The 288,358-nt window shown below is 43.5% G+C and overlaps 1 protein-coding gene across 1 annotated transcript; it reads left to right on the top strand.

Moving 5' to 3' along the window:
• Positions 1-94,016: 94,016 nt before the first annotated feature.
• luzp2 (leucine zipper protein 2) lies at positions 94,017-249,805 on the top strand (the record flags this gene model as incomplete). The annotated part of the gene is made up of 12 exons (XM_084437049.1): positions 94,017-94,078; positions 179,092-179,209; positions 182,078-182,148; positions 188,058-188,139; positions 199,525-199,587; positions 205,323-205,385; positions 209,539-209,601; positions 223,986-224,060; positions 225,910-226,080; positions 233,877-233,978; positions 249,085-249,159; positions 249,800-249,805. The coding sequence occupies 12 exons, from the start codon at positions 94,017-94,019 to the stop codon at positions 249,803-249,805; spliced, it is 951 nt and encodes a 316-aa protein (XP_084293175.1).
• Positions 249,806-288,358: the final 38,553 nt, after the last annotated feature.

Below are 288,358 nucleotides of genomic sequence, written 5' to 3'. Positions count from 1 at the left end.
TCGTTCGACTAAGCTACTCTCGCACACAGCCCGAGAGACGGTTGATGTCGTTAGGACCGTTGAGCGAACTTCGTTTGAAATTGAGCGCTCGCTCTGCTATATTTCAAATTTGAATGCTCGTACGTCATTGGTTTCCCCCGTTGCGCTGCATCGGTATGGGTCGTCTGCCTCATTTGCATATGGGAGCAAGATTCCCCGACTTTTCTCGGCAAGTTCAAAGGCGTCTGCCTCCACACAGCCTGAGTCTATGTCGGCGGCGGCCTCATTTGCATACAATGACAGGGCTCCGCTACTTCAGCCGTCTGCCTCATTTGCATATGAGAGCGATGCTCCTTTTCCTTGCGTTGTGAGCGATACAAGGGCTACCGCTGCACAGGTTAAGTCGGTGGCCTCTTCGTGTGCATACACTAACGCGGCCCCACTGTCTGCAGAGATGCTTGTTGGTTTTCACAACAGCTCTCGGGCTACTTGCGGGCTTACGTCTCCGGGCTCTGGAGGACGTTTACACTGTACTGACATTGGTGTTGCCCCCACTTCGAGTAAGTCGGTGTGTGATGTCAGTGTCTGCGGTTCGCCTCCCTTTCATATGCGGCCCCCCTTGGACTGCTGCAGCCCCCACGGGTGGGGAGGTGCCAGCGGTGGCGGTCGAGGCCGTTCTAGGATACGATCGCTTTCTGGCGAACGTCCCGCGCACGGCGGTGGGCCCTCTCTCGCTATGCAGAGTGGCGTGGATGCGGTTGCCATGCCTCCCTCGCTGGCTGTTTCGCATCCTGACATCGGGGTATGCGATTCAGTTTATCGCCCACCCTCCGTCCTTCACCGGGGTGGTGGAGACTGTGGTCTCGGGTCCGCGGCAGGAGAGCGCTCTCCAGTCGGAGATAGCGGAGCTCCTATCCAAGGAGGCGATAGCGGTGGTTCCACCGAGCCGCTCGGGGGCGGGATTTTACTCTCGTTACTTCCTCGTTCCGAAGCAGACAGGGGGGACGCGTCCCATCCTCGACCTGCGCCTTCTGAACAAATGCGTAGCCAAACGGCATTTTCGTATGCTCACAGTGAGGCACCTGTTGGACTCCGTTCTCCAGGGAGACTTCTTCACAAGCATAGATCTGAAGGACGCATACTTTCATGTTCCCATCAGAGAGGGTCACAGAAAGTTTCTGCGTTTTGCCGTCCAGGGTGTGGCTTACGAGTACACCAGGCTCCCGTTCGGTTATGCGCTGGCTCCTCTGGTGTTTTCCAAGTGCCTGGAAACGGCGATTCTACCGCTGAGGCGCGAGGGCATCAGAGTGCTCGCCTACCTGGACGACCTTCTGATCCTCGCCTCGTCAGCCGCTCAGGCCAGGTCGCACACCTCCCAGCTTGTGACTCATCTCACAGGCTTGGGTTTCGCCATCAACTGGGAAAAGAGCACGCCGCGCCCGTCTCAGTCTGTCATTTATCTGGGTCTCAGCTTGGACTCTGTCTCGATGCGCGCGTCCCTGGCGGCGCCGAGGCGCGATGCTCTGGCCCGGGCACTCTCTATCTGCCTGCCAGGGAGGGTGGTCACGGCTCTGACGGTGATGCGTTTGCTGGGCTTAATGTCATCGGCCCACGCGGTGGTTCCACTGGGCCTCCTGCACATGCGTGGCTTACAACGTTGGTTCGCACGTCTTCATCTGAATGTCAGCAGGGACAAATTCAAGATGGTGACTTTGCCCGGGTCCCTGGCTACGGACCTGGTTTGCTGGAGGAACCCGCGCATCATCGCGCGTGGTGTCCCTCTAGGCAGGGTGTCGTTCCGCGTACCGATTTTCACGGACGCTTCCCTCTCCGGCTGGGGAGGGACGTGCCTGTCCCAAGCCGTGGGGGGCCGTTGGCCTCCTGGCGAGAACAGGCACATCAATCTCCTGGAGCTGGAGACTGTGTTGCTGGTTCTTCGGCACTTTGCACCTGCGCTGAGGGGGCTCCCTGTGCTAGTGCGCTCGGACAACCGTGCCACGGTAGCCTACATCAACCGTCAGGGTGGTGTCCGCTCAGTGGCTCTTCATCGCGCGGCGGTGAGGTTGTGGCTGTGGGCGAGCTCCAATTTGAGCTCCCTCCAGGCTCAGCACATTCCGGGCCACTTGAATGTCGGCGCCGACCTCATGTCGAGAGGCGGGCCGCGCCACGACGAGTGGAGGCTGCATCCTCAGATTGTGTCACATCTTTGGGCGCGCTTCGGTCGTGCGAAGGTGGACCTGTTCGCCACAAGGGAGAATGCTCACTGTCCTCTTTGGTTCTCTCTGAGTCGGACGGACAGCCCCCCGCTGGGAGTGGACGCCTTTGCGCACACCCCTTGGCCGGAGGGCCTGCTCTATGCCTTCCCCCCAGTGGCGATCATTCCTATGCTGTTGACCAGAATACGGTCCGAACGTCGGACAGTGATCCTGGTTGCGCCAGACCGTCCCAGTGCGCGATGGTTCGCGGAACTGATGGCTCTGGTTCAGGTTCGCCCTTGGCTCATTCCGTACGGGCGGGATGCCCTGTCCCAGGCGGGCGGCACGATACAGGCCCCCCCGGTTCTGGGTCAGCGCTTGGTGGCCTGGTTACTGAACGGCGCAGATTAGCTCGGAGGGGTCTCTCCGCGGCTGTGATCAGCACTATTCAGAGCGCGCGTGCTGGCTCTACTTCTAAGCTGTACGCTGGGAAGTGGGAGTCTTTCGTGCGTTGGTGTGATGGGGAAGATGTAGACCCGGAGACCTGCTCAGTTGAGGCAGTGCTCTCCTACCTGCAACATCTGTTGGACCTGGGGCTTGCTGCCTCCACCATTAGGGTGTATGCGGCTGCTATTTCGGCATGCCATGAGGGGTTTGCTAGGACTACGGTCTTTGCTCACCCTCTGGTCAGGCGTTTTTTGACGGGTGTGGTCCGGCTTAGGCCACCTGTCAGAGCCTTGGCCCCCCAGTGGGATCTGTCTCTGGTTTTGGACGCACTGTGCAAGGTGCCGTTCGAGCCTTTGGAGCAGGTTGATCTCAGATGGATGTCTATCAAAACGGCATTGCTCCTCGCATTATCCTCGGGTAAGTGAGTGAGTGATCTGTGTGCGCTGTCGACGCAGCCGGGCTGCCTCACCATCACTGGGGACGGCAGTAAGGCCGTTCTGAGGCCCAACCCGGTTTTCCTGCCCAAGGTGGTTAGGCACTCTTATAGTGCTAGGCCTCTGGAGCTGCGCGCCTTTTCTCCTCCTCCGCACTGCTCGGTGGAGGGCGCCCGGTTGCATCTCTTGTGCCCGGTCCGTGCGCTCTGTTTACATTGGGCGCACGGCCTCGTTCAGGACCACGCCTCAGCTGCTCGTATGCTACGGTGCGGGCAAGCTGGGCTCCCCCCTTTCCAAGCAGCGCCTCTCTCGCTGGCTTTGTGAGGGCATCTCTGCTGCGTATACCGCGGCGGGTCGCCCTTTGCCTGGCCGGGTGCGCGCGCACTCCACTAGAGGTGTTGCCGCTTCGGTTGCGCTCTTTCAAGGGGTGTGTGTGGAGGATATCTGTGCGGCGGCGTCCTGGGCGTCGCCGTCGCCTTTTATCCGCTTCTATCTACTGGATGTGCCATCTAGCTCCCTGGCGGACTCTGTCCTGAGTTTCGGTGCTAGGGCCACGCCCTGAGGTGGCGTGGCTGTGTTGGTCGGTACTCCCGGCCAGTTTTACTTGCATGTTTATGCGGCTTGACCATTGTTCCGCCCCCTGTCCGGGGTGCGCGGCCTTTGGTTTTGAGCTCCTGGTGGACACCAGGGGACCCTTGCGTTCCGTTTGCGGTTCTTTGCCTCGTCCGCCCGTCTTATTGCCTGACCGGCCCTCCGTTGGGGTTCGGGTGGAGGGAGTTGCGCTTCACTACTGTGTGGTGCTTGTGTACTCCCTTGCCTCCAGTGGGTTGATGTTTTTATGTCGGCCTGGCCCGCGTACATTGTGGGCATCGCTGGAGCTCCGCCTGTTACCAACAGGAGCGCTAGCGCCACCCTATGGGGCGTAGCTCCACGATGTAGAACGAAGGTTACGTATTGTAACCCCAGTTCTACGAGTGGAGCGGAGCCCCATAGGGTTTTTTCCGGGCCCTGCCTCTAGCTTTCTAGCTCGTCTGACTTAGTGTGGGAGAGCAGATTGCTGGGGTTTAGCCACCTTTATAGTAGGTGGGGGGTCTGTGATTGGTTAGGACGATAAGAGTACATGTTTCTCTTCAGATTGGTTGTTGGCATGCCAACATGGGTTACCAATAGGAGCGCTAGCGCCCCCCTATGGGGCTCCGCTCCACTCGTAGAACTGGGGTTACAATACGTAACCTTCGTTTGCACTGTTGGAATCTTGGGACATTGTTTGCACTGTTGGACTTCTGGGACATTGCCCCTGCTGGTGGGAGTTGGATTGTGTTTCAGTTGTTTGCCGTGTGTGGGTCAGAATATATGTATGAAAAGTGTGCCATTGTGTTTATGTGTTATTCTTTATAAGCTTGCTGAGGGTTCATGTGAAGTATACATGCATCCTGTGTAATAGCCTGGGACTCAGACAAACTATAAATATTGCCAGGGTTCCCCTGCCCTGGCTGGCGCCCAACCAATCACGTTTGAGGAACAGACCGTTACATAAAAATTGGCGCCCATCGTGGGGCCCTTGGTACAGGCACCAGTGAGTAAAAACCCACAAACAAAAAACTTGAAAAAATATATATATTAAAAAAAATAAAAAATAAGACAACACACTGGACTAGATAATGCCACCCATGGTAGCACAAGCTGGGATCTATTGGAGCTCCTAGAGGAGGCACCCCTTGGCGTAGGGGGCCCAATACTTGTACCTCAGACCACCTCCTACAGTTTGTTGGATATGGACCTCACCGGATTTGGACTGGAGGGGGACCGCACGGAATATATCCCTGTAGCCCCGCTGATCCCAGGGCTAACTGGGGTAGGCCAACAGGCCCCTGATCCTGACTCCATGGGAGGACCTCAGCCTGCTACTGCATCCCCTGGTGTAGTCTGGCCCGCCCCCGATCCTGACTCCAGTGGAAGAACACCACCACAAGACACACTAGTGGTGTTAATCAATGAGAGGTTTAATGCCCTGTCAGTCAAGTAGTCTCAACTGCAGGAACGTCTAGACCGCTCACTGGATTCTGTCACTCAGCAGATCGTGCAGGCTCAGGAGGAGGGACAGTTGAAATTAATGGAAGCCCTCGAACAGCAGATGGAGTTCAGTAGGAGTCAATTTACTTCCACTCTGAATTGGAGACTGCAGCAACATCAGCAGCAGATGGTAGGGGATCTGGGTGCTGCCATTTTCCCGTTGTCCAAGACCTTGCGGACCCTGGAGGAAGAGATAAGCAGGTGTACGGAACAGCTGACCTCACTAACGGTTGACATAACATCTATACGACAACACTCTGTACAGGATGCCCCTGCAGGAGCGGCCACTCTGCAGCCTATACCTGACGCGGCCGAGGCTTCAGACCGACAGCGGGAAAGGCTGCAGTCCACCATGCATCCGGGTGTTCCCGGTCCCGAAGTGGCCTCCCCTGCTGGTTCTCCCATCTCTCCCAATCAGGCAGTCCCTGTCCCTGCTGACCCCTACTCCAGTCGGAAAGGGAAAAGTCCACTCAAATTACAATTCCCCACCTTTGGTAGAATTGATGACCCCCGTGACCCGCTCCTGTATCTGGAGAAGAGCGGGGGAGAGCTGTGAATGCGCATTGGAAATCCACAGGAACGTGCAAACTGTTCGTGAACGCGGCGGGGTCTGAGAAAAGCACAACTGCGCATGTCAAAAGAGGTCGATTCGGCAAGATGGCGCTGATCAAAATGTTTCAGGAAGTAAATCGCTTCCTGGCCCCTTGGCTAGACTGCAACGTGAACAACCACCATTCACGTGACACAGGTAACAGACGTCAGGGGTCAGCTAGCTAGCTAACTGTACCAGTTAGCTAACAACTATGTGAACTCAAACTCCTTGTTCTCTGTCTGGTTGTAATTTTAATTATTACGAACAAAGCCTATCTATCTATAGTAGGCCTATCTATCTCTGTAACTGTCGTCGGGTCTGTATCTGTTAACTCATATGGGACAAGTAGAGGTTTAATACAGTAGGCTAACTAGCTAGCTAGCAGAGTGTTCTCATATGGAACATGGCATTAGGACGAGTAAGCTAGCTAACGGGGCTGACTAGAGATGTGTTTGAAATGGTTCACTCACTCCCTATTCCCTAAGTAGTGTTACCCATATAGTGAACTACATAGGGAATAATTGCTTCGGATATTCATGGAATGTACACACCAGTTAGCTAGCAACTACGTGGACACAGGCTGATCTACTATACGGAATTGGACCGAGGAGTGTTCTCATATGGAATAAGGCTAACACAGTTGTTTCAAGACCAGCAGTAACGTTTGTGGATAATTTTTGTCCTTCGCTTGGCTATTCTTGTTGGGGTGAATTGACCAGCTGTTTCAAATCGCCGGACGAGATGCCCGCTTCTATGACTGGATCTACACAGCAAACAAGCATAACAGTGCGTCATGAAGACCGACGACTTGCTACATTAGGCTACCTCCTGGAATACCCCACTTAAAGGTCTTTCATATTGAAATTCTCTTGATGGTCTGGCGAGTTGCGAGACGTGTTAAGGGAGTGCATCAGTCGTGATCCTTGACAGTAGGCTACCAGCCTGTGCTCAGCACAAAGTTGGATGAATGGATGGACTTATTGGAATCCTGGAAAATGTTGATTGCGCTCTAAAATCATGAATTAAAATCATGTAAAAATGCAGCAACAGAAGTAGTCTAGGTGAGATGGTGGTTTAAATGAATGGCAACATGTAGCCTAGAGGAAAGCATCAATTGAGACTGGTGATAATGCTGATAATCTACAGTAGGGCCTACCTCTGGCTGAGTTCATGGTTACAACCATTCATCTCTTACACATGGGCCATCGGCCCCGACCAACGTTCCAGACCAGATTTCTCCTCAGATTGTCGGGAGGGGTGAATCAGGGATAAATCGGCCAAAAATCCTGTAGTCTGAGCCCAGCTTAAGGAAAGAACTGCAGCAGGCTACCGAAACAGCAAAAGCCGATATCCTGAAGCTGGGGGGTCAGGTAACTTTGTTGGAGGCAACGGCCCATTCTGACTCCATCACGCGCCTTGAGAACGAGGTCTTAGTAATGAAGAAACAGATGGACGACCTGAAAGCACGAAACGAGGACCTTGAGGCCCGCTCACGGCGCTGCAACATACGAGTCGTTGGCATTAAGGAGGGTCGGGAAGTTGGCGAATGCCCAGTGTAGTTTATGTCGAGGCTGTTAAAACAGACACTCGGTTTGGAGGAGGCTCCGGTGTTTGACCGGGCACATCGCTCACTGCGGAAGAGACAGAAGGATGGTCTCCCACCCCGGGCTTGGGTAACTAGATGTCACTACTTTACATTACATTACAGTCATTTAGCAGACGCTTTTATCCAAAGCGACTAACAATAATTGCATTTAATGTAGGAAGAGCCAATGTACTACTACTTGCCAGAACTCAGAAGTGCATCTTCTCTCTAAAGCAAGTGACTAAGAGCATAATCTAGTGCTGAAGGCAAAGTGCAAGAATAGCAATCTAAAGTACAGTGCAATATAATACAATAAAATACAATAAGTGCTTAGGCGGGAGGATTGTTGTACAGTAGTACTTCTTGAAGAGACTACTTCCAGCAATGGGAGACAATCCTGGAGAAAGCGAGGACTCTTTGGCAGATAACGACGGCTGAGGGTGACAAGATCCGCATTCTACCGGACTACACACAAGCAGTGATGCAGCAGCGTGCGGCTTTCTACGAGGTGAGGGGTCTCCTACGCGGTTGTGAGGGAGTGCAGTCTGGCCTGTGGTACCCAGCTGAGCTTCGGATTACTGTGAACGGTACCCGCAAAAGCTTCAGGGACCCAGTTGCAGCGAAGGAATAAATGCTGGCAAACATATTGAAGTGAGTTAAATGGACCGTGTGTGACCAGTGATGCCAACTTAGCGACTTTCCAGACCCCCCTGGCGACTTATTTCATGAAAAGCGACTAGCGACAAATCTAGCTACTTTTTCTGGTCATTTGGGGAATTATTGTGTTGACAAGGAAGCGAGTGCAGCTCACGAGTCACGAAGAGAGAGAACTTTTTTTTGCTGCCATCGCGTCCTGTCGTCCTCTCTCCCTCGCTCGCTCACACACACCACACGCGCTGGGATCCCTCCCGCAACTACCAATCGTATTGTCAGAAACGGCTAGTTTACCTAGATAATCGTATTACATGTTTGTAAATAAACTACGTTATAATTAAGGAAATTGTAGGCTATATTATTTTTCCGTTATTCTTTAGGTTTACAGACCTACGTTGTTTAAAAGAAAAAAGCTAATGTTATACAGCAACAAAAAACAAGTTTGTAAATAAGTAAATAGTTTGATTGTTTTTTCCATGCCCATCACGGCTGATGCAGGCTACTAGGGTTGCACTGTAAAAAAAAAAAAAGAGAAAAAAGCTATAGTTATATGGCAAAAAAAATTAAATAAAGTTTGTAAATATGTAAATAGTTCGTTTGTATTTTTACATAATTACTTCTAGCGACTTCTGGGACAGCCAATAGCTACTTCCCTTACTGAAGAGTCGGCAACACTGCCCAGGCAGTGATGCCAACTTCCCTACTAACACAGTACGTAAAACTGACGGGACACATTGGTGTAATTGTGGTAATTTTGCGACGTCACCACCAGCGGACCTAGCTGACACCTAGCTGACACTTGCCTTTTCAGTCGCAAAATAACCAAAATAGCCGTCCTCAAGTACACTGTAAGGGAACGTAGCCGCCACTGCTGCTTTAATCCGTAACTACGATGTAATTAAATAACGTGACAATGTGGTTACATCACAGTCCCAATCGGACTTTATTGGAAATGTACATTTAGCGTCACAGTGGGTCAGAATGTTTGTATTAGGCTACTTACGTTTTAAAATAAAATTTGAAGTCTTACAGTACAGCAGCAATGGCGTAGGCTACATTGATACGTGGACCAACAATCTTCAACAAACTTCAACAGTACTACAACAATCCTCCCACCTAAGCACTTATATTATATTGCACTGTACTTTAGATTGTGATTCTTGCACTTTGCCTTCAGCACTAGATTATGCTCTTATAAGACTATAGTCACTTGTTTTAGAAAGAAGATGCACTGAGTTCTGGCAAGTATTGGCTTTTTCCTACGTTAAATGCAATTATTGTTAGTCGCTTTGGATAAGAGCGTCTGCTAAATTACTGTAATATAATGTAATGTAATAGCATCGCGATCAAACCTGGTCTTAATACAAAACGTAAAAAAACAACTGTGGGAGCGGAACTGCACATGCGCATATGCGCTTCAGTTTCACATTTGCTAGCTCGGGCTGTCATGTGACGTCAATTAAATTACACATCCTGCTTTGTTCGGTTGATTCACTATAGTTGAAGCACACTTGGCGTCCAAACAGAATTCTCTATGGACACCCATGGTGAAAATCACGTGTGGAGACGACACCCTTGTCATGAGCCACTGGACTTTATTTTTTACATTTTCTTAGTCACAGGTCGTTACAGCATGTCTACGTACGAGATTACAATAGACAAGACATATCACAATTCTTTATGTAAACAGGTACAAAGGTAGAGATTACAATATTACATGCAAGCTTCATTTACAATGTTGGCCATCTAATTTGTAAATCCGATTAGTAAACATTTGCAGACCATTTGCCCCATCAGTAAACAATAGACACCTCATTTGTAAATCTGATTCATAAACATTTGCCTATCAATAAACAATAGACACGAGGGAGTGAGGGCTTTCCCGTTTAAGACCCCATGTAGATTCTACAGATTGTCTCACTACTAGGGAGTGTTTACTAAGACACATTTCATCAATACATTAAAAGAAAAATAACTGTAAAACAGGTTAACCTCGCTGTTCTCTCAAAGGACAGGCATGAATGTAATCACACAAAAAGTCTCCCAGATAGACCCAGAATAAATCCTCCTGAACTACATGAATCACAATGCCAGCTTGTCTAGGAGCTCACAGCAAGACATTTCTCTGCTTGTTGCACTTGTAGTATGTGAGAAATACATTCATCACATTCATCAGGCACAGTCAGAGGGTGAATGAAGGAGCTCAGGCTTGTCCGGAGGCCTTCAGCACCTGAAACAGAGACAATCAAGGTTAGTCTGACGAAAGAGACAACTTATTCAGAAGTGTGTGTGTGTGTGTGTGTGTGTGTACCTGTTTTGGTGGAGCTCCATCCCTGAGCTACTGACTAGTTCTTCAACTGGTGTCTCATGGGCTTGGCTCCGGGGGCCAGATCCCAAATCTGTAATCATGATCACAGGGAAACATTCATCAGCCATCAGTCACATTTGTTTTCACTCAGCCCAGTTCATGATCTAGAGGTGGTTGCATTTACATGACACTGTGTGTTACATCTTACATAGCCTCCCAGTAGTGTGTGTGTGATTTACCTGAGCATGAGGGCGGCAGTGCCTCAGATGAAGAGAGCGTCCACTCTTGGGCTTGTTCTGGGTCCGTCTGGAGAGCAGATTTTGGTTCCTGATTGTGGGCATCTGTTATCTACTGTCTCTTGTTGGGCCAATGTGCAAATGTTAGGATTTACAGTGTCTTGTCAAAAACTGTGTAGGAGTCCCAAAAACACAGTGTAGCGTGGCCGATCAATCTTGATTGCTCTTTTTGTCAGCTGTGATTTTGGTATGAATTTCCTGTCTGCGTCCCTCTTCTGAAACCGGAAGGCATGAATCACGAAGGAAGTGCATGGGTGATTGAAGAGAGGGGCAGGGTTTGTGTAGACAAGGCAAAGAGCTTTGCCATCTGCAGAGATTTCAACAACTTCCACACACTGTCCATCCTCTGTGATGTATGCACAGTCCTTCTTCTGGCTTGACACTTTCACTTTGTGTGGTTTGACATGCGTGTTGAAATTCCTTTCCTGCAGTCTTTTAGCCACCTGTTTGATGGGCCTGTTCCCAGACCGCACCAGCCGCTTGACGCCATGAAGGTAGTTTTCAAACTGGAATGCACTGCAGTTGTCCAGACCGCCATTTTTTTTTGCCTCAGCAGTTATGTGAACCAAAGTGTGCACATTGTACACCATGAAGTCATCGCCATAGTGGAACCTAGCTTCCAGAACAAAGTACTTCAGCAGCTCGTGGGCATAGGTACTGTGAACTTTCAGGAGCTTTGGACACGCCAGAATGCCCATAGCGACACTGAACACCATAAAGTGCTTGTATAGTTCATCTTCCAGAAGACCTTTCAGCACAAGTTTTCCTGTGTAGAGCATGAACTGCCGGAATTCTGTTGCTTTCCATCTCTCCACTTGATCAATCGATCGAGGCGACCTTGCAAAGTCTGATGGGATGCTGTCCTTGAGATTACTCAGCATTCTGTCGCTGAGTAATGCACATTGCAGGGCAGACATTCTGACACCTCGCTTTCCTTTTCTGGTCCAGGTGAGGAGCAGTTTCTTCATAACCCCAAGGCAACAATGGTGCATGTAGTCAATGGGGAAAGCTGCAACCATGTCAATTGGCAAACCGGACAGTGGGGTGTCACCATGATGGTGTTCTTCTTGTGTTTTGTTTCTGAAGGAGTGATCGTCCCTCAAAACCAGGTAATCTACTTCTGGGTATGTAACTCGACCAGTATAAGCACCCTTTTGCTCACACTTGTCACATCCATGATAGCCAGTGCAGTATTTTGTGTTCCTCACAAGAGCACGGGCAGGAGCATCACAGACAATGCATCGGATTCTAACCTGGATCATCTTGCCCCTGAACAGAAGGCCATTACTCATCACAGCATTCAGGTCAGCAACCACCTCCTCCAAAAAATCCAAGTTTTGGGGTTTGCTGTCCCCAGCAGTGAGAACTAGAGGGAAGATCTTGACAGGATGAAGCTGGACAGCGCAGAGAACAGGCCACATACTATTGCCTGAGCTTTTGAACAGTGGTAGGCCATCCACATTAATGGACAATTCAACCTCTGTGATGTTTTCAAAATCTCCATGTGGGTATTGCTCAAGTGTAACTGCTTTTCCAGGGAAAGATGGATGTATTCCATCCCCGACCTCTTCTCAACAATAATGTCCCTGGGAGTTTGCATTACTGTACGGCTGGTGGAAGGCAGTTCTTGGTGGCCATGTTGTTGCAAGATCTTGAGTAACGCATCCAAGGCATTATGCTTGATGAGGTACTCATTTGTCCAGTCCCGCAAGTCCTCACGCAGAGAGGCCGGATGATCAGAGTCGGTATCATCATGGCAATGTTCGGAGTCATCTTTGTGGTGATGATCCGAGAAATCCTCTCGCCGATGATCCCAGTCATCCTCTCCGCTGTCTGCAAGGGCATCGTCATCGAAGTCTCGGACATCAACTCTCGCCATCTCATCATCATCTCTGCTGCCTGTAAGGGCATCTTCATCCAAGCCTGGGACATCAACTATCGCCATCTCACCATGATTATTATGGCGCTCAGGAATATCCATCTCCTTACAGCTTTCTGCTGTGCCATCTGAGGATTGACTGTCACTGTGTTCAGCATTGTGGAGGGGGCGTTGAAACTCCCTAAGTCCCTTAAGCCTTTTGTGTCCAGCCCTCCAGTGCCTTTGATACTCATTCCTTCTCTTTCTCCTTTCGTCCAAGTCCATCCTATAAAAAAAAAACAAAAAAAAAAAAACAAGAGCTCTTTTATAAATAGTCTCAACATGACTGACAGACAACAGATTGTGATTCGAAATCACAGAAACCCGACTACTGGAACTGCGGTGTGTATCTAGCACGTACACAGAGCCCCAACACAAAGCCATGATGGCGGCGTACACAGAACAGCATCATTTGACCAGCCTTATTTGGGCGGGCTAACTTGACAATATGTAACAACTATCACCGCCGACCAACTGCATAATATTCTATAGTCACTCGCCTTGTAAATAAACTATTGCTGGTCGGATAGCTAGAGCGAACAATAACAGCGTCGCATAGCAGTGACGCACTACAACGGCGACTCACTGCTATGCGACGCTGTTATTGTTTGTTGGCTCTAGCTAGGCTATCGCCATCGACCAACTGCATAATATTCTAAAGTCAGAGGGACACAACGAACAAGCGGGAAAGTGTATTCAATCACGACCAACTGCATAATATTCTATAGTCACTCGCCTTGTTAATAAACTATTGCTGGTCGGATAGCTAGAGCGAACAATAACAGCGTCGCATAGCAGTGATGCACTACAACGGCGACTCACTGCTATGCGACGCTGTTATTGTTAGCCATCTTAGCTCATGCGGTTGGTTGCTGACGATAACTTGGCGTATAAACAGCACACTTTTACCAGCAAAATTTGCCCAGACTTGCCAATGTTGAGGATTCAAAGCCATTGCAATCATAGCTATCAAAAACAGCTATATCACTTACTTCAGTGGGCTACAATCGTTGAAAACCTCTATTATGTGGTTCTGGCTGTATGTTCACACTGTACTGACCTGAAGACGGTAGACAACGGTAGTGTTCTTTTTCTTCTTCTTGTTTTCTCTATGGCAGAAGGCGAAGCGCTGTTTCAGTGTATGTGCCAAAAGATCTTCTTTGTATTCCTCTTCTTTGCAAAACAACAGCCTCCGCTTCACTCGTAGAACTGGGGAACAATACGTAACCTTCCCTTCTTGTAGCAGTACCGGACATCCGTCTGTATCGGTCTGGTGGGATCCTATTGGCTAATGTTAGGCTGTACGTTTTTCATTGGCCACGTTTTCACAAACGACTGACCAATGGCGCGGCGACAGAGATTTCGGTGGAGCATTTAAACCCCACAGTAAAGCGAAGCGAACACCACAACGAACAAGAGCCAAGAGCAAGACCAAGAACCAAGAACAAAGAACAGTACAAAATACATTAAAAGCCAAAGGTAAGATTGTTTTACATTTGTGCATAGTTTTCTGGTTACAACGGCACAACTTTTCAGACCGTTCGCTTATCTTTGCCAAAGTTTGTTGCCAACACAATGCTTTGGCTTTAAGCCCGACCGGGCCGCCGACAGGCCGAAAATAGCAACGCCATGTTCAAGCCTGTTTGCTGAATTTGAACGGAGCCATGTTGTAAATGCAATGTTTCCCGCGTTGCTTTCTCGTGTCAGGCTAATGCCGTTGCGAATCCTAGATATTAAATACAGTGAATAACTGCAACGAGATGTATTTGCGTCCTGTACCGCCTAAGATGGCTTGTGCTTCATGTTGCCCGCACCGGTGGTCGCCATTTTGTAGTTACTGTTGAATAGTATAGTTGAATTGGTCGTTGTTTTAAATCCAGTGGTCGCCATTTTGTAGCCATCTGCGTAAAGTTACTGTTGAATTGCATAGCTGAATTGGTCATTGTTTTAAATCCAGTTTAACTATTCATGTCTTCCTCTCTGCTTTCCAATAGTGTATTTGCGTCCTGTACCGCCTAAGATGGCTTGTGCTTCATGTTGCCCGCACCGGTGGTCGCCATTTTGTAGTTACTGTTGAATAGTATAGTTGAATTGGTCGTTGTTTTAAATCCAGTGGTCGCCATTTTGTAGCCATCTGCGTAAAGTTACTGTTGAATTGCATAGCTGAATTGGTCATTGTTTTAAATCCAGTTTAACTATTCATGTCTTCCTCTCTGCTTTCCAATAGTGTATTTGCGTCCTGTACCGCCTAAGATGGCTTGTGCTTCATGTTGCCCGCACCGGTGGTCGCCATTTTGTAGTTACTGTTGAATAGTATAGTTGAATTGGTCCTTGTTTTAAATCCAGTGGTCGCCATTTTGTAGCCATTTGCGTAAAGTTACTGTTGAATTGCATAGCTGAATTGGTCATTGTTTTAAATCCAGTTTAACTATTCATGTCTTCCCCTCTGCTTTCCAATAGTGTCCTTATGCTTATGTGTTTAACCTAAGTTCGTTTTTTTGTTTATTGTGCAGAATGTACTGCGTTGTCGAGTTTCTGGAGGAGGGTTCTGTGGCGGCTGTCCCAGTGTCGTGGCTCCGGGAAGAGGTAAGCGACCAATGTGGTTTCTGATAAGAGTGCTGTTTTCCGATTGTACAGGGGAGCAGGTACTAACAGTTATCACTCACAGGGCAACTTGTGTTACTGGACGGAACACAAAAGCAGCCAACGCATTAAGGGGAGACACCCCAGGTGAATAGGAAAAAAAAAATTCTTAATAGGTATCACCATCAAACTCCCCCAGTTTGTTAGGTACATTAAGGAGCATCTTTTTTGTATTACAAGTTTTCTGTAATCTTATGGATAAATATGCAAATTAGGCATTATATGCGCTAAATATGTGCTAATTTGCATAATTTTGGGAAATCATTTTTTTTATCAAGTTCAAGCCAGATTCAAAATTCTTGTTTCATTTTGTTCACACATCCCTATTCAAACTTTGTCCAAGGGGGATTTTTGATATCTCTTTTCTTCACTTCAGAAATCAGAAAATACTGTCAACAGTCATAAAAAGACCAATTTTCGCCATGTTTTAGGGATAAACTGTTATATAAATCAGGCTATGAATGAAATTTAAAAAATCCCCCTTGGACAAACTCTCAGAATATGGATTGGAACAAAACTGGAAAGTTAGGTGTATGTAGGTGCTACTCAAGTGGTGGTTTTGATGTCCCTAAGATGAGAAATAACTCATTTTGAGAAAACGGGCTTTGAAAATTTGTATTGTAAAAAACCATACATTTGCATTGTAAACCAATATTTACAAACACAATATCCAATCACATCATTAGTAACAACATTACACAACATCTGAAAACACATAGAAACTGAAAACTGAATAACACAGCATGTTGTGGATTCAGAATAGTCCAGGAGTAGACATTTTGTATAGAGAAGTAAAACCTGTTTAGTTGGAAGCCCGCTCACCATGTCAAGGTACAGCCCACGAGTGGGATGTTAGTAAGACGAGACTAGAGACGAGACAATGTAAGTAGGGAAGAGAACATTCCCTTTTAGAAAGCTTGTATTATTTTGTTAAACAGATCATGGACAAAGATAGACACATTTGACGAGGACATGCAAGAGAAAACAGATTATCTAACTTTTTGTGTTTTTTTAAGCGTTTTACATGGAGAAAACATGAATGAATGAATGAACATGAAGAGTAAGCTGATTCATAAATACACAGGACAAGATGTGGTAAACAATGCAGGGTAAACACCAATAGAAGCTAAATATAGATTACCAAACAAACAAGTGATATAACCATCGTCAAAAGCAACACCATAGGAGACATAAAGCTACGCCGTCATAGGTCTACAGAGTCACTCCTCAGATGGCACCACACTAGCTATCCACAAAACTGTTCTAGGCAGCTAGTTTGTAGAACCCACTCAGCTGGAGTTCGCAAAACTGTTCTAAGCAGCTGGTCTGTAGAACCCACTCAGCTGCAGTCCCCAAAACTGTCCTAAAACCACAATATGTTCCTGGTGCGCATAGGGTTGTCATCAGTGAAGCAGACTACCCCATATTGCCGCCTTCATGTTGTCCACTGAACGCTGGTTATTTAGAATTATTGTAATAATTCTCAATAACTAATAATTTTGTAACATTTTGTATTTATTGGCAGTCAGCTTACCTACCTCTGGGTCCACATCTGCATATGCCTGCCTAATCTGCTCTCTGCTTCTGTGCAAGGACTCCAGACCTCTCTCTATTTCAGCAACTGAAATTAAAACAGTTTATTTGGTCAGTTTATGGATGCATGTAGAAATGCCACAGGTAGAGAGAGGGAGACTACTGTGCATATGTATAGGCTTCTGATATTGGCTAGAGAGAGAGAGAGAGAGAGAGAGAGGGAACACGTTTCAATAGCCTACCTGTCACCCTCTTGTCATGTTTCTGATACGTTTTCAGATGAAGCCCTGGGATCCCTAACACTTCACTAATCTTTTGGAGAGCTGCATACCCCAACCCTAACTCGTGCGCTAAGAGGACCATCCTCACATTGACATCAAATGCAACATCATTCCTAGTTGTATCATGAAGCCGAGTCGATGTGTAGACACTTTTGCGATAGCCATTTCTCACAAAGACTGCACTCTAAGAGCAAAGTACTACAGAACCCACTATTCTGAGGATCTATGTTAATTTTAAGACCAGTCCACAATTAGGACAAATCAACCCAGTTATCAGCTCATTCAAACGCGCCGCATCTATCTGCTGCTCACTGGACATGCTGACGCTAGCCTCATCTCCCTGCTGCTCACTGGACATGCTAGCACCGGCTAATGACAACTTGCGCGAATAGGCACTTTATATCTCATAAATGTAAACCTTTCCATTTAGTTTCTCTTAATTCACTTTCTCTTAGTTTTCTGTTCAACCTTGCGGGCAAACACTGTTGTCATTGTTGCTTATTATGTTTAGAACGCTTTACAGACGGAATTGTTTGGATTAGATATAAGGAAGTGGAAACGTGTCACATGACGCGCTGAACCAATCACGTTCTCAGAAATCAACAACAGCCAATGAGATTTCACGGTTAGCATCAAACCCGCCTTTGTATTTCCACGATTGGTTGCTAATACAAATGAAACTAACAGGTTTGGTTGCGATAATAGTGTGCTAGAGAGCTAGAGCTTTCTAAAGATACCCCGGATGACGGGATCCAGACGAAAGAAACGCTGCGAGAAGTTCCGAAAAAAGGCTAACTTTTGGTGATTTTAGGAAGAATCTACAGACGCAAACAGACTAAATGAAGTAAAATAAACATCTAAATGCGTATTTTTGATGTTTTATTTCCACTAGTATGAAAGAAGACATGTTATGGAAGCAAACTAGCACAAAATCTCACATTTGACCAGGGCGTTGAAAAACAATGTTTTCACCTACCGTGTCTCCCCTTAAGAACAACGTGGAACCAAATCCTGCCTGGAGACTCCACAAAGTTCGCGTGTTTAAGGACTCCAATACTCGTAAGCTGTGTTCATGTACACTGTTAATCATTATTAATTATTCAGAGGAAATAAGATGGTTGAAATGTATTGATTATGGTACTTTCTACACAGCGCTTTATGAAATAGCCAGGGCCATGACGAAGGTGTTTGAGCGGCAGTCGTCAATGGAAGACCAACAAGACACAAGGAAGAGACATCGCAACACACGCTATGACTCCAGTGACGAAGGTAATCTAGTTAAGTTAATTCAACAGTCCCTAAAGAGAACTACAACCTAAAGAGTGACTAATCAGAGCTAATGTACTCCTCTAGATGTTCCAGTGACCAGGAAGCGGGTCTGCAGGGGGTCTGACTCCAGTGGCGAAGGTAATATAGTGAAGTTCATTCAACGGTCCCAAAAGAGTACTACTTGAGTTGACTAATCTGAGCTAATCTGATTTTATTTACTCCACTAGATGTTCCAGTGCCCAGGCAGCCGGTCGGCAGAACTCAGGCCAGACCAGCTATGCCAGGTGCCAGAGCCGGAAGGCCTGTCCTGCCAGTTATCAATGCAGGTATACATGCATGCATGTTTATGTTGGTGAAATGGCTATGCATATTTGCACACTGACAGTTAACTCAGGGTTTTCTGAAGACTCATGTACTCAGTTCACTAATTCGCTCATCTCACTACTTGGCAGTAGATGTTCATCGCCCGGGTCCTGTGAGCCCAAGCCCTTCAGCCCTTCAGACGTCCAGGCACGAGCAGCGTGCCTCAGCGATCAGCACCCCGACCAGACCAGGTCAGGGTCTGACATGTCTCATGTCGAGTTCATTCTTCCCCTTATGCCAGAATCACTACGCCGCCAGCACCATAGTTTCCTGCTCATCCCTTTATCCTCTGGTTTTCAGGTAGTTCTCTGATGCCATCGCCTCTGACACCAACAGCTCGAGCAGTGTTGCCCTCCAGTTCTGTGATGTCAACGCCTGTGAGGCCAACGGCTCCATCAGTGTTGCCATCAAGCTCTGGAGATGCTGGTATGCAGAATTTTGTGAACTACTTCATGCTGCATGTAGGGATATACTTTGAGTTGAATATCCATTATGGGACCGTACAATTACTTATAGCCACATCTGTGTTTAATATCCAGACTTCCAGAGGATGATCTGTCAGCAGCTCTCCAGCGTCATGCAGAGTCTGAGGGAGATGGCACAGTCGATCCAGAGGCTGGAGCAGAGACTGTCCGGCGAGTCTGCAGACAGCCATCGGGGAGCAGTACTGGACGACCTGCACCCTGCTCAAACGGAGGAGGAGCTGCTGGTCTTGGAGGAGCAGCTGAAGGACAAGGAATATCAAAGGAAGATGGTGAGTAACTTCAGGGCAGAACTTTGTTCCTTATTTTTGCAGGGACGTGTTAAGGAAATGTTTAAGTAAATGATTGTCTTTATGTTTTGCAGACACGATATCTGAGTTCAATTGGCGGCAAAGATCTGCCAGATGTGGTCCGGCGGGTGCTGTCAGCCGTAGCGATACACAGAGTGTGGTGTGTGTACAGCGTCCATGGGAAGAGGGGGAAGAAGCCTCTGAAAGAGATGACCCTCTACAATGTCATATTACGTAAGGGATTGTTCATATTTTCGCAAAATAATACATTGTCTTTGCTTCATGCCATGTGCATTGACACCATTCCATTTTTGGTTAAAAGGTGCAGTTATGGCCTGTAAGCCAAGTACCACTGTGACAGAGGTGTCTGCCCAGCTGCAGGAGACGCTGAAACATGCCCCTGCTCGATGCAAAAAGGTATGTGATGTCAGGCAGTTAATTTTCTCGTATCCAGTGACATGGCACGCTTCCAATGAACGTATGCGACTTGCTTTTACAGCCATTTAATTATGTCCTTAGGCATCTGCTCCAGCCCAGCTGACCTCCCCAGCCCAGCCCCTGACTGCAGCTCCAGCCCTGACCACAGTGGAGTATTCAGATGAGGATGACCTCTTCAGCCCAGACCCTCGATTCAGATGTGGGTGACCCCCAGCCCGTCTCCCTAAACCTGCCTTTCCAGCCTGCCAGGATGGATGCCTTTTTTGTAAAAAGTTTTTGTAAATTTTAACTCTTTTTTTTTGAGGGATACAACGGTCTGTTCCCGGTCTGCCTGCCACAGAATGCGCACTTTGTTTAATTTTTGTTTTTAGAACTTTTGCAGATAATGGGTTGCTAGCCAGAGCTTGTACATACTTTTTTTTGCTTTTCTGGCTATGCGTAATGTGACAGACCGTAAACCTTATCCTTGTAAATATGTATACTTTTAATTTGTAATGTACTTTGTGAAATAAAATGTTCTAAACTGTTAATGGTGTTCAGTCTTATATTGGTTTGTAGCATAATGCTTGCTGCTATATCCCCATATAGCATTAATTCGTTTTTGTACTGGTAAATGCTAAATATAGCCAGTGGTTCTGCAAATGCTAAATATAGCCAGTGGTCAGGGTTTAGTAAGTAAGTGACCATAGTTTTTGTACTGGTAAATGCTAAATATAGCCAGTGGTACGGCAAATGCTAAATATAGCCAGTGGTACTGCAAATGCTAATATAGCCAGTGGTCAGGGTTTAGTAAGTAAGTGACCATATTTGCACCGTGCGAAAAAGACGTGCAGACCAAGTCATATAAATACCTGTAAATCTAGTGTCAGCCAGGTGAGTTTATGACGGAGGTTCCTGCCCACGTTTTTTGCACGCGGCCGCACCGTATTTGCACCGTGCGAAACAGACGTGCAGACCAAGTCATATAAATACCTGTTAATCTAGTGTCAGCCAGGTGAGTTTATGACGGAGGTTCCTGCCCACGTGATCACGTGCGTTCTTTGCACGCGGCCGCAACTTCGGAATGACGTGTCGTTCTTACGTAGCGTCTACTAAACGGCAGATCTCGCGTTTCCGTAAATGGCCGCGTAATTTCCGCACGCGGCGCACACGAATCGTCACCTATAGCGGCCGTATGTCGAACGTTTGCGCAACCTGCGTGTGTTAGTAGGGTTACCGACTTTGTCGCTAGATTTAGCGACTTTCCAGACCCCCCTGGCGACTTATTTCATGAAAAGCGACTAGCGACAAATCTAGCTACTTTTTTGGTCATTTGGGGAATTATTGTGTTGACAAGGAAGCGAGCTCAGCTCGAGTCACGACGAGAGAACTTTTTTTGCTGCCTTCACGTCCTCTCTCCCTCGCTCGCCCACACACACACCACACGCGCTGGGATCCCTCCCGCAACAACCAATCGTATTGTCAGAAACGGCTAGTTTACCTAGATAATCGTATTACATGTTTGTAATAATTATTTTTATAATGTTATTATAATTAAGGAAATTGTAGGCTATATTATTTTTCCGTTATTCTTTAGGTTTACAGACCAACGTTGTTTAAAAGAAAAAAGCTTATGTTATACAGCAAGAAAAAAACAAGTTTGTCAATAAGTATATAGTTTGATTGTTTTTTCCATGCCCATCATTATCACATGGCTGATGTAGGCTACTAGGGTTGCACTGTAGAAAAAAGAAGAAAAAGAGAAAAAAGCTACTGTTATACAGCAAAAAATAAAATAAATAAAGTTTGTAAATATGTAAATAGTTTGTTTGTATTTTCACCCCCCACCACCGCCATCTAGCTACTTCTAGCGACTTCTGGGACAGCCAATAGCTACTTCCCTTACTGAAGAGTTGGCAACACTGTGTGTGACCAGAATAACTTATTCACTGGCCTCCACTTGACCAGCACAATATGTTGGTGCCCGGGGCTATTTCTTTGCACACCCCGTGTGTATATTTATTGACTGAGTTAGCAGGGAGTGGGATGTAGGCTATAGGGACAAAGAACGTTCCGTCTTTTTGGATATATGTTTTAGACAAAGAGTGGAGAGGAGAATATTGGTGGAGGGATGTTAAATGTTTATATTATATGGCAGTTTTTGATGAGGTTCAGACTCATCGGTAAGGCATTTTGTGGTAGTTTACTGTATGTTAGATGCCACTACGCTGTTAGGTAGTCAAGCAGCTTCTCAGTTGGGGAGAGGTATGCAAGATGGGGGGATAGGGGGAGACTGGCTTAGGGGTTTTGGGTTGAATATGTGTGTACTTGACTTATGTTATGCACCAGTTTTTGTTGATTCTTTTGGCAATTTCATTTCTATCTTTAGGCTCAGGCGCTACAGAAATAAATATGGCACATAATGTCTCATGGCAGATATAGTTAACAGGCCAAAAACTGTCTTTACCAGTTGGAACGTGACGGGGGCCAACCAACCACTAAAACTAAATAAGGTTTTCCTACACCTTAAGAAACTGAAATCTGAGGTGGTATATTTACAGGAGACACATTTGAGAAACTGTGACCACTCTAGTCTTAAAAGGGGGGGGGTTTCAGCAAATCTTTCATTCGAACTTCAATGCGAAAGGTCGAGGCACAGCCATACTCATACATAGAAATGTTCGTTTTACCAAATCTAAAGTAATCTCTGACAAAAATGGTCGATATGTGGTGGTACAAGGGAGGTTGTTTAATATACCAGTTATTTTGGCAAACATCTATGCGCCAAACTGGGATAATGTGGAGTTTTTTAGGGAACTCTTTGGGCTGCTCCCAGAATTGAATGACCATCAGCTAATAATGGGCGGCGACTTTAACTGTGTGTTACACCCCACTCTGGACCGCTCAAGGCCCACCAACAGAACCATGTCTAATTCGGCACAATATATTGACTAATTTATCCAAACTTATGGGATAGTAGATCCCTGGAGGTTTAAAAATCCAAATTCTAGGTTATAGACATTTTTTTCGCCCCGACACTAGTCCTACTCCAGGATTGACCTCTTCCTGTTAGATAGGAGGCTGCTACCTCTGGTTAACTCCTGTGATTTTGGAGAAATTGTAATTTCAGACCATAGTGCGGTGGTATTGTATCTTCCAAACGCACATGGAGGATGGACCCTCTCATGTTATCTAATGAGCAGTTTGTTTTGTTTCTATCTGGACAAATAGATTACTTTTTGGAAACTAATGATACAGCAGATACCAGTAAAAGTAATTTATGGGAAACCATGAAGGCCTATCTTAAAGGGCAGGTAATTTCATACACAGCAGCCATGAACAGGAGGAGGGCACGACGTTTAGAGGAGCTATCTGTTTTGATTGGGGAAATAGAGTACATACAGTACGCACGTTTCCATTCAGTTTTGTTTTGCAAATATTGGGAGTCAGCAGGTCGAGATGTTTTTGTTGTGTATTGCTTACAATGTTTTCTTGATGACTCCATTTATATTTTATACATTTAGAAGAATCCACAGTTTAGAAACCATGTCGGTGTGAGAAATGTCAATAATACAATAAAACAATATTGGGTCTTGTTAATAAAATGTATACATCATACAGTACTCCCTATTCTCTCACTGATGTCACAAAGAAGAATGGATACCAAAACTGTCTACGACATTTATAACATGAGGAAAAGTTTACAAATAATTAGCAAACATTATTAGACATTTGTTTATAATGAAAAGTCTTCACTTTAGATTAGGGCACACAATAGCATCTGCAAATGATTTATAGATTGTTAATGGATGTCTAACAAATCATTTGTTAAACCTGATAAGAGAAGTCTAGGATTTTTTTGTATATTTATAGAAGTTGTATTGTTCATAACAGGTTGAGAAAATTCTACAAATAGTTTATAAACATTAACAAACATTTGTAAATAATGAATAGTGTTCACTTTAGATTAGGGCACACAATAGCGTCTGCAAATGATTTATAGATTTGTACTAAATGTCTAGCAAATAATTTGTTAAACATGATAAGAGAAGTCTAGTAAGTGCTTTGTGTCTTCATAAAAGCCAGATCATTCATAACAGGTGAGTAAAAATTCCACAATTAATTTTTAAACATTAACTGACATTTCTAAATAATGAATAGTCTTCACTTTAGATTAGGGCCCACAATAACAACTGACAATGATCTATAGATATTTTAAGAATGTTTTATAAAGCATGTTAAACATGAAAAAACAAATGAAGGTATCGGGAGTTGTTTTTTTACACATCTACAAATGTTACTACACATTAGATAACATCTTTGAATATTTCACTAATAATTTACAAATAAGGTTGATCTTGTGTAAAAATGATCTACTGATCATATGAACGATGAAGAAGTACATTTTCAAATTATGTACTAATGAGTTATAAATTATTGGATAATCATTAACAATTGTATATTCATGGCTTGTTCATGATGATCAAATTATCTACTTATAGCTTACAAATGATTTATAACTTAAGTGACAAACTATTTAATAATCATTTTCAAATACATACAAATGCTTAATTCGTGATTAGTTTACTATCTACTAATGGTTTGTTCATGATGAATAAATTATCTACTAATAGCTTACAAATGTTGTGTAACTTAAATTACAAACTATTTATTAATCATTTACAAACATACAAATGCTTAATTCATGATTAGTTTACTATCTACTATTAGCTTATACATGTGTTATAACACATCGTTATTATAAAGTGTTACCGAATTTGGTATCGCACATCTCTTTTTTTCTTACTCTATATCGGAGATCTATGATCTCCTACTGTCGGTGGCCTCACCCTCCCTGGATCATCTGAAAGCAAAATGAGAAGAGGATTTTGGTGAGGGGATTTCAGATGAGACTTGGAATTTGTCAGTAGCTCGAATACACAGAACCTCCATATGTGTAAAGCACAATGTGATCCAATTTAAAATACTACATAGACTACACCTGTCCAGGCACAGGCTGGCCCAGTTCTACCCAGAATATGACCCTACCTGCCAAAGGTGTAACCTCGATCCAGCAACTGTGTTTCGTTAATTTTGGTCCTGCCCAAAGTTAAGACCTTTGAAACATTTTCACATACATGCAATATGACCATTGACCCAGAGCCTAGTTTGGCTTTATTTGGAGTGGCTTCAACAGATCTCAATCTCTCTCAATCTCTGGCGTTCTCGTCATTGTTGGCAAGACGTCTTATCTTGTGTAATTGGAAATCCATGTGTCCTCCTCTACATAGCCGTTGGGTTGATGAGGTAATGGCTCACTTGAAGCTGGAAGAGCTGAGATACACCACTCAGGGTTCGACTAAGAGATTATATAAGGTGTGGCAACCCTTCATGGACTACTACAATAATGCCTATGCACCATCGAATGTACCTTAATGTATGTTTGTGACTATTGCTATCTTTGAAGAAAAACTACTGCTGTCTGCATTTTATTTTATTGTTTAGTGATATTGCCCGTCTGTCTATTGCCGTTGCTTGTCAATTCTCTTATTCCAGTTATGTATATACCCGTCTGTCTATTGCCGTTGCCTGTCAATTCTCTTATTCCAGTTATGTATATAACCCATGTTGAGTTTAGCCAGTCTCCCGGGGTGGGGGGGTGGGGAGGGATATGTGTGATATGTGTGATTGTGGATATTGTTATGCTATACAAAAACCAATAAAAAGAGTTTGATAATAATACAAGGTCAGGAGAGCTTCTTTACAAAGGGGTGTGGAGACTTACTATACAATGGCTCCATCTTATGGATAAGAGCTGTTATGGCAGTTGAGCAGACTGCCCTGTTAAGCCATTTATTTGCACTATTGTATATCTTCTAATTGATATCTATTGTAAATCTAGTCTGGATTGTGTTATTTATTGTCTTCTGATGCTGTAACAGGGCAATTTCCCCCCGGGGATCAAAAAGTACTACTACAGTACTGCTACTACTACTAGGTTACTACTACTTTTAATGCTTTCAAATATGGAACTGATAAGCAGTCATTTTTCATATGGACGCGTCACATACAAACATTTGTGCCTGGGAGACGGAACTATTTAAAAACGATTTAGTCCAATGAGGTTGAGTGATGTGGAACACATAAACTGCATGCGCCTGGCGCACGTGTGGCATTCAGTCATCCACAATTTTAGGGGATCCCTTTAGTTTGTGTGCACTAAAATTAGAAATAGAGGTAAAGTGCACACACACGTTACGCTGATATGCAGATTGGTCCATAAATTGACGTGCAGAGGGTGCAGATAATGAATGTTTTTTTCACACGTACACACAGACATACACCAGTCCACTTCCAGCTTTAGGCCTGGACCTGGGCCCAGTCCCCCTTCCCCTCACCCTAACCCGGGTCCGTATCCTTTTCCTACCCCCACCCTACCCCTGACCCCTGCCTCTACCTGGACCCAGGCACACTCACACACACACAGACATACACCAGTTCTGGGCTCAGATCCCCTCACCCTAACCCGGGTCCGTATCCTTTTCCTACCCCCTCCCTACCCCAAACCCTGCCTCTATCTGGGCCCAGGCACATTTACGCACAAACAGACATACACCAGTCTTTGCCATGTCTCTCTATGATGTTTTTAGCCTCTCTTTGAAACTCTGAAAATGTAATTTAATGTAATTTATTGCTTTATAAATGTTCTTAGCCGGTAGACAAACATACTCCTGGAGCTTTCTCGATCGCCTTGTTGAGAGGGGTCAGGGAAGAATTTTTACAGCTCACTTTTCTGGCCCCCAGGTGATACTGTTTTTTTGCTTCCCTCTGGAATAAGTAGGGGTGGGTCGTATGCCCACCTCCCTTGTTCTCTGTAAAGCACATTGTGTTGCCTCTGGATATGAAATGTGCTATACAAATAAAGCTTTGATTGATTTGATTGATGTTTTTTAATTATAATATTGTCTTAAAGCAGCCGTTCACAGCTGCTATTGGGCCTAGAGGGATATTAATACCTGTCAACATTGGGATTTGAAAATAAGTGACATTTTCTGGCGCCCCACCCCGGGACACCCACTCACGCCTACTGCTGTCTACTCCCTTACATTAGACCAGGGAACACACAGGGAATCGCAAAATCACCACAGGCAAACACTTGCTTTAAAGTGCCATAGGGCTGCAACTATTTAGACAATGAATCCTAGCTCACTCCTGACAGTAGGCTACATTGTCTCACTCCGACCTAATCCTATCCAGGTAGCCAAAATGGTTTGGCCCGATAATGGTCCAAATCTGGCAGACCGGAAGAACTAACTCAGCCCAGATCTGGCAAGAATGACACCCCAGAAGTACACTGGCCCGTATCCGGTAGCCAAAACTGAACCAGCATTGCTGGTAATACTCTTGACAGGTTTCCTCATCCATGATATTGCCGTGTTAAATATCTAACTATTGCATTACCACTGCATTTGTCCAACAAAACCACAGTCCCTGCACATAAACTATGGAGCTTGAAATATGCCACCTGAATTAATTTTTGATTACATGAATTCATTAATTATTTGCTCAATTTAGCAAATTTGAATTGATTATTTACATTTTAAATTGATTAATTGGGCTACATTTTACTCAATGTACAATAAATACATTTAATTTAAAATGCAAAATGTGCCAATTCTCGGCTGCAATCGGCCCAAGCCAAATCTGCCAGCCATTATCCGGCTGAGTTTATGTGAGCCGTTGCCAGAACACAGCCAAGTGCGCTGACACTTTTGCCCGATTCGGCTGGCTACTTGGGAATAATCTTTGTGACATTTGAAATATCACATTTCCTTTCCCTTCTCACAGGAAAGTGTACAGCTGTCTACATTTGTCTACAGCTATACAATTTTGAGTGAAGTGAGTGCTCTATGGCATTGAGGCATCATATTGCCTTCTAGTGAAGAATATATAATCGTGAAGGAAAAATAGGTTTATCACAGAGAGAGGTGTAGATGGTATTGCCTATGAACAATTTAAACCAGTTTCACTGTTGCCCTGTCTCCAAACATGAAGATTAACCAAAGCTTACCACAGCACTATCAAGCAGGGGGTGATAAAAGCAATTAATGTAAAACAAATGCAAAGACAGCTTTATCATCAGATACTGTAAATACACAAAGCTTTAGCTAGCTAACTAATGCATAGATTTCTTTTGATTTATGAAAATAGCAACATAACTAAGTATCTAGCACTAAACGTCACATACTGTAGCAAGCCCCAGGTTCAGAAGGAGGGGTCTTCTTGAGGGGAGGGGGGCTGGAAAATGTGGGGATCTAGGGGGAGGGGCTGCACCTGTAGGTTTAGAGGGGTTGAGCTAAGGTGACCAGGCGTCCCTGCACAGCATTTCTGCCTCTTTTCACGCGTCACGCAAATTGAGACCATGTCCCACATAATGCCGCATTATGACTGGTTGTCACCCGCTAGGACCCCCACCCCCCCCCCAGCCAATGAGAAGAAAATGCAGGCAGCGGGCCCACGTGGGCTCTGTGTTTACGCTGCGCTCACACGTATGCGTTTCAGGCTTCAACTTTGACGCTTCTCATTCACTTTGAATGGAGCGGCATCATGCGTTGCCGAACGGAATTGTGGTTGCGTTGTGGTTCAGTTGCGTTGCGTTGCTTGCGTTGAGAGTTGAGGAAAGTTCATCTTTTGAAGCGTTACCGCAGCCTTCAGCCAATGGGTTTCATTCATGAGCCGCTGACGTCACAGGTTGTTCATGCCTCTCATCCGCCGCCATTACTCAACTGTTGTAACTATGTCACTTATTAAAATGTTAACAGTTTTTCAGGCGAGAAAGTAACTATGTAGATTCTCGAAATGTAATCAGTTTATCAAAATACCCCCCTCTTGAGAGATCACTGGCTGGTGCTAGCTACATGACAGGCTATACTGCTTAAAAAGTCATTTTGGACAATGTGATTGTTGTTGCGAGCGTCATGCCCGCCCACCGTCAAGCGTTGAAGCAAAGCCTAGTAGCATACGTGTGAGCGCAGCGTTACTGCATTTAAGCGCTAGGGCCTGCCCCATAGCAACAGGTGACACTCGTTAGCTAATGACACTCGTTTGAAAAATGGAGGTACCTAACAAAAAGATGTCGCTATAGGAAAGAATGGGAAACTGAATATACATAGGTTAAAGCTGTTCAGGGGGATGCGGAGAGTTCACTGTCAACTTTGCACAAGTTCATTCTCTATCGGACACGGAGGAGAATTTGATATAAAACGGCATAGACATTCCGAGTCCCACAAAAAACGTCTTGCACAAAAAGAGATGTTGAAATCTCTCAATGCATTTCTCCGACCAAAAGAAGATGGACAAAGATGGACAAACCGACCATTTTTCTGTTATCACAAAGATGTAGGAAAATGGATTTAAGGCATTAAGTCAACTCGTATGGGGCACCACTCTGTTATGTACAGAGAAACAGATAACCCTTATCAATAGTCTAATTTATTCATCAATCTCATTCTGTAGGCAGAGTCCTTGACTCAATCAAGTGACCTAAGATAATGTGATGGTGCTCGGACGTGGTCAAAAGTTAATAATGTTTATTGAAATTATACTAATCAACTAGAAAATACATTTCCTGGAGAAAATGTGAGGTGGGCTAGTTGCTGAAGGTATAAATATTAGTTTACAGTCAATGTCATTCTGAATATGTATTTCAATATAAGGAAGGTAGGATGGTAGGATGGAAGTTAGTAACCTAAGGAAGGAAGGTAGGAATACAAATGCTACCACAGTAGTTGTTGGTATGGAAGTTGAGGTGAATGCTACTACTGTTGTTATAAAAAGGATGTCTGTTGAGAGGATTACCCTACATTAACAGATCATCACTGCAGTGGTGTAAGGGTTAACAGTAGTATTAGGGTTAACAGTAACCTTTCTGTTAGAGTTAAGGTATAGGCTATAACAACTACTGCCAGTACTATTATAACTACTGTACATATAACTACTATACATTCAGTTGCTATTACTATTATAGCTACAAATATAACTTAGCACTACCAATAATAATAAATATAATGAAATATTAATAAACTACTATAAACTATACTATAAATAGCCTACCACAGTTAGTACTACTGGTGCTAAAGTAAAGGATTATAAAATTCAAGTAGTGTTACAGTACAAACAGGGTTAGAATTCAAGTAGAGTAATGAGGGTGCTGATGAAAGTTAACTTAAGAACTATGACGCCTATAACAGGATATTGAATTCGATGACAAGCCACCAACATCTTTTTAGCAGTCACAGCTAGCTCAAGAATATGTGAACTGTCACCATAGCAACCACAGCGCAGCTCTACAGCACCAAAGCACAGTACACACAGAATTCGCTAATTAACTTTTATTTTCAAACACTTTTTAGGTCTTGGTCTGAAAAGGGTATCACTCTTTTGGAGCATTGTTATATGGATATAATTTTTATGTCCTTCCACCAATTGAAATAAAATAACCACCTGACAATATTTTTTTTTAATACGTACAATTAAAGGAGTAGTAAAGGGAAAATGCATGTTTAGCCCTGTTTTAAGGTTACTTATGATCATATACAATGGTTCAGATCAAAACATTGACAAAACTAGCATTTTCGAGAAAGTTGATAATTGCTCTACCACCGTTTTGGTCATACAATGGATGAGGCATCTTAAAAAATCATTCAAAAACATGTTAAACTCTAGATTTCAAAGACAAGAAGCTCACCGAGGGTGTAATTGGTGTCCGTTGGTGTTCTGACATCAAATTCACCGCAAAGTATGAATCCTGTAGGGTTTTAATGATCATTTTATGAAACCCATTGACTTGTATTGAAGCGACCGTTGTAGATGTGTAGATCAATCCACAGAGGGGATTCAGGAAGCGGAACTACTTACGGTAGCTATTGTTTATGTTGCTAGGCTACCTAGTTTGCGGACGTTTACACACGTATGTGCTGCGACTAAATAGTTCTATGCTAAATATTTAAAAAAGCCTTTCCAGATGAACTAGAATCTTACTTTATGGCAAATTATATGTCAGAACACCAACTAACACCTAGGTGAGTTTCTTGTCTTTGAAATCGAGAGTTTAACATGTTTTTGAATGATTTTTCAAGATGCCCATCCACATCCATTGTATGACCAAAACGGTGATAGAGCAATTATCAACTTTCTCGAAAATGCTAGCTTTGTCAACGTTTTGATCTGAACCATTGTATGATCATAAGGCATAGGCATTTTGTAAGGGTAAATCTTCAAGGTAAATGGAATTTACCAAAGATATCACTTATTGAAGTCCTCTTTCATAACAGCCAACCTATGGTTAAAACCATATCAAAGGTTTATGATGCCCTGCTACCTTCTCTGCAGATCTGGGGACAAGAAAGGTCTGGACTCAGGTGGGAGAGGGATTTAGATACAGAGATAGACCCAGAACTGTGGGGGGACTTATGTAACAGCAGTGCTGCATGCACATTAAATTCAAGATATAGATTGATTATGTTAAATTTTTTGCACCTCATTCCTTCCTCCCATCCTTCCTTCCTTTCTTTCTTTCCTTCCATCCTTCCTTCCATCCTTCCTTCCATCCATCCTTCCTTCCTTCCATCCTTCCATCATTCCTTCCATCCTTCCTTCCATCCTTCCTTCCATCCCTTCCATCCTTCCTTCTTTCTTTCCTTCCTTCCTTCCTTCCATCCTTTCCTTCCTTTCCTCTCTTCCTTCCATCCTTCCTTCCCTTCCTTCTTTCTTTCTTTCTTCCTTATATTCAAAGAAATATTCAGAATGACTCTTTTTCAGGCTGCAAACTCATATTAATATATGTTCTCCTCTTTCAGCTATTGAACTCAATAAAACTATGAGTTATGATGAGTAGTCTAATCTATTTTTGAGTGTACTAGCAGTACTTATAACAAACACCTACTGCAACACCTCCACAGCTACTGCTCCGCCCGGGGTGGGCTATAGACACATGGTCTCCAATGAGGGGTGCATTGGGATGGCCTGGCAATCACTGACCTGCCCCCCACAACCTCTGACCTGAGGGGGCGGAGTCTCGCCACCACGCCACTATCCACGCCACCGTCCCCACATCTCAGACCCTGAGTTGGCTAAAGACACAGTTTTCACGGTTGGGTGCATGTGGGTGGTCCGGGGAGCAGTACGCTGTCCTAGACCGGCTCTGACCCGAGGCGGCGGAGTCTCGTCACAACGCCACTATCCAAGCCACTGTCCCCACATCTCAGCCCCTGAGTGAGCTATAGACACACGGTCTTCACTGTTGGGTGCATGGAGATTGCCCGGATGTCAGTGCACTGCCCCCGACCTGCTCTGACCGGAGGGGGCGGAGTCTCGCCATCACGCCACTTTCCATGCCACGGACCTCACAACACAGCCTCTGAGGTGGCTAGAGACACACAGTCTTCACTGGTGAAGGCGGGTAGGTGGCGCGGAGAGGGGTACACTGTCCTCGACCAGCTTTGACCTGAGGGGGCGGAGTCTCACCACCATGCCACTGTCCACGCCACAGACCCCACAACTCAGCCCCTGAGTGGGCTAGAGACGCACGGTCTTCACCGGTGGGTGCATGGAGATTGCCTGGTCCGTAGTAGTTCTAGCAGTAGCTGTTACATACAGCTGCAGCAGCTAGCCCACCTCACATTTTCTCCAGGAAATGTACTTTCTAGTTTTTATAAGATATGGCAACCTTTTATTACTTACATAGAGAATCTCCATTCACATATGATTGATTGATCATCCGAGCGGCTCCTCTGTTCTCACCACACTAGTATTGAGAGAATTTTAATGTTAGACTAACCTAGACTAAGACTAACCTCTCTCAATTCAGTTGCTTTGTTTTTGTCTGTCTTTATTTTTTACTTTTCTCTATTTACTGTCTTTACTTTTCTCTATTTACTGTCTTTACTTTTCTCTATTTACTGTCTTAACTTAAATAGCTTAAAATGGTACTGTAATTTTATGTCTTTACCAACAATACAGATACAAATAAAATCACAGATGCAGTATGACCAGTCTCAACTGCCCCAGACGGTCCTATTTGTCTGGTAGAACTGTCTGAAAGCTTGGACTAGATTCTTTAATTCATCAGCCTTTGAAAACCACTCCAACTGCAAAAATCCCATATACCTGATGATGGCAGCAAAGGTTAGCTAATGGCACTGTTCTGTCAGGCTGGAAAAAAGACAGCTTGATCAAGACAGGTGTCTGAAGTTAACAACATGGGATGCTGTTAAACCTGCTGTCACGTGACCTTATTAGTGGGACAAAAACACAGCACTAGGCTACAACAGGTGACACGTGACATTACTGTATTTTCTCCTTTTACCTTTACTTCTATATAGGTTATGAGTTTGAATCTTTTAAAGTAGAAACAATGGCATGCTTTATAGTTTACATTGATTGATACGTATCACCTTATTCACTGGCTGCTCTTAAGAAGACCTAATTAAGTTGTTCATATCGCCTTATATTTCATATCTCATCTCATATATTTTCTATTGCCTCTTCTAGCGCAGTTAGAATCAAGGAGACATCCAGCCCCAAATTAACTTTTGCACTCCTGGGGGCCGTATTCATCAAGAATCACTAGGACGACGACTCTATAACAAGTGACCAACTTTTACTAAAGGATGGGGAGAACTAGCTAAGAGAAGAGCAGGATTGAATGTGATTACAATCAGCATTAAAAAAAAATCCCTGATCCTTAATGGCACTAGGGTCAGGGTTCCTACAGGTTTCTTCAAGTTAAATTCAAGTCTTTTAAAGACCACGTATATCAAAATGTAATACCCATTTCGTGGCCTATTTCAGAGCCCAACTGGCAAAGAAATATGAAATCCCAGAATTTTAGAATGTTTATTTATTCAAACAGACACTATAGCAGTCCACTGAACTCTTGTGTGTGTCTCTCTGTGTGTGTAAAGGGTGTCACCTCATTGCAGCGTAGGCCTGGGGAGACTGGCAGGCCTGGGTCCTGTACTACGAAACAGGATTACGGGGTTAGCGTGATAATTTTAGGTTCAAACCTGGTTTATCCGTACTACGAAGGTGGTTCACTTTTCACCGTGCTATATCGCCATGGTAACTTATGCTGCTGAGCTAACCTGCTCCGGGGCAGGTTAAGTTCCAGATTATGGATCAAAACGTATGAAGCACTGTCCGCTGATCGATCAATTCACTTGGAAAAAGGCATATGGATGTTAAGATTCTATATGGAACTTCAGTGTGCGAATTAAAAAATAATCTGCAGTGCGCGAACAGTGAGAGGTTCGAGAACACTTTTTACAAACCGACAAAACCCTCTTTGGATTTCCCTGATATCATATGAAAAATTGCAGAATGACAGCTGCTTGAGCCATATTTTGCCTTGTGCATTTACAGTCATAGACTGTAGGCTATGAACTGGCTTGCATTTTATTAGCCTACCTGCAGTTTCGTGTAGGCTGTGGGTGATGCGGAGAACCAAGTAAAATCACTCATTTTCAAGTCTTTAATGTTGATTTATTAGACTAGCCTCCCGTTTCTAGGAACAAAGAGAAGGCTACATTTTAATTGAATTGTGATGGCACCAATGCCTGATGCCAACGACAATCAATGACGTTATAGGCCTACTGAAATAGGCTACTTTTTCCCTGTAGGCTTATAGACTACTTCTCCACCTCGAGCTTCACTTTTTCCATTTTAATAGCCTGTTTTATATCTAGTTCATCTTGTATAGAGACTTTACATTGTCTACTCCAACCTGAAATTATTAAAAACTATAGCCTACATTTGCTTTATTTCGGCGTCCCCTACCAGTCTAGGGGTTGCAGCTGAAAGATATATTGATAAAGGCTACAATTGCTTTACACGCCATAAGAATAGGCATAGCCCAATGATCTAGTCTAGGCTACTGTTCATGTGGGGGATAATGATAAAACGTAGGCAGTATTTTTCCAGATTTCCTTCCTGCCTTTGGCAGTAGCAACTGTGTTGCGCCTATAGTTCATATTTCTATATTATTCCTCCTCTTGTGTAAAATGCGGTGGACGGAACTTATGTGTAATGTTTGCCTTATCCATGGCCGAATACCCATAGTAAGGTATGCAATTGGTCATTTCAAGCAAATACCTCCCCTTTTACCGTGAACGTGCTCATAGCTAGATTGGACCAGCTGGGTAGACTTAACGAGTTGATAGCCACCGTCGTAGTGATTGCGGTTGTCTGGTTTACTCAAGCGAGCTAGCGAAAAGTTATCCTGGACATGTTGAACAAGCTTCGTAGTACGGGGCCCTGGTTTCTACAGAATCTATTACTGATGCTTCTCTAACCAGCTAGGAGGAGCTGCTGCTGTAGTAGGAGCTGCTGTAATGATAGTAGGCTAGGTGCACTAGCAGCTAAACATTAGCTGAATCCCAATCTGAGTGTGCAAACCACCCTTGCGGCACCTTGCGGCCTGAGGCCTGAGCACTTAATTGACGTCAGCTGGAAGGGCCAGAGGGTGCAAGGGCGCTGAATTGCATAGAACGAAATGGGACAGCACTTCCAGCGGGGAACATGACTGACGTCAGATTTAAAGATGCAGGGACTCGGTTTTGTTCTGTATCTCCTTCAGCATCTGCGACGGAGGCAGCGTTTGAGGAGGCGCAGAAGGGCAATTCCATGTAAATGTCAACCTCATCATGAAAAAATAAAGTTATACTATACATAACAAAATCACTTTAAAATATATCATCAAGGTCTATATTTTGGTGTACTGAATTCATCTGATCAGATCATTTAAGAAATTGCATATTTCCACCCATTACAACAGGTATCAGAGTAATTAAAAAATAACATTTTCAGTTAACCTTATTGTATGAGTTGTTGAAAGGGCATAAGGGCCTATTTTTTCCACTCACACGGGTTCCACAGCCTCTCATGTGGAGATATGTAAGGGGCTTGTAATGCAATATGTATAATATTGGGTCATTTGAGTTCATCCCTTTACCGGTTGAGCCATGTCAAGATGAATCGCTTTTACAGGACAGCCAATGTCACGTCCGTAACGTTTTTCAGCAAAAGTTGTTATAAAAAATACATTTTACATGCAATATAGCCCAAACTTTCTATGCAAAGCTAACTTTCACTGATGTCATATATGATCATCATATAGTTGTTCTAATCTCTTTCTAAATGTTTATCAGAAAAACAAATGTTTGAATGCTGTAAAATAATCTAAAATAATTGACAGTGTAGGAAGGCGGAACTTTATTTATATGTGGTTTCCTGCGGCATCTATTTGGCACGTGCACTTCCTGCTTCGGCTATCGGGAGCTTGCACCGATGCAGGCTTGCTATTTAAGGGGTTGACAGCCCACTGGCACTCTAAGCGCACTCCGCGCTAATTGGTTTGGGACGGCCCTTAACATGGCGAAGCTCGGCGTGAACGCGCAAACGGAGGGGGAGTGGATAGGGCGAGGGCTTAGGGGGGGGGTTGAGATTGGGCCTCGATTTACAGGTATGACTTGGTCTGCACGTCTTTTTCGCACGGTGCAAATATGGTCACTTACTTACTAAACCCTGACCACTGGCTATATTTAGCATTTGCAGTACCACTGGCTATATTTAGCATTTGCCAGTACAAAAACGAATTAATGCTATATGGGGATATAGCAGCAAGCATTATGATACAAACCAATGTAAGACTGAACACCATTAACAGTTTAGAACATTTTATTACACAAAGTACATTACAAATTAAAAGTATACATATTTACAAGGATGAGGTTTACGGTCTGTCACATTACGCATAGCCCGAAAAGCAAAACAAAGTATGTACAAGCTCTGGCTAGCAACCCATTATCTGACAATTGCAAAAGTTCTAAAAACAAAAATGAAACAAAGTGCGCATTCTGTGGCAGGCAGACCGGGAACAGACCGTTGTATCCCACAAAAAAAAGGTTAAAATTTACAAAAACTATTTACAAAAAAGGCATCCATCCTGGCAGGCTGGAAAGGCAGGTTTAGGGAGACGGGCTGGGGGTCACCCACATCTGAATCGAGGGTCTGGGCAGAAGAGGTCATCCTCATCTGAATACTCCACTGTGGTCAGGGCTGGAGCTGCCGTCAGGGGCTGGGCTGGGGAGGTCAGCTGGGCTGGAGCAGATGCCTAAGGACATAATGAAATGGCTGTAAAAGCAAGTCGTACGTTCATTGGAAGCGTGCCATGTCACTGGATACGAGAAAATTAACTGCCTGACATCACATACCTTTTTGCATCGAGCAGGGGCATGTTTCAGCATCTCCTGCAGCTGGGCAGACACCTCCGTCACAGTGGTGCTTGGCTTACAGGCCATAACTGCACCTTTTAACCAAAAAGGGAATGGTTTCAATGCACATGGCATGAAGCAAAGACAATGTATTATTTTGCGAAAATATGAACAATCCCTTACGTAATATGACATTGTAGAGGGTCATATTCTTCAGAGGCTTCTTCCCCCTCTTCCCATGGACGCTGTAGACACACCACACTCTGTGTATGGCAATGGCTGACAGCACCCGCCGGACCACATCTGGCAGATCTTTGCCGCCAATGGAACTCAGATATCGTGTCTGCCAAACATAAAGACAACTATTTACTTTTACATTTCCTTAACACTTCCCTGCAAAAATAAGGAACAAAGTTCTGCCCTGAAGTTACTCACCATCTTCCTTTGATGATCCTTGTCCTTCAGCTGCTCCTCCAAGACCAGCAGCTCCTCCTCCGTTTTAGCAGGGTGCAGGTCATCCAGTACTGCTCCCCGATAGCTGTCTGCAGACTCGCCGGACAGTCTCTGCTCCAGCCTCATCATTGTCTGTGCCATCTCCCTCAGACTCTGCATGACACTGGAGAACTGCTGACACATCATCCTCTGGAAGTCTGGATATTAAACACAGATGTGACTATAAGTAATTGTACGGTCCCATAATGGATATTCAACTCAAAGTATATCCCTACATGCAGCATGAAGTAGTTCACAAAATTCAGCATACCAGCATCTGCAGAGCTTGATGGCAACACTGCTGGAGCTGTTGGTCTCACAGGCGATGGCATCAGAGAACTACCTGAAAACCAGAGGATAAAGGGATGAGCAGGAAACTATGGTGCTGGCGGCGTAGTGATTCTTGCATAAGGGGAAGAATCAACTCGACATGAGACATGTCAGACCCTGACCTGGTCTGGCCGGGGTGCTAATCGCTGATGCATGCTGCTCGTGCCTGGACGTCTGAAGGGCTGAAGGGCCTGGGCTCACAGCGCCTTGGCTCAAAGGACCCGGGCGATGAAAATCTACTGCCGAGTAGTGAGATGTGAGATGAGCGAATTAGTGAACTGAGTACATGAGTCTTCAGAAAGTCCTGAGTTAACTGTCAGTGTGCAAATATGCATAGACATTTCACCAACACAAACATGCATGGATACCTGCATTGATAACTGGCAGAGCAGGCCTTCCGGCTCTGGCACCTGGCATAGCTGGTCTGGTCTGAGTTCTGCCGACCGGCTGCCTGGGCACTGGAACATATAGTAGAGGTAAATTAGCTCAGATTAGTCAACTCAAGTAGTACTCTTTTGGGACTGTTGAATGCACTTTATTATATTACCTTTGTCACTGGAGTCATAGCGCGTGTTGCGCTGTCTCTTCCTTGTGTCTTGGGAGTTAATCCATTGATGACTGCTGCTCAAACACCTTCGCCAAGGCACTGGCTACTTCATAATGCTCTGTGTGTTCCTCAGCAGAGACAGAGGTTGTCATGGCTCCTCTTGATGTGCTTGTGGAGGTAGATCTGGGAGGTATAGGAGAATGGGCACTCAGAGCAGGAGAACACCCAAGTCTTGCACAACTCTAACATCACAGCTAGGAGAGCGAATGAGAGAGACCATTAAAAAGGATTATCTCACCTGTAGTACAAGTTCAAATATAGAGTGATTATACGTCATTGTAAATGAGAGCTTACTCTCAATTGATTCACAAGGTTAAATAAAGATTGAATGAATATGTAGCTAGTGGGGGGTTACAACCACACAACTGTGGAGAGAGAATGAGACACTTGGTTCCCTCCTCTACTGGTGTTCATGGCCATGGCCACACACCTGGAATACTCCAACCCTGATTTAAAGGCATAAAAGTGGGGAACACATTCTTGAGACGGTTCCTAAAACTGGAGGGAAAAAAAACGGGAAAATGATCTTCCCTCTCCTCATCACTCACTTCTGCATGGGGCTGAGCTCTACCCTGTCAGCAGTGGCAATACATGGGATAGCGGCTCAGCACACAGGAGAACTGCACAGAGAGGAAGGAGGAGAGAGAAAACCAACAACAAAAAAGGCAAGAAGGGTTAATAACTGAGCGAATCTTGCAAGTTTGCACTACAGGGAAGCAATTGCTCAATTTCCCTGATATTGTGGCGTCAGTGATGCGTCTTATGAATCTCACATGTCTACCGCTAACATTAACTCAATATCAATATTCCCATTTGTTTATCCCGTCTATGGAAACGTATGTGCATTTGTACTTACGTGTGCCTGCCTATAGTGATGATCAGGTGTTTCTCCACCTAAGGGCTGGCCAGACAGAACCATCAGAGACCATTGGGCTGAGCTGAGGAGAGAGCGACATGTTAGAGTGTATGTGTGCATATGTATATGGTGCTCTTCTGTTAATACTCATGAGGGCATTCAACTGAACAAGACTCACAGAGCCTATGGTGCTGTCCCAGGACTGCCCCTGGCCACGCCTGTCCCCGTCTTAGCGCCTCTTCCTGTCCCGCTCACCTGCTTCTTGCTCAGTTCAAACAAGAACTGGGAGGTTGGCAACTGAGAGCATGGGAGGGGAGAGAGGGAGAGAGTGGGTGGGTGACCCTCTCGTTGGCTGACATGCACACTCCACAGGACCACGTGATTTCTGACACGTTTAGAGGAACAGGGCAACATGTCTACCACCCTTCACACTCAGTAATTAAATAGATTTTGCAAGACACTATATTAGTAGTCCACATCATGAGTACCTATTATGCAAAATTTGGATTTGTATGTGAGTGAAAACGTAGTACACAATACTTTACCCGTTTGACAGCATGAGCAACCATTTCAACAGTTAAGAGTAACATGAAATCACATCCCAAAACCACCAAGATGGCTGCTGTAACCAAAAAAGCCAAGATGGCTGCTATAACAAATCCTGCTAGCTAGCCTAGCTCCGTTGTTGGGGCTTCTAGTATTCTGTTAACGTTAACTTCGGAAAAATGAATGCCTAAAAACAAACACATACTAACGGTGTCGTGGGTTAATGCGAAATCAATGAGTAAGCTAATTATCGCATTTTATTCCAAGCGATGAAACAGTACGAACGTGCAGGAGCTCGCGCGAGCCTGCTAGACTTGAGAAGACTCCACCATTGCCCGTAATTAGGAAACAATGGCCCACGACAACACTTCATAAAAGTTATAGTGTACACAACTGAAATATTCTCACGTTGCCAAGCCAACATTATAATTTAAGCTACAATTACACAAAAGCGAAAGTTATAACAATAATTGCGACAGAGTAATTTTACGTAGGCTACTGAGCTAGCCATGATGTACAGAAAAAGGCTAATCACGTTAGCTGGCTAGCTAGTTAGCTAACATTGGAAAGAGAGCATCTCCATATAGATAATCATTACAAAAGGGTAGCTTACACATAACGTTGGTGTTTTATCTGGGACGATACCAAAATACATAGCTAGCTATGTATACATTGAAATTGAGATACTTACAGGATCTGTGTTGTCGCGGGGACAAAGACAGCGTGTTGGTCTTTCTCAATCGTTTCTGTTTCGAATGGAAGTATAGCCCGTGGTCGTTTTCTTCTTCGCTGGGTTTAGTGGCGGATCGCAAACAACTTTAATGTGCATACAGCCACCTACTGTACCAGAGTGTGTAACTTGTTTGTCTAGTTCTTCAATTGTGTCACCTAAGAAAGTAGCCCAATGCCTTGCATTCTTTGTTTTACGTTCACTGATCAGCGTTCATTGCTCACATTTAGGTTGCAAAATTAGGACTTTATTCATAGGCATATTTTTTATCATTATTTTTATTAGGCCTAGACTGCAAATCTTTAGTGTTTATATTAACTGTAAATGAGAAATGACACACAAAACAGACATGCAGGATTTCTCCTCATTATAACAATTCTGTAACTGTATGACTTCAAAATTTATTTTAAAACCTAAGTAATTTACAAATGTTCTGACCCACTGTGACACATTTCCAATAAAGTCAGATTGGGACTGTGATGTAACCACATTGTCACGTTATTTTATTACATCGTAGTTACGGATTTAAGCAGCAGTGGCTGAAAAGGCAAGTGTCAGCTAGGTCCGCTGCTGGTACCGTCGCAAAGTTACCACAATACCACCAATGTGTCCCGTCAGTTTTACGTACTGTGTTAGTAGGGGTAGCCTACTACAAATGTCAATATTTCCACAAGCGGCAGCATCGGTATTGAATTGTGTAGGCTAGCCTGTAGCTTATAGCGTAAAACATTGCAAATGAATAGGCACGAGCAAGCAATCTGCTATGTTGTGAATCTCATCCCATAAATCCTTACATGTAGATGTATCGGCCTATTGATGTATTGTTGTTTCGATGTTTATTGTAGGCTAAATGAGATCTTGTTCTTAGCTTTCGAGAATAAATAAAGCTTGAATGAATGAATATGCGAATGGCGCATGCCAAGAGTGTTTCATTCACTTTGATCATGCTCTGGTGCGTGCGCGAGTAGGACAATATTGCGCAATAGATTGCCTTCAAACTACGCACGAAAATTTGAAAGGAGACCTGTCAAAACCCAGACTCAGGGGATTCCTCTACGTCATTTTTAAAGGGAATCCGAGGAAAGTTACATAAGGTAATCAATAATATATAATTTAGGTAGGCCAAATGAACATTACTGTATGTTGGCCCACATGATTGATTGGAGTGAGGATGAAAAATGAATGAATGGGAATGAATGAATGACGGCTCTTAAGAATGATAGCTAGCTGGCTAGCTAGCTACTCAGATTTTTGATATAAGGACAGATAGATATGGGGGGATCAGAAGAAGACGACGACATTGGGTAGCCAGAGCTAATTCAGTAAAACATAGCCAACCTATGTATGAAAAGAAAACAGTAATCATTAATAAAAAAAATAATGAGATCAGCTCATAATAACAAAGTTTGAATTTTATTTCAGCAATGGCTAAAACAGCTGCTGAACGCCAAAAGGTGTTCAGAGAGAAGAAAAAGAATGATGATGTTTTCAAAGCAAAAGAAAGGGAAAGGAAGAGAGCAGAGAGAAAACATAAGAAGCAAACTCAAATAATGGAAGAGGCAGAGAGAGTCCGGGCGTTGGCAAGGGACAGACAAAGAAAGAGGCGTATGCTTCAAAAAAAGAGTCCAACAAATCCTTCAGTCACAGCATTCAAAACAAGGCAGTCTTTTGGCAAAGCAGTGAAACGTACATTGAACGCTCTGCCGAAGAGCCCTTCCAAAAAGAAGGCTGTCATAGAAAAGATTGCTCTATCCATGTGCTTATTGACAACAACAAAAAGCAACAACAAACACACTGAGCTCCCAGGTTCAACTAAACAGAGAGTGAATGAGTTTTATGTCAGGGATGATGTGTCACGACAGGCCCCAGGGATGAAGGATGCTGTGACAATTAGAGATGCAGGAGTGAAGAAAAGGGTCCAGAAACGGCATCTGACAATGTCCCTTTTGGAGGCCTACCGCTGTTTCAGGGAGGACAATCCCACAATGGTGATTGGAAAATCCAAGTTTGCAGAGCTACGTCCACCTCATGTCTTTCTGTGTTCAGAGACACCACGAAATGTGTGCCTGTGCCGTTATCATGAAAATGTAAACCTGCTCCTGGAAAGTGTACACCATTATATTCCAAGGAAAGTGTTCAAGAGTTCAAGAGAATTTGTTAAATCTTTAGTCTGCAGCACAGAAGACCCACAGTGCATGCTAAATGCCTATGTAGAGTGCAGGGATGCACTTCTGTTTCACACACACATTCTTGACCACATCCCAGAGGAGGAAAAGCAGCTGAAGACTACCTGGTACACCTGGGAGACAATCGGGGGAGTACAAGTCAAGGTCCAGAAGAGTGGAGTACTGGGGGATGTCTTCAGCCTTCTGTCAACAAAGGCACCACACTTCCTGAGGCACTGCTTCATCAAGAGAAACCAAAGTGCGTCATTTGAAGAGAAAAAGGCAGAGGCTCACGTTGATGGAGAATCTGTGGTCCTGCAGGTGGACTTTGCAGAGAATTACACCGCAACATACCAGGACGAGATCCAGTCAGCCCACTGGCATCACAAGCAGATCACCATCTTCACATCGGTTGCATGGTCAGACACTGACCCACTGTCCTACGTTGTGGTAAGTGACAGCCTGGACCACGACAAAAGGGCCGTGGCAACATTTTTGGGGAAGGTTGTACTTGACATAAAAGAAAAACATAACATGAAGCAACTGCATATTTTCAGTGATGGGGCTGCATCGCAGTTCAAGAACAAGTACATGTGGGCATTTTTGTCCAGTACATTCCAGGATATGTTTCCTGACATCCACATCGAGTGGCACTTTTTTGCTACCAGCCACGGAAAGGGAGCAGTTGATGGTGTGGGGGACACAGTTAAAAGAGCTGTCAGCACAGCTGTGCTCAGCCGACAGGATGGTGCAATGGTGAACAATGCTGCAGATTTTGCCAAGATCGCCGCACAGAGATGCCCAAACATCACTATAGTTGAAGTGACACCAGAGAATATCCAAAGCTTCATTAAAGAGCAACAGCTAGAAGCCAAGTGGGAAGATGTCCCACCCCTTCATGGAACACAAGGAGTCCATCATATCAAGATCGTTTCATGGGGCAAAGTTGAACACCAAATGTACTCTACTGCACAAAACTCACTGGTGCACACATTTGTCTCTTCCTCTGAGCAGGCCCGCACACCTGGCTCCTCTCAACAGATCAGCTGCACACCTGCCATCAAGACAGGGGACTGTCTACTGATTAAGTTCATAACAAACAAATCCCATAGAAGATTTGTGGGATTGGTCACACAGAAAGAAAAAGAGTCAATTGAGATGCAATTCCTGCGAATGAATGATGCCTCTGGCCTGGTATACATCCTACCTGCAAAAGAGGACAAAGCATGGGTCAATTTAGAGCAAGTTCTGAACCCTCTTCAGCCTTGTGTGGACAACCGAGGGAGATACCATTTCTCCGAGCCTGTTTTGGCTGAGTGAATGCCACAAGTGACTGGATGTCATAAGTGATTTAACACATCACAACATGTGAGGTTGTTGTTGTTGCACTTCTATCTTCTAATGAATGGATATATTTATATGTTTTAATACCAATAACATTTTAAGAATGATTGACTCACATTGTAAGTGTTGTTGCAGTTTTATCTTGTCATGAAATCATATATTTACATTTTTTATACCAAAAACATTTTAAGAAGTTTGATTGCATAGTTGTAGTGGTGGAAGGTAGCAGAGTGATGGGGTGGGTGGGGGCATGGCAGAGTGATGGGACATAGGCTGACTCATACTGTGAATTGTGTTAACATTGTTACTGTTTCTCAATCTATAAAATATTTTACCTAGCCTACAGTATATCACATTTGCACATTTGTAGATGTTGCTGCTGTTTGTACTTTTACTTGAAATAAATACATACAATCAATATATTCTTTGGACCTTACTGTATATTGTGATTGGCCTAATTAAAAGGCCAGTCAGTAGTCTATGAACTTTAATTATTATGTTACTTATTCTAACAAAAAATGCATTTAGACACAATCCCCTCAATAGCATACTATTTTGGCGGCCATCTTGAAAATCTTCAGAGCCATTTAAAATGGTTTTCTTCATGTCAAAACTGACATTTAGAGTCACTTTAGGTGTCAATAAAAGTGCTGTGATAGTTTGATTGTTGATTTCCCAAAGTGTTTCTATGTGCATTTAAGATGCGTCACATCCATAACGGCATAACGTCACATCCATAACGCTGTTTATTCGCCATACAATTCTAAATAAATTATTAAATATTTAAAATCCTGCTATTTTCATGTTCAGCCAAGACTCCTTCATCATGTGGATATCAACATTTCTGCATTAGACTTAAAAGTTCACAGTTTTAAAAAAAAGTATAGTGTCCAGAAAACGACCGTCTTTTTTTGTCACATCCATAACGCATGCCTTTTTGTCATTTTTTTTAGACTTAAAAATATTTTTGAATTTTTATTTTTTTACCATCTGTTCTCCCCATTGTGTGGTCTGAGAATATGCATTACAAATGTAAATGTTCTAAAAACTTTAGTTTTACTGAGACATTTTGGTTGTCATTTTGAGTGCGGATGTCACATCCATAACGCTGGAATTGCCCAGAAGGATCCACATCAATTATGAGGAGGAAAGTCATGGCCAACTGGCAAACATTGCTTGTGTTGGCCAGTTACTGGCCATGGTGACTGGAATACAGGTAATTAACAACTACACATTGAGCTACTGTCCTAGTTAACCCAACATCATATCTAGGGAAAAAAAGGTGATGCAGACACTGTCACAATTCAGTGTAAATGTGAAAAGTGCTTTATAAAGTTTGTTTGTTTGATTGATAGATAATAGGCCACAACCCCTTGAATGCATGTGTGTGATATGCAGCATCTGAAATCCCTGTCCACTCACTCACTCACTCACTCACTCACTCACTCACTCACTCACTCACTCACTCACTCACTCACTCACTCACTCACTCACTCACTCACTTACATATTACTCTCTTGCACCCCCAGGCCCACCCACGCGGCCCATACACCAGGCTAAACAGGCTCACTCACTTACATATTACACTCACTCACTTACATATTACTCTCTTGCACCCCCAGGCCCACCCACGCGGCCCATACACCAGGCTAAACAGGCTGGCGCCTGCCCTGAGGGTCTACCTGGACCCTGAGAGAGACATGAGGCCTGACTTCAGGTTGTCTCGACAGGCCTTCAATGGTGTACTGGGCCTCCTGTACCAGGAGATGGACCATGGCTGGGGACACAACCTGGAAGTGCTGGTGTTCATCTTCTGGCTGGCCCATGCAGCGTCCTACCGGGTGACAGCGCGGGCCTTTGACATCCCCAAGAGCACCATCCACAGGGTGGTGCACAGGATCACCAAGAGGGTCCGAAAGGCCAGGTCCAAGATCATCTGCTTCCCCCCCCCCAGACACCCTTGACACAGTGGGTCAGGGATTCGGCCGGCTGGCCCGCCATGGGGCCTTCAACAGGGCAGTAGGGGTCATCGATGGATGCCACATTCGCATCAAGCCCCCAAAGCGGAACAAGGTAGACTACTTTAATTAAAAGCAGTTCTACTCCATCCAGCTCCAGGCCATCTGCGAAAGCAGCGGGAGGTTCCTGGATGTGTTCGTGGGCTATCCAGGGTCGGTGCATGACACACGCATCCTGCACAACAGCCCGGTGTACACCCACTCCCTGTACCCCCCACCTGGCTACTTCCTGCTGGGAGATGGAGGCTACCCTTGCCTGGAGCAGCCCATCTCCATTTTGACGCCGTACAGGCATCCTGTGCAAGGCAGGGTGCAGGAAAGGTTCAACGTGGCACACTCAAGAGGACGCCACATCATCGAGAGGAGCTATGGGATGATGAAGGCTCGTTGGCGCTCCATCTTTTTTAAGGCGCTGGAGGTGAGGGTGGGCTTCTGCTCTGATGTTGTCCTGGCCTGCACAGTCCTCCACAACATCTGCCTCAGCCATGGGGACATCATGGAGCTGCCTGAGGATGATCTGGAACAACCTGGTCCCCCTGCGCCACTTGTCCAGGAGCCGACCCAGGAGAGGAGTGGGGCCCACATCAGGGAGAGGCTGTGCGCCCAGGGGCCTCATTTATCAAAGAGCGTGTAAATTCTGGTGTAAAAGAGGGCGTACGACGAAAACGCGGAAAATGCGAAATGTAGCGTACGACGAGAATATTTACACGCTTTTCGGATCTATCAAAAATGTCGTACGCCACGAAATCCGAGACCGGCGGAGAACAGAGCGTACGCGCACGCGCCCCGTGTTCCGCCCTCTCCACGCCCAAATTCAACCATATATGGTCAAAACTATGACAGCTCACAACGGGGATACCCCGGAAGGAACCAACATAATATAGCGTGGAGCATAGGAAAGACAAAGACGTTTATGGAAAAACGCGGAAAGAAGAGAAACATTTCGGAGACGGAGGTGCATGTGCTTGTTGGTGAGGTCCACGCGAGGAAAGAAAATCATCTTCGGAAGGTAAGCTATTTGTACGAGCCTACATTTGTCTGATCGCTCCTACAGTTTAGGTAGCCTACTGTACGTTTCGTGTGAGGAAAGCAAACATTCCACACATTCTGTGGTAGGCTATGATTGATTCAGGACCAAAAACAGGGAACGATAACACAGATGACCACTTCATAATGTTAGACCACATTATTAAGACTCTCATCTAAATCACCCGGTAAATCACACTTAAGCATTTATTTGGCTGCCAACAGAAAAACATATCAATTGAATATGGCTACACAATAAAATGTTTAATGCATAATCAAGTTAACAGACAAAGTCAAAGAAAATGACTGAAATTGTTTCTCCAGACTCTGACGTGGGGTGGGACTCAGAGGAGGGGGAGTCTGCAGTGGTCCTTGACCTGACGGTCGTGCCCCCGCCGGTTGCAGCCTCTACATCCAGTGCCACGACCTCCAGTGCCTCCACCTCCAGCGCACCGGCCTCCAGTGCCATCTCCAGCGCCTCCGTCTCCACCGCCCACGCCACCATCTCCGGCTGCCAGCGTCCCTGCCTCAAGGGTCCCTGAGGGCTGGGCTTCCTATCAGACGCTGTGCTGGAGGCTCATGACCCTAGAGGCCCAGAGGGAAATGGCAGAAGGGATTGGGGCAGTTGTGGGGCAGTTGTTCAGCAGTTGGTGGAGGTCACCACACTACACCACCAGAGCCAACAGGACATCCTCACTGCACTTCATTCCCTCACACATGCTGTCACGGACCTCACACTGTCACTCACTACCACACTCACGGACCTCACACAGTCACTCACTACCACACTCAAGGACCTCACAAAGTCACTCACTACCACACTCACGGACCTCACACATTCACTCACAAACGCACTCACACACCTCACACAGTCACCCACCAACAGACAATAAAATGGTAGAAATGTGAACCTTACTTGTTTGTGTCTTCATAGCTGGCGCATGACCTCAGTGTGGGCCCTTTGGCCCCGCTGGTAAACCTCATGACGGGGAGGGGGCTGAGGGCTTGGGTCCTCATTTTGTGGTGGGGTCTTGACTGGTTCTCATTCTTATCAGCTTTGAATATACATCTTGGCAAACATAACAGAATGATGTACAAGGAGGGGACAGATACCTAGTGAAAGTACTATTGGTTGCTAGTAAAAAGACAATAATGAGGGCTTGGTATAAGGTGGAACCCCCAACCAAGGAGCAGTGGTGATTGTTGTGGAGGAGATTTATGAGATGTATTTATGCATTGAGGATGCAGGAAGGAAAGTTTGAAGGGAGATGGGAAAAATGGATGGATTATAGAAGGAAGTGTGATGATACCACTAATATTAAAATTGTCATATTTGAGTAAGAAAAAAAAGCTGCATGGATGGAAGTACCCATAAGCTGTTATTGTAAGTTTTTATGTTTTATTGTATTGTCGTTGTATGGATGGAAAATGCTAATAAAGATTAAAGTAAATAAGACAAAGAATATGTATCTTGGCTATGCACACACCAACAAGCCAGCCGTCACGCGCAGCGCCTGCCTCCAGTCTAGCCCCTACCCTGCTGTGCGCCAGGATGAATGAGTCATGCGTGGAGCCAGGCCACCGTGCCACTACACTTGTGATGAGCATGTCACATATGATTTGGGTATTTATAGTGTGCACATTTTAGCGATTCACATAGACGTATTCATTCACTGATGGTGCCCTTATGTGGGTGCAGTCGCCATCGCCGTCACCTCTTTGGAGTTCCATCTCGGCCAGTAGGCCGAGTAGCGCCGGATTCATTTAGGCTCGCATTACGCACAGGAGGACTGTCATTTGTATGCTTACCAAACAGCAAACAGGTCCACATGATCACATATTACTGACAATCTAATTGGTCAATTATTGCCGTTTGATGGAGTGCCTGCATTAGGTGTGCGACATATAGCGCGGAAAGGTTTGGGACAGCGCATAGGTTCAGTTTGGGGAACAAATCCATATCGGACCATGAATGAGCCGGTTAGAGGACACGTCTAATCTTGCATTGCGATATATGTTTGTGCTGAATTGGGCTATTAGCCTACATGATTGTGCGTTCATGAACTGTCGCTCTTATTCTCTCCATCAAACATAGTAATTCACCGACGCACCACCTGCGTCGCCAGTTCCCCCTGTGTTCAAAAAGGGCGTAGAACACCGTGTAAATCGGTACGACAACTTGAGAGGTGTCGTACAAAAGCGCGGAGAAAGGCGACTAAATTTCCGCCCTTTCGGCTTGATAAATCGCAATGTGGGGGGGGCAAATGGCGTACGCCTGAAATCGCGAAAAAGACCGTGTAAAAGAAGGCGTACCTCAATGATAAATGAGGCCCCAGGTGTCCGCACCCCAGAACCTGCAGGACCTGTTAGCCCACCATGACTACTGCAGGAGTTGTCATTATTTTGTTGGTGGGCTTTTTTTTCCCTTCAGTTTTCATATTCCCACAAGATGGATGATTTTCAGTTGAGGCATGATGGGACTGATTTTATGATTTTCAGTAAGATGCATAATGGGACTGATTTTTTCCACCACACGGTCCATCCCTTGTCGTGGGGTGGTGGCTTGCGTGCCTCAGTGACCCTGAGAGCTGTGCCAGGGTCACCCATGCTGTCCAGATCAAAGGGTAGAGGCCAGACCAATTGGACCACCTCACCCCAGAGGTTAAATGGGTGCATAGGGCCAACAATCCTATCCACTAAACAGGTACTTATGTAACTCTTGCTGATCAAACTGATAATTCCAGTAAGTGTGGGGGAATTGCACTTGTTTCACCTGGCATCGGCATCCCAGGTCTCCCACAACTACAGTACATCTGTTACACTTACATCATCCATTTCTTCCCTTTCTGTTCTGTGTAAATAAAGCCATGTTTAACCACATCACTGCCTACGACTCTTGTGTGTGCGTTGTCAAGGCAGTCATGATCACATAGGTCATTTGTCACAAGTCAAAGCCAAACTTGGGAGTATTCAGGCTTTACTTGTAAACGGTGAATTGTAAGTCTTGACTGTAAAAAAGGGAAACATGATATGACTAAACAAACCCACCACTGTTTTTGCAAAGGAACTCTTCATCCATTTCATGTTCACATCCATGTAGATGCTCCTAATTTCTTCATTGCTGCACATGTACAGTGACATATCAAATCAGAATCAATACAGAATGAAAACATTTCCATGGCACTCCCACATCCCCCCTCTGAGCAATCATTTGCAAGGATCATGCAAGAGGTGGCAATACCATAAAACTGCACTGACACAGATGTGGTGCAACATGTTTTTATTAACAAATCAAGTCTCCCTGGGTACAAAAGGTAAAAATATGAATGAGTAATAAAGGAAATAAAATAAAACGTGGCACAATACTATGGCAAAGGAAATGAAGGAATACTTGGGGGGCTATTTATTCCCTGCCCACTTGTCAAGGATGTTGAGGAGGCGGTCGAACCGCCTCCCATCCTCCGCTTCCGTCTCCCTCAGCTGCCTCTCCTGCTCCGCGTGCCTCCAGTCCAGCTCTGCCTGCCTCTCTGCCTGCCTCCCATCTAGCTCCACCTGCCTCCTCTCCTGTTGCTGCATCCACTCCCTGAGGAGGTCAGGTGGGTCTAGATGGTTGGCCTTTCTCTCTCTCTCTCCCTCTTCCTACCCCCAGGCTGTTGGGTGGATGGACCTGTGGAAGAGGAGGAGGGGCCAGAGGTAGAGGGGGGTGAGGGGCCGGAGGAGGGCCCAGAGGGGCTGGAGGGGGTGGGAGGGTCAGGTGGGCCGGAGGAGAGGCTGGAGGACTCTGGGGCAGAGGACCAGTGAACACCATCATCTGAGTCGCCCGACTCCACCGCACTGGAGATGGTGTTCACCGGTGTGATGGAGTCCCTCTGCCCCAGAGCCTCGTGCATGGCCTCAAAGTATGGCCAGGTGGCGGCTGTTAGTCTCCCCTGGGTTCCACTCCCTGTCCGGGGGTTCAGGAGCTCCTGTGTGGCAAAGATCAGATACAATGATATGAGATGTCTTTCATTTCTGGTCAGAGGGTGAAATTAAGTTTGTGACAGCGGTACACTTGCAGAAAGTGATGATGAGGATGCACACATAATATACAATAGTATACTGACAATCATGCTGAGGGACACCCAAGACACCACAGTGCTACAGGAATAGCCTTGCCACAACCACTACTGTGAAATTAATCCCCATAGATAGGGCTACATGATCCCTTGACCCATTAATATCAGTGGGTAACATGTATTTCTTCACCCTGTATATCTTCTTCAGGTTTTCCCATTTTTTCTTGGCTTGGGCATTTGCTATTATGCCATCAAGCCCAATCTGTCTTAAGACCACCCTGTTGGAGAACACGGACACACACAATGAAGCCTGTGGGTGACCATATGAGTCAATTTACACAATTTAGGATGTACAGAATAACATCAATACTCTTGATTGCTGGCCGTTCCATCCATTGGTTTCAATAGGCTAATTGATACTCTTTACGGTATGTTAATACTCCGTTGGGCATGTAACTGGTACTCAGATAGGCATGTAACTGGGTTCAATGTTACACCCAGTCTGCACTGATATGATCACATGAATGTACAGTCCTGTTTCTTTACCTTAACTATACATGACACAGGGCTGATTCTATTAGAATGAAGTTGACTGTGCTATTCCTTAACGTTCACACAACAATGGCTGGCTGTATGATAGCTGACTGAGTAGCACGGCTGTGGCCAACGTTAGCTACTGTACTTACTGGTAACCGTCAAGCGCCGAGCCTCTTAAGCCGGTGAAGAGGAGGTCGTGCTCCATCCTCGCGGCTATGAACCGGAGCGTCTGCTCGTCCGTCCCTGTTCATGTATGGAGGGTAATTAGTGCCAAAATTAAATGCAATGCACACATCGAAAAACAATTAATAATTCTGCTGGATGGGATATGTTTGCAGGAAATGTCATCAGTTAGTTGTTTAGTTTAGGGTACATTACTTACAGATGTATCGGATCCTGCGCGCAGTCATGTTGTCTGCATCAGATGTGTCACATGAGACGCGGTGGACTGTGGGTATTTTCTGCTCCTAAGTCCGCGAAATTGCGGACTTTCGGTAAGTGCGGTTAAAGTGCGCAAAATGGCGGCCGTGGCGCACATGTGGACCTAGCAGTTCCGTTAGGGACTACCCTGAGCCCTTGTGGACTGAACGCGCATGTAGGGCCACAAGGCCGCGAGTGCTCTGCACTTTCGCCTAAGTACGCGATTTGGGATTCAGCTGTTAACTGGCTAGTTGATGAAGCAGGTGCAAACACGGAGGTGATGGCAGGAGTTTGTTCCTTGCTTCTGACTTGGGTCATGTGTTTAGCTGATTTAGCATGCGATTCTAAAGCCTTGACTCCCATTGTTCCTAGAATCGATTTCTTGCACACGGTGCAGTAGGCCTAGGCTTCAAAAATGTTATCTTCCACCAGTTTCAACCAAGTAGCGAACAAACTTTTCTCCAGCCACGTTTTATTAAAGGTGGGGTAAGTAGTTTGACGTCAACAAGGCCTCCGATTGGTCATCTTTTTCAAAAGAACCCGCCCCTCCCTCCTGTCAATCATGATGTAGTCCCTCCCTCCAAACATGACTGGTAGGTGTGGCGAGATAGAGACCCTGATTGGTCAATACATTCGGGCGCCGTGCATTCTTTGAATCCAAAATAGAGGCAGCGGTAAACACAGAGATCCAAGTTTATTCTGAGCATTTCTGTTAGATAGCTGAAAGGATATTATGCCAATTTTACCAAATACAATAGGACTCCACTTATCCGAACCCAACGGGACCGAAGGTCGTTCGTATCTCTGAAATGTCCGGATGACTGAAACTTATGTTAAAATGCACCAAATTCAATAAGTGGTATACTTGTTCCATATAGACTCATAATAGACGGATAAATAACCTTAATTACTTGTGAAAATGCATCAAAATTGCAATCAAATAGCCAACTAAACTCATATAGCCTAGCCTATAATAGACCTACAGTAGGCCTAGCCTATAATAAAATAACCGAATTTCCAATTGAGTGCTACTTTATTCTCAAATGAGGCGTACGCTGCATCGATAGGCTACTGTATTCGTAGAACAAAATGGTATAGCCTAAAAACAACCACACATTAGAACAATTAGAGCAAATTATAATCAATAAATAAATAAATGAAATGACAGACAAGTTGTCATGTCTTAGGCTATTGTAGCCTAAAAGAAAGTCTCTAAAACAACCGATGTAGGCTAACGTGGCCTAGGCTGTAGGCTATTATTTAACAAATACAGTAGGTTATGTAGGCTAATCTACATGCTCACAACACGTCTGTGTTCCTGAAGTCCATTAACTGGGAACGAAAAATGACTCGATGCTCCTCTGCTTCAGGTTGCTGACGCGCTTTCTGGCTACCAAGGAATGCAGCTCTCGCGCAGCAGACTCGTTTGCGTTTTATGCTCGACATTAGAGTAACAAAGAAATAAAACGTGACAGTAGGCTACAGCCTACATGCAAGATGTAGGTCTACATATAGTTGTTTTTATTCACAGTAGTATACAGTACTGTAATGAAAATCCCACCAGTAACCAGATAGCAGGCTAAAAAAAATAATATATTTTTTAAGCCTGTCCGGTAGACCGGGATGTTCAGATCTCTGAAGTTCGGATGAGTGGGGTCCTACTGTAAAGCCAAAAGCAAACTACCTATCCCACCTTTAAACTTACACTCCCCCATACTAATTCCCAATGTAACATGAATAAACTAGACAACTTTATTTTCGCCTGGCGTCTTTCTTTTTGTTTCGGCGTCTCCGTCCTGGGCTTTTGGCGAAATTTGAGGTGGTCTGTTGGCACGTGTTCCAACTCATTGACGTGTTCTGAGAATTTTTCCCCGGGGCTGCGTTGCGTTCACGATTATTGGTTCTGGTTGATTTATTTGGTCAAATCATCGAGGTTGACCGGTGAAACTCGTTACAAGAAATGCGATACGGACAACAAGTTACCCACAGCACAACTTTTTAAGACCCATCAAATCAAAATTCAATTTTTAAGGTATTATATCCAAATTCATAAATTAAAGACTTTTAAGACTTTTTAAGGCACTGCGGGAACCCTGTAGGATGTCTGCTACTCAGTGAGCGACATGACTTACTTCTATAGGAGGAGGGGTAGATGGCCGTGACTTTGACATCTTCATCACCTTCCTTACCATGGTACTGGTGAACTACGCCCTGAGGGATCCCTTCAACCAAACTACAGGTCCCCCAGCCAGTTCAAAGTGAGTGGGAATCTACGCATGTGCACACACACACATGTAAGCAGTAACACAAGAGGGTGTCCTAGATCATGAGTATCAGAGTGGCTCGGCTGTTGGCATAGGCACGACAGATGGAGAGGAAAAAAAACATTGATGGGTCAAAAATACAGTATATCAAAATCACATTTTGTCCATTAATGTGTGGAATTCTGCCTTAAGATGTAATACTGAAAAGCAGAGGTCAAGTTTATTGAATTATGTGTATCAACGTATTCATTCAGATCGGTGTTGATTTGCTGCACAAAAGGATCCGTAAAAGAAAGAAAGAGAGAGATTTAGGAGCCAATAAAATGACTTGATGTGAGTGCCGTTGATATTTTGTCCTCTTCCACTGTTAATGACTTGTCCCCAAGATAAGCTGCTGCCTAGACCTTAAACATGATGGTGTCTTCCACCCTGGGTGTGAGGAGGAGGCAGGTGTCTGGCCAGTCCCCCACCCCCGGCAGGGTGTAGCGTGTTGCGTCCAGCTCCTCCAGCTCCAGGCCCTGGGCCTGCTCCCAGCTGGGCATGTGCAGCGTAGAAGTGGACCAGTCACAGGTCTGTCTGTGGAGGCCGAACCAAGAGGACTGCAGAGAAAGAGGGGGACACTCACACAGATTCATTTAAATGACATCCTTTCAAATGAGTCACCATGGGAGCGTAATGTGCATGTCCTGTATGTGGAGTGTGGGTGGGGTGTGTGTGTGCATGTCCTGTGGGTGGGGTGTGTGTGTGTGTGTGTGCATGTCCTGTATGTGGAGTGTGTGTGTGTGTTGTGGCACCCCGAGAGCTCAGCCCCGCCCCTTCAGACCTCTAGGACAGGTAATTGACGGTCGCTATGTCAGATCACCAGCCGCCGGGGACACTGATTCGGTGAGTGTGCTCCCCTATCCCCATTTTGCCACAGTTCGTAATATGTTGTACCGTATGGTAAAGAAGAATGATCAGGAGATACAACAGTTGGTAGTCCCAAGGCCTTTTGTCAACAAGATTTTGTTCATGGCACACTCACACCTCTAGGGGCACACATGGGGATGGACAAGACTAGGGAAAGAATAGAGGCACAATTTTATTGGCCAGGGGTTAAATGCATGGGCGATTTTATAGGGGGGGCAGCTGATTGGCCAGCCCAACTCTGCTCAAATTCTTTAAAATAAATAAATGAATAAATAAAAACTTTTTTTTTTTTTTACTAATTAACACAATTATTAAATACATAATTGTGGTTTGTACCAGTTTGTGTTAGGTCATCATTCATTTTAAAAGTGTATTCATTACTTAAACTAGGCTACCTTTAAAAATATATATATTCATAATCCACCAATGGCACAGCTCGTCCGTCGACCTCAACTATTTCCGGTTTGATCTGTTACCGCAAAAAAAAAGGAGATCTGACTGTACTGCTCAGTGCTCAACAAGCTACAACTAGACAACCTGCTCACAATGGCGAAAAGAGCTATAAAACCAACTGACCACTTCTTCATGAAAAAAAAAAAAAAAACTGGCAATGCTAATGAAGAAGGTACCACTCAAAATGACACCGCAGCAGGTGCAATCGCATGCAGAAGTGCTCCAGAGGCTATTGAAGCCAGCACTAGCAACATCACCATCGGCGAGGAAGCTAGCACCAGCAGGCAGTTGCAGTTTGAGGTTGTGATGTTGGGTATGGCCTAGTGCTCGGTCATAAAGTCATATTGACATGCTTGTGGTGTCTAGATGAAGTTTGATGCATTGTGCATATTGAATAGTCATACAAATTTCTTATTAGCATACTGTTCACAACTGGCATTCTTTGTAAATAGACAGGACGGGACGGCAGAACTGTTTTTTTTTCTCACGTCAAAATGTTGCCCCCCCTACTCTCAGAGGGTAAAATCGCCTATAGTTAAACAGGAGGTGGCAGACTACTGTGCTCGTTGTGAGGAGTGCCAACGCACGGCCCCAAGGCCAAATGTCAAACACCCTCTCATCCCTCTACCCATCATTGATGTACCATTTGAGAGAATAGTGATGGACATAGTAGGGCCCCTGCCTAAGTCCTCTAGAAGGCACCGGTACATTGTAGTGATAATGGACTATGCCACCCGCTACCCCTCCCACTGCGCGCTGCCACCTCCAAGGCGGTAGCCAAGGAAATCTTTCTGTTGTTCAGCCGGGTGGGGATAGCACGAGAGGTCCTCAAAGATCAGTGGTCTTGCTTAATGTCCACTGTCCTGAAGGAAGTGATGAGTCTCTTGCAGGTGAAGCAGCTCCACACATCGGTTTACCACCCCCAGACAGATGGACTCGTGGAGCGGTTCAAGAAGACCCTGAAACAGCTGCTGAAGAAGACCATGGAACAGGATGGGAAGAACTGGGACCAGCTCCTGCCCTATGTCCTGTTTGCGGTCAGGGAGGTTCCTCAAGCCTCCACTGGGTTTCCCCCTTCGAACTCCTCTACGGGCGCCGACCTCGCGGCCTCCTGGACCTCGCCAAGGAGACGTGGGAGAGCCAACCCTCGCCCCACCGCACCGTCATCGACTACGTGGAGAAGATGCGGCACTGTATGGCACAGGTATGGCCCCTAGTGCGTGAACATCTGGAACAAGCCCAGCAGGCCCAAGCCAGTCTACAACTGGGGAGCACACATTCGCACCTTCCAGCCGGGTGAGCTTGTTCTGGTGCTTGTCCCCAGCCCCCAAGTTTTTGGCCAAATGGCAAGGCCCCTACGAGGTCGAGGCCCAGGTTGGTGATGTCAATTATAAGGTATGGCAACCAGGTCGACGTAAGCCCAGCCAGTTGTACCACGTTAACCTCCTGAAAAAGTGGCAGGCACCCCCATGCCCCCAGGTCTCGGCCCCCAGGCACTGACAGCCCGCACGCCCTACCCAGAGGTCCCCATGGGGGAGCAGCTGAGCCCCAGTCAGAGACAGGACCTCAAGGACGCCGTACACCAGCACCTGGACGTCTTCTCAGACCAACCCGGCCGGACCACGGTCATTCAACACGACATCCTGACAAAACCAGGGATGATGGTCCATCTCAAACCCTACCGGATCCTGGAGGCATGGAGGCAAGCAGTGAAGGAGGAAGTGAGTAAAATGCTGGAAATGGGGGTGATAGAACCTTCCGAAAGTGCGTGGTCCAGTCCCATAGTGCTAGTCCCCAAACCTGATGGCTCTATACGCTTTTGTAATGACTTCAGGAAGCTTAATGATGTCTCTCAGTTTGATGCCTACCCCATGCCTAGAGTGGATGAGCTGATCGAGCGCCTGGGACCGGCTCGCTACATCTCCACATTGGACCTCACCAAGGGGTATTGGCAGGTACCCCTTGCCCCTAGCGCCCGGCCTAAAACCGCCTTTGTCACCCCAGACGGCCTGTTTCAGTACCGAGTCCTACCCTTTGGAGTTCATGGAGCGCCTGCTACCTTCCAGCATCTCATGGACCAGGTCCTCCGACCCCACCAGGTATACGCTGCTGCCTATCTTGATGATGATTCACAGTAACACCTGGGAAGAACACCTGGCACTACTACGGGCGGTCCTGGGTGCACTCCGTGCGGCTGGCCTCACCGCAAACCCTAAGAAATGCCACCTGCGCCTTGAGGAGGCGTCGTATTTGGGTTACCAGATTGGAAGAGGCAGCATCCGGCCCCAAGACCAGGTCAAGTCCAAGCCATCAAAACCTGACCCCAACCAAAAAACAGGTGGTCCTACCTTGGTCTGGTGGGGTATTATCAGAGATTGATCCCCAGATACGCCACCCTTGCAGGACCGCTGCACGACCTCACCCGGAAGAAGGAACCAGACCCAGTTCGCTGGACCCCCGAAGCCGAGGAGGCCTTCCAGCAGCTACGTCAGGTATTATGCACCGAGCCTGTCCTAGTAACCCCCGATTTCAGTCTCCCCTTTGTAGTGCACACCGATGCCTCAGAGACCGGACTGGGTATCGTACTGTCACAGCAGAGGGATGGTGAGGAGCACCCAGTCACCTACATCAGCCGGAGGTTCCTTCCCCACGAGAGATCCTACTCAACTGTGGTGAAAGAGGCCCTGGCAATTAAGTGGGCCCTTGGCTACCTCCGGTATTACCTGCTGGGCCGTCACTTCACGCTGGTCACAGACCACGCCCCAGTGACCTGGATGGCGAAGGCCAAGGACTCCAACGCCAGTGTGACGCGGTGGTTCCTGAGCCTACAGGACTACAGGTTCACAGTGGAGCACCGACCGGGGAAGGCCCATGCCAATGCGGACGCACTGTCGAGGCGGGACGCCTGCCTCTGGGCGATCCATGGCGACCCGGGCCTACTCCTGGGGGGGAGGGTGTGTGGCACCCCGAGAGCTCAGCCCCGCCCCTTCAGACCTCTAGGAGAGGTAATTGATGGTCGTTATGTCAGACCACCAGCCGCCGGGGACACCAGGTGCGGCTTATCAGCAAACGAGCTGGGGAGCCTTCAAAAGAGAGGACCCAGGACCTTGGAGTCGGCTTTTGGTAGAGAGGTGTGTACGGACAGGTAACGTTGTATCGTTGTAAAGCTCAAGACTAATCGGTCTCTCTTTCTTTTGTGACCCAGAGGCTCCCGGACGGCTGTGCCACTAACCCATACCGCGTCCAGGAAGGAACCCCAGTGATATTGTTTTCCCCTTAAAGCCATTGAGGCAGTTTCTGTTAACCTTTTTGTGAATAAACACCCTTGGAAGGGCTGTTAACCCGGCTGTTTTGTCTGGACATTCACTGCTTTCAGGGTAGCCACCAGGGTGTTCTCTCCGGGTGCCACAGTGTGTGTGTGCGCTCATTCTCCACCTCGGTCAGTGTGAGCCAGCTCTCGTCCAGCGTATTTCCGTGCTGGCGGGAGGCCTCCAGGGCTTTGTGAAGCAGGGCGCTGGCAAGCGTCTTGTGGCCAGCCAGCAGATTCATGTAGGCTCTGAGATGCAGCACTCTGGGCAGGTACATCTTGTTGGTGGAGAACCTCATGTTGAAGTCACTGAAGTGCTACAGGAGACAGAGCGATCATTAAACGCCATGTTCAGACTGGATGCGAGAGTGTTGTGAAGCGTCAATACTCACGCAAGCAGGAGCCTGGCTGTTCACACCAGAAGTGCATTTCGCCACACTGGTAACCAAGCAACCCAAGTTGCTCCTCTGCACTTTAATCACACGTGTCTCGCGAAAAAACAGACCAGACAAAAAAATAAACCAGACACAAAACACAACGAGACGCGGACGGTGAGAACAGTCATGTTGGTCAACATGGGCCCTGGTGAGAACAGTCACGCTGGTTAACATGGGCGCTGGTGTGAACAGTCACGTTGGTTAACATGGGCGCTAGTGAACAGTCACGTTGGTTAACATAGGCCCTGGTGAGAACAGTCACATTTAACATGGGCCCTGGAGAGAACAGTCACATTTAACATGGGCCCTGGTGAGAACAGTCAAGCTGGTTAACATGGACGCCGAAAGGAAACGGGCTGCGCTTCGCTGCGCTTCTGTGTCCAGGCAGAACCGGCCGTAATAATGATCCCATTAGCAGCTGCATGCTAGAACCAGGGGATCAATTAGGCTTCATTCCATGAAATGAGAATTGAATCTCAAATGTCAATTGCATAGTGCAGGTTAGGGGAAAGACTTCAAATGGTTTTGCATACAAGATTAATGAGAAGCGGCTTTTTTGCATCAAATGTTTTTTGATTAACTGCACTGTTAAGTTTAACTGTCCGTCTGTCTGTGTGTGAGAGCGTCACCTTCTGTGTTTTCTGGTAGATGGCAGTGATGCGCTTGTTGCGCTCCACCAGGGCCTTCCTGAACAGCAGCACATTGCACTCCAGGAACATGACCATGCCGTTGATGGAGTGGACGGACGACTGGACCTGGGGGCTCATGCCACACGCCCTGGTATAGAAGAAACACGCCTTCTCCCACTCGCTCAGTCGCGTGTACCTGGACACACACGTGTGGAATGGCTAGTGCCATAGAAGCAGATCTCAAGCATTCTTCATGCAGATGGGTATTGATGGTTGATGCTACGTGTATGTTCAAATAAACCATTCACCAAAGAGCTAGAGCGGAGTACAGAACCATCATCAGACTCTTGTCTGCAAGCAGGTTGGGGTTGGACTGGGATTCCTCCACAAAGGTCAAGCACTCTTCAAATGGCCTGAGGGCGAACCCTGAAACACACCCACCTAATGGGACTGAGGGCGAACCCTGAAACACACCCACCCAATGGGACTGAGGGCGAACCCTGAAACACACCCACCTAATGGGACTGAGGGCGAACCCTGAAACACACCCACCTAATGGGACTGAGGGCGAACCCTGAAACACACCCACCCAATGGGACTGAGGGCGAACCCTGAAACACACCCACCCAATGGGACTGAGGGCGAACCCTGAAACACAAATTTGTATTATATCAAACTCCATTCTATTCTGTTCTATTTTACTCTTCTGATCTCTTCTATTCTACTCTATTCTGTATTCTACTGTATTCTATTTCATTCAGCTCTTCATTGGTATTCTACTCTTGATATTCTATTCTACTGACTCCTACTGTGTGTACTTGCCGGCGTAGAGGAGGAAATGGAAGCACGCTGCGTAGAACCAGCCTCTGGCTGTGCTGATGCGGGTCCTGTTGCTCAGGAACTCCAGACTGAGGATGAGCTGGACACAGTCCTTGTACCTGGCCATGCAATATAATGCTCATTACACACACTTAGAGTATATTTCTTAGCTACTTATCTAACAACTCCATAGCCTACTTTCCAAATGTCACGAAATAACCCAACTCCAAAACTATTCTGTTAGAGTTTTTAATGTGTGTATTTACCACGTTGAGTGATCACAATTTTTAATTAAACATTTTCGTTTTCCAAGCAGAAATACTCTGAACTATTTTTTTTAGAACCAGGCGTAGGGATCACATTTCAAAAGGTCCGCTCTGTAACTTCCGTCAATAACTTCCGTCAATAGTATCGACTGGAGTCACTAGACTAACCTAACTTCAGAGATAATCATGGCAGATTTTGTAAGAGCGGAATCCTCAGAGGATGATGATGATTACTTCTGGACAAACCAAGATACAGAACCTTATCTTTTTGAACCAGAATATACAGAGGAGGGACTACAAGTTTTGGATGCCGAGCGGGCAAGAAGAGAGGGCGAAGCAGAACAGCCTGGTGCCGAGGGGAGAGGCAGAACAAACATGAGCTGTGTTCGGAATTGCTCCCTCGTTCCCTATTCCCTATATAGGGTTCACCATGTAGTGAACTACCTAGGGAACGGAGAAAATGTAGGGTACATGCACTGTTCCCTGCAAATCAAGGTGAATTATGGGTAATAAATAGTGGACTATATAGGGAACGAAAATTCTGTGGAGAATTCGGACACTACAAACAAAATGGCTGACGCCCTATATAGTGCATATAGTGAATAGGGAGCGATTCCGAACACAGCTATGGACTGGTGGTGTAAATGTGGATCATGCCAACCTATGCCGACAGAAATTGAGTGTCTTTGCTGCACTGAAAAGGACTCGGTGCTGCCATCGATGATGGGAAGGCTCGATCTATCGGACGAAGAGGACAGTGCATAAAGAGACTGTCTCACAACGAATGAAGATTTCGCAGCTCTAATAAATCCTGCAGTTGTTGAAACCATGTTCCATGTGCCCAAAGTAAACTGGAAAAAACGCCCCACGCCGAGTGGACCTCAAGGACAGTTGTCTATCGAGTAAGTGACTTCTATAATCATCATGTCACATAGGCTACATTGCTATACTGTTGGTCTATCATCGTGCGTTCGCCGCTCACGCCCTCTCGCATCTGTTTCATGAAAGACCCTCTGGTCCGTTTAGTATGAACAAAATATGTATACTATCATCGGAAGTCACAACAGGGCTAGATTAAACCATAACAGAACACTTACCGCAGCCGTTGAACTTCTCTGTGCGATGCCGATGGATGGGATGGCTGTATCCGTTAGAAACACTGTCATGGTTCGGTTTCTATCCATTTTTTGGTATTGGTCATCTTGTGCAAAATGATCTATGCAAATACGCTGCTTGTTGATGATCTCCATCGGTGTGTTGGGATCCATGTTCAAAGCAAGTAGCCATAGTTTCGCCCGCTCCGGATCCTTTGCAAACCTATAAAACGTCCCGTGATACCCTGGCCTCGACTGCCTGTTATTACAGCTCTTGACAACACAATAAACCATGTTTATAAAGTTATGGATGGTGTATCTACATACGAGCTAGTCTACTGTAGCATCTAACTATGTGTGAGCTGATGATATCCACTTCACTCGTTGGAACGCAGGTTTGTTTACCTCGATACCTAGCTAGTCACAATGCTACGCGTTTGGAGTGATGCATGTAATCCCTACGCCTGGTTCTAAAAAAAATTGTTCAGTGTATTTCTGCTTAGAAAACGAAAATGTTTAATTCAAAATTGTGATCACTCAACGTGGTAAATACACACATTAAAAACTCTAAACAGAATAGCTTTGGAGTTGTACTGGGGGGTTATTTCGTGACATTTGGAAAGTAGGCTAATCGGTCTAACCTGGTACCAGTGAATGCCGCTAAGCTAGGCTAATCGGTCCAGGTCTCGCCACTCCATATTGCACGCACAGAATTGAAAATGCTTCACACTGCTTGTCTAACCCCAGGGAAGATGGAAAACAAGCGTATTTCCCAAAATGTTGGCCATGTCCTTTAAATCCCCTGACGTGTGTATCTGATCTATGCATGTCATCCAGGGCTGCTCTATAGTGTGAATGTGACGATTTTAAATCTAGAGAGTCATGGGTATTTGTGTGGTGCAGCAGTTTCAAGTCACCTCTGTGTGAGAAGAAGGGGTGTGTGAAGGACATTGATGACCCACATGTCCAGTCCCGGACGGTTGGTCAGCTTGTTCATTTTCAGTGCACGGAAACCTTCAACACACAAATCCAAAGTGAACCGCCCCCATTGCTCTCTTTCTCTCGTCTACATGTGTCTTTTCCACTCTTTCCCTCACACAAATATACTGTATATACCCCCCCCCCCCACACACACACACACATCCCCCTCCCCTCACCAAACTGGATGGACTGGAGCAGGGCTCCGGAGCTCAGTTTGACGGTGGTCAGCGTGCGTAGGAAGTGGCTGAGGAGAGACAGGCCCTCTGGGCAGCTTGGCAGCTCGCTGCACATTCCACACAGCAGACGCTCATAGCGCTGACCCTCGCGCTCCAGGCCCTGGACCTGACAGAACAGGAAGTAGTCGATGGAGGAGGAGATGATCTGGAACCACAGGGGACGAGGAGAGGAGTGGGCGGTCTGGCCCGTGGGAGAGACCGCCACCACGGGGCCCTCGTTGACTTCCAATAGGGGCCGTGTCCGAATGTGCATACTGCCTACTACTGTATATAGTAGGCGAAATGTAGTAGGCCGTGTCCGAATGTGCATACTGCATCTGGCATACTGTATAGTAGGTACTACATTTTGCCGAGATTTAGTGCAAAAAAGTAGTAAGGTCGATAGCATACTGTTCCGGAAGTAATGCCTCAAATGACGTCAACCGTTCACCTTCCGCTTCAGCGATTTATTTCGTAAAAAAATGGCGGATCATCTAGCGGAGCTTTTAAATGTAAGTATTAGTTAAATTTGTCCATAAAAAAAATCTTTTTTTCTATAAATCTCTTAGTTATAATGATTCAGAGCTAGCAAGCATTTTTGTGTTCATACGTGAGGTCAAATTTTGATTTCGAAGCGATTTGCCGATCTCGTTGCTAGCTAGTACCATTCATTGACCCAACGTTAGCTAACGTTATCTATCTAAACGTTAGCTAGCTGGCTAACCCCCAGCATCTTGCAACTCTAATTTTAACTAATGTTACTGACTAGCCAATTTAAACTACTTGTCGAGCAATTCAATTCATTCTGTGATTTAAACAAGTTCATATTAACATTAGTATTCATCCAAAATAATTTCGGGTGTAACGTTATTACAAGGAGCGACGATGACACCAGGCACCTCATCCTGTGGCGGACAGCCAACGAGAAACTGTAACTGCATTGTTTGGGAGTAATCTGATGTATTATGTAGCATACTTTTACATTAACTTGATTATTGATTTTACAGGACCTACATTGAAGAGAGTGGCCTGCGGGGGAAGGTAGAGGCGGGCTACTTGGAAAAAAAGGGAGAATCTGGTGGCAAAATATAAGGTGATTTTGTCTTACAACATTGTGGCATTCATTCCTCTTAGGTGATGGATTAACATTTCGTTGTTCAACTGTTTAGCTCTGTTCCATGTCAGGCTGCATGTTAGCAAATATATATATATGGATTCAGAGTTTATATGACACTAGAAAACTTCCTTTCATAGGATCTGAAGAGCCCCAGAATGGGGGTCAGCTCAGAGAGTTGGGAGACGACAGCCGCATCTTGGAAGTGGTACGGCTTGTTGGACGAGGCAATGGGGGCCAGCCACGTTATTGCCCCAGTGATCCTCATCTCCTCGTCCGCCCCGTACTCTTCATCGGCTGTGGCCTCCCCTCCCTCTGCGCTGACCCCACCCGCAGACGCAGACAGAGCGAGGACAGGGAGAGGAGAGAAGAGGCGATCTAGGAGTGGGGAGTTGGAGGAGATGTGGAGGAAGATGGAAAGTAACAGGCTGGAAGAGAAGGAGAATGAGAGAGATTGAGGAGAGAAAAAGAGAGAAGGAGAAGGAGGCAGCTTACAGGGAGGAGCTGAGGGAAATTAAGATGGGTTGTGTTGTGTTCATTCTCTAATATCTTGAGCACAGCATGAGACACCTTCTATCACATGGTGTATTTTTAAATGATGGTAGTCTATTTGTTTAATGATTCCAACTACAGTATAAGAGGATACCCCTATTAACCCTTTTAACCCTGAAAATACAGTGACAACATTTCGAATATTAATTGGATGTTCCATATAATACTAAAAAAGCGCAGTTTCTCAGCTTTCAGCAAGTGTTGGAGTGAGGATTTTTTTAGATTTGTTAGATATTTTTTAAATATTATTAAATATTTGTTAGATATTTTTAAAATGTTGCCGGTGACGTGGTCGTATTAAAAGGGTTAAATCCCAGTGGGAGCATGAAAACAGCGGATATTCTGCGGATATTCTTCTTCTTTTCCTTTTTCAAACAGCCCTTGATGTTTCCCACTAGCCTCGCGTTACCAGGCTGTCCTCAGGGGAGCCTGGTCTCTATTCGCCTGGTTTCCAGTCTAGAGCCGCTGCATCCCGTCACACAAATGCCAATTCGAGCAGCCTAGTCTCGCCAGTCGTTATGAATTAGAATAAAATATTCTACTCCAGAAGGTCTTGCCGCATCACATGGTAGGTTTATGGGTAGAGCTGTTTTTGGACAGGGGGATCACTATCTGCTTAGACTGGAAACCACAACTGAATAGGTCCCAGGCTATTTCTCACTGGATGCCCTGTTGCTTTCTCTCTGTCCACTTTCCTTTTGACCATCTTTCTCCCTTAACATCCCTTTATTTCTACAATCTCTCTCTCCTGCCCCCCATCACTTAACCCCATTTGGTCATTTCAGATGAAGTATGCGGCCTCTGAGGGGCTCCGTCCATCTAAACCAGGGGTCTCAAACTCAAATTGTCTTGGGGCAATTTACTACTACTACTACTGGTATCGTCAATTCATAGGAGGGCCACTTCAATGTCATCTTCAACTACTACTAACTATAAGAAAGTGCAATATTTCGGAAAATGTAATTTTTCATTTCTATAACTAGACTCACAAGTCAGTCTCTAAATGCTGCAAGACTATTCCATAACTAACATTTTAATCATACAAATTAAAACCGGTTTCTATACATTTTAATATATTTTAACAGTTAACAGTTAAACAAATCTTTTTTCCTTACCTTTATTTTATCTTGAATAGCCTACATTTGTACTTTATTCTGTTTTAGCTGCAAGATGCATCACTACTGTAAGCCTGCCCTGGACCTGTACTTGCATTTATTAAAGTTCGAGTTTCTTTCCATTTCTTACGAGACACTTGAATACATTTGTAGGCTACTGCTCTATTTCTTGCCAGACACTTAACTTAAAAGACTGAGACGTTCTCTCAGTAGCCCTCTCAGCTGTGTGGCTCGTTTTTTCCTCTCGTCTCCCTATGACACTGTTCTCCATGTTTAGTAATTAATAGCTCTTGACATTATAGGCTATTCCTTTAGAACAGCAACTTTTTTCGTGCATATCAGGCAGGTAGCATTTCAATTGCACTTCACAAAAAATACCCATCAGTGTCCATCTTTCTTGAAACTGTCTGTTCTTAACCATGAAAACAGCCTCTTGGTGGCGAGCTGCATTCCCTTCATAGTTCATAGTCGTGTGTGGATTGATTGCACCTGTGACTGTATGCAGCGTTCACCTCACGCGCTGCGCACAATAACAGAATTCCGCCTCACGTTTGAGCGACTTGAATTTCGCATTGTAGGCCTGCCTGCCGGCGCCGTGTACAATATATTATTTTCCGGGCCAGATTACATTATATTTCTGACATCATGTTCCGGGCCCGATGGAGGGGTGGGGCGGGCCAGAAATGGCCCGCAGGCCGGGAGTTTGAGACCCCTGATCTAAAGCAAGTAGAGGTTAAGTTAGCTCTAAAAACCCACCTTGTCATCCTCAGCGCTTCGCCTGGCGCAGTTCCTTTCCATGGTGATGGCCAGGGAGGCGTGGAGTGTGTTCCTGGGGCCTCCTCTCATACAGCTGATCTGACACATGTAGGACAGGCAGCACATCTGCTCCCTCAGGAAGGCCCGCTTCTTCTCTCTTCGGACCAGGAATTCAGTTACATTCAAAGGATTTTACTTTTATGGTTCGTCTAGAATCATAAAAATAATCATTCTGGCGCCATATATTGCCGTTGTAGAGGTTGTCAGTATTTGAGTGGAACAAACCCTGGGTTTTGGAAGGTCTTGGACCTGTAGTGGACACTTTTCATCTTCTCCAACAGAAGCTTCAGGGACGCGGCCAGGCGGTTCTTGGGAAGCCGCCTGTTGAGGAGCTTCAGAGCGCTCACAAACATGAGCTCCGCTTCTCTGATCTGGCCTGTGTTATAAAGCACCTACACACACGCACGCACGCACACACACACACACACACAACCCCCCCACCACACACACACAAAACCTCACACTCATAATCCCCCACACACACAAACAGGCTGTCATGTTTGTTCCCATATCACTGTACTAAATGACAGGACTGTTCCAAAATGAAAATGAAAATCCCTGGATTGAATTCCTACAGTACCTGTCCTTTGAGCCTGAAAACACAGGCTTTCTCAAAAGTGTTGATCCTCACTCTGACTTTAGGGTCTGCAGTCTCAAAGGCCAGCTTGCCCATTTTCAGATTATCCAGAATGATTTTGGCCTCATTCAAATAGGAGAGTGCCTTTGAAAGAGAGCCGGTATACCCTTTTTCAAAGTGAGTAAGCAACTCAGGATAGAGAAGAGAGCACACATACATACTATACATGCACACACACACACACACGCGTGCACACACACACCTTGAGGTTGTTTGAGAGGTAGGCTGAGGCTGCTGCCGTCTCCAACAGGTAGTAGAATGTTTTAGGCACGTCGCCCACGCCCATCCAGTGGCGCACCATGGGGCCCAGCACACACTCCACCAACAGGGCACAGCGGCACTTCCTGCCCCGCTCCCTCACAGCCTCGTATTCATCCATCAGGGCGTCCAGCTTCTCCAGGAAGTCATTCGCTTCACTGACACACACAGAACCAAAACCAGACACACATACAGTTGCAATCAAAATTGCATTGCATATTCGGCTTATTGGCAAAATTCTAAATTTGTCAGCTGTTTGCAATAAACAAAGTAGACAAGAACAGTTGAAATAGTTCAATGAAACTAAGGGTGTGTTCACACCTATACATTTGATCCATTTTGGAATCGGACTATCGGACCAAAAAAGTTTGCTCCACTTCGTTTGGAGAGGTGTGAACGCGTATTCGAACCATGGTCCGCCTTAAAAGCAAGGACTCAGTCCGCTTCGAAAGGGACAATGCTTCGGTTTGCTTTTGGTGTGAACGCGCATCGGACTATCCGTAGGACCAAAACAAAGAGCACGTCTCCTGTGTAATAGGTACACGGAGAAGGTCTCGTCGGCATCCATCAGGGCCCGTATTCTGCGTCGGTACCAAATCCTACGACTCCTTTGCATTGAAAAAAGCAGCGCGCCTTCATTGTTTACACGCGTCCAGATTCGGTCATGCTCATATTGGGTCACCGTTGTTATTTGGCCAGAGCACCAAATAATCACAAGTAGCACCAGTATGGCAAATGCAATGTGCTGTTAAGGCTCGATTGTAACAGTGATTGCTCTAATTACATGCGGTTAATGATAGATTTCCCTCGTTATTTTTCTAGCCAATAGATGAGCAACCTGTACGACCGCTTGACATTTGTTTACATGTGTTGGTTCGATTACACAAATGACCGTGTGAACGCGAACCAGACCAAAAAAAGTACAACAATGTTGCAACTTCACTCATTTGGTCTGGTCCTTGGTTCGGACTTTCTGGTGTGATCGCAACCTAATAACTGTTAACCTTCAACAAACAATATCCAATTAATTGAAAAGAACGTCCCGCACTGGACTGTGCTTTGCTCGCTTCATTGTTTTGTCTTCCCGGCATCCCAATTAGCCTTCACTACATGGTGGGGTGCCCTCATGTGCAGTCAAACCCTAAATCGTGATTACATTTCACGCAACTCCCGTTGATATCGTTCATTCCACAAAAAAAAAATCCATTCCATTAACAAGCAATTAATCGAGGAACCAAATCTTACTAGAGTAAATTCTTATTGGCAATTAATTGATGGTCGATGAACTATTAACATCCCTAATATAAACCCTTGTAATATTAGTTTAATTTAACTACTTAAGCAGTTCTTGTGTAATTTGTTTATTGCAAACAGCTGAGAAATTGTATATTCTGCCAATAAACCTATATATTCTACCAATAAACCTAATGTGCAATGGGGGTTGAATAATTTTGATTGCAACTGTACTGTACGTATACAGTATAAACCACAAAACATGTAAAGGAAACACCGCCCCCACACACACACACACACACATCCACCTACACACATAATGCACACACTAACACACACATAAAACCTTTGGTACCTGTTGGGTAGCATGGGCTGCACCTGGTTCAGCGGTGTGACATCTGAGAACGAGAGGAGGTTCAGTCTAGTCAATTCACACTCAAGTCATCTTGCTCAGTTACAGTAGAACTCTGCTCTGTCAATATCACCTACATTTTACATGGGAACACACTGTGTTGTGTTTGAAACAGAAAATTGAGGTGAGGGATCAAATTAAAATTGCGAATGACTTTCACTACTGAAGTTTAAATCACTCAACCGCTAAGTAAGGAACTTCACACTTCACACAGAATGGTGTACATGCAAACATGATGACACGGGAATTACTGTGAAACAAAAACAGGCATTAGAGAAACCAGGGATGCTTCTCACCCCCATGGAGCCCCTGGGCGCTCTGCCCCAAGAAAAGGGCCTCAGCCGAGTCCTGCGTGTTGAGCGTGTCTGCTTGGATCTCGATGACGGTGTTGCCTATCGCCGCCTTGTGGCCGAAGATGAATTCATCGATGCCACACTCCCTGCAGTGGTGGGCCTGCTTAAGGAGGTAGTCGGCACACTTCCGGTGGATCTCCCGCTTCTGCTCCTTCAGCCACAGCTCGTAGGCCGTCTCCTTGACCAGCGACGTGCAGAAACGCATCAACTGGCAGCGCCACGCGCCCTCCACTGACGCCAGGCCCGCAAACCCTGAACGTGTGTGCGTGTGGAGGGTAGGGTGAGGTACACAGGGAGATGGTCGTAAGGTTTGGACAGTGTGAGAGTGGATGAGGTGGGGTAGAAAATGGAGAAGGCAATTTTGGAAAAAGACACACAATAAAGAAAGAAAGAATATTGTGTGGCTTTACCCCAGGTAGTCAAGGGAACTGTTTTACTTCAACAAGGGCCCAACTCTTCGCTGAGCGAGTCATGTAATGGATTTTAACTGATCTAGTCAAAAAAGGATTTACCAAGATTCGCTCAAACAGGTTAAGTCTGGTTTATTGAGAAAACATACGAGCGCAAGGACTTCCGGACAAGCACATGAGTGGTTGATCCAAAGAAGTGCCGCCTCCTGATCTTGCGCTGCCTTATATTCAAGCAAAACACAGGTACGGCGCTTCCAGGATGTGATTGGCTAACCCATTGGACGTCATATTAAATGGCAGGCGTGGCCGAGAATACAGACATGTGACATGAGAAAAGGCGGCAAGATCTTGGAGACAAAGGGACAAAGGATGGTTATTCTGGAGTAGACATTTCTAGGTGCGTGGACCTCCTGGAGGCCATCCCGTCTATGTGAATGGTTGAGGGAGGTGGTGAATTACAAAAGGAGAGAGAGAGGACAAAGGTTTAAGGTGTTTGGAATAGAAAGGTCTTGAGGCCAGTTGTAAATTCTATGACAGTCACCAGAGCCTCCCACCCACGCACCTTGGCGGAGGCCGTCCTGGCCGTCCTGGGGGCAGTGGCATCTGAGCGGCCCCCCGCTCTCCCGCTCCTGGGTGGGCTGCTGGGTGAACTGCCTGGAGCCGCACTCAAAGGTGCCCGACTTGAAGAGGGAGGTCAGGGACAGGTTGAGCTTCTGCTCTGTGGCCTCGGGCAGGATGTAGTTCAGCATCTGCGTGGTGAAGGTGGGTCCGATGATGGCGGCGCACTTGACCACCATCTGCTCAGTGGGCTGGAGGCGGTCCAGGTGGGCCAAGGCCATGCCTGAATAAAAGTCGACTTTGTTCAACCTGTACAGTCATACACTTACATCGTCTGGCATGGCAGTGGCATTCAGTAGTGGTATATCCCTAGGCTCTAAATTACTTTAAATATACAATTACACACAACTGTATGGTTTGGCATAATGTGGATAGCTAGCTAGCATGATGTACAACTGTAAAAGTCTGTGCTTTGCCCTCAGTAGTGAGAAGTCAGACTGTGTTTGGGGATGTTCAGTCACGGGGGCTCCTGCTCTATGGGCTCAATCTCGGTCGAACAAGGACACTTTCATTCCTTTGCTGTATCACAATGGCACATGTTGTTGTACAAACCTTGTTACTAAACAGTACATTGCAGTGTGCATGTGTGTGTAATTTTTCAGCGTTAAGTGGAATGTACCTTTTAATGTCAGTGGGATGGGGATTTCATGGAACTTGACGGCTTTCCCCACATGGCAGACCAGGGTGCTCTCAACAAAACCAGACGGGTCTAGAGGAGTGATCTTCTGACTTTTCAAAACGGTTGACTTGTGTGGTCCTTTGACATGACACAGGATCAAGTTTTAAACGTGTGTGTGTGTATGTGTGTGTGTGCATACTGTATTGACACAGAACCGTTACACCATGACCATAATATGATTCAAAACAGGCGTATAGTGTGTATTAAAGGAGTAGTAAAGGGAAAATGCATGTTTAGCCCTGTTTTAAGGTTACTTATGATCATATACAATGGTTCAGATCAAAACGTTGACAAAGCTAGCATTTTCGAGAAAGTTGATAATTGCTCTACTACCGTTTTGGTCATACAATGGATGTGGATGGGCATCTTGAAAAATCTTTCAAAAACATGTAAAACTCTCGATTTCAAAGACAAGAAGCTCACCGAGGGTGTAATTGGTGTCCGTTGGTGTTCTGACATCAAATTCGCCTCAAAGTATGAATCCTGTAGGGTTTTATTGATCATTTTATGAAATCCATTGACTTGTATTGACGCGACCATTGTAGATGTGTAGATCAATCCGCAGAGGTGATTCAGGAAGCGGAACTACTTACGGTAGCTATTGTTTTTGTAAGCTAGGCTAGCTAGTTTGCTCACTGCTCACGCTACTCTTTAGCTCACAGACAAGGAAGCCCTAGGCTACAGTTCAGAAAACGCTTATCAAAATGGTTGATCTAGAAGAGTATGAATTTGATCGCGAGGAATTAGACTTTGACGGCAGCGCTTATCGTTTCGAGCCTGAATATAGTGAGGAGGAACTACAGCAAATGGAAGAGATGGAGGCTCGCCGAACCGCAGAGCCAGAGACGGTCGATGAAGCTGTCGCTATACCACGAACCACGGGTGTTGGATGGTGTGCTTGCAAACATTGCCAACAGATGCCCACCGAAGAGGAAAGACCCTTTTGGGAGATTTCTTCGAGAATAGCCTAGGCTTATAACATTTGTCCTCAAAATGCAAAGCGCACACACAGTGATTTAAGACCCGAAGAATATCCACGGGTATGTTTACGTCCAAGTAAAGAGATTCTAGCCACAACTTCAATCTTGCGGGATCGTTGTAGGGAAGTCTATGACAAGTTACAGATTAACAGATTTTGCCACAATTGGCAACGGCACAATAGCGTGTCATTGTTGAGATCCCAAACAAATGCTTCGCACGAGCCTGTCTTGTTGTTGCGGCTAGCTTTTAAAGGAAGGAAGCTGAGCCGGAATCCACGGACGTCGCCTACCGCGAGATCAAGGCATTGCACAAGGCGAATTATATGCCAGAACGGCAACTAACACCTAGGTGAGTTTCTTGTCTTTGAAATCGACAGTTTAACATGTTTTTGAATGATTTTTCAAGATGCCCATCCACATCCATTGTATGACCAAAACGGTGGTAGAGCAATTATCAACTTTCTCGAAAATGCTAGTTTTGTCAACGTTTTCATTGTATATGATCATAAGTAACCTTAAAACAGGGCTAAACATGCATTTTCCCTTTACTACTCCTTTAATAGCGTGTGCATCAATACATTTTTGGACTCTTGAATCAAAACGATGGGTCTTAATGGGCCACAAAGCCTGTCTGTCACAAGTGATATGGTCCATCCATCCAGCCAATAAGATCTTTACCCGTTCTTCCATCCCTGAGGTGGTCTTCCTGCCAGTCGTGGCTGTGTTTGGAGGGGCCGACCACCGCTGAGGGCTCGGGGAACAGGATGTCAATGTCTTTATACGCACGCTCCTCCTCCTGCTCCTCCTCCTGCTCCTCAATCACCAGCATCTGACCCAGATACAGGCTCTTCAACAGCTCTTCACAGTAGTATGGAACCCCATGGCTTCTGTCCACCAGGAAACTACAACCACACACACACACACATATACAGTAAGGTACATAAATATTTGGACAATTTTCATCATTTTGCCTCTGTACACCACCACAATGGATTTGAAACAAAACATTCAATATGTGCTTTAAGTACAGACTTTCAGCTTTAATTTGAGGGTGTTCAAATCAGGTGAACGGTGTGGGAATTAGGTATAATACAGGTGCATTCCAAGCAATTATAATATTGTGAAAAAGTTCATTATTTTCCACAATGTAATTCAAAAAGTAAAATGTTCATGTATTCTAGATCCATTACACAAAGTGACATATTTCAAGCCTTTTTTGTTTTTATCTTTATGATTGTACAGTACAGTATGTTCAATATGTTCATATATACACTCAATACTTGGTCGGGACTCCTTTTGCACAAATTACTGCTTTGTGCAATGTGGAGCGTGGCATTGAGGCAATCAGCCTTGAAATATTTCACTACATGTGTAATTAATCTATAATATATGAATATAATATGAATTAAATTACAGAAAATAATTAACTTTCCACAATATTCAAATTTTCTGAGATGCACCTGTACATTTTATATGTGGCACCTCCCTTTTTAAGGGACCAAAAGTAATTGGACAAACTAATCACAATATAATCATAAATCAAATAGTCATTTTTACTATTTGGTTGCAAATCCTTTGCAGTCAATGAGAGCCTGAAGTCAATGAGAGCCTGTAGTCAGGAACCCATAGACATCACCAGACGCCGGGTCTCGTCCCTGGTGATGCTCTGCCAGGCCTCTACTGCAACTGTCTTCACTTCCTGCTTGTTCTTTGGGCGGTTTCCCTTCAGTTTTGTCTTTAGCAAGTGAAATCCATGCTCAACTGGATTCAGGTCAGGTGATTGACTTGGCCATTGCAGAACATTCCACTTCTTTGCCTTAATAAACTCTTTGGTTGCTTTCGCAGTCTGCGCCGGGTCATTGTCCATCTGCACTGTGAAGCGTCGTCCAATGAGTTCTGAAGCATTTGGCTGAATATGAGCAGATAATATTGCCCAAAACACTTCAGAATTCATCCTGCTGCTTTTGTCAGCATTCACATAATCAATAAAAACAAGGGAACCAGTTCCATTGGCAGCCATATTGTACATGCCCACGCCAGAACACTACCACCATCATGCTTCACTGATGAGGTGGTGCTTTGGATCATGAGCAGTTCCTTCCTTCTCCATACTCTTCTCTTCCCATCATTCTGATGATAAGTTCATCTTTGTCTCCTCTGTCCATAGGACGTTGTTCCAGAATTGTACAGACGGTTTAAGATGTGTTTTGGCAAGCTCTAATCTGGTCCTCCTGTTTTTGAGGCTCAACAATGGTTTCCATCTTGTGTAGAACCCACTGTATTTTCTCTGATGAAGTCTTCTCTTGATTGTTGACGTTGACACAGATATTCCTTCCTCCTCCTGGGGAGTGTTTTTGATCTGGCCAACTGTTGTGAAGGGGTCTTTCTTCACCAGGGAAATCATTCTTCTGTCCTCCACCACAGTTGTTTTCTGTGGTTTTCTGGGTCTTTTGGTGTTGCTGAGCTCACCAGTGTGTTCTTTCTTTATAAGAATGTACCAAACATGATTTGGCCTTTGACAACTAATGTTTTTGCTGTCGCTCTGATAGGTTTGTTTTGATTTTTCAGCCTAATGATGGCTTGCTTCACAGTGACAGCTCTGGATTTCATATTGAGAGTTGACAGTTTAACAGATTACAAATGCAAAATGCACACTTGAAATGAACTCTGCTCCTTGTAAATGAAATAACAAGGGAATAACACACACTTGGCCATGGAACAGCTGAGAAGCCAATTGTCCATTTACTTTTGGTCCCTTAAAAAACGGGGGACCCTATATAAAATTGTTTGTAATCCTCACACCGTTCACCTTATTTGGATGTAAATACCATCAAATTAAAGCTGAAAGTCTGCACTTAAAGCACATTTTGTTTCATTTTAAATCCATTATGGTGGTGTACAGAGCCAAAATGATGAAACTGTGTCAATATCTAAATATTTATGGACCTAATATTATATATACAGTTTACTGCATATGACAATGTTATGTGTGTGTGTGTGTGTGTGTGTGTGTGTGTGTGTGTGTGTGTGTACATACAGCTCCACCTCGCTGGGGATCCTCAGCACGCCCAGGATCTGGCAGGCCAGCTGGGCGATGACAGGGGGCTCTAGCCCCGGCAGTTTGAGGTAGAGGGTCCGGGGGTCACTGCTGATGCGGGTGAGCTCAGGGAAGGGTCCGCTATGGCTGGTGTGGGGGACCACGGCCATGAGCACCAACACCGGGGCCCGATCACACGCCTCCAAGAGGAAGGTCCAGGAAGCCTGGTCTATATAGTGGGCCTGGTCGATGATGTACACACACGGCTCCTTATCTGCAAACTGACACGCCAGCAGATACACACACACCCACACATATGGAAACAGATACACACACACCCACACATATGGAAACAGATACACACACACACCCACACATATGGAAACAGACACAGGCAAACACAAACACACTTTATACAACGGTTAGTTCTGGTTCTTGATTCTGATTGGCTGGAAGCCGTGTTAAAATACTTTGTAACACACACCTGGGACCGCATATCATTCCATTTTCAGTATTAATGCGCCTCCCATTTGATCCAATGCATTGTAGTTGTTGTTGTTGCTTGGCAACCCTTTTGTTAGGGGAACTATTTTGCTCGGCGGAATTGAGGGAATGATGCTTCGTTTTGAATAAATCTTAATATTTTACATTGCTGTGTGTTTATTTTACACTAATAGATGTAGTAACCGTTGTATAAAAGCAATAAACCACTCGAGGCCGTGTGTTATAGTGATTTTATAACAGCTAGGGGGGTTTTAGGCACTCCGCTTGGCGTCGTGCCTAACAACGCCCCCTAGCTGTTATAAAATCACTATAACACACGGCCTTGAGTGGTTTATTGCTTAAACACACAATGGGTGCTGGATGCACAGACACATACTGTCTACAATGCTTGACCACACCTAATAGAGACATATTATGGATTATAGCCTACATACATGGAATAATCACATCACAGTTTTCTATACCTTGCAAAACAACTGCAAAAAGAAATTCCTCATCTCCTTGTTCTTTCTTTGACTGTCCATGAGTGACACCACTTTAGAAACCGGAAACTACAAATGTTGGAATTAAAAGAAATTATATCATTCATCTCAGGGAAAAAAAAAAAAATCTTAAAGAAGAAAACAACTGAGCATATCCATAAGCTTCATCAACCTTGACCATCAGGATGTCGTTGAGAAGACAGAGGTTTGGTCTCATGTCTGAGTCTGTGATCTGCGAGAGTATCTCTCTCTCTCTCTCCGCGTAGCCCTTGCACTTCTGCACCGACAGCAACAGGGCCAGCAGGGTCTGCAGCGTGTAGTGGGACTGCTTAATGTCGGTCTTGGCCAGCTCAAATGAGATCACTCTGAAAAGATAACAGTCACGCTACTGTATTGGTCAGTCCTGTTGTCGAGACCGAATCAGTTCAACAAACAACTTAAGCTCGGAAATAAAAGTGCATAATCCTAATTAGTACCACACAACTTGACACGACACAATGTACAACTTACTAGAGAGGTTGATTGATTGATTGATTGATTTATTGGGTAAAAGTACAAAGAAACAGTACATCCTAGAGGATAGCATGATAAAAGCATACTTAGACACTTGTTTCCAACATGGTCCTCGTTGGTGGACATAACAAAACAAAACAAAAAACATACATAAGAACATACATAAAACAGTCACTATTTATTTATACAGGTACTGACCTCACTCCCTCCTTTGCTGCTCGGTAAACAAACTCCGCCAGCAGACGACTCTTGCCGTAGCCGATGGCCGCCTCGCAGATGAGCACGTTAGTGTAGTCCCTGTGGCCGGCAGCCCTGGCGTCCAGGAAGCCCCTCATGACGTACGAGTACGACTCCATCTCCTTCTCTCGACCTGAAGGAAGAAGAACAATGCAACATTGCATTTATACACATTATCATACTGTATTATACATGACAAAAAACACTATTTGCCGATAAGCTACAGTACGTTAAATTGACACTAAGGATTAGGAGAGAGATGTTTGCGTGAGTTTGTAATGAAATAGACTGAACGTGACATTCTGGTTGAGATGTACAATTTCAATTGCATAGACTCACCTAAAAGAGGATATCCCTCCTCTCTTTCCACAGACATGGGTGATTTCCCAATGGTTCTGTACAGGAAATGTCCAATTCTGAATTTCACATCTTGATTCGGGAGAAGATTTAGAATTCATCCAACTTGCTCAATTGACTGATCTAGCAAAACTCCCATTGATCTTACATCTGGTGCCTCCGCCCCATGAACTGGTAGATGGCCCCAGGGCGCTGGACGCCTTTCATAGCCTTCTTGGGCAGTTCATTGAAGTACAAGGAGGGGAGTTTGGAGTAGTAGCAGGTCTCACTGTCACAAGATACCAGCCCTGGGTAGTGCATCATCAACCTCGCGGCCAGGTTGACCTTCCTGCCTATCACTGTGGAGGCAGGACACACAGATGAGACCAACCAATGAGATTGATGAATACTAATATACAGACAATGTTCCATCCAACACAATCAACACTTTTAACACACCTTTAACACAAACCTAAGCAAAAAGATGTTAGATGAAGTCAGTACTAGTGATGAAGTAGGTAGTAGGTGAGGGGTACCTGTGTACTCGTGTCTGACAGGGTGGCCCACAACCCCGCAGAACACCGGGCCCGTAGTCACTCCAACTGAGACGGTCCTGAAAACACCAACGGATCACCAAATTAGCACCAAAGTAGGATCTACGCTACAATTTGCCCAAAGGAAATTGACTGAAGAACGCTACACCGTTGGCTACAATAGATACACCCAGCATTCCGGTAGTGGGGAACAACACATTTTAATTAATGGAGTTTCTGTACTTTTGGCGACCTCAGACATTAACTGTGTTTGCTTTTTTTGTAATTGAATAAACTTTTCTGCATGTTTGTTGTGTCCCTGTTGACATATTTAATGGTTATCGCCATCAACCAACTGCATAATATTCAAAAGTCACTTGCCTTGTTGCATAGCAGTGAGTCTGTTGGTCGTCAAGACAACCCGTCCTCACAAAGCAATTTATTAGGTATGTTAGTCAACCAAGGTTAAAGTGTGGGTTAGATAGCAACAGCAACTCACTATTTTGTTATATATATATAGGGCTGCCAATCGATTAAACATTTTTATCGAGTTAATCACAATAATAATCTGTGATTAATCATGATTAATCACAATCACACAAATACTAGTAGTGTCTTGTATTTTGGAGGGGAGATGAAACAAATAGCCTACATGTGTGGTGTTAGAATAAAGAAACGCATGACAAAGTGGTTAGTAGCCTGGCATTCAGATTCAGGGGCTGGAGCCAGGCTGAGTGGAGGACTTGCTTCGGTGGAAGGACATGTCATCACTGCAATATGCACACAGTAGTTTTGTCGTGTTATCTCAGCAAGTGTTCATGTGAGTGTTTACATGGCTCAATCACTGCTTGTGAAATGCAGATAACTTAACTGCGTTTCACATGCCTTTCAGTCATTGAGCCAGGTAAACACTCACATTTAGAAAAACGGGAGGAGGTTTGGGTCATATTTGGTAGTATGATTCATTTGCATTAATTATCTTGAACGCATTAAAGTTTCCAGATTAATCACAAGCGTTAACGCGTTAACATTGACAGCCCTAATATATATATATATATATATATATATATATAATCTTTCCATTCACACACACTTATGTTACTGATAGTTAGCCTAATGTTACCAATAGCAGTGACGCACTGCTAAGCGACATTGTTATTGTTAGCTTTAGTTAGCCGGCTAACGTTAGCAATATTTTCTTTACAAGGCGAGTGACTTTGAATATTATGAAGTGATTTTGAATATTATGAAGTTAGTTGATGCCGATAACCGTTAAATATTTCGACAGGGACACAGCAAACATGCAGAAAAGTTCATTCAATTACAAAAAAAGCAAACAGTTTATGTCTGAGGTGGCCAAATGTACAGAAACTCCATTCATTAAAATGCATTGTCACCCACTTCTGGAACAGCCGTGTGAATCTATATGATAAGTGAACCTGTGTGTGGGGGAAGTAGTGCATAGCATATAACACATGGTTGTACATGAATGATTGGTCGCTTTACCTCAGAGAGCGTATTTCCCACAGGCAGAGCTCATGGATGTCATAGGCGGCCTGGAGGGCATGGGCACTTTCATCCTCCCGTTTGTCCCCGGGAAGCCCAAACAGACAGAGAAATGTGCAACCCTGGAAAGAGTACCACCAACACCACCAGTCACTCACCCTGGAAAGAGTACCACCAACACCACCAGTCACTTAACCCTGGAAAGAGTACCACTAACACCACCAGTCACTTAACCCTGGAAAGAGTACCACCAACACCACCAGTCACTTAACCCTGGAAAGAGTACCACCAACACCACCAGTCACTTAACCCTGGAAAGAGTACCACCAACACCACCAGTCACTCACCCTGGAAAGAGTACCACCAACACCACCAGTCACTCACCCTGGAAAGAGTACCACCAACACCACCAGTCACTTAACCCTGGAAAGAGTACCACCAACACAACCAGTCACTTAAAGGAGTAGTAAAGGGAAAATGCATGTTTAGCCCTGTTTTAAGGTTACTTATGATCATATACAATGGTTCAGATCAAAACGTTGACAAAACTAGCACTTTTGAGAAAGTCTGATTATTGCTCTACCACCGTTTTGGTCACACAATGGCTGTGGGTGGGCACCTTGAAAAATCATTCAAAAAACATGTTAAACTCTCAATTTCAAAGACAAGAAACTCACTGAGGTGTTAGTTGGCGTTCTGACATATAATTCGCCATAAAGTAAGATTCTAGTTCATCTGGAAAGGCTTTTAAAAATATTTTGCATAGAACTATTTAGTCGCAGCACATACGTGTAAACTTCCACAAACTAGGTAGCCTAGCAACATAAACAATAACAATATCTACCGCAAGTAGTTCCGCTTCCTGAATCCCCTCTGCGGATTGATCTACACATCTACAACGGTCGCTTCAATACAAGTCAATGGATTTCATAAAATGATCAATAAAACCCTACAGGATTCATACTTTGCAGCGAATTTGATGTCAGAACACCAACGGACACCAATTACCCCCTCGGTGAGCTTCTTGTCTTTGAAATAGAGAGTTTAACATGTTTTTGAATGATTTTTCAAGGTGCCCATCCACATCCATTGTGTGACCAAAACGGTGGTAGAGCAATTATCAGACTTTCTCAAAAGTGCTAGTTTTGTCAACGTTTTGATCTGAACCATTGTTTATGATTATAAGTAACCTTAAAACAGGGCTAAACATGCATTTTCCCTTTACTACTCCTTTAACCCTGGGAAGAGTACCACCAACACCACCAGTCACTTAACCCTGGAAAGAGTACCACCAACACCACCAGTCACTTAACCCTGGGAAGAGTACCACCAACACCACCAGTCACTTACTCTGACAAGAACGTAACTTAACACCTACAAGTGTGATCTGAAGGAGTTTGACTTCCAGGAGGATTTGTCAGGTATGGGGTGATAAATGTCAAAAAGCGATGTTTCCCAGATGAAACAACATAGCAGCAGCTCTCACCTTGTCAAACATGAAGACCTTGTTGACTCTGCCGTGGTGTCTGGCCATGTGTTGTCCGATGCCGATGGCGGCGTGGTGAATGGCGCTGCACTGCTCCGGGTCGCTCTCCCCTCCCTTGAACTGCAGGTTGACAAACACTATGGTGGCTGGCCGCATCTCGGAGAGGTACTCTAGAGGCTGGTCGTCATCAATCTGAGGAAATACATAGGCTACAAATAAGATTGATTGATACAGGCTAAATTAGGTTATAAGTCAGTTATTACATAGTGCACTACATTAAGGATACGATGTGGTTCTCAATTGAGTCATTTGGACCTATTATGAAAAACAGGATTCAAATTCCAACTTTGCTTGCAAGAAAAAAAAAGACTTACTTTTTGCAAAACTGTTTTCATTATGTATTTTCTCAGGCATTTCTCCAACTCAGAATTTGGCATCAGTCTGGAAGCCTTTCTAACCCAATCTGTTGACCACACAATCCAGTCAGTAACTAATCCAATGCTACATTATGGCACATATAGTAACTAAGTTCAAGGTTGATACCCTTTCTCTTTGCAGTACCTTTCACGTTTTCATGCTCCACAGACGTTCCTACTGAATCAATGTACTTTTCAATAGAAAAGCTTGGTTCTCGCTTGATGTATCTCACCTGCAATTGAGTTACATTCATGCTCACGCATTGTGACCTTCCATCCATCAACTCGCATGAAACCGAACGAATTTCAACTCACAGGACCTTATTTCAACTGAAAAGAAGACTTACCTTGACAGCCCTCTCGTTCTCTATGTGGTCGACCACTATATTGTCCCTGTCACACAGTTCCCAGGCATTAGGTGACAAAATGATGGTGCTGGCCAATGCCAATCCCTCTGCCAGTCTCACCTCATCAACGGCTCGACCAATCACAACAAAAAACTGGCTGACCTCATCTCCAACAATTGCTTTTGATAGCTTTCCAGCTGATATTCCTAAACAAAGCAATGGTGGTGAATAGAACAGAATAGTAAATGGTAAATGGACTTCACTTATATAGCGCTTTTCCACCTTAGCGGCACTCAAAGCGCTTTACAATGACCTCTCATTCACCCATTCACACACCAATGGCGGTAGCTGCCATGCAAGGTGCTAACCTGCTCATTGGGAACAATTTGGGGTTCGGTGTCTTGCTCAAGGACACTTCGACATGTGGACAGTCGGAGCTGGGATTCGAACCACTGACCCTTCGATCATTGAACGACCCGCTCTACCAACTGAGCTACAGCCGCCCCCATAGTATTGCATTACGAAACATAGGGCACTATCTGAATGTAGTGTGGGACATGGCTGACAAGAGAAAACTCTGGGCCGGTGGTATAAGCACCTATTTTGACTCGTAGCTGGCAGCCCATTGAAGTCTCCCGGACACCACACTGATCCTGGATGTTGAGGCTGCATTTGACCGCCACGGAGATGACATCACTGAGCTGCGTCCGCTCAACCATCCAAAGGGCCAAAACGGCATCCCCTAAAATGAAGCACCCTTCTTATTAGACTATGGACTGGGGCTGGGTTTTATAGAAATTCTGAATTCAAGGGAAACTTGTACCACCTGCATAATTCAGGACGTCTCCACCAGAAGCGAGAATATCTATAACACAGACATAGCATGTTACTTGCTAGACAGATTTAAACATAATCATGGTCCACTTGAGTAATTTCTTATCCTTACTCCAGTAGGAATCAAGGCCTACCTGTGTGGGCCATGAAATGACAACTTACGACTGACTATGTCTCCAATGTAGCTGTTGAGTGTGCGTGTGAACTCGTCGGCTCCATAGCCTTTCTTACTGCTACTGCATATTTCCGTGAGATTAGTGAATCCTAGAATATTTGAGGAAACACAATGAATGGCAGATAGCCAAGCCTACCTACGGCGAATAACGTTAGCTGCGAACTATAGTTGGCTAGCTCACCTGACACGTCCGCGAAGAGAAGTACCCCGTTGAAGGGCTCCGTGTATGGTATTTCTTTGAGGGTGCTGTACACGACTAGATCAGGGACATGGGCAGCTATACTGCTGATTTTATGCGCACCTTTGTACTCTCTTTTAATGTTACCCATTGCATAGCCTTCTACTTTACGAACATCATGTTTTGTCCGTTGCGTTGTATGAATCGTCTCGGGCTTCAGCAGCATAAACGTTCCAGAACCTGCATTTTTCAAACTTAATAAAAATTGTATTTAATGTTCCCATGCTTTTCAAACATGAGCTAGCCTTGTGATTATTAGCCTGGGCCCACCTAACCCACTAAAAAGGTTTGTTCTCAACGGAGTGTAACGAGTTGACAGTTCTGTCTGATATCAGGCTAATACGGGCAACAACTATTTCGAACTTATTTCCAGCACCATGGACAGAGCTATTTCACCAGGCCAGGTCAAGCCTGGCTTAGGGGCGCAGTGTTGCCAACTCTTCAGTAAGGGAAGTAGCTATTGGCTGTCCCAGAAGTATGGAGGACCCAGGCCCCCAGGATTAGAAATCTAAAGTGAAGCCCTATTCAACCTTCACTCCCTGCCAGCAGGAGCTTTGGCCGCTGCTACTGCATCTCGGATAACCCGCAGAGTTCGTGGCTGCTATTTCACATTCGCCCTTGATCAATCCCAATACCAATCCATGATAATAATGAATCAATCGTTCAGATCGGCAGTGCTGCATGGATTTTAGAACATCATTGATAGCTTTATTAGCATAACCATAGCCTACATTTATCTCTCTAACATTAGGCTATCCATCTTACACCAGTCGGCCATTCGATATAGAAGCTAGAAGCGGTCAACGCCAACGTTGACTGAAAACACCCAAACTTAACCATGTAGGCTAATTATTGTTGATTGTAGAATGGCAGTGTATCGTTTCATCTTTATGCCTGTATGTATGTGAATAAATTCCTGTTATTCTAAAAAATATCCTGTTTCTGTCCATTTCTGGAAAAGGCTAATAATTGCTGTCAAATGATCACTCCAGTTTATCACCGTATCCCACTACCATTTCAACTATGCACAGGATGTTGTGTTGTGGTCATTTTCATTAACAATTGATTACCCTAATCAGTTTGTTGTATGCATTAAGCCCTTTTTGAGCGGTGTGCGTTGACTACTCTCCTTTTTTTGTGGTCATTTTCATTAACACATTTGATTAAACAGTCAATGGTATTAAAAGACTTTTAGCCGGGACCCCGTTGTTGTTAGAATTACTAGGCTACCTTTATTTGTGGGACTTGAACTTGTGTCTGCGTTGCTGGCTTGCCATCATGTTAATAAAGCTAACAATGCTTTATGCTTTATCATCATTATGTTAAAGGAGTAGTAAAGGGAAAATGCATGTTTAGCCCTGTTTTAAGGTTACTTACAGTATAATCATATACAATGGTTCAGATCAAACTGATGACAAAACTAGCACTTCTGAGAAAGTCTGATAATTGCTCTACCACCGTTTTGGTCATACAATGGATGTGGGTGGGCACCGTGAAAAATCATTCAAAAAACATGTTAAACTCTCAATTTCAAAGACATGTATGTTTAATCAATATCTATATGTTTAATCAATCTGTTCCATAAGCGCACCATATCACCTTTCCCATCCCATATCCCCATTGATGGCCACATTTGGAGTCAGTTTGAACACCTCAAAAAACAGATTCAGATATGCAATATTATTTAGACAGCATCTATAGCTGCTGCTCCACTGTAAACGGAGTTTGGGTTTGCAATACATTGGCATAGATCCACCAATACACTGTAAATATAGCATGTTCTTCTCAATCAATCAATCAATCAATCAATCAATCAATCAATCAATCAATCAATCAATCAATCAATCAAACTTCATGTTTATAGCATATTTTTACACAGAGGCCACACTGCGGAGCACAATGCGCTTCACAAAAACGCGGGTGGAGTAATTTAGGCAAGGCAAGTTTATTTATATAGCACATTTCAGCCACAGGGCAATTCAAGGTGCTTTACATGAGACATTAAAAGCATTAAAACAAAAAGCAAGACATTATAGACATTTAAAACAAAAGGCAGGACAAATTAAAAGCATTAAAACAAAAAGCAAGTCATTATAGACATTTAAAACAAAAAGCAGGACAAATAGAATACAGGAATAAAAGTTACAGTGCAGTATACAGATAAACATAACTCCTCTTCGAAAGCAGTGGCAAAAAGAAAAGTCTTCAGGCTTGTTTTAAAAGAACCAAGAGTTGCAGCAGACCTGCAGTTTTCTGGAAGTTTGTTCCAGATATGTGGGGCATAAAAACTGAACGCTGCTTCTCCATGTTTTGTTTTAACTCTGGGGACAGAAAGCAGACCTGTGCCAGACGACCTGAGGGGTCTGGATGGTTCATAGCATATGAGCAGATCAGAAATATATTTTGGCCCTAGACCATTCAGTGCTTTATAAACCAACAGCAGTATTTTAAAGTCAATTCTTTGATAGACAGGAAGCCAGTGTAAAGACCTTAGAACTGGTGTGATATGCTCTACTTTCTTAGTCTTAGTGAGGACTCGAGCAGCAGCGTTCTGAATCAGCTGCAGCTGTCTGATTGATTTTTTAGAGAGACCTGTATACATGCCGTTACAGTAGTCGAGTCTACTGAAGATAAACACATGGACAAGTTTTTCCAAATCCTTCTGGGACATAAATCCTTTGATCCTTGATATATTCTTCAGGTGATAGTAGGCTGACTTTGTTATTGACTTAATGTGGCTGTTGAAATTCAGGTCTGAGTCCATGACTACACCAAGATTTCTGGCTTCGTTTGTGGTTTTTAGCATTACTGATTGAAGTTGAGCACTGACTTTTAATCGTTCTTCTTTGGCTCCAAAGACAATTACTTCAGTTTTATTTTTGTTTAGTTGGAGAAAGTTCTGGCACATCCAGTCATTGATTTGTTGAATGCACTTACTCAGCGCTTGTATGGGATTATAGTCTCCTGGTGATATAGTGAATGTGTGTGTCATCTGCATAGCTATGGTAACATATTTGGTTGTTTTCCATAATTTGAGTTAGTGGGAGCATGTAAATATTGAACAGAAGAGGCCCCAGGATGGAGCCTTGGGGAACTCCACAGGTCATTTTTGTCAGCTCAGATTTGTAATTGCCTATAGACAAAAAATAGTCCCTGTCCTTTAAGTAGGATTCAAACCAATCTAACACTGTACCAGAAATTCCCAGCCAATTTTCCAGTCGGCCTAGTAGTATGTTGTGGTCTACCGTGTCGAACGCAGCGCTGAGATCCAGTAATACTAAGACTGAGATTTTGCCATTATCTGTGTTTAAATGGATGTCATTAAATACCTTAATTAGAGCAGTCTCGGTGCTGTGGTGTGGTCGAAATCCTGACTGGAAGACATCAAAGCCATTACTTAGTACCAGGAAGTAATTCAGTTGTTGGAAAACAACCTTTTCAATTATTTTGCTTAAAAATGGGAGGTTTGATATGGGCCTATAATTGTTCATTTGTGAGCTGTCTAGATTATTCTTTTTTAAGAGTGGCTTGATGACTGCAGTTTTCAGGGTTTGTGGGAACACACCTGAAAGAAGAGATGTGTTTACAATTTGTAATAAATCAGAGGCCATGCAGTTGGATACAGTTTTGAAGAAGTCTGTAGGTAGAACATCAAGGCAACAGGTGGAGGATTTCAGATATTGTATAGTGTCCCCCAGGGTTTTATGGTTGATCGGATTAAATTGTGTCATGGTATTGATTTTAAGTGGACACTGTGACGACACATGTCCTGTACCTGGAATGGAGGCACTAACTGCTTGTCTAATTTTCGGAATTTTGTCAGTGAAGAATGAGGCAAATTCATTGCAGGCCCTGGTGGATAGAAGTTCAGAGGCTACTGACACAGGAGGGTTTGTCAGCCTATCAACAGTGGCAAACAAAGCACGCGCATTGTTATGGTTTTTGGTGATGATGTCAGAAAAGAAGGTCTGCCGTGCATTTCTCAGCTCCATATTATAAATGCGAAGTCTCTCTTTATAGATGTCATAATGAACATGGAGATTTGTTTTTCGCCACCTGCGTTCAGATTTTCGACACTCTCTCTTTTCTATTCTGACCAGCATGGCGTTTCTCCATGGAGATCTTCTCTTACCAGAGACCACTTTCACCTTAGTGGGCGCAACAGCGTCAATAATGTTTGTAATTTTAACATTGAAATTATCTACAAGCTCGTTGACTGAGGCCATATAGAGGGCAGGTGTGGACGAGAAAGCCTGAGTAAATATCTCACTGGTGTTTTCAGTGATGTGCCGTTTTGAGATAACCTCTGATTGAGAATTTGTGTGCATGGAGATAGTAGGCTTACTCTCAACGAAAACACAGGAATGATCAGAGAGCGCAATATCAGACACCTGAACCTTAGAAATATTCAGACCTTTGGTGATGATCAAGTCCAGAGTGTGCCCCTTGTGTGTGGGCTCCGTCACATGCTGAGTCAGTCCATAGTTGTCAAGGACACAACCTAGCTCTTTAGTCCCTCTGCCCTGAGGGTTGTCAACATGGATGTTAAAATCACCAACAATAACCACACAGTCAAAGTCAATGCAGACAGTAGACAACAGTTCAGCAAAGTCATCAAAGAAGTTTGGACAGTATTTGGGTGGCCTGTAGATGTGTAGAAATATGGTTCGAGAAGAGGAATTCAACTGAAGAGCCACATATTCAAAGGAACCAAAATTTCCATAACACATCTGCTTACATTGGAGGGAGTCATTAAACAAGATGGCTACTCCACCTCCTTTCTTATGCACTCTAGCCTCACTCATAAAGCTGAGTTGGGAGGAGTTGACTCAATAAGTACAGCTGCACTGTTACCTTGGTCTAGCCAAGTTTCAGTTAAAAACATAAAATCAAGATTGTGGTTGGTGATAAAATCATTGATTAAAAATGTCTTTCCTGCTAAAGATCTGACATTTAATAAAGCTAAGTTTAGTGTGCTGAGGGTATTATCTGCACATTTATCTGTGATAGTTTGTGGCTGACGAAAAAAATAAGCACAAAAAGCCACAAAAAATAAGCTTGCATTTTGCTGTCAGACCGCCAGCAATTTACAGCCCCCTTTCTATTGACATTTACCTGGATTGATAGGCCGCTTTGTCTGTGGATCTATTCCAGATTCTATTATCTATCTAAATCTATTATTCTAAATAGGTGACGGGCAAGAGATGGCCATGGGTGAATCGTCTGTTTGTAAACAATAGCCCTATTCACTATCTATCTATTTCTAGATAATGTTACGCCCCCTGGAGGGCGTGGTGTACCAGTGGAGGTGGAGTGGGCACAAAGTGGAGGAGGAGACCAGTATAAAGGATAACAAAAATGTGTATTTATTTAACAAAGCCAAAATAGACCACAGGGAGCAGAGGGAACTAAGAGCAGTGTCAAACAAAAAGAAAACATCCCTACCTAAACCTACCTAGCTTACCTACCTGACCAAACAAAAATACTTCCCTTTAACTTCCCTACCTAATAGCCAGCTGAGTGAAGACCAGCATGACTATAAAAGGACAAGGGGTTGACACACACTCCTAAACTGGTGTACTAAACAGGGGTTAGCACCTACGGGCTGAGAAGTGTAAACCCCGGGGTGGCTAGCCTGTTCCCCCCACTCACCTGGGCCATTAACTGAAACTTTGGCTATGCTACAAACATTGTGATAAAACAAAAACAGCTATACAGTGTATAGAGACAACTAAGACATACAATAAACAAAACTAGTGTGGCTACAACTGAGGACAACAAAGAGGCAACATAACTAAGATTAACAAAACATGTAACACAAAATCAACTGAACATACAAACCAGTAGCACACACAGCAAAATGGCACAAAGGAAAATGAATGAGTATGAGTAGGGTATATATAGTGGGTTGATTGGACGGCCGCAGCTGCAGGGAGTTTATGACTCATGACCAGGAAACCAGGCCATGCCCACAGCACCTGGGTGACTGAAAGGGGAGTGGGAGACAGCAGGGGGAGACAAAACGGACACACACAAGCTACAGCCAGACCACTGGCTGTAACAATAATATTGCATTATAGAACTATTCTATTCTATAACTCTACATGCCCAGGTAGTCCACAAGAATAGGGCTAAAAATAAGCCTGTAGAAGTATTTTCAGTTTCACGTTTAGGTTATAGGCATACGCATATTTCTATATTACTCAAAAGAAAGAAAGAAAGAAAGAAAGATGAGACAAAGTGGCTCAGGAATGATTATGCCAGCAGTGGGAGGAATGGAAGAGGGAATGCCTTCTCTCTTCTGACTCGTCCAGATTTGACCCAGGTCACAAAGTCCTGTGGGAGCTGGTCCTGTAGGTAGGAGCTTACGTCACTGGTGTAGGTCCCATCTCCAGTCTGTCTCCAGTGTGTCTCCAGTCCCGTGTCCAGTCCCGTCTCCAGTCCCGTGTCCAGTCCCGTCTCCAGTCCCGTCTCCAGTCTGTCTCCAGTCTGTCTCCAGGCCCGTCTCCAGTCTGTCTCCAGTCCCGTCTCCAGTCTGTCTCCAGGCCCATCTCCAGTCTGTCTCCAGTCTGTCTCCAGTCCCGTCTCCAGTCTGTCTCCAGTCCCGTCTCCAGTCCCGTCTCCAGGCCCGTGTCCAGTCCCGTCTCCAGTCTGTCTCCAGTCTGTCTCCAGTCCCGTCTCCAGGCCCGTCTCCAGTCTGTCTCCAGGCCCGTCTCCAGTCCCGTCTCCAGGCCCGTGTCCAGTCCCGTGTCCAGTCCCGTCTCCAGTCCTGTCTCCAGTCCTGTCTCCAGTCCTGTCTCCAGTCCCGTCTCCAGTCTGTCTCCAGTCTGTCTCCAGTCCCGTCAGAGGCAGCGCTGGAGAGAGACAGATAGATATAGTGAACGGAAGAAGGTAGAACAATTCACGTGTTGTGGTTCTACTGTTGATCTCCACACGAAGCCAACAGAAAGAGAGGACAAATAGACAAACATATTCTGTCAGGAAAGTCTGCATAAGAACATCAACTTGAAAGTGCGAGTTATATTTATGAAAGATTGAGTGGTGAGATGACCCGTGCCAAAAGACCCTGTATTAGTGGTGTAACTAATTTTCATGTTGCACTTCTTGAAACACTCACGCACTCCACTTGGAGTTTATTGGTTTGTTCATTTACTTATTTGTTAGCAGGATTATGCAAAAACTACCAGACCGGTTTTCATGAAACTCAGTGGAGGGGTGTAGCATGGGCCAACTAACTGTAGAACCCATTCAATTTTAGAGCAGATCCAAATCTAATTAAGCACAGCTTAAAACTCACCACTTTGTCGCAGACGATCTATAATTTATGTCCTTGTCTTGTGTCTTAAATGTAGTTTCATTTTGTGTCTCTGCAGTCCTTTGTTTTTGTTTGTCTCTTTTCGTACCCGGGCTGCGCCCCGGGCTGATGTAACAGTTGGTTGGGGGGCGCATTATAAATAAAAATAACATAACATAATTTAAACAAAACGTTGAGCCAAGCCAGCTCCCTGTGTGGGGGCATTACAGACCCGGGGTTTGGACTGGGGTATATGGGGGAGAGCCAAGAGTTCACCACTCCCTACCGGCTGAGCCCTGAGGGGAGCGGCACAGAGTTTCCCAAACTTTCCCATTTCCCATTCATTTTTTGGACTTAGGCCCAGGAGCGAAAAATTCCCTTCACTGGCATAAAGCTCTCCACCTAACGAGCAGCAATACCAAACGCCCTGCTTGCACACACATGCACACGCACAGAGCTACCAAATGCATTCATGGGATGATGTCTGTGCTCTCAAAGCACCATTTCTAGTATTATTTCTGTAAATATTTCTGTAAATATTAGAACGTGACAGGGCTGGAGAGTCCCGCCGGCAAGTTCTCTTACCTGATACAAGGCCTGGCTATGTTCGTCTAGGCCCTAGGGTGTATGATGATTGTAATAACCCCGCCATTATCTGTCACTCGGTCCCAGTGACCTACATAAATAACCCCCTACACAGAGTCGCAGACAGCCCTTGTGTTCTCCTCCTCTCGAAGGCCTCGGCTGGCCAGCGTCGTCTTGGTTAAGCTCAGTTGGGTTAAAAACACAGCTGTGCCAGACTCGTAGAAATCCCTGGGCAGAAAGCAGCCCACAGTCTGAGTGTCCATGGTGGGAGGTGACCCTCAATGCTCACTCTGCTAGCAACTTCATGGCCGACTCCCATTTCCAACCACCATGGCTGACCTGGCACTTCCTCGTTCAGGTCACATGCCCTTCCATGTCTGGAGCCGTTGTAGATCGCTGAGGTACATCCTAACTGGCAAACGCGGCCCTGGTTTGTTTTGCTGAAGGTTTCTCTTTGGGAGACAGAATGAGATGCTGCCCTTTATATAGTGGGCACTTGCATGCCTCCTAATTGGCTACGTACAACATTCTCAGGTTGCATTACCGGGGCAACATGGCTAGGCTACACCACAGGGAGTGAAGGACCCTTAACTCCGGTAGCATTCTCTGTGCTGCATTTGGACACGAGAATAATAATAACGCTCCTTCCATGAGTTCAATTCGGAGGTTCTACCAGGCTCTCTGCGCCGGCAGTTTGACTCTGGGAACGAAGCTACATACATATATCATAACATGTATACACATTTCAGTAGGAAACCGGTGGCCTGTCCGCTCCGAGTAGGAAATGAGTCCTTACCCCAAGTGAAGGAGTTCAAGTATCTGGGGGTCTTGTTCACGAGTGAGGGAACCATGGAGAGGGAGTTTGGCCGGAGAATTGGAGCAGCTGGTGCGGTTCTGCAGTCGCTTTACCGCACTGTTGTGACAAAAAGAGAGCTGAGCCAAAAGGCAAAGCTCTCGATCTACCGGTCTATCTTCGTCCCCACCCTCACCTATGGTCATGAAGGATGGGTCATGACCGAAAGAACGAGATCACGGATACAAGCGGCTGAAATGAGTTTTCTCCGGAGGGTGGCTGGGGTCTCCCTGAGAGATCAGGTGAGAAGTTCAGTCATCCGGGAGAGACTCGGAGTAGAGCCGCTGCTCCTTTGCGTCGAAAGGAGCCAGTTGAGGTGGTTCGGGCATCTAGTGAGGATGCCTCCTGGGCGCCTCCCTAGGGAGGTGTTCCAGGCGTGTCCGGCTGGGAGGAGGCCGCGGGGTAGACCCAGGACTATGTGGCGGGACTACATCTCCGCACTGGCCTGTGAGCGGCTAAAGATTCTGGTGGTTGATGCTGCTAGGGAAAGGGATGTCTGGGGCCCCCTGCTGGAGCTGCTGCCTCCGTGACCCGACCCCGGATAAGCGGATGAAGATGGATGGATGGTATACACATTTCATGTCATTAACCTTACCCTTATTATGAAGTTTGAGAACAGTACCTCTTGCACATTGTGTAAACAGTCTAATTTGGCCATTTGATCATAGTTATTCGTTATTGTCTCACATGCAACAGGCTGGCCCCCTGCTGCGGAACTACTGATGCTACATGATTGAAAGTGATTATGCTGGCCCGTCGAGGATACCCGGTAACCAAGACAACCCTGGTCTACACACTCAGTACAGCCGGTCACTGACAGTTCCCATGCATGCTCTTCTAATTAGACCATATACATGTTTGGAGCTCATTCAAAATGAGGCGAGGACTGCTAACGAGGGACCGACTCCAGACTCTATTAAATGTGTGATGAAAATAATTCATCATGCCTATCTGTGTGACCTCTACCTTCGCATAGACTGTTTAATATTCTGCCTGTATTTCACAGCCTGGAGTCTTTGAACATACTCAAAACCTTCTACATCATGTTGAGGAGTAGCAGTCTGTAAATCTTTTATTAGGTCAAACTGAAATTGCAAAATGACAATGGAATGGAAAAAGTGAGTGTGTGAACCAGAGGGGTAGGTGGATTACTCGGTATTTTCTACCAATAGATTCACATTGAGTATTATGTTTAGGCTATATTATATGGAATTGGTTTAAGGAAATTGTGTTAAAATGCCAGCAACCACAATGCATTTGTCCCTTTGCATATGCTACGTTTATAATGTCTTAGTATCATATTTTAATGATATGATATTTTCATCCCGCATCATCTTTTAGACTCATTTGGAAAACAGCATATTGTCAGGAGACGAGGCATTGTCCTCATAAATTCATTTTACCTGTTGGGTTTAAGTACACAGTTGCCATGATGAAATACAGCTGTATCACAGTGCAATGGACTCAGTTTGCGCTGTGACCCCACTGTCCACACGCTCCAACAATTTGTTCTCTTCTCCGGAGTCCAGATAATAATAGATCCTGATTGATATGATTGGGGAGGTGCGTTACCGATGGGATTCGTCACGGGGTAACGGGGAGGAACGCCTGTCACCAGTGGCTGAATTGGTCGCTGACATCACAGAGCCATCTCTAAACCCCTTTCCCGTCTCGCTCTGATTTAGCATATCCCGCTCCTACCCATTAATACGTCTGTCTGTGTCCCTGTGTGTTATTTAAACCTAGATATCCTTCTGTTACAGAGCCACCGTATTGCCTCTGCATGCATCCCTATGCGCTCAAGTGTGCTACCGACCCAGCCAGCCAGCGAGCAAGCGAGCTAGAGAGAGAAGGGGACAGCGAATGAGAGAGAAAGGGGGGAAAGAAAGCAATTTAGAGGAGAGCGAGACGGAGTGCAAATTCAAGACAAAGCTATGAAATTCATCCAGGCTATTTACCTCCTGCTTCTCTGTCCAGCGTTGAGCCTCAACAAAAGGTAAGTCGTAAATCGGGGCTTTTATTCACCTTCAGTGGTTTTGAAAGGGACGGAGAAGGATGCTTCTTACAATGGCTTATCTGATGATAATGATCCTGAGCTCCGGTCAGCCCTGCCAAATAGGTTGAGCCTTTTAGGCATGAGATGTCTTTGGTAAAGAAAGGCATATTAACTCCTGTACTGCCTTTCCTTTGAATAGAAAGTGTGGTAGGCCTAATTCACTGCTCGAAACGCCCGAATTGTGGAAACATTTGGCTTGGGAGTTTGCAGCAGGTCCGGCTTGCGGGAAGCGAGCAAGTTATCGGTTAAAGGAACTCGTCTGCCTGTGTTGCCATGTCTCCAGTGGTGTGCGTGTGTGTGTGGGTGTGTGTGTGTGTTTGTGTGTGTGTGTGTGTGTGTGTGTGTGTGTGTGTGTGCAGAATAATGCATACGGAGAGTATCAGAAGAGAAGAGAGGAATTGAGAGGAGGGGACATGTAGAATGACTGAGTTTTTAATGGTTAATTAAACCTTTGATAAAATATTGCTCCTATAGTCTAATAGTGCCCGACACCGCTGTCATATTATGAGTGCTTGTGAGAGAAAATGCAGGGTGGTGCCTGCAGCCTACTGTAGATACCACATGAAAGAGAGAGAGAGAGAGAGAGAGAGAGAGAGAGAGAGAGAGACGCATTATGAAACTTGCTCTCTTCCTCTCAATGATGGCAACAATTCTAGCTTATTTGGCCTTGTGGACTGTCTGCTTGGTTTTGTGGGCACCTCTACGAAACAGTTCAATATGAATAAATAAATTCAGTCGCAGGAAAACTGAGGCAACATGAGCAAACAATTGATGATACAGATAACACATGTTTAATTTGATCTGCCTGGTTGTTGTGGTTGTTTATAGCCTACATACATTCATCTTATCTATTTATTTATTTATTTATTTTTTACATAGATTCATCCTTTCAAAGTTACCAGGCAGGGTTAATGACTTCATTTATTTTTAGGTGTGATTGTTGATTTATCAAAATTTGATGATACTACATTTGTGATAAAGGCTGGATGTATTGCTTATGATTTATCTATGGTTAGTCATACATTTGTCCCACAAATCCCTTGTAAAATAATTTAAATCGACTATCCACTTTATGAGCAAAATGTCATGTTGGAGGTGCAAAAGCCCATACCCAACCAACGACTTAACAAATGACCATATAAACAGTGACCTAAATTGCAGCTTTACACATGTTTTCCTATCTACTAATCATCCATTATCACTGCCTGAGAGAGTTGACATTCGATCCTCTGTGTCTGGAATGTTGCTTCAGGACGGGAGGTGTTCAGTTGAGTTGTGCGGGAGAGAGCATGCTGATCACACACATGCTTCCTCTGCTTTAACTCACATTCCCTATGAACAATCCCCGGGTAATAGTGACTGTAGATAATTGATTTGAAAATCAAAATCGCTTTAGTCACACTGTCTGCCTGACAATCAGACAATTATATAATGCGGATGCTGGTGAGAATTTGCTGGCATTTGTTTTAGATTCAACATCAGGTACATTTGGTACGGGCACAATGGCAGGGTCTGCCATAAGGTGCAACAGACATCAACTCCAATTAAGTTCTCTTGTATCAGGTTTCTTACATTTTCCTTCATGACACACTCTTTGATGTCTCTAGTAAATGGTGGATCCAGTGGGGTTTCCAGAACATCAAATATTTAGGGGCTGGACTGCAATTAAAGACCAAAGAGTTCCTTGGATGAAACACATCATGCTGCCAGATAGTTGCATTGCTCAATATCTTCACATCTGATTGTAAATACTAACATATTGCAAAGAAGTTTAAAAAGCACGCACATTCAAAAGTGATGAGGACAAGAGTACAAGGAGAATGGAAGACAATCCACACACTAGATATGCTCCCGTGAACAGTAATTCACACCTCAGGGTGACGTTTCGGGCACAAGCGAGGCAAACATTTCTTTTACATATAGAGGTCATCACCTGAGAGGTGACCCTGGTTGAATGGTGACCGTGGTGATGGAATCTGCTTTGTCTTTCATGTTGTATATGTTCAGGTGGTGAAAGGAATGTGCTTTATGACCCTGTTGATTAACAACACAGGCTGTAATAACCCGATAATATGCTTTTATCCATCTAGGTCATCTTCCTGAAATGTAATGGAGAATTGAATAGTAGTGTGTAATGAGAACATACTTGCCTTGTGGCTATGTATGATAAAAATTTAAAAACATAACATAAAAATTAAATGGAAGGAATCAAAATCTCCAAAACCATTAAGAAGATAAACTGTCTTTCTTATTTCCCAAGATGTGTGCCATTGATGGACCTCCTTAATCCTCTACAAGACTCCATGTTGGCCTTCTAGCTTTCAGTGAACTCTAGTGGACAAGCCCCATTAATCTCTTAATTTCTAGAAATTATGCATATTCTCATTGGAAAACAATACATGGTGGTTTATGGCTCATTAGATATTTATTGCCATCAGCGCTTGTTGTTTCTAACCAGGAGCACATCATTCTAATCGTAAAATCCCCCTGGCCTGCAAGTACAGTACCTTAATGACAGAAATTGCTCTATTCCACCAGTCCATACTGTACTCCAGTCTGTCACAATTCTTACTTCCCTGAAAACATGCTACAGATAATCACCTGGATCAATACTTCAATGCAAGAACCTACTGTATTAACTCAATGAATCAATAAATGAAGAAAACTCAATCAAACTGTCCGTCAGTGGATATACTGTAGGTCTTAATTGAATAGGGTCTGCTGTCAAATCTGTCATGCGGTGCAAACCATGTTGGACAGTGGGAGAAAATAGAGATCTACCAGAAGGGGCAAGTATGTAGCACACAGGGAATTAGACCCAACTACTGTACTGACAGGGAATTAGACCCAACTACTGTACTGACAGGGAATTAGACCCAACTACTGTACTGACAGGGAATTAGACCCAACTACTGTACTGACAGGGAGGACATACTGTATACTGATGAATTGTAAATGGCTGACCATGGAGAGCAGCACACTTAATCCTCCACCACTGTCCAGCACCTGGGTGATGAAAGGCTGACATGTTAGACAAATAATGCTGACCTAAGTAAATATTGAGTGCAGCGCTTACTGGTGCTCTCTCCCTCCGAGGAAGCTGCTTGGCTGCTCTGCCAGGTAGTTAAGTCTGCTCTTTGTGATAGCGGAGTGAAGGGTCCATCATTATCTTAATTAAGCGCCCGTTGATTTATAATGTGAGCTGTTGTGATAGTCTGGCATGTTGGACTGACATCTTTGCTACAACACTTGTATTTTGCATGGTCGTAGTAGTTAGGGGAAGAAACGGTGAAATATTACTGACGGTTGTCATAGTGACAAATTCAGCATCAACAGCTGTTGAATAACAACCATCATGGGAACCCATTTGTGTTCCATCACCTCTCAGGTGGGAATCCTTTTGATTATGTAAAAAACAAACAAAACAAAAACTGTATCAATTAAGTTTTTTATGTACCATAACATTTTCAGTTGGTGTGACTATGACGGCAATGCTTCACATTGTAAACAGGGGCCAAAAAGCAATTCCAAGTGCCATTTCAAGCTGTCATACATACAGCGTTTCCTAAATGCAGAGACTTGATTATGATATCATTTTCTGGGGAGGGGCTTGTGCCCTGAGAAAAAAAAGACATTTGTTTGTGCGCTGAGATAAGAAAAAATGGCATTTAGAACAAACCAAGTGTGAATGATAATTGAAATCCGAAGGACACACAGTCATCGGAGCACCATAGCAACTACATTGGCCATCATACAATAATGAAGTAGGTTAAAATAACAGAACCTTGGGTAGCTCCCACAAATGAGAAAGTAATTAAAGTTACACCATGATGGAAAGGGGTAAAGAATAGCCTGTGTAAAGAATAGCCTGTGTCATTTTGTATTCAAGGCCACATTTGACAGTCATGTTTGCTGAGGTTCTTCTCTGAAGACATTTAATATCCCCGGGTCTTTGTTGCTCAAACATAGCAAGCCTGAATCACAGATTGCTTATCACTTACTTCCTGGGAACAAGAGATTTGCTCACCAAACTGCATGTTTTCATGCTGCGCACCCTTGATGTTTTCAAACGCTTCGCGTAGAACTCTGGATGAGAACTATGTAGAACTGGAAAGAAGACGACAGTCTATTATGCTGTCGTTCCTTGTCATGCATTCCATCCCCTACTTGTCCCTCTCTCCTTCCAGTTGCCTTTTACCATGCTGTCACTGTAAATACACCTTTGATCTTAATTGACCTCCCCAGTTAAACAAAGGTTAAATAGATAGAAAGTTGAAAACATACAGGGATGGGCAGTATTTCTATTACTTGTATTTGAAATAACTATTTCAATTACTTTGGAGTATTTTGTAATTTGTATTTGATAAGGCCGATAAAAAATCAAATGTAGGCTAATTTGTAACAAAATATTTTAGAGTGGAGTAATTTTGTATTTAAAATACCCCAAAAAAAATATCCATGATTAAAAAAAACAAAAATAATACATTTTCTTATAATATTGGATGTTAAATAAAATAATGTTTTAAGGCACATGTCCCTAGGCTTTTTTCCCCTTTTTTCAGTTGAAAAAAGTTGGGCGCAGGGCTCGAAAGACTGTAGACAGTGAACAAGTTAAAGGAGTAGTAAAGGGAAAATGCATGTTTAGCCCTGTTTTAAGGTTACTTATGATCATATACAATGGTTCAGATCAAATCGTTGACAAAACAAGCAGTTTTGAGAAAGTCTGATAATTGCTCTACCACCATTTTGGTCATACAATGGATGTGGATGGGCATGAAAATGAAATGAAAAAATTAGAATGAGAGAATGAAAAATCATTCAAAAACATGTTAAACTCGATTTCGAGTAAAACAGGGCTAAACGTGCATGTTCCCTTTACTACTCCTTTAAGTAGCTAGCTATCTTGCTGCTGTTTAACTACCTAGACCGTTGGTGGACAGTGAACCGTGCAACTCTCAGACTTGACAGGCATGCTCACGTGGATGCAAATTGACCCACACTATTAGTGCCACGCTGCTCACGACTTCCGATCTTCAAATTCAATGGATTGTCCATCAAAGTAAATTATAATCTCAAACTAGTGATCGATGCTAACATGCTGATGACACTAGCATGCTGTCTAGGCTAGTGCGCAGCATAGCCAGTGTTTAACAAAGCTAGCGATCGATGCTAACATGCTAATAACGCTAGCATGCTGTCTAGGATGACAGAGCTCCTGTCAGAAGTGACAAAAGAACAGTTGAAAACACCATGGCCAACACGTTGGAATTCTATGTATGACAGTTTGAATCAGCTGGCCACTTTAAGAGACAAACTACCTGAATTGATGGAAAAACATCAGCTCCCCCCATTCATAAAAATATGTATACATAATCAATCAAGCTGTTGTCTTTTAATAGCTTTGCTTAGTAACACTGACATTCTGTGACTGTTCTCCCTGTTTGTGGGGTTCACCAGAGCTTTGTGTATATCATATAGCCCAGACCTGAATACTCTGCTATACCAAATTGAGAGAAAAAAAAAAAAAAAAAGCATTTCCTATATTTTAAATACAAAATACATGTATTGTATTTTGATACATTTTCTGGCACCAGTATTCTGTATTTTATTCTGATACATTTATTTGAGGGGTATTTTGTATTTTGTATCAAAATACATTTTGATGTATTTTTGCCCATCTCTGAAAACGTAAAGGGTAAAGGAAGATATGTCAGGGGCGTTTCCTCAGTCAGTGAATAGTGCATACAAATTACGTTATTAAAGTAACGCTTTTCAATACTGCAGATGTCATGCTTTGCTTTGGAATTAAATCCTGGCAGAAACAAATTTATATAGAGAAGATCAAAGACAGGTGTGAGATTTGATGCCATTTTATTTTCTTACTAACTCCAATTCATCTTAACTTGTGTGACCTGATTTGGAGAAAATTTACCTTTATGGTATTTTTGGCTGATGGGCGGACCCCGACAGACCTATAATAGGGTTTGTCTCTTTCTCACTCCCTCTGTCCCTCCGTTCGTTGTCAGATTTTACTCATGAGAGACAGCCTGCTCCCTCCCACTTGTAGAGAGGCGAGTGAGTTAGCGGGCACAAGTTAACACGGCCACTACTCAATGTCAATGCAACACTGCGTAAATAGGGAATGAGGTCTTATTGCTTAACACATCATCCCTTTGACATTCTTAATATGCATACTCCATGAGGCTAAATGAGCATAATTTAACATGGCTGCCACTCAAAGTCAACACAATGCTGCATAAACAGGAAGTGAGGGCTTATTGCTTAACACATCATACCTTTGACTTCTACTTAAAATGCATGCTCCCTAAGAGTCATCGGGCAAAAATGAACACGGCCGTCACACAACGTCAACACAACACCATGTAAACAGGAAGTGAGGTCTCATTGCTTAACGCATTATTCCTTTGACATTCTACTTCATATGCATGTTCCATAAGGGTCAATAACTACCTAAATATGTGTACATGTCCAGATAAGCCTTACTTCACCATCAACAGGGAAGTGCATAGGGAAGGCAATGAAATGTGTCCAGAATCAAAAGAACAGCTGTATGTACGCCCATCAGCCATAAGCCAATACCATTATCTTTTGAATTATCAGATCAAACAGACAAATATCGCTTCAACAATTTCATAAATTGTTGAGGCGATGAGCCAAGAACATATTAGATTGTCTGCTTCCAGAGATAATGGTTGTGCTCCTGGCACGCTTGTTACAGAAACCAGATAAGTGAGAAGATATTATGCACATACAACATTCATTGTACACCATTGGATTCAGTCTATCAGAAAAAGCTACCTTTATACTTCATTGGATAACTGAATATCCCAACTGATTAATTCAAACATATATATATATATTTTGTATATATATATATATTTTTTTTACAAAATATGTAACTCTTCCATTGCCCTACCCTGCATCTTGCAGCATTTTCCTCCTTCGGTGTGAAGGAACCTGTCGAAGCTGTATGAAGGTGCAGCTTACCAAACAATGCCCAATTTCCCCTACCCACTGTTGTAGATATTGCTCCTTGATTGTCATGTTATATTTAGCACATTTCAATTAGCGGTTGTCATGACTACGAGAAGTGTTGTTTGTTCTCCTCCACCCAAAATCAGAATCTACAGAAACACGCTCTTCTGTTCATCCGTTAGTTTGAGCCCATCACTAGGAATACTAGCCACAGTTCATTTTCCCCATTGCTAATATTTTTGCTTTTTTCACAAAAAAGCTATACTTTGTGTCTCAGGACAGGTATAATAGCCCTTCTACTTTTTCAAATCAGCCTGGTCTCAACGGCAGACGTCAGAATTCGACGTTTGTCCATTGCCTCGAAATGTCATTTCTTGACGGCATCATACAGTTATAAATGTCGGCAGATGACGTGGGATATGCCTACGTTTTTGATTGGTTGTTTGATTGGAGTTTTTTGGTTGGTTGTTCACATTGGAACACGTGATGGAAGAGGGGTATAAATTTGCAAGCGCTTTTGAGGTTTGGTTGGGTGGGTCAAACAACTTTGGTGAGACAACACCGAGTGCAAAACTAGCTGGCAAAACTAGCAAACAACAACAACGTTTTACAAGCAACTAGCAAACAAGACTTCTAACAAGACTACTAGCTAGCCAACTAGCTCAAATTCTTACTGTCATTTTTATTAGCTAGCATTAGCTACTGTTCTTATAGCTCATGTTCTAACGTGGACACAGGGATCAGGCAAATTTACAAAAGTGGACCCAGGAGTGGAGCTCCGCATATCGCAATACCCCTGCGCGGGAACACACACCAGGAGTTATTTGCATCATTTGTATGATGCCGTCTAGAAATGACGTTTGGAGTTGGATGATGCCGTCTAAAAATTACATTTGATGCCGTCTAAAAATTATGTTCACATCCTATAGTACTTGTATGGGATGTGATGCACTAGTCGCTCTACGCCTACATGTGGTTTATTTTCAGTGATTAGATTGACTATTATGCTCATGTCATGCTCACCAACTACAGTCTCTGTGTGGTTATTAACAGTGATAAGACTGAATTATAAGGCACAATAAGAAAAGTCCAATTGTTTTAAGCACCCACGGGCAGAAGCATAAATCGGGTCGCTCGAGAAACTCACGCGGGGGGGGGGGGGCGATTGGAAAAAGCGCCGCTGTGATACAAATGCCAGGGCAGTGTTTTGATCCCAGTCCCAGTCGAAGCATACCTGTGTTCTCTAACATTGACTGTAATGATTTTCTTAATTATTTTGTGGATAACGTCCGAGATATAAGAGCAAGCATCTCCCTATCCAGTCTTCCCATGATTGGTCATTCTTGCTCCTCAATCATGGAATCTTTTTCTCCTGTTTCGATTTCTTGATTTTGAACTAAAGTCATTGAGGGATTTTGAGATATTTTATGTGTAGATTCTAGACACCTGTACAGCTACCGCCAATAGCTGCACGTTTTTCTGTAATCGGTAACTTTTAATCGTTCTTAATGTTCAGGCAACTTGGACAGGCAACTACAGTTTGGGTCCGTCCTACATGACGTATCGCGAAATTAGCCAATGAAGTTCTTCAAAAGTAGAGGCTCGTTTCAATCAGCGTGACGCTAGTCAGTATATAAACAATTGCCACATGAACGGGACTGTCATGCATAGAGGTTTAGGCTAAATGCATGACAGTCCCGATATTGTTCTGGTTAGCCTACAACCTTCTTTTACAAAACCTCTCATCTGCATCCTACCTTACCATTTCTGCAATTCTGTACTTTTAACCTATATTAAACATCCTTAAAATGAAATCTTGTCAGTTTGCCAGCTGGGTGAAGTGGAGATGGAGCCCATTTGGGGTTGCAAATTAGCCTAAAATTAGCCTTAAAACCTTTCATGCAACACATCTATTACGACAACATGTATGTAACAATATGTGCTGCATTGTCCCTCACAAATAAACCAATAAATAAAAAAGAGAAAATTTCTTGTCTCAATTGAAGCCGTCATCCAGCCCCTTTGACGCTCTTCCATCATCTTTGTTTTTAAATGATTTTAAATTCAATGTGTCCATGATAAATCTCTCCCTCTTATCTGGATGTGTCCCCAGCCAATTTAAGCATGCTGTAGTTCAGCCTCTGCTTAAAAAAAAAAAATCTAATTTGGACCTTTCCCTCCCCAAGAGTTATAGGCCTCCAAGTAGCATATCTTGTCTAAACTTCTTGTAAAAGTTGTTGCCAAACAGCTTACAGATATTTTAGAAACTCCGTTTATATGACAATTTTCAGTCAGGTTTTCGTAGAATGCACTCAACAGAAACAGTCCTTTTAAGGTCACTAACGACATCGAGATGGCTGCAGATGGGACATGCTCACTATTGGTGTTATTGGACCTTTCTTCAGTGTTTGAAACTGTTGACCATTGTATTCTTTTGAGTAGGCTAAATTGTATGGGTTTTACTGGATCTGCACTGAGCTGGCTCACATCATATCTTGCTAATCGTAGTTTTTCTGTCTCTGTGGGCCAGTACATGTCAAACTCGGCCCCTCTGTCATGTGGTGTCCCCCAAGGCTCTGTCCTTGGACCAATGTTGTTTTCTTTATACATGTTACCTCTTGGTCAGATTATCAGCCATTTCAAAGGCATTTCTTATCTTTATGCTGATGATATCCAACTGTACTGTTCCTTTAAACCCAATGAGTGTAATGGTAAATGGAATGCACTTATATAGCGCTTTTCCACCTTAGCGGCACTCAAAGTGCTTTACAATGGCCTCTCATTCACCCATTCACACACCAATGGCGGTAGCTGCCATGCAAGGTGCTAACCTGCTCATTGGGAGCAATTTTGGGTTAGGTGTCTTGCTCAAGGACACTTCGACATGTGGACAGTCGGAGCTGGGATTCGAACCACCGACCCTTCTATCACTGAACGACCCGCTCTACCAACTGAGCTACAGCCGCCCCCGAGTGTAGTGTATTGTCTATTTTTAATGATTGCCGGGGTGCCATTAAGGATCGGATGACTGACAACTTTTTGCTATTGAATGATGATACAACTGAAACCCTTATAGCGCCTGATAACCAAATCCCTAACTTCAAGAACAACATTGAGCCATTAAGCACGTGTGCTAAGCATGAACTATGAAATGCAGATGTAATTTTTGGCACTACATCTCCCGGCCTGAATTATTTCCCCAGTCCGCCCCTGCTCACCAGTGTCTTTCACCCGCAGACGTCTCATGTCATTTCATTAATTTAGGTCATAGCCTATGATTTGGTTCTCTGTAGATTATAGTTTGACTGACCAGTGGTTTATATTCAGACTATTGAGTGGTTGGAATAATTGAGTGTCGGAACAATGACTTGGCACCTTTTCGATGATGATGTGAATTTACATACTTGCAAGTCTTTGACATTGCCATCTTACGATGACAATTTTCTCACTTAATGACGAGAGATATTTCTTTACTCAAGATATTTATTTATTTTTATATTACATAAAACATGTGTACAGTCACAGTAAATGTTGCTGCCGACTTCAAAACAACCCCAATTTTCAATTTACAAATTACAATATTTCAAGTTACAAATTTACAAATTACACAATACTGTAAGTACCATTTCTATACAGTATAAAATAAGGGTAAGAAAGATATGTCAATGTCATTTTATTTCCATAGCACCATTCATACAAATTAATCTAGCTCCTAGTGCTTTCCATAAAAAGAGATGGATAAAAACATAAATCATAAAAACACAGTGAGCACAGATTTAAAAGAAACAATCAAAGTATAGTGTTAAATAGAATAAAAACTATAAAAACAGAGAAAGCAAATGTAGAAACATTAGGATATTAAGACAAGTAATTGTATGTAGTAAAAGCAATGTTAAAGAGGTATGTTTTAAGATCTCACTTAAAAGTGTCCACTGTCTCAGACATTCTCAGGTCCTATGGCAGGGGGTTCCAAAGCTGGGGGCATACGAACTGAGGGCTGCCTCCCCATGCCTCTTAGTCCTGGCTCTAGGAACCATTAAAACTCAGTGCCAGAGGACCTGAGGGAGCTGCTAGGCATATATTTTAAAAGCATATCTGATATGTATCTAGGCGCTTTATTATGTAATGACTTATAGACTAATAAAATAATCTTAACAGGAGGAGACAGGAGAGCATTACAAACATCCAACCTGCTAGTAATAAAAGCATGCATTAGTCTTCAAATATCAGTCTGGGAGAGGAAAGGTTTCACCTTGGCAATGTTTCTTAGGTGTTAAAATTAGGTCCTTGTTACATTCTTTATATGGGCCTCAAGTCCAGCACGACACCTACGTTTATTGCCTGGCATTTAGTATTCAGTGACAGTGTTTTTAGGTATACCAACAGTCTCTCTCTTTCATCCTTTTCGCCAATGATCAATAATTCAGTTTTGTCCTGGTTTAACTGGAGGAAGTTCTGTGACATCCACACATTTCAGCAATACATTCTGTCAAGTGGTCAATTGAGCTGTAGTCGAGGGGTGTCACAAATGTAGAGCTGGGTGTCATCCGCTAATGTTGTTCCTCATGACAGATAGATATTGGGGTCGATGGATTATGTACATGCTATATATGGATATGAATATATACATAGATAACATTAATAAATAAATAACCATGTGCCATGTGAGTGCGGTACCTCTTCCCTGACCGTAGCAGAGAGAACAGTCCATATCCTGGGTGGCTGGGGTCTCTCAGGATCCTTTTGGTCTTGGTCTTGCATCTTCTGGTGTAGAAATCCCTGAGGTAGGGGAGTGGCCCCCAAGGTACGTTCAGCTGACCCTACCACTCTCTGTAGGACCTTACGATCCTGAGAGCTGCTGTTCGCGTACCAGGTGGTGATATTCCCAGTCAGGGTGCTCGTGATCGTGCATGAGTGGAAGCTCTGTCAAATCTGAGGACTCAAGAGGACTGATAACAATTCACTGCCTTTTGTACTTCAAACAACTCTGAATCTCTGAGAGCATTACATGACTCAGAGTACATATTGTTCTTGGTGACTGTCTTGGTTATTTAGCAAACCATCATAACAGTGCAAGATTATCATACCAACTCCACAATTCTGCATCCATTCACTGTCCCCTTATTCTATTTTGGTTGGCTAATGGCCCATAATTGTACCCTGTGGAAGAAACCAATGTGCTTAGAGGCATTATTCACAAATTATTAGAGATCAGATAGTGTAGAGTGATGTGACTGTGCATGAACAAAAGAGGACAATTATAAATAATATAGGTAGGAAAGCAAAACCAATGAAGTCAGCAAGAGTGTTTGTAGGCAGCTGTTTTTCCATCCAGCCAGCCAATCGTGAATGGTTGCCTTCTATAGGATGATAATGCAACAAGCTAGCTACTGTAGTTAGCTACCGTTAGCCAGGCTAAAGAGATATACTGTTGATTTTTATTACATTCTAAGTATCTTCATGAAAAGGGAGAACTCAAACAGTATAATTGATTTCAGGGGTCACATGTTGACCTTGCCAGACCAATAGCTTATCTTTCATTTCATTTCACTTTTATTAACCCCCTCTGTATTTATTCTGTGTTTGTCTGTTCCCAGCTGTGCCAAATATACAGTACCTACAGGGGCGCTGCTAGAAATTGTAGGCCCTATGAAAGAATATAATATTGGGCCCCCCAAACCTAGACGTTATAATAATAATAATAATAGTGGTTTATGGGGGCCCCTGTCAGTGCAGGGCCCTTAGAACCATCCTAACTTTCCCACCCCTTAAGGCTCCCCTGATATTTCAAGAAAATGAAATATCTGCTCTTCTCTGCAAAGGATACATGAATCTAAATCCTTTATCAGCCACCTACACACCTCAGGAGCGTGCCTAGATGGATCGTGTTATTTTTATCTAATCTCTCTCTGAGCTTATTCCGGGTGTCAGGATCCATCTTAGGTGACAAGTGCTGGTTCCATTTGAGTCCCTTATCACCGTGTTTTTGCCATGACACCTGGCTTGATAAGTGCATTCTCCAGTGTGTTTGGAGAGGGGAGTGTTTCACTAGTGATACCTGTCTATGATGCTGTGCAGGGAGTATCGCATGTTCTCTATTTGACCGCGCTTCATGCTTCAGACACCATGCTTATTATATTCACCGTCAACACCGTGTTGGATTATGTGGTAAAAACAAACGATGGACAGTTGCTAGCACTTTATTATGCGATTGGCTCTATTAGCAGAGTGACAATGTAGCCAAAGTGACATTTTAAATCCCTGAAGGATTGTATTCTATCCATGTAAAGCGAACTGAATGGCTCTTGCAGTGTACATCAAGGAGTGCTGCAAATGCTGATGAAAAACAGGGAGTGTTGTTTTTGTTGGTTTCTTCCATTTTGAGGGAGTGTTGTTTGAGACACTTTCTTCCATTTTCAGCATTTTTGAATTCTGAGAGCAGAATAACCAAATTAGGGCCAATAAAAAGCACTTCATGCTTTGGAGATTTTCTGAGTTGTCATTTAGTTTCACCTCATTATTCAGTCTGAACTAGCTCACATTGCAGCCACTTTCTGATATGGGCGTTGCCGAAGAGTAAGTCCTCAGTGGTTATTTCATCCCCTAACCAATCACATTGCGCAATTTAATTCAGTCATCACATTCAAAGGACGCTGATTGGCCTGTTGGAATTCCAACCAAGAAAACATTCTGGATGAGTGTTTCCAGACCCTGAATTGCATTTCTAAAGTGTGTGTGCGATTCAGGGACTGGAGACAGGCTACTTAAGAGAGGGAATCTTGTGATAATCTGTGTGAGCATGTAACCGAGATGGTTGTTGACATTGGTGGACATAAGAGGCCCATTGCCAGGGAACACGTGTGTCCTGTGTGTGTGTCTGTGTGTGCATGCATGCGTGTGTGCGCTCTGAACCCCGCTACAGTACAGAGAGTGTTAGGTTGCTGAAGTCCACCTCCCCATTTGCCCGTCTGTCAGAAGGCTTGCTTGGCTGAGCTCCACACAGTAACGGTGTTGACAAAATGACAGGAGGGGGCATACTCCAGTGAATGTCAATTTGGCAGCATGCACTGTTTCCCCGTGAGCACAGGGGCTCCCTGCACGCTCTGAGGAAGCTGCAGTATACAGAGCACTGCAGACTGCAGCAAACTGTTAGTGTACGACTGTGGAACACACACACACACACACACACACACACACACACACACACACACACACACACACACACACACTTAATTATAAGCAAAATTACAACCAAACAGCAAGTGTTAGCAGATATAAATAATCATCATGGTTAACAATTAAACGTGCGCACTGTGATACGGTTTCAATATTGAAACACAGAGGTCAATGCAGTTGGCAATAGGCTACAAAATCCTTATGCTGTCTCCATACAATAGCAGCATGTTATTCAAGAGGACTTCAGTGACAGCTAGTCTTGTCATCATCAGTTCCCATGTCCACACACATCATTTTTTACCAAAGGAACCCCCAGAAACACAATACATGACAAATGGATTATCTGCAATGAATTTGAGCAAGTTAAAAGACAAGCCAAGGGCATCATGTTGATAAATTGACACCAGCCTAAAATGCACCTCACTTGATAAACACCATTTAGCAGGCTTGATATGTCTTTTGATAAGGCATGTTAATTAGTTGAACCACTGAAGGTGACTGGTCGGAGAATGGAGTTTGATGTCATTTTTCTGTTGGACTGGGCATTATAACAGGTAGACAATCCAACAGAAATCAGTTTATGCAATACAGTGAAGTGCTTCAAATCATTATTTTGGTGCTCTATACAAAACAGTAAATCTTACACAAAAAAGTACAATAAAAATCCAACAGTCCTCAGTATATATTTTAGACTGCCAATGTGTAAATTAAAATCCATTCAAGAATAAGCATGGAACATGGAACTGAAAGACACATGCTGCCTCACATCTGGTCCCTGTGGGGAGTTACCGATGTCCTCAGTGGACATGACCTTGTCAGTCACTCCTCATCAGCTGAGATCCAGACAAAGGATCCTCTGTGTCACCTGCCCTGGGCAATGACTTTGCAGTCAGTCCTTCCCTCCTGTCTGTCCTTGGAAAATGATTACATCGGCTCCAAAATGGCCACATTTGGAGAAGATTCCAAGAAAGGTGGAGTGTTTCACTCCAAAAGGTGGTCTCTCATTTCAAAAGTTGGTCAACGTAATTCAATAAGCATTCTAGCGTTAAAATAGGAGCAGTGGCGGCTGGTGAAAAAAATAGTTGGTGGGGCTGAAAGTTTGGAAACCAAACCCCTGTAGGGGGGTGGTCTCTGTGAATGTGAAGTGGCCATGACCGATATGATTGACATTTCCAAAAACCACCAACTACGCCACCAGCTGACGCTCGACTGTTCCTCCGGGAGGGAGAAGTCTTGTCAAGCCCGTCAGAGCCACCCTGCTCTGTTAATTTAAGTAAGCATTTTACCTCTGTCTCTAACGTGATGGCCAACTCACACGGGAGCATTGATTACACTGACCTCTATGGGAGCAGGGGTATATTTATTTTTGCAGTGGACAGCTGTCTTTCAGAATAATGTATGACGGAGGGCTGACAGTGAACAGTGGCCCCACAGGAGGTTAAAATGTACATTCACTTTGAATTAGTTGGTTGGACAGATTTTTTTTACAGTTTATTGACTTCCACAGATTTTTCATTTTATTTTAATATCAGAGCATTTTTTTTATTGATTGCTGTTAGGATGTAAAGAGAATAGCAAAAAATATATTTTAAAGATGTGCTTCTGAGCCAAATTGCAAAATGTTTACAGGTGATTATTTTACCATACTGCCCAGACATTGAAATCACTTTTCCTTTAATATTCTTTCAGGGCCTTGAAGAAAATGTATGTCACACCTACGTATGTCATTCTCAGCAACAGCTTCTGGAGAAAGATTTTACACAAGTGGACAATGGTGCCACTTTAAAGTTCACTAATTTATATTACATAAAGCGACACATACATATTTTGCAGTTTAAGTGGCATGGAAATGTCAATTCACAAACATATGTGACCTGCTGCATCATAATGAGTCACATTGGCCCGAAAACACATTATGAGTTATACACCATTGGAAAGAATCGAATGTTAGCTTTCCAACGGTACCAATATTATTTCTCTACTCGAAATATCAATCGAGTTATGGCCAATTACATATCCAAAGTCAACAAAGCATGTTTTGGAAAAAAACACATTTAAAGTTTGCTGTCAATTTTGCTGCATTTATTTAGTGTATTCACACCACACACAACTCACAAAAGCATACCAAACATCATAACAGTATTAATTATGTTCAGTAATATATAATACGCACGTGCACATGGGGGGGTTGAAAAATTTACATTTCAATTACCATAAATGTATAAATAATTAAATGCACACAGTAAAGTGGTAGAATACTAATGATGGCTTGGGTCTGTGGGCTTTTCTGGCCCTCCAACTCATGTAGCCTATCGTTCCTGGATGGACAGAAGCTCACTTCCACAGATGCGCTGGGCTGTCCTCACCACCCTCTGCTGCATATTTCTGTTGAGGACATTGCAGTTCCTGCACCAGGCTGAGCTGTTCCCAGACATCTCCCCCTCAGAGAGACCTACATCTCCCCCTTCAGAGAGAACTACATCTCCCCCTCAGATAGAACTACACTTCCCCCCTCAGAGAGAACTACACTTCCCCTCAGATAGGCCTACATCTCCCCCTCAGATAGACCTACATCTCCCCCTCAGATAGACCTACACTTCCCCCCTCAGAGAGAACTACATCTCCCCCTCAGAGAGAACTACATCTCCCCCTGAGATAGACCTACATCTCCCCCTAAGATAGACCTACATCTCCCCCTCAGATAGACCTACACTTCCCCCCTCAGAGAGAACTACATCTCCCCCTCAGATAGACCCACATCTCCCCCTCAGAGAGACCTACATCTCCCCCTCAGATAGGCCTACATCTCCCCCTCAGATAGACCCACATCTCCCCCTCAGAGAGACCTACATCTCCCCCTCAGAGAGAACTACATCTCCCCCTCAGAGAGAACTACACTTCCCCCCTCAGATAGAACTACATCTCCCCCTCAGATAGAACTACATCTCCCCCTCAGAGAGAACTACACTTCCCCCCTCAGGTAGAACTACATCTCCCCCTCAGATAGACCTACATCTCCCCCTCAGATAGAACTACATCTCCCCCTCAGAGAGAACTACACTTCCCCCCTCAGATAGACCTACATCTCCCCCTCAGATAGACCTACATCTCCCCCTCAGATAGAACTACATCTCCCCCTCAGAGAGAACTACATCTCCCCCTCAGATAGGCCTACATCTCCCCCTCAGATAGGCCTTCATCTCCCCCTCAGATAGACCTACACTTCCCCCCTCAGATAGACCTACATCTCCCCCTCAGATAGACCTACATCTCCCCCTCAGATAGACCTACATCTCCCCCTCAGAGAGAACTACATCTCCCCCTCAGATAGACCTACATCTCCCCCTCATATAGACCTACACTTCCCCCCTCAGATAGAACTACATCTCCCCCTCAGATAGACCTACATCTCCCCCTCAGATAGACCTACATCTCCCCCTCAGATAGAACTACATCTCCCCCTCAGATAGGCCTTCATCTCCCCCTCAGATAGGCCTTCATCTCCCCCTCAGATAGACCTACACTTCCCCCCTCAGATAGACCTACATCTCCCCCTCAGATAGACCTACATCTCCCCCTCATATAGACCTACACTTCCCCCCTCAGATAGAACTACATCTCCCCCTCAGATAGACCTACATCTCCCCCTCAGATAGACCTACATCTCCCCCTCAGAGAGAACTACATCTCCCCCTCAGATAGACCTACATCTCCCCCTCAGATAGACCTACATCTCCCCCTCAGATAGACCTACATCTCCCCCTCAGAGAGACCTACATCTCCCCCCTCAGAGAGAACTACATCTCCCCCTCAGATAGGCCTACATCTCCCCCTCAGATAGACCTACACTTCCCCCCTCAGAGAGAACTACATCTCCCCCCTCAGATAGAACTACATCTTCCCCTCAGATAGGCCTACATCTCCCATCACCTCAGGCTCGTCTTCCTACTCACAGTCAGTGTCCGACGACGTTGATCAGTCGAAGGAGGAGGAGGGGACAGGGACAGTGAAAGGTGTAACAAGTAAACACTGATCAGCTGCATTCCCTCCAAGCACATTCATATTTAGCAGCCTCATTTCATTTTCTCTGGACATTGTAAGGTTTGTTATAAAAAAAGATGCTAATGCTGATATGCCGGTTGATTTACCTCAGACTGGGAGAGGCAATTTTGTGAACTTTTTATACCGGGCATAGCCATGTTTGATGAACATGATAGCCTATAGGCTATTACAATAACGATCAAACATGCTCGGTCAATTACATAGGCTACAGTGTATATAGACCCTCGCAGCCCCAGAGACCGAAAGGCCATTCATTCATTCATTCATTCATTCATTCATTCATTCATTCATTCATTCATTCATTCATTCGGTCAGTCAGATAGCCTACGGTAACATCAATATTGGTTAATGTACAGTGTATCTAGGACCCTCACCAACCCCAGTGACCGAATCACGTTTATAAATGGAAATTAGAACTAATTCCCACAGATTATGAAAGCCAATGTTTTGTTTTATAAGCACCTACATCTAAGGCTCAAGGCTGTTTTTACAGTGGGGGTAGCTGAGTAATGTTAGCTGGAAATAGCGCTGACCAGCAGGGTAGAATGTTTAGCTACATTTCAAGATGGCGTCTACAAACCATCTCTCATTTGTACACTTCAAAATGCTATTTCCCAGTCCAAATTAGAACGACTTCCTACAGATTAGGAATGTCAAACTCATAAACAACAAACTCACAGTATCACAGTTTTTTCCTTTATAACTTATTTGGCAGTTTTGAGTATTGGAACATGAATAAGACTGATAACGCATCTGTTACGTCACCTTCACTTCCTATTTCATTTCCATTCCTCTTTAAGGCCACTCCTAGCTACTGAAAAATGTGCGTCGACATGCACAAACGGGATCTTCAACCATCCACCCTTTATATGCTATGAATGAAAAATCTTACTTGGTTTAGTTTAGATTTCAAGAACAGGCTGAGTGGTCGGTCAAGCTGGTTTCAAACAAAGACAATAGGTTTATTCTGATGTTTACGGTTTGCAAAGCGGACTCTGAAAACAGGAAGTGCTTCCCCAGTCAGAGTACTGGGACTCAGTCATGCAGAATCTTTTATAGGATGGTATAGAGGAGGTGACGTGCACTCATAGACAAAGGGTACAGGGAAGTGATGTCACAGACCAAATGTTCTTTCTAAACAGAGGGATTCTCTTTTTGTTTTAGAGGAAAACCCTTAAATTCAAATTAGAAACATCAGATTATGTATCAAAATATTCCAAATCCCCAATGTCAATGGCACAGACTTCATTTAGGTCTTGAATTAAATTACTATTAAATATAACTTCTTCTATAATCATTAAGGCAGCAATGAACATATTTGTAACAGCAAATATGTTAAAAGAAGAATATCTGTGAGGTTTGAGTTTGGATTATTGATTTCCTCCACTATGTCGACACAGTCATGTCTCTCCGCCTTCTGGAGCAGGAAGCAGGGTTAAGAACAGTGCATCTTTGAAATGAACATTAGACATGGTCATCAGTACATTCTGATAAAGCAGCCACATTGCTGGGTGCAGGTGTGATGTTTCTCCCTGTAAAATTAGAGCAGACAGCATGCAGGACATGGACAAACAGCGTGCGCAGTGCTACTTTTACAACCTTTCTTTTTCGTTCGCAATCAGGTGGAAAGGCTAGTCATAGTCAGGAATACTTAAACAGGGTGCATTGGTCAGTCTCTGTTTAAGCGTTGTTAGAGCCAGTCGGGCTCATCATTCCATGTAATTTCGTCAGGGGGAGCTAGCTTTTGTCCAGTGAGGGTTATGTCTGCAAAATCAGGGATAGGCTCTGCAGTAGCCTACAGTCCCAAGCAGTGCATTCTTCTTGTTATTACGTGACTAAGTTAATCGACCTGCTCACGCACCAATTGGATTTTGTTTTTAGAAATTCTGTGGCCATTTCCTGGAAAAAACAACAACAAAAAACAACAACACTTTTGTGTCATCAATGCATGACTCCTTCTTTCTAACAAGAAGTGAATCATCTATACATTTGAGACCTAACACATGTAAAACAACGCCCCCTAAGGGTGAAAGCGAAAATTCCCTGAAGTCAGGGTGAACAGAGATGGGGGGAAAAATGCATTACTCAAACCAAATAACACTAAATGAATAGCTTCATATGCAATTCTCAAATCCTGAACAAATATCATTCATCTAAACCTTTTAGAACAATAGGGGTGTTGCAGGTTGAGCTCTCAATTTCAGCAAACACATCTCTTTCTAATAAAAAGACGTGGACCTTTACAATCCCCCTCTTTTGCGTTTGAGGACAGAGAGTTTTGGGCACGCTTCGGACGTGACGGTCCCTTGGGTCTGACAACCGCCTGGTTAATATCCTTCAATCTAGTCTAGGTCATACCTTTCTCTTACCCACAGTCAGTCGGGCAACGCGGAGTCGAGGCATTTGGCCATGCATCTCACGAACCACAGGTGTCAGCCCATCTGTATGGGAAGCAGGTTTACCCCTGTTGGTGGAGAGTCACCTGGTGTGACCATCCAATTCCTGGAGTAGCCTCCATCTCTCGTCTCGTGCCTGTCTCCTCTCTGTTAACAAACTCAGAAATAACACGTGAAATATGCAGAACACCCTGTTTTATCATACAGCTGTCTCTGTGTGCCCGTCAGACGCACAGACAGAGCTGCATGGTCAGTTTATATACAAAAAAAGACAGACAAAAGAAAGACATTTCAATTTCTCATCACCCTTGTGGTTAACACCAGGTCTTCTCAGAAATCATGTGCCAGAGGTGCATAAACATAACAAAATAAATCATTGAAAACAGCTTTGATAAATTGTAGTGATGTCTGGTTCCTTTTGTCCCCAATATTCCAAGAATATGTCTAACTAGCTTAAGGCTTTAAAACACGATGTTGTTGTGTGGTGGTGTTACCTTAGGCCGGATGATATTAACACCGTTGGAGTCACAACACCTCTGAAAAACTAGTTTGCAAAGCAGATCTCAGCCCATTAGGTTAATATGACAATAATTATACAGTGAATTGTGTGTGTAAGGTTAGCATCATCGAACACAACTGTAATTGGCAGTCCTCTCAAATTACTCAAATACTTGCGGTTCCAACCGGTGTGGCATTTATCCGGCAGTCCAGGAACGAGTTGCCTGTAAAAACTCAGAACCAATGAATGTGCATCTGAAATCAGCTATAAACATGAGATCTTTAACAGAACACAAAAAAAGACAATTGGGTTGTTAGACAGTGCTGTATGCAGATTAAGATATTGGCAAATATGAATGATTTTCCCCCCCCGTCACATACACCCTCACTCATCCTAGATCTCCCTACTGAACCCCCTATCTGTCCCATCTAGTCAGAATCCACCACCCTGTGGAGCACTGACAGAAGACTTCTGCATTCTAGCGTAGTGTCTACACTCCCTCTGGAAATGCCCTTCTGCGGTTATAGAAATAACAACGGCTATTAGATCGGTTAAACCTGCTGTTGTAGTGAATATCTCTAGTCAGCTTTGCTCTTTCGGTGTTGTGTTTGCCCAACTCTCTGTAGCTGCTCAGTGCGAGTGTTGCTGTTGAAGTACCCAACCTGTGCTGCCTGCAGTCTTGCAGAGTCCCTTTCGTCCTCAGCCTCACATTGTCCACTGAGTAGACCAAAACGCTCTGCAAATCTGATCATTGGCAAGAGCAGCTTACCAAACTCAGTAAACAGATGGTGATCAACAGAGCCAGTAGTTCTAAGGCTAGCATAACCTGGATGGTCATCTTGTGAGTCAGGGGCAGGAACGGAGAGAGCAGGTGAGGCAGTGGAGAAGGTGTGAGTAGCGGCCACCAAATGGAGGCGAGACACAGCAGGAGAGTACGGCTTGGAAGAGGGCACGGAGGAAGGGGTGTTATAACCTAGAGGGGGCAAAGCTTGAGAGATCAAAGGGGTTTGAGGGAAGGGGGCTCTAAAGGGAGGTGACACAGGGGATATGGCAAGCATATGGTCAACAGGAGAATAAACACCAGGGGGAGATGTGAACTGTGATGCCTGAGGAGGTGTGATCTGCAGCAGAGTAACAGAGTTCTTTGATGAAGGCATTTTCGTTGCCAATAGTTCCAGATCTAATGAGCAGCCTCCCATGCAGCAAAATGAGACCAATCTTATGGCAGTCTTTGTTCTTCTTCTCTATTCTAATCAATTCAAAATGATCAAGCTGTCCCTTAACTTAATCCTAATTTAACAGATAATGTACATGAACTGGGGTAAATCACTATATTTAGCCCAACATGCAATCTGCTCACAGACAAAAAGCACCGCATTCCATTGTTTAAAAGAAAGAAAATAAAACCCAATGAGTACAAAATAGATTAAACCAATTTGTTAAAATTACAACAAATAAGATTAGACACGTTCAATCAACCTATCATGCTGTGCTGAGAGATTTTTCTTTTTTCCTGTTATCTTTTTTATTCTTATTTTTTTCTTCCCTTGTTCAACAAAATGGCAGCAAGATTTTTTTCACATAAGCAGCGAAATAGGAAGTCACTACGTGTGCACAAAGGAAAATTTAGAACAGTTAACCATGCGGATGCACTAGCTAACATGTGGTTGAACTAGCTAGCATGTGGGAGATTGTTCTAGAACAATGAGCTAACATATAGTTGAATAAAGGATTCAACCTAGAGGACAGCTAGCATGAACAGAAAAAGAAAATTAGCCAGCATAGAGCTCAGCCAGCATCAAAATTAACCACTGAAACAAACACAAAACAAGACCAGCACAAAAAAAAGAACATAGCCAGCCTAAACATGGGTTTAACAGTAAACAAAACCAGAAAAAAGGATCTCAAATCCCAATACAAGACCAACAAATACAGATCTACCCGGGTCTAGACTCAAACATACATGGATCCAATAGGCAAATAGAAAGCCAAAGCTTTACACAGAACACAACAGACGCAGCAAACAGCCAAACGTAGCCTACACGCCGACGAAAGACACCCTTGGTCACCGTCTAGCCACGAACACACACCAGGGCCAACAAACAAAACGAAACAAAACAAGGCCTTCACGACTTACTTAGCAAATAGCAAATCACCCGGGGTTTTAAAGTTCTTGAAGTTTAACAGCCATCTCCGCATTGTGCTCTTCACAACAGGAGTAGAAAACAAAAACAACGAGCCTCAGACAACAAAGCTCCATCGAGTCGCGGCAACCCCCATAACGCGGATACCAAACCAAAAGTTTACAAAAGATAAGGCTTTTCGAGAGTATGAACGCTGTTAGTACTTCACCATTAAGCACTGTAACGTTGTAAATGCTTCGCTAACAAAAAACCCAACCCTGGTTAAGTTATATACAGGTTTTTTTAAGCGGGCATGCAGCTCAAAAGTCGGCTTTAGCAACAACCAGGACACACGTGTGAAACAACGGGCGCAAATAAAACCCATTGTCCAAGTTATCACAGCTGAGCAAATAAAGTAACCACTATTTGCTCAAACAACGTACCAGATTTCAGCAAGATCTCAGACCGAGCAGGGCCTCGGGGTAAAATCCTACCAGCTATGATAGCACGAGGTTGAACTCCCGTGACTTCGAGAAAAGACCACCATACGTCCGTGTGCTCGGCCCAAGCATGCTGAAACCAAGAAGTTGCCCCAAACATACACGCAGCCAAATTATGAATGAAAAATCTTACTTGGTTTAGTTTAGATTTCAAGAACACCCTGAGTGGTCGGTTAAGCTGGTTTCAAACAAAGACAATAGGTTTATTTGATGTTTACGGTTTGCAAAGCGGACTCTGAAAACAGGAAGTGCTTCCCCAGTCAGAGTACTGGGACTCAGTCATGCAGAATCTTTAATATGATGGTATAGAGGAGGTGACGTGCACTCATAGACAAAGGGTACAGGGGACTGATGTCACAGACCAAATGTTCTTTCTAAACAGAGGGATTCTCTGGGAATGGATGAAAATGAAGTTTCACAGAGGTTGTGAAACAATAAACTTAGAGAAACTCAGAGAACATCAATCAAGTAGAAAAACAGAAAGAAACAAATTGGGGGTAACACATTGGTGAGACTTGAATTTCATTAACAATGCACACATACGCGACACTCGAACACTGAACACTTTCCAACGTCGGTATCTATGTGTCTGCAGAAATATAGCAGAGTTTACTCAGGTTATCATCCATTTTCACACAGCTATCAAGTGAACATTCAACAACACAGCTGCAGTTATAGTGCGCGCTCAGCCTAACATACACTGTGACATGGCTTCAAATCACCACCTGGTTACATTTTCTTTGTACATCCAAACCCTAGTTGAGTAGTATTACATGTGACAGGCAAAAAGGTCAACTTTCATGTTCTACTGTATGTAACATTCAACTGGTATTTGTAACCATACAGTAGACAAGCTTTGGAATGTTGCACACACAAAAAGAGGGGGGAATTGTCTTTCTGCAAGTTCAGTTGAGCACACGATCTGTCAGCATGCCAAGTGCCCCTGGGGGTAGTTAGTTCAGTGGCCCACCCCGGTCTTGAAACAGTGATCTTTTAAGTTACTGGTCTGAAGCTCCTAACCATTGCGGCAAGCCCCAATAAACACCTATTCATGGGTTTCAAATATAGTCCTAGACCTGCCATGTTGGGGACCAACACAGGTGTTTCAAATGAATTAATTAGTTCTACTCTATAGGATTCTATGCAGTAGAGCCAATCAGATAAATTGAAACACCTGTGTTGGTCCCCAATCTGGCAGGTCTAGGACTACATTTGAAACCCATGAATTGTAACTGCTCACGCTGCCTCGCAGACAATGTACTGTAGATGTGCCTGACCTATTACATGGTCTCATACAGAAGAAAGGGTTGAGAGAATGTTATGCAACACTGTTAAACAGCAGCACCATGTTAACAGCAAAAATACCATGATTTATAAGGAATGATAGGAAACTGAATGTTAGCTAAAAGTTAAAAAAAAAAAAATTTAATGCTTACAAATTCCTCATTTGCTCATTAAAACTAATTGTTGCCCATTAAGACTAATTGCTAGAGTTATCGCAGCCATGGGGAGTGATATTGGGTCTAGTTTTCTCTCAGGGTTTTCTCTCTGCGGACTTGTCTGTGTGGGCTGGTCGTGTGACAAAGGGTCGTGACTAGATTTCTAAATAGGCCCAAGTGAACAGAAACATGCATATACTTCGAGCAGGTAGGAATTATGAATCACTCTGTCTCAAAAACTGTAGAACGAATTAAACCTCTTCTCCATCTCCCCCCACGTTTTGGTCTGACAATACGCATCGTTTTGCCTCTGGGTTTGAAATGCGCTATACAAATAAAGCTTTGATTGATTGATTGATACATTTATTACAGTACATCTTCAGACTGTCCACCAACTCCACCAATCAGAGATGTCGCTGTTGGCAACCCCACATGCAATCAAGCAGGACAAGACAAAAAAAACAACATTTCAAGTCCCAGCTAGTTTTTCACTTCTGAAGCGGGCGGGCAGGCGGGCACTAATGCCAACTCATTGTGCTGTGGAGGCTGCCACATGCATCGGGTGTGATTTCAGTTGGAGAACTTTCTTTTGTAGAGGCCAAGCAAAGGCCAAATTGCCAGCTTCTCACTTGACAGGAAACTCAACAATATCATGACTTTCCCTTTCCCGTGTCTAAGGTTGTGAGTTCAAGCCCTGGGTGATGAAGAATAAACATGCTAATACCTACTCAGGCATTGCATTGTGTGGATTTCAGACACATGATTTTAAAGAATTTTAATTTAAGTTTTAAATAATTAGGGTCCGGGCAGAGACCCTCATGTATTTGTAATTTGTCTCCTCTTCCTCTTCTTCCTCCTTCTTCTTTCTCTGCAAAACGCCCGGCCCCGACTCAGTGCTGCATAGCAGCTATAATATTGTTATTGACATGGTGACTCAGTGCTGCATAGCAGCTATAATATTGTTATTGACATGGTGACTCAGTGCTGCATAGCAGCTATAATATTGTTATTGACATGGTGACTCAGTGCTGCATAGCAGCTATAATATTGTTATTGACATGGTGACTCAGTGCTGCATAGCAGCTATAATATTGTTATTGACATGGTGACTCAGTGCTGCATAGCACCTATAATATTGTTATTGACATGGTGACTCAGTGCTGCATAGCAGCTATAATATTGTTATTGACATGGTGACTCAGTGCTGTGAAAAAGAAAAGAAAAAGCACATCAGTAAAAGTTGGTTGGCCCACAAAGTAGGTGAAGATAATGCAGGAGAGCAAAGGCATGGTCCCGTGATGTGCAGATATGTCACTTTTCATGATCTGCCTTGTGTCTCCTCACTGTGTTTACAGAGAAATAGCACTTTGCCAATGAATAATTTCAGGTGATAAACCATAGCAAATTCTGCATGGATATTTATACCATCAAAAAGTTATCAATTGATTAGACGATATAAACACAGTTTTGTATTCATGAATGTCTTTAGTATTACCATAATTAATAAAGCAGACTGAGTCTAAGGCCCAATCCCAATTCTATTCCCTTGGCCCTATCCCTAGTTTTGGACTGCCCTAGACTGGGTAGTGGCCCTTCAGAACAGAGCCACAGTAGGAGCTGAAATCTTAAACTAGGAAACAGGACACCACTCATTACATCGTCAGTATCTTCTCCAATTTCAGGAGAGAACTAGCCTGATGTCAACTTGTTACACTCCGTTGAGAACATCAGTCTGACATTGCTTCCACTCACCAATTTCCATGGGGGAGGAAGATTCGATTATAATGTCATTGCTGATGCATAACAATGACAACACTGAGCGAAGTGAAACAGTAATGTAATTGTTGTAGTAGGCTACTTTACGAATGGGGGGGGGGGGGGGGTAGACTACTTTGTTTCTACTACTATATCAACTATTTAGACTCATTGTGAATTGTTTTTGATGTTTTCATTGAGTCTGGACTTTCACCTGCCTGGAGCGATTTGAGTTTTCCCAGAATATGGGGCACCAATCAGGAGACTGCATTTTAACTGCTGTTTCGCTCCCAGTTCGATTGGCTCCTGTAGATGATGATGCAGAATACATAAGTATGCTAGTAGCAGAACAGTAATGGCAGCTCCCAAAGCAACGAGCGGTAACGTTGACATTAGAAGAATAAACAGCCATAAGTTAAGTTATAGCACAAATAGAAATAATAATATTAATAATAATAACAATAATAATAATAATAATTGTATAGCACCTTTCATAGTAAAAAAAAAATTTGAGTATACAGAACTACGGTCGGAGGGTGTAATCAAAGTGGGCGACCTCGCCCCTGAGACCTCACGCCGAGCCCCTGAACCGTTGATGTCCATTCACTGATGTATAGAATCTGCTCAGTGAAGATTTACCACAGTCTGCATCTGTTGGCTTAAACTCCTATCTGTCATTCAATATGGAAGCACTAGATCACAGTGTAATCAAGGAAGGCGACCTTGCCCGTGAGATGTCCATTCACTGACGTATGTGTTTGGCAACATACTCAGTGAAGATCTGTTTGGCAATTATCAGCATTGTACTGAAGAGATACATAAAAAATGTCAGTAGCACGCAAGGGCAAAATGAGCTAGTTAAAAGCTTAAGTGAAGAGATATGTTAGGTTTCTTTTAAAACTATTTAGCGAGCTGGCTTCCCTGATATCTGTAGGTATCGTGTTCTATAATTTTGGGCCACAATTGACAAAGGCTGCACTCCCGATCTTCTTCCGACTGTTGCTGGGAACTTCTACAGCCAGTGGATAATCACAGTGTTCTTGAAGGCACGTAGTTGACAAGGTGGCTTGCTCCTCGCCATTTGTATATAAGGAGGAGGACAACTCTCAATGTTACTGGAAGCCAATGCAGAGCAGCTCAGACTGGACTAATGTGCTCTCTCCTCTTGGTTTTTGTTAATAGTTGGGCTGTAGAGTTTTGAATGAGCTGAAGTCTCTCAATGTTTTTTTGGGGTGGAGGCCAGTGAAGAGTGCATTAATCCAGTAATCAAGTCGGCTTGAAATAAAAGCATGAATCAATTTTTTTGTATTTGTTTGATTTAGAAATGGCCGTAGTTTAGCTATGTTTCGAAGATGGAAAAATACGTTTTTGGTCACGTTGTTGAAATGGGACTTAGATCTGAATCGAGGATAACACCAAGACTTGATAACATCTACACCTATGACCTGCCGAACACTCCAGGAAGTATGCCTACACAGACGACCTTGTGCTGGTGTACGGTGGCAGGCCGTGGAGGAGACCGTGAGCCAGGACATGCAGACACTAGCAGCATACCTCCAGAAATGGAAATTGAAGCTCAGTGAGGCAAAAACGGTGTAGGTGGCCTTCCACCATAACAACAAGGAAGCCAAACATGTGGACAGTTTCGTGGTCTGAGTGTCCCAGCACAGCGCGGGAGATGGTGTGATATGCGTTGTTTATTGTGGTGTTACAATGGTCAAGTATGTTGTCCTCTCTGGTTGAGCATTTGATCTGCTGACGGTATTTGGGGAGTTCATGACTGAGATCAGCTTTATTGAACTCCCTGACCACTACGACAAACGCATCGGGATGATTTCATTCAACACCGGAATAAAATGGTCTGCAGTTTATGAATAGGGATTCCAGCCTTGCATGTCCTTGCACCATAAGTCAATCACAAAAAAAACTAATACCCCCACCACAGCTTTTCCCGGAGAGAACAGGGTAACGGTCTGCTCTAAACGTTGTCTAAATGTATGGAAGCAACTGAGATATGGTCACCAAGCCATGTCTCTGTAAACACCAGGATCGAGGATGTTCAGTCTTTGTTTTTCACTACTAGCAGCTGGAGTTCATCCATTTTATTGCATAGTGAGCACACTTTGGATAATGATACCGGGTAGAGGGGTGCGTGAACCGCGTTTCCGAAGCCGTACAAGCGCTTCAGCTCGATTCCCACGCTTCCTCCGCCTCCGCCTGATAGCCTGGACAAAGGTGAGCGCACCTTTGACCAGAATGTCCAATTTCTACAGTTGGGATGAAAAAATCCAGAACTAAATCCGCAGGGGTAAATTCCCTGATATTCACAAGCTCCTCTCTGGTGAGGGAACTCCAGGGCTGGTCGCAAAACACTAAACTGAACAAAAAAAACAACACCGAACAGATTTCACAGAATTTTTTTCTTGTTAGCCTAATCTTTACCTCCGGCCCAGTGAGATAGAGTCAGATGTGAGTTTAAATAGGCCTATAATTGCAACTAGTTGAATGTTTAAACTCCATTCCAGTCCATTTCTACCCACTGCAGTTAGAGTAGCCTATTGCCCTATAAAGGCTATAGTAGCCTATTTCTCTACATGATGGACTCACAGACACACCAGACTGTCCCACATCCACCCCTCACAGTGGCCATTATCAGCAAGTGTGTTCATGAAGCACTTTGTCATCTGTCATGCCTATAGCAACGAGGTCAACTCTGTCCTTTCTCAGCAAAAAAATTCTCCCCATTTCTCAGTAAAAGTTGGTCTGATGAGCTTTGTTAATTGTTTTTTTTAGGGAAGCTCCTAACTAGGAATTTAATGCTAGTTAAGAGGACTCCTAGTGAAGTTCTCTGATTCTTTGTGAATCCAGCCCCAGATTTCCAGACGTCAGGGATGCCATGCCTTGAATGCTTTGCACAACTAAGGGTGATACCAGTGGTGTCACAGCCAGTGACAGCTTGTCACCTGACACAAAACCCCTGGGATAGAAGTTGGAACCTCAATTTTCTCTCTCTGTTTCCTTGTCATGTAACCAATATCTCTATCTCTGACCTATTCTACCTAACTCGTAAGCTCGTGCTGAGGTATTGATTTCCTGCCTTGAATGAAATGTCATGACTGAGTACAGCTTGATCTCTTTTTAATAATTGGTTCAGGAAAGATTTTGTGATCAATGTTGAATTACTTGCAGGGGCGTAGGTTTGATTTGAGCTTTGGTAGGGACACACTGGGTTGTTGTTGTTTCACGTAGTCTGGATTGAATCTGGGTGGTGGCCGAATCAGATTAATTTCCGTCGCCATTGATTGGGCAATGTGACAACGAATGACAAGGTTTATCCACAAAACCTACATCTGTTGAGTCAGACTATAATCTCACCTGTAACTCTGATGCATCTCCTGATCCTGCCTTTCTGCAGCTTTGACTGAAAAAAATTATAATGTCCACTTTTGTTTTCTTTTTTTCTGGTGGCATTTTGCCCTCCACTCACCATCTATCATAAAAGGGAAATGATTGACAATATCAAACTACTTGCAGACATGCCTCTTTTCCGTGTAGCCTACAGCCTATTCTGTGTAGCATATGATATATGAACATAATTACGCTGGACTTGGACTAACTGAATTTCATAAACAAACTATGGTTTGTTGAGCCTACTATGCAATTCAGTGGGCGAGTGAACCTAGCTAGTCATTGCTCAAACCTAGGAGTTTGCAACGGTTATACCAAAACTGATTTATTACTAGCTAAAGACAACTGTTATGACAACATTACAGCACCTTATCTCTGCCTCAGCAAACGTTACGAGACCTAACATTATAGCTAATAGCTACAGTAGCTCTGACTAGCTGCACCACCAGCTAGGCTAGCACTAACATTACAATTTACATGGGCATTTAGTAGGACGCAAACTAAACTATTATCATTGATACAACTCTGTACAGAAAAATAATTGTCGGTCAACATATTTTATTCCCTATTGTTCAATAACTTCAATCTTACTTGCTGTCTAATCAAAATTCCCGCTGTTGCCGACAGTCGATGCTCGATGTGCTGTGAGCTGCTGAGCTCGCGAGGCAGGCACTCACTGGGTCACAGAGGCGAGGGAGGGAGGGGGGGAAAGTAGGCTACTATATGTTGTTGATTGGATAGCTTGATGAACGCAGCTGTCAACCAGGCCTTAATTCCCAACCGTTTTGCTTTCACAAGTTGTGAATGGTAATTAAAAACTACAGTTTTCACTCTGTATTATTTTTGGTAGGGACAATTCGTGTTTCCGTGGCTTTGGTATGGACATGTCCATAGCGTCCATACCTAAAACTGCGCCTATGATTACTTGATACATAGGATAGCAGGTAATAAATACATGCTGATCAGCCATTCCCAGTATGTAAGCAATTAAATACAAATACTTTTGAATTTACTGAAAAAGTACACTGGAACAGTTAGTTGTAATTCAATAGCACAGGGGGGAGTAGAGGGGTTAAGCAGGTAGATTTGGAATTTGTGAGTTTTGTAACTGGTTAGACTAGAATATCTAATTTCTTAAAGTGGAGTTTCCTATATCGAATGTTTCAAATCATAGACAAAGACTGTGACAAATACATATTCATTAGACATGTTGAGGATAGTGTAAGATATGTCTACGATATTCCATTATCAACCAATGACAGTGGATGAAAGACAACGTCACAATATTGCAACAGTCAACCTCACAATTTACTAAAATAATAATTTTTTGTGATTTGTTTGGTCTGAGCACTTTGATAAATCACCCTTAAGGTAGTAGGATTAATCAGAAACATCTGCATCCTTCTACTACAGTCCCACTAAGTGGAAAAACAAACAAAATGTTGAAAAACCTGGAGCAGCCCTGGAGAGCCTCCTTAATATGTCAGAGTCAAATTCCAAAACTGCTTGAAACCATACTGAAGGCCGTTGTATCTGAACCCAGCTTCATAATGAGACAGACATTGTAACTAGATGTCTCTTCTTCAGGGCCACCAATCAAATAACGGCTGTGCCCTCCCTGAATTTGTCAGATGGTGTGATGATAGCTTCCTCGACCTAAATGTGTCAAAAACCAAGGAAATTATCATAGATTTCAGGAAATCCAGTGTCGACCCCAAACCGAGCACTATTCATGGTGAAGAGATACAAATAGTACAAATGTACAAGTATTTGGGCACTGTGTTTGACTCGCAACTGAAATTCAGTGAAAACACTGACAGCATTGTAAAGCGAGCAAACCAAAGACTCCATCTGCTGAGGAAACTCAACTCTTTCGGTGTCAGCAGAAACATCTTATGTACCTTTTATCAAACTTTTATTGAGAGCCTTTGAACATTTTCTTTGATATGCTGGTTTGGTGGTCTACCTGTGAAAGACGAGAAGTGTCTGAATGACATCATCAGTGTGCTCCAAAATTACTGGAGTCTAGCTTAACGACCTCTGCTGTCATTGGAAAACACGGGTGGTCCAGAAAGCAGACAGAATATTATCCCAGCCTGATCATGTACTGGGCAGTGAATCTGTAATCATGCCCTCAGGTCGGCGATATTATGTGCAGGTGCGGGTAACAAAGCGCTATGCAAATTATTTTATCCCGTCTGCCATAAGGCTGCTAAATGCATAATTGCAGAATGAACTGCAAATTATTTTGCTGTGAATTATTGTGAACTGTGAACTTACTGTGAACTGTGAATTATTTTGCATCCCGCTCTGCTGTGCTGTCACTGGTTGTGGTTTTTGCTGAAGTGATGATGCTCGACTGTGGATGTTAACTGTTGTATTGTTTATCTCTTTTGTCATATTGTATTTTTGTTGCTATGGACAGGTTGACTGTAGAAATGAATTGCCCAGATGAAGTATTCTGAATCTGAATCTTTGATTTGGCTGTTGTATTTGAACCTGGCGTTATGATGCCGTGATAGGAGCTGGTGTTTTGTGCCTCATGTCAAAGATTTTTTGAAGATTTTGAGCTTTTCACACCTCAGACTGGCAGGTAAAGGGGGTGGGAATAAAACAAGCCTACTAACATATTTGCTAACCTTTGGTAACATATTCATAGTATTTAGTGATCCTGCAAATGCTGTTTGTTATATTGTGTGCCATCTTCAAAACTCCTAGTTTCCTAATATGCAAAAAAATAAAATAATTTTCTTTAAAAAATGTTACAAGATTTATAAATGTGTAATATAAGGGACTAAGACAGATCAACTGCCAGACTACTACACATGATGCATTATAGCCTTGGTTTAAAATATTGCAAAAGGTAGTCTTCTGTATGCTGAGATGAGTCAAATGAGTGGTTGGTCTGTGATATATAACACATTTTTTTTCCTTTTTGAAGCATTGCATGAGACCTAAGAGATTAACTATACAGTACTTGAGCGGTCTTAAAGTATATTTACCTTGTGACTGAGAATAAGCTGGTGGAAAATCAGATCGCAGTAGGCATAGACTGGAGACCAAGGCAACTAGCATACAATGTCAATTACTTTTCCAGTGATAATGACCCTGTGCAAGCCAAATGGTCTCAAAAAGGTACTGTATGAAGTTAACATACTATGAACTGTTAATTATTTAAAGAGTTTACTTTTCAGGTATCAGAAATGGCACTTCCAGCGTTGATTTAGAATAACTATAAACTAATAACTATCTTTAATAATAATAATAATAGTCTTTATTTGTATAGCACTTTTCATGCAAACATTGCTCAACACTTACTTTAAAACTGAACATTATCCTATATTACAGAGAAATAAAAGTATCATTATAAGCTTTTAAAGATAACTTTTTAAAGAGAACGGGATAGTTTGACAACTGTACAGACATTTCTGTTCATAACAATCTGTCCTTTTTATTTCAACTCTTTAACAATACTACTTCTAAAACTTCAATGCTTAGGCATTTATATGACTCAACTGCGAATAGGAGACAGACATTTTGTGAGATAATCAGCCCCGATCACATTACAAATGGACCATTTGCAGCTATGTTAGATCATAAATGCTGCTTTATTATCTCAAGTTTACCAGGGACATGTAATAGGCTATTACTTAGAGAGTAGTCAACGCTTACAACAATAGGCTGGCTGTCTAGCCGAGGTCAGTTTGTTTCAGAATGGCTATCATAAGAAACAGGCATATGTTGGAGATGAACTCTGTCACATTAGACCTGCTCACATGGTGAGAAAGGAACACAAAGGGGGCGGCTGTAGCTCAGTTGGTAGAGAGGGTCGTTCAGTGATCGAATGGTCAGTGGTTCGAATCCCAGCTCCGACTGTCCACATGTCGAAGTGTCCTTGAGCAAGACACCTAACCCCAAATTGCTCCCAATGAGCAGGTTAGCACCTTGCATGGCAGCTACCGCCATTGGTGTGTGAATGTATGTGTGAATGGGTAAATGAGAGGTCATTGTAAAGCGCTTTGAGTGCCGCTAAGGTGGAAAAGCGCTATATAAGTGCAGTCCATTTACCATTTACCATAGAAGAGCTCTTCCTCAGCTCCACTAGATATTCCTCTCCAGGACGCAGGGTACTGCCACAGTACCAACAGGTGTTTATAACATACATGTTGTGCGTGTTGTTAACCACATCATTTGTTTATTCTATGATATTCATGATTATTATATTATTCTATATTAATGATAAGAAGGTCAGTATTTCCATGTGGAATGACATGACGGCCGTCCCTAATGGACACTTCCACTGTTGCAAATTTTTCACACCTGCAATGATTTGACTAATAATTTCATTCCTGACCAAGGGTCAACCTTCTGATGATTCAGCTAGTCTACAATTCAGAGGCAGACCTACCAAAAAGGTCATCAGTTTCATGCCAAGTTCCTATGGCACAGAGTCTTTTCCCAGCAGAGATCCAACTAGTTCTATTAGACAGTGTTGGGCTTGTGTGCCTTTTAGTTTATTTCCTGTGAATTGCATCTACTCTTTTAAACAAACATCACAGACATGTCTGTAGTTTCACTGCATCACTTTCATATCATAACATATTTTGATGTCCACAACCCTCGACTTCAAAACGTTTGATCCTTCTAGAGAGGAACATCATGTACATGTGTCCTGATGGATGTTGAGACAGTATGATTGGTCCCTGCACGACCATAGTCACCCTATTACTGGTCTCTCTCATGGAACGCATGCTGATTAGGAAGGGAACATGCTCCTTTGATGACCATGTATAGATTGTGTGCAGTATGAAAGCAGAGCACCATTGTGCCGACACAACATGAAATCCTTTGTGACTATGGCATGTTCTTTATTGTTCTTATTTTTTAGATGAATGTCAATTAAATAACAACTGTTTTGATAGATTTTGAGAGAACACATATACAAATGTTTTGTCGCCTCTAATTATCGGTACCCTAATGTCACTGACCCCAAACCATTTAGGAAGTTAAAACAAGCACAAGAACTGCTCACAGTGCATCATCATTACTGTTTATGCTATTTTTCAAAAGATCAGACTTTTGTGTGTGTGTGTGTGTGTGTGTTTTATGCTGACCGGAAAGCCTTGTCAATCCAAGTTGCCGGGTAACCTTGTTGGGAAAAGATTGCATGTCAACTCCATTTTCCATAAAGTCATCAATGGATTGACAAACCCTTCTGAACCTGTAATACTGGCTCTCTGGTAAAGCCCTCTTCACAAGTGTAGAGTGACTAATAAAAGTGTATTCCTATACTTCATATCTCTTTTTGATAAAGAGTGGTGGAAAAAGAACCATTATTTTTTACAACCCACATGTCAAGAAAATTGTTTTTCAGCTTTGTCACAGCTGTATTCTAATGTGAACAAATTTCTACAAAAGTCGCTACAATTAGTGTTCTATTTATTTTTAGTTATTTGTTAATTTTCCCACTGTATAGTATATTTACCATTGCCCTTTCTATCCTCCCTGGTTTTTCAGCCATTTTCCTGTCCTTTCTCCTCTCCCCATCTCTGACGGCGGGGTATTTATCCGGCCCCTCGCCGTATTCTCAGGGGATTGCTTAATGCTAATTGGAAGGCAGAGTTAATTATCCCCTCGCCTGTACTTGGCACATCATCTGGGCCTCCCCAGAGAGAGAATGGCAGGTCTGGCTCATAATCCTTAAAAACTCATCCAAGGGAGAACAAATTGGATATGAACTATATAGGCTGCTCAGTTGATTGATATGGATCGCCTACAAATATCCAGGTTAGTGACTTGACTCTTGTTAATTGTCAGCACTTTCTCAATTTCATTTCAAGAACACCACTAATTTCATTGAAATGGCTTGCTGATTGAGCCTTGTCTCTCTGGCTTCCTGAAAAAGCAGGGTTTTTAAACTCCGCTTTCTCTGTTTAGTTTTCAGAGTCACAGGATGTTGTAGTCTCTGGGAGAAAAATGAAGTAAGTTTGTGTAACCTTGCAAGACAGTCATGTACAGTAAGTAGTCCAAGTGTAAATACAGCAATGAATTCCAGTGGGCGGTATTTTGAAGGCTTTTGCTTGAATGTCTTCTGTGGTTTAGCAGAACATATTGTACAGCTCTTTTGAAGCACAGTGGATTGGGCTGGACTTTAGACTTCTGTCACCAGCACCCTGCTGCGAGTGGTTGCTACGCAAAGCATAGCCTACCGCTTGATCTTATCAATGGCCTCATCAATGAGATTGACGGTGCATTAATACTAATTGTTATGCAGTCGCAACCGTGGGTTACAGAGTGTTTTACCACGGCTGCTAGCCAATCAGAATCAAGTATCCAAACTCTCTGTTGTAGAAGGTGGTCTTAACGCCCGCACTCGGGAGTGGTGGTCGTAACGCACAAACGCAGTGACAAGACTGATTTCTGAACTTGTGCTAGCAACATTTTAAACTGCAATGGCAAAGTAACAGACTCGTCTACAATTACATATCATAGAGTCTACCTTCATATTTTCAGCTTGTTATGTACATGTTTAGTTATATAAAACGACCACAAATCATCACTATGAATTCTGTGAAGTGTCGCCCTGAAAATATTGCTTGGCGACGCCTCGTCATTGTATGACAATTCCATATTACTGTAACAACGTTATTCTGAGTGGGGTAGGCTAGCTGCAGGCGTTATGCCACACATTCCTTTGAGCCAGGGCTATCGTCAAAATTAGCAACCTAGTAAAAAACCAACATAACGCAGTTGGATTTGAATACCGGAATTGTTTAGAGGACATTTTCAGTTACAAATTAATCTACAGTGTTATTACCAAAAAATATCTGGTTTTGTACATTTACGTTTTTAGTAAAAAATTGGTGATGCTATCGTCTCAGAGTGGGCGTTAAGGTACACACTTCCACTAGATCTATATAGAATCTTGGTTGGACTAAGCAATCACATTGAATCCTACAATCACATTCTGGGGATGATGTTGTGTTATAATTTAACTGTACAATAGCCAAACGTCCTTCATCGTTATCAAAACGAGATTGCCTTCGCCTGTTTACACAAGGGCGGAAACCAGGAAAATTAGAACGAAAGCACCCCTCGCGATGTTCTGGAAACTTCACAGGTGTTCAAAAGGATAACAGCATGTTGATGTGACTGTGAGGTGCAAAAGGGGCCTGAAAGGCCCGTTAACGGGGGGAACGGCGCCATGTAACCCAGGCCTCAGACACCATTACATTGTGTAGCGGATCTGAATCAACAGCAGATCCACAAATTTTAACACAAAACTTTGAGCAAAGCCCCATGCGCTAGAGACACAGGGTTTGGACTGGGGGGTGCGGGGGAGAGCCTGGAGTTACCGAACCGCCCCCTGCCGGCCGCGACCCAAGGGTGGCACCACAGAGCCATCCAGAGACATCCACCCATTCACCTCCATTCATTCTTTGGACTTAGGCTGCGGAGCGAAAAATCCTCCCCTTTCATTGTCAGTGGGGGGATTGAAACGGCCATAGGTCAGAGACACAGGGTTTAGACTGGCATGTTCAACTTTACAAATGTAGCAATAGCTAACATGTCCTGCTGACAGGCTTGTGCGCGCACTCAAAGCCAGGGAACGCACTCATGAGCGGAGGTCATGTCTAGTTTGTGCTTATATTTTATTGTGCTTTGTATGCAGGCTCCCTAGCAGAATTGATCTCTCACAAAATAACTCCCGAAATGAAGGGATCAGCAATGTTGTCAACCAATTCTGAACGTTCTAGGATTTTGCAATTGTTTTTCTACAGTGACAGATTACACTTGAAATCCCAATCAGTAGTTTCCAATGAAACAGTGAGCTGGTGAAATTGCCCCAGCTTTACACTCTGAGCTAAGGAAAGTCTTGTCGCCATCACAAGGTTAATCATCCCTTTGAGGGATTTTGGTGAGGGGCATGGGATTCATGCGGTTTCACACCAACTGCTATGGAGGATTACTATCTACAGACAACAGTATCACTAAGGCCATCTCAACCAGCAGCAGGGTTTCAGCTGTGCCTTTCTTTGTATTCACACTTTAGGCTCAGTGTGAGTGGGCTACAAATGGCTGGGAGAGAGGAAGCGAGGGGGTGAGGGAGGGAGAGAGGAAGTGAGGGGGTGAGTGAGGGTGTGAGAGTATGAGAGGAAGTGAGAGGGTGAGGGAGGGAGAGACTTTGGGACCTTGAAAGCTTCCAGTCCACCTGGTGCCACTATCTTTTTTTTTATTACATCTTCATGTGCAAAGCAGAATGTACTTGTCAATGGGAACCAGGCCAGGTCCAGCCTGGCTTATGTGCGTGGCTGGCTTGTTTCTGTTCAGGACTGGTAGGACGGAAGCTAGTCATGCCACTTGAAATGAGATGAAATAATGTCTGATAAATTAAGATAGGCCTTGTTGCCTGGACACATCAGTTTCAATGCTTCCAATGCTAATCCAGCACAATAAGAGCTTCTTGTCTTTGAAATCGAGAGTTTAATATGTTTTTGAAAGATTTTTCAAGGTGCCCACCCACATCCATTGTATGACCAAAACGGTGGTAGAGCAATTATCAGACTTTCTCAAAAGTGCTAGTTTTGTCAACGTTTTGATCTGAACCATTGTATATGATCATAAGTAACCTTAAAACAGGGCTAAACATACATTTTCCCTTTACTACTCCTTTAAGATGAAGCATCTAAGATGAGGCATGGAAATGGTAAAAACAAGGGAAAAATGGCACATTAAGAGCAAAATGGCTGACTTCCTGTTGGATGTTGGGCATAGCTCCAAGAGACATTTTAGTCTGTCTCGATTAACTACATATGCCCACCGAATTTCGTTCGCCTACATCAAACTGAAAGGTGGGGCTTGCCATATTACATTTTCCAGGGGGCGCTCTTGAGCCGTTTTGCCACGCCCATTTCCGTCACCCATGAAATATCACATTTTTCACAGGGACTGACGTATCTGCAAAGTTTAATGCGTTTTCATTGATGTTTAGGCCGCCAAAAAGGCATTTGTTTGGGGATAAGTAATCCTTACAATTTCTATAGGGCCTCGCACCGCCAGTGCTCAGGCCCTAATAAAATAAATTAACACCTCGGTAAAGTATATGTATGTGTTGCGGTCCGGCTTGGGTGGTGGCCTCTGTGCTATGTTAGTGTTTCCTGTAAGTCCTTGTTTACTTGTCAGTTCTTCTCTCTCTGGTTTGTTTGTAGTTTAGCTTTAGTATCAGTTGCCCCATGTTTGCTGTTCATGCCCCTGCCCCTGTCTTTGTTTATGTTTACTTGTGTATTTCAGTTCCATGATTCAGTGGCTTGTTCCTTGTTTATTGTTCCTGGATTTCGCCCCATCATCCAGTGTTTATCTTCTCAGTAAGTTAGTTCTTAGTTAAGCTGTCCCCCTCCTTGTGTATGTTTGTTGTTGTCCCCATGTCACTCCTTGTTGTCTCACCCTGTGTTGTACAATAAACCCCCTTGCACATGCGCTCTGCCTGTAGTCTGCTATTTGGGTCCAATACTGAAAACCTTAGCTGTCCGTATGGAATGTTAGTGTCTCTAGTTTCCAGAATAGGAACTGTCAAGTCACCAGTGACCAGCCTGCTCACCCACCTGCCATCTAAAGACTAACTTGTCTTGCCTTCCTTGATGCAAAGTCATCAATTATATCTTCATAAGAAATCTGCCCAGCAAGTTGATGGTTGATGCTGATGACTCCAAGGTCAATAAGGCAGGGCTGTACATTGTGACATATATGTCGCACATGCTATGAAAAAAAAAAGTTGATTAAATGCGATTAATTTATTTGCCCTGCAGCACGCGTGCGACAGACAGCGAGCCGCTTGTATGTAACGTTAGCTTTTTTTTTCCGCGTTGAAGCCGGGAGGACGAGTGGGGTGAAATGAAGTTAGGGAGGGAAAAAAAAAAAAAAAAAGTCGCTATCATACCAGGTAGTTGTAGTCTACAGACATTCCCCAACCACGTAATCCTCCGTACATCCAACACGAACTCCCACAATTCCGTGCGGTTACATCCACACCACCACTTCCGCTCCTGACATGAGGGCTGGCTGTCAAACAAAGCTGTGGTAAACAAAACTGTGGCGCGATTAAAATTAAGAGGTTCCTTGTTCAGATCATAGAGAAAAACCCAAACAAACGAGCAAAGGAAAAAGATGTTGAAATTATTAATGAAAAAGAAGATAACCCAAATCATGAAGACACCGCAAAATCAAAAGCCAGGAAAACCTAAAGATGCTTGTCTGAAAACATTATTTCATACTGTATACGTACAGTAACATCCCTTTCCGGGTGGTTTTAAGTGATGAACTGCATAACTTGTGTTCAGTAGAGGTGATAATGGACATTTTATGCCTGTGCTACAACTTTCTGGCTCTGTGCTACAGAACTATCAATCCCTGTAGCACCAGTTCTATGTGCTAAAAAAGTTCTTGTGACATGGTAGACCTCAGGTAGATTTTGATCAGCTTCAGTTTTGAAAAGCTCCTCTCTGCTTCAGCTACGGTCACTGGAAGAGTAAGACAAACTCTGAGAGCTGTCCACACATTTGGGTAGATTTCTGAGAGCTCATTTTCATGTATAAATACCAGCAGCTCTAGCAGGGTCATGGTCTTTGATGATAAGTCAGGCAAGTTCTTCAGTTCGTGTGCAAGTTGTCTGCCATCCAGGTCTGAGTTGTCTTCATAGTGCAGTGTCCTACTAAGGGCCTCACACTGTTCGGTCAGCTCCTCCTTGGAGAGACTTTGGAAGGTTGACAGCACTCGAAACTTCTCTCTCACATTTTCCAATGTGCAAAATCTTTCGTGAAGGGCTAAGTTTGCAGCATCAACAACAACATTAAAAAATATTACCTCTAGCTTCTTCAGGGCATCATTCAAAGGCTCATCAGATGATTCATATGAAAAGTGCCGCTTTGTGGACCTTACCCTTTTTTGTTGTAGAACAGCCTCTACATTCATTCTCTCGCACATATCCTTGGCTGACGTCTGTGCACTCAGGAAGCCTGTTGCCCTCTAGTCGCTGAGATCTCTCTCTGTCCTTCTGAGAAGATTGAATGCAACATCCACTTGCATCTTGGGGGACTGCATCAACTTGCTCAGAGAAGAAGAGAATAGTATGATCCCACCTCTGACAAAGACTGAGCCTCAATCTTTATCACTCTTTGGTTTGATCCCTCACCTCAATCAGTGCCTCTCTCACCTCTGCTGCCTGATACCTCAGTGGCTCAACACTCTTCACTTTACTCTCCCACCTTGTGTCAGTCCACATCTTCAAAGTGATGCCCACATGTTTTTTTAAGAATGGCCCATCGCTGCGTAGAGGCTGAGAATAAGTTGTACAGTTTCTGCAGGTACCCAAAGTACGCTGTGGCATCGAGAGCACTTTTATCAGCGTCAGCCACAGTATAATGTGTGTGCCCCACCTGGCACAAACAGAGCTAGTGGGTTGATTTCCAGGAGTTTGGCTTGCACACCTTTATTTCTGCCTCTCATGTTGGCCCCATTGTCATAGGATTCTCCCCTGCAATCCTCAAAAGGAATGTAAAGTTCCTCTAATCTTTGGAGAATCAGGGATGCCAAATGTTGGCCCGTGGACTCCTCTGCCTCCAAAAAAACCATAAAATATTCCATTATGTGGGGCTCCCCCTCTAATGACACTATTCTAATCACAACTGATAACTGTTCAGTGTGGCTGACATCTGGAGTGCAGTCTAGAATGACAGAAGAATTTTGCCTGCTTGATCTCACTCACTATAACTGAAAGACATTTGCTGCTCAACAATTCTTTGAGGAAATTTCCATTTGATGGAGTACAGTGCTTCTGTGTGCCCCCCCCCCCCCCATTTCTGAGTGCCAGAGACTGCACAATGGCAGTCAGACGTGTCAGCACCTCTCTCCATCGTATCCTCTCAGCCTCCATAAGTGCCATCTCTTTCTTATCAATTGTCTCCCCTTTTGTCATGCTAACTGCCAGTTCTTTCTATGTCTTCATGCAGTGTAGGTGTTCTTGACTGGTGTTATGTGAAGTCAGCAAAGCACTTGCATGTGTCCAGTCTGTCAGTCCTGACTGTGTTAAATGGATGTCCTTCTTTGAGAAAAGTTTGCAGCAGAAACAGAACAGACTGTCTTTCCTTTCTGAATACACCAACCAACTTCTAGGTATGTTTTCACCGCTCACCAAGGTCTTTTTGAAATACTGGTGGTGGCAACTTCTTCCTTTTGCATTTCACTCTTGTCAACATATTTGGGAATCATTACATACACATAGCAGATTGTAGTGCATAATCGTTTATATTATTTTGATTACAACGTACAAATTTACATTATGTTGCCCTAAAGTTATCTTTGTTGCCATACCCATGGGGGCTGCCATCTTGCTTAGAGGTCTGTGTGACGTCAAAGAGCGCTACTCGGAGTACATGATCTGGTACGAGTTCACGGGTGGGAAGTTACGGGTTTGACTGCTGTTCCAGTGCATTTTCACGTGTAGAAGGTCGGAAAAACACGAGTTACTGGTTGCCTGGAATGCGCCATTATAACGTGAAAAAGGAAGTGACATACAGTTTCAGGATGAAGAGGACAGGGAAGTGATGTCACAGAGCAAATGGTGGTTCTAAACAGTGATTCTCTGGAAATGGATGAGAAGGAAGTTTCACAGAGGTTGTAAAACAATAAACTTAGAGAACATCAATCAAGTAGGAAAACAGAAAGGAACAAATGGTGTGGGTAACATTAGTGAGACTGAAATTTCATTCACAGTAGTCATTTCTAAACCTAACCATTCAATTTCCAAGCCTAAACTTAATCTAATCAGTCATTTTTCATGCCTAATCATACAGCAAACAAAACATTTCACTTCAGCATTTTGTTAATTGTTTTGGAGCCTTAAAGATTTTAGAGTATTTGGTCATTTAACCCATGCAATGAGGTTGCCTGAACTAGAGATGCTTGATTAAGTGCCAGTACAACCATCCCCATGAGTTTAGCCCACTATGCTGTGTGTGCGACAATCATCATTATTTCTGTTTTAATTTTAACTACAAATGTTACATATTCAGTTTCCCAGGTATAATGAATTCCTCCTTCTCCCCATCCATTTTGCATCTTCACCCAGAGGAGCCCATTAGAAATGCAGAGCTACCTGTGTTACTTGAGAGAGCAATTCAATGCAAGCAGAGGTTGTGTTCCCGGTGCTTGTACTCAAAGGAGAAACCAGGCCCATGTCTGAAAATAGTTTTTCTAAACACGAAGAGCACCCTCAATACGTTTGAACAGAATCTTGGCTCACATGATGTGGAATGTTTTACATGATATGCTTATAGCTTAGAGGTTTCTGGATGGGGCGGGGGAGGGGGATCTTAATGCTTAAAGCAGACACAAGTCTCATGAATCAAAGAGTGATCCTTGTGTGACTTTTCTTTCTCATCACCAAGCCCATGCTCTCCACCTTCTACCATCAACTGTGAATCACCTCATATTAGTGCTGTTCATCGTTCTGGGTCCTGAGGAAAAGCCTCCCAACATACATATTTTGATTCTTGCAGCATTCATTAAATCTCAAAACGGGGGAAAGAGCACTGTGCGGCATTAATGAGCCCCTAGAATCTCTCTCACTCTTCCTCAGGGGTACGCCCCTCTAGCTCTACTGCAGTGTGATGACAACAACCTCTGAAAAATTTACTGGATGGGGAAAATACATTATTAAGTCTGCCTGCTAGGCTGCTAATTATTCATTTGTGCATTCCTTTTATTCTTGTATTTTATTTTTCCTGCATTTTGTTAATGGTATAATTAGACACGCACTCAAAGTAACTTTGCTGTTTCTCTTTTATTCAAAAGATTCTCTTAGATGCAGTTAAGACATTTCGGCTGCCTACCTTCTTCAGGTACTGCATGTCTTTAGATACACAGGGCAAAACTTCATTTTAATGCCGCGTTCAGGATAGGATTTTGAGCCCGTAAATTACGACTTCCAAGTCACGACTCACGACTTCATAGCGTTCCAGGCAAACTGTCTGAGTGAGTGGAATTCTGGATAAATGTAAACAAATGGCAAAAGCTTGAGATTTGGCACACTGTCAGAGCTGGCAAGCTAAACATTGTATGCCTAATTTCGCTATGCTAAGAAATCATACATTACATAATTTTATTTATTGACATCGACTTTTCGCCGTTTGCATGGTCAAGTTCAGGTTTACCTTAAAGAACAATATTCGTTTTTTGACAACTTGGACCTTATTTACGGCATAGTATAAGACGTTTGACTCACCAAGATAACTTTGGTGTAATTCGGAGGCCTGTAGAAGAAATTTAAAATCCAGCGCGAGCCAGTATATCCATGTAATGGCGGCGGACGGGGCACTGAGAATGCAGCTTCTAAAAATCTATTTTCTGTCGCGAAACGGTTGTTTTCATAAATCTGTTTTTATGAATCGCTAGTTGTGCTTACATAGAGCGAGGGCTTGTTGTGGTTTACACATGCCTCTGTAATATGATCTTTAGAAACGTCTTTAGAAACTAAATATAGCTTCCCCACTTACTCCAGCACGCATGCGCACAGCGCGCAGACTGGCTATTCTCCGTCTGTAGGCTACACTCGCGGCTCACATTCTCTACACTACGATCAGCTTCCATCATATTCTAAGTCATCTTCTATATCCTCAAAATCTGATAAATATTCAGCCATATTGCACACAATATTCCAGGCACCAACAAACCGATCGTAGTGTAGAGAATGTGAGCCGCAAGTGTACGACTTGACTGCCATTCCAGTGCATTTTCACATGTAGAAGGTCGGAAAAACATGAGTTACGGGTTGCCTGGAATGCAGCATAAATCTCAAACACAGGGCGTCACACCCACACAGATAACAAAGGACACCAGCAAATCATCTTTCAATTAGTCCCTGTACACAGGTTGAACACATTCTCCAATCAGCCAAACCCAAATCCTGTAAACACAGAAAAATAAACTAAAATCACATCCAATTCCTCTGTCTTCAGAAACAAAAACCTTTATAGAAAACATCTCAAGTCTAGCTCTTTATTTAGCCCTTTAGGAAACACAGTATTTTACCTGAAAATCCATTCACTTTCCTTTCTCAGGATCAAGTTATCTCTATCATCCCCTCTAGGTGGAGACCTTACTGCTTACATTCCAATAAATCTCAATGAGCTTACTTCATGTTTACATGCATTGAAATGTCTGCATTTTGTTATAAATTAAACAGTTACAGGTTGAAGTAAATAGGTCTAGAACCATGGACTTAAACTCCATGACCGAAGGAAGGACCTCAAGCTTTAGAGTCTGTAAGGTATTCCAAGTATAAGGAGCATCATGGAAAAACGCAGCCCTACCAATTTCAGAATGCACTCGAGGAATCCTGAAAACAAGCCAATCATTTGATCAGATCTCTTAGGTGCCAAGGCCCCAGTCCAACAGAGACGAGATGTAAGGTGAAAGTTTACCAATAATGGCTTTGAAAATAAACAAATACCAGTGATAGTTACGCGTATCATTGTATCGTACTGTATGCACTATGTATTATGTATATTTCATTCTTAATTTATTCTGTACCTTTCTGTCCTGGAATGCTGCTGTAATGCCCGAATCCCCGCTCCACCCAAAGTTTCTTATATTATAACATCATTCTAAATGACCCTCCATAGACTTAGACCTGCTACCAGTCTCATTTTTATACTGATGCCTCTACATTACCTCAGACCTCCCTGGGGCCCTAAGCAAAGTTCTGCTAAGGGGCCCTCCTACCTGACCCCTGAGACATGTCAACCTTTTTCTATTGACATCCCAGTGCTACAATCGAGCCCCTCGAATTGCTTGTAGCTGATGCTGGCTGTACACCTCTGGTTGTGCTAGTGCTAGTACTGGTTGAGGCTGCCTGTACTTCACCTAGGTCTGTGTTAGTAGTTCCCAAATCTGTCTGTACTGAGCCTGTAGTATCTGTTGAAGCTGGCTGTACTGGGCCTGTGGTATCTGTTGAAGCTGGCTGTACTGGGCCTGTGGTATCTGTTGAAGCTGGCTGTACTGGGCCTGTAGTATCTGTAGTAGCTGGCTGTACTGGGCCTGTGGTATCTGTTGAAGCTGGCTGTACTGGGCCTGTAGTATCTGTTGAAGCTGGCTGTACTGGGCCTGTGGTATCTGTAGTAGCTGGCTGTACTGGGCCTGTGGTATCTGTAGTAGCTGGCTGTACTGGGCCTGTGGTAGTACTGGCTGAGGCTGGATGTGGATCAACTGAGCTTGTACTAGCTGATGATCCAGCATCTCATTTACTAACAAACTTCAGCATAGCACCTGTAAATTATAGGTAACAATGCTATTATTAATTGTATTATCTTATTAATTTCATCAGCTGCAATATGGATAGGCCTATCCCTAGTGAAAAACTATTACAAGTACACTTAATACATGTACTTCAACGTAGCTAGCTAGCTAACATTATCTAGCTAACTCATTAACTAGTTAACTCATTTGGCCACACAGCGTAAATATTCGTCGAACAGATCGGATAACGTTAGCTATTACTGCTACACATTTCCGAACTGCAGTTTATAAACAGCTTTGCACGTTGTGACGTTTCTCAAACCGTACATAATACATTTCACTCTCACATTTGTCAGGCACAAAGTCACAGAACACAGGCCTGGAGTTACTGGCTGACAAGCAAAAGACACGCAGACCAAGAGATGCGCTGCTGAGCCCAAGTGCTGAGCTAGGTTAACAAGACAGACAGACTAACTTACTGGGATGCGCTGAAAGCTAACAAGCAACTTAATGTGAACTTTAGCCACTGTTATTTGCTGACATCAAACTTGGAGAGGAGATAACTACCTCTCCAAGATAATTACCTGATTGCTGTTCCCGCAATTCTCTCATGATTTTTTCCCCCTCTTTTCATTGCCCGAAATGTAGCTCCGCTTCATCTTCTCATACGCTGTAACTGATTGACACCTGCTTTGGAACGAGAGGAGGGGAAGGCGGGGCCTTACGTAATTTGCGGGGCCCTACGCAACCTGCGTGGTGAGCGTATAGGGAGGGCCGGTTCTGATTACCTACATTAGCGAATGAGGCCATCAACAAGAAGATTGGCTGTTTCTCGGCTCGGCTGGTCAGGTTGTCCAGAAAGGACTAAACTTTTATTTATCTTGTCGCTAGTTTTCCTGAGAAATAGCATCTTTTTGCTGACAAAAATGAATGCTGGGCTACACAAGATATATATATATATCGTTTTCTGTGCCATATTCATTCATTTGGTCCAATATGCGACTTCCTCATTACAGCCTTCTCATTATTTGTATAAAGACGAATAATTTCTTCAAGCAGCATTGTATTACCTGGCCTCGTCTTCCTCGCCTCCCCATAACATCAACAGAACGCCATTGGTTCATGACCTTGAACCCTACCCCTGACTTCTGCCGCTTTGAGCTTCCTCACACTGCCATCGGCTCTGCTAATCATACTCTGGACACATTGTAACATGATTACATTCAGTATTCAAAACTATGGATTATTTATTACTTATTACTAAGCTCTATTTCTTAGGATGCTTGATATTCATGCAAAATACATAATCCTTATCTCCCCTCACGTGATAAGAGATCAGTAGCACTGCATATTAATTCTGCAAATGGCACTTTAGAAAGGGCTTTAAGTGGAAATGAAACAGTCTATTAGACTGATGAGTCATAGAGATAGACTAAGAGCTTTGAGTGTGTGAAATCCAGTCTTTCGCTGGATGATGTATAATATACTAGAATTATCTTGCATGCTAAAGACGTAGTACTTTTTGTATGCAGTATATAGCATGAGTAATGCAGCATATGCAGCATGAGTAAAGTATAGTATAGAATATAATATTATGTACATACATACATCCAGTCTGTATGAATAGATATGTCTAGGAATGCACAAACATACAAACATACATTCAGGCTATATAGATATGTCTTGTAATACACATATATACATACATACATGCACACCTCCACAACACTCAGGAACTGTTATCGAATATGATGGCCACTGGCACAAAGGAGCGCCTGTGACTGAAGGTGCTCCCCATCTGCCACAACTCGTCATAGAGGGGATGGGAGGGGTTGTCCAGAAAATACTTCAATGTGTCCCTCATTCTCCTCTCCACCAGGCTCCAGGCTGTCTAGTTATTGCCCCACAACAGAGCCCTTTAGCATTTTCACCCATATTTGGCTCTGAGATATGACTATTTTCTTTCCCATTAATATTCATTGACAATCATTTCCAAGAGACTGCGGAATGAGTGATGAACCCATTTAAAGCCTCTGGCCCTTAGGGCAAAGCGAGCTGTAAGAGTGAGCCTTTCTGAACAAACCTAATCAAGTTGGTTTATTCATCAGACAGGCAATTTAAGAGAACTCTTTGGCAGTTACACATAGACAAGCAAGATGCTGAGCAAGTGGGAATGTTGACTTTGTGACATTACGGAGAATTGGTTTGAAATAGGGTCAACTAGTGAGAGATAGCACCTCACTAAAAGTACTGATGGATAGCAGCCATGCCAAAAGGCACAAAGAAGCACACCGCATGTATGAATTCTATCTCTCATGGAATAATGTTTGGCAAGTTACTTTAACAATCTGTTATTTCACAATGGCCCGAGTCAGTCATTATGTCAGTATATTGCTAAACTTGTCATTTATCTCATATTTATGCATGATTATGATGATCCTAGAGAATGTGGTGGAGATGGCTGATGTTAAACCAGTCTGACAAACACAAGAAACCTTCCATTTAAACTTCCTCATAGGAATGGAACTCCTCTGACACAAATGGTAAAAGTCCACTGTGTTCTTTTAAAAACTGATGTTTTATCAAGTAAATGTAGAAGTAATGGTGCATTCGTTTGTGGTCGGAGCTGGCAAGTCGCAAGTGGGAAAATACCTACCTCCGACCTGTGTGCATTCGAGCTATAGTGAATGATATGATGATATGATATTGACGTCAGCCGGCAACTGGAGGCTGAGAAACATATCCGAATTTGCGACGAGGAAGTGCGAGTTCATGCGGCGTTTTATTTAATCATTCCTAGTAGCAAGTCGCAATTTGCCACCCCCCAGTTATAAACGAACGCACCATAAATGTTTGTGAAGAAACATTTCATTTAGATGGATTTTTGGATTTAGAAATCCAGCAGGAAATCTCGTCATGAGAGATGAGAATTTCTGAGCCTTCAGGAGAGAAAGCACTCAATGTGAGACTTTAAACTGTGCAACATAAACATGACGTTTACTTTCTGAAAGCCTCAAGAGACAACATTATTTTCAATTATTCATTCTGTAGAATCCAGTGCTTTATTATTAAACAATAGAATTGGTTGCATTGATCTGAGCTTCTGAACATTGCTTGAGGGATGGGGCAATCTTGAGGTGATCCGTGACGGCATGTTTCCTTGCCTACACTGTACCTAAATCAAGGTCATTTTTTGGACTTGGATGCATCTGTCAGATTTCTGGCCATCATCATAATCTCTGTCATCAGACAGTACCTAGGCAGGTTGCCAATGGAGGTGCCGATGTGTAATGAAATCAGATTGATTACCTCAGGGTGAGAGGTAATGTTTTCGGTGGCGTGTGTGCGTGCGTTTGTTTGTGTGTGTGTGTGTGTGTTTATCAGGATTACGCAAAAATTACTGGACCGATTTTCACTAAACTCGATGGAGACCCATTAAATTTGGGAGTGGATCCGAATCACGGGCCAGATCCACGAATGAAAACAAAACTCCCTGTGTGGGGGTGCTAAAAAAAACAACTCCCTGTGTGGGGGTGCTAGAGACATGGGGTTTAGACTGGGGTGTGCAGGGGGTAGAGAGAGTGCACCACATTGCCCCCTGCTGGCTGTGATCCAAGGGGGGTGCCACAGAGCCGGCCAAATACAGCCACCCATTCATCTCCAGTCATTTTTTGGACTAGGTTTGCATAAAATGAAAACTGAATTTAGAACGTAGCCAGCTCCCTGTGTGGGGGTGCTAGAGACGCAGGGTTTGGACTGAGGTGTGCGGGGGGAGAGCCAGGAGTGCGCCACATTCATTTTTTGGACTAGGATTACGCAACAACTACCAGACTGCTTTTCATGAAATTCGGTGGATGGGTGTAGCATGGGACAACCCATTCAATGTTGGCGTGCACAGAGCCACGGAATGCATTCTCTGAGCACCATTTCTAGTTCCCTATAAAAAACCAAAGCATTTTCTAGTACATGCTTGTAAATGCATTACCAAGCACACGCAAGGACCAAGAGCACACAATGTATGCATAACACATCAGGGTTAGATTGGAACTTAAATTACTAATTAACTAATTAAATTAGACTCAAGTGGTTATGGTTGGGGCTTGGGACACTTTGGTTATAAGCACAACACTTTTACACCTCCACCCGCAAACTACCTTCTTGCATGGTATTTCTTAATTTATTACACAAAGTGCTTCTCTCAATTAAATGCTTAGCAAACCATTAACTATAGAATGCTTACAATTGCATTCACACAGTTAACGTCTCACTACATTCCCAGGTGTTTCCCATCCAGGGTTAATAATGTAATGTAACAGGCTGGTTTAGCACTTGTCCCAGGCTGTTAAGCCCAGGAGGGGCATGTGTGCGTTATGCACATGCTATAGCTAAAATAAATAATCCTGGAGAGGGGGGCTAATTGCATTTGCATGTGGTTATGTTATGTATACTAGATATTCTATATACACTAGATGTTCTAGATAGAGTCATTCAGGAACCAAAGGGCTTGCGGGAAGAAGCTCTTCCTGAGCCTCTCCGTGCTCGCCATGTGAGTGTGGTATCTCTTCCCTGACCGTAGCAGTCCATATCCTGGGTGGCTGGGGTCTCTCAGGATCCTGTTGGCCTTGGTCTTGCATCTTCTGGTGTAGATGTCCTCGAGGTGGGGGAGTGGCCCCCCCAAGGTACGTTCAGCTGAGTAGAAGCTCCGTCAAATATTGGTGGGACGCTCTGAATTTCCTCAGTTGTCTGAGGTGGTTCAGTCTCTGACATCCTTTTTTCACCGCAGTATCTATGTGTGTTGACCATGTCAGATCTGGGGCCTCATTTACAGTATAAAGCTCGCGTACGCACAAAAGAATGTGTACGCCACTCCACCCCAAACTTTGGGATTTATAAAAAACTAACTTGACGGGAGAATGGCGGAGAATGTGCACACCTCCAAGCATACCCATGCGTATGCACATTTCTGGCAAAATGAGAAACTGCGATCCCAATGGCAGGAAGGTGAAACTCGAGAAACGCTTTGAAATTGACACAATTGTGAACAATTAATATATCCGATATTGCTAAATAATTGATCATTTAAATAAATGATTGTTGTTGATGCCATTTTTATAACTTTGTTTTACCGTACAGGAACTTGTATAGCTATGTGACATAAATGCAGTTCCAGGAACTAACTTGTGAGGAATCATTTTGGGAGGGACCAGGTGTGTGTGTGCCTGTATTGCTGTATCAGGGCCCAAAGGGGATCCATTTTAAGGCCGATGTAAAAAGTCAACATGTTGTCTCTCACCCATGATGGATGTTCCTTTATGGTAATGAAGCAATGGAAACGTGATATTTTGTTCATGAGTATATGAAATGTTCTAAGTGTTGGCCATTTTTTTTTAGGTATTTATTAACTCCCAGAGCTCTAAACTCTTTGCGACAGTGAGATAATAATGACATTTTCTTATATCTTATAATTATCTACTACTGTGATTCCCAGCAGAATTTCAACAATCTAGTCACAAAGGTTTTGCTTGCAATGATTAATTGGCTAGCCAATTAACGATAAGCACTTACTGATCAACTAGGATGCCTCATGAGAGGTACAGAGACATCTATTGTACCAGTGTTGTTCCCTATGACTGAGAGAAATCAAGGCAATGAGGTCTAGAAGGCTTTTATGTTTTCTGCACCATGTGCATTGAATAGCCTGCAAAATGAACTTAAACTCCAGGATCTAGTCACTCTGAATGAGTTTAAAGGCATGGTGAATTCTATCGAAATTGACTCTATTGATACTGGTAATTGTTTTCTTATGACTCCTATTTTTTAGTGTATTCAAACAATCAATGCAGCATTACACATTTTTCACAAATTATTATCAAGCCCATCCCACCACAACCCAGTGTCAGCATTACATTTATAACATGTAAGGGTTGTACAAATAAACACAATCAGATGATTAAAAAAACACGTACAAAACAAGTCAAAAAAGAAAAGAAAAAGCAGAAAACTGCAAGTGTCTCACCACGATAGACATCACTATTCAAAAGAACAAGCAGCAGTATGCAACCCGTATAATCAAAATAAAATGTCTCATCACCACATGCACCACTAATCACTCTCTATAGATGCTTTCCCCACTGATACATACAGATGTGGGAAGTTAGAAATGTCACATGCTGCAGCATTTCACCTTCGCGGTATTTGGCAGGGAAATCCTCTTGGAAATCTCGTGGGATTTCAGACAGGTGTTATTTTGTTTTAGTGATGCACCACTGCCAGGTGGCGTCTTTGAGTAGATTTAGCAGGCTGGGCTCAGTGTTTTTCTCCTATAGTCTACGAATGAAGCATCATTAAATTTCACATTCTTTAATTTAAAAGCTCTGTTGTAAAGCACTTTGAGCTGAATTTAGCTGTATGAAAGGTGCTATAAAAATAACGTTTAATTGTTATTATTACCTTGTTCTCAAACACGTTTTCTCCATCTGGATGTAATTGAATTATTACGAACACCTATATCTAGGCCTACAGTAGCCTATCTATCTCGGTAACTTACGTCGGGTCAAGACGTGGTGGCTGTTAAGTCAAATGCGCAAAATAACAGTGTAAATATATTTGTTAGTAAAGATGTGGTGAACGTGAGGGTTTTGCGTTTTGTTTCTGGAACGCATTCAACTGGTAGGCTACTCGTAAACCCCAGAAGTACATTTGAAGACGGGGCACCAGCTAATGTAGCCAAGTCTGAGCGCAGTAGGCTATATGGCTTCAGCACGATACAAAGAAAAAATAAGCTTGATCGGAGGTGTGGATCCATACAAAATTGACATAGTCGCCATGAGTAATCTTGTGCATACAGAGCGGCAGGTTTGACAGTGAGTGCGTTCACATGCACACTACGCCGATCATAACCCGATAATCATAATAATGCGATTATTGAAATGGTCTTGTGAACGCCTTTATCTGATTTCCAAAATCGGGGTAAGGTCTTAACACTAGAACCGCCAAAGACGTCCATTGGACGATTGTGGGTTTTCATTTGCACATAATTATATTTTAATAAAACATTGAAGTCCGCCTGTCAATGACTTTCCCTAAAATTGTGTTCTGATGCACCCCCTATTGTTAAATTATAAATTAAAAAAAGATACACAATATTTTGTTATTTGAATGATCTTGAATATAGCCTATATTCAAGATCATTCAAATAACAAAATATCGTGTATGTTTTTATTTATTTATACCTAAATCGGCCGCCAGCCGTTCAATGAAAGGCTATAGGGAATGCGCAGTTTCGCGCTGGCTACAGCCTATTATATGCACAGTTTCGCGCTATGTAGGCTATTATAAATAAGTACTATTCATTGGGGGAGCTTGGACTCGCTGGGGACTGGTGGAGAGACGCAGAGCCTCCCCAGACGCGACATCCTCCAGTTGGCTGAAGATATGAACCGTTTGTCAGACAAGCCTAGTACTATAGCCTCACTGTAGCAGTGCTTTACTGCCCCTCGTGGTTGCGGGTTGTAATATGTTTTTTACCGCCGCTGCCGTCACACTGTATGCCTGCAGACGCGGGAATATACTTCTGATGACTGTAGCAAGTGTCAGCCTACACACGCAATGAATGCATTCGCAGACATTCACAGCTAACACAGCCAAATGTCAAGCAATTCTAACAACATAAGAGATAGCTAAAGTTGGTCATCTTAGGCTAACGGATGTTATAAAAGAGGCCCGCTAGATAGCATCCTCATACATTCACAGCTAACACAAACATCAAGTTATTCTAACATAAGAGTTAGTTAGCTAGCCAGCTAACATTAGGTTAGCATTACAAAAGATGCCAGGTCGGTGTCAGTCTCATAGCCTTTCATTACACTTCATCAGCTCGCTAACTCGCTAGCAATCAGTCTAAAAGTTTACTACACTAGTTAGTGTAGTAACTACGTTACTACACTAATTAGCAGCTTAGCATGATGTGTGTAGTACTGTGATATGAGAATTTGCGCTATTATTATAGCAATAGCCAGCAAAAGTTGGTGTGTGAAGTAATGCTGTAAAGCGTTATGAATTTTGCTGCGAAATAGGTGGGAACGAAAGAGGCACCATTCTGCCCATTACAAGGCAGTGTACCACCAAAATGAATTTGAAGATGTTATTTTAAGGTTAAAAAAATTACATTGAGCCGCTTTAACAAGGAGAAAATAAATGATGAAGGAAACAATAAGTAGACTTCTAGAGCTTTACATACTTTTCGGGTCCCGTCGCTTTTTCAACTAGGCTACAGAAGCCAACCAAACGAGAAATCTTATGACGTTGTTTGCGTTCAGTCCTCAGAGAAGTCTGATTTCAAGCGTCCGATCCCTCAGTGTCTCAACGTAGCTCAAGGCATCCTTTGGGTTGTCAAAGCGTTTGGGACCTTCCCGGGACTCCACTGTCAGGGTCGCGGGATACATCAATGTAAACTGCACTTTACGTGGATGCAGCTCTTTTTTTGCATTCTCTGAACCTCTCTCACTTCACTTGCGTTGCTGTTGAAAAGTCTGGGAAAATCATGATGCGAGAGTCGCCCCAGTACAGCTCCCTCTTCTCTCTCGCCGTGTGCAGCACAAAGTCCCTACAGTATCTCCTGATCTCAGATATCTCACCAGTATGGGTCTGGCTCTCTCTCCGGGGTTATGCCGTGGCCCGAGCACTCTGTGTGCTCGTTCTATCTCCAGCAGCTTATCCGTCGTGTGGATGAGAGCAGGGATCAGTTCTTCCACAAACTTGGTCATTGCTTGCTCTTTCCCCTCAGGAACACTGACAGTTCCAACGTTGCTGCACTGATTGTGATTCTCCATGTCCTCTATTTTCTCCAGCAACAGTTCTACCTCTGCTTTAGTCGCAGGTGGATTAGCTTGTTGCTCCTTGTCTGCTGCCTCGAGATATTGCAGCCGTTGCTCGACGTCTGTAATTCTTGTGACCAGAGACAAGATATTGTCTTCGATAGAAGCTGTGTTACGCCGTATGTCTTCTATTCCTCCCATATTAGTAGATATATCCTTTAATGGGGTGTATCATTAGCAATATCTTGGGCCATGTCTTTCTCGGGGTTAGCATTGTGAGATTGAGGCTGTATTTCAAACTGTAGGGCTCATCCCTACGCCCTACACCCTACGGAGTGTCTCCCCTTTGTAGTGAGCACTGTGAAGGGCATAAGGAGTAGGGTGTCAAAATAACGCTTGTTTGGAATGCCCTTCAACCTCATTTTCAGGGCAGTCGCATGTGTCAACAGCCTGTCACAAGCTGAATATATGGCTAACCATAACTATTGTTAATGAATAAATCCTATCTTGACTGAAGCTAAGCTTTCGGAGTGAGAAAGTGATGTGTCCTGATCTCAAGCTATTATAAGCCCAAAACGGCGGGGTCATCGGAGGATTACACAAAGTAAATGTGAATCACCTGTTTCAAGCTTTGACAGCTGTAGCCGATCGGCTTTGCTAGTTTTGCGTCCGATGTCCCATTCATATCTCAGCCAAAAACAACTATAATTGAACTTTTCCACTTGCCAGCTTGTGCTTCTCATTATTATCTTTGGGGGAGTGGCTTATGCACAGGAGGGATTCTTTATTGGGAAATAGCCGTTGGATTGTATTCAGACATAACGTAGGCTGGTACTGTCAAGGATCACAGTCGACTGATGCACCCTCCCCTCCCGGGACGGAGGGTTATCAGCTGGGCTGGAGTCTCTCATCGCTGACTAGCAGCTGCCAACTTGGGCTAATGCTAGTTAGCTAGCTACATCGTAAATTTGTCACACATATAATTAAAAAATACCGATAGCTAGTTCAATCATGATGTAACTAAGATATCTGCTAAAACATTTTTTTTCCAATCAACAGATTTAGCTACAAAGTCCGCAAACCATTAAGCTAGGTTGCCAAACTACTGTTGCCTCAACGCCCACCATATTTGCTGATAAATTATTGACCGGAGACGTTGCAGTCGCAAGGAGTTGTGGGAGCGAAGGGAGCAAAAGTGACCTCGTGTCTCTATAACAACTTAAAATCATGGCATTAGACCGTTTCAGGAGTAAATAAAATAATAATTGCAGTTAAGCAATGAGGAGCGCGCCACTAGCCAGCCATCCTCTCCTTAGCGTCACGTGACTCCTTTACTACCTGTAATGGTTTTAATTGAAATAGGATTCATGGCTTCCCTGCACTTTTACTGTAAGGCACTTTTGAGCTGTGTGTGTGTGTGTGTGTAAACATATATATATATATATATATATATGGTTTGTGTGTGTGCTGTGTGAAATAGTTTATACTGCTGCCATTCTTGGCCCAGTCGCTCTAGAAAAAGATTTTAATCTTTTTCTCAATGGGTTAAATAAATAAATCAAATAAACCTAGTTAAATAAAGTTAATGAAATAGAAAGGGTAATGGCTGCAGAACTGATTCAGCACGTGTGCCATTCATTCACAGGAAGGTGACAGAATGACAGTGATGTAAGTGAAATAGAATGTGGATGGATGAAAGAAACCCATCTGACATGGGATTCTGTCATCCACAACAACAATAACATCAAACTCAGAATGATACGGTGTTTGATGTTCAATTCATGGTCTTACACAGTACATTAAAAAAAGAAATAGTTTCTGGCAAATCACTGATTCTGGATTCCATGCAAGGTAGAAGGATCCTCTTGGTCAACAAAGAGGTATGAAGTCTGGCTACAGGCTAAATAGACAAATATTTAATAGATATTAGGTTATAGGCAGCATATTTAAATCAAATATACTCCTGTGTTAATTCCGTCGACGAACACTATGACCCCGTTTACACCTTGCATTAAAATGCGTCTCGTATCAAGATTGTATTTTATGTATTTATTGTATTGTATGTATGCGTTTCGATTATCTTCAACCGTTTGAGATCCGTTTGAGATCCGATCGACTCTGTCCAGCTGACAATTGAACGTCACATCCTGTTTGTGCTTGAATATTTTCGTCCGACCATATTGAGAGTAGACACTTTTGTCTCGTCTGGACTCCAACCTTGACCAGGATCCATTTTAATGCCTTCTTGCTAGCTGCCATGGAACCGGCGTGTGCCAACAGCTACGTATTTCCTCCCATGTTGTTGATACTGTATGTGGATTAAAAACGCATTTCCATTTACACTTAACCCTGTAGCGCCTCTTGTATCATATTTGATACCCTGATTTGATAGACCTATTACGTCATCAACATAATCAATACTTTGTTCAAAAACCTGTTGTGTACAATATGATACATGCCCTCTTCACCCTGGAGCATACCATTTGTGCTGCAAGTATTCAGAGGGCCTCAGATGGTTTGACCCAAGAGGTCTGATTGCATATAATTTCCAGCTGGTGCTAGCAGTGAAATACATTTTCTGTTTTGAAGAAGTTCTGGTAAGTTTTGCATTTATATCTTTAGTAATATTTTGAAATGAATGTTAGATTAGTTGAAGTAACTTATAATTACTTCAAAATTTTGCATTTTCGTTTATAGTAAACCGTGTAGAAAATGTGTGTATCAAATTTGATACAGCAGGTATAATATAGTATGTAATGACATGTGCTAGCATGTTTTTCTCAATCATCATGGTATTGTTTTTCTTTTTGCAATGTGCATTATTCTTACCTTAGTGCATAATACACTGTTTTGATGATTTGATTAACCTAATTAAAGTTAGAAATGTGATATTTTGAACAAATATTTATAAGTAGACTAATCTAAAAAATATATATACAGCATCCCCGACCCTGCAAGGGACGTGCTTCAATAGTCAGTCAGTTTGAGTAGGTCACGTGAGTCCCACTGTAATTGGATCGTACCAGTTTTGCTATAATTTAACCAAAGAACATTACACAATTATATAATTTTGCTGTAAATGATCATTATATTGATTTTATTGGTATATGTCTTACAGTGTATACAGTATTGTTTATGTTTCAATCAAACTCAAAGATTGAAATGTGTTCTTTAGATCACACATTTAGTCAAAATTCTGAATATTTTGAATAATTGCCATTGTAAAGCGCTTTGGGTACCGCTAAGGTGGAAAAGTGCTATATAAGTGCAGTCCTTTGACCATTTATCTCTGCATTTTAGATGGCGAAAAGGTACTCTGTGCAAGATGCCCTGCGCATGATTATGGATGGAAATTCCAGTGACATGGAGCAGTTAGGGGATGAGGATGATGATGAGGAGGATAAAGACTGGACTCCCCCAGCAAATCTGGGAGAAGAAAGCTCATCTGGCGAAGAGGAAGACTTGCAAGAGGGTGATGACCACATAAACACAGAAGAAGAGACATCAACTCTTCCAGCAGGAAAAAACCACAAGGTACGCATACTCACTCTCACTCTCTCTCTCTCTCTCTCTCTCTCTCTCACACACACACACACACCTCTGGACTATGTAGGGGTAGTACCTATGCCTAACCACCCACTGCTCTCTGTAAAGCGCATTGTGTTGCCTCTGTGTATGAAATGCGCTATACAAATACAACTTGATTTGATTTGCAGGTTTTGCCAGACAACTACTTCACATCAGTTCCATTAGTCGAACGTCTCAGGGATAGAGGAATCTACTACCTAGGCACCGTCCGAATGAACAGGGTACGAGGAGACTGCAACATGATGGATGAAAAAGATATGAAGAAAAAAGGAAGAGGGACCATGGATTTCAGAGTAAACCAGGAAAAGATCATCATTGTAAGATGGTGTGACAACAAAGCTGTGAACCTACTGTCTTCTTTTGTTGGCATCGAACCAGAAGGACAAGTGAAACGTTGGGATCGCAAAACCAAAACATATGTAATGGTTTCAAGACCAGCCAACGTTGAAACATACAACACCTTCATGGGAGGTGTCAACCTCCTTGACATGCTGTCTGCCCTCTACAAGTACAGCTTCAAATCCAGACGATGGTACATGTACATTTGGTGGCACACTGTCACAGTGGCAGTCATCAATGGATGGATCCTCTACAGAAGAGACCAGAAGAAGCTGGAGCCCCAGAAGAAAACCATGCCCCTGCGACGGTTTCAGGCTTCTGTTGCCACTTCTCTCATCAGCGCAGGAAAAAGCCAGCTCAAGTGTGTCAGACCACCATCCTCTCCAGAACGCCAAACACCCCCACCACCTCGGAAAAGGCCAACATCTAGTGTGCCTCCAGATGTGCGCAAGGATGGCATTGACCACGTTCCAACATGGGAAACCCGTCAGAGATGCAATCACTTCTCACATGTCTACTGTGGGAAATGCAGCGTCCACCTGTGCCTGAACAAGGACAGAAACTGTTTTGTTGCATATCACAAAGCGAAATAAAAAAGGATGTAAAAGAGTAGCTGTTTGGAAAAAAAATAATCAAACCAGTTGAAATGCAGACAAATATTCCAAACAAAAAGAAAAATGTTTGTTTTTGTAAAAGAAAAAAACTTGTTGTGATCGCCAAAATGCATGTTATACCCGAGTGTATCAAATGTGATACCCAAAAAATATCACATATTCAAATATTGTTTTTCAGATTTTATTGAATATTTTTTTAAGAGGCCAAATAAAGAGCTCAATTTCAAAAAAACAGAATTTTCTGTCAATTATTTCATAGTTCAGGCTTTACAGGGTTAAATGTGGTCGAAATGTGTCCCTGTCCCTGGTGGTTTGGCCGATTGGATCGCAATCTGTCCTCAAAACGTTTTGGGCGCATTTACACCTGTAATTTCATGTGGTTTAGCACGATCAGATTGCAATCTGATCACCATAAATGCATTTTAATGCAAGGTGTTAACGGGGTCTATGACAAATTATTTGTCAATGACCTTTATTTAGTTATCGCCACAAGACAATGACGAAATGAAAGTGAATTTATGATGACAAAAATTATGACAAAATATATTGACATTTTCATCAACAAATAAAACTATACAAAAATGTTACGGAGGGACGATTTGGGAGGAGATCAAATCAGAATGCTGAGATCTCTGTGAAAGTCGTGGCTCGCACTGAAAAAACTTGAACACCGGCAAGAGTAGCGCATAGAAATGTACAGTAATTCTGTAGCTTTGTCCATCAGTCCAATAGATTTTTCTTCCAGGAGTATATATGTACAGTATGAGTTTGGAAACTCTAGAGAAATAGTTAAATAATGCATTACATACTTACACTAAACCCATTAAATTTCAGTTGACTAAATCGCTCAATCTACTGTAGATTAAAATCTTAATGCAATTTAGTGAAAAAGAACTAGACTAAGGGCATATTCAAACAGGCATGCTTTATCTCGATTTAATCAAGATTGAAATCGGTTTCTCCCTTGTCCCGGTCATGTGGACATGTATGAACCAAGGTTATTATAGTTAACGAAAACTAACTAAAAAACGAAAACTAGGTGTGAAAAAACATTTTAGTTAACTGAAATAAAAATAAAAACTAGGCTTTACAAAAAAACGATAACTAACTAAAACTGTATTGTGTGTTTACAAAACTAATTAAAATAAACTAAAATTGTAGAGAAAATGTCCTTAGTTTTAGTCTTTTTCATTTCATACATAAGCCTAGTATTTTGGGTGGATATTAAATCCATCCTCCATTATTTCTTTAGCTGTGCCCCTGCGCAGAAGTAATCTGACGTTCACCAGATGGTTTGTTTTGCATAGAGTGAAACAACATGAGCTCACGAGATCAGGATGGTCGCACGAGGCTAGCGCAGAAAAAAAATAACTAAAACTAATACTGAAACTAATAAAAACTAAACTAAAACTAAGCATTATCAAAAAATAAAAAATAAACTAAACTAGCAAATCTGCTTTAAAAACGAATTAAAACTAAACTGAAATTGAACACAAAAAGTTAAAACGATATAAAAATAAAAACTAATGAAAAAAGCAAAACTATTATAACCCTGGTATGAACACACCAAGCGAGTCCTAGCATGCGCCGAATCATACGGGTCAAGCCCGCTCTGAAAAGGTGGATTCCAATCGAGTTCTGAATCGGGTTGTTCATGTCTGAAGGCGACCACGCCTAGCCCGGGTCTGGCACAGAGAAACCGCAGGATGTATTGCACCTTTTTGGATTAATCAGCTGCCGTACAAAGTTATTAGCCACGATGGCTGCGGAAAAAGTCAACAGGGGCTTGACATAACGAGGAAACACGATGCCTCCTGGATATTTGGGCAGACGAGGAAATCAATGACATGTTTAAAAGAACCCAAAAAATTTCTGATTGCTGAATCGCTGAATATATTTTTCAGAAATATATTCAGCGAACGGCTGAAGCAGAGTGGCTTCGAGAGGTCTGTTGGTCTTGTTGGTCAATGGTGATTCGGTGATAGCACCAAATCAACAGTAATAGCACCACACACCTTCCGAAAGTTTTCCATATTTTCTGTCTGGCTAACACCATCAGCTCGCTCTCTGTTCCCTGGAATCTCTGGAATAACCCCGTCAGAATTTCTATCCAATCAACAAGCGACCTCAGCACTGCATTCCGTTATTTTCAAATTTGGCTCGGTTGGTAAAAAGGCAGTCTGAACATAACCGCGACAAATCAAAATGAAACAATGTATCATTTTTGGCATTTAGCCCTGGGACTAAACCGTGCTAAATGCACGCTTCATATTTGAATACGCCGTAAAACAATTCAGTTGACTAAAATATGACTAAAACTAAATAGCATTTTAGACAAAAGACTATGACTAAAACTAAATCAAAATTTGCTGTCAAAATTAACACTGATATACTATTACTACCTCACATTTTCATATTCTGTTGATGTGCGAGTCCTCTATTTCAAATCTGCCAAAATCTAATTTGAGGTTGTCAATCATCCTTTGCCTCAGAGCCTTTCTCTTATGCTGCGTTGTACTCGGGACTCGGAAAGATCCAACCTCCGACACAGAAAAGTGCAATAGAACGGTCACTTAAGTTGGACTTCCAGGTCGGGAACTCGGGTGACATCCACCAGGTCCGATAAACACACCTGACGTCAGTAGCACAATGGCAGCGCGCACACAACATGCTGTGAACGGCAAGCAGAATTGTCATTTTCATAAATTTTTACTTTATCTTGCCACGCTTTGTGTTTTCAAACGACTTTGTAGCTTTTGTAACAACTTTGTAGCTTTCATGGCAGTGTGATGACTCAAATAAGATCGTTTTAGCTGTTCAAATACTTGAAACGCGAACATGAGTTTGTTGTGGGTGTCCATGTTTTCCCGATCAGATGAAATAGAACGGATTTAGACGTGCAATGGAACACAGCATTACTTCAGCTGTGATTTGTGTGGAAAGACCCACATGGCATGCTTGGTTTCAACATCTCATCAAGTCAGTCTGAAATTTTGCCAAGAGACATTTTACATTGTGGTATATGGTAATGTTTTGATATGCTAGGGGGGGGTGTTGGTGAAGTGGCAAATCACTATAAACTGGGTTGCTGCACTCCAAGACAAGACAGATCTGGCCGTTAGCCTTGTCTTGTACCTAAACCAAATAATCAAATAGGGTATTTTCTGTACCTTAACAAATAATCAAATTAAGTCTTGCCTTTTCCAAATTGATCAGCCCACCCGCAACAGGATTCATCTAAATTGGAGTGGTGCACCACTGGTGTAGTTACCCAGTAATCAATTCTGATCTGTCATGCAATTCCAACCCCCCCCCCTCACCTCAGCTCTCCCTTCTGTCCCTGAGTGACTCTTGGAAGCGAGGCTGATTGCCCTTGATGTGAATTAGCTAAGACTCCCTCTCTATTGCCAACTCTCAACATCTTCATTATGGGTCAAGTGGGAGACAACCAGACCACAGAGCCATAGATATCTACATGACAGGAATTGTCAGAGACCAATCATTTCTTCACTCTTCTGTGTGATTTCAAGTGGAAACACCATACTTGAATCTATCATATTACACTCTAGAGCAGAATTGTGCTAAAAGATTTACAGACACACAGACGTCGGTGAAGGTCAATACCACAAAACCTATTCTGAGCAGAAGCTCCTTATCTTTTCATTTTGTAATAATGGAGAACACAAGGCTGGGGATGTAAGAATAACTTAGTAGAGAGGTTAGCCTTATTCATTTAGAAAAACTTAGTAGATAGGTTAGCCTTATTCATTTTGAATAACATAGTAGAAAGGTTAGCCTTATTCATTTAGAATAACTTAGTAGATAGGTTATCCTTATTCATTTAGAATAACTTAGTAGAGAGGTTAGCCTTATTCATTTTGAATAACTTAGTAGAGAGGTTAGCCTTATTCATTTAGAATAACTTAGTAGAGAGGTTAGCCTTATTCATTTTGAATAACTTAGTAGAGAGGTTAGCCTTATTCATTTAGAATAACTTAGTAGATAGGTTATCCTTATTCATTTAGAATAACTTAGTAGAGAGGTTAGCCTTATTCATTTTAAATAACTTAGTAGATAGGTTAGCCTTATTCATTTAGAATAACTTAGTAGATAGGTTAGCCTTATTCATTTAGAATAACTTAGTAGATAGGTTAGCCTTATTCATTTAGAATAACTTAGTAGATAGGTTGGATTCATTTTATTTAACGCATGCATTCACTAAGATTTTTGAGGCGTTAATGTAGACCCAGGTTTTATAATCAGTAATTCTAATCGGTTACTACCATGAGAAGAAGGAATTCAAAAGGGGACTCCCTCCTCCTCAGGAGGTGTAGATCGCATTGTGTTGCCTCTGGGTATGAAATGCGCTATACAAATAAAGCTTTGATTGATTGATTGATAGATGCTGCTCTCGTGAACAGCCTCAACACTTTCTATGCACATTTTGAGACCAATAACATCCGGACCCTCGTTGCACCTGAGGTAGAGGAGAGCGGAGGTGAAGAGAGAGTACTTGTTTTCTCTGAACACAACGTCAGAGGGGTGTTTAAACAAGTGAACACCAGGAAGGCCGCAGGACCAGACAGGGTTGTAGGGCAGGTCCTCAAGGCATGTGCCGACCAAATGCAGTGATATTCATCCTGTCCCTTGCCCAGTCCATTGTCCCCACATACTTCAAGAAGTCCTCCATCATCCCCGTACCCAAGAAGCCCAGCCTGCCTCAATGACTACCACCCGGTAGCTCTCACCTCCCTCGTGAGGAAGTGTTTTGAGAAGCTGGTCAAGGAACACATCTGCTCCTCGCTGCCCAGCAAACTAGACCCCCTAGAGTTCACATACAAACCCAACAGATCCACAGAGGATGCGATAGCTCACATCCTCCACACTACCCTATCCCACCTAGACAAGAGCAAGGGGAACGTGTCGGGTTATGTGAGACTGCTGTTCATTGACTACAGTTCAGCTTTCAACACTATAACCCCACCCAGACTCAACATCAAGCTCAAGGTTCTGGTGCTAGTGGATCCTGCATTTTCTGTCGAATAGACCAAGTGGTAAAGGTAGGCAACCACACCTCATCCTCCCTCACCTTAAACATGGGAGCCCCCCAGGGCTGTGTTCTGTGTCCACTACTGTACTCCCTGTACACGACTCAAGACTAAAGATATGTTTATTGTCACGTATATGGTTCACACCTACTAGGAATTTTACTAGGATTAAGGCATACACTGTTGTAGACTACACAGGGCAAGGTGCAGGACAGGACAGAACAGTGCAAAGACATGACAGTGCAAAACAGTACAAAAAACAGTGCAAATACTAAATACCAAACCAGGCCAGGTCCAGCCTGGCTTATGTGCGTGGCTGTCTTATTTCTGTTCAGGACTGGTCGAACGGAAGCTAGTCACGCCACTGAAATAGCTGTGAATTGAAATGACATGAAATAATGTCTGATAAATTAAGATAGGTCTTGTCGCCTGGACACATCAGTTCCAATGCTTCCAATGCTAATCCAGCACAATAAGAGCGGGATAGCCAGTTAGCTCATACACTCACAACAACTAGCAGCAGCTTCCATAACATTAATGGTAGCGGCTGATGATTCCTGTAATGTTAGCTTTTTTGCTGCAATTGGTTCAACTTCTGTTTCTGGACAAAGGTAAGGGATAAAAAGATTGGAGTGAAAGGATGAACATGTGGACGTTTGGGGTATAGTCCCATAAAGTCATCCCCACTGGGGCCTTGAACCCCCGTCTCCAGGGTGGGAGACCTATGCTTTCACCGCTACTCTACTTGTGCAGCGGAGATCGGCGGGTTGGTTTTGGTGTCCTTCTTTATTTTGGTGTGCTGGACTACTGCCTCTTGTGCTGCCAACAGATAAATGCAGGTCAACATTGAACAGAGGGAGGGAGTGATAACCGGACAAACGCTATTCTAGGTGCGCTGGCTTACAGCCATGCACAAAAAACACTGCCTCTTGTCTAGATGCGCTGGCTTACAGCCATGCAGACAAAAAAACACTGGCTCTTGTCTAGATGCCTAGATGTCTGTAATGTAATGTAATGTACAATTTCCGATATATTGTTAAAAAAATAAAAAAAAATAAAGGGGGAGGCACAACCAGTGTACGTACTATACAGAATGAGGTGTGGTGAGTACAGTGTGTGTGTGCAGAGTGTAGTGTGGTGGGTGAGCGGTGTTATGTTCAGTGTGTGTGCCGTTAGGGTCTGTGGAACCCATCAGAGGTCGTGTGCAAGTGGTGCAGCAGATATTTTACAGATATTTTATTCAGTTTTTTTGTGTAATGTTTAAACAAAGTGTCTGGTTTAATCTCTATCTTATAAACATAGACGTAGGAAGGGGGAGGTGTGCACCCTGTGATTTGTCCACAGTTACCTTCAATACCTTCAAATTTACAGCACCTACCTATATCTTACAAAACAAAATCATACTTGAATCTGACGATATTCATTGCAAATGTGCTCAGGAGTGGGGCTTGCATGATATGTGCACTTGAGCTGCTTTCTCAGCTGTTGACATTAGTTGGAGCCAGCAAGTAGATTTTAAAAAGTCAATGATTGGACCTGTCATAAGCTAGATTTTGAATTTAAAAGGCATATGCAATGGGACTGATTATGACATTATGCAAAGGAGGGCTATACCATGCTGAGAGGATGAAGAGAATATGAGAATATGGCACATTTACGTCACAAAATGTGTCATTTCTTTGCCCCAAAAAGTTGATGACTATAACCAGAGACATCTTTGCTACAGTATAACATTACTGTAGAAGGCTATCGAAATCCATGTCTTACAACGAAACCTTCTAGTCAACCAAGCCATCCCTGCATCTTTTCAGTTGCTGGTGTCTCTTACTGTTGGTCTCACTTACTGAAATCTGTAGCACACTAATAGCTAGACTCACAATTCAGTCAGACTGAATTGGTTTAGTTTTAGTATAGTTTTAGTGACTTAATATCATGAATAGGAAGCGCTTTATAGTAACCATCCGTCAGGGACGTGCACAGATAGACACGAGGTGGTGTTTGATCGATTCTCGATTAAAAGCGTGTAATAATAATGCCCCAAAATGCGTTGTAATTTTGCCAGCCCCCCCCCGCACACACACACACACACCGTGCCCCTCCCCTCCCTCTCTTCCGTTGTCAACGGTAAACGCGAAAAGCAGACACAAACGGAGGCGCGCTACTCCTCCACTGCCCTTTCCCCATCCAGAGTGCCCGAGTGATGACAGCTAACCAGCCAGGTAACTTACACATAAACGAAACGAGTGTATTGTTTGCCCCCTCAGTTGCAAAACTATAACTTGCATTTATTTGTCTCTGTTGTGAAGTAAGTCTCATACAGCGCCAAACAGCTGAGCATAAATTAGCCGACTTCCCACCAAGCTAGACGCTAGGATTTAAATGGATTTAATGTAATGATGACCACCACACGACCAATGTCGGTCGAATTTGTTGTTGGTACAGCATGTGAAGCTATCAGTATACTTAAGCTTGCGCGACAATCAAAATACAAATTATCTGTCAGCACCCCCCCTACATGTGGTCAAGGTTGATACAATGTGAATAAAACATTACATACTAAAGCAATATTTTAGTGGAAAAACACACAAAGACAGCTCTTTTGGGGGAGCTGCGTGAAACATACTGTTAATAAGTGCATAATAAAGGAGTTATTAATCCATTCAAGTAGCTACAATCTTCCAATCCAGTCTGCTCCATACACGTTTGTTATATTTTTTCCCCATCATTACAGCGAGTGAGTGGGAAATTGTGTGAAGTGTGGTTCTTAAAAAAAAAGAAGCATTTCTCTAGAATTTCCTAATTCATACACCTGTGAAAGCATGCTGCGATTTCCCATCGCACAACAGAAAAGCAGGTGTGTTATGAGATTCACATGGAGGATGGGGGCCTCAATGTTATGAAACGGTACGAACGTGCAGGAGTTTGAGCGAGCAGTAGTGGGCTTGTGAGTCATCCTTTCATCCATTCAAATCCGCCCACTCCACCGAGATCTCAACGTTAACTGACATTCTGATATCAGGCTAACATGGACTAGGCTATTTGGTAGAAGCAATCAAAAAAAAAATGTTTAAGCCATTTCAAGGTTTTGATTGATTTTGGTAGGCTACTATCAGCCCTATACTTTATCGTGGTACACAATAGATGGATGTACAGCAACTATTTGAAAGTATTGTAAAAGTAAGCTAGCATCGTGTTTTTTACACACGGATACAAACCGTACACAAGCTTAACTGCACTAGCCTACCTTATAAAAACCCCGCCACTGTCTTCTAAAGATCTGTTACCCATGTCATGTCTAACTAAACACTAGCTAGGATGACACTAGCTGGCTACTGTAGTAAGACAGTTATAGCTAGTATAGCTAGACAAGAGTACAGGCTCCAAGCACAAAACAGAAGCCTTTCTTTTGACAACTCAGAAGACATACTTCATTCATTCCATGTGACTCTGTTCTCACAGACCTTATTATATTCTATCTAGCTCTGGCATCATTGCAAATATGAATATATGTAATGCTTTCAATCATTACATATCAACAAATCATTTATCTACATTTTGAGATAAATTTGCTTTTCATTTCATCAGGTTTTTTATTTGAAAGAAATTGTGGTTTATCTGGCGGTAACCTCCGTCACCCAGCCTCAAATTAGTTTAGAGAAAAATCTTTAAATCCTTATTTTCATTTCTTGATGCCTTCTGAGTTTCTCGTTACACATACTGTATGTAGCCACTATAAAACAACATGGCTCATTGTACTGCACTGGGTAATGTCTGTTAGGCAATTACTCTGCATCTTCTTAGTGCTTTTGTTATTCTGCAACTTCATTTTCCTTCCAACCACTTTCTTAGATAAATTAAAACTTAGATAAAGTAAAACTTTAAAGCTGTTTAAGTTAAAATTAGAAATACAAAAATGTACTGTATAGATGTCTATGGGAGAAACACCTCCTTCACAGCCCGCTCATTATTCAAGTTAGAGACTCATTCAAACCATGAAATACTCAGAATGACAAGTTTATTAAGGCATTTAACCAATATTCTGAATGCAGTTCTTTATTTTTAACTCATTAAATGCACCTTTCTTTCTCTTTATATTTGTTAGCAGTGTAGGCTACAGCACTGCATTCTGAACCCAATAATAAAACAAGCACCGAACTGACGGGGGAACTAGATAAGGAAAAATAAAGTAGGACACGAGGGAGAGACGTTCTGCTACTTGTCACTGCTCACCGCACGCACAGCTGATCAGGTAAGTCAACTGTGGTGAGGGAGACCTTTATTGACCACGCCAGAAACACAAAGTGGCTGTCATTAGTCAATCAGTGCATCATTCGAAAAACTCAAGCAATCAATCAATAAACAGAACATTAAGTTTGCCCGTCATAAATAACACAACCAAAACTAATAAACATTAATAATTGAGGGCACATCTCAACAATATTTATCTCATTTTTTTCATCCATCTGTTTATCTCTAGCCTTTCTTACTATTCCATATACATTTAGATTATATTTAGTACCATTCAAGCTTAACCCTGTCACCAAAGAAGAATGTGTTTATAGCTCTCTTCTGCAGAAGCCTGAAAAAGGCTACGTTATTTGATTAATCAAAATTACAGCCATGGACATTGTTTTCAGAAATTGTACTTGACACACTTTTTTTCTTTAAAGACAGTCCTGGGGTTATGGTAAGGAATAAGGATAAAAACAATAATTGCAATAATTAGGTAACTGTAGATTTAGGGTTTTGGGCAACTTCAGACAAGGGCTCTCGCTGGGAAGCAAACACACATTTCTTACACAATTAGTTGTTAACCCTCAATGTTTCTTCAAGGTTTCTGGGTGCCTTTGCAGCAGCTACAGCAACAACATTTGATTTGTGTTCCTCATAAAGAGCGTAAAGGTGGCCGTGATTATTCTTTCACATCAGGGATTGCTTTATCAGTCTCAGAAATTGAGGTAGCTATTGATGTCTGGCATCCAAGGACAATCTGGGATTGATTGTGCAGTACAACTATCTCTTGGTTTAACAACACAGAACATCTCTGAAACCGGGATCGTGGAATTGCATTAGATACACTCTTAATTGGAACTGGCAACCTAAGGAGATCTATTTTTAAAGCATTTTTTGTGTGATAGGCCCAATATGAAAGCTGCTGCCACAGGAAAGGGAAGGAGTCACAACTGGAGTGTAGTTTGGAAGGAGACAACCATCTCCCTGTCTCAATCAAGTATACTGGCCATATTTAATATGAAGCAGAACTGATATGGTGAGCAAAACACTGGCAGGATATTAAATTAGCCTGCAGAATTGATTCCCTTTGTTCATTGCTGCCAGACAAGTTTAATGCAGGCAAGTCTAGACAGCTTGGGTCTCATTTGTTATTAAAGAGTGCCTATCCCACGTGGCTACAGCAAGTAGACTTCGTCACCTGCCCACTGTCAAAATGATTTAGAATGTGCATGAGGAGAGAAGAAAATTCATTTTCTGACAAGCTCAACTTAAGTAAAAAAGGACTACATACGTTTGGTTTAATTTTTACACAACATACTGCACGCTCAGAGGCTCCACAAGGATAACTGAAACTAATTGAAATTTCTATCAACTTTAATTTTCAGCTGTGTTAGTCATACACGATGGTATGTAAATTGATGCCTGAAAAAGAAATCAGTTTGGCTATACTCAGAAAATGACAGTTTAATGTCAAGGGAATCAACTGGTGATTGAGCGTAGGCATGAACATGCCTGCAAGTAGTTATTGAATTATTAAGTTAAATATTTCTATTTCAGTGTTTTGAAATACTAACTGCCAAAAATTACACATTTTGAGGGATGAACAAATTAGTTGGATTAGCTCTTTTTTGGGCACTCTTTTCGTCCACCTCTGCTGGCTGCCTAGTATTGCCATCTCTACAAAGATGCAGGCCTCACTAGGCTCAGACACAACTCTTCACTGCAATAGTAGGAATGAGCTTCCCACCACTGTCAGGACAGTGGAGTCACTCCTACCTATCTTTCTCAGGAGAGTCAGGGTCAGGGTTAGACCCATATCTTTAGAGTACACTTTGGCTCCTCCTCCACTGACTTCTCTACCTTGTAACATTCCCCAACAGTTCCCCATTGCTACTTCAGCTTTTGGTAGCTTTTGTATGTTTTCGTGATGGCTGGAGCACTGGTTCTCATTCAAGGCTTTACTGATGATGAAAGTCGGTTCACTTAAATGTTATGTTATGTTATTTTTTATTTATTTATAATGCGCCCCCCAACCAACTGTTACATCAGCCCGGGGCGCAGCCCAGGTACAAAGGGAGACAAACAAAAACAAAGGACTGCAAACGAACAGATTAACAAGAAACGCCAGGAATTGGAGATTGGCTGGCTGCTGTCGGGCATAAAGTTATGAAACTTATTACTCATCTTCAGCTATCAGGACATGTTGAGTTGATCAGTGGTTTCGTCTCACCATTGTCAATGCAAAATCGGCTTCTTCTAAACCTATTGTTTTACCATGTCCCTCTCATAAACAATGAAAATAGGATTTAGCGTCAAACATCCCTGACAGCCATGCAATTAATATTCCCCGCTGTCTGAGATGTTTATACAAGACAAGAGTCAGTAAACATGACTGGTTTTGGCGCAGGTGGTGGGTGATGGTCATGCTCTGCTACAGGAATATATTAATTTTCTGACAAGCCTTGGGCTGTCCGCCTTATTAAAGCTATTTATTTGCACCCCCTTAATGACATGATTAATCCAGCCTGAAATTGGAAGCGCAACATAAACTGCTGTCTGCTCATAATCGTCATGACAGCAAATAAACTCCTTTAATGCTCCGTGGGTTACGATTGAGCTGCTGTTGGTTTTTGTGGTTGGTGGTGATGTAGTTTAGTTCACCCCAGGATCAGGGATGTGGTGTGGCATGATGTTTGACTGCTGCACCCCCATCTAATTAATTAATAATTAAGTAGTTAAGTAATTGATGCTCATTTCTATTCTGCTATTTTATTTCCTCCTTTTTTCTATTGAGTGTGATTGTGGAAATATCACCTAAGAAATACTTAACTAAAAGTATGCATTTCAATATCTTTACATACTACCATTTGTGTTTTATTACGGTTACATATAAGCATCCATGCTTCTGCAAACACGCTAAAGCCCCTCAACTAAATACACAACTTATCAAATTAATTTAACATTTACTTCTAGTACAATTCCAGCCGTGTGGAAAACTGCACAAGTTGTTCCACTGTTTAAAGGGGGTGATCCATGTGACTTAAACAACTACCGGCCAATATCTACGTTGTGCTGCCTGGCAAAGGTTCTTGAATCCCTAGTGAATGTTCAGTTACGGGCCTTCTTGAAAGTACACAATTCAACAATCAGGGTTCAGGCCAGGACAGAGTGATAGAGCTCTATATAGCCTAGGTCCTACTCCTGCCTCAGCAGTTGCAAGCCTCCAGACTGCTTTTAATGCATTTCAGCAGTCCCTCATTAGTCATAAACTCGTTTTAAACTCTGATAAAACTAAATGGATGCTGTTCACAAGGTCTCGACCTGAAAACTGTCTTAACATTCACACCCTGCAAGGCCAGCAAATAGAAATAGTTGGCTCGTACAAATGTCTGGGCATCTGGCTAGGGATGGCTACTCGGCTTTCTTTTCTGACACGTGGAACATCTTACCAAAAAACTGATGGGTAAAATTGGTTTCATGTACAGGAACAAGTCTTGTTTCTCTCTGGTCAGCAGGAAGTCCATTGTACAGTCACTGGTCATGTCTGTCCTTGATTATTGTGATGTCATATATATATATGCATGCCTCTCCCACCACGCTGAAGCCACTTGATGCAGTGTTTCAGAGTGCTCTGTGTTTTATTACTGGTGATGGGTTCCTCACTCACATTATATCAGAAAGTGGGCTGGCCCTCACTCACTGTGAGAACATCACTCTCTCATGTTTATTTACAAAGCCCTATGTGGTAAGCTCCCTCTGTAATCGTCATCCCTACTAAGTTCTAGTGTCTCAAACTATCAAACTCGCTCACAATCCTACATCAAACTGTTTACCCCGCATGTGAAGAGCGAGACAGGAATGACTGCTTTCTCATTTTACGCTCCTGATAAATGGAACACTCTTCAGGACTCACTCAAACTAGACCACTTGGTCTCTCTGGACACCTTTAGGACACTACTTGAAGACAATGTACTGTATGTATGGACTGCACATGTTTTTCATAACCTACCTGTATTTCTGTTTTTAATAATGTTGCTTCTCTCCCTGTAACAGGGCGCCCTTGTAAATGAGAGCTTGCTCTCAAGGGCTCTCCCTGTATAAATAAAGTTTAAATAAAATCATAGGAATCTTAAAAAAATACAACAAAAAACAGTGTGTGTGTGTGTGTCTGTGTGTTGTGTTATTATTATTATCTATGTCAAAGATCTCTGTACGTGAACTGGTAGCCTTTTCAGTTCCTAAGCACCTGGAATATCTTGTCTTAGACATTTGCCTGGGAGGTGATGTTGGCCTCACAGTCATCGGTGTTTACCGTCCTCCCTGTGCTCGTTGCTCAACCCTAGACGACTTAAACTCATGTCATCATATGCCTCATCTGAGTTGATCGTTTTAGGTGACCTGAACTTAAACTGGTTGTCTGGCAATTCTGCAAGGTTAAAAGAACTGTGTTTAGATCTAAATCTTGTCCAGTTGATCTCCTCACCTACAAGGCCAAACCCAAGGAATCCTTCTAATGCCACCTTAATAGATCTTATACTAACAAATAGACCTCTGAAGTATCCATTTAGTGGTGTTTTTGGTGGTATTAGCAATCACTGCCCAATTGCCTGTGTTAGATCAACTAAAGGTCTTAAATCCAATGCTCGTATTATCAGGAAGTGCAATTTAAAAAAAATTGATGAACAAAGATCCCATTTGGACTTAGACAGAATTGGGTTAATCACTGACTCTGAATTAGCATTTAATCACTTCTCCTGTATTTTTAATCCTCTGTCCGATAAACATGCCCCATATAAGAACTATAGAAATAAAAATCGCTCTACCCCCTGGTTTAGTCCTGAGCTTAAGGAAACTCTCCATATTTGAGACCTGGCCTGGTCAAAAGCCCGGTACACTGATCTCCCTGCATTTTAGACAACTGCGGAATAGATGCATTAGTGACCAGAAAAGCTACATCTGAGTTTTATCTGGCCTCCTTTGCTAATTCTAGTGGAAACTCTGCCAGTTTGTGGAAAACCATGAACTCTCTCCAACCCAAACCAACTTCCTCTCTCCCCCCGCAGATTGACACAGGAGATACTCCAGTTCTTATCAAAGGAGAAATGTGTGACGTCTTCAACCAACATTTTATATCCTCTGGTAGTCTTTTTAATAGCAACTTGCCCACTAGTGTGACCCTTCCCTTGTGGATAAGAATCCACTTATCTATTGTCCCCCTGAATGTCAATTCTCACTCAGACCAGTAAACCAGTTTGAAGTTTTGAATGCACTTTGTCATATGACAACAAAGAAATCAGAAGGCGAGGACCATCTTAATCCCTATCTCCTCCATCTTAGTGCTCATGTCATTGCATCTCCACTCACGCATCTGTTCAACTTGACTTTCACCACTGGTAAAATACCTGCGGTATGGAAAGCCATTTTAGGCCCTTTGTTATTTACCATCTATATTAATAATATCTCCCCTTCGAGATACTTCTATTCATTATTACGCGGATGATACAATTCTCTATTCCATGGAACCCACTCTTGTATCTGCTGTCCAAAGTCTCCAAGCTGCTTTTAATGTTTTTCAGCTGTCTCTTATTACTCACAAACTTGTGTTGAACCCCAAAAAGACAAATGTATGTTTTTTTCAAGGTCACATAGGACAAATGTCAGTTCAGGTATCTTTACCCTACAGCATGAGCAAATTGAACTGGTTGACTCCTATAAGTATCTGGGTATTTGGTTAGATATTAGACTACCATTTCAGCCACATGTGGAGCACCTCACAAAATCTTTGAGGTGTAAAATTGGTTTCCTGTTCAAGTCTGGTTTTTCCACTCACACCAAGAAAACTATTGTACAATCTTTAGTAATGCCTGTGTTTGATTATGGTGACACCCTGTACATGCATGCCGCAAATATCACCTTAAGGTCCCTTGATGCTGTATATCATATATCATGTCACCATCCACGTGACATGGGTCAGACAGCAGGGGTCATAGGTCAGCTAGCTAGTTACCTACTGTACCAGTTAGCTAACAACTTCATGGACACAGGCTGATCTACTGTACAAAATTGGAGCCAGGGGTGTTCTCATAATGGAACGTGGCATCAGGACGAGCCAACAAGCATAACAGTGCACCACAAAGACCGACGACTTGCTACAGCACCTCCTGGAATACCCCACTTAAAGGTCTTTCATATTGAAATTCACTTGATGGACTGGGGGGTTGGAAGACATGTTGCGTGGGGGGTCATCAAATCAAACTTTATCCATTCATTCATTTCAGACACAGAGGGCCTGATCTACTAAGATCCCAAATAAAGAGCGCAAAATTGCGTGTGCAGTCCTTCAGATTGCATGTGTAGTTGGAATGTGTTTTGCAGGTGATCTATCAAAGATAATTGTGTGAATGGCAACAGGTGCAAAAGTGTGAAGAATACCCTATTTAAATGAGGGCTTTTGCGTGTTGTATCCCACAATTGCACCATGGAAGAGGAGCGCAAACGCAAAAGTAAATTTGACGCGACCAAATTAGAGGTTTTAGTGGACGAGCTGGAGTCAAGAGGAAGGGCTGTAGGGGATACGCGCTATCACTTAAAGGGAACATGAATATGAACTGAGATGATGCGTTGGTTCTGTTTGAGGGGCAGGTTAAACAACTAAACCTTAACCGAACTTAAAACGAAACACATCAGGAAAACATTGGTCTATATGAGACTGGATTCCCCCCTCCCTCGGCTCACACACACTCATTTATCCCGACTCACACCTGGGGAAAAAAACAAAAGTTAAACAGGCCTACCGTTGACTATGTGAAGCCTGACGAATAAAAAGTTTTGCAAAACAAAATAGTTAAGCCTTCTGCAGCGAACAGACATAAAAAGAATAGGCCTACAATTATTCCCTCTAGCATGAGAGCTTGGCTCGGCGGTAACTTTATAGAACCACACGACACACTGAAAATAACCCAGATCTCCTGTGTGGGAAAATGATTAGGCCAATTTAAAACAAATGAATTAATAGAAAATAAAGAGCACATAGACTTTGTAATTTTATAGACTCTGGGGAAACCAGCTACCGCGTAAAAGCCTTGCTTGGTTTCGATCAGTGCGTCCTGGGTACGGGGACACTTGATACTGGCCAATCCTGCGCAACATGACATCCAGTACTGGGAAAGCACAGGTGAGAAGCTGTTTTGGGAAATCCCAGCACCGAGAGCTACTGTACACTGGAATGAACCAGTTGCGAGAAAATGGAGAGTAGCCAGATGTTTGGTTATTGCAGGTATGGCATGACTTCTTCTTGTGACTGGCTCCAAATCAGCCCTTAATTCATCTAATAGCTCCAGAATGGAATTGCTAGATAAGCGATATGTTTGGATTATCCTCTCCTCTGACATCCCAAACATACTCGGCCAAACGTACTAATTGGATAGCGCGTGTTAATTTGCGCACTTGAAGGACACAATCCCCCTTGCACACCGTTCATAGACCACCTTGCATATTTCTTTGCGGGTACTAAGGCATTTGCACACGTTTTTATACGTGCAAACCTTTAGTAGATCAGGCCCAGAGGCAACACAATGATACAGGCACAATATTAATTAACATTTTTAATTTTATTTGCTCTATACACCCATCGAAATAGATACACAAAACAAAGTCAAATGTGTATCAGTAGTGCACTAATAGCCTACCAAATATGTAAAGCCTGCTACAGTTGAGTAGGGGTCCCGGGAGGATCAGGGTTTTTATTTGTTGACGCCCCCCAAAGAGATTTTAGCCAGAGCCAAAGGAAAATCCAAAGTGCCAAAATGCTAAAAAATTGAGAAATTCAAATCCTTTCCAAATGTGTTTGATAGCTTGTATCAAGTGCAGCCCATCGCTCTTTCTTGCATTGTCCATGGTTTGGACCACTAAAATCGAGATAATTAATAGACAGGTTATCAGTATTTTAAACATTTTGTCTTCATGTCCATTTTATGTCATGTCGTGAGATTTCCCGCGATTGTGAAAAGTGAGCTCAGTCAGAATGACAGAATATAAGCCTAAATATGCTGGCAGGCTACTCGGCATAAAACTGAGGTTTCCCCCCAAAAGATGTGTGCACATCACCCACCAAAGACCCATTCTGAGCCAGGAAGAACCTTTGGGATGTCACATTCCTGAATCCATTCCCTTACGTTAGGCTATAGCTCCCATATTTTGACGAGACTTGAATATGACGAGACGTATTGAACAGGGCGTATATAAACCTCGGCTGAGTTTTCCAGAGGCATCGTAGCGCTACGTTCATCGTAAGATACGGTGTTCATCGTAGCGCTACGATGCCTCTGGGAAACTTAGCCCAGGTTTATATCAGTAATGACGCAGAAGTTTGTAGGCCTACTTGTGAATGAATAGACCGATGCTTGTGAACTTGCTGGCTAGCATAATTTAAGCATAACAAGGTGAAATGTGCAGCGCCATGTAACGCAAACAGAGATGGAAACGTATTTGTTGGTTACAGTAGGCTACATGGACCGCTGTGCTCATTGGAGAGAGCGCTACGCTCGGGACAAAGTTGGATGAATGGATGGACTTAATTTGGAATCCTGGAAAATGTTGATTGCGCTCTAAAAACATGAAAGCATAAAGGTTTTTTGCACCAAACAATGCTGCACAACCACCACTGTGTCCGCGTGCACACCTGATACGGATGGCACTAGATAAGCTCCCGACTTCCTCATAAACATCCACTCCCCCCTCTCTTTACTGTAATGCCCTTCATAGCAGCGCACATGTCACATACATATAGTGGTTCTATACGTTAGAGTCATTCAGGTGCCGGATGGCTTGTGGAAAGAAGCTCTTCTTGAGTCTCTCTGTGCTTGCGGTATCTTTTCCCTGACCGTAGCAGAGAGACCAGTATGTTGCCGGGGTGTTAGGGCATTATGAAAGACATACTAAACAAAATCACTCTCCCCTCCTATACACCCTCCACTTTTTGACTGTTCTTGAATGACACTAAGGGGTGGAATGATCTAATAAGCTACTAACCATTATTTTAAAAGGCCCTTGTTCAAAAGTGCGTATAAACTGGCCCTCTGATGAAGCGTTTACAGGCCAGCCCTCTCAGCTGGTCCAGCCTCTCTCCTGCAGCTCTCTGTGTGAGTGAGGATGCCAGGGCCTGGTCTTCCTTTATTGAGCTGTTGCTTGGCTGTTAACTGTGGGCCTCAGCACTTTTCCTCTTTTTCAAGCCACAGCTCAGCACTTCTCTATTACATGGCAGGGTCAAGCTAATATAACTCAGACATTTCGTGCGACTCCAAGGCTAGAGAAATGTTTGTCGTCAAGAAGCATACATAGACATATCCTCACTGGACAATAAATTATGCCTCGCCCGCGTTGCAAGGACGCTAATCTTAATGCCATTTTGATGCTTGGCGTTTCATTTCATTGTTTTGAGTCACTTTTTGGCTTCTGAGTCCGAGTCATTTTTCTGGCTTGACTCAGGGGTGAGTGGTTGAAGAACTGAGAGGCCCCAAGCTAAAAAGATTTAATTATGTGATCGCAATGGGGCTTTGTGAACATTAGCCTGGTGCTGATCTGATCACAAGCCTGTTTGTCCAACAAACATTATCTCATTAACACAATTTTCTGTTGTACAAAGCTAATCTATGTAAGAGAGGTTGCCAGAACACCGGACTCTAAGGAAGTCATGTCGTAATTATGCAGCTGGTGTCATTTTTGGCAGACCTCCTGGCTGTTATCCCCTGAGTTCTTGTGATATAATAATAAATATTATGTAGCTGTTTCTGTGTCAGTGGACCTAAAATTATAACTTGTTCTTCCACAGCGATGGATGGGCCATTTCCATTGGGTAATGAATAAGCAGGCAGAAGGGGAGTGATTTACCCCTCATTCTCTCTGCTGCATGAGGCTGCGATACATTTTCACCGATGCCATATGGCAGCAAGTCATGCACACAATGCTGTACAGGATGTTATTTATGTACTGTATTTCCCAGGTGTTGCTTCTATTACTTGTTACTGTGCCTGATCTGCTGATGGGATCTGACATCAAGGTGCATGCGTAGTTTGGAAAAGGGCTCAGATTGAAGCGCAGTCGTGGACTGAGGATAGCAGCGAGCTCAATCTTTTTTTTCACACTTACTGTAGGAAGTAAGATAATTTGCTGGAAATTTAAATAACTGTTCAGGATATGGTTTCACAGATGATCAGATATGTAACTAACACTTTATCTAATATATTCAAGTGTTTCTTTTTTAAATTATTTTATATTTTTCATTACTTTTTGGAAACCTACCCGATTAGTCGGAGTTCCTGGTGGCCAAACCTGCAGAGAGAAAGTGGACTTGAATTTAAACAAGTGAAAATATTTACCCATTTTTATGATGAGACTCCGCCACCTCAGGTCAGAGCCAGTCGGGGACAGTGTACCCCTCTCTGGGCCACCTACCTGACTCCACCGGTGAAGACTGTGTTCCTAGCTCACTCAAAGGCTGAGTTGAGGGGTCCGTGGCGTGGTTAGAAGAACACAAAAGGTGTGTGTACCTTTAAGATACCTTCCAGCTCTCTCATGTGAACTGTTACCATAGCAACCACAGTGCAGCAGCACAGCTCTACAGCACCAAAGCACAGAACACACAAAATTCAATTACTCACTTGCCATACGTTTCAATGGGGAGCGCAGTGCTGAACAAATCGTCGTACAATGAAAACTATAAGTCACACAGCTTAGATACTTACATCATACTAATCAGCACAGTTGTGTGAACATTTTGAGATATAATATGTGTATGAGCTGTGAAAACTGTAGGAGTGTCAGCAGTTTACAAAATGTGTGAATATTTTCAAAGCAACAGCTGCCACCACTCTAAAAATATCAAGTTGCTGAACATTCCACCAGCAATTTCAATAGTACAAAAATTACTATTAAAAGTTCTATTAATAAAAAACTATAAAATATCAAAAATCTGAATGTATCCGGGAAACAGCTAAACATCATGAACATTTTAAAGTTTGAATGAAGTTTCTAGCACAAAGTATGAAGAAGTAGTTGAGGGCCAAAAAACTGGGGAGAACAATAATAAGAAAGAAAGAAAGACAGAAAGGAATAGTGGGAATATTACAATTCCTAATAAAGAAATAGTGGGAATATTACACCTAATTAAAAGCCATTTTTCTCAGTTCTGCACTGAGAGGCAAAAGTTAAGGTCTCTTGCCTTTGTAAGGTAGTATACAGCCTACATGTCCCTGGTGTTTCCTGTGCCATCTTGTAAGTTTGTAAGCTTTGTCTTTTGTTTTCCACTTATTGAGTGTGTACCTTTGTTTTATTGTTTAGTCTTTTGTTTATTTTTTTCCACCCCTCGTGGTGCCTTTAAGAAACATTTTGTGGAAACTGGTGAAGCCTCCATGTTACATACACCTGTGACATTTGCATGCAACCCTTGCTTGCCTGTCATAGTAGGAAACCATCTATGGCTTCTCACTTGGCAGGTAGCTCAAGAAAGATCATAACTTGCCCTTAGTCCAACTTTGTGAGTTCATGCCCAGGGGGATGGAGGATAAAAATGTGAATGAATACTCATTGTGCTGTATGTCATGATTTTAAATTTTAAAGTTTTAAATTATGCTCCAGGCAGTTCTGACTCATGTGTCTATTTGTCATTTGTCTCCTCTTCCTCCTCTTCTACCTCATGTGCACTTCCCCATAGTTTCATTTAGCTTAACTTTTAGCCACAGTTAGTCCTTAAGGGAGTATCTGAGTAGTTTCTTTGTTGTATTTTTATAATGTGTTAGTCACCCTCGCAGTTGTAGAAAATGCTTAGTGCAAATGCCTAGTGCAGCTTCAAGCTAGATCAGGCCAACATGTTCCTAATCTGTAGCAGTTACTGTTTCTTCCTCTTGTTTGCATGTCTTCATCTGACCAGTCTTTAGTTTGCTTACATCAGTCCCACCTGTATTCAATCCAATCAATTCAGTCAATCAGTGAATCCATGCTCAGTCCAGAGTCCACAACTCATTCCCATCATAGTATGTAGGCCAACTAAAATGTTTATCAAAGGGTGTATTCACACAGACACTAGTTAGTGCGCACCAAATGAGCTTTGGGCCCGAGAGCGCTTCGTTTAGGCTTGTGTGAACACAGCAATCGCACTCAGGTGCGCACCAAAACAGCCGCACTGAGACCCTCCAGAAGGGTGGTCTCGGAGCAGCTTCAACCGAATTCTTGTGCGCACCAGTTATGGTGTGAAAGTGCGCAACCTCGAACTGACGCAACTACCTTGTGCACGCCACATGTTTGACCTGGTTTTTCATGACTCTCTTGCACCCGCCCCCAGAAAGATATTGTCCAATGACAGCACTGAGCCTTTTCATGTGACTTGTGGTGCTGCATTTGGACCAGAGTAAAGAAAGTGCTGTGTGAAAGTGAATCGCAGTAACTGAGAAATGAAAACAATGTATCACTATCTCTTTTGGTGCTCATCAATGGTGCACACTAACATATGTGAATACGCCCCAAGATTCCTATGGTCTAAATAAGCTGTGACATTTATCCTTTTTTTGTTAGAGAACATCTCCAATGTTCATGAAAAAAAGACCTTTCACTGGCATGGTAACACGCAACTATCACTGGTATCTGTTTATTTTCAAAGCAATTATTGGTAGACTTCCACCATATATTTCATCTCTGTTGGACTGGAGCCTTGGCTCTTACCAGACTAGAGCAAGAGACTGGATTGTTTTTAAGGTTCCACAAGCGCATTCAGAACATGGAAGGTCTGCTTTTATTCATGATGCCCCACATACGTGGAATAGCCTACAACTGACTCTGAAGCCTGAGGTGCTCCCTTCATTTATGGAGTTAAAGTCTCTGGCTCTGGGCCTTTGCACTTGTTCTTGTAATTGTTTTAATTGATTTGATTGCTTTAATTGATTTTGTATGCATTTGTTTTGTTTGTGTCTATTGTGAACTTGTCAACCCTGAAAATGAGGGAAACCTCAGTGCTTTAACGAGTCAAAATAAAGGTTTGAATGAATGAATGAATGAATATATGATAGATGTAGTGTGACATTTTTCAGAATTATACACAGTATCTCATATACTGCCAAATTGTATTTTGAATTCTGTCCTCATCCGTCCCCCTCCACCAATCAGAGACGTTGTTGTTGGCAACCCCACCCAACCCCCGCCTAGGACTACAGTACATCCAGTCAGATTACCAGCCCACTGATTGAGCCCAGTCATACATGAAGGCTGCCACATGCCTCATGTGTGATTTAGGTTTGTTTGAGGAACGTTCTTTTGTAGAAATTAAGTTTTATTATAAGATCAAGCGAAGGCCAAATTAGCAGCTTCTCACTTGGCTCAACAAGAGCATGACCTTCCCTTGGTGTCCATGGTTCTGAGTTCAGGCCCTGGGTGGTGCAGAATAAACATGCTAATGCCTACTCAGGTACTGTTTGGATTCCAGACACATGATTTTAAAGATATTTTTACTTTGAGAAGTTTGAAATAATTGGTCCGGGCAGAGACCCTCATGTATTTGTCATTTGTCTCCTACTTCCTCTTAGTCTTCAAAATGCCCGACCCAGTGTTGCGCAGCAGCTATGATTACAATTTGGATTAGCAGACCAAATATTTACTGCTCTGGTAGCTACATGGCTGTTAAGGTACTAGCTTACTTGCTTGAGTAGCTAGCTAATGTATTGCTCACTGCTCACCTCTCTCAAGTCCTCCTCCTTTCCCAAACTTACATCATTTTATTTCCTTTCTCCCTCTCTCCTTGTGTCCCTAGTCTAGTCCCTGTGAAACTAGACCTGTATTGTTTTTGGATGGGGCGCCTGCTACAACTGGATGATCAATGGTTTGATGTCTTTCTTTCTGGCAAACATGACAGTCTGACAGTTTTATCAATAAACATTCATTTCATAATCACAGATTCTATTGATTGTAGTGTCCATAATTATAGTAAAAATGATACATGGTGACTTGTGGAATGAAAGACCTATCCACACCCACAGGGCCCATGAAGTACCCCTTCCTGACGCCCCTGTTCCTGGTTAGCTTGCTGCCTGCTTTCTTTACCCATCTATCACAATTTAAGATGTTTACTCTTGTTTGGGGTGTGCTGAAAACAATCCAGAATGCATTGCATGTTGGGGGTAATATTGATGAGCAGTTCCAAGGAAAAACACAGACAGATCTGTTTGATTATAAGGAGCTCCCAAAAGATTAATTATCCTCCTTGTGTTGAGGGCTGTTACATTTGATATATTGACTTTTCAATCTGACATTGGCTGGTGGCAAAGGGCAAATGCAGGCTAGCTTTTTCTGACCACAGTCAAGAGAGGGAGTGAGAGGAAGAAGTCACGTTGCAAACTGGTGGAGCCTCAGAAGGCCAATGCTGTCAGTTTCTCCTTCCACTTTCAATTTGTCACTACAACTAGTGGATCCCCAAGCTAAACCCTGGCCCTACACGTTTGTCTCTGCTTATAGTTATTATTAATAAGGTTTAAAACTACATGGACAATGCACATCAATACAACATTTCTGTAAATGTGCTAGTTTTAGCGAACTAATTTTCAGTTTTATAGCTAAAACCATTCGACTATAGTCAACTAAATCACCAGTAAATTTAGTCGACTAAAATCTTAATGCTACTTAGTCAACTAAAACTAAACTAAAACTAAAGCACCTCTGATGACTAAAATATGGCTAAAACTAAATAGCATTTTAGTCAAAAGACTATAAAACTAAATCAAAATTAGCTCTCAAAATAAACACTGCAGAAAGTGTGACAGAATGCATTAGAACCAACCACACATATAGCGCTAAAGGTCGGAAACCACAACCACCACAAGTGTCCTGTTTAACAACAAAACTCTACCGTCCACATCTGATGGTGAATAACGTATAACTTATAATCTGCTACAATAACAGTATATGAGTAGCTTGTGGTTTTTGAAGAACAAAAGAATCACTGTCTTCACGGCTGTAATTCACACCCATGATGATCCACGGCCCATGTATGACATACCATCAACTCTGCTACTCAACATCAAACAATTGATGTTGTTCACATGTCTCTCTCTCTCTCTCTTATGGTGCGTTCGTTTGTGGTCGGACGTGGCAAGTCCCAAGTAGCAAAATACCTACCTCCGACCTGTGTGCATTCGAGCTATAGTGAATGATATCATGATGATATGATATGATATTGACATCAGCCGGCAACTGGGGGCTGAGAAACATATCCGAATTTGCGACGAGGAAGTGCGAGTTCATGCAGTGTTTTATTTAATCATTCCTAGTAGCAAGTCGCAATTTGCCACCTCCCAGTTATAAACAAATGCACCATTAGCCAGTGTCACCATGTATGTATACAGTAGCTTGACGGGTTCTCAACAATGCCACCTGTCGGTTGGTGTGTCTGTCACTTTGAAAAAATAAATACATATGTACTGTACATGCCTTGCTGCGGCACTCGGCTTGACCTCTTACTCTCAGTAGGTTAGTGCATCATATTCAAATCATTCAAAAAGAAAGTTCCACTCCACCATTGCCACAAAGGAACACGTATTACAGGTGGGGGACAACATGTTTGCTGTGCATTTGTGTGTAGTGGCAGACAATAGTGAAAATCTCTATTTTTCTCTCCCTCTCTTCCATGATAGACAAAGCTATGAGGGGCTGGAACAGAAGCTAAAGGAGGTCTTCACTGAAAAGACTGGCATCCTACGTCAACTCTCAAAGACTTCAAAGGAGCTGGACAGCATAAAAGGCAACCTTCAGGTCAGAGCTCTATTGACTCTCTCTGGTAGATTGAGGGGATGTTAAAGGCAGTTGTTGGCTTGGAGCCATTGGAAACATGATTTAATTTCCACAGCTCTTTTTTTAGTTCTCCCAAAATGGCTTGGGAATTCAACATCCTATAATTCAGTCTATCAGCTCACCATGTAATGATCCTCTGCCAGAATCCTCCTTTCAAACGTTGATGATCAAATGCTCTGCTTCCCGTTGCTAGAAATGTAATCCTTCTTTTGGAAGGGTAGAGATGTAGAGGTGACCATTTGTATTTATCAGATTTCTTGTGTGTAAGCTTATGGGAATATAGTTCATCAGGTACAGTAACAGAATATGAGGCAGATGACTCAATAATGATAAAGATAATATCTTAATACTAGGGACTACCTAAATTTATATTAATGACAATTTCATATGGCTAACATTGTGTTGCAATGCAAAATCATATAATTCCAGTATCATTTTGCAGAAGGTAAGACAATAATATCCCATCCGATTTTGCAGTCAAATTTTAACCTTTTAAGCAATTTGTGTCCCAAAGTGAACTAGTGAAATAGTCTGCCTCTGCCTGAGTCGGTCCCTGAGGCAGCCATGGATGGAATTGCTCACCCAGTCCAATTACAGGGTCTCCTTGGACTCATCTTTCGCAGCCTTGGACCGCATGGCACTCAGACTGAAGCTATGGAAGTTCTAACTCCAGTGAACAGCTCCCCCAACTCCACCCCATGGCTCATTGAAATTGGTGGTTCTATCTGTTTACTATGACATAGTCTGACTCAACGGATGTAGGTTTTGGGGATAAGCCTTGTCATTAATTTATTACTACCCAATCAGTGGCGGCGAAATCCGTTGTCCACCCAATCAGATTCAATCCAGACTATGTGAAACAACAACAACCTAGCAACCGCTCCTATGAATACAATTGTGATTGGTTTAAAGAAACACAGCATTTTTTTCCCCCTATCCCTGAATGTTAATGAGTCCAGCCAGACGTTTCTCCAGCACTGGCACAGCGTAAGCGTGGAGGTCTGGCTATGCGAGACTAACCGTGACATAGTCCCTGTAGTTGGTCTGGCCAGTGCAGTCACACTAGTGTATGGTCTGTTCCCAGGGAATACTTTGATGTCTATCCCTGTGGGATAACTTGGATGGCATGCATGCCTCTGGTTGTAGCAGTGCACTGGTCATGGCAAGGACTGGCATTAAATTAACTCTGGAACAAAATAATCAAGTTACTGTTGTCAAAGTTATCTGTTGGTTTTGGCTAGTGGGTATTTGAAGCGGGAACCCGAAGGCAAGATCTCAAACTCTGGGTGAAAGACGTGGGTGCTTTCAGACAGGATGGATTCTGCTACAAATCAGACAGACGTTTCTGTTTAGTACCTGATAGTGCTGCAGACCTTGATCACCTTGGTTAATGCATGTTTCTGCTTCAGATTAAGAGAAGCATACCAACAGATACGAGAAAAGATTTATTTTATTTTTATTTTTTAAATATCTCTAAAACAAATGCAAATCCATTTGTATCGGAACTCAGGATTTGGTGCCTGAGACAATGTCACATCCCAGTTGAATGCGTTTCAGAAACAAAACGCGAAGACCCTACTTTCGCCCCATCTTTGTAGCTCTAGGCATGTTAGCTCTTGTTATCTATTGTTAGAAATACCAGTTGATAACAATGAACTACGTATTTTGCGCATACAAACTTCGTAGCAACATTGTCCACTGATAGAGGCTGGACAGTACTGTGTGTGCAACTGATTTAATGAGACACAAATTTACAGAAGCGCCAATAAACAGTCTTGTTGATGCGCGGAGTAGCCATCTTGATTGACGTCAGCAGCTGATGTTGATATAGTCGGGATAGACTTTTTAACCCAAGTAAAATGGTGGAAATCCCGAGTTCAGGTGCTGTATTGATGATGAGTTTGACGTCGAACCCGGGAATCCCGACATTTCCGATACAAATGGAATGCAGCAAAAGTCATCTCAGATGCTGCTGGCTTTTTTTACACAGTATATTGGTGTAACAGTCAAAGCTCAGCTTATTATGAATAACAGTGCTCAAAGTACTTGTATGACTTTATGATTTCTATATGCTGACCATTAATTTTAGTGATACACTGTATTGGATATTATTACAATTTGTTGGATTAATTTCACCAATGCACAAATACAGTCTAAACTACTGTATGCATAATGAAAGAGGGGCCTTTTCTTCTGCTGCGCCGGGCCTGTGGAATCGCCCTCCCCCCAGTGTCAGAGAGGCTGATCCAGTTGAAGCTTTCACTAATGGGCTCAAACTCACTAATTTAAACATGCATATACTGTTAAATGTATAATGTCTGTCCTTTATATTTCTTTACATTTTAGTCTTTAAGCACATGCTTTAATCGACTTTTAGTCTTTAAGCATATGATTTTAAGCGACTTATAATATTTTGATGTAGAGTAAGTGAACTGACCGTACAGTGATCATCAGTAAAACCTTTAATAATAACCAGTACCACCAGCAGTCACTGTGCTAGTTACCTTTATACTGTTTCATGTTTGTTCTGTATCTAATGTTTTCTGTTATGTACTTAGAGTTTAATGAAAAGTGTTTTATAAATTAAATGTATAATTATTCATTATACACAGAACTGTGTTGAAAACCATCCCAATGCCTTAATTATTCCTCACTTCAGAGAACTTCACTAATGCAAGCTTGAAGGTGCTGCATTTGGAGACTGTTTGATTTTTTCTCCCAATGTGAGTGCTTTGAAATGATACCTTCACCCTGGAGTTAGGCTGTGAATGGTCATGTTATAAACCAATTCCTCTTTTCAGAATAAAAAGCTCTGTTCCTCTCTTCTAGTCACTGAAAAATGATGAGTCAGTGGCGAAGAAGGATGTCCAGAGAATCCTGGAGCTCAGCCACAAGCAGAGGTAAATCTCAGCCCACCGCCCTCTTTTATGTTAAATGGCCACAGCAACTGAATAACTTGAATTATGACCTATAAGCATAAGAGATAAAAGTACAGTATAAAAGTGCTTTAAAGATTCAATTACATGGGGAACTGCATCACTTGCAGCTCTGAGCGAGAAGCCCTTCTTTTGAAGAAGATGCCAGCTGATCTTGCAGATGGGGCACAGTAGGGCGTTGCTTGCTAGGGCATTGTGGGTGGGGATAAACTGCTGGCATTTATGGGTGGGAACTGTTTTAGTATTTTTACCTCCACTTCAGTCTCAGCTTCACTTTGGGGCTCACAAGCCAAAAGGGTCCCTAATGGTGGACAGTGTGAGGCCACAGACCATCAGGTTTACGCATATTACATCACCCAACCTCATTGGACCAATATGTTTCAAACGGTTATGATTAGGTGTAACAGGAGTTTTCAGTATAGTAGGGCATTCACGACTGCAGCATTTTAGTAATCTGTAATGAATCCTAAAAAGTAGTCGACTTACCAGTTAACCGAGGGAGATATGTATTTTTTCAACCCAATACAATAATGATCAATTCTCGTCAAAAAGGTCTCTAAAATACTGTTTGACTGCAGTATGCAACTGCTTTCTTGCAGGGATAGCAGCAGTATTCCATCTCTAAATAGGCCTACCTAACATTTATTTAAAGGAATAGTAAAGGGAAAATGCATGTTTAGCCCTGTTTTAGGGTTACTTGTGATCATATACAATGATTCATATCAAAACGTTGACAAAGCTAGCATTTTCGAGAAAGTTGATAATTGCTCTAACACCGTTTTCTTCATACAATGGATGTGGATGGGCATCTTGAAAAATCATTCAAAAACATGTTAAACTCTCGATTTCAAAGACAAGAAACTCACCTAGGTGTTAGTTGGCGTTCTGGCATATAATTCGGCATAAAGTAAGATTCTAGTTCATCTGGAAAGGATTTTTAAAAATATTTAGCATCAAACTATTTAGTCGCAGCACATACGTGTGTAAACTTGCGCTTTAACTGATTCCGATATTGCGCAATGCCTTGATCTCGCGGTAGGCGACGTCCGTGGATTCCGGCTCAGCTTCCTTCCTTGAAAAGCTAGCCGCAACAACAAGACAGGCTCGTGAGAAGCATTTGTTTGGGATCTCAACAATGACACGTTATTGTGCCGTTGCCAATTGTGGCAAAATCCGTTCATCCGTAACTTATCATAGACTTCCCTACAACGATCCTGCAAGATTGAAGTTAGTTAGTGGCTAGAATCTCTTTACTTGGAAGTAAACACACCCGTGGATATTCTTCGGGTCTTAAATCACCGTGTGTGCGCTTTGCATTTTGAGGACAAATGTTATAAGCCTAGGCTATTCTTGAAGAAATCTCCCAAAAGGGTCTTCCTCAAACATGATGCTGTTCCAACTTTACATAGAGGAACGACAGAAGACGAACGAGTGGAAGAACTTGAGGTAAGTTCTTATTGCCAGCTGTGTGTGTGTGTGTGCGCCTGTGTGTGTGTGTGGAAGCATAATAATAATAATAATCCCTTTGATAAGACTAACTTTAGAAAAATTGAATTGTAAGAAGTGGTCTTACAGCATGACATTATCAAAACTGTAGATTTATTCGCTCTGACATAAATACTAGTGGTAAAAGCAGGACTCACTTTCAACAGGCAAGGAGTCAGACTCATGGACCGAAAGGTTTGCCATGTCAGCTGTTAGCAACAGGTCCCACTCGGTACAGCAAAAACTTTCCTCTTCGCTGGGCATCTGTCTGCAATGTTTGCAAGCACACCACCCAACAACCGTGGTTCGTGGTATAGCGACAGCTACATCGACCGTCTCTGGCTCTGCGGTTCGGCGAGCCTCCATCTCTTCCATTTGCTGTAGTTCCTCCTCACTATATTCAGGCTCGAAACGATAAGCGCTGCCGTCAAAGTCTAATTCCTCGCGATCAAATTCATACTCTTCTAGATCAACCATTTTGATAAGCGTTTTCTGAACTGTAGCCTAGGGCTTCCTTGTCAGTGAGCTAAAGAGTAGCGTGGGCAGTGAGCAAACTAGCTAGCCTAGCTAACATAAAAAATAGCTACCGTAAGTAGTTCCACTTCCTGAATCACCTCTGCGGATTGATCTACACATCTACAACGGTCGCGTCAATACAAGTCAATGGATTTCATAAAATGATCAATAAAACCCTACAGGATTCATACTTTGCGGCGAATTTGATGTCAGAACACCAACGGACACCAATTACACCCTCGGTGAGCTTCTTCTCTTTGAAATCGAGAGTTTAACATGTTTTTGAATGATTTTTCAAGATGCCCATCCACATCCATTGTATGACCAAAACGGTGGTAGAGCAATTATCAACTTTCTCGAAAATGCTAGTTTTGTCAATGTTTTCATCTGAACCATTGTATATGATCATAAGTAACCTTAAAACAGGGCTAAACATGCATTTTCCCTTTACTATTCCTTTAACATCTCATCATGTAGAAAATGACTGTTAAAACAAATCTATGGTCAACAACAACCAAAGTTATGTCCACCTTCAGTCGTTATAAGGCCATCTCAAAAACTCTGAGATGACTGATGCGTTATGATTCGCCTACATGCTCAAACAGTATGCGATAAACCTCAGATATTATGCTACCTAGTTAAATGCAATTATTGTAAGTCGCTTTTGACAAAAGCGTCTACTAAATGACTGTCATGTGATGGATATAACTTGTGTAGCAATCTCACCAATAAACACAAATGTCCACAGGTTGTTTGAAGTTTTTGGATTGGTTTATTGAAATATTATTACTGACAAATATTGACAGAGGAATGAGCTGTTGTAACGACACTTTGGATTATTAACATACATTTTCAGTAGGCCATAAATGACATGGGATGTATTACATGTGATGACACCATGTATTCTAAGCTCCTTGCCAGTGTGTGGGTGTGTGTATGTCTTGCTTTTAAATGTGTAACCACACTGAACAGTTCCCACATTTGTAACTAGGGGCCAAGCACCGAAGGTGCCCAGGCACCCTATTGTAATTGGTAGCTTTCCTATTATTATTATTCTACAATGGAAGTCTATGGCAGGCCCTATAACTGACTGGTAACTTTTTACGAAACTTGGCAGAACGCTAGATGCTTGTGTCCCGAAGCAATGGAACAAGTCTCACATCGATTGGCCAAAAGGGGGCACTATAGGAACCGTTTGAAATGGCGAACTTTGAACAGGCATATCTCAGGCACCGTTTGACCTACAGACATGAAACTTTGCACACCTATGTCTCTCCTCGTGACAAACAAATTTGCCTAGAGGACCCATAACTTCCGGTTATATAGATTTTCCGCCATTTTGAATTTTTTGAAAAACGCTTAAAATGTATCTCCTAGAAAGATTGACCAATCTGCATGAACCTTGGTAGACAGAATCTAGGGACCAATATTTAAAGTTCCATCTTGGCACATTTTTGAATAGTTGAATAAAACAGAAACTATGAGCTGATTAATATTGCACAGGGTGTGGCATTTCACATGAAGGGGTATCATTTCTGAAGGGTTAGACAGAATGGCACAAAACTTTGTAGGCATGTCCCTAGATATAACCTGAGGCTAAGACTCCATTATTGGCCTGGTCAATCCAAATGGGGGCGCTAGAGAGCTCATTTTTGGTTTAGGCCTAACCGCCATGCCGATTTTTTCTAAACTGGGCACAGTGGTATGAGGACATGTCTTATGGTCACTGGAAACAGATGAAGCTGATGGGCCACAGGGTGGGCTATAAAAAGCCAAAATGCTTAAAAGGGGATAAAATGCAAATGAGGGCGTGGCTTTTCACATGAAGGTGTATAAATTCGGAAGGGTTGGATGGAACACCACAAAACATTGTAGGCATGTCCCCACCTGAGGCTATCCCTGCATTATTGGCCCGATCAAGCCCAATGGGGGCGTTAGAGAGCTCATTTAGCTCGTTTAGGCCTAACCGCCAAGCCAATTGGCCACAGGATGACGCTATACCAAGCCAAAATGCTTAAACGTGGTTGAACACAATTGATTGCTGTAGCTTCCCCTGTGGCCAGATGGGGTTCGTTTTGCTTGTGTGGGTAGCTGATGGCATGCTCTACAACTTACTAATCGGATGCAAAATCATCAGATTCCATTTTGATGTCGTTATAAGTGTTGTTGTGCAGAAGCACCCCCATTGCGCTTTCATTGTATTTTCATTTCTACAATTATACCAATGTGGCCCACACCGGCCCACTTGAGGACCGGCCCATCGGGATTCGTCCTGAACATCCCGATGGCCAGTCCACCATTGATATGGACTCCATTTTAGTTAGAAAGTAATCATTCAGGTAAATTGGATGCAAATGACCAAATTTTAACTTTGAGACGTTTTAAACATTCCACACGTCATTAGTAGCCTAGTAGGCAAGGCCTATTTCAAGACGTTAAGTGCAAATCCTAGTAAATTGATACAATTGCCAACAACTATTATCAGCTATAGCCATCCAGGAAAAAGGGTATTAGCCTATTAGCCTACACTTCCATCTTCCACTTCCATCAATGGAGAGGGTAGTAGCTACATTCTGCCCACTTCATCCAGGGAGAGGGTAGTAACCTTTAGCCTAGGAAGAGGGGAGTAGTCTATAGCTTACACACTTCAACCAGGGAGAGGGTATTAGCCTTTAGCCTCAACACTTCATCCTGGGAGAGTGCAGTAATCCATAGACTACAGTACATACCCTACTTACACCAAGTGTAGGGGGGGAGGGGGGCATTCTGCTGAAAACTGTGAGGTTTAGAGAGAAACAAGAGTTGTGAGTGTTCTTCATAGATAGCTGAATTATCAAGCAATCCCCGCACTGAGACTTGATGGTAAAGGTGGATCTTCCAGGCAGATGGAAGGCCTGGAAAATGACCATGTGGCATGTAGACATGCAGAGAAATAGGTCCTAAAAGATATGTCCCAAAATACAATTAATGTAATGAGATGCTAAAAAGGACCTGACTTGACGCCGTCAGATGAATTGAATGTAATTGCAGTTTTATGATGATGCTGATGATGATGGCCCCGTTATTGCTGTTTGCAGCTATATGTAAATATTGTAATTAATTGTTTTCACAGTCTATTTGTTTGGTCCAGCACCTGCACTACTCTGATGTGGGTGCATTCCTCCAGTATTTGAGGAATCAAACTCTTGACACCTGCATGTACATCTGCATCTGTACAATGCCATTACCCTACACAGGCACTGTGTGTACAGACGGGAAGGAGAATGTTTTAGCACCTGCAGAGATGAGTGCAGTCATACATTTGCATGTGTGAATTGGTTTGGCGAAGCAAGGCTATCATCCCAACTCATTATGAAATTGCATTTATTATATGGAGTAAATACACATTTTGTAGGCCTTAGTGTAGGTTTGTAGGCCTTAGTGTAGGCCTCCAACTTTTTTTTCCTTACTTTTTTCCCCACATGTGCCTAGGAAGCTCCCTAGTATACAGACGTTGGTTTCATGAATTTTAATGTTACAGATATGCACTTGACTTCTGATTAAAATGTCTGATTTAAGTAACATGTGCCAATTGTCTAAATCCAAAATTCGAGCCTGCTTCCGACATTGCGAACTAGTTGTCCTAATAAGCTCCATAAACTGCAGTATATAAGTAAATTAATAATACATAGGGAATAGTTCATTTCCATAAAAGTAACCTTTGAACATAATATTTCATAGGAACCATTTGCATAAAAATTACTTTTGAAGATCAGATTATTTACTTCAGGGCTCACATAGTCTGGTAGATATGGCCTGGTGCCATTCCTCTGCAGGAGTCTAAGTTGCAACATATTATGCTAAGTGTATTTCTCACCCTGTCGCCTTCACAGGGAGGAGATGAAGTCCCTCCAGGCGGCATTGCAGAAGCAGCTGGATGAGGTGACGGAGAAAGCCGAGAAGCAGCAGGCCACGGTGAGAGACCTGACCCATCGACACTTTCCTCCTCTAACTGCTCCTGTCACCTGTCACCCAGACCTGCGTGCCTCTTCTGCTCATTACTGCTCCCATCCACCAACACACAAACCACCCTCGCTAACAACAGTTGTGTTTCACCCACCGAATAGTGAGAAAGGGAGAGAAGATGATGTGCACACTTGGGGATAGAATTCTGAGAAATTATTCATTTCATAAAAGCAGAGCTGGAGTAGATGAAGATGCTGTGTCTTAATGGTATGAATAATGTTGATGCTAGAGGAGTGTGGAGTACATACATCATTTTTTCCAAATGTACAGTACCAGGCCCAGGCACTTTTTGTCCTTTCCTATCCACTGGTCTGGCATGATGAAGTCTATCCTTAATGAAACTGTGCTTACACCACAGCACCTGAACATTCTTGGCAAGAAAAACAAGCTATAAATGTAGACCAAAATAAGCCTCTAGAAAATAAGAAACTCTAAGGATCTCTTTCTTTACCTCCAAAATTGGGACATTCAAATGCTTTTATACATTGCCTAGAGGGCTAGCATCTATGAAATGAAACATAATGTGTCTCAGTGGGATTCATACATACATCTTTATTTGTCAGTGAGAGGCGGCACATCACACGGTGTAGGTGGTGAAACGCAAAATGGTTGGTATCTTCTGCTCTTAACCCATCCCAAAACATGTAGGCTATTTATTGAGACAGCTTTTTTAGCCTCATAAAACCATTCTCACATGAGCTCATACAGTACGTTGTTTCTCTAATCTGCCGCGTCAGGTTATGACTACATAATAGCCATGACTGGAAGCCTGTTCATCATCTGAATTAAAACAGTTTTGGTCATCAGCTATACTAATCAAATAACTGGGTTTACCTTCAAGTTTGAGCTCCATCTCTGAGTCGCTGTCTGTAGTTGTATTCTGATGGTGTGCCTGTTGATGGGGTAGCCTACATATTTGATGCTGTTCAAGAGTGCAGCATTGTGTGCTATTTTTGATATTTAGCCCTATTTGCGGTAACATGAACCTGAAACAGATCGCTCAGGTATTGAGCTAGATCGACATTTTCATCTGACTCAAATGTCTTTACAATGGAAGTGGAGAGGGACAGGCAAAAGCAAATATGTGTAGCCTTTTCGGAGACGGGAAGCTCATTGTTTAATCTTATTTGGTCTCAGTCTGCTGTCCTGTGAAATGTAGGCTATTTGCAAAGTAAACCGAACAAAACAGTTACATTTGAACTGGAACTATTTTGCCGACTGCACTACCACTGTAAACTTCTGCTGTTTACGTTATAGAGACAATACATAGTCCTCTGCCAGGCAGAATTTTTTTTTTTATTGTATTTTTTATTTCTTGATGTTGATTAACACTAGAACCGCCAAAGACGTTCATTGGACGATTATGGGTTTTCATTTTCCCATAACTATATTTTAATAAAACATTGAAGTCCGCCAGTCAATGACTTTTCCTAAAATGGTGTTCTTTGCACCCCCTATTGTTAAATATATTCAAGATCATTCAAATAAAAAAAATATTGTGTCTGTTTTTTAATTTATACCTATATCGGCCACCAGCCGTTCAATGAATGGCTATAGGGAATGCGCAGTTTCACGCTATGTATAACCTATTATATGCACAGTTTCGTGCTATGTACTGTAGGCTATTATAAATAAGTATTATTCATTGGGGGAGCTTGGACTGGCGGGGGACTGGTGGAGAGACGCATAGTCTACAGAGCCTCCCCAGACGCGACTTCATCCTCCAGTTAGCTGAAGAGCTGCATGCAGAGTGGATGGCATCCAAACAGCCACCGGCGGCGCCCCTCGCAGTGTCCACAGAAGAACACCCCCCAAAAAATGCCTGCATGGTGAAGACAAGCTGCAGCAAGAACAGAACCGTCTACCAATGCACGAAGTGCACCAAAGCTGTCTGTGGCTTGTCTGCCAAGGTGCAGAGGATATGTGCGAAGTGTATTTGAGCTGCCATCTTAACCGCGCGTAAGAGCAGAGCGCATCAATTCGTGTATAGCGTAGGCCTAGCCTACTGTAAAAAGCGATGCGTTCTCATATATTAACTTAGATAATTATTAATGAGATAATTATTATGTAGCTACGTTCTATTCTGCATCTGTACAGTATGTTAGGTTTTCAGGCTGGTGGACCCAATAGCAGACAGCAGGCAGGCAGCGCAGGTTCAAAAATAAGGTTTTAATGTCCAAAAAACAAACAGAGGAACACCGGGAGGTAACACCAACATTCATTAACAATGAACCAACAGAGAACAAAGGAAACAGGAGGGCAAATATACTCTGGGAGAACGTTCAAGGAACAACATACAGGTGTGCAAGACATAACGAGACACAGGTGCAGACAATCACCCAGAAAAGGACATGGAGGGATACCAACAAGACACCAACACAAGGACAGAGGAACAAGGACACAAGAGAAGGGAACAGGGAACGAGGCTGGGACTGGGAATGGGACTGGGCAGAACACTAGAGGGGGGAGCTAGAGGGCCAGAAGTGGAGGGACTGGAGTGATGTGGGACTAGTGAGGGACCGGTGTCTAGAGCTGGGGCAGGGAGGACACAAACCAACATAGAAGACAAGACAACGAACACAAGGCCAAACACATGGAGGCAGAACAAAACAGGTGACTACGTGCTAAAGTCTCTAAGGGTAGGAGGGTCCAGGGGGCACAGGAACTGAGGGTCAGGAATCCAGGCCGGGAACAGGGGGTGAGCAGGGCGAACCAGGGGTCTGGGGCAGGGGCGAGGGTCTGGACCGGGAGCAGGGGGCGAGCAGGGCGAAACAGCGGTCCGGGGCGAGGGTCTGAACCTGAAGCGAGCAGAACAAAGCAGGGGTCCGGGGCGAGGGTCTGGACCGGGAGAAAGGAGCGAGCAGAGTGGACCAGGGGTCCGGGGCAGGGGTGAACCAGAGGACTAGGCCAGGAGCGAGGGTCCAGACTGGGAGCGAGCCGGGGTGGACCCGGCCCAAACCATAACACAGTAGACTACTGTTTTATTTGGATCCTTGGCCAAAATGCTGTTCTTGTAGCCGTTTCATCCATTTTTTTCCTTTTGTGAAGTGTAGGCTGTCGAGGAAAATGGCTGTTATTAGAGAAATGTTTTGGTTTAATCTGATCCTGATGTTTCTAATTATGATGTTGACCCCTGAGTGTGGCTGTCGGCCGGAGTTTTCTGTAAGAAACTGTGTCTCCCTTCCATAGACTTATGAGATAAGGGTGACATTCCATGGTTGGGACATTCTGTAGACAACACCAATTGTTGTGGTTAGAGATAGAGACCTGGGCGCCGACCCATCGGCCGGTTATCTACTACAAGGCCGTGGGCTGCAGGCGAGACCAGACCAGTCCAGGGGCCTCATTTATCATTGTGGATACACCCTTTTTCATTTACACCTGATTTTTGCACTTGCTTTTCTCCGCAAATAATGTGATGTATCATGACAACACTCAATGGTAAATATTGTGTATATATCTCACAATATTTCCCATTGAGTTTTGGCATGATACATCACATTATTTGCGGAGAAAAGCAAGTACAAAAATCAGGTGTAAATTAAAAAGGGTGTATCCACAATGATAAATGAGGCCCCAGACCAGTCTGATCGGGGAAGGGGGGAGGGGTGGAACGCCCCCGAACCATAAGAACCTTGCCCGAGCTCAGATGCTTTGATTTGGGCCAGACAGCATACAGACAGGCCAGCTGAACATTAGACTAGATGCCATCGTCTTTTGTATGCTAAATCTTCTGTAATTAAACAGCTTTTGATTGTCGCTCAAATCCCGTGTTGGAGAGATTAATTTGGAATACACCTGGAAAAGGGACACTGGACTGTGTGGTATTTGTGAGAGAGTGTTTGCCGTCTCTTATTGAGATCAAAACACAACGCAGAGCTGAACAAGGACAATAATAAAAGACAACGAAAGTCAACACTATACTATTGTAAGAGGTTAAATATTGTAAGTCACAGAATACCTAAGTTCTATATTCTCTATAGCGGTATCTTGTTACATGTTTATTTTGTCCTACAGATTAGCATGGATTTAATGTTAACAATATAATAGTTGATTGACTGTTGATGTCTGTGTTACTCTAGTCATGGGATTGATTAGTAAGGTCTGGGACAGTTGGGGAGAGAAAAAGAGAGCGTGGAGAGCAGGGGAGAGAGGGAGAAATGATGGTGATGTTTCTGTGCCCTGAACCTCACTAAAGTTATGAGAATGAACACAGCAGTTTCCTCCTTATTTCACACCAACACCCACAAGTAGAGTATTACACTATTCTTGTTAAAGTGTGAAAATAACATTTTGTTGTATTATTTTATTGCCATATAGTCATTTTGTGAGTAGTATGAAAGGACAACATTAAGCCTTGAGTTGTACAGTACAATCCTAAGACCGTATACCGTAAAAAACGATGCGTTCTTACGGTACGTCCATTGAACGGCTACTGGCCAATATACAGTAGGTATATAGGTCTATGTAATGACTTGGCAACACTGCAAATGAGTATAACTACTCAGTGTAATTTGAGTATAAGTAAAGCTTGAATGAATGAATGAATGAGTGAACTGTATTGCCCTGCCTGCGATGTCGGTGTCGTCAGCTGGAGATGCTCATCCCTAGAGGGACAATATGTTGGATTCCAAGAGACTGATGAATCTCAAGAGAAGATATACATTTCCTTTATACACTGGATTCCACAAGGCCGTGGACTTTTTTTTCTCACACAATCATGCTGTCTTAGTACAGAGTTGTACATTACATTACATTACAGTCATTTAGCAGACGCTTTTATCCAAAGCGACTAACAATAATTGCATTTAACGTAGGAAGAGCCAATGTACTACTACTTGCCAGAACTCACAAGTGCATCTTCTCTCTAAAACAAGTGACTAAGAGCATAATCTAGTGCTGAAGGCAAAGTGCATGAATAGCAATCTAAAGTACAGTGCAATATAATACAATATAATACAATAAAATACAATAAGTGCTTAGGAGGGAGGATTGTTGTAGTACTTCTTAAAGAGATGAGTTTTGAGCCTGCGACGAAAGATGGGCAGCGACTCTACTGTCCTGACATCAGTGGGCAGTTCATTCCACCACTGCGGGGCCAGGACAGAGAAGAGCTGTGACCGTGTCGATTGACCGCAGGGGCCTCGGAGTGACGGGGCAACCAGTCGCCCTGAGGTAGCAGAGCGTGACGGTCGGGAGGGGGTGTAGGGTTTGACCATGGCCTGTATATTAGATATGACATTCAAAGGTTCCACTACTTACATACTGAGATTTGATTTATTTGCTCACATGAATATACTGACAGCTTGTAAATTTTGAATAAACCTTTGCACTACAACACCCTTGTGTGGTCCTTCACCTGTACCAATATACCTGTATGTATTCTCACAATGCCATAGATTCACATTATAAGCAGATTGTAGTAATATGTGTCTACTAGCTCTGTCATAGCTATTGTCTGCTAACCTTGTCATAGCCATATGAAGTTCTTGGTCATCACCCTCATCCCACAGGCTTGCACAGACAAAGCCCAACATCTAAAATGTAAACCCTCTGTCCTGGTACGCGAGTGTCCACTGATGAAATTCCACTTCACTCTCATTTGTCCCCCAACATAGACTGCAAGGCCACACTTTGACATAGCGTGTGGCTTCCAGCCTGGAGCTGAGCTGACATGAGACAGAGAGAGATGAGGTTATCTAAAAGGTTGGACACACTGAACAGGGAGAGTGTTGAGCAGAGGTCTGTGTTCTGACCCGCTGAGTGTAGTGCTGTTCCCCAGCCTTCTGTTACTGTAGTGGTTGAGGGGGGGGTGTGTGTGATTTATGGTGGTGCTGTGTGTGTTGAGCTGGTGGAGTGTGTGCAGTGTGGGGCCCTGGTCTTCAGGTCTGGAGTGGGAGGAGTGTTTCTTGACCCTCTCATAGGGCTGGCCCTGCGACAACTCGCTCCACATCTTGGACTACATTTTTTATGAACAACACTACCAGATGAAGTGATACATAAATTACTACAATACATGTGAGGAAAGTGTCATTTTGTGCAGCAATTCCATTGTTTCAGTTTTCTATTGTCCAGTGCCTCAGCATTTGTTGAAATCCCTATGCATTGAGGCACTGTGATGTTATTAGGCCCTGCTCCAAGGCTGTGTCAACTACAGAGACCTATTTTAGAGTCCCCTGGGTCACTCCACTGAGGTCCACTGGTCTATGAATACTCTCCTCTTCATCCCGTGGACAATCCTAATGACCTTACTCAGGGACATAATCTCCCTTGGGTCAAGCCTTGCAGACGTGTGACAAAAAAGGTCTGCAGAATCCATGCATTACTGCCTCGTTACTGCAGGAACTGATGAAGTGCTGCACAGCTAAGCCAAGCTGGCCATAAAGGGATAACAACAGAATAGGGCTGGGTATTGAGTTGAATTTCAAGAATCGATTCGATTCCGATTCACAAGGTTCAGAATCGATTATCACGATTCAATTAGATTAGATTAGATTCAATATCGATTCGGTTAGTGTTACTAAAACCTGTTTTTTTAGCTGTAACCTTAATTACATGACTGCCAAGTTATGCAACACATCAATACTAGGGCTGGGTATCGATACTGATTTCCAAAAATGAATGGATGAATGAATGAATGAATCATTGAATGAATTAATGAACTATTCATATCTTAATTTATTCATTCATTCATTAAATAAAAGATCGATTTTGGGATTCATGAATCGATTCAGAATCGATAAATCAATTTTTTAAACCCAGCCCTACAACAGAACAAATATCCCTCTACTGTCTCTTTAAGAGGACCTGAGGAGCCGGTAATTACTGCCCCTCCCAGCCTCAGGTGAATTCATTCATTGTGGTTCATTACTTGTACCATCTGATTCCAAGCTCATTCATGCGCTGAGGAAGGCCTCTGGCTGAAACGTTAGCATGTTTCATTGACGCCAAAATAAATAGGTGAAATAGAGGATCTGTCCATGTATCTTTTATTGGTGAGTGCTACCTTGCATCTTTGATGTCCTTTTTGATGTTCATTTTTTTGGTTGAGCACCACAACAAATCAATTTTTTTGAGGAAGGCGCATCCATTTCTATTGCAAATCATTTTATTATTCCTTACTTTTCAACAACCCACGTGAAGGTAACCCTTGTGTTCGTTACACTGTAAGAACACACAGGTACTGTACTGTAGCACTTACAAAACAAACAAAAAAAATCCTAGAGGGCTGTTTACCAACCAGCATAAATTCCACACGACAGAATTACTGGAACAGCAAAAAACAATGTCCAGTACAACATGAGTACCAACAAGCTACACTAGCTGAGTTACCTTGTTATACTAATGTACTATAAGAACATTCAGTAGTATCATTATTCTTCACAACATAATAACAAATAGATGGCCGTTCACTTCAAACATTACTGTAAAAAAAAAAAAAAAGGAGTATATCTCCAGAAATACTGGAACAACAAAGAACATTACAATCCAGTGAGCCAAACAATGGTACTCTAGGCTATGTAAGCAGAAGCTGAATCACAGTCGAACTAAAGGCAGCAACTTGCCATCATCTTTCATCTGGCTCATTTTTTGTTTAACCTCAGTTGTCAAAAGAACACGGCACCCAGTAACGAATGTGCCAAGTGTCTCCACTCGTTCGTTCCACTGCCCCAGTGACTTCTCTTATCTCGGGTTCTGGCAGGTGCAGCTCTGATACAATTGCAGTCCTTGCAACTGTTCGATCGAGATGTTAAATGAGACGAGTATACCTGGTTGCTTCTTGGTGTTAATGGTAGACCAGAGTGACCCAGGGAGGCGAACGCAGAGACAGAGGAACCGAGGAGCGTAGGAGGCGTATTTATTGAATGAAGGGGAGGGGAAATGCGGGAAGGTGCGTGGTGCGCTTGGTGAAATGTTAGTGGCGTGTGTAGATATCTATGTGTGGGTGCAGTGTTAGGCTATGAGTAGATGCGAGTAACCAGGCGTGGTGCAGTATGTATATGAACGGTGGGGTGTTGGAATATGTGCGCGCTCAGGCGTCAGAACAATGTACGTGATCCGAAGGAGTTGTCCGTGAGCAGGGCGAGGGACGAGTCCAGGGGGTTCGGTCCGAGGGGTTTTCCTGGGAGACAACGGGAGGGGCAGGGGTTCCAGGTAGGCACGGGGGGAGCTGGGGGTCCGAGTAGGTGGCTACGTTCTGGCACCGGCAGACTGGTCAACAAGGCTTTTGTAGGGGTTGCTGCTCGTCAGTCTCAGGTGTGCTGATTGGAGATTGAGCCCAAGTGTGCCGTTGCCTAGCCAACGCCCTAGTGGAGCGCACTGAGGTAGATGGCAGGTCAGAGAGCACTGGTGACGCGCTCCGGGACTCAGAGCGTGCTGGTGAAGCGCACCGAGCCCGCCCCGTAACACTTGGCTTCTTTTCCTTTAACCAGGACTCAGACAGTACCAGGACATCAGGGTCAGCCTGAGAGACTAGGATTTCCAGATGATCTGATTTGTGTTGCTGAAGGAGACTTCTTATGTTTAAATGAATCAGCCCAAGCCTTCTCCTTTCATTAAAGGCCGTTGGATTATTTAGACAAGCCGGGGTGGACTCAAAGTCAGAAGGGACAGAGCTTACAATGACAGGGGCCTGGGTCAAGGGGCATATAGACCGCAACGAACAACAGTACGATTCACTTGAGGCCTAGGCCTAATAGATGTGTCAGCCCAATTTGAATGGCGGACAGGGAATCTAACTACTGATTCTAGTGGGTATGTGTTCAGGGCTAGCTGTCACACATAGAGGTAGACAATAACCAGAAAGCCCTGATGTAGCCCGATCCGTAAGAACAGGAGCTCTACATTCATGGAGTAAACAGTCATTAAAAGGGATCGGACTTACCCCATGTCAGACCCTGCAGGACTTCAGGGCCAGGTCCATACTCACTGACAACAGACGAGCGCCTGACCTGCTGGGATGGAGGCCGTCCCATACATACGAGCGCAAGGACTTCAGGATAACGCACATGAGTGGTATCCAGCAGAAGTGAAGTAGGCTCGTCTTGCTCGGGCTTATATTCGATCAATACATGGATGTGACGCTATCAGAGATTTGGTTGGCTAACCCATCTGTACACGTCATAAATGAAGTCTCCGACGTACTTCACGTGAGGCACGGATGTCAACGCCGGGCTAATCGGCAGAGGCTAATCAGTCACACCCCGTATGACGCAACCCACCAGCTGACTGTCAGCTGTCATAGCATTGGTTCAGCTCGCTAGAGCGCATGTATTTAAGCTGTCAAAACAGGTCATTGTTCGCTCTTGCCATTACTGCTGATTGCTCGTATCTGCGCGCTCGCTGCTTCCGCGTTCTCTGCTCTTGTGTCTGCTCTTGCCATTACTGCTGATCGCTCGTATCTGCGCGCTCGCTCCACCTCCTCCCCTGCTCCGCCTGTGTTCTGTCGATGCCATCTCTGTTGTCATCGTTGCTCTGTTCCGGGGGTATTGCTGCTTTCTTCTGGTATTCCACTATGCGTCGGCTAGTGGAAGCCGGGGAATTACACTAGCTTAGTCTCGGTGGCGCTCTGTGGTGATCGTGGGCCGAAACATCTCCGAAGGGCCATCCGGCGGTCCCTCCGCTCACCATGGAGGCAGAGACACTAGGCTGTATCTCCTTCGGACTCCACGAAGCGCTGGCCCGTGGAGGCCAGGGACTATAATGTACAGCAGTCCCCATGTGGCTCTCTTTGTCTTAGTGGGCTGAGTTACCTCCGAGCGTCTTCCCGATCGCGGCCCACTCTGATCGTCATAGAGGCAGGGGGCTAGATGCCGTTCCCTCTTCCGGCCCGGCACTCTGGGCCAAGCGGCCCAGAGGGGGGGAACATCTAGATTGCCGCTTTCCACATGCGTGGAAGGCAGGGGGCCCCCCGAACAGATCACACCGCCAAAATTCATATGCGTAAAAAATTCATATGCCGTATATATTGTTGCATGCTAATAAATGGGTCAATTTTCACTAAAGTGATCTCGACTGAATATATGGCGGACATCATCAACAGTGGTCGAGAATATAGACACGTGACATGAGATAGCGCGGTACACTTTGAATATATTTCAGGCGGAGACAATAGAACAATGTAAAAGTCACCCTAGGCCAAACGGGAAGTCTGAGGTGTGAGGCCTTCCTGTTATGGTGAGAAAACCACGGCAGGGGTGTTTGTCATTACAAAAAGGTGGAAGACAGATGTGTTTGGAATGGCAAAAGGCAGGGGATTTGATCAATAGGTTTTAAGAACAAAAGGCTGAGATCTGAAAGGTTTGAGGCCAGTTGTCTCTAAAATTCCATGACACCGGCAAAGGCCCATTGACATTGAAATGGAATAGCCTCCCGTAAGCACGTTAAACAGAGATAGCAGACAGTCCAGTTGGCTTGCTAGCATTCCCAGCCGGGAATGCAAGTGTCCAAATCAATGATCAGGCTGATCTCCTGATCCTGATGGAAACAGTACGAGACTGACCAGGGAGGAATGCAACGACCACATTGGCCATCTCCAGACAGTGATACCCAAACTCATGGCGATACGGGCCACTAGGCTGCATATGTATTTGCTTATGTGTTTTCAGTAGGATATGCCTACTGCCTATTTCTTGTCAGATGATGCATGCATGTGTAGACACTGTATTCTGTAAAACCAGTTTATTACCAGTTTATAATACTAAATTTTTATAACAGCAGGTTCCTTTTATCACTTTACTTACATCTTACAAAGATCACTTATAATGTCACAAAACCATGAATAATATGTTAGAAAGTATAATGTACTGTAGCTTAATATAACATGTAGTAATGAGTAATACATCAGTACATCAACTTCTGCAGAATAAATGAGCTATAATGCTTCATGGCCTTTGGCACATCATATGTTATAATGCATTTTGCTGCTCAGCATTACGATCATTCATAACAAACTGTTTGCATTGTAACTGTTTGTAATGTATTATGAGGAGTGATACAAATGTACACATCGGTATAACAATTATTATAATGACGTATTATGCCTTTATAACACCTTATAGATATGGGCTTCATAGAAAGTAATTGAATTAGAAATTATGAAGTATGAACATGTATGAGCCAAATGTTCAATACAGCCAACAGTATGTTGAGACAGCTAAATTCAGTGGATAGAACAGATGCTGACACAGTTGCAAGTAGTTATAAATACATACATATAAATTTACCTGTACCTTGTACAAATGTACAAATGCCACATTGAGAACATGTCATATACCTGCTTGAGGGCAAATGTGCCAGCTCAGTGCTAATACAATTATTTTCTTTTGTCAATAGATTAATTTTCTCAAGATGGAGATGGAGAAAAAGACGAAAATCATCAAGGACTTACAACAAGAGGTGAGTTTGAAAGTTGTCTTGTCTATGAATACATAATAGGCTACTTGTGTTACATCTGGGTAAAAAATGAAATGTTGCTTGCATTTAGTCGGTTCATGTTTTTTGGGGGGACCTTCTAATTGGATAACCCAAGGGCAGAAGCAGAAAACAAGCAGAAAATATAAAACAAGCAGAAAATCCAATCGTTTTAGACCAAATGCCCTATGGCAGAACGGTCAGCGACAACCACAGATGGTGTTGTTGGACGACAGAGGTGACCATAACCCCATCATGGCAGGCAGCGATGAACAGAACTGTATACCAGCCGATCCAAGAACTGATCCAATGACCTTTAATATAGGCGTGGCATTAACCTGTTAAGTATTAAAGCATTGTATTAAAGTACTGGTAGGTTGGTATTTGGTCAACGTTGCCATAGGTACATTTATGATACATTTACTTCATTTTCACCTTGACCACCAATGGTTGTGTTGCATCCTGTGTTCTGCTTATATTGCAGTGTCCTCAATAAAGTGAAACGAAATTCGATTCATTCTTTCTTTAAGCAATCCAATCTAATTTCTAGTAGTAGAACAAGTACATGTATCTTAGTCGGGATGACTTATTTTAAGCCCAATATGCTATTTTCTTTGTAAATTCCAGGGTACATAGCCTTATTTCAAGACAATTGCAATAGCATTGGTTTCTAAATGTAAGCACATTTTCCTACATATTGAGAAAATAATGCCTCAGTGGTGTAGCAGTTTAGGAGCTTATAGCTATGGAAATCTGACTATTACTAGGTATAATTGAAGGGAAATGAATTTAATATGTTAAATCAACTCGTATGGGGCACCACCCTGTTCTGTACAGGGAAACAGATAACCTTATCAATAGTCTGGTTTTATCAATCTGGATCTGAAAGAGGACGTCTTGACTCAAGCAAGTGACCTAGAGACCAGTTGATGACGCTACAACGACGTGATCAAAGCGTTTAATATGTATTGAAGTATACTAATCAGTAATAGATGGAAACACAAATGTGGCAGTATGGAAACAAAGCAGAAGGGAAGTGAATGATATAACATTGCAGCCGGTCCTAATTATCTAAGCTCAAAACAGCATAGCACCACAAACCACATCAAACAAGAGCATTTGGACATTGGACCTTACGGTTTGTGTGGCGCGCTGGCTGGCTTGGCTGGGCAGCTCTCGTTGGAGTCTTGAAGACCCACGTGAACAGCGTTGTTGGTTTTGGTGAATTGCGTCGCACGCCAGCTCTTCTTTCGATGCAGCTTCGCGGTTATGCTGTTTGGCGAACGTTGGGAGTCGCAGAGACTCAGAATTCAGATTTGGCGCTCAGAGTACAGTACAGAGTCTATTCCGGTGCTGTTTGGTGTACAGCCAACCGAAATGGTTCAGAATTAAGTTGCAAAAGTCTCAACTGCTCCACTCCTGCTCATGCCGAGAGTTGGATCCGATGAACAGTTCGTAGATGGTTTTATTTCAGTAGATAGCGCGTCGACTCGCAGGTACCTAGCAGTTTCCTTGCAATTCCACGGAGATAAAGTTACTTGCTTTAATGGCACACGGGATCCGTGATGTTACGGTAGATCATACAACACAACACAACAAGAGAAAAAAACAAGAGAAAAACAAGAGGTAAAAAAAAAACGAGAAAGAAAACATGCCGTCCCAGGTTCTATATACCTGGCTACAGGAAGTGGTTTGGTCTTGTTGAGACCAAGGTGGGTACCTTTGTTCCGCGGGTGTCCCTTCACACCTCCCTCAGTATCAGAGAGAGACTGACCTACAGTTATATTTGAATCCCTGAGTATTCAATCTCATTTACAACACATTGGGAGGACATCAGATGGCATATTCATATTCAGTACATTAGTCAGAGCACATAAAGTCCGAACATGACATCTTTAATCACACCCACATGTTGGATTCACAGTTTTAATACTGCTCTGAGCCCGTTCGATCCCCAGCTGCTGTTTATTCACCGGTATGCTCTACATTATAGAATAAACAATTGTACTTGGAGAATAACTCAACTCAAGGTTTCATGATTGAAATAGCTGTTTCTATGCATTTTGACCATACATTGGTGTTCTGGAATGTGCAGAGAGAGGGAGTGAGAAAGAACAGTGACCCTCATGAATCTGGTCACACTCCAGTTCTTTTGTTAAGGGGGAGTCTCAGCCTCTTTGATGTTATCCACAGGACGCCACTCGGCCTGTCCTGTCTCCCAGGGTCCGTTGACACAAGGCACCCTTGGACAAAGGTGGTCATAGCAGTTTCACACTCAGTGGTCCTGCTCAAAAGAGGGAGGGAGGGGGGGGGGTGTAGTCGTGGAGTGTATCGGTGCCACTGTCCTCCACCCTGCTGTTTCACAGTTCTCCCTCCTGCTGGGGCATGCAGCCCCTCCGCTACAATGGTTTCTCTATATCTAGACAAATGTGCTTATTTAGTGTAGGTATACTGGTTTTAAGATATATTTCCGAAACATATAGCTTATTTCAAGATGATTGAACTAGAACTAAGTCGTATTAATTACAAAAAGTATGTTTAATATGAAGAGACAAAATGGCCACCACAACCCTATTGTAACTCTAGCAGCACACAGCTTTGACACCTGTTACGGTACTATGTTGGTCTACTGTGGGTACTTCAAACAACATGCACTCACCACTGGGAAAGTTGCTTAGGATTTAAGACCTCTCAAGCAGCGTGTTAACCGACGTGTTCACTCTCGGATATAAACAAGTAGAGTGCAGCTTTGCTTGCTGGAAGAGTGAGAGGCAAACATATTTAATCAGTCTAGCCATCACATTTTACAGTGCGTATATTTTTGCAAACCCTTTTCATCATTTCATTAAATAGTCTAAATTATATACTGATGTTGTCACTGTTAATTCCAGTATTCCTTCAGACCAAGAGATATTTAGATAGCCACCTAACTTACCCCAACCAGCTAGCTAAGATTAGGGTCTATCTATCATGTCACAGAGATGCATGAAAACAGATACTGTAGCTACAGGCACATGTAACATTAACGTCAGCTACCTTAAGTCAGATCAAACAACAAGCAGCTAGTGTAGTTTTGTAGTGGCCAGCTTCCAAGCTGAGTAAGCGAGTTTTTGGACAGTCAAACAGAGCACATACTGTAGACAATAAAGTAAGTGCTAACTAAGTTACATTGCAGTATTTTGTTGTGCTCCATACTGTGTATCTGCTTGCTCGACAGAACCACACTCACCATTTCTGGCACCCAGTTAACACCATACAGCAACTCAAGAGAAAACATGTGCTAGGTATACATTTCTTGTTATGTATCCTTCTACATAACCCTGAAATAAAGTGTTCCTATTCATTCAGATGGGCCTATTTTAGGTCTAATATTGGCAGTCTGTTTTTTTTCTAATGTCAAATCGTATTATGGTGAAAATAATGTTGCTGGACTGTAGACAGGAGTCTGGCACAGATAACTACTGAGGCAAGCAGGTGTGATGCCAGTGTGAGTGGGCAGACACAGCGCTGTAACCACACGGGAGTGGGTAGGCACTGCACAGAAGCAGGTGGGGGTGGGAAGGTGCATGTCAAAGAAATCATTCCTATGCAGACCTCTTTTGTGGTGCCTCAATATTTTAGTGGTGTAATCAAACGAACTTCTATTGTTATACAGGGGTTTTTACACACACACACACACACAGAGTGGAGTGACAGTAGTGTCCACTGATTACATTTTCCTCTACTCTTAACCCATCCCGTCGTCCTTCCTCAAAGGGCAGCCAGAAGCAGACAGTAGGCAACGTGCAGGGGACGCGCCTCGGTGACCAACCAAGTGCTCCTGTCCGCCTTCATCAAGAATGGACAGCGTTAGCGATCTGTTCTTCTGCATGTTTTTCATATTGGTTTCTTTGGGAGGAAACCCTTGCGAACACGGGGAGAACATGCACACTCCACACAGAAAGACCGGAGACCTTGCTGTGAGGCGACTGTACAAAGTCCTGTGCCACCGTGCAGCACGTGAGCAATTTTGGGGTTCAGTGTCATGCTCAAGACCCATGACCAGGTGGCGGGACTACATCTCCGCACTGGGCTGTGAGTGGCTAAAGATTCCCCAGGCAGAGCTGGTTGATGCTGCTAGGGAAAGGGATGTCTGGGGCCCCCTGCTGGAACTGCTGCCTCCGCGACCCGACCCCGGATAAGCGGATGACGATGGATGGATGGATGGATGTCATGCTTAAGGACACTTCGACACACTCCAGAAGCTGGGAGTGAACTGGGGACCTTGCGACCCAGCCAGCCGCTCTAACTCCTGAGCTACGTGCTGCCCCAAACCACCCTGCTTAAGTGTATAAATTATGAAGAGGAGATTGTTGTGTGTTGATGGTGCACCTGTACGTGATGCAACATGTGCATTTCACATTTGTGTCTCTGTTTCGATTCCTGCTTGGGTGAAATGAGTGTGTTCAAATAACAGGTCCTTGATTGAAGGTAACTGGATCAATGATGAAGTAATTCATGATGGTGTTGGTTCAATATTTAGGCCTGCTGAGTCAAAACCGGCTGTAGAACAAGCTTTATTAAGTAAAGTAAGTAAATAAATTTTATTGATTTATTGATCAATATTATTGATATTGATTGAGATTGCACATCCCGCTGTACATGGTGTCGCCATAACAGGGAGAGGAGAAGGGACCAGAGATGACACAGGCCATGCCGTCCCTAATACAGTGGTAATCATAGTTTTACAGTTTTCCTTCAGCCGTTCATATTGATCAAGCTTGATGTCATTAGCCCCGACGTGGATAACGACTAATGAGACCAGTGGATGATCAATGACCAGAAGACTACAGGATTAATGTCTGAGACCTTGGCCCCTGACAAACAGTAGGTCTTAGTCTTAGGAACTGCAGCCTGGCACACCATCAAGGGGCCCACAACAAGCACGGGGGGGGGGCACTGCTTTGGGCCTCAGCCCGCCGACGCCTTGGTGGTGGCAGCCTGGAGGGACAGGGGGAGTGGACAGCTGGTGGTGGTAGTTCCCCTGAAGAAGAACCAGACGGAGGTCCAGGCTGCCTGTCTTAATTAGGGGGCCGCTCATCGCTCAGGGTGGCAGGAGAGAATCCTGTAGTGCGAGAATGGGACAGTGTAGGACGAGGGGTGAATTGTGCAGAGCCGGGACGCAGGTTTGTGGAGCATGTACGCTTTGGCTTGTGACAAAGGGGAGGCCAGGGATCCTCTTTGGGGGTCGACCTCCCACGCGGGGGCATCGGCACTGCTGTCCGAGGGGGACTAGAGTGGAACGTGCGGGTGTTGTCCGGATTGGGGGGCAGTGAGTCCAGGAGTTTCTCAACTTCCTGGATCTGATAGAGAGTGGACATAGACGAGATCAGCCTGTCCTGCGTTGGCTTGTTAGCTTTCGCAGGCTAACTAGCAGTGGATCCGCTGTAGCTAGCTTAGCTGTAGCCACTCACGACTTTCGAGACTCAAAGTTCGGAACTGAAACGTCTGATTGTTTAAAAAAAAAACTTTGCTTTGCTGAACTAAAAGAATTGAAACCACCAATATCTAAAAGCGATTAGAGAGATATGGTGTAAAACTTGATTTAAGTGACAAAGTTGGAGAGAGCTACTAACGGAGCAAAACGTACAGACTACTTCCGCGTTGATGTCAGAGAACATACAGAAGTTACAATTTCACCCAATACCTCATTTAATTTAATTTCTCTCATTTCTTTACAGAATAAGAGCTTGAAAAACAAACTTCTATCTGGCAACAAACTTTGTGATGTTCACACAGAAGAGGTAAGTCATTGAATTCTTAGGGATTTCTATGGTGAAATCATTGACACGTGAGCACAGCTTGATTTTGTTTTGTTCTTAACAATCCATGACACACACACAAACATTTTATAGTACATGTACAGTAGTACCATATTAAGAAAATACAGTGCCTGAGCCTCTAATTTTGGAAGCCGCAAAAAGCGGCCGCGTGGCATGCCAGTAACGGCGCTGTTGTGTGAACGCGTTGGCGGGAAGCACCAACGTGTTTTCATGCAGTGTTGCACACTAACCACCAGGAGGCCTCGTTGATCAAGAAGCAACTAGTGGCAGCGGAGCGTACCGACAATACTGTAGGCTATCGAGGGACTGGGAACTGGAGGCTGGAATGTAGCTTACTTACTAACAGCGTACTTGCAAATCGTGGAAAGCCAGCTGGACATGCCGCTTCATATATAAACCGTGAATTATCGAGAAAGTATCAACAAATACATAGGATATAACCACACACTGAGATTTCGGGTTTCTATGTAGCCCCCCAAAAATATGTAGGCTAGTCCAGTCCTAGTTTACAATGAATGATAAATTGAATGAGCTGATGTAAGCCTGTATCCTATATGCAAGAGACTTGCGACCATGCTGATGTGGGATACTGTATTTTGACACAAATGGGCCAATGTGAATTTATCTGTTAATCAATAGGCTATGCCTACTACATAACAGCCGAGTACTTAAATGTTACATAGAAATCCAAAATCTCAGTGTGTGGTTATATGTTATTTATTTGTTGATACTAATGATTCACGGTTTATATATGAAGCGGCATGTCCACCTGGCTTCCCACAATTTGCAAGTAGCCTACGCTATTAAATCGATGGATCCTCTCTATGTAGGGGATACTCGATTCAAATGCAGACTGACCACTGGAGTTGATTCAAGGCCCTATCCACAGTAGACTACTGTTGTTTGTCTTGACGAAAATGATAATAGTAGTGTTCGGCTGTAAACAGTCACATCAGTGCTCACTGCTATCAGATTCATGTAGAATGAATAGCCTATAGAATAACCCCATTCAAAAAAGTTTTGTACCAATAACCACTGGCCTAGCAAAACGTTTGGCTCGCTCTTTGCTCCACAGTTGGCAACGCTCGTCTTGCGCATTCGGTAAACAGATAAATTCACATTAGCCCATTTGTGTCAAAATACAGTAGCCCGATCAGCATGGTCACTTGTAGAGTCTCCTATGGATACACTAGGCCTACCTCAGCTCATTCATTCAATTTATCATTCAACAAGTCCCTCTTTTTGTGCTCTCTTCTGCATTCCACAAATAGATTTGCAAGTTCACATCACCATAGACTACTTTCTCAAATGTTATACATGTACATACATTGTACATCTCAAATGTTAATGTAATTATAGTTTATATATAGGCTAGTTATAGTTTTGCTTTGATTTCGCTAAATAAGCTACATTCCAGCCTTCAGTTCCCAGTCCCTAGATAGCCTAATCTACAGTATTGTCGGTACGCTCTGCTGCCACTAGTTGCTTCTTGATCAACGATGCCTCCTGGTGGTTAGTGTGCAACACTGCACGAAAACACATTGGTGCTTCTCGCCAAACACGCACCGTTACTGGCCACGCCGCCGCTTTTTGCACCTTCCAAAAGTAGAGGCTCAGGACTGTAAAGCACCTTGAAAACACACATGCTCAGGCTTTGACTCAATCCTAGTGCATGCAGACTTGTATAGCCCCTTAAACTTAGTCCTCCAATATAAATGAAACCACAGATCTTATCTTTAAATGGACCGTTACTGATGCAGTATAATTCCACAGGAATATGATTGATTGATTTTGATTGATTTTATTTATTTTTAAGACAGGGACAAGGTACAGTAGACATTTACCCTATAGAATAGGGAGAGATGCACTGTACAAGGTTATAGCTAAACAGCTAATTTCCACCATATAACTCCAAAGAGAGATATTTAAGGACATCTATCAAAATTCCATTGAGTGGAAGAATGATGGTATGAACTGCAAATATCTTTGCAGTTTTGCATATGCTCATTTGTTCTTGATTGGAAGTGCAGCGTATTCTTAACTGGACAAATATTCACTGTTGGTGATTTGTGTATTCTACAAATCACTCGAATTGTGACTAATGAATGCATAGAGGGATGGATAGCCTTTTATTTCAAATCAGTTCAATTTTCAAGGTGCAAATTTGCAGTAATCTTTGCAGTCCATACCGTCATTATTCCATGCAATGGGATTTTAATATGGGTGTCCTTAAATACCTCTCTGTGGAGTTTCTTGTGGAAATGTGGCAATCACTGAAAAATCTGTTCATGTAAACAGCACAAAGATTAGGTGCATACTAGTACAATAGAATATCTAATGTAAAACTTTCAATATTCTTTTCTATTCCAGATATGTAGAGGTCCTGAATGATGTTTCTCTACTTATAGAGGGGTCCTGAATTAGTACTATGTTCATTGTATTCCACCTTGAAAATAGAGCCCAGTGTCTTTCACTGAGGTAGCCAAACATTCTCAGTCCACTAATGTGATTTGCTTTTTATAGGGCTAAAAAACAGAAATGGCCCATCAGTATTGGTTTAGATTTCCTGTGTATCACAAATGAATGAGAATAAATCTTTATCAATACTTTGAAGACATTTCCAAAAATACTGATTACCGGTTGGCTGGCCCTTCTTTAAACAACCTTCCCTTGTAGCCTACTACACTAAGCCAATAGTGTATAAAAATCATTTTTCACATTTTGCTTGAGCTACAGTACAAAGGCTTTATATATGCACTTCGACTTCTGAGATTCATGTAGATTGGCTTTTTGATTTCTTGAGCAGTGTAAAAATGTTCTAATTCCAACAGAACGCTTCCTACGTTTGGTTAAAAATTGAGAATGGGCTGTCTGCATCATTTTTGAACGGCTATCTGCTTTTATTGCATGCTAGTCTTATGTTTTTGCAGGCTGACATTGAAGTCTGCAGTGCAAATCAATTCATTTCTAACTTTATGATCAGCTCCCACCAAAACAGACTGTATGACCCCTGATCAAATATATGGCACGCCTCGGTGGATTTTAGTTTTAAAATAACTCCTATATTTATTTAACCTCTGACATATGAGAAGCCTGAGGATATGAGCATTCAATTCAGTTACACAGCAGCAGGATGGCTGTCTTGGGAAGGGAAAGCACCTTGGGAATAGAACAAGATAAAGAAGGTCAAAAAAAGGTAGGGGTTCTCGTAAATGAAGCAATAGTGTTTTGTTGCCATAGCGTGTACTTGTCCTTCAACATGATACAAAGTGGATTTAACATTTTGTGATCTTTAAATGACACACCCTCTGAAAAGTCTACAAAATCTAGTGTAATACTTGCCCTCATAGGAAAACCTTGTTGAATAATTTTCGACAAGGCCTGATAAAACACTTTCATAATAACTAAAACAAGAAGCCAAAAGATAAAACTATCCCCATTTCACATTCACCTATTTGACCTTTAAACTTCAGTCTACCTTTGATGTTATGCACCCCTTTTTACTGTTGCTTTTTCCCAAGAGGATAGGAGCCTAATTGCCTTGGTGGAAAGTCCCAGCATGTTTACACCAGAGAGAGCTGTGTTGAGAGCTTCCCTCCCAATCCTTCATGTGTTTATTGATACAGAGCCACAATAATGTCAGGTTGTGTTACACGTGTCCTATTTATACAATATTATGTTATGTCAAGGCTGGAGGCTGGCAAAATCATGCATTTTGCATTCTGTGCTTGAGTACTTGTGTATGTACTGTATGTGTGCGCCCACTTATGTGTGTGTGTCTGTGTGTGGTTTAGATAAGATGGGAGAGGAAGTAACTTCGGACCTGATGGTGATTGTGTGTACAGTACAGTGGAGTGGGTGTAAGAATACAGCTTTAAGACAAGTGGGCAAGAATCCAGTGTGTGCGTGACTGCATCGTTGTGTGGGCTTTGCAGTTCAGTGAAGGGGAGATTTGTCCTGTTCTCTGTAGGTCCCTGCTCTGAGCCAGGACTGAGCCCAGGGAACGCTCACAAAGGACTCTCCCGCTGCAGCCGCCAAAATACTGCTATGTGATGTAAAACCAATGTTGCTATTTGAGTAAGCTAACACTTATTTCCTTATCTTCCCCTTGCAGTCCAAAAAAGTCCAGGCTCAACTGAGAGAGTTACGGTACGGGAAAAAGGATTTCATTTTCAAGGTAAGCAGAAACTGAAGGGGCAGCTTTATTGCAGTTCCAGACCACAGGTGCTTGAGTCCAGCTTGAAAGGATGATCCCATCTGGGGCCACTTCACCTCATTGAGTCTATGATTTGTAAGTCGACTCTTGAAGGGGCGGCCAGTCCATTGAGGACCCCAGTGCTCAAGTTCACTCACTGTACCTTTATTCCACATCCACCTGAAAGGGTTTCCATTGCTTGATAGGCAGTACCTCACTCAATTGGAGATTTTTTTTTTTATGGGTACAGCATTTGGTTACAGTGCACTGTGGCGACAAGATCAAGACTATTAATATGCTAAGGTGGTCTAATGTCATGATATTTAGTCACTATTTGTAGACATTCCATGGGTAACTGTCATCTTCGTCTGCTCACTACTGTAGGCCTTCACATAATTAGAAATACGGAAATAGATAAAATACCATGCCCACATACTACCACATAGAGCATAAGCCAATTCTAATTGCAGAAATTGACCTTTTAAAGTGCTTTTGCATTTGAGGGTTTGTGTAATAATCATTGGCATTTACTGGCACATAGACTGACCTTACGGTTCTTGTTTGCAGTGCTACTGTAGGTCGATAAATGTCAGTTGACATTTCTGCCTCAATGCCCTGTAATACCATTTCATGAATTTAAGATTGGACCACTTGGACCTATCATATCAAGCTCTCTGAGAGAATTGTGACAAAAGAGGGTAGAGAAAGGCCTAATACAGTGTTTATCTGATTTGTTCATGAGTCAGGTATGATTTTGTTTTACATGCATAAAAACATAAGACAATATTGGGTGTAAGCAGCAAAGAAAAAAGTTGATATCAAAAGCCGAATCTGGGAATTGAACCCAGACCGACGCATTGCTAGAATGGTACATTACCGCTTGGCCACCAGCAGTACAAACATCTTGCAGGAGCAGTACATATAAAGGGAAGGAGCCGGTCCAAGTATGGCAAATGTTGTTTTCTTTTAATTTGTGTATCCGCCAGGTGATTCTGATAGGCAAAAATGTAATGTGTTCTAACTTGGCCCATGATACACCCCTCCACCGAGTTTCATACTTGGACCAATCATACTTGGACAAGAAAACGTAATGAACATATAAATCAAACAAAGTACAGTTACTCTTAGCTACCAATAGCCTATAACCAGAGATTACATAATAATAGTATGACGAAGCTATCAAAATCCCTACCGAAGCCATAGCTAGCAACATAGGGCTAACCCTAATATAGCTAGCAACATAGGGCTAACACTAATCTACCGGGCATTTCTAAGCAATGTTAAAACATTGTGGTAGAAACTCACCATTAAGGGATTGAACCAGTACGCTTTCATCACCTTGTTCAAATATAATTATCCCTCACACTGTTATCTATTCTCTATACTAATAAAAGACTTACAACTAAAGAGCTACAACACAGTAGCTGGCGGCTAGGCTAACGTTACGTTATGTTTGTATACAGCTTGACATTTTGAACCAGAATTTACCTGACATGTCCGGGGCATCATGTTGATTTTGTCGTCAGTGACTATGTTGTTTCAAGACTACCCTCCAGTGACAGCTGCAAGCGGAATTCCGACGGTATCCCTACAGAGGTCCACATGACTTTTACCATCAGAAAAGCGACAGGGCAGGGCGTGCATGCAACAGGGCAGGGCGTCAGTGCATGCAAATGCGAGTGGAATTCCACTTGGAGACCGCTATTGACTTGCTAGCAGAAATTCTCCAGCTGTTTAACAACGGTGCCCCTCTAGACACCCCCCAGTAGAAACACTCCAGTGGAGTGTCGCTCTGAATGCGAAGGAGGACGGATATCTGTCTGCTATCTGGGATAAAGTTGGAGTGGAGGTTTAGGGTATAGTCCCATAAAATCATGCCCATCGGGTCTTGAACCCCGATCTCCCGGGTGGGAGTCCAACACTTTCACCGCTACTCTACTTGTGCAGTGGAGATCAGCAGGTTGATTTTGGTGTCCTTCTTTATTTTGGTGTGCTGGGACTACTGCCCATTGTGGTGCCAACAGAGAAATGCAGGTCAACATTGACCGGAGGGAGGGAGTGACAACCCGACAAATCCTATATATGGTGCTGGCTTACAGCCATGCACAAAAAGACTTAAGAAGAATTTATTACAAAGTTTGCAAGTAGGCCTAATGAACTTTGGATTTGTTCCATATTTTTAACCGAGACTATTTAATTTCATCATTCAATTTGCATATCATCACAGACATCCATGTGTGTTTAGCCTATAGGGCTCTCCTAGCACACTAAAGAGATTGGAAGCACATGAGTCATTTTACATTTCTATTAAGTTATTACCCTACTAACACAATCCGGTTGCGGGAACGTCGTAGCAACTCGCTCTAAAGGTGACACATTGCTCCATGTGACAAATTTACATGTGCACGTAAACGCGGTATCTGCCGATGAGTCGCCACAACGTCAAAGCATCACGGGGAGGGAGGTCTGGGGAGACAGGCGGGCTGGAGGTCACCCTCATCTCATTTAATTTCTTTATTTCCATAGGGAGTGATGTCATATACCACAGCATTTATAGCCCAGGGCTTGTTTGCAATGCCCGTCCCTAGATGTAACCAAAAAGTAGGCTACCTGTAGAAAAAAACAGCAACATACATTAAAAGGAACACAATAGACACAACAGAGATAAAATTGACTAACTACTAAGGCTAAGACTAACTAACGAAAATGTGTGCAACTCTGGCCATCTTTCAGCCCCTTCTTAATAGCTGAATCGAGGGTCTGGGCCGGAGAGGTCATCCTCATCTGAATACTCAGCTGCGGTCAGACGGGCTGGGGAGGTCAGCTGGGCTGGGGCGGTCAGCTGGACTGGAGCTTCTGCAGTTGCCTAAGGACATAATGAAATGAAATGGCTGTAAAGACACAACTCACATACAATCACCCAAAAAATTTACCAACTCATTGGAAGCATGCCGTGTCACTGGATAGATTTTTATTTTATTTTTAAACTGACATCACATACCTTTTTGCATCGAACAGGGGCATGTCTCAGTGTCTCCTGCAGCTGGGCAGCCACCTCTGTGCATGTAGCATTTGGCCTACAGGCCATAACTGCACATTTTATCAAGAAAGGGAATGGCTTCAATTCACATTTGGCATGAAAGAAAGACAATGTATTATTTTGCGAAAATATGAACCATTTCTTACGTAATATGACCTTGTAGAGGGTCATATTCTTCAGAGGCTTTTTCCCATGGACGCTGTAGACACTCCACACTCTGTGTGTGGCAATGGCTGACAGCACCCGCCGGACTACGTCAGGCAGATCTTTGCCACCAATGACACTCAGATATCATGTCTGCAAAACAGAAAGTCAGTCATTTACTTAAAGGGCAATGCTCGTTTTTGACAACCTGGACCTTATTTACGACATATTATAAGAAGTTTGACTCACCGAGATCACTTTGGTGTAGTTCGGAGGCCTGTAGAAGAAATTTAAAATCCAGCGCGAGCCAGTATATCCATGTAATGACGGTGGACGGGGCAACGAGTGCAGTTTCTCAAAATCTATTTTCGGCCGCTAAACGGTTGTTTTCATCAATCAGATTGGATGAATCGACAGTTGAGATTCCTCAACGCGAGGCATTGTAGTGGTTTTCAAATACGGGGTCTTTAGCCTCTGTAATATGATCTTTACACGCCTTTCCCCACTTGCTCCAGCACGCATGCGCACAGGCCAGCGCGCAGACTGGCTATTCTCCGGCTCACATTCTCTGCGCTACGATCGTTGTTGGTGCCGAGAATATTGTCGTCGTCATTCGTCAGCAACAATCCGATCGTAGCGCAGAGAATGTGAGCCGAAAGCGGCCGAAAATAGATTTTGAGAAACTGCATTCTCGTTGCCCCGTCCACCGTCATTACATGGATATACTGGCTCGCGCTGGATTTTAAATTTCTTCTACAGGCCTCCAAACTACACCAAAGTGATCTCGGTGAGTCAAACTTCTTATAATATGTCGTAAATAAGGTCCAGGTTGTCAAAAACGAGCATTGCCCTTTAACACTTCCCTGCAAAAATAAGGAACAAAGTTCTGCCCTGCAGTTACTCATCATCTTCCTCTGATGATCCTTGTCCTTCAGCCGATCCTCCGAGACATGCAGCTCCTCCTCCGTTTTTGCAGGGTCCAGTGCATCCAGTACTGCTCCCCGTGCGACCCCATCAGACTCCCCGGATAGTCTCTGCGCTAGCTCCCTCAGACTCTGTCCCAGCTCCCTCTGACTATACATGACGCTGGACAATTGCTGACACACCATCCTCTGGAAATCTGGATATTAACACAGATGTGGCTATTAATAATTCTACTGTCACATAATGGAAATTTAAAGGAGTAGTAAAGGGAAAATGCATGTTTAGCCCTGTTTTAAGGTTACTTATGATCATATACAATGGTTCAGATCAAAACATTGACAAAACTAGCACTTTTGAGAAAGTCTGATAATTGCTCTACCACTGTTTTGGTCATACAATGGATGTGGGTGGGCATCTTGAAAAATCTTTCAAAAACATGTTAAACTGTCGATTTGCTAGTTTTGTCAACGTTTTGATCTGAACCATTGTATATGATCATAAGTAACCTTAAAACAGGGCTAAACATGTATTTTCCCTTTACTACTCCTTAACTTAAAGTATATCCCTGCATGCAACATGAAGTAGTTCATAAAATTCCGCATACCAGCATCTGCTGAGCTTGATGGCAGAGGAGTAAGCGGGGGGCTCCTGAAAGATGTGGAGGGCAATACTGCAGGAGCTGTTGGTCTCACGGGAAATGGCATCACAGAGCTAACTGAAAACCAAAAAGGATAAAGGGATTAGCAGGAAACTACGGTGATGGCGGCGTAGGGCTTCTGGCATAAGGGGAATAATAAACTAGTTTATTGTTGTCTTGTTAACCGTCACGTACTTTATCACCTACGTTGGTACCACAATAAACCTAACAACCCTTTTGTTACTTGGTTGTCCGTCTACCTTTTTGGATAGTAGTTGTAATGTTTGTTTTTGCCACTGCCTCCATAGTCTCTACCTTACATTATACATACTACCAACCACACGCAGACATAGACCCAACGTCAGTTACATAGATAGATACTGTAGATAGATAGGCTATGTTCGTAATAATTAAATTACAACCAGACGGAGAACAAGGAGTTTGAGAACAAGGTAAGCTCATCTAATGTGCCAGACATGGGTACAGCAATGGGTCAATGAGTAGTATTACTTCTCCCTCTATGGGCATGCGAACGGTGGTGGGGAATGCCACAGACGGTGCATTGAGATCCCGCGGGTAAGATTACTACCCCCAAGGGCTCACTACTGTATGGTGCTCTGTAGTAATACTAATGAGGGCCTTTAGCTGAACAACAAGACATACTCACAGAGCCTGCAGGGCTGTCCCAGGACTGCCCCTGGCCACGCCTGTCCCCGTCCTAGGGCCTCTTCCTGCCCCTCCCCCTATACCCACCCCACTGCTTCTTGCTCAGGTCTGTGAAGAACTGGGAATGCCCATAGAGGGAGAAGTAATACTACTCATTGACCCATTGCTGTACCCATGTCTGGCACATTAGATGAGCTTACCTTGTTCTCAAACTCCTTGTTCTCCGTCTGGTTGGGGGTAGGGGGAGAGAGAGAGTGAGTGAGTCACCCTCTCGTTGGCTGACATGCTTTCTCCTACAGGACCATGTGATTCCTGACACTCGTAGACACACACACACACACACACATTTTAGAGGAACAGGGCAACATGTCTACCACCCTTCACCCTGACTCGGTAATTCAATTATAATAAATTCAATATTTACTAAGACAAAGACACTACATTAGTAGTCCACATCATGAGCAACTACTATGCAAAATGTCCTGGAGTTTGAACGCTGTTCAACCAGTCCAGCCAATCTATTTGGCCAGCTTGCAGCATGCAGTCCTGGTCTCCTCCATGATGCTGGAAGGAGTCAGGCATGATTGAGGTCAGCAGAGACACCCATCTGGTGGCCTGGCTCACCTCCATCTTCCTCAGCTCTATCTCAATGGACTGGTCACACACACACTCACATATCAATAGCGTTCTCCTGGATCTCTTCATTCATCTCCTCCTGCAGCTACTCTCTGGGTCCTCAGTGTCCAGCTCCATGTTCTTCTTATCTCCATCTGCAGCTTCACTTGCTCCTGCTTCCCTGGCATCTGGGCTGGCCTTAGAGGGTGAGGATGAGAGAGAGAGAGGGAGAGAGAGACACACACACATTCAGGTTATCACTTGAGATGGTATTGTAATGTCTTGAATAAGGAGGAGACAGTTCAATACTCGAATGTTTATTCCACTGTATAGCAACTGGCAATCAAACTAGACAGGAGAACAGTAACGGGCTGGTTAGCGCGCATACCCACGAACTGCGAACACCAGGGAAGAGACAAGCAAGCCAAAACCCCCAGGTCCCGCCTCCCCCCCAGTCCACCAATCACAAACCCAAACGTGAGAACCACAAACGTCCATCAACTCACACATTAACTACTCCCATCCTAGGTCGCTACATTGCCCCCCCACCAATACGTTCCTCGCCCCCGAGGGAACAAACAAAGTCTCCAAAGCGACCTGGAGGTCTCCTCTGCCTCTGCGAGGGCTGGCGTGCTGCTGGGGGAAGGGGGACAGGGAATGCAGCCGGGGAAGCAGGGAACGAGTGCCCGGGGAGACCAGTCCCTGGCAGGGGGCTGCTGTTCCGAGGGACAGGGAAAGGAGACTGGGGTGACGGGGAAAGGGCTGGGGGGACCATCACTGAGGAACCTGGAGTGGGCGAGGAGGGGGCAGCCGGGGGGGACGCTGGAGGAGGAGGGGTCGACGCCCTCCCTGAGCCCTGAGGGAGGGAGCCCCCCCTGTAGGGAGCTAGTCTGTCTCTGTGGAGCACCACCTTCCTCCCGCGGGGGGGCAGCTGCACCCTGTAGACAACCGCCCCCACCCTCTCCAGCACTCTGCAGGGCCCCGACCACTGGCTGTCCAGCTTGGGACACCGGCCCTTCTTCCGTTGGGGGCTGTAGACCCAGACCAGCTCTCCTGGCAGAAAGTGCCTTCCCCGGGTCCCCACATCATAGTTCCTTTTCTGTCTGATGCCAGCGCGCTGCTGCTGTTCGCGGGCAAAACTATGGGCTGACTCCAGGCGGTCCTGAAGCCTCCTGGCATACTCTGGGCCCGGGGAAATGGCTAGGGAGTCAGGAGGACGCCCAAACGCCAGCTCTGCCGGGGTGCGGAGCTCTCTCCCCAGCATGAGAAGGGCTGGGGTGCAGGAGGTAGACGCTTGGACTGCTGAGCGACACGCCATAAGCACCAGGGGCAGGTGCGTGTCCCAGTCTCGCTGATGCCTCGACGTGAGGATGGCCAGCTGCTGGCCCAGGGTCCGGTGAAACCTCTCCACCAAACCGTCGCTCTGGGGGTGCAAGGGGGTGGTGCGGGTCTTGTGCATCCCCAGTCGGTCACACATGCAGGCGAAAACCCGGGATTCAAAGTTCCTCCCCTGGTCGCTGTGGATACACTCGGGCACCCCCAGGCGGCAGAACATGCCCTCCACCAGTGCGTCCGCTATGGTCTCTGCCTCCTGGTCCGGGAGGGCGTAGGCCTCGGGCCACTTAGTGAAATAGTCCATAACGGTGAGGACATAGCGATTCCCCCTGTCTGAGCGGGGAAACGGGCCCACTACGTCCACCGCCACTCTCTCCATTGGTGCCCCAGCTGGAAACTGCTGCAGTGGGGCGTGGGAGCGTCCAGTGGGACCTTTGCGAGCCGTACAGGGGTCACAGCGGCGGCAAAAGTCCTCCACATCTCTCCTGGTTCGCCCCCAGTAGAAACTCTGGCGGAGACGGCGGAGTGTCTTACTGACCCCGAAGTGCCCACTCCCCACTGCTCCATGCATTGCCTTGAGTACAGTCTCCTGCAGGCCCTTGGGGACCACCACCTGCCACCTCTCTTCCCCTGTCGCCGGCTCTTTCCACGCCAGCTGCAGCACACCGTCACACAGCCGCAGGGACTCAAATGCAGCCCACAGCCCCTTGGTCGCCTTGGAGAGCGCAGCCACTTCATCCACTAGGGGTCGCCGCTGCACCTCCACCCACTGCAGCACGGGCTGTAGGTCTGTGTCCTGCTCTTGCTGCCTCCTCCACTCAGCTGCTTCCACTGTCTGCAGCTCTCGGCAGACGATCACCTGCCCCTGACGTACTGCAGCACAGCACTCCTCCTCTGCACGCAGCTCTCTCTCTCGTGTCTCCCTCCGCACACAGTAGCGGCACCCATCTTCAGCACATGGGCGGCGGGAGAGAGCATCTGCATTGGTGTGGCGTGCTCCGGCCCTGTGCATCACTGTAAAGTTGTACGCCTGGAGCTCCTCCAGCCACCTGGCCATCTGCCCCTCTGGCTCCCTGAACGTCAGGAGCCACTGGAGAGCAGAGTGGTCAGTCCTCACAGTGAAGGGCAGGCCGCACAGGTAGTACCTGAAGTGCTTGATGGACAGCACAACCGCCAGGAGCTCTCTTCGGGTGACACAGTAGCGCCGTTCAGCTTTGTTGAATCTCCTGCTGAAGTACGCCACCACCCTCTCTCCGCTTGGACCCACCTGAGACAGGACTCCGCCCGCACCCACACCGCTCGCGTCTGTGTCCAGGATGAAGGGCAGGGTGGGGTCAGGCGGGGAGAGCACCGGGGCCTCACTCAAGGCACGCTGCAGGCTGCTGAACGCCTCTTGACACTCCTTGGTCCACACAAAGTCCCTGTCCTTCTGGAACAGCTGATACAGGGGTGCAGCCACGCTGGAGAACCCTCGCACAAACCTCCTGTAGTAGCTGGCCAGACCGACAAAGCTCTTCAGCTGCGCCTGGCTGGTGGGGGTGGGCCAGCTGGTGATTGCCTGCACCTTCTCCTCCAAGGTGCCTATGCCCTCACCCCCCACCCGGTGTCCCAAGAAATTCACCTCCCTCTGCATAAAACGGCACTTGTCCGGGTGCAGCTTCAGGCCCGCTGCTCTAATCCTCTCCAGGACCTGACGCAGAGACCCCAGGGCTGCCTCGAAAGAGCTGCCGTGGACCAGGATATCGTCCAAGTAGATCAGGCACTGCTCACGGGGGACACCAGCCAGCACCCTGTCCATCAGCCTCTCGAAGGTGGCCGGGGCATTACAGAGCCCGAAGCTGAGAACTCGGAACTGCCACAGCCCCCGCCCCGTGCAGAACGCGGTCTTGGGCCTGGCCGCTGGGGCGAGAGGCACCTGGTAGTACCCGCTGCGAAGGTCCAGGGATGAGAACCAAAAGGACCCGGAGACTAGGTCCAGGGACTCATCGATGCGCGGCAGGGGGTATGAGTCCTTCCTGGTGACGTTATTCAGCGGCCTGTAGTCAGCGCAGAGCCGCCAGTCCCCGTTCTTCTTGGGAACCATGACGACGGCTGCCGCCCAGGGGCTGTCGGAGGGCTCGATGATACCTGCCTGCTGCATGCTCCACACAGCTCTGTCACACGCCTCCTGACGAGCCAGAGGGAGGCGGCGAGGACGGCACCTGATGGGCGGGGCATTCCCCGTGTTGATGTCGTGCTGCACAAGATCCGTTCTCCCCACCTCCTCCTCACTCATGGCAAAACTGTCTTGGAAGTCCAGCAACAACTGCCACAATTGCCCCTGCTGCTGAGGGTCTAGTCCGTCGCAGTTCTTCCTCCATACCTCTCTCACTGCAGACAGCGTCCCCTCCGGCACCGCCTGGGGAAGCTGGGCTGGCGCTGACTGGCTCTCGCCGGTATGGGAACACGCCTGAGAGGTACCAGAAGGGGGGGTCGCCTCCGGATGAGGGGTGGACAACAGGAAGGGGGTGGGGAGAGTCACGTGGGAGGAAGGGGGAGGGTCGTTGAGGACAGTTACGGCTGTACTTACTGCTGGGGAGACGAGCCTGGCAGGAGGCGCGGTGGAGGTCACGACTGGAGTCATCTTGACAGCAGGCCCCTCCAGTAACCTCACTGTGCCCCTCTCCAGGTCCAGCTGACAGCCTGTAGCCTTCAGGAAGTCCAAACCCAGGATACACGGCTCCTGGACAGCAGCTATCCACACTGGATGACGCACAGCCCTCCCCCCCACAGTCACAGTCATCATGCCCTTGCCTACCAGAGGTGCGAGCTCACCCGTGACCGTGCGCAACTGCACAGTGGTGGGCTCAACCCGAGTCCAGCCAGGCACCACATCTGGCCGTACCAAAGTCACCGTTGACCCCGTGTCCACTAAGGCTGAGCAGGGTACTCCTTCTACCGCGACAGGGACATAACACGAGTCCCCCTCACCTGCACGCCCCACCACCACAGTGGGCTTGGAGTCTGTGATGTCATCTGCCTCTGGGGGAGGTGGAGCCAGGCCCCCCCGGCTGTGCTGTTGGGCTCCTCCTGTCGGCAGCGGTGTCTGTGAGGGAAAGGTCGCGGATGGCGGTGGAGTTTGGGATGGGAAGAGGGATGGTGGGGGTGATGGGGTTTGGGTCCGCTCAGCCCCCTCTAAGCGAGACCCGATCCGTTTCCCCGAGCTATTTTGGGGCATTTTCTGAGCACATGCCCCTCCTCGCCACACCCCCAGCAGACCCTGGGTCCCGGGCGAGGCATGCGTGCAGTCTGCAGCGACGCAGCCCTCAACAGTTCAGTCATTTCACCCACCCATGCCGGCTTCTCTTCTCCTTGTAGGCCGCCGACTGCGGCCCTCACAGCTGGTGAGCTCTCCGGCTGACAGCTCCTCACAGTGCTGGTCGACGCCCACACCATCTCTCTCTCCACAGCCATCTCAAAGGCTGACTGCAGGGTGCGTGGATGCTGCAACTGTACCTGAGCCCGGAGGTCAGCGGGTAGAAGGGCTCTGATGAATTGGTCCCGTGCCAGCTCGCTCTGCACTTCAGGGGGCATGTGGCCGTACGCCCGGCGTGTCAGGCTCTCGATGTCATTGGCCAGCACTCGCAGGGACTCCCCAGGCATACGGGAGCGATTGCTCAGTTCGTTGCGCAACACCCCGGACTCCAGACAATGTCCAAACCTCCTCTGCAGAGCCCCAACTAATGCCCCATAACTGCCCCTGTCCTCTGGGCACAGGAGCAGCAGGCAGGGGAGAGCATCCTCTGTGAGGCACAAGGCTAGCTGTAGAGCTTTTTCATCTGTCGACCACCCCTCTGCTTTGGCCAACAGCTCAAACTGTGCATGAAAAGCCTCCCAGTCTGTCTTACCAGAGAATTTGGGTGTCTTCACTCTTGCAGCAGCTGGGCGACAGGCGGCGCCATTGTTGTTTACATCAAGAGCGCTCTGAGTTATACCGTGCGCGGGAGAGGAAGCCATACGGGCTGCTGAAGGCGCGAACCCTGCGTCAGCTGCTAGCCCAGACACAAACTCTCTCAAGTTAACGTTGCTCCTCTCCCTCAACTTCTTTGTTTTTTTATCCAAGTCCACTGACCCGTGGGCTCCCTGCAGCTCATCGTCGCTCATCTCCTCCTTCTTTACTTTTCTCCTCGCTCCGTTCCCATCCATGGCGCCGCACGCACGTTAACGTTGACTAGCTTGCTAGCTATCTCACTGTCCCAGCGCTAGGCTGGCTAACGACAACTTCTAACCCAACTTTTCCTTCTTCTTTTCCTCTTTTTTTTTTTACTTCTGACACCAGTGTAATGTCTTGAATAAGGAGGAGACAGTTCAATACTCGAATGTTTATTCCACTGTATAGCAACTGGCAATCAAACTAGACAGGAGAACAGTAACGGGCTGGTTAGCGCGCATACCCACGAACTGCGAACACCAGGGAAGAGACAAGCAAGCCAAAACCCCCAGGTCCCGCCTCCCCCCCAGTCCACCAATCACAAACCCAAACGTGAGAACCACAAACGTCCATCAACTCACACATTAACTACTCCCATCCTAGGTCGCTACAGTATGCTTTTAAATTAAAAATCAATCATTAAATCAGAAATGTTAAATCATAATCAGCACTATATGGTTAGAAAGTAACTCTTACGTTGCAGTAACTGTAGGCTAGCTAGCTACAGTATGAATGAATACAAGCTAGCGAGCTAGCTAACTAGGCTATCTAGCTATTTGGTGTTTAGCCAAGCTAGCAGCTAAGCTTCTCCAACATTATTCATGTTACAAAATATACAGAAACAATGGCATTGGATTTGGATGTGTGTACGGGGGAAACATACAAAATCATTCTTTATCTGTTTGACGGTATAAGCAACCATCTCTGAGTTTAACATGAAATTGCACCACAAAACCACCACACCACACAAAGGCAACATGGCAGCCGTTACCAATTTTGCTAGCCTGGCTCAGTTGGGGCTTCAATTGTATTAACGTTAGTGCTAACTTAGGAAAAAATTAATGCCTAAAATTGCATACCTACTAAAGATGTTGTGGGTTGATGCAAAATCAACGAATAAGCAAATTATCCCATTGTATTCCAAGCAATTAATGTTGGTTATCCAAGCTCAGAGAAAGAAGACTAGCCATTGTTTCTGTTTGGGACTTTGAGCAGAAGCAATGTAATGATTTTACAGATATAATGTGCCATCTTAACGTGTGCTTTTCGAAGATCCCCGAACGGTCTCCAGCAAAAATAACAATAGCAGGCTTAGAAGAAAAGCAAAACACTTCCAAAAAATGATTAACAGGACAGCCGTCTTTAGCAGCTAAAGTTTAGCTCCTGTTCACCCTATTGGTCGGTTTGTTGGTACGTCATCACCAAATATAACTTCAGTTTCCGCTAACTGACCAAAGAACACTTTTTTTCTTTTGCCTAAATAAAGGAGAGATGTCTGGTTTACAAGTTTATCGCCATTTACTTCCTACTTTGGTATAAATGAATTGATGTCAATGCTATCCTACCAATGAAATGCCATTGCTTCTGTAATTATACGATTTATTTTAAAACGTACGTAATTTACAAACATTCTGACAAATTACTGTGCCAACTTGGTTAGGCACAGTATAGGCATGTCTAACTAAGTAAGGATGAAGACTAATTGTCACGCTATCTAACTAAGTAAGGATGAAGACTAATTGTCACGCTATTTAACTACATTGTATTTATTGTACATATGTATGTAATGTTACAGCAACACTGCAGTACAGTCTCCATGATGACTGGCTATTTTGCAACCATATAGGACTGTTGTCACAACATCGCCTGTTGGTAATATCGCAATTTACTAAATGACGACAAAGGTCGGTTTTACATATTGTGTTAGTAGGGAAAGCATCAATCAGTGAGCACTACTATCCTCACCATACCTGTTACCAACTTACAGCATAGCTCACTTGACAAAGGATATTATAGAGAGAGATTGTTTTTTTCACAGGTTCTCGATAATGCTCATAAGCGAGTTGTACCTTGGTATTTCTTAATGCACATCCATACAGTATTCACAATGTAAAGTCTCACACAGAACCGCTTTAGTGAGGCAGTATGTTAATCATCCTCTCTTAGCGTGTCCCTTTCTCTGATAACTTTCTCAATATTGGAATGAGGCCCACTAGAGTTGAAGGGTCACTTAATTCCTAACTCATTGATTCAGGACATTTATTGAAATGCAATTTGTTAAATTTCAGAAACAGGCTTTTTGATAGTATTTGACAATTTATTGATTGAATACTAATATAGTTGAGATGGATTTGACCCACCACAACACTTGATGATTTTATCAGGTCCGCTTTTTTATTAGAAGATTAAATTTTCACTAAAGTATATAATTCTCAAGCTTTTTATTAATTCTGGGTGGATTTTTTCTGCTCTCTAAGTATAACCTTGCACTTCGCTCAAACCAAAATTGCACTTCACTCAAACACAATCAACTAAGAGCAAAATGGTTTTGAGAAAATCTCATAAAATTCTGGCTCTGCACCACACATCAAATTAATGCTATTTCAGAAACTCTCATCGACTTTTTGCTATATCCCAACGTCCACACAATGTAGCACATAGAATGAAGCAGGGTTCATCACCATGCATTTTGAATATTGGACCTTTCTGTAATTCAGTATGTATAATGTAAAAGTAGAGTTTCTCCTTCTGTTTTATCACATTATAGAATGAAACTTATCCTACAACGCAACTGTGCATGCCTTTTTTTTTTTTTTTTTTTATCTTTTACACAGGCTGTTCAATGATAACTTTAATAACTGAAGTATTTTCTTTATCTGTGTTAAAATAATCACTGTTTAGTAACAACATATAAGCATTATTATTAGTGATTAATTTAAATAGATGAAACTTTTATAGGTTGAATTGTTTAACCATCTGAACATGCTGTGTTTGTAGAAAAGTTAAATTGTTTTAACAGTCCTGTCTTTTGACAGGGGCAACAACTCATGGATTTAGAGCACAAGTTAACAGTGGCCAAGGAGGAGCTGGAGAAGGCTGCACTAGACAAGGTGAACCAAAAGCTCTTTACCTTCCCTTTTCCTTTTCCAGCTATTTTTGTTTCATGTTTGTATTGAAGCAATTGTTTTCCTATAATCTCTTTTCTGGGACATTGCCTGGATTTCATATAAAATGCAAAATATATGCTGTGATTAAGATGGAATGCATTGGGTGTGCTCTCTAGACCTACATTATAAGTGTTATTATAAAACATTTTGCCTAACAGCAAAATGCATGTTTATTAGCCTCAAGGAGTGACATAGCCTTCCTTGTATATCTGCTAATTTGCACTTTTCATTGAACATCTTCTCTTGGTCGTCTATAGCCTAACTTTTCCTTGTGCCCATCAATGTTATGGCTATATACCCCATAGAACACTATAGAATTTGGCACTAGGTTTGTTTGCTAGGTGATTTAGAACATGACTGCAAAGTGTCTATTGTACTGAAGTCTGATGTCAGTCATGCATGTCACACTGTAGTCTGCATTTTGCCCAAATAAGTATTTATGGATCTAAAGGTTATATCGAAGAGGAATATAAATGGGGATTCTACATGATAGCCCTTGCCATGATCTGTGGTTAAAACAGGATTTGTAAACTTATTAAAGCCAAAGTTAATTTTCTCTCGAATAAAACTGGATCATTTGGATTATGAATCCATTATGTGGTTGAAGTTAAACATTTTGAATAAATCAAAGCATCACAACATATAAGGAATATGTCAATAGCTATAATTATGTCATGCACAAACAAACGTACAAGGGACGTAACCCATAGTTAAAGGTATAATCTGTAGTATGTGGATTGTTTCCCCCATCTAGTGTCTAAAGATAAGAACTGCAACAACACAACGTATTGGTTGCCAAAATGCCAGAGAATGCACTGTTTCAGTCATACTGTGATAAGATCTTCACTCCGAGAGGAACATAACGTTACACTAATCAGTAATCACAATCAAGTATTTCAGAGTGCCATGTAATAAGTTACGTTAGATGCTGTAGTGTGGAGATAACGTTAGGTCTGGCTATGCAGATTCCAAGAAAGATAACGATAGCTAGTTAGCTAGCTTACCGGTCTAGTAGAAAAGTAGCCATGTCACCATGCAACTTTATCTCACGAAACTCCACAAACTTCGTCCAACGAGCAAAGGCTGGCCCGATATTTATCCGACATTTGCTCCTTCTTCGGCCACTGAGCTTTTGAGATTTGTATCGCACGGTTTGCCGGGGCTCAGGCGGAGAAGCAGGATTACAAAACTCAACCATTTTACCAAACGTTTAGCTGAAAAGAGTGAGCGGAAGTGGACAGAAAAGCTTAGAAATGTTTATTTTAATCCACATAACATATTATACCTTTAAACATTTAAAAAACCTAAATTAATGTTCTCCATACACTTTTTTAACAATTTTAGAACCATGGAAGTTTCAAATGCTAGTATTGGCCTAGAAAATGATGACGTCACTCGAGAAGTCTATTGTATAAGTCGGTGGTGTGAGGTAGAACACTTTTTCCCCAAGAGATTTTGAGTTGCGAGAAATTGTACAGTAGGTTCATAATTTGGAATTCTTGGTGTATGGTGATTAATGACGGGTTAAGTTCTTTCACATATCAGTGTGTGTGTGTAAATCAATTATTTGGTGGGAATGGAAGAAAAGTCAGATGGATGGAGGGAGGGACCAAAAGATTTGGATTTCTAGAGGATTAATGAATGAGAGTATTTTAATGGATGGATGTAAGGATTGGTGGATGCATGTACAGACATGAATGCATAAGATGGTTTGTGAATGAGATTGTAATCAATTGATTGATATATGGATGGTCAAATCTCATCTCACACTTGTTTTCTTATTTTGGAACAGGAGTCTCAACTGAAGGCATTAAAGGATACAGTTCATATCTGCTTCTCAGCTGTCCTACACAATCAGCCCACTGGCAGCCACAGATTCAGCCCCACACTCCCTCATTTGTTTACTCCATACTCCTCACTCATCAACAGCTCCAGAGTCACCTTTCAGCAACCACATGCCAAGGTAAGTTGCTCTCTAACCCTGGAGAAATCCAACAAGTCTAGCTTATAACCTGTACAATAAGACAGACCTCAGTGTGCCATTCTCTTGGTCTCTGAATCTTCCCGGCTCCTCCTCACGTTCAATAGGCTACCCCCCACCCAGCCGGGCATGTAGTTGAACCCCAGATGAACGCGAGACAGTAGTCTGCAGTCTGTCATTCTTACGGTGGGTTAAACAAACTGTATAGGCGCCATAATACTGTTGATTCAAATGTAAAATAGTCACAAACAAGTCCATGTCATCTATGCATCGGTATTTAGAGTGCCACCTACTGGTGACAGGAAATTTCTCTCAGTACTGGACACTGAAAGAGCACACCCTTTAACGGCGCTGCACCCCGATACGCGTGTGGTGCGAGGGCCTGCTCACTGCTGCTCGCAGCCCTAGTTTTATTTGATTTTTGAACATTGATTTCTAGATTCAATCTTGGTGATATTCGGTCAGCACATCTAAGACAAGTTTTTGTCATATTTTCAACCATGTTTCATATAAAATGGGCGTATGTGGAAAAAAAGATCACTGTACATAAGCGACCAAATTCTTGCCATACTATGCTAGCTAACGTTATCTCATTTGTAACCTAACTTACTGAAAATGTGTTGCATAATAGCCGTCAGGAGGCGGCGTGAGCAAGCAAACTCAATTCGTCTGGTAGTAACTGCCTATATTTTAAACTAGCACATTCTTTGAATTATATTGTGTATATTATTGTATTGTCTATTATGTAGGCTATATTGACATATAATATAATATTGACATGTAATATACTTATTGTCTATAAGCAAGACAAAGGCAACACATTATTGAAGTTGCTAATGGGACTTATGAGATTTCAATCCTTGACAAGATCCAGAGTTACTGTAGCAAATCACTTCCTCTTTTTTGCTGTCACTTCTAAGGAAGCGTAGAAACGAGAGATGCTTTGTAGACGTGATCGATTGAAATGTAGCTAAACGTTGTAGCCTGCTGGTCAGTGCTGTTTCCAGCTAACGTTAGTCAGCTACCTCCGCTGTAAAAACAACCTTGATTGCGCCTCCGATATAGCTTCTAATAAAACAAAACATTCGCTTTCATAATATTTAGGAATCAGTTCTAAGTTTAACTGGGAAATATAGTTTTGGAATGTAGAAACGAGAGGTAGATTTGTAGATGCAATCTATTGAAATTAGTCGTTCGCAATGGCTCATATAGCTAATAATCGACTTTATCCACTTAAACAATGTCTTGGCTATCATCTGTGTATTATTGTCCAATTCAGATTGTATTTTAAAATCATATAAACATAGTGTATAAAAGTGTTTTGGTCACTGGGGTTGGTGAGCGTCCTATACACTAATTGATGTAGCTCACTGATTCTTGAGAGTCGGGACAAAACACTTTCTAAAAAACTTTAGAAAAAACTCTATATTGATTAGAGTTATATATTTATGTAGAGGAAGGTCTTAGCTATTTAACCATGTAAAGGTACAGGTTCTAAATATTATTTTTTTTAACAAATTCACGTTTTCCTTTAAAACTTGATTTGTGTCAACTCTGTCAGACACACTAAAAAGTATATAATTTTAATTATTCCAGCCCAACAAGAATCTAAAGTTCTGATGTATGTTGTAATAGTGTTTAGTTACTCTGATATGCAATAAAATATAATATATAAACCTAAGGTGTAATTTCATACTATTCTGAAAACTCTTTTCTTCGCATTTTCAAACTTTGTTTTTAATTTTGATATTATAAAAAAAATCCTTAAGTAAATAAGACACAAGAGGGTGTAGATCCGATGCTCCTTTATTACTTAAACAACATACAGTAACATGAAGAAAGAATTCGTTTTTCCCCCCAAAAATGAACAAAAACATACATCTGACGGTGCTGACGAAGATCTGACGGTGTTGACGAGAAACTGACGGAGTTGACTAAATTGTATGTGCATTTCTGATTAATGAAGAAATGCTTTTTTTTTTTAAAATGGTAAATGGACTGCACTTGTATAGCGCTTTTCCACCTTAGAGGCACTCAAAGCGCTTTACAATGGCCTCTCATTCACTCATTCACACACACATTCACACACCAATGGCGGTAGCTGCCATGCAAGGCGCTAACCTGCTCATTGGGAGCAATTTGGGGTTAGGTGTCTTGCTCAAGGACACTTCGACATGTGGACAGTCGGAGCTGGGATTCGAACCACTGACCCTTCGATCTTTGAACGACCCGCTCTACCAACTGAGCTACAGCCGCCCCAGATGGAGGTGACAATATATTAAGAACTAATAACTCCTTGTCTTATACTGAACATATCGTTAATTCAATTGTAATAAACAAACTGTACACCGTTTCCAACTAATACAAATTGCACCGTTTCCAACTATTAAAAAAAACAATAATGGAGACCAGGGGCCCTTCTTCTCCTCCCTGTTTTCATCTACCTCTCCTACACCACTTCCTGATTCCTGATCTCCTCTTTCTCATCCACTTCTCTTCCTTTCCTCCTGTGTCCCCCCCTCCCCCTCTACTTTTCTTCTCCTCCATGTCGTCTGTGTGGGTCCTCTGGTGCCTTTCTGATGTGGGTCCTGTGACAAACTGGAAAGATTAATGAAAATGTCAGAGAGATGACAATTCAATACTCTGTCAGTTGTTCATTTGATTGGTCTTAATCATGATCTCCCTCCACACACGTTTTAAAGTGGCATGTATGTGTGTGTGTGTGTGTGTGTGTGTGTGTGTGTGTGTGTGTGTGTGTGTGTGTGTGTGTGTGTGTGTGTGAGAGAGAGAGAGAGAGACAGACATTGCCCTGCATTTTGTCTAACCTGCACTTATGCCTTGAGCAACAGGCGTCTGACATGCTCACGCTCTATGAAGTCCATCACATCAGGGGCTCTACTGTAGATCTCTCGGGTTCTTGATTGGACTGGTGATGCATTTCCCATTAGTTTCACTATGATGTCTTGAACTGGGCAGAAACAGACATCTTTCTTCCCACACTTGGGCTGAGCCTTTGCTGTTGGACCATGGGGATGCAGAAATTCCACTTTCACATCCCGATGCTCAGTATCCACAGCAATGGTCTTGGCTAGCCACCAGTGGTCATCATATACTACTGCTAACCAGTCTCCATTATTAAGGCTGCTAACAGCTGTTACTGTCACCCTCAGGAGCTTTCAAAGGCTCCTCGTCCAACTCCTCCATCACATCTTCCATTTCCATAGCCTCTTCCATCTCCCCTGCCAGGTTTTATGTAAATAGGAGAAGAAAAAGGGGTGGGGGTGTGGCCTTATACATTGACGAGACTACAATGTAAGCAACTGCACACCATGTAAAAAGGGATAGATGACAAGTTGGAAATTATAACGGTTGAAATTGAAATCGAGAAAGCTAAAAACATAATTGTAAACTGTGTCTACTGAGCTACGGGGTCTGGAATAGAAACTCTAAAGGAACAGATGATTGAATTGTATGAAAAGATAATTAGTAAGAAGGTTGTCTTTGTATGTGGTGACTTCAACTCTGAACTCTCAACTTTATTAAATCCACAGGGACAAATGGGAACGACTGACTTCATTAATACTATGTATAGTGTTGGTTTATTCCCAAGGATTACTAAACCAAGTAGAATTACCAGGTCCAGTACAACTTTAATTGACAATATTTATTCCAATGTGATAGATGCTACAGTAATAGGGGGTTTGTTCATTCAGGACATTAGTGATCATTTACCAATTTTTACAACCTATCACTGTAATTTATGGGGCAATCATGTTGAAAAACCGCAAACAGAATTTAGACTGAGAAATCCAGAAACAGTGGAGTCACTCAAAATGGATTTAATGAGACAAACTTGGGAAACTGTTTATGTTGATGATGTTAATGATGCCTATAATTCATTTCTAACCATATTTAAAGAGCTTTATGATAAAAACTGCCCCTTGAAGAGATAGTGATAGAAGAAAAAAAGAAAATAAACCATGGCTATCCAAAACTTTACAGAATGCAATAAAAAAAGAAAAATACTCTATATAGAGAATTCATAAAACTTAGAACAGAAAAAGCTGAAAGGAAATACAAGCTATACAAAAATAAATTGACAGAGATAATTAGGATCAGTAAGGAGAATTATTATAGTAAATTAATGGAAGAGAGTAGAAATAACATGAGACTTGGAAAGTAATTAACAGCTTAATTAGAAAGAACACAGGAAAAGCTGATTTACCTAGAACAATCCAAAAGAGTGATACTAATATTTACAATAAAGAAGAGATTGCTAACGAATTTAATGATTATTTTGTAAATGTAGGACCGAGCTTGGCAAGAGATATTGTTCAACCAGTTAATAGGGATGAAGTAGAGAATCTGGTGGAAATTAATGCAAATACTGTTTCTTACTGCTGTACTGCTGTGAAGTAATAGGGATTGTCAAAGCGTTTAAAAGTAAACGGTCAAAAGATAACAATGGAATTGATATGGCTTTAATTAAAGACACTATAGAAGGTGTGGTTAAACCTCTGACCCATATCTGTAATATTTCACTTAAAACAGGGATTTTTCCCAATCAAATGAAAATTGCTAAAGTTATTCCCTTGTATAAATCTGGTGGAAAAGATATGTTGTCAAATTACAGGCCAGTTTCATTGCTTCCTCAATTTTCAAAAATCTTGGAGAAACTATTTGTCATACGATTGGACAGTTTTGTGGAAAAGTATAGCATCCTGAGTGAAAATCAGTATGGATTTAGAACAAACCAATCTACTGGATTAGCTCTTATGAAACTTGTGGATGAATTAACCAATGAAATAGACAAGAAACTATATACAGTGGGCATTTTCATTGAGCCTTTGACACGATAGATCATTAAATATTATTGGAAAAGATGTGTAATTATGCTGTCAGAGGGGTAGCTCACTCCTTGTTATGTTCTTATCTAAGTTATAGATGGCAATATGTTTCTTTAGATAAAACTGATTCAGTGTTGTTAAACATTAACCTAATATATTCCCATTTGTTTATCCCGTCTATGCAAATGTGTGTGTGTGTGTGTGTGTGTGTTTGTACTCACATGTCCCTATATTGATGATCAGGTGTTTCTCCACCTGAGGGCTGGCCAGACAGAACCATCAGGGACCATTGGGCTGAGCTGAGGAGAGAGCAACATGTTAGAGTGTATGTGTTCATGTGTATATGTTGCTCTTCTGTTAATACTGAGGGCATTTAGCTGAACAACCAGACACTCACTCCCAGGAAAAACACCTGTCCCCGCCAGAGGGCCTCTTCCTGTCCCGCTCACCTGCTTCTTGCTCAGTTCAAAGATGAACTGGGAGGCTGGCTGGGAGCATGGGAGGGAGGGAGAAAGAGAGGGGGTGACCCTCTCGTTGGCTGACATACACTCTCCTTCAGGACCACGTGATTCCTGACACGTTTTAAAGGAGCAGGGCAACATGTCTACCACCCTTCACCCTCTGTAATTAAATGATATAATAATACATTTAACATTTTGCATGAGACTACATTAGTAGTCCACATAATGAGTATCTACTATGCCCCCCCCCCCCCCCCCCGCATTCCAGTCTAGCTGATCGCTTTGGCCAGCTGGCAGAAATGAGCAAAATTGGCAAATTATCATCCATGATGCAAGAAGAAGGTCAGCAGAGAGACCCATCTGGTGGCCTGGCTCACCTCCATCTTCCTCAGCTCTATCTCAGTGGCCTGGTCACACACACACACACACACACACACTCACACACAAATATCAACAGGCTATGGTCCCAGAACATCTCTGCTGGTGGATGCTGCTCAGCCAGGGGTTCCTGCTGGCTCGTCATGTCATGTTTCACTTCCTGTCGGGACAAGAAAACAGATAACCACCCATACACACGTAGCCTGGCATCAGTGCAGACATCACACTAAAAGCTCATGGTGAATGAACGTGTTTCATGGCCAGACCTGCAGGTGAGCTCGCGGTTGGTCTGCTGGTAGTCGGCCAGTCTCCTGGGCGGCCTCCAGCCGTTTCTCCGCCTCTCACATGTGCACTCCGCCCAGGTCCAGCATCTCCCTCAGCTCCAGCTCCGTCTCACAAGCGTTCTCCTGGATCTCTTCATTCATCTCACTGATGACCTGCGGAGTGTGACGGTGAAACGGTCAGACAACAATGGCCTTCTTAGCCAACTTCATTCATCTCCTCCTGCAGATTCTCTCATGTTCTTATCTCCATCTGCAACTTCACTTGCTCCTGGGGGGGCTGGGCTGGGCTGGCTTGAGAGGGTGTGTGTGTGTGTGTGTGTGTGTGTGTGTGTGTGTGTGTGTGTGTGTGTGTGTGTGTGTGTGTGTGTGTGTGTGTGTGTGTGTGTGTGTGTGTGTGTGTGTGTGTGTGTGTGTGTGTGTGTGTGTGTGTGTGTGTGTGTGTGTGAGAGAGACATCTACATAGGAGTTTCAAATTATCACTTTGAGATGTGGTGCTTAACATTTTTTAAAGGATAAGTACACTGAATTTCATGTTTAGCCCTAGCACTTCTCAGTCCTGTTGTCGCATTCCGCTCGCTCATGCCAGACAACAGTCCTTTCCCGCTCCATTCACTTCGCCGTCAAAATAAATCGGTGTCGGCCTAGTTAGGAGAGGCTCTCATATTTACAAGTGTCAGATGAACATGAAACTTCACTTACCTAAGCAAAAGGGTCTATTTAAACAAATGCTGGGTTTTGAAGCCTCGGCGCTACCAATAAATAACTTATTCAGACGCGTTCTGTCCGAGTGAAATTATTTTTCCGAGGTAGTCTTCTTCTGTGGTGGTGGTGGTCTCTTTGAAGCTTCAAAGCAGACTACCTTGAGTCTTCCTAGAGCTGGCAGCCCAGCCAAACTGAGTCATCGGGGGAGAAGGGCCTTGGTCAGAGAGGTGACCAAGAACCTGATGGTCACTCTGACAGAGCTCCAGCAGTCCTCTGTGGAGATGGGAGAACCTTCCAGATGGACAACCATCTCTGCAGCACTCCACCAATCAAGCATTAATGGTAGAGTGGTGATACGGAAGCCTCTCCTCAGTAAAAGACACATGACAGCCTGCTTGGAGTTTGCCAAAAAGGCACCTAAAGGACTCTCAAGTCCATCAGAAACAAGATTCTCTGGTCTGCTGAAACCAAGATTGAACTCTTTAGCCTGAATGCCAAGCATCACGTCTGGAGGAAACCAGGCACCACTCATCACATGGCTAATACCATCCTTACGGTGAAGTACTGTATGGTGGTGGCAGCATCTTCCTGTGAGGATGTTTTTCAGTGGCAGGAACTAGGAGACTAGTCTCAAACCCTACCCCCCCCCCCAACCGCTACCCCCTGCCGTCGATTGACACGCTCACAGCTCTTCACATTTCTAAAAATCTTTTTCACTTTGTCATTATGGGCTATTGTGTGTAGATTTCTGAGAAAAATGAATTTAATCAATTTTGGAATAACACTGTAACAAAACAATTTTTTGTTTTAGTATGAGTACCAGATGCACTGTATTTCGACCCTCATTTGAACATTTAATCTGAATTAAATTCAATATACAGAATGTTTTCGTTGATTACTAGTAAGTAAGGGGTAGCCGAAAATAAGAAAGTGAATGTCCACTGTGACTGAAAATTCTGTATTTTACTTCAAAAAGCTACTTTGGATCAACTTTGTTGTTAAAATATTCTATTTTACTCAGGAATGCCTAACAGCTGCTACAATGCCACATTTGTAAGTTCTATAACTTCTCCAAACATTAAATACTCCATTGTTCCTTCTCACAGGATATCCCGAAAGTTCAGAGAATCATCAAAGCCAGTAAATTGCCTGTGAACATTGGGGTAATGAGAAGAGAGAGTGGAGTCAAGGACTGCCAGATGGAAAAGGTGAGCTTTTGGAGTAATTTAACTGTAACAGGCTATTTGTTTTTGCGGGCCCAGATCCACAAAGTCCATCTGTTCATTCAATTCCTGTTGAACTCTTTGTCTTTGGAAATCACCTGATCCACTTTTACCCAAGATGTCTTGGGTATTGGCAGTGAGCATTTTTACACCAGCACTGCAGTTGGATAATCTCAGGATTTACTTTTTCAGGTTGCATCTCAATTGTGAGTCCAGGAACTCAATGTTTTTCAATTCTTTTAGGCAATTAGCCGGATCGCGTGGAAATGGTAAGCGCTTTTCCACCTTGGCGGCACTCAAAGCACTTTACAGATAGATGGATAGATAGATAAATACTTTATTAATCCCCTTGGGGAAATTCGGGTGTCTCGCCACTCTGTCACAGGACAAACATACATAAAGACAATGTACAGAATAAATAGAATCACAATAAAATCACAGCAAGGTGTGAGCTTAAAATGAGTGGTAAGAGCTTTGTAAAAGTTTATTATACAATGGCCTCTTATTCACGGCAGCTGCCATGCAAGGTGCTAACCTGCTCATTGGGAGGAATTTTGGGGTAAAGTGTCTTGCTCAAGGACACCTCGACATGTGGACAGTCGGAGCTGGGATTCGAACCGCTGACCCTTCGATCATTGAACGACCCGCTCTACCAACTGAGCTACTGCTGCCCCTGAGGAAAAAACAACCAAATACTCTGTTTTGTGCTCCAAAATTCCTCATGATACCATCTGATAGAGGTAGCGCCTCATGCAGCAGTAGATGATATAGCAGCTTACAAACTATATAATGAGTGCCATATAATGAGTGGTGGAATGTGCTATATAATTGTGCTGGTGTACTCAGCTGGAGACTGGCAAGCCGTGGAGGAGACCTTGAGCCAGGACATGCAGACACTAGCGGCATACCTCTGGAAATGGAGATTGAAGCTCAGCGATACAGACGGTGTCGGCGGCCTTCCACCTTAACAACAAGGAAGCCAAACGTGACCTCCGACTGCACATCGATGGAACACTTCTGCCATGCTGCGCCGAACCAACCTATCTCCGAGGGACACTGGACAGGTTGCTCAAGTTCCGCTGACACCTCGAGTCACTGCGCAAGAAGTTAACAGCTCATGTGGCATTGATGAGGCAACTGGTCCGATCAGGCTGTGGCGCCAGCGCAAAAAGACTGCGTACAGCAGCCCTAGCCCTGGTCTACTCGACTAGTGAATACTGCGCACCGGTTTGGTGTCGCATCGCTCACACCCGCCTCATCAACCCGCCTATCAACGAAGCCTTGCGCATCGTGACAGGATGCCTGCGTCCCACCCCACAGCATGTCTCGCTTGCCGGGCCGTGGAGCCTCACCACCTGCTTCACGACAACAGCGGAGCCTCTCCGGCGTCTCAAGTCGAGACACCCTTTTGTGCCTGCCGCATGGGATCTCCTACAGCAATGCAGAGATCTTAAGATCAGCGAGGCAGGATGGGTGGACTACACCTGGCGTGCAGAGTGAGAGGCAAACACCTCCAGAGTCCGAGATTTCATCCCGGCTGCCGGTCCTTTCCCTCCCGGGATGGACTTACCCAGACCGGCGTGGGTGAGGCTTAACCGCCTCCGGACCGGCATCGGACACTTCCGCTCATTGATGTACTGATGGGGCTTGGTATCCTGTGTGGCGTGCGAGAGTGGCCGAGGAACTAACCGCAGACCATGTCATCCATGACCGTCTGATATATCGGACACCCAACGGAATGCATGGCCTGACGGTTGTGGATGACGAAACGGTGACATGGCTCCTGGAGGTGTGCCCGGATATATAGCCCGGGTGACCCCTCACCCAGGCTCGGGGTGGTAAAAGGATAGCCCCTCGGCCCCGAGCCTGAGGGGGAGAGGACACAACATCGAAACCCACAGGAAGAAGAAGAAGTGGTGGAATGAAAGATTTATTGGGGAAGAGGAATAGTGGGTCACTGGGTGCACAACATGCTTGCCTTTGATGCTGGTTACCAGTGTTCACTCCCAGCGATGTTCATTGCAACTTATTACAGTATGTCTTACTTTTTCTTTGCAATTCACCGTTTTCCCAGCGAGAGGGCAATGTCACTCTTTCATTATAACTCCCAATGTAACTTTTAGTTTCCAGTTTTACTTATTTCTATCCCTAGCCCTCACCATTTGATTTTCATGCCTAAACTTAACCACTTGCACAAGTAGGACAATGAATGGGGGGAATTATTCACTCCCGGGCCCAAGACCAAAAAATGAATGGAGGTGAGTGGGTGGTCCTGTTTGGGCGGCTCTGTGGCACCCCCCTCAGATTCGAGCTGGCGGTACACCCCAGTCTCTGCCCTAGTCCACTCCTCCTCCAACCCTGTGTCTCTAGTGCCCCCACACAGGGAGCTGGCTTCGCTCAAAGTTTTGTTTTAATCTGTGGATCTATCCCATGATTTGAATCATTCAGGTTCCTCCTAGGCCCATACTACACCACTCCACCAAATTTCATGAAAATTGGTAAGGCAGTTTTTACGTAATCCTGCTTACTAACTAACACACTCCATCGAAAATATTACCTCTCGCCCTGAGCTGTTGTTGGGGCGGAGGTAATACTTTGTTTTGCATGCCTATACCTAAAAGCATTCCACATCAGCATTTTGCTTAACCTGCTTTATCGTCTACTGTCGCAAGAGATGCGAGCTCAGCAAAAGATTGGATGAGTTGTTTCGGAGTGCCAAACAATCTGAGTTTTTGGTTGTTTTCCATGCAATCAGGTTGAATAAGACATTGAGTATCATGTTTTAAAATGAGCAATTAGCACATTTTAAAAGGTACAGATGCTACACACTTGCTCACAATACTGAAGAATGAAACAGACACAACCCTATCTCAGATGAAGATGGTCTCACATACACACTGCATTGTGTGTATGTGTTATCCCTGGATATGAAAACGGGCTGACTGCCCAACTTTAATGACGTGTCAAAACCGAGAGATTGCTAGGAGGGCAAGAGGGTAGTGAGTGTGGGAAGAGGACAGTTCCAGAGGGATGAATCTTCTTGACATGTGGTTATCAATAACTATAACCTAAATGAAGCAGTAGGCCGCAGGAGAGAGAGGGAGCACAGTCCAGAGGGATACTATCCACCGAGAAAATTACCCACCATGGGAAATGTGTCAAGGAGATTGTCCTTTAATGAAATCGTGCCAAAAACAATGTTCACTTTCGTCGCTATTGATAGTATCAATTTGGCAGGGGCTGCAGGAAGAGGGAAGCAGACACAGACGAGATGGGATGTATGTGAATGTTATTCTCACGCTCTGTGATTTTCAACGCCACTGCCAAATCTTTCATCATGTCTTGGAAGCACTATGGACTTGGAGGAGAAGCACTATGGGCTTTCGCAATTTGCTGTTTCAGAATGCATGTGATAGTTTTGCCGCAGTCCAGAGAGTAATCATCTTTCGTCAACAGTCTCCTGACACTTTATGAAATGGGAGCACATGTATTTTTCATATAAATTGATTGAGCAAGGGGATTGAGAAACAGTGAAACATCCCTGATTTATACTGTATAAAATTATGTCCAAACACTGTTTAGCATGTAGGCCGCCTTTGGCACTGTGAATTTGTGCGTCGTTTGCATCCAAAGAGCTATAATCAATCTTCTGTGAGCGGCTTGTTGCAATACATCAACATTTATTATTAAGCAATTGGTCAATTGCTTTTCTACAACGTTTACTACATATATATATATATTCACAAAAAACACTCAGTAGGAACATTCAATCTTTTATTTACCGATCATTCTTATCATTTTAGTATTTACAAAATCTTCCGCGATAGGCTATAGTTCTGAATTAAATGGTTGCCAGGCAACATAGGCTATCTCGCCTATTTGGGTTGGCCTTGTTCACATAAGCCATAATTTGGGTGGTTCAAGTTTATTTGAATATTTCCAGCTATGGTGCAGTTATTAAAACAGTTCTCCAGAGCACTCGTTTTTGATGGTAGGGGTGTGGAAGTGTTGGAGTCGGACTGATGAGTGTGTTTTTGTAATAGGATACGAAAAAGGCGAGGTTGCTGCGAGTGGTTGCTACGCAAAGCATAGCCTACCGCTCGATCTTATCAATGGCCTCGTCAATGAGATTGACGGCGCATTAATACTATGTAATTGTTATGCGGTCGCAGCCGTGGGTTACAGAGTATTTTACCACGGCTGCTAGCCAATCAGAATTAAGTATCCAAACTCGCCGTTGTAGAATAAAGGATAAACCCCTTGAGATGAATAATTTTTTTATTTCACCTTTATTTCACCAGATAAGTCAATTGAGAACCAGTTCTCATTTGCAATGACGACCTGGCCAAGAGGCAGGACAGAAAGCAAGTCTATACATAAGTAAAATATCTTCTCGTTTTCGAGGGGGTCCTTGAAACACAAAACATCAAAAGTTCAACAAATGCAACAATAATCAATCAATCAAAGCTTTATTTGTATAGTGCATTTCATACCCAGAGGCAACACAATGCGCTTTACAGAGAACAAGGGAGGTGGGCATACGACCCACCCCTACATATTCCAGAGGGAAGCAAGAAAACAGTATCACCCGGGGGCCAGATAAGTGAGCTGTAAAAATGATTCCCTGACCCCTCTCAACAAAGCGATCGAGCAAGCTCCTGGAGTATGTTTGTCTAAGAACATTTATAAAGCAATAAATTACATTAAATTACATGTTCAGAGTAAGAGAGGCTAAAAACATCATAGGAGAGACATGGCAAATACTGGTGTGTGTTTGCCATGGCCCAGGCCTTAAGCCGGAAGTGGGCTGGTGTATGTCTGTGTGTACGTGTGTGTGTGTTAACTAAATGCTACGACATCCACAGCAGACACAGGGGTATCTATCGGACTCAGGGTGGTCTGCTGGTAACAGTGGGGCATCCACTGGACCTGGTTAGAAGATAGGAGGGAGAGAGAGAGGCACTAGGGAGAGGAAAGGCAGAACAGGGTTTGTAGCACACAGAGCCATAAAAGCAACACAGATATTAAAACAGGCAACCTGGAGCAAGCTCCTGGAATATAATTTGTCTAACGGCTAAGAACATTTATAGAGCAATAAATTACATTAAATTACATTTTCAGCGCAAGAAAGGCTAAGAGTATCAGGTCCAGGCCTAAGCCGGATGTGGACTGATGTGTGTCTGTGTGTACGTGTGTGTGTTAACTAAATACTACAACATCCACATAGACACATAGCCATTGGTTAAACAAACATGCCTGCTCTGAGGTATGATCTTCAAATAAGAACTTCCTTTAACATCTTTGTTGCCTCTCCATACATTTTTCATGAAGCTGGCCAAACACTGTTGGATAAATGGCCTAATATCTTGTACTAATGTGTTTACTTGGTATCAAATGTATATCTACTGTTGCTAGGACATTTAGGACGTTTTGTTACCTCATAGCTAGGTGTGAGTAAGCACTGTTTATGAAAGTCAAGTGGGCAAGAATATTGAACATCAAGAAATACAGCATCTCCGACATGACTTTGAACCATGCCATTTTCAAAAGGACAACTATTAACCTGAAACAAGGGCACAGTAAACATGTTGTCACCCACCAATGATGTATCACCCTTTGTGCCAATGAAGTGTACACATTTAGGAGTCATTTGAAGGTTTATCCTAATGGTAATAGACCTCTACAGTCTGAATAAGGATTCTGGTTCTATGCTTTTCTCTATGTGAACAAGACAAACCTTTTATATGGCTGGACATCTGGACAGTGGCAGTTTTCACGTCACAGGAACACCCACCTGACAGGCAAAACAACGTCTTCTTCCATTGCCCACCATTAATGACTCAACAACTTTTACCGGTTATACAAAAGGCCAGATAGTTGTTGTTCCATTGCGAAAATGTTTATTTTATGTCACAAGATTCTGTGTTATCTGTACCAACATGTTACTGCCATGTCATTCCTGCCCTAAAATTTCTTTCCACAGTAACATTAGCTTTGTCCACTTTGCTACACTGACCACTGCCTCTGTAAAGTTAATTATCACCTTTGCTTTGATAATGAAGAATTTCTTGTCCCTCACCTCCAAAACAATAGCATAATTGACCCACCCTGATCAAAAGTACACATAACTGTCTGTACTTGTATATGCTTTTGTCTTGGTACTGTAGCAGTGTAAGGGGAAGGAGTACAGTTGTGGTCAAAAGTTTACCTACACTACACTACACTACACTACTTGACATACACTACACTACAAAGAACATGTATGTCATGGCAATCTTGAGTTTCCAATAATTTCTACAACTCTTATATTTCTGTGATAGAGTGATTGGAGCACATATTACTTTGTTACAAAAAACATTCATGAATTATGGTTCCTTTATGAATTTATTATGGGTCTACTGAAAATGTGACCAAATCTGCTGGGTCAAAAATATACATACAGGAACATGAATTATCAATGTTGATGATGTAGAAAGTTGTGTCAATCAAATTAGCTTTGTGGCAAGGCCTCTTAACTTCTTGTGAGTGATTATGATTAGTTACACTCCATCTATCTGCGATCGCTTTCTGCAATTGTGTAAGTCCCACACTGTGCCACCCACTTGGCTATTATTACCATCTTCACCACAGGCTACTTTATCATCTATACTGTGCGAGCTGTCTAATCTCCTCACCACCGCGGCCTCCTATGTGAGGCCTTGTCTGTAAGTTTGGCCCTGTGTTAGAGCTAGCCCATCCTGCTACAGTAGAGCCTGCCTGCTACTTTTCTGCTACTTTCTGTTACTCCTGTACTGGCAGTTGCTCCTGTCTCCACAGGGACAGATGATACAGCTTCCCGCTGCCCCAGATTGCTCTGGATGTATCCAGCGCAACCAGAACATTGTGGAGCTGGAGAGTAGAATCTCCACCCGCCACTCTATACATTAGACTGAACAATTCTTGGACACACTGGTGCTTGACACGGACGGCAGCTGCCCGCCTCTCAATGACCTACCGATGGCGGCAGAGCTGAAGCCCCTGGGTGGGGTTATAGGCCTTGGTGAGGTCAGCTGGCCTGAGCTTGGAGCACGGCCTAAGCGGTCATGCTCCACCCCTAAGCCCCTGAATCCCTGGATTGTCGTCCAGCGGAACAGGAAGCGAAGAAGGAACTCTTCCCATGTCTTCTCTTCACCCCCTATGCCTATTCTCCTGGAGAATAGCTATGTGGGCCTAAGGTATGAGGATCTCCACCTGGGCTCTCCTGGGCACAAGAGGACTGGAAGCGTGAGCTGTCCCATCCTCGGATCTCGCTGAGCCCCTACCAGCGCCGCCCTCTCAGGCTCGATTCTCTTCACTCCTCATCCTTCACGGTCCCCCAATGCCACGCTGCCTTCCACCAGTGGATCAGCATCAGGTGCCCTCTCGCCAGCAGCGGTCTCCAGTGCCTCCCTTGGACGTCAAGCCCCCTGCATCTGTGCTTATAGTAGGCTCTTCTATTGTGCGCCATGTTGTAGTTACGAAGGCTCAGACCTACTGCTTCCCAGTGGCTAAGGTCTCAGACATCAATTCTGTCATTACATCTTTTTTTGATGTATCATCCCCTTTCATGATCATCCCCTCATTCACGTTGGATCAAATGACATCAGGCTCCAACAGTCTGAGCGGCTGAAGGACGACTTCAAGGCCCTGATTGCCACTGTTTTGATGACGGGCAAGACCTGTATCATCTCTGTGATCTTCTCCTCCCCCCAATATGGCAACGCCAAATACAGCAGGATCCGCCAGCTCCACGTTTGGCTGAAACCTTTTATTGATAACTTTGCCACCTTCTGGAACCGACGGGACCTCTTTGGTCGGGACAGCCTTCATCCCAGCAGATCAGGTGCCCGCCTGCTGTCAGTGAGTATGGCCATGGCCCTGATGTCCTGCAGGGTCTGATGTGGGGTAAGTCCAATCCGTTTTAATGACTCCGCGAATATAGACCTCCTGCTCCTTCGGATCGGGCTACAGTACATCAGGGCTCTCTGATGACTGTTTACCTCTCCATGTGACAGCGAGTCCTCAGCACATACCCACTAGAATCACGGTTAGAATCCCTGTCCACCTCTCAAATTGGGCTGACATATTAGACGTAGGCCTCCGGTGAATCGCACTGTGAGACACCTATGCCCCCTGACCCAGCCCCCTGTCATTCCAGGCTCTGTCCCATCTGATTTAAGTCGCCCCGGCTTGTCTAAACAATCCAACTGCCTTTAATGAAAGGAGAGGGCTTGGGCTGATTCATCTAAACATAAGAAGTCTCCTTCAGCAACATAAATTAGATCATCTGAAAATGTTTGTTTCCCAGGCTGACCCTGATGTCCTGTTATTGTCTGAGTCCTGGCTAAAAAAAATCTGATAGTGACTCCTCTGTAGCTCTGCAGCAATATAATTTATATAGAATCGATAGAGTGGGCAGGGGTGGTGGGGTTGCTATTAATGTAAAATCTTTCCTGTCTGTCTCTGTCATAAATGTCATTACTATTCCAAAGTGTTTTGAACTGCTTGTATTGAAGGTTGGACTGGGGCCTAGTAGCTCATTATTTGTGACTGGTGTTTACAGGCCTCCCAAGGCTGAGGTCAGTGCTATTGACATATTCTCTGATATACTCTCTTTGTATTTGTATTGTATACACATGCTGAGATGATAGTGATGGTTGATTTTAATCTGGACTGGCGGAGTGTTGTTTCTGGTTACCTGAAGGAAGTGAGTGGTAATCTGGGCCTTTCTTTGAGACCACTAAGCAGAATCCTAAAAAATATGCTAAATCTACTCAAAGTTGGTGAAAACACAGCCACTTATTGTTTTGAAGAGAAATCTTCAATGCTTAAATGTTTTTGACATTATTGACTAATAGTTTATGCTCAGTTGAGTCTGATGACGTGCAAGTCGCCTTGACTCTTTTGTAAAAACATTCAATCACTTTGTAGATAAACACGCCCCTTCTAAGAAGACTAGGAATAAAGATAGAATTGCACCATGGTTCTCTAGTGAGCTGTCTACCTTGTTTAATGATAGGAATTGTGCCTGGTCCCGTGCCAGACCCATGAGGGATACCCAAGACTGGCTTTCTTTTAGACAACTTCGAAATAAATGCACAACAGCTGTGAGGAAAGCTAAATCTGATAACTTTTGGGATTTATTCTCTAACTATTCAAACCCTGCAAAGTTCTGGGGTGCTGTAAACTTAACTAAAAACCCTCTAGTTCACTGCCCTTGTCTATTAATGTGGATGATCATGTAATCTCTGATCCAAATTATATTTGTTTTGCCATTAATAAGCACTTAACTGAGGCTGGGCACGTATTTGATGGGTTGTATACTGGGCTGGCTCCCTTGGATACTGATTCTGGTTGCATTCCCCCTTTGGACCGTGTCTCTCATTTCTCCTTTCAGCCTTTTACACCTAGTGCAAACGTTAGGAATCTTAGTTCTACTGGTGAGGACAATCTAGATTCATTTTTTAATAAAACTGGCAGCCCCAGTCATTAGTGAGCCGTTGTCATGTATTTTTAATCTCTCCATTGCATCAGGTATAGTTCCTCACGTTTGGAAATCTGCCCAGGTGGTCCCGTTGCACAAAGGGGGTGATACGGATAAGATGGACAAGGTCTTGAGACCTTGGTAAATAATCAATTGAAATCTTTTCTTTCAAGTCACTCAGTTTTAAGTACTCACCAATCTGGTTTCAGAGCTAATCACAGCACCATTTCTGCTGTTACTCTTGTTACTAATGACATAATCTCGGCATTAGACAACAGGAAACATTGTGCTGCCCTCTTTGTAGATCTTTCAAAAGCATTTGTACAGTCGATCACTACCTGCTTTTAAATAGACAATCTAGTATTGGTTTGGATAGAGGTGCTTGTGATTGGGTTCAGGACTATCTGTCGTCAAGGTGTCAGTGTATGAAATTGGGTAACATTCAATCTGATTTCTTGTCTCTAGCTGTGCCCCAAGGCTCAGTGTTGGGTCCTGTCCTTTTCACCATCTATAGTAATGATATAGGGCCTCATTCACCAATGAAGTAAATAAGTTCTTAAGAAGAAACAAAGTAAAAAAGTTCTTAAGCAGCATTTCTTTTTAAACTGTACTTATGCCATTTCTAAGAAAATGCTGGCATTCACCAATGGTTTCTCTTCTGGGATTTGTTCTCAGCTAAGAACAGAATATACGAACACTGAATAGCAGTTGCAAGTAGGCCATTTGAGTGCGGAAATGTAGACTATGAAAAATTGATGATTGCGGTAACCTCAATTCTAAAGTTGGATGATATATGATTGAAATACAATTATATTTGCATAATTCCCAATAAGGTATCCTAATCATAACCATAATTTCCATTGTAAACGTGTGCGTCAGAATATCTGATATGTCATCGTTTAAATCATTTCGCTCCGAATTGCTTGTTATTCGTGTTGATCAGTCTTGAAGATGTCGATAAAATATTTCGATTGTGTGTTAATAATTTGAGATTTTGGTTAATCAATGAGTGTTGTGTTTTGTTTTAATTCTTTGACCGTTCTGCAAAAGCACGTAAGATTTCGCTGTATAGGCCTATATATAATACCAACAAATCCATGACCATTTCATCAATTGGTGATTGCGGTCACCTCAATTCTACAGTTGGATGTGTGTTAGTGCGCTAGATGGAGAGTCTGCTGCGGAGAGGGGGTGGTGTCCCTGGTGTCTGTATCCATATCGCCAGCGGCGTGCACACCCAACAGTGCTGTTGTCCCTATTATGGCACCAATGCGCTGGTCGAACTCGGGACAACGGTGGGCACGCCGGCCCCCCTCCAGTGGCCTGCATATCTCTCCTCAAGATGAAACATTCACAATTCCTTTATTTGTCACATGCAGCCTAATGTCCAGTCACAGTGAAATGTTGCTGCCGGCTCCAAGGTTATGGTCATTACAGATAAACTCCAATACTCAATTTACAAATGACACAATAAGGACCATTTCTATACAGTATGTAGATAAGATCAGATAAATAGGGTACTGTACCTCTTTTGTCAACTGCTAGCATTGACAGCTGTGTAGGCTATTTAATAGCCTACATTTTTGTAGACTGTAGGCTATTGTATATTGTATTCTATCACGTTGACATTTTGCACTGTTCTGCCTCTTTATGTTTATGCACCAAGGCAAATCCTCGTAGTAGGAAGCCTACTTGGCTGAATTAAAATCAGATTTTGATTGCCCACGCTAGATTAGAAATGCAGTCCTCTGACTTGCTTACGCACCTGACACAACCCCACCTAAACCATTATGCTATCGAAAAGTTGGCGAGTCGAGGGCGCGAATGACGGGTTCAGAGAAGTGACATCTGCGCACAACCCTGTAGTTGCATATCCTTATATGGGGCTGGCGGGGAGTTTACCTATGCTTATTCAGGTGAGCGGCCACGAGAACTTGAGAAACCATGAGATTCTTCATTAAGAGAAGGCAGGTGCAAACTCTTCCAGCGGAACACGTCGTGAATCAGATGGGAGCTTTCCTTAGAAATGTTCTTAGGAAGAAATTTAAGAACAGAACTTGAGAAGATATTGGTGAATGAGGCCCATTGTCTCTGCACTAACTGGCTGTCATGCTCATCTATATGCTGATGATACAGTTGTCTATTGTATTGCTGATACTGTTCAGGAAGCCATTGAGAACCTGCAGCTTCCTTTTAATGTGCTGCAAGAAGCTCTCACCAATCTAAATCTAGTCCTAATGTTGTTTTCTAGAGCCAGGATTACTGATTATGATAGGCTCCATTTATTAACGGCTAATGGCTCGCATATTGAGAGAGTCACTGAGAACAAATATCTTGGTTTGTGGCTGGATGATAAACACTCTTTCAACTTTCATGTAGACAGTCTACCCTCTAGGCTGTGGCAGAAAATTGGCTTCCTGTACAGAAACCTTTCTAGCTTTCCTATGTTCAGCAGAAAGAGAATTCTTCAAGCCCTCTTCTTATCATCTTATCTTATTAGATGGTGACACAATCTATAGACATGTTTCTGTGACTACCCTGAAACCCCTAGACTCTGTCTACCATTCCACCCTAAGATTTATTACTGGTGATATTTATGACACCGACCACTGTGTTCTTTATGATTAGGTAGGCTCCTCTCTCTTTAAGTTGTAACTATCACTGGTATGTTTATTATAAAAGCCATTATTGGTAAACTTCCACCATACATCTCTTCTCTGTTGGACTGTAGCCTTGGATCAAACAATCGGCTTGTTGTTAGGGTTCCTCGAGTGCATTCTGAACTTGGTAGAGCTGCCTTTTTCCATTTTACCTGGTATACTTTACAACAGACCCTAAAGCTTGAGGTACTTCAGTTGCAGAGTTTAAATCCATGGCTCTTGACATTTGTGCTTCGACCAGTAACTGTTTTTAATTATATCATTATGATTATTATTATTATTGTTGTATATTGTTTTTGTTCTGTTATTTGTGTGAACTCTGTAAATGAGGGAAACCTCAGTGCTTTACAAGTATAAATAAAGGTTTGAAATTAAATGAAATTATTGACTACATCTGGTGAGTTCTCTGAGCCCATTGAAATAGCTCATTTGATACAATCATTAGACTCAGCCACAAAGGTTATAATGGGAAAGTGAAAGGAGCTCAGCACCAATCTGAAAAAGCGGATCATTGACTTGAACAAGTCAGGAAAGTCACTTGGAGCCATTTCAAAGGATAACAGGTCCCAAGATCAACTGTGCAAACGATAAAAGTATAAAGTGCATGGCACAGTTGTGTCACTGCCACGATCAGGAAGAAAATGCAGGCTATCACCTGATGCTGAAATGAGAAAATTGGTCAGGATGGTCAAGAGTCAACTGAGAACCACCAAAAAGCAGGTCTACAATGAATTAGAAGCTGCGGGAACACAGGTGTCAGTGTCCACAGTCAAGCTTGTTTTACATCGCCATGAGCTGAGAAGCTGTCATGCAAGAAGGAAGCCCTTGCTCCAGAAGCGCCTAAAGGCTCGATTAAATTTTTCTGCGGATCATATGGACAAAGAAAAGGCCTTCTGGAAGAAAGTTCTGTGGTCAGATGAATCAAAAATTTAGCTGTTTGGCCACAATGATCAGAAGTATGTTTGGAGGAAACAAGGTGAGGCCTTTAACCCCAAGAACACCATGCCTACTGTCTAGCATGGTGGTGGTAATATGCTCTGGCCCTGTTTTGCTGCCAATGGAACTGGTGCTTTACACAAAGTAAATGGAATAACGAAGAAGGATGATTACCTCCAAATTCTTCAGGATAACCTAAAATCATCAGCCAGAAGTTCGGGTCATGGGGTGCAGTTGAGTGTTCCAACAGGACTATTACCTTAAACGCATCAAAAGTGGTAAATGGCTAAATCAAGCTGTGGCAAAGAGAACAGCGTGCAGCTCCTTTTCTATCTGAGCATAGTTTTCTTCGGTCTTGTCTCGAATTGTTGACGCGTATGCGATGGGCTTGCTGTCCTGCAATAAGACTGCTTCTAATCCGCTTTTCGAGGCGTCGACTTGGAGTCTCACCGGTTTTGGTGTGGTCGAAGTATGTGAGGACGGGACCCGGCTCACGGGTTATGAGCTCCTTCATCTGCTGAAATGCTTGGTCATGGACAGAGTCCCACTGGAACTCACTGCTCTCTGAGGAGCTGGTGCAGTGGCACGTTCACGTCTGATAGGCCTGGAGCAAACTTGGATAGGTATGTGACCATCCCCAGGATCGTTTCCAGCTCGGCCTTGTTCTTTGGCGGCTCCATTTCCTTTATTGCCTTGATCTTGTCTGGATCTGGTCGGATGCTTGAGCTAACCACGGTCTTTATTTGCACTTGGGCTATTTTGTTAGAACGTGCTATATCCACAGCCTTCTCTAGAGTTAAGTCTGAACCTTGGCATAGTAGTTTTTCACGGACCCTTGGAGAATTGGTGGCAAACACTATTCTATCTATGACCATCTTGTCACTATTGGGGTAGTTACAGTCTTTCACAAGCAACTTTAGCTCTGTAACAAACTGGTCAAAACCTTCGCTGGGCCCCTGCATTTTTTTATGAAATTTGTACCTAGCAAAAATGGGGTTTGCCTTGGGCATGACACATTGTTCAAATTTTTCATAATAGCTCTTAAGCTTCTTACTTTCCTCGGCAGAAAGTTGCCATGTATTTAAGATATCTCTTCCTTTTTCCCTGATCCATAATAAAAGGTAGCTGCATTTCACCTCCTCAGACTTGCCATGAAATGGTCCCGTGAACATTAGGTCCACATGCTGGCGAAACTTTTTCCACGCGTCGGGAAAATTCGATGAACTCCAGTCCATCGTCGGCATCGGTACAGCTGCAGCCTCCATCTTCGTTGATGATGAGGTCGTTTCTAACACTCTGACACCATGTTATGTTCCATGTATTGTCACTCTTAGTGTCTAATAAAGGAATTCCGAACAACGACTTTATGTGGGAGCTTCAATCTTTATCTCGAACTCTGCAGCATGATATAGTGAGCGGGACTGGCTCTAACTGACTGCCCGGCCTATGACGTCATCACGCAACCTAGTCTAATATCATCTGTGCTGGGATAGGCTACATTATATCCCTGGGATGTTACAAATAGGAGTTAGCCCTGTGGGGCTCTGCTCCACTCATAGAACCGTGGTTAAAATGCGTAACCATCGTTTTCTAACTTGTCGCCACACATTTTTAAAGCTACACGGACATATACATATATACATGTTCCCACGATTCCTACTGTATCAATATCTATGATGTAACATTTATACTTTTTGAAAAGGAGCTGTCTGAATCCGTCATGCCTTCTCATTGAAGTGAATGATGGGATATCAGTGTCAGAATCTCCGATTCCTTATCAGTCTTTTACAATTTGTGTGATTTGTATATTGTTATGTATTCATAAGTATTCGTATATTGCATATTGTAAGGTATACTGTAAAAATGACGAAGCCCTGTTGATGGTATTCTAATACATTTTCATTTCAATAGAGATTGATTTTTGCTTTAAATCTCAGTTTTTACTCCTTTTGAGAAGTTCTTTTTAGGGTTGTGTTTCTTTTTATTCCTATAGATTGGTGCAGATTGCCTCCAGAATCAGACGGAGGAATCATCCTCTGAAAGTAAGAAGTTGCCAGAAAACCACCAGGTGAGCAGAATACATTTGTGATCATGTACATCTTACTGTATGCACTGTGCCTTAAAGGAGGATCACCTACTCTTGATATTGCTGTTTATAACAGAAAATTGGGTGTCACTGTGTCGTGTTACTGAAAACAATGTAAGAAGAGTAAAAAGAAAATGAGATGGTGCAGGCACTGAGAGACAGATTAAAGAATGTGTATGACATTTGTCATAATCATTTTCTCATCTTTCAAACTATACAGAACCCATGTGGTCTGTGTGTGGGATATCCCAATCAGGGGACTGCATTTTAACTGCTGTTCCGCCCCCAGTCCCTGATTGGTTCCCGTAGATGTTGACGAGAAATACAACAGAAGCAACGAGCAGTAACATTAGGCTAACATTAGAAGAATAAACACAGCCATAAGGGCAGATGGTAGAGTGAGTGTTCCATCTCAATACAGTGCAACAATGTGTAACTGAAAGCTGCCATCATGCATTCTGAATAACTCATTTTAACACTTTACTTTAAAGTCTCTGTATGATTTTTCAAAGAGTGATCAACCAATGAGAATGTAAACAATTGAGAATGCCAATGCATTACAGTTACACATGCTAACTATCACTTGATTTGTATTTCCAATGTCTGTATTTTCCATTCTCAGTACTAAGGACTGTATTCTGTGTTGTATGAAGGACATGGTCACTAGAACCAAGGTTAAATAAGATGAAAATTACAACATTATTAGGTGGAGGACAAGTTCCAAAGTCTCTCCCTCCTGTGGTCACTGTCAGATTGTCTGATTATGAGGGAGAGGTGATCGCGGCAGAGCGTATCTCTTGCTGATAACCATGTGGCAGCCTGCTACTCTAACCAGTCAACATGCTTAATAGCCTGACTTAGGAGGTCCAAAGGGACACAGGGACAGTACAGTTGATCTACTAAACAAGAGTTCAGTGATGCATTTGCAAGTCTTTAGCTCCTCTGGAAGGTCCAAAATGTATCAAGCATGTTTGATTCTACCGGCACAATCAATAAAACTGTTGTAGTGTGATCTGTGCAAAGTGTTACAGTATATGTATGGCTATGGAATGGCATTTTCTTGTGGGTCATATCACACTGAATGGAGGTGAATGAAATATAGAAATTAGACTTGTGTGGGAGCCAATTTATTGGATAGACTAGTAGTACTTAACTAATATTTTGTATTACTAATGGCCTCTCAAATGTTTGTTGTCTTCTGTAACATGAGCACACTCACGTGTGGCCAGATGTTGCAAATTGTGTCCAGTTCACTTCGTTTTATACTGTTGTTCTGTCTAGCTAGGCTAACCTCATGACTTCATTACAATGGGTAATACATGTTCCATTACCACCATAGAAATAAAGAATCTTGTAATGTGTATACAGTAACAGAATGGAATAAAAAAGAAAGTTAATTTGCCATATATAACCAGTACAGGTACACTGGCAATTCATGTCATTGGTTGTCCTTACAGTAACCGATCAGCACTATTCAGTTCGTCATCACAGTCCTACTGTACATCTCATCTACAAATCCCATCCAATCATGGGGGACTGTGTCCTTGATATAGGCAGTGAAATTAACTAATATTCAAGTATAGAGTAGTACAGAGTCAGTTGTTTGGTCTATTGTATAGGCAAGATTGAATTGTTATTGTCTGTCGTACAGGCAGGGAGTTCAGTTGTAATTGAACATTCAAGCTCTCGATGCAAATCACAAAACAAGATAGGTGATAAAGCGCATCCCTGACTGAGGCCAACCCCTACCAGAAAAGAATCCAACTCACTACCGAGGATGCAGACACAGCTCTCGCTCTGGGTGTAGAGAGATTGGATGGCCCTTAGCAGGGACCCCCTCATCCCATACTCCCGCAGAAACCTCCACAATATCTCTCAAAGGACCCAGTCTATAGCCTTCTCCAAATCCACAAAACACATGTAGACAGGTTGAGAAAACTCCCAAGCCCCCTCCAAGATCCTTGTGAGAGTGAAAAGCTGGTCGGTGGTTCCACGACCAGGATGGAATCCGCATTGTTCCTCTTGAATCATAATTTAAAACTTCATTAATTCAAAATATCATATAAAAAACCATGTCACACAGCACACTGCCTGAGTATGCATTAGCATTTTTATTCTGCATCCCCCTGGGCTTGCACTCTTGTTGAGCTACCTGCCATGTGAGAAGACATACTGTAGGTGATGACTTAATCACAAAGGTTGCATGTAAATGTCACTGGTGCATGTAACATGGTGGTTTAAGCAGTTTCGACAATTGTTTGTTAAAATAAACGCACCATGAGGGGTAAAAAAACAAAACCAAAGACTAAACAATAAAACCAAGGTACTGTATACACTCAACAAGTGAAGAACAAAACACAAAGCTTACAGACTTAAAAGATGGCACATGAAACACCAGGGACAATGCACAGCTACAGCAAATAATGGGGGAGCTACATTTAGGCTATGGCCCAATCCCAAACCACCCCCTACCCACTCCCACTCCGCCACCGAGTGTCCCTCCAAATGAAGTGTCACTCGCAGCTGTGGAGGGCACTCTCAATCGAGGGGGAGGGTATATAAATGGAAAGCCAAATGTGGAACGGACTCCCCACTCCACCGGAACCGACTGGGACAGGGCCGTCACCATGGCATGTTTAGTTGATTTATGGGAAAATGTTTATGATTTATAATACAAATATAAATCACTATAATTAAATCCATTTATGATGAGAAATGGTCAAAAATCCAAAGACAAATATGTTTTTAACATTGTCCCGAGACAAATACATAAATAAATTAATACCTTACTCCCATGCCTCTTTGGCCGCATTCCTTCTTTTGTGAAGAGGCATTTTTATATAGCAGCCTAATAAGCTGCTTTGTTTGTTCCATTGTCCCTGTAAATAATGGAATATATGATGTACATTTGACGTAGACCTAGGCCTATTTAGATTTATTTTATGTCGGCTATGAATACAGGCTTTTAAGAGTTTGCTACAAGTCAAGTGATCTAGGGATAAAGTGATTGTATCACTTGGTTGTATCTTTTGACACCATATTCTGCGATTTTGTTTGATGCAGTGAAATCGGTGTGAGAAAAACAAATGTTTGAATGCTGTAAAATAATCTAAAATAATTGACAGTGTAGGAAGACGGAACTTTATTTATATGTGGTTTCCTGCGGCATCTCTTTGGCACGTGCACTTCCTGCTTCGGCTATCGGGAGCTTGCACCGATGCAGGCTTGCTATTTAAGGGGTTTACAGCCCACTCGCACTCCAAGCGCACTCCGCGCTAATTGGTTTGGGACGGCCCTTAACATGGCGAAGCTCGGCGTGAACGCGCAAACGGAGGGGGAGTGGATAGGGCGAGGGCTTAGGGGGTGGTTTGAGATTGGGCCTATATATATACAGACTAACAAGACAGGTGGAAACCAATCAAACAATCAGTGGCACAGGTCTCCTCTCAATCAGAGTCAATTTAGCCAGTTGTAATCCTAGGGTCCGCTATTGGGGTGGGGTTGCCAACAACAACTTCTCTGCTTGGTGGAGACATTGCTGTTGCACTATAGCAGGGGTTTTCAACTGTTTTTGTCCCAGGGACCACCATCCTGACTAAGAATAAACCTGCGAACCACTGTTTTGGAGGGTGGGGACAAGGGCTGAGATTAGGGTTGCCAACTTTCTCACTCCCAAATGAGGGACACTTTTGCCAGGCGCAGGCGTGGCACGTGTGCCCACAATGATAGGATGTACAAGTTTTCATTAGCTATAGACCTGCTCATTTCACAATTTCACCTACTTGCTTAGCTGTGGTGGTTACAGTAACTATATTCCAATGACACCAAAAACCATTGGGCATAAGCCAGCCTTTCTCAAACTTATTTGTCCCAGATCCTAGTAATGGATGGACCTTTGTTTTGTTTTTTGATTGGGCGTTGCTTGGTGACGGATTCTATCGTCATTGGCAGAGCACACACAGGCTACCAAGAATCAATCAGTATTTGTAATCATTAGTCAACTGCACTAAATTTGACATATTTGGATGGATTTAATTATGCACAAACAAGAAACCGTAAATGGAAATGAAAATGAATTAATACATGAATAAAAAATGATAAGAAAATAAAAAATAGTCACGGACCACATGCAATGCCCTCGCGGACCACCAGGGGGCCACGGACCACCGGTTGAAAACCCGGGCACTATAGGATTGTACATAGTGTATATTTTCCTGTATGAACTGCAGTAGTTTGAGGGGACAAAATGAGGACAGACTTCAAAATACTGTCAAAATTTCAGTTTTTGAGATACAATTTGGAAAAATTTCACCATGTAATGAAAATCAAAAGGACTATTGTCCCACAATGCCAGTTGAGGACTTCTGGCATAGGACTGGACCCATGTGCAACGTTTGGAGATTTTTCATGCAAGGGAAGTCAGACTTCCTAGGAAGAAGACAATACAAGAGGGACCGGCAGCTGAGCTGCCCAAGCCCTAATAAAAAATCAGTTTGAAAACACACTTTGGGAAAATAAAAGTGATGATTGCTTCAGTGGGTTTCTTTCTTAAGTGCACTCTTTTTTTTTCAACTACATAGGCCTACTGTAGTTAGTCTAGTGACGTTAACGGGTGAATATATATTGTGATTATTGCATGCAGATCATTATAATTTTGGATTTCAGCACACATTCTTTAGGGATAATCAATCTTCAGATGTGAAGGCTGTTTTGAGAATCACAAATATATATTGTTCCACTGTATTTTTGTAAGTAATGATGCTGTCAGCCCTTTGCACATTAAAGTGGTGTAGTTTATATGTTTACAAACCTCTGTCTACTGTTCCACTGTTACCCTGTCACTCATGCTCATAATTATTGTTTTCTGAAATCCAACAGCAAAGCAGCCAAGCACAGATTGGAAAATACCACGAAAAGTCCGCAGATGACAGCAAGGAAGTGGAAGGAAGGAGCAAAACGACAAAATTAAATAAACACAAATGAATGAATAGGATATCTACCCATGTGATCACACACACACTAAAACACATAATTCATGTGTGCACACAATTGCATACAAAGTACACAAAAACACATTCATTGTTTGCAGAAGATAAACAGAGAGACACTGGATGTTTCAGATGAAGACAAATTTAGCAAATTTCAAACTTTGTTGATTGAAAACCTAAAATGGCATGCATTCTAGACTTCTTGACTTCTTTTAGAGGTAGCAATGGCACTGGTAACTTGTTTTCTGATTGTTCATTTTGTTGTTTTATTCCTGGATTTTTTCAGAGTGAACCCACTTTCTAAATGTATGATCTTTCTTAATAAATCCCTTTGCACTGGTGAGGTCAGATATTATGTGAAAAGTACTCCTATCGAAAAAAGAAAAAAAAATGCTGTACGACCAAACTTAAGATATAGTTTGTCACTCATTGTAGCAAGGTTAATTTACTCTCTCCATATTTTGAAATGTATAGGCTCATGTTGGCTGGCCAACTTTTCAACATTTAATATTTCAAAGCTTTCTGCTTTTAACATGCCAGAGCCGAAGAGCCAAAGACTCACAATGGGTCGTCTCCCTCAGAATGTGCCATGCACTAAGTAGTTACTCCTAGCTACATTTATCTGTTATTTGACCTTTCTGTGTCCTTTCAATAAACTGTGATTTTCAGTAAATGTGTGATGAATAAATTGATATTTGTGAAGTAAGTAATGTGTTGTCTGTTGGCAATGAGAATGCATAATTTTTAACTAGTATAATTGCTACTGGTAAGTAGTATACAGGAAGCGCATGTTCCTCTACAATTTGTCACAAAAAAAACAACTAATGAATACAATACAGAAGGTAAAATGTCTTCATCAAAAGAAGCATAGCTGTAAATTTCAATACACTGCACATACACCATTTTCACACGGTTATCATGGATGTATGTGCTAAGTATGTGGTGGTTATTAAGGCTACAAGAATACAGTTGACTTGATAGTTGAACGGGGACACTTACAGTATAGAAGCCAAATAACACACCACCTTTTTTCACCTACAGGTGAGGTCATCTTATATCCTCAAACATATTAAAGACAAGTTCCTTGATCAGGAGCATACTGACGTGTTTGTGATTGGGGGGGATCTGGGGTCCTAGGCAACGAGGGGCAGGTGTGGATGGAGGCAATGCTGATGAGTGTTGCAGTGACCTGTTAGACCATGTCACACTGACATATCGTTAATTTTTCAAGTATGTTTTATCGTGTAGCCTACTGAGAAGCTAATCTACGAAGATTTTTCACTGAAGCAAAAGCTGACTCTTTCAAACTGCTGAATACAAGGAAATAATAGTAATAATTGTAATTATAGCTGCTGGCAGCACTGGGTAGGTGCCGGGTGTAGTAAGAGGAGGAAGGAGACAAATAGGATGAGGGTCCAGGTGTACACATCCACACACTGGTGCAGGCGTATGTTGGTGATGTCAGGAAAGAAGGACTACTGTGCATTTCTCAGCTCCAAATTATAAAAGTGAAGTCTCTCTTTATAGATGCCATAATGAACATGGAGATATGTTTTTCGTGGGCTGGGCGCAATGGCATCAATAATATTTGTCATTTTAGAATTGAAATTATCTACAAGATCATTGACTGAGACCCAAGAGAGGGCAGGTGTGGACGAGAAAGCATGAGTAAATATTTCACTGGTGTGTTCAGTGATGTACTGTTTTGTGATGACCTCTGTTTGAACATTTGTGTGCATGGAGATAGTCCTCTCAACAAAAACACAGGAATGATCAGAGAGCGCAACCTCAGACACCTCAACCTTAGAAATATTCAGACATTTGGTGATGATCAAGTCCATAGTGTGCCCCTTGTGTGGGCTCCGTCACATGCTGAGTCAGTCCATAGTTATCAAGGACACAACACAGTTCTTTAGCCCCTCTGTCCTGAGGGTTGCCAACATGGATGTTTAAATCACCAACAATAACCACACAGTCAAAGTCAATACAGATAATAGACAGCAGTTCAGCAAAGTCATCCAAAAGGTTTGGACAGTATTTAGGTGGCCTGTAGATGTTTAGAAATATGGCTCGAGAAGAGGAATTCAACTGAAGAGCCACATTGAAAGGAACCCAAATTTCCATAACACAACTGCTTACATTGGAGGGAGTCATTGAACAAAATGGCAACTCCACCTCCTTTCTTATGCACTCTAGCCTCACTCATAAAGCTGAAGTTGGGAGGGGTTGACTCGATAAGAGCAGCTACACTGTTACCTTGGTCTAACCAAGTTTCAGTTAAAAACATGAAATCAAGATTGTACTTGATAAAAAAAATCATTGATTAACAATGTATTTCCTTTAATAAAGCTAAATTTAGTGTTCTAAAGGTAGTATCTGCCCTGGTTTCTGTGATAGTTTGTGGCTGACGAGGAATGGATGCTAAATTTGATAAATTTGCAGAACCAGTTGAGTGTTTCCTGTTACTTAGCAGATTCACCAATACAAAACAACTATGAGGAAGTGTGCATGAGGTATACGAGGAGACAATGACAAATACATGAGGGTGTGCTTATGTATTTTCCCAGACCATACTTTAACCTTTAATTATTATTTATTTTTTAAATAATTTCACAGCCTGAGTATGCATTAGCATTTTTATTCAGCACCCCCTGGGCTTGAACTCTTGTTGACCTACCTGCCATGTGAGAAGCCATAGATGGTTTCACACTGACTTAAACATCACAATCACAAGGGTTGCGTGTACTGTAAATGCCACAGGTGCATGTAACATGGAGGTTTCTGCAGTTTCCACAAAATGTTTGTTAAAATAAAGGCCACAAGTGGCAAAAACTGAAACCAAAGACTAAACAATAAAACCAAGGTATACACTCAGCAGGTGGAGAACAAAAGACAAAGCTTACAAGCTTACAGACTTACAAGTTGGCACAGGACAACACCAGGGACAATGCACAGCTACAGCAAATAATGAACAGACAAAGAACAAGAGGTACTGTAAGCTACATGTTGGCTGTATATACACAGACTAACAAGATGGGTGAAAACCAATTAAACAATCAGTGGCACAGGTGTCCTCTCAATCAGTTAATTTAGGCCCTGTTTACACAACACAAAAATTTCCAAAATGGGAAAGATCTTTTGCGTTTCCCAAAGGTTCCGCGTCACACAACAGTATTGCAACAAGGATCCGCATTCACACGGATCCGCAAACATGTTTGCAGTACGCATGCCAAGCCAGCAGGCAACAGGCTTTGTACATGTGCCTAGTTCCCCTTATTTGACATTACTGTTAATTCATTCACATCCTTTATGAAAACCGCTTCCGCCAGGTTTTCACACACCTGTCAGACCACTGTGTAAAATGTAGGCCTGTCGTTATTTCACAATAGTAGGCTAGCCTAAGCACAGTCTTAAAACATTTATATTTTGTTATAGGCTATTATATTAAAAAAGGATCCTTAACAGCACACAGATATGATGTAGGCCTACACCTAAAAATGATGTGCCTTTTAGCCATATCGACTGCCTTGGGCCTCATGGCCTAGCTGATTTGTACGTTATGCATGCTATAAAATGTGTCATTTTGTTACCAGGCTATTCTATTCAATTCTATTATATTACGTGTAGCTGTTCCTGTTATTATTATCATAATACTTATGAGTATTAATATTGTTTTATTCATCATAATAATAATAAATAGTATTATTATTGTTATTATATGACTATGTTATTCTAATATGCAGTAGGTCTCTATGCCTGCAATCAATAGGCTAAGGAAAAGTGTTGCACAATCTGGCTCCATATGCAGTTCTTTTATTTGGACGTTTGGGCATGTTGGCCTGATAGATTCTGAAGAAGGCCAACAGGCCGAAAAGTCAAAATAAATAATATAATGACCAGATTTTCTCCCGTTTGTCCGGGACATCGAAATGTTCCCGGACACATGGGCCGACGCCGATATTAAGGAAATGCTGGTTGGCATGACAACTGGATTAGATGCTCCATGGTGACCACAGTTAACTGTTGGAGGTTTCCCTTCTAATCTTGGCCTTTTCTCGCTGGTGACTTGCCTTTGATAGGTTTTTGTTCCCGCCCTACGGCAGTAAGAATGATGGGCTCACATCTTCAGAATCCATTAGAGCTGTTAGGCCTAGGTCTAGCTGTAAAATTGACCGGCATGATTGGAGACAAATCCTTTTACTCACTAGTCACTAGATGAATTGGCCTAATATTTTGTTTTTCCTCCTTTTATTTGTATTATCTAGGCCTATATATAGCCTATTTGTTTTATTTCATTAGGCTATCTAGCTGCACTGAGCTGTGAGCAGTAAAGTAGGCTATATCCCTATATTCCTTTATTCGAGCATGCCTATTAGGCACGAAGTGGGGCCGTGTCGTCACCCTTTTCGCAAGAATTGCGTATTGCCAGTTTACACGGAGAGAATTACTGTGGCGTTTTAAAAGGTTCCACTCTGGGACCCGGTTTCAAAAGTTTGCGGATTCAGGCCCGCAAAACGCCGTTGTCATGTAAACGAAAGGCCACACCGCAACAAAAGTTGCAGGGATCGTTGTCGTGTAAACGGCACCTTAGTCAGTTGTAGTCCTAGGGTCCGTTATTGGGGCTGGGTTGCCAAAAACAACATCTCTGATTGGTGGAGACATTGCTGTTGAACTATAGGATTGTGGGTAGTGTATTTCCTGTATGAACAGCAGTAGTTTGAGGGGACAGACTTCAAAAGTGTTACAACCCCTAGAGGATGTGATGTGCTGGTGGAGTGTACACAAATGGGCGAGAGATCAGTTTAAAGGAATAACAAAGTGTTTTTATTAACTAAAATATTAAGTACCACAGAGAAGAGGGGGAACTAAGGTCAAATCAAATGCAAAAAATGTCCCTACCTAAACCTACCTGACCAAACAAAGACGTCCCCTACCTAATAGCCAGCTGAGTGATGACCAGCATGACTAGAACATATACAAGGGGTGACACACGCTCCTAACCTGGTGTACTAAACAGGAGTCACCTATGTGATGGGAATGTAAACCCAAATGTAAACCTCGGGGTGGCTAGACTGTATCCCCCCTCCCCTTGGCAATTAACTGAAACACTTTAAGTTAACTGATAACATAACTCAGGACATGTAACATAACTCAAGACATGTTACAAACAAAACAAACACCTGTATACTACAGGGACAATTAACTAAGATGAACACATTAAACAAGGACTAGTGTGGCTACAATTGAGACAACGAAGAGGCAAACATATCTAAGGTAAATTATTAACCACGGTACAAACCAGTAGCACAATGCAAAATGGCGCAAATGAATGAGACCGAAGCAGGGTTATATAGTGGGTGGCGTGGATGCTGATTGGCCCGTCACAGCTGCACAGAATCCTGAATGACGAGCAGACAACCAGGAAGGAACACCCACGGCATTTGAATGGAGTTAGAGGGAGGAGACAGAAAGGGAGAAAAAAACACAACGAACAAGACACAGCCAGACAACTGGCTGTAACAAAAATACTGTCAAAAATACAATTTTTGAGATAAAATTCAGAAAAATGTACATAAACATTGGAGATTTATTGAGCGAGTATTTGCAGTAGCTGCATACAGTACTGTTTACAGTAAAACATTTTGATGCGCTGTGGGCTTAATTTTTGAAGATTGTTTGTGGAGGACAGTCTGAAGATGTAGTATAGCAATTGGGGTGTCAATTGACCAAAAAATGTGGGAGGAGTAGGCTTTGATAGGTTTTACAGTTTTTGAGAAAAACAGAGCGATGGACTTCATAATTCCTGCCAGCTCAAAGCATATGGACGTTTCTGCTCACTTGGGCCTACAGGTTGGTGGTGGTTGCATAGTAATAGCATGTACAGTATGTCTGATTTGTTATGATTTGTTCAGTTTTAAACTTTAGTTTCAAGTTAAAGTTTCAAGTTTATTGTCATATACTCAATAACAATGCAACATCATGATCAGTAATGAAAATCTTTGGCTCAGAGCCGACTCAACTTTGCGTAATAAAATAAGGCAAAAGGGCAAAGAATATAATAAAATAGAGTAAAAACAGGTATGCAGTGCAACATCAATGTAGATAAATTAAAGTGGCAGAAGTGACCATTTAAGGTGCTGTGCGCGTGTGCACCCACACGTGCATGCACGGTGGGCGTGTAAGTCTTAAGCCTCATTTTTGGCTCATTGACGGCATTTGGAACATCTCGCAGGCTCTAAGCCGCTTGGCTCGTACCACCTCAAATTTCTAGCGGCTCACACCACGTCATTATATGTTGCACATATTCGATTGGTTGACTGGCCTGGAGAGACAAAGCGTTTTCTTGTTTGGTAACAACATAGCATCACATGGACACAGCAGGGCACGGCTCATTGAGTATAAATGCGCAGAGCTATGAGCCGTGAGCCATGAGCCAAAAAATGTGGCTCACGAAGTATAAATTAGGCTTTAGAGTCAGTTGTTTAAGAGTCTGGAGGCCTGCATGTAAAAGCTGTCCCTGAACCTGCTGGTTCGGGATCGGATGCTCCTATACCGCTTGCTAGACTGAAGGAGTGTGAACACTTTGGCCCTTTAGACGGTTGCTGTAGCACCACCATCAGGACTTTTGGCCACCAATGCCAGTTGGGGGACATGGGTATGGGCAAATTTTGGTGATTTTTCCATGCATGGGAAGTCAGACTTCCTAGGAAGAAGCAGAAGAAGAAGAAGAATATTGGCAAATATAAGAGGGTTCTGGCAGCTGAGGCTGCCCGGCCCCTAATCTTTTTTGCTGAATTGTGACATAACCTACGTGTGCTGGTCCATTCAAATCCATAGCTGTCAGTACATCTGCTGAGAGAGACACCAACTATAGTCACCTCATTTTCTGGTTAAAAATTCTAGCTTTTGTAGTGTATCCATGATATTAGCTTCAACATTCTAACATAATTCAAGTTTAACTATGCACATACTCTTTGAAGGTATTTATTTAGTTTATCTCAAAAATACACGGGGTCAATGCCATGAGAACCTATTCTCTTAACCCTGGTCCTCATTGTGTCTACACATGCATTCTGTATAATAACAAGGAAGGACATGTAGTCATCCTGTTTAGCATCCACAGCTCTGCTCTGCTTTTCAAAAGTGACATATGGACTCTTCATCCCTACCGTGTGACATTTGGCATAGCCTAGGAGACACAACAGCGGCCGAGCTACAAAATAAGGAGTGACAGGTGTAGAGCTCTAATTTGGTCCCCATAATCCCTCTGTGTGGAAGTTGGAACATATCCTGCAAGCCTGGTGGGCATCCTGCCAACAATCCAACTGGGCTGCCTCTCCTCAGGATTTGAGGGAAAAGTAGGCAGTATATTGAGGATGGACAAAGACTGTGAGGACATCTAAGGAAATGCAAGATGGCAGCCATGTGGTAAGATGAGAACCTATACCATATGCCATAGAACCAACCCACAGAGAGTACATGCACATGGATCACTCATTTAGACAAATAGTTAATCGACTAGTGTTGAATCTTAAGTGGACTTGATGAATTTTGATTTGATTTGATTCACTTTATTTATCCCGAAGGAAATTAAAATGCCACGTAGCTCATAAAACAGCCATAAAAACAACACAAGACAACAATACACATATAGAAACATACAAGATAAGGACAGACCAAAAACATCAGACATGTACGTTGTTAAAAACAATGGATGTGTTGTACACCAAGTGATCTCCAGTTAAAAGCCATAGTGTCATAATGGTGCGTTATTAATAAGTGCAATCCCTGTGGCCACGCCCAGATTGTGTGGAGTTGAATAGTCTAATGGCTGTTGGGAGGAAGGACTTCCTCGAGCGTTCTGTTCTGCAGTGCATGGTGGTGAGTCTGTTACTGAAAGTGAGAGTGCTCCTGTGTGCCATCAGTGACTGGTGTAGTGGGTGCTGTGGGTTGTCCATGATTGATAGAACCTTCTTCAGGGTCCTCCTCTCAGCCACCTCCACCAGTGAGTCCAACTGCAGACCGAGGATCGAGCCGGCTTTTTTGATCACCTTCGTTAGCCGGCCCGCCTCCTTGTCCTTGATGGCTCCTCCCCAGCAAACAACGCCGTACAAGAGGGCGCCGGCCACCACGGAGCTGTAAAACATCTGCAGCATTTTGCTGCAGACATTAAAGGACCGCAGTCTCCTCAGGAAGAACAGGCGGCTCTGGCTCTTCTTGTAGAGAGCGTCTGTGTTGGTGGACCAGTCAAGTTTGTCATTCAGGTGTACCCCAAGATACTTGTAAGACTGGACCACCTCCACATCCTCCCCCCTGATGGTCACTGGTAGTAGGGGAGGCCTGTTCTTCCTGAAGTCCACCACCATCTCCATTGTCTTGGAGTTGTTTAGCTGGAGGTGGTTATCCTCACACCACTCCACAAAGTTGTTAATCGTGTTTCTGTACTCCCCCTCCTGCCCATCTCTGATACACCCCATTACTACAGAATCATCAGAGAATTTCTGAAGATGGACTGACTCTGAGTTGTAGGTGAAGTCAGAGGTGTACAGAGTGAACAGGAAGGGAGAGAGGACAGTTCCCTGTTGGGCCCCTGTGTTGCTCACCAGAGTCCTGGAGACACAGTCCCGTAGCCTGACGTACTATGGCCTCCCAGACAGGTAGTCCACAATCCAGGATACCAGGGAGCAGTCAACATCCATCGCCTTGAGCTTCTCACCTAGCAGTTGAGGCTGGATGGTATTGAAGGCGCTGGAGAAATCAAGAAACATGATCCTCACAGCGCCTCCCGGCCTGTCTAGGTGAGAGTAGGCCCTATGGAGCAGGTAGTTGACTGCATCCTCCACCCCGATATTATGCTGGTAAGCAAATTGTAGGGGGTCCAACGAGGATCTGACCTGTGGCCTCAGAACACCTAGGAGGAGCCGCTCCAGGGTCTTCATGATGTGGGAGGTGAGGGCCACAGGTCTGAAGTCGTTGGGGGTGCTGCTGTTGCCTTTCTTCGGCACCGGGACCAGGCAGGATGTTTTCCAGAGCTCAGGGGTCCTCTCCAGTCTCAAGCTCATGTTAAAGATGAGCTGGAGTATTCCCTGGAGCTGTCTGGCACAGGCCTTCAGGACCCTGGGGCTCACACCATCTGGACCGGCAGCCTTACCGGGGCGCAGCCTTCCAAGTTCCATGCCCACCTGGTCCGCAGTGAAAGATGTGGAAGGAGTGGGGTGACAGGTGGACTGTGGGGGCTGTGATGTATCCAGCGAGGAGGAGGGAGAGGGGGAAGGGGCATTGTCAAACCTGTTGAAAAACAAGTTGAACTGTTCTGCCCTCTCCACGTCACCCTCCACCCCGCGGCAGTCCTTCTGCTTCATGCCAGTGATAGTCCTCATGCCGCTCCACACCTCCCTCACATTGTTTTGTTGCAGCTTGAGTTCCAGTGGTAGTGGAAGTGGTAAACTGACAACTCGAGCATAAGAAATCATGGCTCAGTAAAGGCAGGCTCTAAATGTCCTTCGCGAATCACAAACTGTGGCCCAAACTGTCTGGTTTATGAAGTGAAGTGAAAATACAAAATTAACAGTGTTGTATTGGACCTCTCAAATGTATGCCTGTAGCCCATGGTTTACTTTTAACTCTACAATGTGTGGTCTCTGAACCAAAGCCACAGTCAACTTGTGTTCCCCTAAGCCTCTAGTCATAATAGTAGTAGTAGTTTATTTGACACAATGTAAAATTACATATAGAAGCTTCAACTGAAGACAGTTTACATTAATTTACACATCTGCCGATGATTAAATACACAATAAAGCCAACGGCTGTGATCCTCTAGGCCTCGCCCCCATAGGAGGCAAGCAAGATGCCAGGTCCAGCAGGTCTAAATATATGGCTTTCCCCATGATTTTATAAACATGGTTAAGATGTTATATGCCAGGTCTCAGGTGGCTGTTAAAGTGAATGGAAGTGTGACCGAGTACATCAACATCCAGAAGGGGGTGAAGCAAGGTTGTCCGCTAAGCGCAGCTATTTATGTCATTGCAATCAGTCCTCTTATACAGCGAATTAGAAATTATAATAGAATTGAAGGAGTAAACATGAATGGCACAAAGGTCAAAGTAACTGCCTACGCAGATGATGTAACTGTTTTTGTAAAAAATCGGAGAGAGTTGGACATAATAAGAGAGCACTTCTACCTCTATGAAAAAGCTGCTGGCGCACAATTAAACCACACAGAAACTGAGTGTACCTGGATAGGAGAGGATAGTGCGAGGCCGCACATACACCTAGAGGTGAAGGAGGAGGTTAAAATCTTAGGCATATATTTCAGTAATAAGGACTGCGCCCAATGAAATTGGGACAGAAAGGAAAAAGAGATATTGGATGTAAAAGATAAATGGGGGGTCAGGGAAATTAGTTATAGTGCACGGATAGGTGTAATAAAGACTTTTGTTTTATCCAAACTGCTTTTTGTCGCAACAATCTTTCCACCATCCAATGCAAGCGTGGTAAGGATAAGCAAAATGTGTGTGAAATTAATCTGGGGAAACAACAGAGAAGTAACAAAAAGGTTTTTAATATACAAAAGTGTGAAAAATGGATGACTCGGTGCTGTCGATGTTGGTGCGAAGTTAAATGTAGCCTTCTGCAAAAACATCTCAAAAGGCATATCCCAAAAGGCCACCTGGGTGGGAGAGGTGAATAAGTGGCAAAAGTTAAGGGGTAAATGCAGGGAGTCCCAGCCTTATCATCGTACTGGCTTATGGTGATTTTATTCACAAATATAAAGACCTGAATATTAACTGGATCACACAGTCAAATAAGATGATTTATAACAGTATTACCGAATACCTCTATGGTGGGCCTAATATTTTTAAAGACTGTTCACAGGAGCAAAGTGAACGTCTGGCGGAGATCCTGAACTCTGAACACATCTCCGGAGCAGTGAGGGACGTTATGTGGCTCACTGTTAACGGCAGACTGCCTGCGAGAAACGTGGTCAAATGGAGCTGTAATGTTAAGACCACAAGATGTCCGATGCCAACCTGCAACGTAGAAAAATAAACCATTGGGCATCTTCTTATAGATTGTGATAGATCCAAAACAGTATGGCAAAAAATGAGCGACATAGGATTAATGGTGCTGTCAGGCCAAAATCTGTCCGGGGGCCAAAATGTGTCCGGGTGACATAATTGCTTATCGTTGCTGTGGAAACGTGACGCAATCGTGTTCCTGACTTCTTTCGCGCGCTTGTGTTTACATTCCTGACATTCCTCAGGCATTTACCTCAGGATTGCACGCGATTCTTGACATTGACAGTTTTCCGGACATTTTGCGCACATTTCACAACAGAATTCGAGACAAGATCACTACTTCTACAGCAGATAACTTCTATATCATTTTCCTTTTATATTGTTTTAGATTTTAGATCGTGTTCGTTTTATTTAGAAGTTTATAGTTAGCTAGATAGCTAGACTACTGTAACAAACTAGGCAAATTAGCTAGCTAGCAAACATTATTAGATAGCTAGTTGCCTTAGATAAGGTTAGCCCACAGTATATTGCTTGCTTGCTAGTTAAATAATTGTTAGTTGTTAGTCTGTTAGATTTATTTTGAAGTGCTTGTAGCTTCTGGTTTAGACAACTGTTGCTTAAATTGCTTAGCTAGCTAGTGGCTAAATAATTGATAATTTACTATTTAATTACTTTACTTTATTTAATTAATTTAATACGAGCGGATTTTGGCCTGACAGTACCATGCCATAGAAGCACCTTATATAACAACTTCGACAGCACTGAAGAAACCCATTTATTATTTTGGATATGTATTTGTATAACTGTTTTTAAAATATGGAAAACACGTTGTAAAATGACAACGGACAATATTTTTATTGATGCTGATGAGGTCTTCAGGAGTATACGGACTGAACTAAGAAGAAGGAGAACCATGGATCTAAGGAAAGCATCTCCAGAACTCCTAAAACTGTGATGAGCTTAAATGCTTACAGGCCAACTGAAGCCTGAGAAGACCTAGCCTATTTCTAGCAGCCTTGATTTTCTAGTAGGCCTATTCACTTTCTTGTAAATAACCTGCATTTTTTTGATTTGTCTATCTGCTATAGGCTATGCTGTAATGTGTGTAAATGTGTATATTGTGTCGGCATTGCCAAGTTGTGAATAACCTGAATGTAACATGAAATTTACCTAATAAAATTAAATATACAGGTCAAACTACAGATAAAATACATTATTATTTAAGTTTATTAGGATAAAGCCCCTTGAGATGTAGCATCTCGTTTTCGAGGGGGTCCTGACATGCATGGTACACACAGAACAATCACAAACAGACAGAACAATAAGATAACAACAAGACAGAACAACAAGTGACACAACAAACTTAAAACAAAAACTATAAACAGACATACATGGACATAATGAACATACTGTACAGTAACATAAATACAACCAAATACAATACATACATTTCAATACAATTGCTTCATTTCCCATCATTCCCATACAGAAATAATTCATTCACATCACATGCTAACAACCATACAGCATAACGACAAAATACAGGTGCGCAAGATTCCGACTCTGACCATTTACAGTACTAGCCACTAATTTGCCGCCCATCTAAAACTTCGATAAGCTTTAGAGACAAAGGAAGCTTATTCCACTCGATTGCTGCCGAGTATAAAAATGTTTTTTTGCCCATTAAGGTCTTAAATCCAAATAGGACAAAATCAGTAGAGCTTCTTCTGGTAACATAATTGCGAATGTCTCTGAAACAGTTAACATAATTAGATAGGTAGTTAGGAACCGTATAATGAACTATCTTATGAGTCAGACCCAATTTAATTTGAAAGACTTTTTTTTTCAACTGGAACCCAATTTAGTTGCTGAAAGCTGGCACTAAGCGAGTACATGAAGGCAGCTTTAACACCCCCCTAATTAATTTGTTTTGTGCAGTCTGGAGTTTGTTTTTGATACACTGCAGTGTACCATTGTACCAGGAGGTGGCAGCATAGTCAAAATGGCATTGAACTAATGCTCCAGCCAACGTCTTGAGTGTTGCTCTATCCAACTCTGTTTTGTAGCCATGGCCTCCCCTGAAAGACGTTTATCCAATGTACATCCCAGATAATTTACATTGTCCTTAGCTAAAATATGTCTCACCTACTTTCCCCTTCATCACTGGTGCCTAACCTAGCTTTATCCTGGATCCAAACAGGATGGCCTCTGTTTTCCCTAGGTGAAGAGACAGCTTGTTATCAGACAGCCAAGTCCCCACATTTAAAAGCTCATCACATAGAGTCTGCTCCATGACTGCTAATTCCTTGTGGGAGACCAGAATTACTGAATCATCCACATTAAAAAAAGGTCTGATGAACAGGCATGCTTCATATCATTAATATATAATTTAAAAAAAGAGAGGCCCCAAGACGCTCCCTTGTGGCACTCCACAGTTTACCTGTGGAATACGTCCCATTTACATCCACAATCTGTGACCTTCCTGTGAGGTATGAGCTGACCCATTTTATGGCCAAACTCCTAAACCCCATTGAAAACACGGATGTGTTTAATGACGTGTCTGTACATTTATTACATTTACAGCATGAAGTGGTATTGTACATGTCTATGTTTCTATATACTATAATGGCAGAAATGGACTGTGGACAACCGACTGACTGAGGTCCACTGACCACTGACCGATGTCCACATGCGCTCAATGCCTGGTTAGAGGTAACTACAGTATGAGATTGAAACATATCTCGACGTCCAATTGTCACAGAAACAGGGTAGTTGGACTCAAAATTAGTTCATTATGGAATAAAAGAAGCTGCAGAAGATTATTTTTAAGAAAATACAGAAAATAATATTTTAAAGAATCACAGAATTATCAATGTAAAGAATATTTTAAGGAATTACACAATAAACCACTAGGCTTATACAGACTAGATTAAATATCTGTTGGTATTACAAAATATCTAGAGTGCATATTATGAAAAACGATTATAAAACTCATAAACTAATGCTGTATAGGTATAGGTACTGCATTTGTAATGCGCTCCCCATCCAGTTGTTACACTGGCCCGGAGCGCAGCCCATCCAGTTGTTACACTGGCCCGGAGCGCAGCCCGAGGGCAGAACGAAAGGGAGAGGAAAGATTGCACAAAAAGGGAGGACAGTACACAAGGACAGTCTAGCACTCAAGCACACAGTGTGGGGGGAAAAAACTCACACAAATAACTCTCACACACAACACAACAGCAAGTGAACCTAGGAGTCCGTTATGGTGAACAAATGGGTTTTTAACAATCCTTTAAAAGTCCCTACGGTGGGAGCAGACTTGATGTGAATGGGGAGCTTGTTCCACAGTTTTGGAGCCAACACAGCAAAGGCGCAATCTCCCAGCCTTACTGTGTTGGACCGTGGAGGTCTCAGCCACATTTGGTCGTCCAACCTGAGTCCCCGCGAGCTGGAGGTTTTGACCAGTAAATCCATGATGTAGGCTGGGTCAAGGCCGTTCAGTGCTTTGTAGACAAAGAGGAGGATCTTAAAAGATACTCTCTGTCTGACTGGATGCCAGTGGAGGGAGACAAGGACCGGTGAGATATGGTCCCTCAAGTCCCTCTTAGTCCCGGTCACAAGCCTTGCTGCCGTGTTTTGGACCAGCTGGAGGCGTTTGATGGTCCCATCAGCGAGTCCAGCATAAAGGGCATTGCAGTAGTCCAGTCGGGAGAAGATTAACATGAGCACTACCCTCACCAGGTCACTAGGAGAGAGGAAGGGCTTAATCTTGGCGATGGTGCACAGCTTGTAGAAACAAGACTGTACTGTGGCGGTCACTTGACGGTCGAACTTGAGCTCGGAGTCAAATGTGACTCCCAGATTCCTGACGTGGGGCCTGACCAAAGAGGACAGGCTTCCCATGTTGTTGGATGTCCGACTAGTCAGGTTGGTGGATCCACAGATGATGATCTCCGTCTTGTCTTCGTTCAACTGGAGAAGGTTTTGAGCCATCCAGAACTTGATGTCCTCCAAGCAGTCTCTGAGTCGGTCCAGTCCAGCGCGGTCGTTGCCGGTCAGCGGGAGATACAGTTGGGTGTCGTCTGCGTAGCTGTGGTATGAAATGGTATGGCGTGAGATGACCTGCCCGAGGGGAAGCATGTATAGCGAGAATAGGATTGGCCCCATGATGGACCCCTGGGGGACCCCACAGGTGAGGTGGGCTTGGTGGGAGGAGCTGTCTGCTAAATTGACAGAGAATGACCTGAGACAGAGGTAAGAGTAGAACCAGGCCAGTGCAGTGCTAGTTATGCCAGCCCCCTGTTGGATGCGGTTGATGAGGGTAGCGTGGTCTATGGTGTCAAACGCTCCACTGAGGTCGAGGAGGACCAGTGCAGCGTATTTGCCTGAGTCAACAATACGGAGGAGGTCGTTTGTCACTTTCAGGAGGGCCGATTCCGTGCTGTGGCCAGCCCTGAAACCAGATTGGAACTTTTCCATGATCTGGTTTTGATGGAGGTATGGTAACAGCTGGCTCAGGACTGCCTTCTCCAGTAGCTTTGACAGGAAGGGGAGTTTGGAGATGGGTCGGTAGTTACTGAGGGTGGTGGGGTCTAGGTTAGACTTCTTTAAGATGGGCTGGACTACCGCTTGCTTAAGGCAGGATGGTACAATGCCAGTAGCCAGGGAGCTGTTTATAATAGTGAGGATGCTCAGCCCTACTGTGTTGAATACCTTTCTTAAGGAGGGAGGCAGGGAGAGTGTCTGAGGGAGATGAGGCGGGTCTCATAGAGGAGGCCATTTCGGTGAGGGAGGGGAGAGTGATGGGTTGAAGCTCAGCTAGCGATGAAGTACATCTCAGGGAGATGGTGGGATCGTGGGTAGAACGAGGAATATTCTCTCTAATTTTTATGATTTTTTCCGTAAAATAGGACAAGAACTCCTCACATTTTTCAGGGGAGGTATCCATAATAACGGGGGGTGGGGGGCGAGTGACAGCATTGATGGTCCTAAATAGTGCTCTGGGGTTGTGAGAGTTGTTGGCTATGATACCTGCGTAATATTTCACCCTCGCAGCTTTGACCAGTTTGTGGTAGGTCTTCTGCTCTTCTCTCAGGATCTGAAGTGAGACCTGGAGCCTGTCCTTTTTCCATTTCCGCTCAGCCTGGCTCCAGGCCCTTCTCTGGGCTCTGATGGTCTCGTTGAGCCAGGGGGTTGTCTTCCGTGTGGGCTTCCTCTGGGTGAGGGGGGCGACAGAGTCTAGAATAGAGCTGCAAATGGCATTAAAGGTGATGGTGAGTTTCTCTGGGTCAGGTGGTGAAGCCTCCGCTGTGATGTTGGATTGTGCCGCGGTAAATCAGAGAACTTTGTGGCTGTTTGAGCATTTATGAGCCGAGAGAGACGTTTGGGGGGTTGAGTATCAATGGGTGATGAAGAGAGAAAGGTTTTGAAAATTATAGCATCATGGTCGCAATCAGCATGTGCTAGACAGATCTCCACGTCGCTGATTTCTAGGTGGTATGAAAGGACTAGATCCAAAGTATGACCTGCTTTGTGGGTGGGGCCAGAGACGTGTTGAACCAGGTCAAATGCTTTTATTAATTCCATAAACTCAATTTCAAAGGCCTGTGTAGGATTATCCACGTGGATGTTAAAATCACCTAGGATAAGGACTTTATCATGGCATGGAATGATGTTGGTTAGAAAGTCCGAAAATTTATTTATGAAATGTCCAGTCTCCCTTAATGTTTTACTATCCATCGGACGATATAGTAGCACAACCAAGAGAGGGTCTGACCAAGCTGGAGGATGTCGGATATTACAACATAGAACAGTTGTGATTGTCCTCATAGTCCTCCCCCAATCTTGCCTCGACGTGGAGTGCTAAGGTGTTTAAAACCCGCTGGACACAGCTCTAACATAGTCGCATACTCCTGTGGGATTTCCCACGTTTCCGTAATGCAAAACAGATCGAGTTCGTGTTCTAGGATGAAAGAGCTCAATATAGATGTTTTATCTTTTACCGACCTTGCGTTAAGTAGTCCTACCTTCACCTCGAAGTGACTCTCTGGACAGGAGTTTGGCCAGATTCCGCTGTCAGATGCTGCAGTTGCCAATCCGATGGCTGGATAGAAAGAGGAGACGCTGGCTGAATAATCCCATGGGCCAGCTGACGACGCTTTGCTACTATTCCACCTCGGTGTCCCTGGCGTCTCTTCCCACCGCGACCGTGAATCCGCCGAGCGGTGTTTGAATCGCCGCGGGAGAAGAGGGGAGGGGAGTGTGAGGCAGTTCATGAAGCTATTCATCTCAATCTTAGACATATGGAAACCTTGATGTGTTTGTACAAAAAAGGCGAGACACCCCAGGTGAATAGGGTAAACATTTTATATTTATTTAATAGATATTACCATGAAACGTCCCTGGTTGATTACTTACATTAAGACAATATTTTTTGTATCACAAGCTTCATGAAATGTTTAAATGTTAAAATATGCAAATGAGGCATTTGTTAAATAATATATGTGCTAATTTGCATAACTTTCCAGAACAGAGACTTGAACATTGGATGAAACTAGATTAAAAAATCTTGTTTCATTTTGTTGACATATTAGAGTCAAATGCTTTTACAGAGTGGATGTTTGATATCGCTGTTTATCACTTCATAAATCAGAAAATACGGTCAACAGCCATAAACAAAAATATTTTTACCATGTTTTTAGGAATAAAATGTTATAGAAATCAGGCTATGAATGATATATGAACAAACCCCTCTGTAAAAGCCTTTAGAACATAGATTGGAGTAAAAAATAATTGGTGTACTGTATGTACAGTGTTACTGAAGTGGAGATTCATGAGATTCATAATTTTTAGAAAATGGCCTTTTAAACTATGTATTGCTAATAATTTGATTATATATTGTGTCTGTAAATAGTGGTTTCCAATAAAAATGTATGGAATTTTATAACAATAAAGAACATCTACAACGTCTCACTAATGAAACGGAGCAGGTACTCATCCAGGCCCTGGTCATCTCCCGCCTGGACTACTGCAACTCCCTCCTCGCTGGGGCACCGGCGTCAGCCATTAAACCTCTGGAACTTGTCCAGAAAGCTGCTGCTCGCCTGGTGTTCAACCACCCCAAATTCTCCCACATAACTTCCCTCCTCCGTTCCCTACACTGGCTCCCTGTAGCGGCTCGCATCCAGTTTAAAACTCTGGCGCTAACCTACAGGGCAATGAAAGGAACAGCCCCCTCCTACCTCCAGGCCATGGTCAAACCCTACACCCCCTCCCGACCGCTACGCTCTGCCATCTCAGGGCGACTGGTTGCCCCGTCACTCCTAGGCTCCTGCGGTCGATCGACACGGTCACGGCTCTTCTCTGTCTTGGCCCCGCAGTGGTGGAATGAACTGCCCACTGATGTCAGGACAGCAGAGTCGCTGCCCATCTTTCGTCGCAGGCTCAAAACTCATCTCTTCAAGAAGTACTACAACAATCCTCCTGCCTAAGCACTTATTGTATTATATTATATTGCACTGTACTTTAGATTGCGATTCTTGCACTTTGCCTTCAGCACTAGATTATGCTCTTAGTCACTTGTTTTAGAAGGAAGATGCACTTGTGAGTTCTGGCAAGTAGTACATTGGCTCTTCCTACGTTAAATGCAATTATTGTTAGTCGCTTTGGATAAAAGCGTCTGCTAAATGACTAGTGTAATGTAATACAACACATAAAAACTGATAACTGAATAACACAGCATGTACTGTATTAACTGAACAGAACCATTGTTAGGGTTTGAGGCTGGTGGAGGTAGGACCCCAAAAGCAGACGGCAGGCAAGCAGCTCAGGTTCAAAATATAAGTTTTAATATCCAAAAATAATACCGGGAGGAAACGCAGGGGAAACACGCACTAACATTGACAATGAACCGACAGAGAACAAAGGAAACAGGAGGGCATATATACTCTGGGAGAACAATGTACAGGTGTGCAACAAGACATAACGAGACACAGGTGCAGACAATCACCCAGACAAGGACATGGAGGGATTCCAACAAGACACCAACACAAGGACACAGGAACAAGGACACAATGGAAGGGAACGGGGAACGAGGCTAGGACTGGGAAAGGGACCGGGCAGAAGCAGAGGGGGGAACTAAAGGGCCAGGAGAGGAGGGACGTGAGACTAGTGAGGGGACAGGTGTCTAGAGCTGGGGCTGGGAGGACACAAACCAACATAGAAGACAAGACAACGAACACAAGACCAAACACACAAGGAGGTAGAACAAAACCAAGTGACAAAGTGTACAATAGTCTCTGGGGGCAGTGCAGGGGCAGTCACCGGGAGAGGTGCTCAGGGTCCAGGAAGGTCCAGGGGGCACAGGAGCTCAGGGCCAGGATCAGGGGGTGAGCAGGGCGAACCAGGGGCCCGGGCAGGGGCGAGGGTCCGGACCAGGAGCGAGCAGAGTGGACCAGGGGTCCGGGGCGAACCAGGGGTCCGGGGCAAATCGGGGGTCCAGGGCAGGAACGCGGGTCCAGATCGGGAGCAGGGGCCGAGCCGGGGCGGACCCGGCCCAAATCACAACAACCATAGACACACACACGCACACATACTGCCACCAGTAGAACTGCCAAACTCGTTTCTTGTATTTCTATCCTGTATCACACAGCCTAGTTGTCCATGTCTGTTTACAGCCTAGTTGTCCATGTCTGTTTACAGCATCGTTGTCCATGCCTGCTCCGTACAGTATATAGGCCCCTCATCCATTTCCTGCTGATGCCTTTTCAGTTTTTAGCTGTGCTCTTGCACCTATGTTTCACACTGGGTTGTGATGGCCAACTCTTAATCTGATCAAGTTTTATTGATACAAAATAAAAATGACCACAATAAACAAAATACTGATCAGGGGTAGGATCGGTATGTACATCCCCTCCCCTTCTCTCTGTAAAGCGCATTGTGTTGCTACTGTGTATGAAATGTGTTATATAAATAAAGTTTGATTTGAGAGAGAAAGAGAGAGGGGGGGGGGGGGATCTCAGATCAGTATGTTACTCCTCCCCCTTCTCTCTGTAAAGCGCATTGTGTTGCCATTTTGTATGAAATTAGCTATATAAAGTTTTATTTGAGAGAGAGAGAGAGATATCTATCTCAACCCTGTTTTTCCATAGCCTACCTGTCACTCTCTTGTCATGTCACTGATAGGTTTTAAGATGAAGCGCGGTATCTCCATCACCTTGCTGATCTTTTTGAGAGCTGCATACCCCAACCCACTCTCATGTGCTAAGAGAAACATCTGAACATTCACATCAAATGCAACATCATTCCTGGTTATGTCTTGAAGGCGCGTAGATGTAGGCTATACCCTTTTGCGGCAGCAATCTCTTTCACACAGACTGCATTCTAGTAGCAAACTGCTACAGAACCCATGATTATGTCAATCAATGTTAATTTTAAGCCCTGTCCCTTTGCAATTAGGACAAATTAACCCACTGGTCAATTCATTCAAATGTGCAACATGAACTACAGTATTAGCCCTTGCTGTGTGGCACATTGGTCACTCCCACTATCTAAACACTCCTGTTTTCCGAATGACAGTTTGTGCATTTCATCATTTGTGAAGGCATTTCATCATCTGCTTCATTAGTTTGCTTTCTCTTCTCTTCCCCCTTTTCCCTTCAATCTTGTGAAGTAACAATTGTTGTCGTCTTTTCTGAGAGTTTTTTTTTTTTAAAGATTTTTTAAAGGTCCCACCAAGCCCCCAGATCAGCTTGGCGCATTGAAGCCACCATGGGTTTAGAGGCCAAGCTCGGTATTGGGTATTGCAAGTCACATGACGGCCTTATTTCTACCAAAAGTGGATTATAATAGATAGGGCTAGAAGAGGAAAACACCTTTTTTCTGGGTATCATTCAGCATCAGAGACCAATGTAAAAAATATAAACTTTTAACACATTTACCTTTTTTTTGTTTAAGCCACCAATACCTGTATCGAGACGATTATAGAAATATGCTGTGAACGAGCCTCGGGGACGCTGGGCACGCATTCATGAGTCCTGTGAACTCGGCGGAAAACACGTCACCATTGGAAGATCCGCACTACTCTGCCTGTGATTGGCTAGATTAAGGGAAGTAATGTTTATTGACGTCGGCCAACTATATTAGCCTACAGCTCCATGCTTTTAGCAATCAACCTGCTATATAAATGATCATGAAATGTTACTTTAGGAAATCGTTGGAAAAGATCTAGAGGGTAAGTGGGTCAATGTTGAATAACCTCGCTAACATTACATATAAATGTTACATTTCCTCATATTAACTATTATCAACTATATTGATACTTTATATAGGCTAGGTCTCTGCTAACGGTAGCTAATGCTAATGGGTTAGGGTTAACTAAGTTAACGTTAGTTAGTGAATGCTAACGTTACGTTCGGAGGTTTCAGATGTATTTCAATTTTAACGTAATGTTGAGTGTAGCGTGTTCTAGGGTTAGAGCTATGACTATGACCAGTATAATGTATGATTATACCGCGGTTATCACAAATATGAAGGCAAATGGATTTAAGGCATTAAATCACTCGTATGGGGCACCACCCTGTTTTGTACAGGGAAACAAGATAACCTTTATCAATAATCTAATTTATTCATCAATCTCAGTCTGCAGGAGGAGGTCTTGACTCAATCAAGTGACCTAAGATAATGTGATGACGCTCAGACGTGGTCAAAAGTTAATAATATTTATTGAAATTATACTAATCAATTATCAAAATAATATTATAACACAATTCAATAATAGATGGAAAAACACATGTGGCAATATGAAAACACAGCAGAAATGAAAAGAATGATGTCAGATTATCACAGCCTATCCTAAATCCTCTAAGCTTACAACACTTGGCATCACACACACATCAAAGAGAATGTTGGGATTCAACCTTAGTGGTGTGTGAAGCGCAATGTCCGTAGGTGCTGTCTGGCTCGACGAAGGGAAGAGGCACGTGACGTGGTGGTCGCTCGGTTCGATAAAGGGGGCAGCGCGCCTGTGCTCCCGCTGGAACAGTAATAGTAGCGTTGCTGCGCGAAGTTGATGTTCGCGGAGTTCAAAGTTCAGTGTCAGAGTTCACAAGTTGCAAATATCTCATTCAAAACCTCTGCTCTCACCAGAGGTGGATATTTGAAGAGTTGGTGGAAATTCCTGCCCTGTGTCGACTACAGAGTTCTTACACCGTGTCCTAACTGCTTGCGACGCGAGCAACAGAACGCAACATTGCATGCTTGCTGTCCTTACTGAAACCGTTAAATTTCCTGTTCTGTTACGTCATTTGTCTATATTCCTAACTGAAGACAGTTAAAGAACGAACGCCTGTCAACGCGAGCGACAGGAGCAAAATAGGAACAGGGCGAGCGTCAAAAGGGCAGTTAAAACGTCGCGCCGCTTCACGCTGCGTCGCTCACGTCCAGTTAGGACATAACAATAGAAAACAAAGCAATGGAACGCATTTTGTCGCTGATGCTCGCTCGCGTCGCGTGTAGTTAGGACATGGTGCTAGATAGCGGTTCAGCATTCCACAGATACAGGCTGATTCTCACCAGCCGGCACAAACTGATAGTTACTGAGAGGTGAAGGAGAGAACAAGAGAACAAGAGTCCTTGTCTGTCCGTGGCTTTTAAGGAGCAGAGAGTGAGGTATGACCTGTGGGCGTAGAAAGGCACCCGATTGGTCACTTGGATCAATAACCCAGTGGGCCCTTGTTACCATCGTAAAACAGAGCTCACATCCTGTACTCACTCTGGAATCATCAAATATCCCGGCTATAGTTTCAACATGATATGACATTTCCACAACATGCATAATCACCTGAGTCATGATTTTAGCCAAAGATGGATACCAAACTTGACTATGCTAGAGCAAAGAATGAGTTATTTATAACACACAGTACAGTTGCATTACAAATACAGTTCAACCAACAATAACTTGGTTCACCGGGCTTATTCACGTGGTGTTTGCATCACATGGTGGAGATGGATAAATGGTTTCACTTTATTTAAGAAACAAAGGCAAGAGGTTCACTCCTTTGTCTCACTGTGAGTGTCTGTGGAATGTGGCTGGCCGGTCGCAGGGGGATGGGGGAGCACAGAGTGTCTCTCTGAGCATCTCTTATCAAGATCTCACATTCGAACCTGAGGCAGAGTGTCCCACAATATCACAAGAACTGTTTTGTGGTCAGTAGAAATGGTCAGTAGCACGGCGTCATGTCCTACACTCCTACATGAGCATGCTCAATGTGACATTGTTCATGCATTGATTACAGTCTGTAATCGTGTGTCTGGCGTTATTTAGCTATAGTGGGCTGATGCTTGCAGCTGCTACTATATTTAGCATTTGCCGCAATAAATCAAAGCAATTATGCATGTGTATGTATTGTAATTACCTGAAGGCATTATTACCATTGCAAGTAAGCATGCCATGTAATTTGTAGCTCACGTTACTAATTTTGGCCTAAAATTATTCATATTGAAAATCTAATTAATATTGTAATTCTTCCTCGTCATAGCTCATTGTACACTGATATAATCATTCTCCTTGCTTTTGCTAATACTCAGCTCTCTTATCAAACTTTATGCTAGGAAAGAAATATGGGTGTGATTCGGCGCTTGTGCTCATCCACACTGTTGTCATCTCCCGCCTGGACTCCTGCAACTCCTTACTTGCTGATACCCTGCGGTGTTGGCCATCAGACTCCTGGAGGAGTGAGTGAGTGAGTGAGGAGTGCTACTCACTTGGTGTTCAACGGCCCCCTGCTCTTCCACACAACTCCCCCCCCCTCTGCACTGGCTCCCTGTAGCAGCTCCCTGTGCAAACCCTATCCAGTTTAAGACTGGTACTAGCCTACAGGGTAAATGAACAGCTCCCTCCTACCTCCAGGCTGTGGTCAAGCTCTGCTGCCTTGAGGTGATTGGTTCTCCAGTTGCTCCAAGCCCCCCTACGGCAGATTGTCGCAGCCATGGCTCTTTTCTGTCCTGGCCCCACAGTGGTGGAATTAACTGCCCATTGACGTCAGGACAGCAGAGTTGCCGCCCATCTTTCGCCGCAGGATGAAAATTCACCTGTTCAAGACGTGCCCTGGACCCTTCCTTTTAGCACCTATTATATTTGTTCTTGCACTTTGTCTTTAGCACCAGGTTAAGCTCTTAGACGCTTGTTTAGAAAGGAGATGCACTTATGAGTTCTAACGAGCAGTGATACTGTAGTGGGGGCGGCTGTAGCTCAGTTGGTAGAGCGGGTCGTTCAGTGATCGAAGGGTCAGTGGTTTGAATCCCAGCTCTGACTGTCCACATGTCGAAGTGTCCTTGAGCAAGAAACCTAACCCCAAATTGCTCCCAATGAGCAGGTTAGCACCTTGCATGGCAGCTACCGTGAATGTGTGTGTGAATGGGTGAATGAGAGGCCATTGTAAAGCGCTTTGAGTGCCGCTCAGGTGGAAAAGCGCTGTATAAGTGCAGTCCATTTACCATTTAGTGAACCTGCAGTGTCACTAATGAAAGACTAATGGGGTGCACCTGAACTGTGGCCGCTGACAGAGACTCTGATCATCCTCGGCTGATTTGCTGATGGGTGGACTAAGAAAGCAGAGCCAAGCGAGCAGTCAGAGTGTCTGGGGAGCGGAGCTTCATGTCCGTCAGGGCAACTAGTCTGACGAAGCAATTGTTAACTTGCACTCACGGGAGAGGGGTGTGTGCTGTTTGTAGCTGCTGCTGGTGGCGAAGACAGCCAGCCTAGGGGAGAAGTTTGGGATGGGGAACTAGGAGTGCTGTACTACTTCCCTGCTCTAGGTGGGGCATCTGGTACGACGTCAGTCACGCCTTTATTCAAGTGCAGAGCCGAAAATTACCTCTCTTGACTCTCGCAACATAAGGGCCTTGTTGAGCCAGCACCATAAGCCTGGGTTGATCTAGAGTGGATCGTCTTGAGGGAGGTGGGGAGGGGACTCCGCTACACATCAACCAATCACAGCACTAGGCAGCTACTGGGTCAGACGTGGACACGGGTCAGGCTGATTCTCGAAATTGGACCCAGGAGTGGAGCTACTGGGATGGTGCTGGGTTTAAGGGAAATGTAATGTAAATAAAACAAGGGTTTATGGGAAATGTAGTTCACTTCATAACCTGAGGTCCTCACTTAAAACTTTATCCTCAGTATTAATACTTCCCATGTGCACAATTGAATTGCTAGCTTTTCATAGGGGTAGCTGGCAGCAGTGTTCAAGAAAACTGGTCATGTGCATTCCAAGTCAGAGGACCTAAGTTTAAACCCAGTGTGGGCAAGTAGGGTGGAATCAATACAACACCTGTTACAATCACAGGAATTTTCTGGAAAGGAAGGGGCTTTTTTTTTAGGCTGTGTACCTTTAATACACAACACAGACACAGGAGAACACAGAACACAGACACAAGAGAACACAGACACAAGAAACACAAAACACAGATGGTCAGAGAACAGAGATGGTGAAAGAACACAGAACACAAACGGTTGGAGAACACAGACAATGGACCTCATTCCTGAACATTTTCTTAAGTGTCTTCTTAAATGTCTTCTTATGAACTTCGTAAAACCAACCCTAAGAAAGATCCCTGCTGGATTCATGAACGCGTGGAAATGTGTTCTTAAACCGCCAAAGTGTTCTCAGCTGTGCTCCCCTTCTTAAGTTGAATGCGCATTCTCGTACACTTGAATTTGCATACATAAACGCTCCGCCAGCTCCTTACTGCAGGGTCGTGTGCACACAGAATCCCCAGACAGCGCGGAAAAGGTTGAGCCAATTGACATGATTGATGTTCAAGGTCACGCGCAAATTCGACGTTTTATTCGTCACATGCAACATACCAGTAAAATAAAATGAGCAGTGAGATGTTTCTCCGCTGGCTCTTATAACGTGCACACTAAGCTTAAAGGAAAATGCTCGTTTTTGACAACCTGGACCTTATTTACGACATATTATAAGAAGTTTGACTCACCCAGATCACTTTTGTGTTGTTCGGAGGCCTGTAGAAGAAATTTAAAATCCAGCGCGAGCCAGTATATCCATGTAATGGCGGCGCACGGGGCATAGGGAATGCAGGTTCTCAAAATCCATTTTCGGCCGCTAAACGGTTGTTTTCATCAATCACATTGCATGAATCGACAGTTGATATTCCTCTACGCGAGCCATTCTTTCGGTTTTCAAATACGTGGTCTGTAGCCACTGTAATATGATCTTTACAAGCCTCTCCCCCACTTGCTCCAGCACGCATGCGCACAGGCCAGCGCGCAGCCTGCTATTCTCCGGCTCACATTCTCTGCGCTACGATCGTAGTTGGTGCCGAGAATATTGTCGTAGTCATTCGTCAGCAACAATCCGATCGTAGCGCAGAGAATGTGAGGGAGCATAGCCAGTGTAAAGATCATATTACAGTGGCTACAGACCACGTATTTGAAAACCGAAAGAATGGCTCGCGTAGAGGAATATCAACTGTCGATTCATGCAATGTGATTGATGAAAACAACCGTTTAGCGGCCGAAAATGGATTTTTAGAAGCTGCATTCCCTTTGCCCCGTGCGCCGCCATTACATGGATATACTGGCTCGCGCTGGATTTTAAATTTCTTCTACAGGCCTCCGAACAACACAAAAGTGATCTGGGTGAGTCAAACTTCTTATAATATGTCGTAAATAAGGTCCAGGTTGTCAAAAACGAGCATTTTCCTTTAAGCAAGGTGAAAAAAAACAATACAAAATAACAATAGAAAACAAGACGGTATATGGACTTTTAATACAAAATGCTAAATATATAGCCTACATGAAAGGGATGGGATGTGCTGACAGCAGATGATTAAAGTGTACAGTTTAGTTAACCCTTTAATACCTGTGTGTAGAACTGTGGACTAGCCCTTTAATACCTGTGTGTAGAACTGTGGATTAGTCATTAGTTAAATGCATGAGTAGGCTACTTGTGGATCCTGATATGCCCCATCTATATTATGTAGGCCTATATTGTAGTTATGGATATTCACATGTTTATTTACAGAATATAGATGTGTCCATTCTGACAACTATAGAATATAAGGTGCTGTTGTGCTGAGTCTGAGTATAGCGACTGAGTTTAGTGCTTATTAATCATTCACTGCCATTTGCAGCGTCTGTGTAGTGCTTTTATTTATTTTAGCCACGATGCCTCGTAGATTCATGACTATAAATGAAACATAATTGGAAATTATACAAATATTCTCGTATTTATTATTATTCTTATTTCAAGCCTAGGATGTCTGTAGAATTGATGTGAACGCAATCACCTTGGATTTCTCATGAATTCAGCCCTTGCGAACATGGGCCCACTCCAATCTGGCCTACCTACGACTGCATTTCCGCGTTCTTAAATCCTGTTCTTAGATAAGAACAAATCCCAGATACTGTAAGAAACCATTCAGGAATGCCAGAATTGTACTTCTTCTTAACTGCGTTCAGGAATGAGGTCCAATGACTTCAGCACTCTACACACGGGAGTGTGCGTATTCCATGTGTCGCTTCTTGTGTGGTATCTCCAGACTATCATAGTGTGGTGCTAAAGGCCGGTCAGCCATGTTACCCTGCTGCTCTCCTCCAGCTCCCTGCCCAGCGAGGCCACGGTGTCCCCCAGCTCACACACGTCCAGGTCCCCTGCCCAGTGAGGCCACGGTGTCCACCAGCTCACACATGTCCAGGTCCTCTGCCCAGCGAGGCCACGGTGTCCCCTAGCTCACACGCGTCCAGGTCCCCTGCCCAGCGAGGCCACGGTGTTCCCCAGCTCACACATGTCCAGGTCCCCTGCCCAGCGAGGCCACGGTGTCCCCCAGCTCACACACGTCCAGGTTCTCTGGAGCCATGCCAACAAAGATGCAGTCGTTCTCCGGGTCCCACGCGGGGCCTGTTGGAGGGGGAAGTTAAACCAGATATTCACAGAGCCTGACGGGCGCCTGCCAGCTAAAAACGTAGTACTGTCACCCTCCAGCCATAGGGGGTGATCATTTATAATGTTCTTGATGAAGTTTAAAACCTTATTTACACAGTGTTTGCTGTTTTAAAAGACACATGCAATTATATTTAAAAGATACATGCAGTGCAATGAGGCCACCTATTGGTGAGGACCAAATCATTTTTGACTGACTCTAGATGAGATAATGAATTCCTAATGTGTGCATAATGATGTCACTAAATCCCACTGTGATTGCTTTTTCAGTCAGTGAACAGGAAGCGGAGCAACCTCTCTCTGTTCAATCCCCTGATAGAAGAACCTCCTAGGTGAGACCACACTACGTTGCTCCGGTAAACATATGAAGACCCAGCTGTATTCCGGCTGTCTTGTCTAATTTGAGCTGTCTTGTGTAGTGCTCTGATCTACAGTCCCCCAAGACCCGGTGGCGTGGGCGCTGACTAACGAGCAGTGTTGGGGGAGCTACTTTGCTTGTAAAGCTTCAAGTAGTTCAGCTACAAGTAGTTCAGCATGGAGGTAGTTTGAACAAATAATAGAAATGTAGTTTGTAAAACTACAGCTACGTAGTAAAAGTAGTTTCAACTATTTTATTTTTCAGCAGAAGGGTTGTCCATGGTGACGTAGCAAATGTCCTGTGTTTATGTAGATCAGACTGGCGCTACCTTCGTTGCAGTAAGCAAGACTCGCCCACCCTGCGAAACATTTGAGTGGTATCAGGGCAAGCCAACCAGAGGCAGTGTTGGCTTGTCATGTCTTGACATGTCCTGATGTCATGCCTTCAAAGCAATCAGGATGGAAGAAAAAGGGACAGTAGCTTTCAAAGAGGGTACAAGTACAGGTATACAATGATGGTAAAATACAATTTATATTATTAAAAAAAATATATATAAAAATAATTTCATGTTACTGCCCAGAAATGTAGTTCAGTCGAGATCACTTTAGTCAAAATTGACCCATTTATTAGCATGCAACAATATACAGCATATGCATTTTGGCGGTGTGCTCTGTTCGGGGGGCCCCCTGCCTTCCACGCATGTGGAAAGCGCGTTAGTAGGGGGAGGCAATCTAGATGTTCCTCCCTCTGGGTCGCTTGGCCCGGAGTGCCGGAAGAGGGAACGGCATCTAGCCCCCTGCTTCTATGACGATCAGAGTGGGCCGCGATCGGGAAGACACTCGGAGGTAACTCAGCCCACTAAGACCGTCAAAGAGAGCCACAGGGGGACTGCTGTACATTATAGTCCCTGGCCTCCACGGGCCGACGCTTCGTGGAGTTCCGAAGGAGATACAGCCTAGTGTCTCCGCCTCCATGGTGACCGGAGGGACCGCTGGATGGCCCTTCGGAGATGTTTCGGCCCACGATCACCACGGAGAGCCACAGAGACTAAGCTAGTGTAATTCCCCGGCTTCCACTAGCCGACGCATAGTGGAATACCAGAAGAATGCAGCAATACCCCCGGAACAGAGAGCAACGATGACAACAGAGATGACATCGACAGAACACGGCAGAGCAGGGGAGGAGGTGGGGCGAGCGCGCAGATACAAGCGATCAGCAGTAATGGCAAGAGCGAACAATGACATGTTTTGGCAGCTTAAATACATGCACTCTGGCGAGCTGAACCAATGCTATGACAGCTGACAGTCAGCTGGTGGGTTGCGTCATACGGGGTGTGACTGATTAGCCTCTGCCGATTAGCCCGGCATTGACATCCGTGCCTTGCCTGAAGTTACGTCGGAGACTTCATTTTGTAAATTGAGTAGTTAAACTACAAAAAATGACCCAAAAAGTAGTTTAAATACTTGACGCAGCACAAAATATGAATGGAGTTTAACTACCAGCAAGTTACAGCAAAATGTAGTTAAGCTATGTAGTTCAACTACATGTAGTTTAAGTCTCCCCAACACTGCTAACGAGTGTAGGCAGGGAGACAAGAAGGTGTCTATAAGGAAAGGAGCTGACTACCTTAGCAAGTGGGTTGGTGAATGATGTATGCAATGACTTTGTGCAGCATGCTAAAAACATGTGACCAAGCAAATAATCAGGGTATGTCCACAGGGTATGTCCACAGACAATAAAATTGCTGTGCATTAATTAGAGATTTTAGGTGAATATCCTTAAAAATGCACTCTTTCAGTCCACTTTAATCCCCCCCGTGGAAGGAGCAAGAGGGGCTGGTGAGGGAGGATGGAGAAGGCAGATTAAGTGGCATTAACAGGCTTTTAATTTAAGTCCAGGCTTATTCGATGTGAAACCCAAAGGGCTCAATGGATTTCAAAGGCTTGCAGAGTCAATGTGGCGTCAAAACATGTCCATAAGACCTTCCCCATTACTATTTGAAACCACTGAGGTGCTGCAGATTACACTGACACATCTTGAGAACCTGCCTTGTGATCAGAAATACAATGCTCACTGCAGTCCAAAAAAGGAGACTAGTTGATCTCTGAATGATAAATAGAGCCCAAAGCTCTAGAGAGTAGAGACAGCCTCTTTCTTTGGAGTTCTAGTGAAGAGGAAAGAACGAGGGCCGAGGTAGTTCTTAGTTGCTCACACACATTCAGGACCTCTTTCAAGCTCTCTATTCTCTATCACAACATTTGTGCCACAAAAGTTCTTTGAACCCCTTTGATGCAGGTGCAATCCATACTTAAAATGCATTGTGCAAGACAGCGTGATGCCAGCTTGACAGTGAACCCAGAGAAGAATCACTGAGAAAGAGCATGATGACAGCCAGAGGAGTCCAGTACAGCCACTAACCCTGTCCTTCTCCCTAGTGTCTGTCCCTCTTATACTCTAAACAGGTCCTGTGGACTCCCCCTGTCTCCTGGACTCCCCCTGTCTCCTGGACTCCCCCTGTCTCCTGGACTCCCCCTGTCTCCTGCAGGCCACCCTGTAGTAGGTCCCGGAATATGCTTCCCTCTGGAATATGTAGGGGTGGGACCCACGCCCATCCCCCCATTGCTCTCTGTAAAGTGCATTGTGTTTCCTCTGTGTATGAAAGGCGCTATACAAATAAAGTTTGATTTGATTGAGAGATAGGCCTACAGTAAAAGTGGGACAGGGACGTTGCCTCCATGATAAGACAAATGTGTATGTCCCTACTCCCCTACCAACACTCATGGGAAATACCCTTGTACTAAGTATTTGCTAATCAGGCAACGATGCTTTTCATTTGGGTTCATCAGTTGTCAATTAGCCATAACACTAATGTCGCTGAACTTGTTTGTTCACAATGAGGCCTTGAATCTCCTTTCTGAAGTGAACAGATATCCAATCAAAATGTATTTATATAGCGCATTTCATACACATAGGCAACACCATGGGTTAGCACTAAACATGGGCTAAATACTTCATACAAGAGACATGACTATCAGTAGAGTAGATAAATAGTTACAGAGTAACTAGTCCATAATAGGATATTTAAGTACATCTCACAATAAGGCACAGTAAGCACTTTACTTCTCCTAAAGAATATAGGGTAACACTAATAATTGTCGCTTATAAATTGACTAGGAATAGGGGGGTGGGGGGGTTCTGGGACCTGGGTGTAGTACAAGAGGGAGAGACACTAGGGAGGAGAGAGGAAGACAGGGTTAGTAGCCACACTCGGCCTTTACAGCGGTCAGGGGGGTTTCTACCAGACACAGGGTGGCCTGCAGGTGACAGAGGGGTGTCCACAGGACCTGGTCAGAGTATAAGAGGGAGAGGCACTAGGGAGGACAGAAGCACACAGGGTTAGTAGTATGCAGAGCCAATACGCAACACACATTTTAATATAAACAATGTGCCATAGGATACACAGCATCAGACTCATGCAGTAGTATCTAGTCCTTCATCGGCATGTCCTTCAACAACACATCTTAATATACACAGTGCACCATCGCAAATACACTCATAGGATATACACTTAAAATTCACTTCACATTCACTTCATCATGTACATTGTCATACACATACAGCATTATTTAGTTCCTCGACCAATCAAGGCCAGTCGCTAAGCAACACTTATCTTGATATACATACAATGCATAAACGATTATACACCAAGGATGTACTGTACACAAATGATTCACTAGCAGGCTGGAGGCTACCTCTGTGTGTCTCTTGGTCCTGGCAAGTGATTATCGATTGAATTGGTATGTCTTAAGATCTTACTTAAGATTTTCCAATTTCAGGCCTTCTTAGGTTCTCTGGCAAGGTGTTCCAGAGGCTGGGGGCATAGAAACTGAAAGCTACTTACTTCTCTGTGTCTCTTGATCCTGGCTTTTGATAAAATTAGGAGTTCAGTACTGAGGACCTGAAGGATCTATTGCAGGCCCGTAGCCAGCGGGGGATCGAGTGGATTGAACGAACCCCCTCAGACCAAAGGTCCAGAATTTAAGACAAAAGGTCCGCACTCCCCGCCCCCCCGTCAACAAATCGCCCGACAATCAAAATAATACGTCCCCCCCCCCCCCCCCCCCCTCTGTCAAAACTCCCCCCTCCACAAGGCTGGCTACGGGCCTGTACTGGGCATGTACTTAACCGCAGTTATGATTTTTTTTAGTAAAGAAGCACTGATGCATTGTCCACTTCATGTGCTGTTTGTATACTCCAAATTTAATTTCACTTAGTTTTTCAATGCTTTTTTTTATTGAGGAGGATATATGTTCTATGTAAATGTTGTTAACATTCATGATATTAAAGAGGCGTGGTTTTAAACCACAGGTTTACTTCATAGGCTGAGTACTTGTGTTATTAGGCCTACATTATCTGGTAAAAATGAGTCAGAACTCGGAACGCACCCACCCTCACTCACTCACTCCCTCTGTGTCTGTCTTTCTCTCTCTCTCTCTCTCTCTCTCTCTCTCTCTCACAAACACACACTCTCACTCAAATCATGCGGACATGAGCATCAGTGCCAGGGCCGGCCCGTGGCATAGGCAAAGTAGGCGGCCGCCTAGGGTGCCAGATCCGCAAGGGGCCCTAGTGGTGTGATGCATGCCCCCCCCCCTCCCCCGGTCAATAACTCTGACAATTATTGTAATAATCGCAATTACTTTTCTGACAATTAATCGTTAAGCAAAATTCATAATCGTTACAGCCCTAATTAGGCTACAATTATTTACACTGAAATAAATATTTACACTGACACACAAACTAGTGTTACTGCTAATCAGGGATAGGTTATCCAGACCACAGTGTTTATTATTGGCTTCAGCGTTGTTTGTCCAGAATAATTCTGTCAATTTAATAGCTTTTTTCCTACAGGACTTGCTGAGATATCGTCTGTTGGGGAGGTTGCTCAGTAAAATACAGTACATCCTCAGCCATCCTGCCGTAGACCTGGATTCTTCTTATCGTTTGGGTTTGATGTGTCCTTTCCCCCCCAGGCTCGGGGCCGAGGGGCTATCCTTCATATCTGGGCACACCTCCATATTAAATAAATCCATGAATAAATGAAGACATGTAATGCAATGAAATGCTTCAAGGCAAGCCGATTTGTATTTATTTGTATAGCACATCAGCAACAAGGCAATTCAAAGTGCTTTACATGAGACATTAAAAGCATCAATACAAAATGCAAGAAACACATAAAATGTCATATAAAATGAATGCAATAAAAGGACATTTAAAACAAAATGCAGGAAAAAATAAAATACAGGAATAAAAGGTGCAGTGTATGAATTAATAATTATTTGAATTAATGAAAAGCAGTGGCGAAAAGAAAACTGAGCTTCTTCCATGCGACCGTGGAGTCTGTCCTCCTATAGGGCTGTGAAACTTGCACCCTGAAGCCCACCCTGCAGAAGTTTCTGGATGGGTGCTACACCAGAATGCTGCGTGTGGTGCTAAATGTCATCCAGAACAAGCATGTTACCAACAAGCATCTGTATGGGGGGCTACCAAAGCTGAGTGAGAAAGTGGCATCCAGGAGGATGAAACTTGCTGGCCACTGCCACAGACACAGGTGTTCTGAGAAGTTGTCATATAGCCGACCTCCTCAGGATGACCTACCACCCATTATATTATGTTCAATTCATGGGTAGCGCAGCCTGTCAGGTAGGAAATGTTGAATGGCATTTCGGAATTTCCTACATGACAATAAGCCACTCATGAATTAAACACAATATTGTTTTAATGCATCCATGATGTTGTATAGGCCTACACAAGCACAAGTTGGCTGTGACACACTAAATAGAAGGGGGCCTT

The sequence above is a fragment of the Borostomias antarcticus genome (assembly GCF_949987555.1).
Source record: "Borostomias antarcticus genome assembly, chromosome: 4".
NCBI classification, from domain to species: Eukaryota; Metazoa; Chordata; class Actinopteri; order Stomiiformes; family Stomiidae; genus Borostomias; species Borostomias antarcticus.
The sequence above is the reverse complement of the archived record's forward strand: the minus strand, read 5'-3'. Positions and strand labels throughout refer to the sequence as shown.